This window comes from Tenrec ecaudatus, chromosome X, assembly GCF_050624435.1.
Source record: "Tenrec ecaudatus isolate mTenEca1 chromosome X, mTenEca1.hap1, whole genome shotgun sequence".
Classification (NCBI taxonomy): domain Eukaryota; kingdom Metazoa; phylum Chordata; class Mammalia; order Afrosoricida; family Tenrecidae; genus Tenrec; species Tenrec ecaudatus.
The window spans coordinates 81,969,452-82,257,809 of NC_134548.1; the positions used below are offsets into that span (position 1 = coordinate 81,969,452).

Consider the following 288,358-nt stretch of genomic DNA (forward strand, 5'->3'; position numbering starts at 1 on the left):
CCCTACCTTACTTAGACAAATATATATATATTTAATGGATTCCAATTGCTTAGCTTTTGAACCTCATCCAATACGATACTGACATCTTCTTTTCACTTATTCTCTCTACCTGGATCCTCTCTTGTCACACCCTTGCATCTTCCAGAATGTTTATTCAAATGCTATTTCTCAATGAGGCTCTCCAAGAGAACCCATTTAAAACCGCAACGTGCGCCAGCATTTCTGCTGGCCTCATTCCCTGCTCTCGTTTTTGCCACACACTGTGAAGATCACTGCCTGGCATGTTGTATAATTTAATTGCTGGTTAGTGTCTGTCTTCGATAAACTACAGCCTTAATATGATCAGAGGCTTAATTCATTTGTTTACTGCTGACATCTTTGTGCATAGAACAACATATATATTTTTGAGGGAATTAATAAACACAGTGATAGCATACTGTGTATCAAACCCTAAGTGGAGCAGTATGTATGCATTCTCTCAGTAAATCTTGCCTTGTAAATGTAGATCCTGTTCGAATCCCAACTTTACAAAGGAAAGAACCTAGAAACTCTTGTTGAGGTGCAGTGACTTTCCCAAAGTCAGCAGGGGATTAGCAAAGTGGAAGTGCTGAGTTTGCTTGGACTTCGAAGAGAAGCACATTGGGGGGGGGGGCAGTCTGGAGTAGAGGCTTAGCTTGCCTCTGGATGGGACAGGGATGGTAGAATACAGATCTGTTCTGCGCTTCCAAGTAACTTGCTTATTTGAGGTACATTCTGGAGCTCAGTGGCAAATGCTGGCAAGCCTTTGCCTTTATACAAAGGAACTCTCAAATCTGACAGCAAGTTGCCTTGCATTTGAGATGGGTTCTGATGCCTTGGGGCACGTTTGAGCCGACTCCATACCTAGCAGAAAACACCCCTGAGACTAGTGAGCTGGCCTGAAAAATATGCAAACTCACTAGCCACATGTTATGTTCCCTCTCTTCCTTTTCTTCATGGCCTACCTTCTTCATCTTCTATATATTCATGTGCATTTGCAAAACATCATCTCAGTTCAGCCTGGACTGTGACCTTAAGAGAGCAGAGCAAGCACACTTGTCTACTGGTCACAACAGGCACTCGGTATGTAGTGGTAGAATGAATCCCAGGGGAGGGAGAGTGAGGAGAAAGGAAAGCCTTTTTCAGGGGCATCATGGGCACGTCCTGTGTTTGTGTACTCCTGCCTGAGAATGTGAGCAGACTGGAGACTGCAGAGGCAACGGGACTGGAGACTGCAGAGGCAAAGGGGCCCAGGAAGATCTATAAGCAGACAGAGGTCCCTGGGAGGTGCATGGTCAGAGAACTGATGGCAAAGAACAGGACTTGGTCCTGCTTCTGAATATCTCCATATTACTTTGTTGGGAATTGATCACAACTCCCTAAAGAAGCTCCCTTCTCCGAAAGCACAGGATTGCTGTTATGGGGACTGGAGGAAAAGAAGCAAGAAAGATGAGCCCAAAGATGCCAGAAAGTTCAAGGAAAAGGAGCGCTATTTGAACAATCCTGGTGAAAGTGGAATGGCCCTTCATTTGAATGCAAATACTATGTAAAGGCTTGGAGCCCCTTGACTTCAGCCCAGCTATTGGTGGTCCCTCAGTGCTGGCCTACCAGGCGGTCTGGGTAGGAAATTAGGGATGGCGCAGTTGTAGGGGAGCAGCGTAACTAGCAGCACAGCTAAGACCAACTTGCTTCTGGAAGCTGGGTTGTCTTTGCCTTGCAGGAACTTCAGGATGGCTTAAGGAGCGCCTTTCTTCTACCCTAGGCATCATGTACGCAAGCAGCCTTCTGGAGATAGAAGCGGGCGTGTACCCAGACACACCCAGAGTCCTCCTGGAGACGGCAGCGTTAGGGGAGCTGGCTCTGGGGGCAGTGGTAGTCCGTTGCCAGACCCCAACTTCCGAGCATTCCCAGCCTATGCACACTACATAGGGTATCCCCACGTGCCCAACATGGATTTCCAGGGACCATCGCTAGGAGCTGGGAGCTCCCTGTGCAGTCCTCCCCAGGAAGACTGGATCGAATACTCTGGTCCATTCAATACAATGGGTGTGCTGCCCACCAACAACATGATCCCTAGCCTAGCCGCTTTTGACTTGCCAGGGTACACCAACCAGGACCCAACAGGTGGTGGAAAGAGTGGTAGCAGCCTGCCAAGTCCAACTGACCGGACACTGATCCCCACCCATGCTGGGACCGCTGAGGCAAGCTCCTCCAGCAGGGACCAGAACCGCCCATATGCATGGATGCGCAAGACCTTGCTGGTGACAGGTGAGTAATAAATTCCAATGCCCTCATGCCTTTCCTTCTCCCCTTCTGTTCAATTTTCCGTGGATTGCCAGTCCTCTTCCCTTACTCCTATCTAAGCCTCTTCCTGGACAATGTAGCTGAGGACGCCACTTCAAGGCCAGTTTCCTGCTTTACCTTCCCCTTCTTATCTCGGACCATTACCAAGCTCACTCTTCGGAGAGTCTCAGTACAAATCCATCTCAACGTACAGCTTGGAGCTAAATGAACCATAGGGGTGATTTTAACTCGCTCCTGATCATTTAAGGGAACTCAGAGATCACTGGTGTGTTGAACTAACTACAAGGATGAAGATCAAACAAGCGAAAAAGAAAAACTTTAAATTCACTGTCATGGAGTTGATTCCGACCCAGAACGACCACATGAAACAGAATGGAATGGCCTCGGTGGTTTCGGAGAGGGACTCTGTTGACGGGAGTGGAAAGCATGATCTTTATCCCGCAGAAGGGCTGGCGGTTTCTGCTTGACAGTTTCATTTTCACCCCCTTCAGCCCGCGGAGGACAGGTCAGCTCTCCTTCAAAACAGGCCATGTTCAGCTTAGGTCCAGGGAGTAGGCCATCCCTAGTTTTGTGCTGTGCTCGAGCTGACCCATCTGGATGGTGAAGTGTTTGAAAGTGACCTCTCCACTCAAACCCACGGCTTTTTTCCAGTGTTCTTTTTGCCGACATAATAGCTGGGGTGAATGAGGGACACAGTATCCTATTAAACATTAATCCCTTAACTCTTCATGAATAGTACCTAAAACTAAAATAAGTGGTTAAATTCTTCATCGCTGTCCAGGCCAGAGCTCATGGACAGCGTGCATATAGTCCCATTCACCCCAGCAGACCCTGAGCTCTTGCCAGCAAACCAGTGGTTGCTGAGCACTAAGCCCAAGTCCAAGAAATGAGAGATCTACTTTAATCTTGGATGGAATGTGTGTGTGTGTGTGTGTGTTTTCACCTGTAGTTGTTCTTTTTTAAACATTTTATTAGGGGTTCATACAACTCCCATCACAATCCATACATATACATACATCAATTGTATAAAGCACATCTGTACATTCTGTAGTTATCCTTTTATCACATTCTTATTCCAACCTTTTACTCTCCACCCCCCATTAAAAAAAATTAAAATTCAACTCAATTTCTTTCATCCCTCTGGGGAGGAAATGACATTTAAATCATATTTGTTCACAGTGATTATGTTCCTATTCACAGTTCTGCATTTTTATCCCTACAGAAAAAGGCACAGGAAGGAGGGTGGCAAGGGACCTAATCTAACCATTAGGAGGACTTTGCTGGGAGGAATAAATTCTTGCTGATTCAGGCATTAGTAAGGTAGCAATTCTAATTAAAAGCCGAGCTTAAATCTTTGGCTTTGAGGAGTGTTTGGAGTAAGTGTGCATTTTTTCATTTTTGAAATATGGATGAGTGAGCCAACTAAATATGCAGAAAATAAGCTTAGAGTGGGTACCTTCCTGACCTGCTATTATATCTAATCTTGGGGTTGTAATGAACGTCCATTTACTAGGCCCTAACAATAAGCAAAAGACACAAAGTCCAAAAAGTAGCTGCTCCCAGTCCAGGTTTCTGTTTTGAAAGAAGAATGCTACCAAGGCGTGATTTTTTGGAAGACAAAATGAAAGAGTTGTTGAGTGATGAATTTTCTCATTAGAAGGAAAAACTATGCCATCCTTCTCTGCTTAGATATCTTCTGTTTTCCTTTGTTTTACAACCTGGAGCCTGCCAGGAGGTGCCAGGGGGGATTTTAGAAGGGGACTCCTTTGTCTGGAGCTTCCTCATTAGCTAAGTCCTCAAACATGGCCATAGTGACAAAATATTCTCTCCAATTTCTATGAGAAATTTAAAGTTGAATGGCATGCCTTTGACTCCTGGTAGCCAATCTGATCGATGAGGTTTTGTTCGATTCAATTTTAAAAATCTTAATACACCTTATAAATTAAATGACATCCTTGTTATATTCTTGTAGCCCAAGGTATATATTTATCAGCAATTTAAGAATATGATGAAAATGTGGACCCTCCTCCCAGAAAAATGCACACAAGCACACTTGCTGGGGCACACTCAAGTTCTTCATGAACAGGAGTCATGAAATCCTCCCAGGAACCTCAGATTATGAACCCCACAAAATGAAAATTAAGATGATCGCCTCAATGGACCACTTCCAACCAAAATGCACCCATTTATATGCTTAGCACATAGTATGTGCTAAAATGTTTGCTAAATAAATAAATGCATCCAATCATTCTAAATGTTCCACATCACTCTGTAGTATTGTGGCACAACACAGTTTGAGAGCAACACAGATGAACTGCAAAATGGATGTAACTCTGCCAAGTTAAGATAGCCAAATGAAAGCTCTTTCTGTTATTGAATAAAGTTTCAAATAGCCTTAAGTTAAAGAAAACTATAGATATATTTTTAAGAATGAGCGAACAGGACATAGTGAAGGACTGTCATGGCATACGATTTTATAATAAAAGAAAGGGGACAAAACAGAATGAATTATGGTTTATTAGAATGAAAAGGGAAATATCCGCTCTTAGTTATCTCCGTGGTCTATTCTAATACACATCTCAATTTAAAGACTATATTAATAGGATTCTGCTACAACAACCTCTGTGGAAAAAAATAGTATTTCCATACTCTAAATATCTTCAGTGCATTATAGGCGGGTGTTATTTTTAATCTTTTCTCTTGTCTGGAGTTTTGGCCATAAATGAATAAGGTAAGGTGGTAAGGGAGCAGGCTTGAAAAGAGGTTTTCTAGTTAGGAGTGGGAAAGAATGTAAGAGGAGGATGTAAATGTAACTCTGATGAAGTCACTGGAACAAAACACTGAGTAAGGAATCCTTAAAAGGCTTTATTCACGTAGGGCGTTCAATTAAATCAATTGATCAATGGTTCTTGAGGCCTATCAATTGCCTCCTTTGATTCTGATCATTTCACTGAATTTTTTTCAAAGTCAAACATACATATATATTTTTTAATTGAATAAATCTTATTGGGGCTCATACAGCTCTTATCACAATCCATATATACATCAATTGAGTGAACCACCCTTATGCATTCGTTGCCCTCGTCATTCTCAAAATTCGCCTTCCACTTGGGTTCCAGGAATCAGCTCGTTTTCCTTTTTTTCCTTCCCTCTCCCTCCCTGTTCCCCTTCCCCCTGAACCCTTATTAGTTTATAAATAATTATTTCATCTTATCTTACACTGCCTGGCGTCTCCCCTCACCCACCTTCCCATTGCCCATCTCCCAGAAAGGAGGTTACACATAGATCCCCAAGATCAGTTCTCCCTTTCCACATCCCCTTCCCTCCTGGTGTCGCCACTCTCACTGCTGGTACTGAGGAGTTCATCCGTCCTAGATTCCCTGTGTTTCCAGATCCCTACGGCACCGCTGTAAATCCTCTGGTCTAACTTGGTCCGCAAGGGAGAATTGGGGACATGATAATTGGGAGGGGAGGAAGCGTTCAAGAACTAGAGGACGGTTTTTTTTAGTTTCGTTGTTGTTACACTGAACCCTGAGTGACTCATCTCCTCCCCACTACCCCTCTGCAAGGGATGTCCAGCTATCTACAGATGGTCATTGAGTCCCCATCACGCACTCCCCCTCATTCACGGTGATGTGATTTTCTCTCCCTGCCTTTGTTGTTTGAGACCTGGTCTCCTCTGCCCTTCACGATCACACATGTTGGTGTGCTGCTTCCGTGTGGGCTGTGTTGCTTCTGGGCTAGATGGCCGCTTGTTTACTTTCAAGCCTTTAAGTCCCCGGACTCTATATCTCTCAATAGTAATGATGTAAAATTAGCAGTTTCAATTTATCCCAGGAATATAAAGCTGGTTTGACATGACAAAGATTATTAAGAAAATTTATCATCAAATTAACATATCCAAAGCATGATCATTCCAATAAATGCAAAATTATACATTAGCTAAAATCCAATATATATTCATGATTGTAGTAAGCCATTCCTATAAATCTAAAATAGAATGTGACTTCTATATGAGAAATTATGGACACAAAATACCTACAGCAATATCAGACTCATGGTAAAATAATACAAAGCAGTCTTTTTTTTGTTTGTTTTTCTAGGACGGATGAACCCCTCAGAACTGTGGTGGGAATGGCAACACCGGGAGGGAAGGGGGTGTAGAAAGGGAGAACCGATCTTGGGGTACTATGTGTGACCTCCTCTCTGGGAGATGGGCAATGGGAAGGTGGGTGAGGGGAGACGCCAGGCAGTGTAAGATAAGATAAAATAATTATTTATAAACTAATAAGGGTTCAGGGGGAAGGGGAACAGGGAAGGAGGGATAGGGGAAAAAGAGAAACGAGCTGATTCCAGGAAACCCAAGTGGAAGGCGAATTTTGAGAATGATGAGGGCAACAAATGTATAAGGGTGGTTTATCAATTGATGTATATATGGATTGTGATAAGAGTTGTATGAGCCCCAATAAAAAATTTATTAAGTTCACTGAATTATTTTAAACTGTCGTTTGATTCACTTTTAGCTAAAACAAATGAAAGGTTCCCATAAAATTAAAAATCATCATCGTGGGGCCAACTGCACAATACTTCTTGAAAATTTGTTTTCATCATCTTTGTACCCATTGTCATTATCATCACAAGCCCTAGATTTGGAGATGCTTTTCTGTTTAACTCACTTCTTTAGCCAGTGTCCTAAGTGAGCATTATTTTAATTTTATGTAAGGTGATAACGTGTCATCAAATAGGATAACATTTGCCTGGAACTCTGTGTGGATCGATCTCTGGGGCCACAGGAAAGATCCATTCTGGTCTAAGGAGTTTGCCTAGCTCTTTGTGGTACAGGCAATGAAACCCCCACCACAGAAGATGAGAACAGCCTTCTGCTACTTTTTAAAACTAACGTACACTAGTGTCCAAGTAGTCTTTCTGAGACATGAGTATACCAAAAGTCCACTTAATGTGGCCCATTTCAATAGGCTGCAGTTTAGTGATGTCTATCGCCTTTGGAAGTGTCATATCCTCTGGGAAAAGAGACTAGCTTGAACAATGAAAGCGGTGCTTGGACTAGATTAATAGTTTCTTAGGTCTTGGGAATGGGAGGTTGGTGGGGGGTGGGTTAATAATAACAGGTACAAGAGCTAATGATAATAGGCACAACAATGAAGATAATGTTCTAAAATTGAGTGTGGTGATGATCACACAACCATCAACTTGTGTGGCACATGAATTATATGTCAATAAAAGAGGTTAAATTTTTTTTTTAATTAAAGCAATGCTTTAGTATAGGAATATGAACATTACATTTACCACAAAATGTCTAACCCCTATATACAATCCAGTTTCATTATTTAAGCAGAACAGGCAATAAAGGAAGAGGTTGGGGAAAGACATAGGAGAACACTAGGAAATCTGCATTCATTTCTTTTGTAAAGAGTACAGTCAATATTTTTTGCCTGAGCCACATCTTTGGGGTTTGAGGTCTTATCTGTCAGAATGAGGCAGGAGACCCTTTTCAATGCCTTGGATGACTTTGATATGCAGCGGGCTCTTTCTCAACACTCCTTTGTTCAGAGGGGTTATATTGCCGGAAAGGGTTTTCATGGCAAATAAAGAGGTCTGGTCTTGACTTTATTGACCTTAAAGAAACTGCAAGAGGAGAGTTTATGACCAATGAGAGTGAGGAAGGACCATAATCTTTCCAGGGCTCTTAAAGTCTAGTTATATTTACTTGACTCTCAAAGAGAAGGAAACATAATTTACATGTTAAGCTCTACATTAATTTGAGATCTAAGCATTCAGCCAATTTGGGGCTTAGGAAGGGTTCTAGGAAACATCTCTCCATAGATATAATTTGGTCCCAAGATCTGAGGTTTTGGAAATAAGTTAGATCTCAAGGTTTTCATTTGACCCAAATTATATACAGTTTTGTCTTTGTAACATACCAAAAGTCAGATAGTTTGGTTTCCTAGATTTCTGTTTTCTATCAAAAAACCAGCGCAAACTTTAAACCTCTGAGATGGGTTAATTGACTGAAGCTCATCATTTACATTTGCAGGGGGACATTTTTATTTCATTAATTAGTCTATGCACCATTCGGCTATTTCGTTTAAAGCTCAAATATACCCCCTCACTTACAACTTGGGTCTTCATTCATGCTCCTTTCCTTTTTGTCCTGCAGATGAAAGGGTGTCTGACATTTGCTTAGTGCTTGTAAATTCCAAACCATTGGGTGGGGTGCCTGAATGTAAAGAGGGTGCAGGAATCCAAGGTTGTGTATCTACTTTGTTAGGCTTGAGTTGCATCTTAACACCTCAGTGGAGTTTAGGGGGAGCTACTTTAAAGAAGCCTTTATCCTACAGACCTATGCCCCCAAAACCTCACATCAAAAATCACAAGGGAAGATCAGAAGTAGTTTCCCAAAGCCATCAGAAGAGAAGGAAGAGCCTGGAGGAGGTTAGAGAAATGTAAGTGAAAGGGAAACTTCCTAATCCCCTTTAGAACATTTGAAAGGCGGAATTTGAAGGAGGGCATAAGAAATTAGTTAAATGTTGTAATACAAAGTAAATATTTGGATATCCTTTGAAAGGGCATGTAAAAATCGCATAGTCTCCTTAAGTCAACACTCTCTCCTTCCCTCATTCTTCATTCACGTAGGGAAAAATTTTATTTTAAGACTCACACACAAATAAATGGAACTATTTTTTCCAATAAGTAATAGAGGTATTCTAGAACAGAATCTGCTAAAGGACAACTATTTTTTCCTTTTCAATTTTATCACATTTAAAACAAATTATCTGTAGGATGCAGATATAACTATTAATATCAAAATCACAGATAGTTTGTCACACTTGGACTGCTTATGTTTTCCAGCATGTTTAAAATGCGGGTGCTCTTTAGCACACCGTATTGAGAGTCAGTCAAAAGGTACATGTTTGGGTGACCATGCCTCAGCTTTACTAACACAAAGTCACTTGCCTACACTGAGCCTCAGTTTCCTTATCTGTAAAATGAAGACCAGATATAACTGTATCAATCAAAATGGCACATAGAAGTTGAGTAGGAAGCAGTATAAATGGACAAACTTCATAAAATGTAAAGGAAAGTGTGTGTATAATGGAAGTTGTAATGTAATGGTGTCCTCATATCAGTGAAAAAGGAGTGAAAATCGTGAATTACATGTTTGTTTTAAAATGTTTTGGTATAACAGTAGGTCAATAGTGAAGTTATTGTGATTTGACTGAAATTAAAAAAATTATTTAGAAGGATGCTGGTTTTATGGCTATAAGTACATATCAGAGCCACAGATGACAAATTACTTAACGAACGTATGACATGGTCAACTAAAAATGTACTTACTTTATATTTTAAAGTAAAATATGTGGATGGGAAAATTGACTATGATTCCTTCAATCCAAACAATCTCTAAAAAAATCCCAGAAAAATGTTAAATACATTTCATTTTCCCCTAATAGGAAAAACCAGGACAAAAGAAAAGTATCGTGTTGTTTACACAGAGCTTCAAAGGTTGGAGCTGGAGAAGGAATTCCACTGCAATAGATATAATCACCATTTGGAGGAAATCAGAGCTAGCAGTCACCCTAGGCCATTCTGAGAGACAGGTACACCAGAATCATATCTAATGTGTCTTATATAGTCCGTTACCTCAGCTGAAGTTTTTGGTAGGAGCAGTTGTAAGCAAAATAAAGTATACATTCTAAGTTTTTCTAACACCACATTCATCCTCCCGGATCTCCTTTCTTAGAGTCCTTGTTTGTTGCACTGTAATGGGCGCCACAAGGGATAAGGAACATAGGAGGTGGAGGGAGATTACAACTCCAAAGGACTTGATCCTCAAGTCAAAACCTTCATCTGGCTTGCAAATAGCCACAACCTACGTGTGAAATGGAATACCAATATTATTGCCTGAACCCAGGTGCTTTGGGTCATTAAGTGTAGGACATTTAAGTGTATCCATTTACATAATCGTATGATGCCTGCTCCAAATTGAGCTCACTGTGGATACTAAATGCATAGTAACTTGTGGCAAGCAAGGGTCAATGGTTTCCATTCATCCAGACTTTGACATTACATAACCTCCAAATGTTCCTTAAGTCTATGAGTAATCCTGGAATCAGAGGCCTAATGTTTAATGTTCATTTATAATTTTCACCATCCCAATCACCTTACAATTCAATCAAGTGTAAAAGCACATTGATGTCATTTTGATCTTTATCTCTGGTAGGAGATAAATAATATTTCACTATTCTTGCTCACACAGTTATTGTTTTCATTGGCTTTACTACTAGAAGTTCTTTTTCACAACTAATGATAGTCACCTGTTCAATTAAAACCCCTACATTCTTATTACTCTTAAGCATCTGTCATTCTATTATTAAATTCTAGTAGTGCTAAAGAGATAGTAGGTGAGATATAATATAAAGAGCATTTCATTTAGAATCTGAAGCCCTAGATAATATCTCAGTTCCATCTTAAGCAATATATTCATTTCTGATTATCATCTTTTGATTTATTTTTTAAATTAATTATGAGTTGGCACCATTTTTATCCCTTAATCATATTTGTCTTGTATCAATAATTCCAACCCTCATTGTCAATCCTAAATCCATATCCATATCATACTATAGTTCAATCATGTAAAGGAGAATTGTACAATTGCCCCCACAATCAGTTTCCAGATGTTCTTTTTCTACATGGACTCCTTGACATCATCTCCCTTTGACCACCCCTGCTCCACCACCACCACCACCACCACAGTATCCCCTCCCCCTGAAACCTTTATTCTACTTTCTGTCTTTATAGGTTGATCAATCCTGGATTGACTCTCATCTTTTTAAACATATATTAATTTAGTCTTCTTCTAGGAAGAACCTATATGAGACTCAACTGAAGTGATACATGGAAAAAAGATTTTTGTAAAAGTCCCTATATAATATTATAAGCAATATGCTAATAATATCCAGTTCTTATACCCATTAAATCATGTGTATTTCAGGTGAAAATATGGTTTCAGAAGAGAAGAGCCAAGGAGAGAAAGATGATCAGGAAGAAAATGTCCCACTGGAAACAATGGAGGCTCAGTGAAAAGTGGCTGTGGCTGCATCATTCCCGGGGGCTGCCTCACATTTGCTTCACAGATGAAGGGTGCAAAGTGGAGAGCACCTTCTCTTTAACAGTCCATTGTTGTCTCTAGGATATCAGCAAAGGAGTGCAAGCAGGGTGGAATTGCTTGTAAGGAAGGCAGTATTCAGAACAAGTCCATGGATAATGGATGGAAGGTAATTCAGAGGACTCTATCCCCAGAAAAGTCCTATTATGTGCTATGCTATACGACAGCCAATCAGAGAGCCTACTCCTTAGTTATATAAATAAAAGCTAGAACCATAGATCCTCTTAATAACTTCACAAACTTGCTTGTGAACAGATAGTAAAAGACAGTTCTGCCAGGAGATAAATACATTTGTGTAATGTATAATTTTGTGTCTGTTATTTGATGTTGGGTGTTATCTTTGGAGAATAGGGGTGGGCGAGGAAGTAAATCTATTTATGTTGTCATGTGTTGTATTTTCATAAGCAGATGCATGTTTAAGAAATCATCAAAAAAGAAAAAAGAAATCATCATCATATGGATTGCTATAACATCTGTAAGAGCCCCCAATAAAATGATTTATTGAAAAAACAAAACAAAAGAAATCATCATGACAAAGTGATTTTTATTTAATTCATTGTCACTGGATAATAAAAATCACAAATAAAAACATTTTTATTCCCTTAATTATATTTGTAATGTTTCAACATTCCAGCCTTCATTTTCAATTTCAAATCTTTCCAAAACAATGAAATCAAACCAGGACAATTCCAGTCATATTAGTTGAGTCATTAGGAAAGCAAGTCACCACCCCCATTCCATGCAACCCCCAAAGATAAACTCTCTATATCTTCCGCTTTTCCACCCCATCATTATTATAATCCATTGAAAATCTGATTTACCTAAGCACAAAGATAATTAATTTCCCCTCTAGAGCCCCTCCATGTCATCACCTTTCAACCTGTCCACTTTATCCATACTATGTAATACCAGTGCAATTCATCTCAAGGAGTTTTCGGGTTACAACCGTACAACTTGGCTAAGAAAAGGCTGCAGTGAGCATGGTTGCCTAGAGATTATGGCATTCATCCAGTACAATATTTGCATGTATAAGTGACTGAAGACTGGGCTCTGAATTATTTTGCATTTAGATGGTTTAAATGAGAGATTATTATATGGTAAGTATTAAGATTGCAGACGGACTTTGGGTCTCTACTCAAGGTATCCCTTAATACAAGAACACTTTGTTCTGATAAACTGGCACTCTTTGATACTTCCTGACATGATCGCTGAAGACAAAATAGGTGCATAAGCAAATGTGGTGAAGAGAGCGGATGCTGCCCAGCTATCAATAGATAGAGCATCTGTGATCTTAAAGGTTTGAATTCATATAAGTGGCCATCTAGCAGGGAAGCAAATAAGCCCACATGGAAGAGGCACACCAGCCTGTGTGATCATGAGTTGTCAACTGGGTAAGGTTTCAGGTATCAAAATATCCAAAACAAGCTATATTGAAGTGAATGATGAATTGGAGTGGAGCCCGAAAGCCTAACTGTAGACAACTGGATATATATATACTTTATCTTGTGCTGGTTTTTCTCTTTTCTTTCTTTTACTTTCTGTATTGCCTTTTCTCTCTTCTTTCTTCCTCCCTTTTCATTATTGCTAGTACTTCTATTCTGCCCCTTTCCTATAGGGCTTCCTTCTATCTCTTTTTTCTTCTCCTTCCACTTCTACTATTATAACTTCTTTTCTTTCCTCTTTTATAGCGTCTCCATCTTCCTCTCTTTCCATTTTTTCTTCTTCTGCCCAAAATTTTGTTTAAATTATTTTTTAATTTTTAACCTTTTAAATTATTTTTTATTACTAAACCAAAAAAAGGACTGCTAAGGGTACCCTGTCAAAACAGGTCAAAGCAGCCTGAGGGCACTCACTGAGGCTGCAGCCTCCACTCAAGCTGCTGAAACATCTCAACACTGCTGGTCACTAAGCCGTCGAGAAACCCGGACTACACAGCAGTCCGACCCAACCTTATAGTAGATCATAGGCAATCACCTGAAATAATTCTTAACAGTAACACAGATAAGGTTACCCTGGTCTCCTAGAAGCATGGGGCCTATGAAAGGATCAAGGAAAAAATCAACAGACCACATCATTCCCAACAAAAACAAACAAACACAGAGAAATGAGACATAGCAACAGACCTAAGGTCTCTCATAGAAGAAACATATACAGATCAGCCACAGAAGGAAATCTTCAGAACTCTGCTCACAGTAATACAGGAGCTAAGAAAAGCAACCCAGAATAAGGATGCAATGATAGAGGAGATGAAATGCGCAATAGAGGGCATGAAGTCCACAATAGAGGGGATGAAATCTATCCACCAAAGGTAACTACAGAAGCTAACAGAGGAGGTAGCAGAAGCCACACACAAGGTCACAGAGGCTGTGATTAGGCAAGAGGAGGCAGAGAACCGTATCAGTGACCTCGAGGACACTCAAACAGACCTAAGCAAGCGAGAAAGACAGTTCAGATAGGAAAATTAAAGAAACAGAAGACAGCCTGAGATCAATGACAGATTATATGAAGAGGAATAACAATAAAATAATCGGTCTACTGGAGAACAACACAACACACAAGTCGACAGCCAAGATAGCAAAGGAATTTCTGGAAGAAAATTTTCCCTTCCTAACAAGGGAGAACCAGACACTCATTCAGGAAGCAGAAAGGACACCAGCTAAGCTAAATCCCAATAAGAATACTCAAAGACATATAATAGTAAAAAATATCCCAGTTAGAAGAAAAAGAAAATTTTATGAGCTGCAAGAGAAAGGAAGACAGTCACATACAAAGGAGCACAGGTAAGAATATGCTCAGACATATCAGCAGATACCATGAAGAGGATGAGAGAATGGAGCAACATCTTCCAAAAGCTGAAAGAAAAAAAATGCCTCCGCCAAAATCCTGTAATTTGCCAAGTTATCCATGAAGATAGATATTAAGATAAGGGTCTTCCAGGACAAGAGAAGACTCAAAGAATATGCTGAACGTCACCCGACCCTGTGTAACATACTGGCTGACTCACTATGGCCAGAGGATCAATCTCCACGTAGAACAAACAGGAGACCACAATATAGCCCATCTCCATCTAGAGGCCAACATGCCAGCAACAATCACCAGGACAACAGGGTCTCAGATGGAAAAGAGGACATGATAGAAACTCTCCACTCAAACACAGCACACTGATATGAAGGGAGATAGGTAAAGACCCAAAATACAAAACGGGGTATGGCAACTATAAATCCAGAGATAGTAATAATTACTCTGAATTCCAATGGACTCAATTCGTACATTAAAAGAAAGAGGCTGGAGGACAGGCTCTGAAAACATAATCTATCAATCTGTTGCCTGCAAGAGACAAATCTTAAGCGCACAGACAAAATTATGCTAAGAATAAAGGGTTGGCAGAAAGTTTACCAATCGAATGGTAACTCCAAGAAGGCAGGAGTGGCTATCTTAATCTCCGACAAAATGGACCTCAAGATCCAAACCATAAAAACATAGAGACAAAGAGAGACACTACATAATGCTCAAAGGTTCCGTAAACCAGGAAGCACTTAGCACATTGAATACTTATGTTCCTAACAATGGTGCAGCGAATTTCATCAAACAAAATATTAAAAAGATGACAGAAGAAATCACGGAATCAGCAATCATTGTGGGTGATGTTAACACTCCACTATCAGAGAAAGACAGATCACTGGGAAAGAAGCTCAGCAAAGAGGGCAGAGAGCTAAACAATTTAATTAGGCAACAGGTCCTGATAGACATCTATAGAGGTTTTCATTCAAAAGCGAAGGGCTTCACATTCTTTTCAAATTCACATGGATCTTTCTCAAGAATAGATCACATGCTCGGACACAAGTCCAGTCTGAGGAAATTCAAACACATAGATATTATCCAGACATCTTTCTCAGATCACCATGCTGTAAAGCTGGAGATTCATAAGAGGGCATCCAGAAAAGCAAGGGCAACCAATTGGAGAATGAACAATGATATCCTGCGACATGAATGGGTACAGGCCCAGATCAGAGAGGATATTAGGAAGTTTCTAGAAACGAACGAGAACAAGCATACAGCGTATCAAAACGTATGGGACACTGCAAAGGCAGTTACCAGAGGTAGCTTTATAACATTAAATGCATACATGAAAAAAGAAAAAACGCGTATGACAGATACGTTAACACAAAACCTCCAACAACTAGAAGAGAGTCAGAGAACAACCTCTCCAATAGCAAGAGAAAAGAAATAATAAAAATCAGTGGGGAGTTAAACCAGTGGGAAGACAAGAGAGCAATGCAAAAGATTAACGCAGCTAAAAGCTGGTTCTACGAAAGAATTAACAAAATTGACAGTCCTCTGGCAAAGCTTAGCAAAGATAGAAAGGAGCAAACATCAATAGCCAGGATGAGGGATGAATCAGGGGCAATAACAACAGACCCCAATGAGATAAAAAGGATAATTACAAAAAATACTATGAAGGTTTGTATTCTAATGAATTCAGAAATCTGGAAAACATGGATAAAAACTTGGGAAAAGTCTCTCCCTAGATTATCTGAGACAGAGATCAAGAACCTCACCAAACCCATAGCAAAGGAAGAAATAGAGAGGGTCATCAAAAACCTACCAAGACAAAAGGCCCCATGGCCAGATGGTTGCACAGCAGAATTCTTCCAAGCATTCAGGGAAGAGTTGACACCGATCCTCCACAAGGTATTCCATAACATAGAAGCAGACGGCAAGCTCCCAAACTCATTTTACGAAGCCAGCATTACTTTGATACCCAAACAGGGCAAAGATCCCATGGGTATAGAGAATTATAGACCAATATCTCGAATGAACATAGATGCAAAAATCCTTAACAAAATATTGGCCAACAGAATACAAAGGTACATAAAACATATCATCCACCACGACCAGGTAAGCTTTATCCCAGGGATTCAGGCATGGTTTAACATCCAAAAATCCATCAATATCATACATCACATCGAGAAGAAAAAGGATAAAAACCATATGATAATATCCATAGAAGCAGAAAAAGCATTTGACAACATCCAGCACCCATTCCTAATCAAAACACTCATGAAGATAGGATTGGAAGGTAAGTTCCTCAAGCTGATACAAGCTACTATGAAAGACCAACGGCCAACATCATAATCCATGGAGAAAAGACAAGAACAATCCCACTGAAAAAGGGTACAAGACAAGGATGCCCCCTGTCCCCACCTCTATTCAATATCGTTTTGGAGGTTCTGGCTAACAACATAAGACAGCAGAAGGACATCAAAGGGATCCACATGGGAGAGGAGGTGAAACTATCACTATTTGCAGACGGCATGATCCTGTACATTGAAAACCCCAAAAGCTCCACAGCTGAAGTACTTACAGCAATAGAATAATATGGAAGAGTAGCAGGATACAAGATCAGTAAACAGAAGTTGGTAGGTTTTCTTACATATCAGACAGGGCCATGGAAGAGGGGGTTAAGAGGGTAGTACCCTTCAGAGTAGCTAAGAACAAACTGAAATACCTAAGAATGTATTTAACAACAACTAAAGACCTATATAAGCAAATCTATAAAACCTTATTACAGGATACCCAAAGCGACTTCCGCAAATGGAAGAACCTCCCCTGCTTGGATTGGAAGGCTCAACATAGTAAAGATGACAGTCCTACCTAAAGCACTTTACAAGTTCAATGCTATACCAATTCAGATACCATCAACCTTCTTCAAAGAATTGGAAAAAATGACCACCAATTTCATACAGAGGGGGAAGAAACCCAGAATTAGCAGAGAACTCCTCAAGAAGAAGGACACAGTTGTAGGACTTGCCCAACCCGATTTTAATGCCTACTACACAGCTACAGTGGTCAAAACAGCGTGGTATTGGCACAACGACAGACACTCATGCTAGTGATAAACAATAGAAGATCTAAGTGTAAAATCATCAGCATAAAAACAACTGATCTTTGACAAGGGTCCCAAAAACATCAAGTGAGAAACGGGTGCCCTTTTTAACAAGTGGTGCTGGAAACAATGGATATCCACATATAGAAAGATGAAACAAGATGTTTACCTCACCCCATGCACAAGAATAATCTCAAGGTGGATCACAGACCTAGAAGTTAAACCCCAAACCATCAGGACCATCAAGGAGGGAATCGGGACTAACCTCAGAGCACTGGCCCAGGGAGCTCATAGGCTCGCTGCAATAGGGAAGGGGACACACACAGGTGATCTGGAAATCGACAAATGGGATCTAATAAGAATAAAGCATCTGTGCACCTCGAAAGACTTCACCAAGAGGGTGACAAGACAACCCACAGACTGGGAGAGGATTTTCAGTAATGACACATGGGACAAAGGGCTCATTACTAAAATATGCAACACCATTGTGACCCACAAAAAGAGGAAAGCAGTTAACCCCCTAGGGAAGTGGGCAAAAGAACTGAAAAGAACTTTCACTAGGGAGGAGACCATATGGCCAATAAGCATATGAGAAAGTGTTCAAAGTCCCTAGCCATAAGAGAAATGCAAATCAAAACAACCATATGATACCACCTAACACCCCTGATGCTAGCCCAGGTGAGCAAATCAGAGAGCAACAAGTGTTGGAGGGGCTGTGGTGAAGTAGGAACCCTCCTCCTCTGCTGGTGGTTGTGTAGATTTGTACAGCTACTGTGGAAAACAATCTGGCGATACTTAAATGATCTACCTTATTACCCAGTTATCCCTCTACAGGACATATACCCGGTGAAAGCAGCAAATAAAACATGACCAGTCATATACGCTCCAGTGTTTATTGCGGCACAATTCACAATCACAAAGATTTGGAAACAGCCTAAGTTTCTATCGATAGATGAGTGGATTAGTAAACTCTGGCGCGCACACACACACACACACACACACACACAATGGAGTAGTATGCAGCACTGAAAAGCACGGACGAGCACATGAAACATGTTATTTCATGGGAAGAGCTGGAAGGAATTATGTTAAGTGAAGTAAGCCAGACTCAAAAGGACAGGTATAACATGAGTCTTCTGAGGTAAATACAATCAGCATGCCAGGAATAGAAGAATAAACACCTATCTTGCAATAAACGGGTGAAAGCATAGATAGTTGGAGGGAGGACAGGCCACACCTAGGGAAGTACATGAGAGCCCAGCATAAAGAAGGGAAAGTGGGGCAAGGGCAGGGAGAAGCGGGGTGGGGAGAAACTGAGAGGATGGTATGGGGAGAACACGGCACTAATCCACCTGGGGGAGAGTATTGGTTGTGTCCCCACAGAACTGAAACATGCATACTGACCCCACCATGACACACCAAACCAGGAGGGCAACGTAAAGTACGGAGGATTACACAGAGACTGGATCATACGCTGGTCCCATCCAGAATTATCCCAACCCCCACAATCGAAGGGAGTACTACAGAAAATGAAAATAGATCGTCTGATGTGGGAAAGGAACTGACCTACCACACCACACCCAGAAGGAAGCTGAAGCAAAGGAAGGAGGAAGAACGGAATGGAGTACACCTGGGTCCACCAAGCTCAGAGGACGATAGCCTGGCTCGAAGGGCCCATCGTACAGAGAAGACCATACAGCTGGCCACACGGCAAGATGCAACAGCCTGCACTGACCAATAGCCCTACGCGGGACAGCACTTGAGACACAGTGGGGGATGTGCGACTGAGCTGACCCCACCACACTGAGGCAAACACTGGGGGCGTGCAATGGAGCAGTGGGGGAAGCAGAGCAAGGAGATCCTGAGGGAGTATAAAGGATGGACTTTGGGGCCAGGACGTGGCACCCCACCACACTCATCTGGAAAACACTCCTAAAGGCCAACAAACAGAACTTGAACTACTAACATAATTTTTTTTGCTCTCTTTTTGTTTTGATTTTTCTTTTTTTACACTTGTAAATCAGTGGGGCGGTGTTGCAGCTGTCGATGCCATGTTCTTATGTGCCACTTGGGTGCTGTCAACGCCATCTGTATTTGTATGCACATATTGCTATATCAGCAGGTTCACCTAGATAAGATAGGCTGGACAAACAATGTGAGAAGAAAATAATGGAACCAACGGTCCAGGAGGGACATGAGAGCATGGGAGGTAGGGGAAGGGAGGAGGTGTTGGCCAACACAGGTACAAGGGAAAAGCAAGTGGTTCAAAACCAGTGCCAGGGAGGGGAAGGTAGGACTGGTAAGGAGTGACAAGGGGAAGGTAACTGAGAGGAATTACTGAAACCAGAATGAAAGCTGAATATGGTAGTGGGATAGGAGGAAAGCATAAGGAAATAGAGGAAAGGAGTAGAAAGCAAAGGGCATACATAGAAACCTAAATACAAACATGTACATATGTAAATATATTTATGATTGGGGGAAATAGACCTATGTACAAATATTTATAGGTTCAGTAGTAGGGTAGCAGGTGGACATTGGGCCTCCTCGCACACACTCCCTCAATACAATAGCACCTTGCTCAGCTAAATGGTCATTCCATGATACCCACCTTCCGGACATGATTGCTGAAGACAGATGTGTGCATAAGCAAATGTGGCGAAGAAAGCTGATGGTGCCAGGCTATCAAAAAGATTTAGCGTCTGTGGTTTTAAAGGCTTGAAGGCAAACAAGCGGCCATCTAGTTCAGAAGCAACAAAGCCTACAGAGAAGAAGCACACAGTCTAAGTGAATACAAGGTTTTGAATGGACCAGGTAGCAGACACCAAGGAACAAAAACCATCATTGTATGATCACTTTCCTCACATAAACGCTGAAGACGAATGTGTGCATAAGCAAGTGTGGTGAAGAAGGCTGATGGTGCCCGGCTATTGAGAGATATAGCGTCCAGGGACTTAAAGGCTTGAAAGTCAACAAGCGGCCATCTAGCCCAGAAGCAACAAAGCCCACATGGAAGCAGCACACCAACATGTGTGATCATGAAGGGCCGAGGGGACCAGGCTTCAAACAAGAAAGGCGGGGGGGGGGGGGTGGAATCACATTACTGTGAATGAGGGGAGTGCGTGATGGGGACCCAATGCCCATCTGTAGACAGCTGGACATCCCTTGCAGAGGGGTAGTGAGGAGGAGATGAGTCACTCAGGGTTCAGTGTAGCAGCAATGAAACTCAAAACCTTCCTCTAGTTCTTGAATGCTTCCTCCCCCACAATTACCATGATCCCAATTCTGCCTTGCAGACCTGGTTAGACCAGAGGATGCACAGCGGTGCAGTAGGGATCTGGAAACACAGGGAATCTAGGATGGATGAACCCCTCAGGACCAGCGGTGAGAGTGGCGACACTGGGAAGGAAGGGGTGTAGAAAGGAAGAACCGATCTTGGGGATCTATGTGTAACCTCTCTGGGGGATAGGCAATGGGAAGGTGGGTGAGGGAAGACGCCAGGCAGTGTAAGATAAGATAAAACAATAATTTATGAACTATTAAGGGTTCATGGTGGAGTGGGGAGGAGGGAAGGAGGGGGAAAGGGGAAAAAGAAAATGAGCTGATTCCAGGAACCCAAGTGGAAGGTGAATTTTGAGAATGACGAGGGCAATGAATGTATAAGGGTGCTTTACTCAATTGATGTATGTATGGATTGTGATAAGAGTTGTATGAGCCCCACTAAAATGATTTATTAAATGTAAAAATAATAATAAAATCCAATATCTTATTTTATTTCTTTTTTCAACCAATTTAAAAGTTGTTTCCATTTTTTTAAGTGAAGGCAAAATACACCTGGATTAAGCTTCCGGAAAATCTCTTCTAAACATAGACCAGGCTGTATGGCTTAGTTAGTTAAAATATCTGTCTTATAAACAGAGAACAGGAATGTGAATAATCTTGCTATCATTCAGAGTGCATTGGAAAGTGGATTATGGAAAGTGTAGGATTAAAATTTAACACCTTATCATTTGATCTCCCTTTTGACCCATTTTAAAGTTGTTTTAATTTTTAATATTTTCTGTTTTCTTTTTATTGATATTTTTCCATATTTTATTTTGTTATTGTTGTTAACTTTTTTGTTTTTGTATGGATTTTAGTATATGAAATCCAGAATGGGTATAGAGATAGTAAAGGGATTACAGTAGAACCCAGTACTTGACTGCATCAGTACTCGTCATAATTGGATTTCGATTTGAAATGTCCAGAAAATTTTTCATTGGAGTTTGAACAAAACATTGGGATCTGACCCGATGCACATGATTTTTGTAAACAAAAGCAGTTCGTGTTTTGTCCCTATGAGTTAGTTGGCATTATTAGTGCAAGTTACTTAAACCTTTTACAGCTATGTTCCAAATTTTGATATAATTTTCTTAGTTTTTGTGACTTTTTGTGTTTTTAGATAAAAAAAACATGGGTCCTAAGAAAGGGTTTTTTGAAAGCACTCATCATGATAAAGAACTGGTTAACCATGTTATCGATATTGTTGATGATAATTTAGCAAACCCTTTTAGAAAACTGTTAAGGAAATTCCAATAGCAGACCACATTAGACCGATTTTTCTTCAGAGAAAGCCAGCAAGGTCCTAGTGAAAAAAGGTAAAGAAGGGGAAAAACTCCTGAAAAGTTTATTTTCCGGTTGATTTTATGGGAGGGGATTCCCCTTCCAAACAATAACTCTCTCCACACCTCCTCTCCACATCTGTGCCTACAGACCCAGATCCTCATCAATCTCAAGGTACGGGCCATACTGTGGTTGGTAACAACTTTTTAAATGTTGTGTTTCTTATTTAAATTATATTCTTTAACTCTGAACTTATTTATTTGAAACTTCTATGTAGTGTTTAGTATAAAAAGGCAAGGTTAGGGTAAAAACTTGGTGATCAAGAACGGATTAATAAGTTTTCAGTTATTTCTTATGGGAAAAATTGATTTGGAACTCGACTGCATTGCATCTCCATGGTCCTTCTAGAATTGATTAGCATCAGGTCTGGAGTTCTACTGTAGTGTTTTCTGGGGGGGTATGTGTGGCAGTTACATAATCTGTCAATTTATGAAGGGGTAGAGTCTAGCCTGTCAATCAGGTCATAGCCATTGAGGCCTGTGTGTGGGCATGGCCTTCTCCATAGGATTCTGGTAATTCCTGTCTTCCTCCCTAGAAGTGGGACACACATTCTTCCTGAGAGACATTCCTGTTGACAAGCCACATGGAACTCCACTGATGGAACCAGAGCCTGGGAGCTGGAGGAGCCGTGTGGCAACCAACACCAGCACTGAGATGCTTCCACAGCCACTGGGTCCAGAAGACTTCCTACCCACTGACCTTTGATCTCCCTGCATTCAGGGTCATTGCACGTGCTGCGTGAGTCTGAAGAGGACTTTATAGATTGGTATCGGACATATGGGCTTATGTCGGACCTTTGGACTTGATCTGGACTGGGCTGGGATGTTTTCTCAACATATAATTGCTCTTTTATATAAAGCTCTTTCTTATACACATATGAGTGGCTATGAATTAGTTTCTCTAGTCAACCTGGACTAACTCAGTATGGCAGTAGAAGTTGGGGGAAATATGGAACTAATAACAAGGAATACAAGAAAGAATAAAATGTTCTACAATTGTTTGTGGTAATGATTGTACATCTCTTCTTGATATGATTGAACTACTGAATGGTATGATATTTGGACTACGTCTCAGTAAAACTGTCTTTTTTTTAAAGACTAGTTCCAAGTTAGATAAGTATGTCCCAAATATATGAGAAAAAATTTCTCCTATCAAATCCTGAGGTGTCTGTGGAAATTCTGCTGAGTATTTAACTTCTAAGTACTTCTCTGAGATTTTTCTGGCACATTAAGGTATCTCAAAATCGTAATTCTTTTCCATTATCTTGGATTTCAATATCATGAGTTTATATTTTGATCCTATTTCCTCATCAAATACATCATAAACATCCTTCAGTGTATCTAGAGTTCTAGTTTCCTTTCCTGAATTTAGATTAATCTTCATCTTTGGGGAAGGAAGTAGAACGTTCACTCAATGCTCCAGTGTTTTATTTAAATTGATTTATTCACATTCAATCAATAGTTAAACATGCATATAGGAATGGAGATTAAAACATAAACCCTTCATTCCCTCTTCACATTCCCTCTTCAAACCCTCCCCCTATTAGTGAAAATACCTCACCTAGAAGCAGCTCCACTAGGCTGCCAAAGAAAACAGCCACACCTTAAAATCTCATAAACAATAAATCAAATATTAAGCAAAAGAGTCACTGTTACTGTTCCAAGTAGCTGTTGTGCTCAGTGTCTCACAAGGAAGATCAGCATCTTTCATGGAAGGCCCTTGGTTCTGGGGGTTGGGGTCATCAGCATTTCCTTTAGTGAGGGAGCTCTGTTACTATGCCTCTTGGTCTCAGATATTCACAATGACCAAGTGAAAGGAGAAGCAAGCATTAATTACCTCAAACTGAGAGTGGTCTCTTTCTGCTTATAATTATACATCTATTATCCGTATGTCTGTTCTAACATATTTGCTTCTTTTGCTGATATGCTTTGGGCATTTTCCCTTATACTTTACAGTGTGTCTGGGTCATGCTTTATTTGTCTGTGTTAGTCCAGGTTGACTAGAGAAACAAATTCATCGACACTTACTTGTGTATAAGAAAGAGCTTTATATACAAGAGCAATTTAATATTGAAAAAACATCCCAGCCCAGCCCAGATAAAGGCCATAAGTCTGATATTAGCCTATATGTCCAATACCAATCTGTGAAGTCCTCTTCAGACTCATGAAACATATGCAATGATGCAGAATATAGGAAAATCACAGGCCAGTGGGTAGAAAATCTTATGGATCCAGTGGTGCTTTAAGCATCCCAGTGCTGGCGTGGGTCTCCACGTGGCTCCTCAAGCTTCAGGGCTCCAGCATAGTTCCATGTGTCTTGTCAGGAATATGAAGCAGAGTGTATGTTTCTCACCTCCAGGGAGAAAGATAGGAGTTCCCAGAATCCTCAGGGAAAGGCCATACCCACACAGAGGCCTTGTTGTCTATGACCTGATTGACAGGCTAGACTTCACCCCTTTGCAAGTTCATAAGAGATTATGTAACTACCACAGACCACCACTTGTCAATTTGACACTTTTACACAACTCTTTAGCCATTTGTAATTTTTAAACTAAGCAACAATAAAATTATATCTGTACCTAATAGGATAAAATCAATATGCCTACAATTCCGTATTGCCAAAGTCTCATATAAATATAATATTCTATAAATGAACAACACAACAATATTCTATGCCTAACAATTGCAGCTAAGTAGCACTTACTCCTTAATTCTATGAATGTATATATCCAGCACCTACGAAAGCTTATAAGCCAACCACTTTATGCCTTTATCTCCCCAATTTTGGGTATCCAATTTCTATTCTGCCCACTTATATCAACCCAATGCTTTGAGGAGACAATCATATACTTTGATGTGGAGAATCTTCATTCCAGTTGGAACCTTTCCAGGGTGTCCACTGGCTGCCTTGTCTTTAGACCATGGATCCATCACAAATTCTCAACAACCCTAGCCACCTTGTGCTAGGTCATGAACTTCAGACCAGTCAACTTGCTCTCGTCTTCTCCTCTAGTGCCTGTGAACAAGGTTTGTGAGTGTCAGTGGTCAGACTCAACCCGTCTCTTTATTGCTGCATTTCTCCACTTCCACTCAACAAGTGGACCCAGGTAATCACCTGGCAAACATTTCAGCCTGCCCACAGGCTCCCTTTAATGTTCACTCCTAGAGAGGAGAGTTTCTTCATGGTTCCAGGTTTTTCCATCCTCAAGAATAAACCACTAGTTCATAAGTCAATAATTCAGAGTTCCTCTTTTTTCCCCTTTCAATCAGTCAACAGCCCCCTAGGCACGTCTCTTCACCTTCTAAAATCCTGGGCACTCAAGACACTGAGTGGGGCTTTCCAGAGCCTTCTTTGCAGGCATGTTATAAACCCATTTAAAGATTCAAATTTTAATGGCTGAGGAAAAGGCTTACACACTCTCTATTTTCATACTTCCCGGTAATGATTTCTATCAATCATTATATCAATAACAATAAGCAGAATAAATCAGTATAAACAAAGTTGAATCAGACCCCAAACTCAATTCTTAAAACAGTCAAGTTCAATCATTATTTACCTTATTGAAAATATTCTATTGATACAAATAGGACCTTAAGCCTCTGGGTGCATCCAGCCAGAGGCAAACTTTCTGTCAGCCATTTTGACCTTCTGTCAGCCACTCTCATTAAGCAGCACTGAGAAATTCAAGGGGCGATTTCTACATCTGAACTGAAAATATATATTAATCACATTCATTTTCACCATTTCAAACAGGAATAACCAAAGACTACAACCAAACAAAATAATCAAAACTTTAACTTCCCATATTCTTTCCAGAAAACAACCCAGTAAACTGCATGGCCATATCTGACATCCGGCTAGCCAAAGACGAAACACTACCATGAGGCAGAGGTCAAACAAGCATCCACTCTCCATCTTTATGATTAGTTGCTCTAATATCCCACTCCCAAGGTACCATAATATGGTTGTCTGGGGTAACTAGAAAAACAAATTGATCAACACTCATATGTGTATAAATAAGAAAGAGCTTTATATACAAGAGCAATTTAATGTTGAGAAAACATCCCAGTCCAGATCAAGTCCATAAGTCTGATATTAGCCTGTATGTCTGCTACCAATGTATAAATTCCTCTTCAGACTCACAAAACACATGCAATGATGCCCAATGCAGGAAGATCACAGGCCAGTGGGTAGAAAATCTTGTGGATCTAGTGGCAGTAGAAGCATGTCAGCCCTGGCGTGGGTCTCCACATGGCTCCTCCAGCGTCTGGGCTCTAGCATAGCTTCATATGTCTTGTCAGGGAAGACAATAGGAGTTCCCACCTCCAAGGATAGGAGTTCCCAGAATCCTCAAGAGAAGGCCATTCCCACATAGAGGCCTTGTTGACTTGGAACTGATTGACAGGCTAGCCTCTACGTTTGCAAGTTCACAGGAGATTATATAACTACCACACGGTCCTTTTCAGGCTTACAGTCTAGTGAATTCTAATTTTTAATTTGTGCTTTTAGCATCCATTACACAGCCACTCATATGAGTTTGAATGATTTCACCCAAACTTTGCCCAAGAGGAATATCACACCTGGTTATTTTTACTGAGCTTCATAAGCATCCAGCGAATAAAATTAGAACACTTGTTCCTCAGCTGCCCACTTTACCAAAGGGAAGTGATTGCAATCAATTTTAGCTTCACGAGCTAAGCAACAGCTTTTCTTCCCCTGAACAATGTCTCCAAAAGAGGGATCTGGCAGCTGGTCACTATCTCTGGTCACTATCGTTCAGTTTAGTGGAAGGCCAAGATTCAAAAGTATATATGGCAGGATGAAGCTTGGACCAGACTCCTTCATGTATTGGAGCCATAAATTCCATTTAACATGGAATTTTTCATCAGCGTGGATATACCAAATCCAAGGTCAATATGGTCAGTATTCGTTTAGAATAGCTTACCAAAACAGAAGTAGAAGTATAGCATGAGTCCCCTGAGAACCTGGAAGGGGCATGCTGACCCTACCATGAAGTTACAAACCAAAAGGACAGCATGGCCACATGGAAGAATGTATGAAAAAAGAGAGCTACAGGGCTGGACCCAACCAGAGTCGAACTGACCCCCTCCCTGGAAGTGGGTTTGGCAGAGAGCAGGCTGGGGAGAGGGCCCAGCATACCATACTTGCATGGAGGCAGGCAGGGAGGCAGGAAGAGAAAGAGAGTTGGACTGAGTCCAACGCTGGCACATGATCTCAGAGGATGACGTCCCTGCTGGGAGCTAATAGGACACAGAGGGGACCGGGCAAATGACTACAGCATGTATCATGCTGTCCCCTTATTGGAGCAGACTGTGACAGAGGACATTTTTGGAGTCACATGGTGGGGAAGCAGTGTAGTCTGAACCCCCAAAATGTAGAAACTCAAGAAGGGAGCATACCTGGATAAACAATCTGGAGGAGAAAACAACCAGGCTGACATTTCGCAGGGACAAAGGACAGGTGGAGTAGGAGGGTGGGGGGCAGAAGTGGCGTTAACAGACTCAGGGACAAGAGACCAACAAGTGATCCAAAATCAGGGGCGAAGAGAGTGTAGGAGGCCTGGTAGGGAATGAGCAAGGGTAAAGTAACTGAGAGGAAATGCTGGAACCCAAATGAAGGCTGAGCATGATAGTGGGGCAAAAGGAAATAAAGGATAGAACTAGGAGGTAAAGGACACTTATAGAGGTCTAAATATAGGCAAGTATATATGTAAATATATTTATTTATGATGATGAGGAGACAAATCTATATGCATATATTTATAGATTTAGTACTAAGGTACCAGATGGCCATTGGGCCTCCACTCAAGTACTCCCTCAATGCAAGAATATTTTGTTCTATTAAACTGGCATTCCATGATGCTCACCTTCCCGACATGATCACTGAAGACAAATGGGGGCATAAGCAAATGTGGTGAAGAAAGCAGAGCGTGCCCAGGTATTAAAAGATATAGCATCTGGTGTCTTAAAGGCTTGGGGGTAAACAAGCGGTCATCTAGCACAGAAGCATCAAAGCCCATATGGAAGAATCACACCAGCTTGTGCGATCATGAGGTGTCGAAGGGATCAGGTATCAAATATCAAGGAACAAAATCATGTCATTGTGAATGTGGGGTAGTGCTGAGTAGGGACCCAAAGGCCATTTGCGGGCATCCCCTTACAGAAAGGTCTTAGGGAGGAGACATGCCAGCAGGGGGCAGTGTAGCAACAATGAAACATACAACTTTCTTCTAGTTCTTAAATGCTTCCTCCCCACAAATATCATGATCCCAATTCTACCTTACAAATCCAGCAAAAAAAAATAAAAATAAGAAACAAATCCAGCTGGACTGGAACATGTACACTGATACAGATGGGAACTGGAAACACAGGGAATACAGGATAGATGAACCCTTCAGGTCAAGTAGTGAGAGTGGTGATACCAGGAGGGTGGAGGGAAGGTGGGGTACAAAGGGGGAACATATGTAGAAAGGATCTACATACATTTAACCTCCTTTCAGGAGGTCGGTCAACAGAAAAGTGGGTGAAGGGAGACGTTGGAAAGTGTAAGATATGACAAAATAATAATGACTTGTAAATTATCAAGAGTTTATGAAGGAGGGGAGGATGGGGAGGGAGGGGGAAAATGAGGAGCGGATGCCAGGGATTCAAGTGGAAAGCAGACGTTTTGAGAATGGTGATGGCAACAAATGTGCAAATGTGCTTGACAAAATGGATGGATGTATGGATTGTGATAAACATTGTATGAGCCCCCAATAAAATGATTAAAAATAAAAAAGAATAGCTTGCCAACAAGTTCTACTTTGGCAACTTGTGGAGCAATTTTCCATGTGGAGCAATTTTGGAAAAGTTCAGTAGAAGCTTGTTAATTTGGGGGAATCATACACTGGATTTGGTTGGCCATGGATACAAGACTCAAAACACACCAATGCCTCAACACCATTGGTGATGGTCCTGAACTCTGGATCAATGATCTCTCAAGATAGGGATGGGGGGAATATTATTAAGGGACCTCATACATAAACTTTTGTACATAGAGATGAGATGAGACATATCTCCCTTTAAATAGAAAACTCCTGTACATAGAGATGAGCCATATCTTCCTTTAAATAGAAAACTCTTGTACATAGATGAGACATATCTCCCTTTAAATAGAGGATAGGTTATGGGAAGGTTTTGTTTTTCTCTTGAAATTAATGTAAAGTGTGACTCAGAGAAGGATCTTTGAATTGAGAGATTATTACCTGAAGTAAGAGGAAGACCCATTTAGAGACCTAGTTATTTTTAATTGAACAAAAGGGTATTTTGAGGAGACCATCAATTCTCTCAAATAAATTTCCTGCCTGGAGCCAATGAGAGAGATAAAAGTTCCATTAAATGCCCTTATCAAGAGCACAGAGTTGTGCATTTTTAGAAGTGAAGTGTGTGGCTTAGACACTATCAGTTTTGTCTGGAACTTTGAAGAGTAGTAGCGTCTTAGTGAGATTCTTGTATTGTGACCTCAGTATATACATAGAGAGACATATGTGACCTTGATTTACATTTTGGGTATTGGTTGTGCCAGATATTTCCAAGGGTAGTATGACCTCCCAGTGTCCCTTTTGTTGATTAGAATCTGGGAGGATAAATGAAAGGAAAAGGAAGCGTTGGTGCTTTAACTCCTCCTCTCAATATTTTAAAATAATTTTATCTGGGAAAAATAGTTGTATTGGCATATAATTCACATATCATACCATTTTACACTGAATCCTGGATCATCGGGGTGCACGCATGGCATGCTCCAGAGGTTGCATCGTGAGATACCATGTGCCGACTCCACCGGATGATCTGGACTCTACCTCAGACACACTTGTAACCAGAGGACTTAAGTTGGGAAATACGTGGTGTCCGAGGAAGCAGAAGACAGCAGTACCAAGAGTGGTGTACTGTTGGCTGGAGGACAAAGAAGGTCTTGCTACATCAACTCCCTGTATGCTGTATTAACATATGTATTGTTCCAGCAATCCTGTGATAGAAATTCTGTTTTATTTTGTTTATGCTTGTTCATATTAGGGTGTATCTCAGGGGGGCTGTGCTATTGGGGGGGTCAACCTCTTGAAGTTGTGTTACTGGTTTTTCGGATTGATGAGACTATAGGGACAGCAAACAGAAAAGGGTTTGGGGGGTGGGTATAGGGGGTTGGGGAGATAAAAGGGAGATTATGTCAAGGAGTCCAGGAAGGAAAAGCATGTTTTCAGACTGATTATGGAAGCTATTGTACAATCTATTTGATGTGATTGAACTATGGAATGATATGACATATGTATTAACTTCTGAGTAATAACAAATTAAAAGAAGAAGAAGAAAAAAACAGATCCAGAAACGGGGTTTGGGCTAGCACTAAATCCTACTACCAACTTAAGACCATGGCCCAACCTGGTTCTTACATCATGGCCCTGCTCCATACTTGCCCTCAGGAAGGGAGCACAGAAGGTACGGTCGCTATGGAGCATTTATCAGATAAAATCAGAAGCTGTCAGATAAAATAGCGTCAGTGTCTTAAAGGCTTGTCTCCAAACAAGCAGCCATCTAAGTGAGATGTCACCTAAGTCCACATGGAAGAAGTACACCAGCATTGGCCACCAAAAGAATTGGAAAGCATATAACCCGGAGTTGAAGGAGGGATTCGTATCAGAAACTACCTTGTGAGGATCTGTTGTGCAGAAGGTGATGGATGACCGTGGCAACCCAGGATTCATTTGTGGAACTACACAGGAAATAAGCCTCTGGAGAACTCCCCCGATGTAAAATTGAGCGATGGGAGGAAAGTGGTTACTAAACAGAGTGGTTGGGAGAGAGGAGCATAGAAGATCAAAGACATAAGTCTGCCTTGAACAGTTAAAACTTTGTTAGATCTCCCTATGATGCAGGCTGGTGTCCTAAATTTTTGGTATTTGGGGTTTGTAGTGATTGTTTGGTGTTTGTTGTTCATATTACGGTGTATCTCGGAGGTGTTATGTTATTGGAGGTCACCCTCCTGAAATTTTGTTATGTTTTTCTGTTTTATGCTATATGAAGCCCAGGATTGTTAAACCTATAGGGAAAGCAAGTTGAAAAAGAGTTTTTTTTTTTTGAAGGGGGTGGTGTAGTCTGGGTAGACTAGAGAAACAAATTCATGGACACTCATATGTGTATAAGAAAGAGCTTTATATATAAGAGCCGTTGAATATTGAGAAAACATTGTAGCCCAGTCCAGATCAAGTCCATAAGTCCAATATTAGCCCTTATGTCCAATGCCATTCTATAAAGTCCTCTTCAGACTCAAGAAACACATGCAGTATCGCTGAATGAAGGAAGATCACAGGCCAGTGGGTAGAAAGTCTTGTGGATCCAGTGATGGTAGAAGTATCTCAGCACTGTCAGGGGTCTCCACGTGGTTCCTCCAGTTCCCAGGGCACGGGGTCTATCAGTGTCGCGCCATGTGTCTTGTCAGTAGAGTGTCTCTCAGGGAGTGAACAGAGAGAGAGTATCTCCTGCCTCCAAGGAGGAAATACAGGAATTCCCAGAATTCTTAGGAGAAGGCCATACTCACACAGAGACCTCATTGGCTACGATCTGATTGACAGACTAGACTCCACCCCTTCGGTCTTAATCCTCTCAAGTCATAAATTGGCACCAGATTATGTAACTACCACAGTGGGAGTGAGGTACTGTGGTGGTGATGGGGTCAAAGGGAGATGATGTCAAATGGTTCACATAGAAACAAAATGTCAGGAAAATGATTGTGGCAACAATTGTACAATTCTACGTGACCTGATGGAACTATGGAATGTTATGATATATGTATGAAGTTCCAATTAATAATAAAAATTACAAAAGAAGAGAAGATGTGCAATCATCATCACAATCAATTTCAGAACATTCTCTTCTTTGTCGTATTCATTGTTGTTAGCTCCTAATCACCCACATGCCCCCTGTACTCTGCCATGCCCCAGTTACTATCTCTGTAGAGTTACCTATCCTGGATTTTATATACAAGCTTCTTTTTGCTTCTCACTGCCATTGCGGTCTGAGAAACTCCCAGGGGCAGTTGTACCCAATCCCATAGGGTCCCTATGAGTTGGCATAGATTCAGTGGCAGTTCCAAATTGAATGAGCTGTTCCAAAGACCACACAAGAGGCTTCTTAAGCACTGCAGGTATTTCCTTCCTCCTTACACAGTGAATGGCCCCATACCCAGGCTATTTACACACTTACTTCCAATTTTATTGAGTTAATAATATCTAGCCAATGATCCTAGTTTCCTCAATATGAGACCACAGCCAGATTTAGTCAGAAGACAGGTTCTGCAGTTCTTGAGTAGCCAATTGATATGATGCCATTCATGAACTGGTGGCTCTCAAATGACTGGCTTGCTTTCTAGAAAACAGTTGGGACTGGGACAAAGGCCTAATGCCGAGTCTAAACTGCCAAGGACAGAGATGTCTGTGTGAGGTCCTCAGGTTCCAAGGTGCCAGAGCCACCAGTTAAGACCATGGGATGCCAACTCTCTAACATTTTGCTGTTTGTTTTCTAGATGGGCAACCAGGAGTCTGTTCCTGAGCAAATACCTTTGCATCCTCTCTAACTGGTCTATATTTGACCCACAAATAATAAAGAAAGGATTAGTATGCTTCTGCAATACTGTCTGGCCCCAGTATAGACTAGGTGATGAGGAGTTCTGGCAACAACATAAAATACTCTGCCTCCCCACCTGCAAGAGATAGGGAAATGACTTGAAGTCCCTTATCCCCAGGCATTTTTCCTTGTGAAGGACAATAAAGATCTCTGTTCAAAATGTACCATCCAACTAGTAGAGAACCATTGCCTGGAGCTGAAAGTCTTTCAGCTGGAGAATTGGGCTCCAGAATGATTCGTAAGCACTCCAGAACAATACATAGATGTCTATCAGCATCTCACTCAGGCCTATGACTTGACCTGGAAAGATAATTTTAGGACAGACTGTGACAGATTTTGAGAAAGAGTGAGTACTAAAATAGGCCAAGAAATTTGCAGATTGATTACATGCAACAAATAAAAATATACAGTAAGAGAAAGAGCTATGCTTCCAACTCACCTCACCTGTGATTAAAACGATACCACTGAAAAGTGAGCCAAGCAACGCTTTCTAGTGTGCATGAAGGCTGGAGTAAAATCAGAGCCTTTAAAGGCCATTTTTGTTAGTCTAGGTGGACTAGAGAAACAAACTCATAGACACTCATATGTGTATAAAATAGCTTAATATACAATACAATTTAATATTATGAAAACATCCCAGCCCAGTCCAGAACAAGTGCATAAGCCCAATATTAGCCCATATGTTCGATGACGCTGAATGCAGGAAGATCACAACCAGTGGGTGGAAGGTCTTGTGGATCCAGTGGTGGTGGAAGCATCTCAGTGCTGGCAGGGGTCTCCATGTGGCTCCTCTGGCTCCAGAGCTCTAGCATAGTTCCATGTGTCTTCTCAACAGAAATGTCTCACATGGAGTCTGCCTGTATCCTGCCTCCAACGAGCTATTTATCTCCTTAACGCCTCCAAATGAAGTCATCAAGCTGCAACCTGATTGACAGGCTAAACTATCCTTTCACTCATAATCCCCTCAAATTGACAACAGATTATATAGCTGTCACCCCATCAATTACTCTAAAGTCACAGCCATCAACTAGGAACCTAATGAAAACCCTGTAAACATCTTAGAATGGCTGAGAGAAGCCTGGATTAAACAGATCACTTTAGATTTAAACTCATAATAAGGGCAAATCATCAGATATCTAGAAGAAGCTCCAGAAGTTAGTGCAGAAACCTAGGAGAGCTACTCTGAACTGTTACCAATGCTGCTTTCAACAGCAGAGACAGGGAACAAGGAGTGCGGGCTCAGGAGGAGAAAATAAAAGAAACTAGGCATGCCCAGGTCCTAACCACCATAGCTAGTCAGCACCCATCTACTGCCTCCCCGGTTCCAAAGACTCCTGCATAGGACAAGAAGTGCCATGTTTGCTGGCTTTGGGGACACTGGGCAAAAGAGTGTCCTAATAAAATAGACCTCCACAGGGCTGTGCTGTCACTGTAAGCAAACTGACCACTGGGTTCTTCATATGAGAAAAACCCAAGAGGAGAGTAGTCGACCGGCAACTCTGCAACTACTAGCCCAAGACAGAGGCAGCCTGGCCTGTAGAACCCAGCATCAAAAAATTTCTGTTCCTGGTCTCAACCCTGGCAAGTGAATTTCAAGTGAAATCAGTGAATTTCCTCCTGAACATTGGGACCGCCTATTCTGTCCTTACCTCCTTTCCTGGACCCCTTGCTCAAAAGACATGCACCATCATAGGAATATCAAACATTTTACAAGACCCCTGAGGTGGCTCTGGAGCAATCCTTATTTCTCTCACAGCTTTCTAGTAGTCCTTAAATGTCCAGCTGCTCTCCTAGGCTGAGATTTATTGTCAAAATTACAAATGCACATAGTCATGGGTCTCATCTTAGTTCTATCACAGCTTTCCAAATGCTACTCACTTAAGAGGATATGATAAACCCAACTGAAGAACAGTGGGAAAATACCATAAACCCTGAAGTCCGGTACATTGGAGTCCCTGACAAAGCTAAATATTCAACCCCTGTAAAGATGTCCCAGAAAGATCGTACCCAGTGTCCCTGAAAATGGCAATGCTCCTTAAAACCTGAAGCTCTCAAAGGAGTGTGGCCTCATTAACGAATTCCTTCATTATGGAGTCTTAGCCCTGTTGATACCCTGTATAACACTCTAATCCTACCAGTCAAAAAGAAAAATGGATCTCATCAGCAAATTCAGGACCTTAGAATAATTAAGGAGGCAGTGGTTCCACTGCATCCAGTAGTACCTAATGCTTATACACTCCTAGGTGAAATCCCCAACTCCACTGAGTGGTATAGCATCCTGGACTTAAAAAATGCCTTCTTCTGCATCCCCCAAACCTTCCAAATCAGTTCCTATTTGCCTTTGAATGGACATTAGATCAAGGGTAATCACACCAGCTCACTTGGACAGTTCAAATATCTTCTGGTGTCCATAGACATCTTCACCAGTTGAATTGCGGCATCTCGCACCTGCAGTGAGAGGTCACATAAAGTAACTAAAAAGTTATGGCAAGAAGTAATCCCTTGATTTGAATTTCCCAAAACACTACAAAATGACAATGGACCTGCTTCCATTTCCCAAATCACCCAAGCATTATCTCAACACTTAGGTTTAACATCATCTCCACTGTGCTTGGAGATAACAATCCTCAGGGAAAGTAGAGACATTTAATCAACACTTAAAACTAACCCTTAGAAATTAACACAAGAAACTCAAATGAACTAGAAAGATGTATTGCCAGTAGAGCAGCTACATCTCAAAATCACTCCATGTCACCCTACATGTTTAAAGCCTTATGAAGTTTTGTATAGGTGACTATTCCTCATAATAGAACTAGCTGTAGATGCCAAAATGTCTTTACTACAGCAGTATGGCACAAGAATACCACAATACCAAGAGACATTCCATCGATATGGGCTTACCCAGAACCAAGGGAAACAAAAACTGCCTCCCTTGGAGACTTAGTTCTTATAAAAACTTGGAAAAATGGGACCCCCAAATCCCAACTACAGCTAGTCTGGAAAAGTCCTTTTCCAGTCATAAAATTTACCCCTACTCTGTTAAAAGTTCCAGGATAAAGTGGGTGGAACCATGTGTTAGTCAGAGTAGACTAGAGAAATAAATTCATAGATGCTCATATGTGTGTAAGAGAGAGTTTTATATCAAAGAGCAATTTAATATTGAGAAAATACCCCAGCCCAGTCCAGATCAAGTCCATAAGTCTGATATTAGCCCATACATAAACCACCATTCACATATAAAAGTTCCACACATAAAGCTGTGGAAGCCATAAGCATTGGTCCCTTAGGATTCAAACCAAGTGAATCAAGATAAGTTCACATATGAACCATTACACAGTCTTAATATGGTGTTTCATTGGTACCCTGAGATAGGTAAGTGCTCCCCAGAAGACTGTGCCTCAGTCCCCAACAGCCTTTGAGCTTGTGCATGGCACCACCCAGATTTTATGTGTTAAGAATGTGTGTTAGGCTGGGTTAACTAGAGAAACAAATCCAGTAATACTCATATATGTATAACAAAGAGCTTTATATAAGAAGCAATTATATATCAAGAAAGTTTCCCAACTCAGTCCAATTCTAGTCCATAAATCTGACCGTACTCTCTAAAACTCTCTTCAGACTTATGCAATCACATGCAATGATGCAGAATGCAGAAAGACCACAGGCTGGTGGGTCAAGAGTCCTATGGATCCAAGGTGTGGTAACATGACAGAGCAACAACAACTCTCAGGGTGACCACCAGAGTCCCAGCTGACAAGAAGGCAGAGTGGTAGAGTGAGAGAGCAGTTCCAGATCCTCCTTATAAGAAGACCACACCACCAGAAGACAGCATCAGGCTGTGACCTGATTGGCAGCTTGGATTCTATCCTTACACTTTTATAAATCTTCATGTTGACATGAAATCATCTATCATAGCAGGTTTACAGGTTATGCCTGTCAATCCAAAGTTAAAAATATATCCAACCTATAAAAAATATTAAAGTAACTTTTCCTTAGACCTATTTTCCCATTTCCCAGTAGTGAACCATCTCCTTCTACTGGACTAATTTTCTCTTGTGTGATTAATAGTCCTCAAGAAAAATATTCTTTGGCATAATGAGCAACACTTCTAACCAAGAACTTAAATTAGAAAAAAATTCATTCCCCTCAATGCCAATTATCTCTGTATAGTACCAAATCCTCCCTTTAAGATTACCTCCTGAGATTTCCTTTGGGATCATCCAGTCTGAGACTGGCCTATTTGATGTTAAATATATATATTTAACCAAATATCTCGAACAGGCTAAGGCACAGATAAACATCTCAGTAACCTCAGCCTGTGTCTAAAAGATAAATATATACCTTCCTAGGCAAGGACTCTGAGACATCCAGGGAGCCCACACCTCAATGAGCATTACCATTCTCATAGTTGTTGGCCCGGTCTGCCTAAACGGTTCATCTGCTTTGGTTCTTCCAGAATTGAAGCCATCAAATTACAACTAATATTAAGCCAAGATTATCATCCTCAAGAATACTTGTATCTCAATCCTACCTCAAACTCCAATTACCATAGGCCCCTGCATGGTCAACCCTATCTAGAAGAGCAAGAGGAAACTGAATCCAAACCCCTCATTGCCCATATTTTATCAGGAAATAGCAAGAATGGCCAATGCTCTTTCCCCAGTAATTTGGGTCACACTCCTTGAGTGGGGAATTCTAAGCAGGAAGCTTAGGGGAAAAGGCGTTGTCCCCAATAGTCCACCAATCAGCAAAGAATAGCTAGCCATGCCCATAAATAGAATAGTTCTTCTAAGACAGTGGTTCTTAGCCTGTGGGTCACAACCTCCTTAGGGGGTCACCTAAGACCACCAGAAAACACTATCTCTCTCCAGGTGGGTCCGCCCACATGCAAATATGCCCACATATGAGTACCCGGCGTAAAGAGTGCTACCCATGCTACACCATGCTTCAAGACAAAATTTGATGTATTTGTAATTAGAAATAAATATATCACAATATATAAGTATGTATTTTTGTGATTAATCACTATGCTTTAATTATGTTCAATTTGTAACAATGAAAATACATCCTGCATATCATAACAGTAGCAAAATTACAATTATGAAGTAGCAACAAATATAATTTTATGATTGGGGGTCACCACGACATGAGGAACTGTATTAAAGGGTAGTGGCATTAAGAAGGTTGAGAATTACTGTTCTAAAATATCAGGAACACATTACAAGGATAAGGGAAGAGACATGTGCAGTAAGGACAAGATAATCACACACACACTTATGGACACCCACTCAAAGTTTGAGCATGCACACTAATGATGTAAGGATACACACTTAAGTGCATCCACTAAGAGTCCACCTACACACACCGTGCCTTCCAAGTGGATGTAGCAGGAGGCCATATAAAGTAAAAGCACAGCCCCACACCTTCTTTTGGTTACACACACACACACACACACATCCACCTTTCCTGATCTCCCCGTGTGTTTTTTCACGCTTCCCACATAGCCCTCCATGCTTTCAGGGGATGGCCCATTCTTTTCTGTAAGAATTTACTATCGAAAACTTTACTTTCATGCATAAGTATACTTTGACTTGCATTGGTATTTCTCCCACGTTAAATCGTTACTTGTTGAGAAGGAAGAACTGAGGAAACAATCTCAGAACCTAACAGAGATACAGGGAAGCCTAAGTTGTTTTAGGGAGGAAATCTTTGACATTATCCGAAAAAGGCAATACAAAGCTACACACATCTGTGTACAAAAACACAAGCAAAATGAGTTTTCCCAGATGGTATTACCTTTCTCAGAAAGCCAGTTAGCTATCCCAAAGCATCCCAACAGCATTCTTGTGTGTCACCTTAACTATAAGAACATTCCATTCTTGCCAAAGGTGTCATGTTTTGACCCCAATGGGTCTGTATATGTCCTGTTTATCAGGTGTGACATGACAAATGATACCAAAAAAGACAAGAAAAAATAGAATGTAGTATGCACAGAATACAGAGATGCCCGCTTAATGTGCCTTAACACAAAAGTTTTCAAGAGATTGTGCCTGAGATTAAGCAACAATGACCTGGAACAGACTGACTGCTAATATGAAAGTTCAGGTTAAATCTTAAGAAAATTCAAACAAGTCCACACGAGTCAAAATACAAAGTTAAGTGTATATCATCTGAAGAGCTAGACTATTTCAAAACAGATTTGCTGCATTGAACACAAATGACAGAAAATATGAGGAGGTGTGGGAGGATATCAAGAACATCATTGATGAAGAAGGCAAAAGGTCCTTAAAAAGACAGGAAAGAAAAAAGAGATCAGCATAGATGTCAGAAGAGACTCTGAAAGTAGCTAAAGTAGATGGAAGAAATGATGATGTCAAAGAGGTGAATGGAAACTTTCAAAGGGCAGCTCTAGAAGACAAAGTAAAATATTAGAATTAAACGTGCAAATTTGGGAAACCAAAAGAGAAGAACACTCAGTATATCTTAAAATGAATGAACTCAAGGAAAAAAAATCAAGCTTCAAGTTGCAGTCTTGGAAGATTGAACGAGTGGGGACTTCCGGCAAAATGGTGACTGAGTAACACGTACCAGAAGGACTCTGCAGAAATCAGCGCAGGAGGGCAACTGAGAGGAAAATTCCACTCTGCCGGGGCACAAAAGGAGCATTATAAAGATAAGTAAACACAGATACACTAGGTTTTGAAGAGCTGAGGGCTTTTGGCTTACCACTGAGGAAGCCACCTAAAGCTTAACTTTAGCACCACCACAATCTCAGCCAGAGCTGGGCTCCTTGGGCCAGCCCAAGAGCTTTACTTCAACACAGCTTCAGCTTACCACCACCTCTGGACAGGGTTTAAACTCCTCGAGCCCCATGGTCAGGAGATCGGGGCTCGACTATATCTTGACTTTTGTTTCTCCCTCTTCTCTCTTTCCCCCCACAGTCTCAGCTGGCTCAATTTTTAACTCTTCTGCTTCCTCTCATATGCCACTGCCAGCCTCCAGACCACCCCCGTTTGCCTAGGTCAATTAGAACAGCCCTCCACCCAGCTGAGGGAGTCCCCACCCTCTGCTGTGTAACACAAAGCTGGGGAAATTTCACTCACCTTCCACTTCAGGGGAACTCATGCCTACCTTCCAAGGTCATCTAAGTCACACGGAAACTCCCTCCCACCCTTTGGGGAGCTCCACTTGGCTGGGGGAACCTCTGACCATCTTCCACGGTGCTCCACATGGCAGGAAGAAACTCTGCCTGTCCTCCGTGGCCCCATGTGGCTGAGAGAATGCCCCCCACCACCCGTCGTAATGCCTGACACAGCATAAGGAAGCTCTTCCAACACTCTCCAGTGACCCACACTGCCATGGGAACCTCCACCTGACCTACACTGCTATCTAGCAGACTAGGGCAGTTCCACCCACCATCTGTGGTGCTCTACACAAATGTGGACACAACCATCTGACCTCTGCAGCACTCTAATTGCACCAGGCACCCCTGCACACCCTCTCAGGCACCCCAAGCCACCATAGGCCACACCACCAAGGTTTCCTGTGAGATCATCCAGTGTAGCAATATCCTTGCAGGTTCACAACCACCCAACCAACTTCCCCTGAGAGAATCATCCAACTTGCCCTTCAAATAACAGAAACCGGTTGGCTATGAAAAGAGTGAAACTACGTGACTATAAAACAGTAGCCCGATCCCACAGTGATATTAGTGGCAGGCAGTTCGAAGAGGCATCCCTACGAATCTCCCAAAGAGAGCCCAGTGCTCTTCGACTCTGTGGAAAATGGCACTGGGCTACTCTAAAACAACACAATGCAAACACTACTCATCCCCTACAACCTAAAAGGAAAACAAAAGGAAATGTCAGAAGAAATCCTGCACCAAACGATAGAAAAAGCAGACATAGATCTGCCAAAGAAAGAACTATTCAGAATGTTGCTTGGAATTATACAGGATATAAGGAAGACAATTAAAAAATGATGGAATGATGGGGGAGGTAAATGCCACACACCAAAGGGAAATACAAGACCTAAGGGACAAGATAACAAAAGCCAGTAGCAAATTCACAGAATTCGTCAACAGACCTGAGGAGGCAGAGAATTGCACCAGTGACCTAGAGGATAACCAGGTAGACTTCAAGAAAAGGAAGTCAGTCAAATAAGATACTCAGATGCTGAAGAAGACCTGAGAGCCATGTCTGATGCTATGAAAAGAAACAACATTTAAAAAAATTGGACTACCTGAAGAAGACGCAACAAAGAAGTCAACAGCAAAAATGGTGAGGGAATTCTTAGGGAAGAAAGATTCCACAGCTTAATGAATGAAAACCAGGCGATCAGTCAGGAGGCTGAAAAAAACATCAGCTAGACTGAATCCAAAGAAGTCACCAAGGCATGTAATAGGACAACTTTGAGGAAAAGTAAAATGTCATGAAAGAAGCTAGGGAAAAACAAGCAGTCGCATATAAAAGTACCCAAATAAGAATATGTCCAGGCCTATCAGAAAACACTATGAAGAAGAGGAGAGAGTGGAGTAACATATTCAAAAATTGAAGGAAAATAACACAAACTCAAGAATACTCTATCCAGCTAAATTATCGATCAAGATAGATGGAGAAGTAAGAATCTTCCCAAACAAGGAAAAACTCAAAGAACTATGTTAAAAGAAACCCAGCCCTACAAAAGATCCTTGCCAACACAGTATGGGCAGAAAAACAACACTCAACAAGCACAAATAAGAGACTGACACTTAAAAAAAAACTCCACCCAGAAGTCAACATAGAGAGCAAAGCTCCCAAGATAGCATTGGCTCAACAGTGGAAAAAAGGCAAGAATGAACCACACACACTCACACAAGCACAGTGCACTGATAAGAAAGGGAGGTAGAAAAACACGCAACACAAAAATGATGACATCACAGAGTCCACAGATGGATGTAATAACTCTGAATATCAGTGGACTGAACTCAGGCATTAAATGGCAGAGGCTAGCAGACTGGCTTAGAAAACACCCTCGATCTGCTGCCTACAAGAGACACATCTCAAGATTGCAGAAAAAATAGACTGAGAACCAAAGGCTGAAGAAAATTATACCAAGCAAATGGCAATTCAAAAAAGCAAGGGTTGCAATCCTAATCTCGGACAAAAATCCTAATCTTTGCAAGGTGAAAACCATAACAAAAGACAAAGAGGGGTACTATATAATGATCAAGGGAACAAGAGACGAAGAACCAGTGAGCATAATAAATATATACACACGCAATGAAAGACCCACAAAATTCATCAATCAAACACTGCAAAAGATGAAAAAAGAAATTTCAGGTTCAACAATTATAGTATGTGACTTTAATACACTGCTTTCTGAGAAATATAGATCATAGGGAAAGAAGTTTAACAAGGAGGCTACCAATCTACCTGATCGATATTATCAGAGCACTCCGCCCAAATGCAAAATAAAATCACATTCATTTCAAGCCCACCTGGTACATACTCAAATATAGACCACATGCTGGGACACAAGTTTAATCTTTGTAAATTCTAGCACATAGAGTTCATGCTGATTTCTCTCTCCGACCACTAGGCCAAAAGGCTGGAAATCAACAAAAGGATGATGAAGAAAACAAGGACAAAATATTGGAGGATGAATAACCATTTCAAAAGGAGTGAGTACTGGTCCATATCAGAGATGAAATCAAGAAGTTCCTTGAAGCCAATGAGAATGAGAATACGACACACCAAAACCTTTGGGACACAGCAAAGGCAGTTATCAGAAGAAGTGTGATGGCAATACATGGATACATGAAAAAGTAAGAGAGACTTAAGATTGATATGCTGACACAAAACTTACAGCAATTAGAGCAGAGTCAAAAGGACAATCCTACTAATAGAAAAAGAAAAGAAATAATAAAAATTAGGACTGCAATTCATGAGCGGGAAAACAAGAAAACTATGGAAAAATTAATGCAGCTAAAAGTTAGCACTTTGAACTAGGAAGCAAAAGGCACTTACAAAGTTCTAAAGACAGGCATGCACACATGTAAATATATTTATATATGATGATGGGGAAATACATCTATGTGCATATATTTATAGGTTTAATATTAAGGTCACAGCTGGACATCGAGCCTCCATTTAAGTACCCCCCACAATGCAAAACACTTTGTTCTATTAAACTGGCATTCCATGATGCTCACCTTCCCTACACGATTGCTGAAGACAAAGTGGGAACATAAGCAAATATGGTGAATAAAGCTGATGGTGCCCAGCTATCAAAATATATAGCGTCTGGGGTCTTAAAGGTTTGAAGGTAAACAAGTGGCTATCTAGCTCAGAAGCAACAAAGCAAACATGGAAGAACACACCAACCTGTGAGATCACAAGGTGTAAAAGGAATCAGGTATCAGGCATCAAAGATAAAAACCATATCATTGAGAATGAGGGGCAGTGGTGAGTGGGGGCACAAAGCCCACCAGTAGACAACTAGACATCCCTTACAGAAGGATTGCGGGAAGGAGATGATCCTGTCAGGGTGCAGGGTAGCAAGGATGAAACATACAACTTTCCTCTAATCCTTAAAGGCTTCCTACCTCCCCTACTATCATGATCCCAATTCTGCCTTACAAATCTGGCTAGACCAGAGGATGTACACTGGTAAAGATAGGAACTGGAAATACAGGGAATCCAGGACAGATGAACCCTTCAGGACCAGTGGTGAGAGTAGTGATACTGGGAGAATGGAGGGAAGGTGGAGTAGAAAAATAGGAACTGATTACAAGGATTTATATATAACCCCTTCCCTGGGAGATGGACAACAAAAAAGTGGGTGGAGGGAGACATCAGACAGTGTAAGACAAGAAAAAAATAATTTATAAATTATCAAGAGTTCATGAGGGAAGAAGGGAGGGGAGGGAGGGGTTAATATGAGGAGCTGATACCAAGGGCTCAAGTAGAAAGCAAATGCTTTTAGAAGGTTGATGGCAACAAATGTACAAATGTACTTGACACAATGGATGTATGTATAGATGGTAATACAAATTGTATGAGCCCCCAATAAAATGATTTTTCAAGTTGGTTATTTGAAAGGATTAACAGGATCAACAGAATCTTGGAAAATCTAACCAAGGAAAGGAAGGAACAATGTTCAATAGCAAAGATGAGGGATGAAACAGGGGACAGTGCAACAGACCCTAATGAAATGAAAAGAATAATTACACAGTACTATGGAGGCCTGCACTGCAATGAATTCAGAACCTTGGAAGACATGGACAAGTACTTGGAAAAACAATCCCTTCCTAGACTATCCCATATGGACATCACGAATCTCAACAGACCCATAGCAATAGAAGAAATAGACAAAGTTATTAAGGGATTACCAACAAAACTCCCCCGGGCCAGTTAGCTTCATTGGAGAATTGTACCAAACATTTAGGGAAGAACTGACACCAATCCTACATAAAATCTTCCAGAACATATAAAAATATAGCAAACTCCCGAACTCTTTCTATGGAACTAGTATAATTCTGATACCTAAAGTGGGCAAGGATCCCACAAGAACCGAGAACTACAGGTCAATATCCCTAATGAACTTCAATGCAAAAAATCCTTAACAAAATATTGGCCAATAGAATACAAAAGTATATTAAAAAAATAATTCACCATGACCAAGTAGGATTCATACCAGAGATGCAGGAATGGTTCAACATACGAAAGACCATTAGTATTATCACAACATGGACATGAAAAATTATAAGAACCACATGATAATATCAAAAGATGCGGGAAAGGCATTTAACAACATCCACCACCAATTCCTGTTTAAGACACTCAAGAAGACAGGAATGGAAGAAAAATTCCTCAATATAATACATGCTGTATATGAAAAACCAATAGCCAACATGGCAGTCATTGGAGAAAAAGATGTAAACAATCTCACTGAAAAAATGAACCAGATAAGGATGTCCCTTGTCCCCACTTCTATTTAACATCGCACTGGGGGTCCTGGCTAACAACATAAGACAAAGAAAAAACATCAAAGGTATTCGCCTGGGGAATGAAGAGGCGAAACTATCGTTATTCACAGATGATATGATTTTATATATGGAAAATCCCAACAGCTCCACAAGGGGAGTACTGGAAGTAATAGAGGAATTTGGCAGAGTGGGAGGACACATTAACAAAGAGAAATCTATCAGATTGCTATACATATCAGACAGGACCACGGAAGAGGGGATCAAAAAGGTAGTAAATACCCTTCACAATAGTCAAGCAGAAATTGCAGTATCTAGGGATATACCTGACTAAAAAAACAAAGGATTTGTATGAGGAAAATTACAGAATACTATTATAAGAAACCAAGAGTAATCACAGTAAATGGAAGAATATCCCATGTTCATGGATCGGAAGACTGAATAGAGTAAATATGTTGGTTCTGCCCAAGGTACTATATACTTTTAATGCTATCCTGATACAAATATCATCATCTTTCATCAAAGACCTGGAAAAACTGACTACCAACTTCATATGGAGAGAGAAGAAACACAGAATTAGCAGAGAACACCTTAAGAAGAAGGATAGAGTGGGAGTGCTAGCTTTACCTGACTTTAGCACCTATTATATAGTCACAGTGGTGAAAACAGTGTGGTACTGGTATAATGACAGATGTTCAAGCCAATGGAAAACAACTGAAAACCCAGAAGTAAAATCATCAGCATACACACAACTGATCTTTTATAAGGGCCCAAAAAAGATCAAATGGAAAGCAAATGCCCTCTTCAACAAGTGGTGTTAGAAAAACTAGATATCTAGCTGCAGAAAAATGAATCAAGACCCTTATCTCACTCCACGCACAAGAATAAACTCAAGATGGATCACAGACCTTGAGATAAAATCCCAAAATATTAGGATTATCAATGAAGGAATTAGAACAAACCTGAGAACTTTGGCACATGGAATACATAGGCTATCAGAAATAGGGGAAGACAACACAGATGAGGCACAAATTGACAAGTGGGATAAACTGAACATAAAATACTTGTGTACATCGAAAGAATTCACCAAGAGAGCAATGAGAGAGCCCACAGACTGGGAAATCATCTTTAGCAATGACACATCAGACAAAGGCCTTACAACAAAAATCTATAGTACTCTGCTAGCTTCCAAAAAGAAAACTAATTGCTCACGGAGGAGGTGGGCAAAGGACCTGAACAGAAGTTTCACAAGAGCAGAAATCCGAGTGGTCAATAAACATATAAGAAAATGTTCCCGATCATTAGCCATAAGAAAAATGTAAATTAAAACAACTATGAGATACCACCTAACACCCTCAAAGATAGCCCAATTCAAAAAATCAGAAAGCAACAAGTGGTAGAGAGGCTGTGGGGAGACAGGAACTCTCATCCACTGCTGGTGGAACTGTAGATATTTACAGCCACTATGGAAATTGATTTGGTGATTTCTAGAACAGATGGAAATCGAGTTACTATACGACCCAGCAATCCCCCTACTGGACATATACCCAGAAGAGACAAGAAACAAACCATGGCCAGATATCTGTGCTCCAATGTTCATCGTGGCACAGTTCACAATTGCAAAAAGTTGGAAACAACCCATATTTCCAACAAGGGAAAGAATTGATTAAAAACGTGTACATACATACAATGGAGTACTACACATCCCTAAAAAAGCAGCGATGAACACATGAAGCACATAGCTGGATGGGAATAACTGGAGGAAATTATTCTAAGCTAAGTAAGCCAAGCACAAAAGGACAAGTACAACAGGAGTCCACTGAGGTACGCTTAAAAATGCAAAAGGGGCATAGGGGAAAAGCTACTGTGTACATTCCTAGGGTGAGGTGCAGGTACTATGGCAGTGGTCAGACCCAATCCAGGGATACATATGGCAGCCAACTAAAAAGGAGGGGAAAAGGGGAAAAAAGGCATGTTAGTGGGGGAACAGGGCACAACCCACCCAAGGAGAGGGTGTTGTGTATATCTCCACAGGAGAGGGAGAGAGGAACCAGACTTCAACACGGTGTGCCAAGATGTGAATGCAACATACCGGCATGATAAAGGAAGCCAATAGAGAGGTCTGCGGGGCTGATCCCAGTCATAACTACATGGACACCCCACCCCTTACCCCAGAAGAATTCACCTCAAAGGACAGCACTTAAGGTATAGCTCAGGGAGAGGGAGACAAGTACCAGGCTCCTTTGATTACTGTGATTATGTAATAGGTATTAAAGTCTGGGATTGACAGGCCTCCTATTTTGTTTTACGTTTTTAATAGTGTTTTATTTATCATTACAGTAGAACCCCAGTACTCAACCGCATCAGTTCTCAACTGGATTTTGACATGAAATGTTGAGAAAATTTTGCATCGGAGCTTGAACAAAACACCAGAATCTGGCCCAACGCATGTGATTTTTGTAAATAAATACAGTTCAAGTTTCCGTCACTCGGCATTAGTTGGTGTGGTTAGTACTTGCTGTTTATACCTTTTATGGCTGTGTTCCAAGCGTTTGGCTATAATTTTCTTAGTTTTTGTGGCTTTTTGTACAGTTTTTTAGATCAAAAACATGGGTCCTAAGAGTTTTTTGAAAAGAAAAATGAGGAGATGATTCTAAGAGCCCAAGCGGAAAGCAAATGTTTTGAGAGTGATGAGGGCAATGAATGTATAAGTGTGCTTCACACAATTGACATATGGATGGATTGTGATAAGAGTTGTATGAGCCCCCAATAAAATGATTTAAGAAATATAAAATAAAATATCTTAATTAATTGATTTTAAAAGAGGCACTTATACCAAGGCCTCAAGTTGAAAACGTTTTTGAAATGATGATGGCAACATATATACAAATATGCTTGACAAAATTGATGTATGGTATGTTATAAGAACTGTAAAAGTCCCCAATAAAATTATTAAAAATAGACGAGTATATAAAAGGAACAATGACACAAGTGAAGTGCACACACATTAAACTAATGGATCATTTGAGCACAGGGGCAAAGTTAAGAAGAGTTAAGGGAGAAGGAGGGGTGGCAGGAGAAAACACAGAGAGGAGGTGGGATGAGTGATATTGAATCGAAGGGATTGCATTGAGCAGGATGAAGCACAATGTGTATGAACGCTTGACTGAAAAATTCACAATAAAATATTTAAAATTTCACAATAAAACATCATCATGATAAGGAACTGGTTAGCCATGTTATTGATATTGTTGATGATAATTTAGTAAACAGATTTTTAAAATTTTTTTGAGAAAGCCACCCAGGTCCTAGTGAAAAAAGGCAAAGAAGGGAAGAATCTTCTGAAAAGCAGCTACCAGTTGATTGTATAGAAGGGGATTTCCCTTCCAAACAATGAGTCTCTCTCCATACCTCCTCTGCACATTCGTATCCACAGATCCAGATCCTCATCAGTCTCAAGGTTAGTGTTGTGTTTCTTATTTAAATTATTCTATTTCATTCTGAACGTATTTACTTTGAAATTTCTGTGTAATGTTTTGTATTACAAAGGCAAGGTTAGTGTAAAAACTTGGTGGTCGAGAATGGATTCATCTGTTTTCAGTTATTTCTTATGGGAAAAATGGATTCAAAACTCAAATGTATTGCATCTAGTTGCTCCTTCTAGAATGGATTAGCATCGAGGTTCGGAGTTCTACTGTAGTTACTTTCCTTTCCATATGAAGTTGGTAATTCATTTTTCCATTTCTTTGGAGAATCGTATTATGATTTGAATCAGAATCACATTGAACTTGTAAAGTGTTTTCAGTAATGTTTAAGCTTGTTTGATTTGGTTTCCTTTGATTTCTTGAAGGAATATTTTGTAGTTTTCATTGTATATGTCTTGTTTCTATAGTAAGAGTTATTCCTAAATATTTTATCTCCTGCATGGTTATTGGAAATGGTATTTTAAAAAATATTTTAGTATCATCATTCTTAAAATACAAGAATCCAACTGATTTCTGTATTTTGATTGTATAGCCTGCTACACTGCCATATTTTTCAATTAATTCGAGCAATTCTTTAATTGAATCTTTAGGGCTTTCTATATATAGGATTATGTCATCTTCAAATAAAGAAATGTTTATTTCTTCTCTGCCTATGTGAGCACCTTTAATATATATATATATTTTTATCTTTGCTTTTTTAATTTTTTTATTATTAATTTATTTTTATTTATTTACATTTTATTAGGGGCTCATACAACTCTTATCACAATCCATACATAAACATATACATACATCAATTGTATAAAGCACATCCATACATGCTTTGCCCTAATCATTTTCTTTCTTTTTTTTTTTAATCTTTTTATTGGGGCTCATAAGGCTCTTATCACAATCTGTACATACATCACATGAGCAAAGCACCCTTATACATTCGTTTCACTCGTCACTCTCATAATTCACCTTCCACTTGGATTCCTGGAATCAGCTTGGTTTCCCTTTTTTTCCCCCCATCCCCCTCCCTCCCCGATCCCACCCCTGGTCCCTTGATAGTTTATAAATAATTATTATATCTTATCTTACACTCCCCGGCATCTCCCCTCACCCACCTCCCCCTTGACAATCTCCCAGAGAGGAGGTTACACATAGATCTCCGAGATCGGTTCTCCCTTTCTACATGCTCTTCCCTCCTGGTGTCGCCACTCCCACCGCTGGTGTTGAAGGGTTCGTCTGTCCTAGATTCCCTGTGCCTCTAGATCCCCACTGCACCACTGTACATCCTCTGGTACAACCAGGTCCGCAAGGCAAGGTAGGATTGGGGTCATGATGGTTGGGAGGGGAGGAAGCGTTCAGGAACTAGAGGAAGGTTTTAAGTTTCATTGTTGTTACACTGAACCCTGTGTGGTCCATCTCCTCCTCACTACCCCTCTGGAAGGGGAGTTCAGCTCTCTACAGGTGGGCATTGGGTCCCCATCATGCACTCCCCCTCTTTCACGGTGACGTGATTCTCACCACCACCCCATCTTTGATGTTGGAGACCTGGTCTCCTCTGTCCTTCATGGTCACCTATGTTGGTGTGCTGCTTCCGTGTGGGCTCGGTTGCTTCTGGGCTAGATGGCCGCTTGTTTGCTTTCAAGCCTTTAAGTCCCCAGACGCTATATCTCTCAGTAGCCGGGCACCATCCACCTTCTTCACCACACTTGCTTATGCACACTTTCGTCTTCAGCCATTATGTGAGGAAGGTGATCACACAATGATTGTTTTTGTTCCTTTGTATCTGCTACATGGTCCATTCAACACCTTGTGTTCGCTTAGGCCGTGTGCTTCTTCTCTGTGGGCTTTGTTGCTTCTGAGCTAGATGGCCGCTTATTTGCCTTCAAGCCTTTAAGACCCCAGACGCTATATCATTTTTTGATAGCCGGGCACCATCAGCTTTCTTCACCACATTTGCTTACACACACGGCTGTCTTCAGTGATCATGTCGGGAAGATGGGTATCCTGCAATGGCTGCTTAGCAGGGCGAGGTGCTATTGTATTGGGGGATTATGCATGAGGAGGCCCAATGTCCATCTGCTACCCTACTACTGAACCTATAAATATATGCATATAAATCTATTGCCCCCATAAACATAAATATATTTACATATGTACATGTCTGTATTTAGGCTTCTCTGTATGCACTTTGCCTCCTACTCCTTTCCTCTATTTCCTATCGCTTTCCTCCCAACCCATTACCATGTTTGGCCTTCATTCTGGATTCAGTAGTTCCTCTCAGTTACCTTGCTCTTGGTCACTCCCTTCCAGTCCTCCCCTCCCCTCCCTCCTCTGGTTTAGAACCATTCGCTGTTCCCTTGTTCCTGTGTTGGGCGACACCTCCTCCCTTCCCCTACCTCCCACACTCTCATGTCCCTCCAGGGCCGTTGGTCCTGTTGTTTTCTTCTCTCATTATTTGTCCAGCCTATCTTGTCTAGGTGGACCTGCTGACATAGTAATATGTGCATACAAATGGATATGACTTTGACTGCACCCAAGTGGCCCATAAGAACATGGCTTTGACAGAAGCAACATCGACACGCTGATAAGCAGAAAAGCCACTAACATACCAAATTTACAAGGTAAAAAACAAAACAAATTAAAAAAGACTAAGCAAAAAGATAGCAAATATTAAAAGAAAAATTGCTAGTAGTTCAACGTCCTTTTGTTGGCCTTTAGACCATCCTTTCTACTCCCTCGGGCTCCCTTTGCTCTGCTTCCTCCGCTGCTCCATTGCACGCCCCCAGTGTTTGCCTCAGTGTGGCGGGGTCAGCTCAGTCGCCCATCCCCCATTATGTCTCAGGTGCTGTCCCGTGTAGGGCCATGTGTTGGTGCAGGATGTCATATCTCGTAGTGTGGTCAGCTGAATGGTCCTCTCTGTATGATGGGCCCTTCTAGCTGGTCTATCGACTTTGGGCTTGGTGGACCCAGGTGTACTCCACTACGTCCTTTCTCCTTCTTTTGTTTCAGCTTCCTTCTGGATGTGGTGTGGTGGGTCAGTTCCTTTCCCACTCCAGACGATCTATTTTTGTTTTCTGTGGTATTCCCTCCGAGTGTGGGTGTCGGCCTAATTCTGGTTTCGGCCAGCTTGTCGTCCAGCCTCTTTGTGTAGACCTCTGTACTTTGAGTTGCCCTCCTTGTTTGGTGTGTCGTGTTGGGGTCCGTATGCATGTTCCAGATCTGTGGGGACACAACCGATACTCTCCCCCGGGTGGGTTAATACCCTGCCCCCCCCCATACCATCCATTCAGATTCTCCCCCTCTTGGTTCTCCCCCTCTCTACCCCACTACTCCTTCTTTATGCTGGGCTCTCATGTACCTCCCTAGGTGTGGCCTGTCCTCCCTCCAACTATCTATGCTTCCTCCCGTTTATTGTGGGATGGATGTTTATTCTTCTATTTCTGTCATGCTGATTGTACTTACCTCAGGGGACTCATGTTGTACCTGTCCCTTTGGGTCTGGTTTACCTCGCTTAACATAATTCCTTCCAGCTCTTCCCATGAAATAACGTGTTTCATGTGCTCATCGGTGCTTTTCAGTGCTGCATAATACTCCATTGTGTGTATGTGCCAAAGTTTGCTAATCCACTCGTCTATCGATGGAAACTTAGGCTGTTTCCAAGTCTTTGCTATTGTGAATTGTGCCGCAATAAACATTGGAGCGCATATGACTGGTCGTGTTTTATTTGCTGCTTCAATCGGGTATATGCCCAGTAGAGGGATGGCTGGGTCGTAAGGTAGATCAATTTCCATTTTCTTTAGGTATCGCCAGATTGCTTTCCACAGTGTCTGTACAAATCTGCACGACCACCAGCAGTGGAGGAGGGTTCCTACTTCACCACAGCCCCTCCAACACTTGTTGCTCTCTGATTTACTGATCTGGGCTAGCCTCAGGGATGTTAGGTGGTATCTCATGGTTGTTTTGATTTGCATTTCTCTTATGGCAAGGGACTTCGAGCACTTTCTCATATATTTATTGGCCATATTGATCTCCTCTCTAGTGAAAGTTCTTCTCATTTCTTTTGCCCACTTCCTTAGGGGGTTAACTGTTTTCCTCTTTTTGCAGGTCATGATGGTGTTGTAGATTTTAGTAATGAGCCCTTTGTCTGACGTGTCATTACTAAAAATCTTCTCCCAGTCTGTGGGTTGCCTTGTCACCCTCTTGGCAAATTCTTTCGAGGTGCACAGGTGTTTTATTCTTATTAGATCCCATTTGTCGATTTCCAGATCACCTGTGTGTGTCCCCTTCCCTGTTGCAGTGAGCCTATGTGCTCCCTGGGCCAGTGCTCTGAGATTAGTCCCGATTCCCTCCTTAATGGTCCTGATGGTTTGGGGTTTGACTTCTAGATCTGTGATCCACCTTGAGTGTATTCTTGTGCATGGGGTGAGGTAAACGTCTTGTTTCAACTTTCTACATGTGGATATCCATTGTTTCCAGCACCACTTATTAAAGAGGGCATCTGCTTCCCACTTGACGTTTTTGGGACCCTTGTCGAAGATCAGTTGTCTATATGCTGATGATTTTACTCCTGGGCTTTCTATTCTTTTCCACTGGTCTGAGTGTCTATCATTGTGCCAGTACCATGCTGTTTTGACCACTGTAGCTGTGTAGTAGGCATTAAAATCAGGTAGGGCGAGTCCTCCAATTGTGTCCTTCTTCTTGAGGAGTTCTCTGCTAATTCTGGGTTTCTTCCCTCTCCATATGAAGTTGGTGGTCAGTTTTTCCAATTCTTTGAAGAAGGTTGATGGTAATTGGATTGGTATAGCATTGAACTTGTAGAGTGCTTTAGGAAGAACTGTCATCTTTACTATGTTCAGCCTACCTAACCATGAGCAGGGGAGCTTCATCCATTTGTGAAGGTCACTTTTGGTTTCCTGTAATAGGGTTTTATAATTATGCTTATAAAGGTCTTTAGTATTTTTTGTTAAGTATATTCCTAGGTATTTCAGTTTGTTCTTGGCTACTGTGAAGGGTACTTCCCTCTTAATCGCCTCTTCCATGGCCGTGTCCGATGTGTATAGAAACCCTACCGACTTCTGTTTATTGATCTTGTATCCTGCTACTCTTCCGTATTCGTCTATTGCTGTAAGTATTCCAACTGTGGAGTTTTGGGGGTCTTCAATGTATAGGATCATGTCATCTGCAAATAACGATAGTTTCACCTCCTCCTCTCCCAACTGGATCCCTTTGATGTCCTTCCGCTGTCTTATGTTGTTAGCCAGAACCTCCAAAACGATATTGAATAGAAGAGGGGACAGGGGGCATCCTTGTCTTGTACCCTTTCTCAGTGGTATTGTTCTTGTCTTTTCTCCATTGACTATGATGTTGGCTGTTGGTCTTTCATAGATAGCTTGTATGAGCTTGAGGAACTTACCTTCCAATCCTATCTTCATGAGTGTTTTGATTAGGAATGGATGCTGGATGTTGTCAAATGCTTTTTCTGCATCTATGGATATTATCATATGGTTTTTATCCTTTTTCTTCTCGATGTGGTGTATGATATTGATGGATTTTCGGATGTTAAACCATCCCTGCATCGCTGGGATGAATCCTACTTGGTCGTGGTGAATGATATGTTTGATGTTCCTTTGTATTCTATTGGCCAATATTTTGTTAAGGATTTTTGCATCTATGTTCATTAGAGATATTGGTCTATAATTCTCTACACCTGTGGGGTCTTTTCCCTGTTTGGGTATCAAAGTAATGCTGGCTTCGTAAAATGAGTTTGGGAGCTTACCGTTCTTTTCTATGTTATGGAATACTTTGTGGAGGATCGGTGTCAGCTCTTCCCTGAATGTTTGGTAAAATTCTGCTGTGTAGCCATCTGGCCCTGGGGCCTTTTTCCTTGGTAGGTTTTTGATGACACTCTCTATTTCTTCCTTCGCTATGGGTTTGTTGAGGTTCTTGATCTCTGTCTCAGATAATCTAGGGATAGATTGTTTTTCTAAATATTTATCCATGTCTTCCAGGTTTCTGAATTCATTAGAATACAAACCTTCATAGTACTTTGTGATTATCCTTTTTATCTCATTGGGGTCTGTTGTTATTGCCCCCAATTCATCCCTCATCCTGGCTATTGATGATTGCTCCTTTCTATCTTTGGTAAGCTTTGCCAGGGGAGTGTCAATTTTATTAATTCTTTCATAAAACCAGCTTCTAGTTGCATTAATCCTTTGCATTGTTCTTTTGTCTTCCCACTGGTTTAACTCCACCCTGACTTTTATTATTTCTTTTCTCTTGCTATTGGAGGGGTAGTTCTGTTGACTCTGTTCTAGTTGTTGGAGGTTTTGTGTTAACATATCTGTCATACGCCTTTCTTCTTTTTTCATGTATGCATTCAGTGATATCAAGCTACCTCTGATAACTGCCTTTGCAGTGTCCCATAAGTTTTGATATGTTGTATGCTCGTTCTCATTAGTTTCTAGAAACTTCCTGATATCCTCTCTGATCTGGACCTTAACCCATTCATGTCGCAGGAGATCGTTGTTTATTCTCCAATTGGTGGCCCTTGCTTTTCTGGGTGCCCTCCTATTAATCTCCAGCTTTATGGCATGGTGGTCTGAGAAAGACGTCTGGATAATATCTATGTGTTTGAATTTACTCAGGCTGGCCTTGTGTCCCAGCATGTGATCTATTCTTGAGAAAGATCCGTGTGGATTGGAGAAGAATGTGAAACCTTTTGCTTTTGGATGAAAGGCTCTATAGATGTCTATCAGGCCCTGTTGCCTAATTACATTGTTTAGCTCTCTGGCCTCTTTGCTGAGCTTCTTTCCCTGTGACCTGTCTTTATCTGATAGTGGAGTTTTGAAGTCCCCCACTATTATTGTTGTTTCCGTGATTTCTTCTGTCATTTTTTAATAGTTTGTTTGACGAAATTTGCCGCACCATTATTAGGTGCGTAAATATTCAGTATGCTTAGTGCTTCCTGGTTTACTGAGCCTTTGAGCATTATGTAATGTCCCTCTTTGTCTCTTTTTATGTTTTGGATCTTGAGATCCATTTTGTCGGAGATTAAGATAGCCACTCCTGCCTTCTTGGAGTTACCATTTGCTTGGTAAACTTTCTGCCAGCCCTTTATTCTCAGCATATGCTTGTCTGCTCGCTTAAGGTGTGTCTCTTGCAGGCAGCAGATTGATGGGTTATGTTTTCTAATCCAATCCTCCAGCCTCTTTCTTTTAACATATGAATTGAGCCCATTTGTATTCAGAGTGATTATTACAATCTCTGGCTTCATGGTTGCCATATTCTGTTTTGTGTTTTGGGTCTTTGCCTATCTTCCTTCATATCAGTGTACTGCGTTTAAGTGGAGGGTTTCTATCCTGTCCTCTTTTCCATCTGAGACCGTGTTGTCCTGGTACGTGTTGCTGGCATGTTGGCTTCTAGATGGAGATGGGCTATATGGTGGTCTCCTGGTGGTTCTAGTTGGAGCTTGATCATCTGGCCATAGTGAGTCAGCCAGTATGTTCTGCAGGGTCGGGTGACTTGCAGTATATTTTTTTGAGTTCTTCCTTGTCCTTGAAGACCCTTATCTTACCCTCTATCTTAATGGATAACTTGGCAGGGTATAGGATTCTGGGGAGGCATTTTTATCTTTCAGTTTTTGGAAGATGTTGCTCCATTCTCTCCTCCTCTTCATGGTTTTTGCTGATAAGTCTGAGCATATTCTTACCTGCGCTCCTTTGTATGTGACTGTCTTCCTTTCTCTTGATGCTCGTAGAATTTTCTCTTTTTCCTCTAAGTTGGATAATTTTACAATTATATGTCTTGGCGTGTTCTTCTTGGTGTTTAGCTTAGCCGGCGTCCTCTCTGCTTCCTGTATGAGAGTCGGATTCTCCTTTGTTAGGTTGGGGAAATTTTCTTCCAGGAATTCCTTTGCTATCTTGGCGGTCGATTTGTGTGTTATGTTGTGTTCCGGTAGACCGATTATTCGAATATTATTCCTCTTCATAGCATCTGTCATTGATCTCAGGCTGTCTTCTGTTTCTTTAATTTTCCTATCTGATTGTTTTTCTCGCTTGCTTCGTTTCGTATGAGCGTCCTCGAGTTCACTGATACGGTTCTCAGCCTCCTCAAGCCTAGATATAGCTTCTGTGACCTTTTGTGTGGCCTCTGCTACCTCCTCTGTTAGTTTCTGCAGTTCCTTTTGGTGGATAGTATTCATCCCCTCTATTGTGGACTTCATCCCCTCTATTGTGCATTTCATCCCTTCTATCGCTGCATCCTTATTTTGGTTTGCTTCTCTTAGCTCCTGTATTACTGCAAGCAGAGCTCTGAAGATTTCCTTTTGTGGCTGATCTATATCTGTTTCTTCTATGAGTGACGTTAGGTCTGTTAAAGTGCCTCGTTTCTCTGATTTTTTTGTTGGGAGTGATGTGGTCTGTTGATTTTTCCTTGATCCTTTAATAGGCCCCATGCTTCTGGGAGACAGGAGTAACCTTATTGTGTGGAGGCTCAGGCCACTGTGCCGTCTCCTGGGGTGGCTGTGGCGGGCTGCGGCAGGCTTAGGGCTGGCACTGGGGACCCAACAGGGCCCCAGGTGGTGAGAGCTGGCTGGAGCTCACTGACGGCTCCTCAGGGACTGCAAAGCCGAGTCCCAGGCTCCACTGCAGGTGGAATGTTTGATCTGCCCGGTCTGTGAGCGGGCGCGGGGAGGCCCCTCGGACAGCTGCGCAGACAGCTGCGTGACACTGCAGGGAACAATGGTGTTCGCTCTCCGCCCTGCTCTGATCTCAGAACCCCGCGGACCGTAGTGGCTTGTGTCGGAACCGCAGGGGGTAATGGCGCCGGCAAAGGAGGCTTGGCGCGAAACCGCAGGGGGCAATGGCGCCCTTCCTCCGCTCAGGCTCAGAGTCGCCGCCGCCGGGGTCCGCGCAGCACCCTGGGGAGGGCACCTACTCTTGTGCCTTGCGCAGGGAGGGGCCCTTGGTGGACAGACTCAGCAGCGCGGGGCGCGGCGCTCCACGGAAGCTCAGGGTCCGGGACAGGCGCGGGTTGGGCTATGGCTCCTGTTGGCGGGAAGTGCTCAGCGCAGGGTCCCCGCCAGGAGTGGAGCTGGCGCTTGGCTGCCAGGGGCTGACGGGGGCGGGCGGGGGTGGGAGGCCGGCGCACGGAGGGCAGGTGGAGAGGTTCGCGGCAGCGGTGCGGGTGGATGGTCCCCCGTGGGGGTCGCCAGACAACCCGCGGGTCCGCTCCCCTGAACTTGGATGAATGGAGGGAGGGACGTGGGCCTGAGGGCAGATCGCTGCCATGCGGGGGGAGGGGAACTGCGGGAGAGGAAAGCTTCTCTCCCAGTGGGGATTTGTGAGTGGGCCGCTGGAGTAGGGGAGCGTGACCTGCTGCGCCTGTCTAGGCAGGGCAGGCAAGCGGCTCTGGGCTGGCGTCCGGTTTGGGGATGGAGCCTAGGCCGGTCGCCAGTGAGCTCACGGCAGCTTAGTGGCCAGAGATGTCCTACTAGTCCGGTCCTCTTTCACCTAGACCCCTGCTCAGGACAAATACGTGGGGTGGGACTGGGGTGCTGTCCCAGGGGGATATTTCACTCACCAGACTCTTACTATTCAGCTACCTGGTCGCCAATCCCGCTTTGTTTGGAGGAGCTCTCAGAGTATGCCGGTGTCCCTGTCGGCCATCTTCGATCGCTTTTTCCCTTTAATATATTTTTAATGTCTTATGGACCTGGCTTAAACTTCTAGGACTATATTTAAATAAAAGGGGTGATAAAGGGCAACCTTGTCCAGTTCCCATTTGAAGAGGAACTGTTTTCAATTGCTCTCTATTAAGAGAGATGTAGGCTATTGTATTAACAAATATTGCTTTTATTATGTTGGGAATTTCTCCTTCTATACATATTTTATTGAGTGGTATTATCAGCAATTAATGTTGAATTTTATCAGATGCCTTTTCTGCATCAATTGATCTAGTCATATGGTTATTCTCCTTTATTTTGTTTATGTGGGGAATTATATTGTTTTTCTATATTAAATAACCTTGTAAAATATTTACATTGAGCTTAACCAGTCCAACTAGTAACCCACTATATTACCAAGGCTCCTCTAGAAAAAACGTAACCCAGCCATCCCTTTACTTGTACTATATATAACAAGAAATACGAGCTGCAACATGAATAAATATGTGCACACTTATGTTCATTACATCAACTATTAACAATAAAAAAAGATGGAAACAATCTACCATATATACTCAAATATAAGCTGACCTGAATATCAGCCGAGGCACCTGATTTTACCACAAAAACTGTGCTAAAAATGTGCTGAAAAATTCGATTTATACACAAGTATATATGGTAAATAGCCAGCTGTGGCAAAACAAATAAATACATTTTGGTAAATACACTGTCGAAGTTACATAATCTCCTGTAAGTTTGAGCAAAGAGGTGGAGTCTAGTCTGTCAATCAGGTCATAGCCAATGATGCCTCTGTGTGGGCATGACTTCTCCTGAGGATTTTGAGAACTCCTGTGCTCCTCCCTGGATGCAGGACACAGACGGTCTCTACTTCACATTCTGTTGGCAAGCCACCTGGAGCTATGCTAATGGCAGCCAGAGCTGTGGAGTTAGAGAAGCTACGTGGAGACCCACATCAATGCGGAGATGCTTCCACCGCCATTAGATCCACATGACTTTCGACCCACTGGACTGTGATCTCCCTGCTTTTGACATCATTGCATGTGCTGCATAAGTCTGCAGAAGAATTTTTTGGTCATTATTTTTTAAACATTTTATTACGGATTCATACAACTCTTATCACAATCCATACATACATCAATTGTATAACGCACATCTGTATATTCTTTGCCCTCATCATTTTCAAAGAATTTGCTATTCACTTAAGCCCTTTGCATCAAGTCCTCTTTTTTCCCCTCCCTCCCCGCTTGCCTCTCCCTCATGAACCCTTGATAATTTATAAATTATTATTTTGTCATATCTTGCCCTGTTGGTGTCTCCCTTCACCCCCTTTTCTGTTGTCCATCCCCCAGGGATCAGGTCACATGTAGATCCTTGTAATTGGTTCCCTCTTTCCAACCCACTCACCCTCTATCCTCCCAGTATTGCCCCTCACACCCCTGATCCTGAAGGTATCATCCGTCCTGGATTCCTTGTGGCTCCAGCTCCTATCTGCACCAGTGTACATCCTCTGCTCTATTCAGACTTGCAAGGTAGAATTCGGATCATGGTAGTTGGAGGGGAGGAAGCGTTTAGGAACTGGAGGAAAGCTGTATTCTTCATCGGTGCTACATTGCACCCTGACTAACTCATCTCCTCCCCTAGACCACTCTGCGAGGGGGTCTCCAGCGGCTGACAAATGGGCTTTGGATCTCGACTCTGCACATCCCCCTTCATTCACTATGGTAAGATTTTTTTTTCTGATGATGCTTGATAACTGATCCCTTTGGAAGCACGTGATCACAGAAGATGGTGTGTTCTTCCATGTGGACTTTGTTGCTTCTGAACTAGATGGCTGCTTGTTTATCTTCAAGCCTTTAAGACCCCAGACACTATCTCTTTTGATAGCCGGGAACCATCAGCTTTCTTCAACACATTTGCTTGTTCACCCACTTGGGCTTCAACGGTTGTGTTGGGAGGCTGAGCATCATAGAATGCCAATTTAATAGAAGAAAGTATTCATGCATTGAGGGAGTGCTTGAGTAGAGGCCCAAGGTCCTTCCGCCACCTTAATACAAAACCTATAAATATAGGCACATAGATCTATTTCCCCATCCTCATATATATATTTTTGTATATGTCCATGTCTTTATCTAGACCTCTGTAAATGCCCTTTGCCTCCCAGATCTTTCCTCTATTTCCCTTGACTTGCCTCCTGTCCCACTATCATGCTCCGTCCCCACCTGGGTTTCAGCTATAACTCTTAATTACCTTCCTTACCCTTGATCATTCCCTACTAGGCCTGCCACTCCCACCTCACCACCAATTTGGATTCTTTGTTGTTCCCTTGTCCCTGGGTTTGTTAACACCACTTCCTTACCCCCCACCTCCCCATAGCCCATGTCCCCCCAGAACTGTCGGTCCCATTGTTTTTCCTCCAGATAGTTCATCCAGCCTATCTTATTTAGACAGACCTGTGGAAATAATAACATGCACCAAAACAGGACAGAGGAAAACAAAGCAATAGTATACAACAAACCACTGACAAAGAACAAAACAAAACACAACAAGAAAGAAAAGCTTGTAGTTAGTTCAAGGATCATTTGTTGGCCTTTAGGAGTGTTTTCCAGTCCAGTCTGTTGGGGCACCACGCCCTAGCCCCAAAGTCCACTTTCAGCATTCCCTGGGGACCTTGCCGCTCCATTCCCTTGCTGTTCTGCTGCACTCCCCCAGTGATTTGCCTCGGTGTGGTGGGAACAGGTCAGGCGATCCCTGGGGGACGGACAACAGAAAAGGGGACAACAGGATTCCCACATGGTGTCTCCGGTGCTGTCCCCTGCAGGGTCATGGGTCAGTGAGGGGCGTCATGTCTCATAGTGGGGCCAGCCATGTGGTCCTCTCTGTGCACTGGCAGCTCTAATCAGGAATATCATCCTCACGGCCTGGTGGGTCAGGATGGGCTCCACTCTCTTCTCCTCCCACTTCATCTGCTCCTGTGTGCTCCGATCAGATATGTCCCTCTCCCGTAGCTTCTGCAGAAAAATTTATGAACTAATATCGAACTTATGGACTTGATCTGGACTGGGCTGAAATGCTTTCTTAATATACAATTATTCTTATATATAAAACTCTCTCTTACACACATATGAGTATCTCTGGATTTGTTTCTCTAGTCAACTCAGACAAACACATACACACAATGGAATACTATGTTAAAGAATATCAATGAATCTGTGAAACACCTCATAGCATTGTCAAACCTAGAGGAAATTATGCCGAATGAAATTAATCAATTATGAAGGGACAAATATTGTATGAGACCACTATTTGTAAAAGTCAATAAAAGGTTTGCACATTAAAGAAAACATACTTTGATGATTATCAGGGGTGGAAACAGAAGAAAGGGAGAAGTTGTCATGGCCTAGACAAATGTTAACTTGAGTGAAGAAGTAGAAGACAATATATGATAACAAGGGAGTTAAGAAAAAATGACAGAGCCTGAATCCCTGCTTTTCCATTAGGCATGGTGCTTTACGCACATCAAATCTGAAAAATGGATGGTGCTTATAAATAAATATCAGAATGGATAGCAGTGTGTGATGAATGATTATAACTATTGCTTGGGGAACGGGGAAGAAAATGGCTACCAGATAGGACTCATCCCTCTGGAGCTCCTGCAGCCAGACCAGAAAATTGGGGGATAAGTTGAAGGAAATGGGGAGGTGGAGTCTTGAAATTAGAACTAGGGTACCAGAGTTTCTCCTGAACACCTTTTTGTTTGGGATTTCCACTCACAAAGCAAACCAAGAATGCTTTAAAGTGCTCTAGTTTGGCGAGCCCGCAGGTGCCAGCTGTGCCCTTGCCTGGAGCAGCAATTCCTGAAGGGAGACTCGGAGAGGGGACAGAATCCCAGACAACAGGGGAACCTCACTCCGGAGCTCTCCACGTTGTTGATTTCCTTGAGCCCACGGCCAGGGGAGTGGTGGTGGGTAGCCATAATTTAGAGTAAAAGAAAAAATACTGTATTACCTTAGGAAGAACGTGGTGTGGGAGAATACAAGCGAAAAGTTGGGAATCAAGGGAGCAAATGTACTTCCAATTGGCCGAGAAGGAAATAACCCCCATAATAAGCTGGATTTTCCCCTCTGGGGGCCAGCCTGACAGCCCCCAAATCGGAGCACATCACAAGCAAAAAAAAGGGGGGGTGAAATATATATTATTGGTTTATAACTCAAACCCAAGTCTGGTTGCTCAGCTCCAAGGAGCACAGAGGGGGAGGCCCTAAACATAAACCAGCATAAGAAGCAACCTAGCTAAGGATTTCCAGAACTCAGCTATAGGGCCTGGCGGCTTTTAGCATAACAAACATCCGCTATAGCAAGAGTCTGCTTTAAAGAGCAAGTGACTGTGAGAAACGATTACACTTGAGTATACTCTAGCTGGCAAGGTAGATAAAAAAATTAAATCCTCAGACTCTTCGGACATGCTTTTTAACTTTTTAACTCCTCTTTGCCTCTTTCTTGGTCTCTCACATTCGACTGCTAACCACTAAACCACTCCTCTTAGCTTAGGGCATTTAAACCTGTGGCACACCCAACTAGGTGAGCTCCAAACTGTGTAGCTTGCTAGGCTGAGAAAAGCCATGCTGACTCCCACCAGGGGATACTCTGCTCAAATTCTTACTGGGAAATTCCTGCCTGTGTGCCTGGGGCCACAAGGAAGCTCACCCAACACACCTCAACATTCCAAGCTGCTGCAGGAACCTCTGCCCAACCTTCTCAACAGCAAAGCAGGCAAGCCTACAGGGTCACTCCCTTGAGAGGGAAGCCATAGGAGGATAAAGTGGTAGGTTAATTCGACAGTGAAATAAGCTATGGGCAGTTCAAAGAAGCACTCCTAAAAATCTCACAGAGAGACCTAGTGCTCTTCGACCCCCAGGAAAATGGCACCTGGCTCATCTAAAACAACACAATGCAAACAGCCATCAGCCCCAACAACCTCAATGAAAAAACGGAAGAAACAAAAGCCAATGCCAGAAGATGTTCTGAACATAATGACATGCATAGAGGAAGCAGACATTGAGCTGCCACAGAAAGAAATTTTCAGAATGCTACTTGTAGTCATAGTGGATATGAGAGAAACAATACAGAAAAAGGATGAAATGATAGAAGAGGTAAAAGCCATAAACCAAAGGGAAATACAGGAGCTTAGAGAGGAGATGACAAAAGCCAGTAGCAGACTCATGGACCTCGAGAATCGACTGGAGGAATCAGAGAACCGCATCAGTGACTTGGAGGGCAGTCAAGCAGACATTAAGAAACACGAACAAAAATCTAATAAGATCATCAGAGATGCTAAAGAAAACGTAAGATGCTATGAAGCGGAACAGCATTAGAATTATTGGCTTACCGGAGGAAGACACACAAAGAAGTCATCTGCAACAATAGTGAGAGAATTATTGAAGGAAACTTCCCCAGCTTAATGAATGAAAACCAGGCAACCATTCAGGAGGCTGAAAGGACACCAGCAAGATGGGACCCCAAGAAGAAGTCACCAAGGCATATATTAGTTAAATTATCCAACTTTGAGGAAAAGGAGAAAATCATGAGAGCAGCTAGGGAAAAACAAGCAATCACATATAAAGGTTCCCAAATAAGAATATACTCAGACCTATCAGCAGAAACTATGAAGAAGAGGAGAGAGTGGAGTAACATATCCCAAAAATTGAAGGAAAACAATGCAAACCCAAGAATACTCTATCCAGCCAAATTATCAATCAAGATATAAGAAGTAAAAGTCTTCCCAGACAAGGAAAAACTCAAAGAATATGTTAGAAGAAACCCTACAAAAGATCCTTGCTGAAAACACTCACCAAGCATAAATAAGAGACCACCACATAGAACAACCTCACCCAGAGGACAAAAAAGAGAAAACAGCCTTCAAGATAGCATTGACTTAAATATAGAAATACTTGAAAGGCTGATGAAGTAAGCTTTTAAAAGGGGGGGGATAGGGGATAGGGAACAAACTAGGGTATACAAATATTCCTGTGATGTGGACCAGGTGGTGTGGTGGGGACCAGACCAAATACAGGCATACACACGCTAGCCAACTAAAAAAGGAGGTGGGGAAAGGAAAAAAATAATAATAAAAAGAAAAGGGTGGAGGGGGCACAGGGCACTAACCTACCCAAGGGGAGGGTATTGTTTCTGTCTCCACAGGTAAAGAGGGGCCAGATTCAACCCGATGCTCCAAGATGTCAATGCAACATGCTGGCGTGGAGTGGAGAACCAGTGGAAAGGTTTTGGGGGTGGCGGGGGGGGTTGGTGGCCCCAACACCAACTACTAAAGGGACATCTGCCTCTCCCCTCAGAAGAATTTATATCAAAGGACGGCGCTGAATCTACAGGTCTGGAAAAGGTACATATCTGATTGGAGCACACGGCAGCAGATGAAGGGGAAGGAGGAGGAGAGAGTGGAACACATCATGGCCCAATAGGCCAGGAGGTCGATGTTCCCAATTAGAACAGCCAGTTGACAGAGAGTACCACATGGACGGCCCCACTATGAGACACGACGTCCCTCACTGATCCATAGCCCTACAGGCGACAACTCCGCAGGCACAGTGAGGTATTTTACGCGATCGGATCCACCACACCAAGGCAAAACATCAAGGGGGTGCAGCAGAACAGCAAGGGAATGGATCAGTGAGGTCCTCACGGAAAGTTGAAGGTGGACTTTGGGGCCAGGGTATCGTGACCCAACAGACTGGAGTGGAAAACACTCCTAAATGCCAACAATCCTTGAACTAACTACAAGCTTTTCTTTCTTGTTGTGTTTTGTTTTGGTCATTGGTTTCTTGTTGTTTTGCTGTATATTGTTCCTTGGTTGTGCTCTGTTTTGTTTCTGTGCATGTTACTATTTCCGCAGGTCTGTCTATATAAGATAGACTGAATGAACAATCGGAGGAGAAAACAACTGGATAGAAAGTTTCGTGGAGACATGGAAGACGGGCAGATGGGGGAAAGGTAGTGGTGTTAATAAACCCAGGGACAAGGGAACAACAAGCGATCCAAATCGATGGTGAGAAGGGTGTGGGAGGCCTGGTTGGGCATGATCAAGGGTAATGTAACTAAGAGGAATTGCTGAAACCTTGGTGGGGACTGAGCATGATAATGGGACAGGGGGGAAGTCAAAGAAAATAGAGGAAAGAGCTGGGAGGCAGAGGGCATTTATAGAGGTCTAGATAAAGACATGTACATATGCAAATATATTTATACATGAGGTTGGGGAAATAGATCTTTGTGCATATATTTTTAAGGTTAGTATTAAGGTAGCAGAGGGACATTGGGCCTCCACTCAAGTACTCCCTAAATGCAAGAGTACTTTCTTCTATTAAATTGGAATTCTGTGATGCTCACCTTCCCAACACAACAGCTGAAGACAAAGTGGGTGAACAACTAAATGTGGTGAAGAAAGCTGATGGTCCCCGGCTATCAATAGAGATAGCGTCTGGGGTCTTAAAGGCTTGAAGATAAACAAGCGGCCATCTGATTCAGAAGCAATAAAGCCCACATGGAAGAAGCACATCAGCCTGTTTGACCAAGAGGTGCTGAAGGGATCAGTTATCAGGCATCAAAGAACAAAAAAATCGTATCATTTTGTGCTCACCTCCTGATATGATCGCTGAAGACAGATGGGTGCATAAGCAAATGTGGCAAAGAAAGCTAATGGTGCCCGGTGATCAAAAGATATAGCGTCTGGGGTCTTAAAGGCTTGAAGGTAAACAAGCAGCCATGTAGTTCAGAAGCAACAAAGCCCACATGGAAGAAGCACACCAGCCTGTGCGATCACAAGGTGTCAAGGGATCAGGTATCAGGCATCATCAGAACAAAAATCTTACCATAGTGAATGAGCGGGGAAGTGCGAGTGGAGACCCAAAGCCCATTTGTAGGCTACTGGACATCCCCTTACAGAAGGGTCTTGGGGAGGAGATGAGACAGTCAGGGTGCGACGTAGCAATGATCAGAAATACAACTTTCCTCTAGTTCCTAAATGCTTCCTTTCTCCCCCTCCCATTGTCGTGATCTGAATCCTAACTTGCAAGCCTCACTAGACCAGAGGATGTACACTGGTACAGATGGGAACTGGAAACACAGGGAAGCCAGGGTGGATGATCCCCTCAGGACCAGTGGTGTGAGTGGCAATACTGAGAGGGCAATAGGAGGGTGGGTTGGAAAAGAAGGACCTATTTCAAGGATCTGCATGTGACCTCCTCCCTGGGGGACATACAACAGAAAAAATGGGTGAAGGGAGATGCGGGACAGAGCAAGATATGACAAAATAATAATTTATAAATTATCAGGGGTTCATGAGGGAGTGGGAAGTGGGGAGGGAGGTGAAAAAATGAGGACCTGATGCCAGGGGCTTGGGTGGAGAGCAAATGTTTTGAGAATGATGTGGGCAATGAATGTAAAAATGTGCTTTACACAATTGATGTATGTATGGATTGTGATGGGAGGTGTATGAGTCCCTAATAAAATAATTTAAAAACGAAATAAATAAAAATAAACGGGATATAAAAAAACTACTGATTGGACCAATATTGAGAGTATTCATACCAGGCGGGTAAGGGGAAGGTGGAGGGAGATGGGAGGAAACTGATCACAATGATCTACATATAAATTCCTTGGGTGAAGGGAGACATTGGTCAGTATCAGATGTGAAAAAGTAATAATTTATAAATTATCAAGGGTTCATGAGGGAGGGAGAGGTAAGATGAGAAGCTGATACCAAGGGCTCAAGTAGAAAAAAAACGTTTTGAGAATGATGATGGCAACAAATGTTCAAATGTAGTTGACACGATGGATGGATGGATTGTGATAAAGAGTTGTATGAGCTCCCAATAAAAGTATTTTTTTTAATGACAGAGACAGGGAAGGATATTGGGAGGTTTGCCAAATTTAAAGGCAACAGAAACAAATACTTTAATATACACAATCTTACAATAGTGGTCATTTATGAATAGATACTTGTATCAACATCCATAATTAACAGGTATGAGTAGGCGAGTGGGGATATACTATATATATGTTTGACAGAGATATTTATACTTGGTTATATTTATCATTGCTCCAAACATATCCATGAATGTGGTGGAGCATACTGGGGGAAATTTTATGAATAATATATAGACATAACCAAACACCTTCAGGGAAAGAATTGCAAGACCTGAGGATTGAAGATCATAGTCTGGCAAGACATCAAAGTCAATTGGCATAACATAGCTCACAAAAACAATGTTCTATGTCCTACTTTATTGAGTAATGCCTAGGGTCTTAAAAACTCATTTAATGTACATCTATTAGTCTTTCCCTGTGCAGGGTAAAGAAGAGTGATGAAAATCAACGTTGCAAGGAAAAAATGAGTCCAGTGGACTAATTGACAACACAAACATCAGTGTCCATAACACTGAGACCAGAAGAAGTAGATGATGACTAACTGTTACTCCCAACTGTCCTGAAAACAATCATATTAAAAGGTTCTGGACAGAGTAGGAAACTTGTACTCTGGATAAAATAAGAAACTTCTGGATAGAGCTCTACACCGTGTAGAACAGAACTCACACTCATAATAGACACTGGTGTGGTTCTTAGTCATCTTTAAGATTTGATGAGCAACTGATACTCATGTCAGAATAATCAATTATTTAAGATCTAAAGGATCCTAAGGATGGAGTAATAGGATGGAAGGATGAATAGAAAAAGGCAACAGAGGAAGGAAGTTTATAAACAACGGTATATTGAAGGGACTGAATGGATGATTTGAAATAAAATGTATGTAAATGATTGAAGGTAAAACTGATGATCAGTTCTGTACATTTTCACCTAATTTGCAATAAAAAGGTTTTATAAAGAAATCCATCAAGTAGACAAATAATATGCAATATGTCCCTATTGTGAAATATTATTCATTAATGAAATACAGATACATGCTACAAATGGATGAATCTCAAAAAACATGTTTCACCCAAGATAACAGTCAATGAATAACAAATACATGGGGAAAATGCTCACAATTACTACCCCTCTGGGAAATGCAAATCAAAACCATGTGTTTGTAGTCTGTCTTGATTTTGTATGATTTTCTGTATATGAAATCCAGATTAGGTAAACCTATAAAGACGACAACTGGATCAATAGATTCAAAGGCACATGACAAGGGAGACTGGCAGAAAATAGAGAGCTAACATCAAGAAGTGTAAAAAAGAAGAAATGTCCTGGAATTGATCATAATGATGGGTGCTGGTTGCACAACTACTATGAATGTGCTATTAAAATACACGAGATGTTGATTGTATGCCTATGAAACTGTTAAAATTTTTATAAAACCAATTAAACAAAAAGAATTAAAGAAAATACATCATGCTAAGTGAAAGAGGTTAGACACAATTACCCCAAATTATGTTATTCAATTTATTTTAATTTGTTGTTGGGTGTTGTTGAGTTGGTTATGATTCAGAGTGACCCTGCGCATAATAAGCCCACACATTGACTGGTTCTTGTGCCATTCTCATAAATTTTATATTTGAATTCATTGTTGCAGCCCTGTGTCAATCTATCTCATTAAGGGCCTTCATCTTTTTTGCTTCCCCTCTACCAAACATGATGACCTATTCCAGGGACTAGTCTCTTTTGATAATAAGTCCAAAGTATGTGAGGTGAAGTCTTGCTTCTATGGGTCTGTACTTCTTCCTAGACAGATTTGCTTGTTCTGTGGTAGTCTATGTTACTTTCAATATATTTTTTGCCAGCACCAAAATTGAAATGCACTGAATCTCCAGTCTTTCTTATTCACTGTCCTGCTTTCACATACATATGAGGCAATTGTGAAAGGCATGGATTGGATCAGGCACACCTTAGTCCTCAAAGTGACATTTTGGGTTTTTATCCCTTTAAAGAGATAATGTGCAGCAGATTTGACCAATGTAATACATTGTATTATTTATTTATTTTTATTAGTTGGGATTTAATACATATATCATATGGATTTCTTGATTAATCCTTCCATGAGCATTGATTATGGATTCAAGTAAAATGAAATCCTGGACAACTTCACATTCTTCTTTGTTAACCATAATATTGGCTATTGATCCAGTTGTGAGGCCATTAAAAAATAAAGTTATAACATAGAGCAATGATTTCCTAGGGCTGGGAGTGCTTGTAGTGATTATGGGCAGGAAGTTTCTTTTGGGAGTGATGGATATGTTATAAAATTAGTTTGTGGTGATATCTTTACAACTCTGTAAATTTACTTTAAAATTATTTCATTGTAAGCTTTAACAAATAAAGATGATTTTAAAAGTTGGAATTCTTTTCAGTTGTTTGAGAGTTGAAAACCTCTCTGATTATTAAAGCAGTTGTCTCATGTCTCATGTTCCCCATTGATCAGATGGTTGAATGATCCTATGTCCAAATTAACACACCAGACAGAATGCTACATGTACTCCTTACTTTTCCATCCATGCCTACCTTTATTATTCTCAATTGGAAACTCGGATGATTCCTGTGTTTACTGACAATGAATAAACAAAATGTGGTTTGTTTAACTTGCTTAATTCCAAACTATCTTATAGTTCAACAAAACAAATTACCAGAACAAATATGCCCTTTCAGCACTTTGTATATGCAGGGAAATAGATGTGTACATTTCCCCAAGCACAGCACATCTATGATCTTGCTTAGATCTTTGTACAGGGCCTCTTTCCATACTTACAATCTAATCTCCCCAGCCCTGTTCTCCTTCCGATCCCTATAACCATCATTTTTTCACTTTTCGCATGAATCTGTCCCCAAGTCATCTTCTATTCCTTTCACTTTCTCTCCTTCAAATAGCCCTTTCTACTTGACATGTTATCAAGAAAGATTAGTTCCTACAAAAGATATCTTTCTTGGCAAAGTACAAGAACAGTAAAAAAGAGGAAAACCCTCAATGAAATAAGTGTCAGGGTAATTGCAACAATGGGCTCAACTATAAAAACAGTTGTGAGGATGACAGATCAGACGATGTTAGTTAGGGTCTCTATGAGTTGCAATTGCCTTCACAATACCTAGCAGCAATTTAATCCTGAATAGTGAAAAGAAATTTCTATTTTGTACACATGTAAATATATTTAAATATGATGATGAGGAAATAGACCTATGTACATCTATTTATAGGTTTAGTATTAAGGAAGCAGATAGACATTGGGCCTCTACTCAAGTACTTCCTCAACACAAGAACACTTTGTTCTAATAATCTGGCACTCTGAGATGCTCACCTTCCCAACTTGATTGCTGAAGACAAAGTGGGTGCATAAGCAAATGTGGTGAAGAAAGCTGATGGTGCCCGGCTATCAAAAGATATAGCATCTGGGGTCTTAAGGACTTGAAGATAAACAAGCGGCCATCTAGGTGAGAAACAACAAAACCCACATGGAAGAAGCACACCAGCCTGTGCGATCATCAGGTGTCGAAGAGATCAGGTATCAGGGATCAAAGAACCAGAGCAAAAAATCATAATGTGAATGACGAGAGGAGTAAGGAATGGAGGCCCAAAGCCAACCTGTAAGCAAATGGGCCAGTAAAGATGCAGTGTAGCACGGATGAAACATGCAACTTTTCTCTGGTTCTTGTGTGCTCCCCCCACCCCTTCATGACCCTAATTCTACCTTACAAATCTGGCTAGGCCAGAGCAGGTACATGGATACAGATAAGAGATAGAAACACAGGCACTATAGGACAGATAAACTCCTCAGGAACAACATTGAGAGTAGCCATACTGGGAGGGGAAGGGGGAGGTGGTGGGAGAAGGGGGAACCGATCGTGATGACCTACCTATAACCCCCTCCCAGAGGGATGGACAAGGTGGTGGTGGGGGGAGACATTGGGCAGTACAAGACATGAAAAAATAACAAAAATTTGTAAATTATCAAGGGTTCATGAAGGAGGGCAGGGGAGGGAAGGGGAAAAAATGAAGAGTTGTTACAAAGGGCTCAAGTAGAAAGAGAATGCTTTGAAAAGGATGGTGGCAACATATGTATAAATGTGCTTGAAACAATGTATGTATGTATGTATGTATGGATTGTGTTAAGAGTTGTACAAGCCCCCAATAAAATGATTTTTAAGTTACTATTTAAGCAATATTAAATTTATAATTAATAAACCAGAAAGGTATTTACTTGTGTTTTACTAAGTATGCCAAGATATTTAACTCTGTGGGTCATAACAGAGAAGGTGAAAGATCCAGAACTCTTCATTGTGCTCATGAAAAACATGGATCAAGAGGAAGTTGTATGAACAGAACAAGGGTATACTGCATGGTTTAAAATCAAGAAAGATGTGCTTCAGGGTTGTATCCTCTCACCATACTTATTCAATCTGTATGTTGAGCAAATAACCAGAAAAACTGAAATGCATGAAGAAAATCTTGGCATCAGGATTGGAGGAAGGTTTATTAACAACTTGTGATATGCAGATGACATAATCTTGCTTATTAAAAGTGAGGAAGACTTGAAGGACTTGCTGATAAAGATCAAGGACTTTAGCCTTCAGTATTGCAAATCAATGTAAAGAAAACCAAAATCTTTACAACTGGCCCAATAGAAAACAGAGAAAGGATTGACGTTGTCAAGGATTTCATCTTGCTTGGATTGACAATCAATGTTTATGGAAGCAGCAGTCAAGAAAACAACTTGCTTCACATTCTTTAAAATCTTGAAGAACATGGATGTCACTTTGAGGACTAGGATGGCCTGACCCAAGCCATGGTATTTTTTAATGCCTCACATTCAGATGAAAGTTTGATACTGAATAAGGAGTCCAAACAAGACTTGATGCATTTAAACTATGGCACTCACATAGGAAATAGAAAGTACTATGAATTGATAAAAGAACAAACAAATCTGTCTTGGAAGAAGTATAGCCAGAATCCTCCTGAAAGTGAGGATCGTGAGACCTCATCTCATGAACTTTGGACATGTTATCAGGACAGACTAGTCTCTGGGGGGAAAAAAAACATCATGAATGCTAATGTAGAAGGGCATGAGAAGACCTTCAGTGAGATGGATTGACACAGTGGTAGCAAAAATGGGCTCAAACATAACAACAATTGTGAGAATTGTGCAGAACCGGGGAGTGAGTCATGAATCACGTGATTCATGGATCAAGAGGCAGTTGGGCAAAGAGAACAAGGGAACACTGCATGGTTTAAAATAAGGAAAGATGTCAGAATTGTATCCTCTAACAATACGTATTCTATCTTATACAGAGCAAATCAGCAGAGAAGCTGGCTTATAGGAAGAATAATATGACATCAGGATTGGAAAAGGGCTTATTAATAAGCTGCAAAACACAGATGACACAACCTGGATGGCTGAAAGTGAGGAGGACTTGAAGTACATGCTGATGAAGATCAAGGATTGCAGCCTTCAGTATGTGTGGCAGTTACATAATCACCTATCAACTTGAGTGAAAGGGTAGAATCTAGGCTGTCAATCAGGTCACAACTTGATGACATCATGTGAAGGCACAACGGAGATAAATAGCTCACTGGAGACCAGACCCAGTCTCTCTACTTCACATTACTGATGATAAGCCAGAAGGAACTAAGCTATGGAGCCAGAACCCTGGAGCTAAGGGACCATGTGGAGACCCATGTGGAGATGTTTCCACGGTCACAGGATCCACAAGATTTCAGACCAACTGGTCTGTGATCTTCCTGCATTCGGTGTCATTGCATGTGTTTCGTGAGTCTGAAGAGGATTTTATAGACTGGTCTCGGACATATGGACTAATATCAGACTTATGGACTTGATCTGGACTGGACTGGGATGTTTTCTCAATACACAATTGCTCTTTTATAAAAAGCTCTTTCTTACACACATATGAGTGTCTGTGAATTTGTTTCTCTAGTCAAACTGGGCTAACATTGTACATTATAAAATCCTGATAACTGCACTAGTAGGTGACATCATGATACATGGAAAAAAGATTGAAATTGTCAAGGATTTCGTCTTTTGTGAATCCACAATCAATGTTCATGGAAGCAGCCATCAAGCCATCAATCAACTTATTGCATTGGATAAATCGATTGCATAAGACCTCATTGGTGTGCTGAAAGGCAGGGAGATTACTTTGAGGACTAAGGTATGCCCACCACCCAACCCAAGCAGTGGTATTTTCAATTTCCTCATATAAATGTGAAAATTGGACATTGAATTAAAAAGAGTGAAGAATTTAAGCATTTATATTATGGCGCTGGAGAAAAATACTGAAAGTTCCATGGATTGCTAAAAAGATAAACAGATCTGTCTTGGAAAAAGTTCACCCAGAGTGCTCCTTAGAGGAAAGGATGGTGAGACTTCATTTCACGTATTTTGAACATGTTGTCAGGAGAGAGCAGTCCTTGGAGAATGACATCATGCTTGGTAAAGTAGAGGGACAGTGAAAAAGAGGAAGAGCTGAAGACAAAGTGGGTGAACAACCAAATGTGGTGAAGAAACCTGATGGTGCCCGGCTATCAAAAGATATAGCATCAGTTATCAGGCATCAAAGAACAAAAAATCATATCATTGTGTGCTCACCTCCCTGATACGACTACTGAAGACAAATGGGTGCATAAGCAAATGTGGCGAAGAAAGCTGATGGAGATATAGCGTCTGAGGTCTTAAAGGCTTGAAGGTAAACAATCAGTCATCTAGCTCAGAAGCAGCAAAGCCCACATGGAAGAAGCACACCAGCCTGTGGGATCACAAGGTGTCACGGGATCAGGTATTAGGCATCATCAGAGCAAAAAATCTTACCATAGTGAATGGGGGCGTGGGGGAGTGCGGAGTGGAGACCTAAAGCCCATTTGTAGATCACTGGTCATCCCTTACAGAAGGATCTCAGGGAGGAGACCAGCCAGTCAGGGTGCTATGTAGCAACGATGAATAATACAACTTTCCTCTAGTTCCTAAATGCTTCCTCCCCCCCACCCCATCCCCTCTGTTATGATCCGAATCCTACCTTCCAAGTCTGGCTAGACCAGAGGATGCAAACTGGTACAGATGGGAACTGGAAACACAGGGAATCCTGGACGGATGATCCCCTCAGGACCAGTGGTGGGAGTGGTGATACTGGGAAGGAATAGAGAGAGCGGGTTGGAAATCGGGAACCGATTTCAAGGATCTACATGTGACCTCCTCCCTGGGGGACAGACAACAGAAAAGTAGGTGAAGGGAGACATGGGACAGAGCAAGATATAACAAAATAATAATTTATAAATTATCAAGGGTTCATGAGGGAGGGGGGAGTGGGAAGTGGGGAGGGAGGTGAAAAAATGAGGACCTGATGCCAGGGGCTTGGGTGGGGAGCAAATATTTTGAGAATGATGAGGGCAATGAATGTACAAATGTGCTTTACACAATTGATGTATGTATGGATTGTGATAAGAGTTGTATGAGCCCCTAATGAAATGTTTTTTTAAAGTTTAATGTTTCCATTATCATAACTTCTAGCAAATAACATTGTGTCTATTACAAATAGTTCCGTTGTTTATTGATAATGTTAAACCTTATTTTTAAAGTGCCTAGTAATCAAACTATTGAAGACAATGAGAGTTTGCTCACTTTAATAACCCAAACTTATTGATGATGATGATTTGTACTTGAGAAACATCTTTCACCCTCATAAACTTACACCAATATAATCCTTGTCTTAAATTCAAAAGTGTCTATGCATGTCTTCCCAGACTAACCATGTAGTTGGGGAGAGCAGTGAATCTGGTACTAGAACCCCTGGATTGCAGTGTTTGTTCTGTTACTCAGCAGCTGTTTTTCTTTGCTGTCTCAATGACTCCAAAATTATGACATGTTATTTTTGTATTGTTGCCAAGTATGAAACAGCATGCGACACTGTTTGGAAACAAAATATGTGCTATTTATTTGTCAGTGAGTGTAAAATAGAAAGGACAGGATATATGAAATACAAAAATCTGTGACAAAAGATCATAGAAGTGGCAACTTATGGGAGTTAAATTTCCTGAGAGTTAGTTTTCTCACCCACAAAACAGGTATAATAATGATTACTTAATAGGATTGTTAATGGGTTTGTTGAGAGCCTGTGTGAAGGAGTCTGGGTATTGTCTGGACCATGGATGATGTTAAATTCTCCACAAAATCTACAAAAATTAAGCATACATGTTCTGATTCATCTTTAAAGAAACAGTGCAAAAGGCAGCACTCTCCAAAGCCTTTCCTAACAATTTTGGGACTATTTGCCTTTGGTTAAGAGAACTGGCTTTGGGAAATGGAAGACACCTCGAAATTAAAATCAGGTCTGCCATTTAGTAGTGCCATGACTTTGGACAAACACTTAACCTTTCGACATCTACATTTCCCATCTGTAAAATGAGATCATCGAGATACATGAGACGTGCACATAGAAGAGTAAGCACGGTTCCTGACAGCAAATCCTCCATAAATTTTACATAGAAGTAATAGAAAGCCTCCTCTCCAGTAAAGTGTTCACAAAAGTGCTCACTCTATCTCTTAGGATTTGGGCAAGATTCTGAGGCCACAGCCTTTTAAACTGCAATGCTGAACACGAATGATGAGTATAAGACTTGAGACACCATGGCAATCTCGAGATATGCATGTTGGGCAACATCATAATCTCACTTTTAAGGAATGTACTTTCCCTCACCCTCCTGCGCTCCGGTAGTAATGAAACCAAAGCGGCTTGCCCTCTTGCGGATTCTGACTCATGGTGAGCCCACAGGGCAGGGGCCAGATGCTCCCTAAGGTCTCCAAGGTTGTAAACCAACTCCCTCCTCTTTCTCCCGCTCAGCCTCTGGTGGGCTCCAACTGCAGACCTTATTGCTGGGCAGCTCAGCGCTTTCACCAGGGAGGCATCCAGGTTCCCGAGCATCGATCTTTCGCTCTGCCCTCCCCCATACCAGCACCAGAAGTCAGAGAACAGCGTGAAGCTCCGCGCACCCGGCAGACCGGACCTCGACAATTCCCTGCAGTCCACCTCTGACAGCCCCTCACCGGGAGCCGCGCAAGCGTACACCGACTGCGCTCCTCTCCGTGCCTGCGCCTCCGACCGCCTCCATCCTGCCGAGTCGCCCCCAGCACGCAGGCGCGTCTCCTCAGCGCCTGTCAGCCCCCGGCCTCTTTTCGTTCATTCGGTTCCCCTCCTTTTCCTGTACCTTAGCAGGTTTGAAGTCTTCGCTGTGAGAGTGGCGGCGATCGCGAGGTCACGTGATGAGCATCCTGCTGCCCAACATGGCGGAGTTCGACACCATCTCGGAACTGGAGGAGGAGGAGGAGGAGGAAGCAGCAGCAACGTCGTCATCGTCGCCATCGTCGTCCTCTGTCTCGGGGCCCGACGACGACGAGGAAGATGAAGAAGAGGAGGAAGCGCTGGAGGCGCCACCCCCACCGCGGGTAGTGAGCGAGGAGCATCTGCGAAGATATGCCCCAGACCCGGTGTTGGTTCGCGGCGCCGGCCACATCACTGTGTAAGCGCGAGAAGGCCGTGGGGTTCGAAAAGGCTGCGATTTGCAGAAGGAAAAATGAGGTGGTAGAGGGGCCTGTCTAGTGGGGGAGGGCGGACTGGGGCGTATGGTGAGAAAAAGGACAAGTAGTCTGAATGGTGAAATCAAGGGGTAGGTGGAAACATAGCAAGGGAAATGTAAGTTGATGCACCATCAGAATAAGCATGGGAAATAAACTTGAGGGGTTTTCGAGAGCGTGCCATTGGAGTAGGGGGATGGGGGGTGGGGGTGGGGGAGTCTGCTTTCGTCTGTGTGTCCTGCAAGAGACTGGTCTTTAAACTGCAGTGGGCTCAGTGCTGCTAAAATTGGTGTATAATGGAACACGGTGACCGCGGTGACATGTGACAAGACATAAACGTTTGTTCTTCAAAAGAGAACCATGGTGTATTTTGTGACTAGGACAACATATCCATCCATATTCATTCATTCTTCCTGTCTAAGACTATCCTAATGAATACAATAATCCTTTCTCTATCTTGATCACTCTTTGCTCTGACATTCCTTAAGTAGTATGCCATTAGCGGTTCCGTTTGAGAGGCAGCCAAGTAGAAAGCAATGGCTTGGGAATCAGATCTCTTGAATGCTAGCTAGTCTCAGCGTTGCTGTTTGCTGGCCCTGTGACCTTGGTCAGGTTACTTCTCATTTCTGCACCTATATTTCTCCATCCATACATGAGGGGTTTGGATTAGATACTTTCTGAGGCCTTTCCAGTTCTCAGAAAAATCTTAATATGCCTCAAGTGGATTTTGTAGACACAAATATTAAATATGTAATCCTTTAATAGCTATGGAAAGGAATCCTCTGGTTGGTTATTTTTAATTGAAATTGTGGCTAATTTTTGTGAAAATAAAAGGGATAAAAACGTCCTAATAGTTGCAAAGCAAAAAAGAAAAACAAAAAACCCTTAAATCTCATTTTTTTAATGTGCTAAGACTGCAAATATGTGGAAGCTTGAATATCATGTTATTTTTATCCTCTTAGCCGTGCCATCTTTTACAACATTTTCAAAATAGGCCCCCTTTTCCCTATAAAGTCGTGCTGCCTCTAATTTTGATAATGAACCACCTAGCCCTTGACTTTCAAATGAGTTCATATTATATGAAATCATATAATATGTACCACATCCCTATGTTGGCTTTTCATTTTTACATGTTGAAGATTTTTATTGTAATGTGCTTTTGTAATTGTTGCATGAAATGTATTAATCAACATTTAGGAATTGTGGAGGGTTTGGGGAGGCTTTTAGGCTTGCTTTTTTATTAGGTAATTTAAACAAAATTTGCCTTGGTTTAATAATTTGACAGATAGCCTACAATATTCAGATACTAGATTTTTGACTGTTTTATTTCCCTTCTTTTTGTCACTATGGAGACAGTTTGCTACTCACACTTAATTATGATTCTGGCACTCAGGTTACTGGCAATCAGGGTATTTTTGTAGATTGTTCCACATAACTGAACAGAAAAGGGTTTCTTAATCCAGTTCATAGTTTTATACTCTAACACCTCTTAAACCTCTGAAATAGCAATTAATGTAACCCTTCTAGCCATAATCCATTATATAATGTATTACAAATCCTAGCCTCTATGTCTGCCTGTAGTTATAATTTCATTTTGTAGGGAGTTCTCCACTATGCTAATAGACAGGTTTAAGATGTAATATATGCTGAGTCTCTACCTTACTAGAGGTGTGAATCAAGTCACCAAGTTTTGTTTCCTTGGGGATATGGTCTGCTGAAAAACAAAAATCGCACCTCCATCAAGGCTGTTTCTCTACATAAGAGCCATCTCTAACACAGAGAGAAATCCCAGAAGCACCTGAAGAAGACCCACCGGTGGAGCCCATTTGAGACCCCTGTCTAAAGTGGTGGGGGCTGAGACCCGAAGCTGCAGCACTGAGTACATGAGACAAAGCAAAGGGTTCCAGGCCAAGAACAGAGGCCGAGGCAAAGAGACCGTGAGGCAGAACAGAGGGGAAACTCTGAGATTATGATACTGTGAGTTAGAGAGGAAGTTGGGCTACCTGGCCCACAGAGGCAGAAGCCAAGAGGAACCACGTGGCTGAAAGGCTGAGCACCAGAGAGAGGCTTGGCTGCTGGCTGAGAAGAGGTGCTGCTGTGGACCAGTGACTATCCTTACTGTTTATTGGTCCTGACTTGTAACCTGTGAACATCCTTAATAAATCCCCATAATTATGAGTTTTGTCTTTGAGTTCTATGTGGCCATTGCAATGGATTATCGAACACAGCAAAACACTGGAGTGTGATGAGAGGAACAGAGGGTTTCAGAATAGGCAAACAAAGATGGAGAGTGGAGATATGTCTGACTTCTGCTTGTGCCGATTAGCCTTGGGTTTGTGTGCAGTTGGATTCTACTTCTCCCTTATGTAGCCGGGGGAGGTTCGATGGACTCTGCGACATTTGTGCAGCCCCTTAGTATTTTTTGAAATTCAGAAAATGAAGAAGGAGCAAAGAAATAATTTAAGTTCCCTGAGACGTCATTGTTGTTCCATGCCACTGGTTATACAGCCATAATGAATTACTTAATCAACCTATTTTCTAAGCAAAGCACTGGTATTCCCCACGTTCAAGCCCCTATGATAGGTGTAAATTCTCTCCCACCTTAAAAAAAGCTAGATTTAGGAGTGTGAAGTGGTAGTGCTAATAGAAATGGTTAGTATTAATTAACTGAAGCCAAAACCTAAACCATAGTAGATCAGTACTTTAATCACAGACCAATTTATATAGATTGGAAGCTTACTTATATAGGTTGGAAACTACTTCTAAAACCCCTTGATAACTTACCCTACCTTTCTCCTTTGATTTCTCTTCTCCCTCTTGGGGATTACTATCTTCCCCTTCACCCAAATTAATACTTTCAACCCTCTAGCCCAGTGGTTCTCAACCTTCCCAATGCCGGGATCCTTTCATACAGTCCCTCATGTTATGGTGACCCCCCAACCATAAAATTAGTTTCGTTGTTACTTCATCGCTGTAATTTTGCTACTGTTACTAATCGGGTGACCTCTGGGAAAGGGTCGTTTGACCCCCTCCCCCAAAGGGTCGTTACTCACAGGTTGAGAATCACTGCTCTAACCCATGGCTTCTTTTTCCCTCCCTTGGTACCAAGGCAACCACTTTGGTAACCTCCAAAACCTTTCTCCTTTGCTTTGAATTTCTTTGTCTGCTTTGTTTCTCTCCTTATAGCAATAGTTCATACAATATTTGTCCTTTTGTGATTGACTAATTCCGTTCGGTTTAATATTTTCTAGGTCTATACATGCCATGTGGTGCTTTGTCTTTTAGGGATGCTTAGTATTCCATTGTGTGTATGTACCAAAATTTCTTTATCCATTCTTCTACGGAAGAGCATTTAGGTTGTGGAAACTTAATTTAATTGTATTGTACATCTGTCACCTAGGAAAAATGTCTGGGATTTGGAAAAACATTAAATGTTTAGGAGAAAGTTTTTTTCTGAATATGAGTAAAGTCTTGGTTCTATCATATAAACCAAAATTCTTAGAAAATACTTAGCCTGTTGTTGTTAGGTACCATTAAGTTGGTTCCAACTCATAGCAGCTACCTAGGAACCCTGATCCTGCGCCATCCTCACAATTGTTCCTGTGTCAGAGTCCGTTATTGAAGCCACTGGGTCCATCCATCTTGTCGAGGATATTTATCTTTTTGCTGCCCCTCTACTTTACCAAACATGATGCCCTTTTCCAGGGACTGGCCTCTCCTGATCACGTGTCCAAAGCCATCTTAACCTGCGATGGCTAAAATATAAACTTCTTTGACATTTTTTTCTGGTGTGGGAGTGTTAGACTGGCTCTAAACTATTCATATATCCTCCGTCTCAGTGAAATATTCTCACACAGTGCCCAATTCCCCCATTTTCTATATGGTGTTCTATCCTATAGGATACTGTTCCTTTGAAACTGTAAAATTTCAGAGCTAGCACCTCAAATCAGCATATTGTGACCCTACTATTTCGCTCTCGCTACATTAGCTATGCTTTACAATTGCCGCATTTCTGATACTGGTACCACATGTTCAGTCTCCCACATTAACACTCAAAACCCTTGAGTCATCATAGCCCTTGCTTCTCCTTCAATTACTGTATGTTAGATTATCCCATAATTATGTCATCATGCAGTTGAAATGTAGCGTACACTTTTCATTTTTGGTATTCCTACATTAGTTTGCTTTTCCATCATCTCTTGTTTAAAATATTGCTACTAATCTGCAACCTTTCCCCACTCTAATCCATCCTGTTTGCTTGAGCCAAACTAATTTTCTTAAAACACAGTTTAAGCATGTCACTTTCCTCCTGAAAGGCCCACATTAAATTTAGGTAGGTCTGAGTTCCTGTGCTCTCTGCCTCAGAGATCAAGGAGCCCCTTCAGACCCTTGCATGCCCTTCTTCAGCCGTCTAGTCAGTCTTGATCCATCAGCACCCGGCCTCTTTCTTTGCCTCGTAACAAGCTTATCCTATAACCCTGCTCAGAGTGCTTTCACACTTTAAAACAAAATAAAGCAAAAAGGCTTCCTTAATCCACATCCAACCTGCTCCAAATATTTTGGGGGGGGGGGATTGGAAGGTTATTTTATTATTTCAAACATTTTATTAGGGGCTCATACAACTCTTATCACAATCCATACATATACATACATCAATTGTATAAAGCACATCTGTACATTCTTTTCCCTAATCATTTTCAGAGCATTTTCTCTCTACTTAAGCCCTTTGCATCAGGTCCTCTTTTTTTTCCTTCCCTCCCAGCTCCCCCCTCCCTCATGAGCCCTTGATAATTTATAGATTATTATTTTGTCATATCTTGCCCTATCCGGCGTCTCCCTTCACCCACTTCTCTGTTGTCCCTCCCCCAGGGAGGAGGTCACATGTAGATCCTTGTAATTGGTTTCCTCTTTCCAACCCACTCACCCTCTACCCCCCCAGTATCACCCCTCACACCCCTGGTCCTGAAGGTATCATCCACCCTGGATTCCCTGTGCTTCCAGCTCCTATATGCACCAGTGTACATCCTCTGCTCTATCCAGTCTTGCAAGGTAGAATTCGGATCATGGTAGTTGGGGGAGGAGGCATCCAGGATCTGGGGGAAAGCTGTGTTCTTCATCAGTACTACATCGCACCCTGACTGACTCATCTCCTCCCCTAGACCTCTCTGTGAGGGGATCTCCAGTGGCCGACGAATGGGCTTTGGGTCTCCACTCTGCTCCAAATTTTTAAGAGACTATATTCACCATGTCTGCTTCCTCTTCAACCTTGGTAATCTGGATCGCACTACCACAACTACAGGGGGACTGACCTCATTAAGATCTCCATAACTTTCTTGTTGACAAATCGGTGGACATCGTTCGTTCTTTCTTAGGCTATTTGTTGCATTTGACACTTATAATGATTCCCTTTGATAAGTTTCTGTTCTAAAGGTCACAAACCCACAAACCTTTAGGGGCAAAGTGGGTCACAGAAAATTGTGTCCCATCAGGAGTACTGCAGCTTTAGTTGATCTGGAAGTACATTCCTTGATAAAGACATAAAGTTCTGGTGTTTTTTAATCATTTAAAATAAAATAAATCATGTTGCTACTAAGCAAAATTTCGGAAATCTGGCCAGTTCACTCTCCTCGGTTTCCCTCAAATTTCTCTGGAGTTTTCTTCTGTCTCTCATTCATAGGCTCCTCTTCCCCCAAATAATAGTGAGCTCCAGGATTTTGTTCTCAACTTCTCACTCTTACCTTCCACCTTCTCTCAGTCCTCCACAAATTCAGGATTTTGTTTGGCTTGGACCCACAATCAATGCTCATGGAAGCTGCATTACATTGGGTAAATCTGCTGCACAAGACCTCTTTAGAGTATTGAAAAGCAAGGATGTTACTTTGAGGATTACAGTGCAACTGACCCAAGTCATGCTATGTTCCATTGCCTCAAATGCATGTGAAATTTGGACAATTAATAAGGAAAGCTGAAGAAGAAACAATGCATTTGAATGGTGCTGGAGAATATTGAAAATACCATAACTTGCTAAAAGGACAAACCAATCTGCCCTGGAAGAAGTATGGCCAGAGTGTACCTTGGAGGCAAGGATGGTGAGACTGTCTTGCATAATTTGGACATATTGTCAGGAGAGAGCAATACCTGGAAAAGAAAATCATGCTTGGTGAAGTGGAAGGACAGCGCAAAAGAGGAAGGCCCTCAACAAGATGGATTGACATAATGGCTGCAAAAATGGGCTCGGGCACAGGAACAATTGTGAGGATGACAGAGGACCGTGCAGTGTTTTGTTCTGTTGTGCACAGGGTCACCATGGGTCGGAACCGACTTGGTGGCACTGAACAACTTTCTCTTGGTAGCTGCATCTTGTTTCTCATACTTTCAACTACCTGGTTTCTTTCAAACAGTTTATCTGTAGCAGACTTTATTAAAATCCTCATCTAGCTATTTTCTGGGTTTCTTGAACGTATAGCCCATCATTATTGTAAATTCAACTTGTTCTAAACAGAATTTATCCCCACACATCCCCTCACACTTCACCCCAAACACTCAACCAACAAAAACACTCCTATTTATGTATTGCCCCCTGTGTTCTACAGATTCAGTTGAATGTATTTTTCCCCTGACCCATTCTTGAACTTTCCTCATTTTCCAAGGCTAAGCAAGTATTATGTAACTTAAGTATTTATTATTTTCCTCCACACCACCACTTCCCTGATTCAGACTCTTTTTACCACCCTCGCTGCTCATCTTGTGTTTGCCATTATCATCCTCACACCCATCTTTCAGCCTGCTGCTAGGTTGAGGTACCAAGAGTGCAGATCTAACCCAACCACTTCTCTGTTAAATATTCTGTGGCTTTACTTTCACCTGCAGGGTAGACTCAAAGGTTCATAGCATACGATACAGAACCCTTAGTAAGATAGACATGCCTATATATCAGCTTAATTTGCGATTCCCCTATTGCTTGTATTTATTTGTTCACAGCATTCTGTTTCTTACCTTTTTGCTTCTGCTCAAGATGGGACGTCCATCTAGAATGTCAGTATCCACCTCCCCCACCTAATTTCCATATGTCACTACCTCCAGTACATTTTTGTTGCCCATACTCAATTGTAGCCTTCAATGGTAGGAACAATGACTGGCCCCCTCTAAATTCTCCAGTGTTGGCACATTGCCTAGCTGGAAATATACACTTAGTTTAACTGAGTTATGTGACTTGACTTACTCTACCAACAGTATGTCCACCACAGTACAACACAGTCCACTGTGTTGCAAGCCCTTGGAAAGTACAAGTTATTTGAATCATGCTTTTCAGGGCATTTGATTCTGAGCATAAATGTATACTGATACATTATGCCCAGTTCCAGTGGGGATAATGAGGAAGGTGCCATGGCCTTACCTCTGACATTTTTGTTAAGGTAGTCATCTTAACATTTGGCTATCTTGTTTGTTTAACAAGATATTAATATTTTAGCATGAAATTCATGACAATAATTTCTCAAGTTGAATAATGTAATGATGCTAATTACATACTTTATAAAATGCATATTGAATTTCCATTTCTTTTTATTATTATGAAATACTTTTATTGGGGACTCTTACATCTTTTATCACAATCCATACATTCATCCATTGTGTCAAGCACATTTGTACATATGTTGCCATCATAATTTTCAAAGCATTTTCATTCTACTTGAGCCCTTGATATCAGCTCCTCATTTTCCCCCTCCCTCCCACATGAACCCTTGATAAGTTATAGGTTATTATTTTCTTATCTTACATTGTCCTCTGTCACCCTTCACCTACTTTTCTGTTGTTTGTCCCCCTGGGAGGGGGTTCTATATTGATCCTTGTGATTGATTCCCTCTTTGTCCCCCCACCTTCCCCTTATCTTCCTGATATCTCTATTCTCATTGTTGGCCCTGAGAGGTTTATCTATCCTGGATTCCCTGTGTTTCGGGCTCTTATCTAGCAGTGTGCAAGTTCTGGTCTAATCCTATTTGTAAGGTAGAATTGAGGTCATATTATTGGGAGGGAGGAAGCATTAAAGAACTAGAGGAAAGTTGTATGTTTCATCAGTGCTGTATTGCACCGATTAGCTCATCTCTTCCTTGTGACCCTTCTATGAGGGGATGTCCAATTGTCTACAGATGGGCTTTCGGTCTCCACTCCATGCCGCCCTCTCATTCACATTAGTATGATTTTTGTTATGGGTTTTAGATGTCTGATACCTGATTCCATCGACACCTCATGATCACCCAGGCTGGGGTGCTTCTTCCATGTGTGCTTGGTTGCTTCTCAGCTAGATGGCTGCTTGTTTGACTTCAAGTATTTAAGACCCCAGATGCTTATCTTTTGATAACCGGGCACAATCAGCTTTCTTCACTACATTTGCTTATGCACCCATTTTGTCTTCAACAATTGTGTCAGGAAGGTGAGCATCTCAGAGTGCCGGATTATTAGAACAAAGTGTTCTTGTGTTGAGGGTGTACTTGAATCCAGGCCCAATGTCCGTCTGCTACCTTAATTCTTGACATAAGATATAAGTACATAGGTCTATTTCCCTATCATTATATATAAATATACTTACATGCCTGTATTTAGACCTCTCTAAATATCCTTTGCCTCCTGGTTCTTTCCTCTACTTCCTTTTAATTTCCTTTTGTCCCACAATCATGTATGGCCTTCATTTGGGTTTAGTAATTTCTCATTGTTACATTGCCCCTGATTAAGCCTCACTAGGCATCCTACACCCTTTTCTCCAGTAATTTTTGTTCGCTTGTTGTTCCCTTGTGAATTTCCATTTCTGAGATAATGACTATGTGTGTTTATTTTGAGGTCTTTTCCTGCATTGAAAAAAACAGTGACTAAATTAAATTCTCTTGGAAATATAAAGTATTTCAGAAATACTACAATGTGAGTGAAATCACTTACTATCTATCACTTCTTCAATTTGTGGGGTGAATAAATATTTAAAGCAAATGTATTGAAATATAAGGAAAATTGAATCTTATGAAATTTTTTTCTTGTTGAAATGGTCAAACTCTGAATAATTAAAATATAGAGATATTGACCTATGAAGTCAGTAAATATGATAAGTTTCTAGTTTGTAGGGGTCTATAATATTAGTACATTAAATTAATATGGGAGCTGAAGTAAATAGATAGAGAATTAAAGATAGAACCAAATTTGCCAGCCAGTGCATTTCTGAAAAAATTCAGAGAGCATTACAAATGTTAATGCTTCTCAAATCAGGATGAATACTTTTACTGTAGTATGAAAAACTACAGTAATACATTCTTAAATTGTGTTGACCTAAGGTGAATATTTAATAAGATTTGGAGAGTGATGAAGCTAGAATACTTTGACATTGTAAGGTAAGATTATTTCCATATAAAAACTAAAGAAATTGAAATAAAAATTTAAAAATCACTTTCAATTTTATAGCATAGACTTACTTTTTTGTAGTATAACCAAAACCACTATAATCAAGTAAAGTAGTGATCTTGTGCAATGATCCTGTACAGGGTTTCTAAGACTCTAAATCTTTATGGGGGCAGACAGCCTCATTTTTTCCCTGGGAGTGCTGGTGGGTTTGAAACACCAACCAACCTTTAGTTTCCCAATACCTAAATCATAGTCCCAGTGGAACTCTATTTCCTTGGTATAGTAAATCGAATTCAATAGGCATGCTGTCAGATTCAGTGTTACTATAGATGCATAGCTTTCTCATGAAATCATGTTCCATGTTGACAGAACTTTCTATAATTCATTTTGTTATTATACTCCCCTATCTTTCTTAAACAACCTGAGTACTTGAACTTATTTGAAGGGTTGAAAGGTTGATGTGTAGCCATGCTCAAAAGATGAAAAACCGTGAAGGGTTTGAGGAGGGAAAGAAGAGGGATAAAACCTAAGAGGACCTAGCCCTATTTTCCTCAAATTCCTGTACTCTGAAGAAGCGTTTTGTACAGCTTAAGCAATGAAGACATTTGACAAATAAAATACTCATGTAAACATTATTGAAGTTGATAATATAACAATGTGAGTAGTTCCTGAGTTCATTTAATGCCAAAGAGTTCCTGTCTTGGATAACGTCGGTCCTTGACCAGTAGTGAATAGATGAGCTTTTATAGCTTCTGTAGATTCACAGGGTTTTTTTCTTTAAAAAAGAAAATAATTTTATTGGGGGCTCATACAGCTCTTAATCACAATTCATACATACATCCATTGTGTCAAAGACTTTTGTACATATGTTGCCATCATCATTTTCAAGACATTTTCTTTCTACTCATTTCCCCCTCGTGCCTCCCTCCATCATGAATCCTTGATAATTTATCATTTCTCCCCCCATGTCTTATACCAACTGCTGTCACACTTCACCCACTTTTCTGTTGTCTATACCCCTAGGAAGGGGTTATATGTAGATCATTATGATTGCTTTCCCCGTTCTCCCCCAATCTTCCCCTCCCCTCCCGGTATCTCTATTCTCTTTATTGGTGCTGAGGGGTTTATCTGTCCTGGATTCTTTGTATTTACAGCTCTTGTAGGTACCCGTGTACATGCTTTGGTCTAATCGGATTGGTAAAGTAGAATTGGGGTCATGATAGTTGGGGATCGGGGGGAGGGGAAGCATTAAAGAACTAGAGGAAAGTTGTATGTTTCATTGGTTTAATACTGCACCCTGACTCGCTTGTCTCTTCCTTGTGACCCTTCTGTAAGGGAATGTCTAATTGTCTACAGATGTGCTTCGGGTCTTCACTCTGCACTACCCCTCATTCATATTGATATGATTTTTTTGTTCTGGGTCTTTGATGCCTGATACCAGATCCCATCAACACCTCATGATCACACAGGCTAGTGTTGTTTCTTCCATGGGGGCTTTGTTGCTTCTCAGCTAGATGGCTGCTTGTTTATCTTCAAGCCTTATCTTCTAAGACCTTAGACACTATATCTTTTGATAGCCAGGCACCATCAGCTTTATTTACCACATTTGCTTATGCATCCATCTTGTCTTCAACACTTGTGTCAGGAAGGTGAGCATCACAGAATGCCAGGTTATTAAAACAAAGTGTTCTTGTGTTGAGCGAGTACTAGTTTCACAGTTCTTGACTTAATGATCTCTTTTTTTATGAAACAGAGCCATGGTGTTTATTGCGCAGCAGCCATTTCAACATTTTCCTAGTACAAGGGTAAATCAAATAGCAATGCTACCAGCGTCCCAGTTCATACGTGTACAATATTATTTAAAACAAAATATATTTAGAGATATCTCTGCCATCAGTGGGTGGCTGCAGACAAGTTCTTTCAGGAAAACACTTGTCCTACTCTAATAGGGTACTTTTTAAAAAAGATTCAATCAAAATTGTGGCTTCCCAGGGGAGCTTCAAGGAAGAGAAATCAGGTTATAAGGTTATAGTAACTGAATTGGGGGATTCAAAAGGGTATTCTGGATAGATTTTCTCAAAGGAGATAGGATGATCACAAGAGCTTATTATGAAGTTTTAAGAAAACTGAAGACTGCATTGGTGGAAAAAACCAGCAAAGTTGTGCTAAGGCATTTTTTCCCGTCATAACCATGCAAGTTATCATTGTTCTTTAAGAGTACCAAGGGCTATCTTAGAATAATTTCTTTGGGAAACCTTATCCTGTCAACCCTACAACTCTTCAGACACCTTTTTGTTCCCCAGATTCAAATAACATAGAAAATGAACACAATTTGCTCTCCATTTCTCCCCCATGCTGAGTGTGATGATTTTCCATCTTCACAATGTCATCTCATAAGACTTTCAGGATCAAGAGATTCCTGGCCAAGAAACAAAAGCAGAATCGGCCCATTCCCCAGTGGATCTGAATGAAAACTGGAATTAAGATGAGGTACAACTCCAGAGGAGCTCCTCAAATGATGACATGCATGCACACCACATTTACCCAGACTCAATAGCTGTTGTATTGGCAAATATCTGATTTCTTCCTTGGTTTTTATGCATCTGCACTGAAAGTTTAACAATAAGTAATGTAACATCATTGGTTTGACAAAAAGAAAATAAATATATTTTGAGTCTCCTTACGGTGCCAAAGCTGCTGTATTGACACAATATAAATAAAAAGGGGAGGGGAAGATTGTTCAGGGAAGAGTTCTTGTTAGACTTATAGTGACCCTATGTATAACAGAATGGAAATAAGGTCCAGCTACCTGGTCTAGCACCATCCTCAAAATTGTTCATTTGAGCCATTGCTTCAGCCTCTCTGTTAGTTCATCTCGTTGAGAATCTTTCTCTTTTTTATTAACCAAGCATGATGGTGTTTTCCAGGAACTGGTCCCTTTTGATAAAATGTCCAAAGTATTTGAGAAGTCTTTCGGCTTCACTTCTACGGAGCATGCAGTTTACACTTCTTCCAGGAAAGATTCATTTGTTCTTTTGGCAGTCCATGGTACTTTAAATATTCTGTGCCCATACCGTGTTAGGGTCTCGTCCAGCGAGACCCTCACACAGTGACCTGGAGGGGCAACGAACCTGGATGGGAAAAAGAAACAGAGACATGGGGCAAGACAAGTGCTGATCAAGCCCGTTTATTTTTCCAAAACTCTGGGTATATATTCACAACAGAGAAGGAAGTGGGAGGCACATATTCCAATGAAGCACACTGTGTAACAACCACACACTGTACAACAACCAATCAGCCACATGTTCCCAATAAGGTACAAAGGGTGTGCAACAGTACTCAAAGATGTCGTGGTGACGTACCAGGTGAACTTATCACTATGTTCCTAATGTGGTATATCTGCAGTTCAATGGGTGCTCAGCACTTTGACTAATGGCAACAAGGTCAGTTATCACAACTGCCCATGCTACAGTAGCTTGGAATGTGGGGGCGAAGTTGGGCAGGACACAAAGCCTTGCTGTTAGAAAGCGGCTACGTGTCTGAGGCCAGGGTCTTAATGGCTATCGGCTCCCAACAGGTCCTCCTTTTTTGTTTTATGTATTTAGAAAATGAGAGATTCCCTTAGGGAGTTGTGCCTGTCTTAGGTTGCCAGGTGCGGCTCTGACCCTTACCCATCTTTGGCTTCTGTGAACGCATCTTATCCACCTTAGGTGGAGACGAACAAAGGCCTGTCTTAGGTTGGTGTCAGGGGCACCCAGTCTTACCCGTCATTGGCTATCCAACTCACCTCATGAGGGCGGAGGGTCTTACCGGTGACAGCATACTCATCGTCAGATACCGAGCCACCCCGACTAATCATCTCAAGGCGATGGTAATGGACCTGTATGGGCTTAGCCTGGATGGCCTCTATTTGTTGTTTGATAAAAGACATAAGTTTGTTAAAGATGACGGGCCCCAATGAAATTACAACAAGCAAAACAATTACTGGCCCTATAAAGGGGGCAAGAAATGAAAATAACTGCGAAGACCACCAATTCATTGAGTTGAGCGAATTTGGGGCGGGCGTCCGAAATTAAGTAATTCCTTACTGATCTTATTGAGATTGTTTACCCGTTCCTCAACTAATCCAGTCATTAATATAGTAACAACATTCTTCTTGTAAAAACAGACAAGTACCCCCCTTTTTGGCTGTAATAAGGTCCAGTGCGCGCCGATTTTGCAGAACAACTTGAGCTAAAGAGTTGATGTTTCGTTGGAGAGACGCCAGAGACTGTGCAGAGTCATCCAGAGCTTCTTGAAGGCGAGCGGCCAGATCGTTGGTGGCGGTGATAGAATGTCCAAGTGCTCCTCCTCCAAAACCAACAGCGGCGACAGAGGAGGCCAATGAAAGGGCCATTAAGACAGGGAGAAAAATAGCTCTTTTTGACTTGGAAAGGGGGTGAGGAGAAATTTTAGATTGAAATTCAGTGGTGGTATAAACAGCTAATTGGGGCACCAAAGTAACAGGCATACACCATAAGGAAGACGGAAGGGAAGCATTCAAATGTTTTGTGAGGGTATGATTACAACAAAAGAAAAAACCATTGGGCGCAACTGCTTCTGTTGTAAGTGAGAGTGACTTATTACAAAGAGATGAGGACGGCGTGGAGTAACAAAACGGAACTTGGGTTGTGCCAGGAGGTAAATAAAGGGGAACATCATTGACGATTATAGGAGTTTGGGGAGGCGGGGTGGTGTTGGTATTATTAGAAATAGGGTTGGAGGTTTGAACTGCAGCACCCGGAGGTGGGGGGAGTGCGGGGGGGGGGGCGATTGCTGCGATTCTGATTCCAAGACAAGAGGTGAAGGTCCACATCTGTGAGTAGAAGGGTCTTCGGGCTAGTATAAAATTGTTGAACCTTACGAGTGTCGATATCGCAGTTGGGCTGCCTGCGTTGACCTCAATTCGAGTCATCTTTCTGCGGCTCCGGCAGGGAGTGGGAGGGAACCGCAGCGGACTCAAACTGATCTCCGGTGCTTCTCAGGAGACGGAGATTTCACTGCTCAGAACGGCCGTTCTTCCGGGAAGCAGCGTTCAGGATTGAAGACCCCCGTCGGGCCCCACGTTTGGGCGCCAGTTGTTAGGGTCTCGTCCAGTGAGACCCTCACACGGTGACCCGGAGGGGCAATGAACCTGGATGGGAAAAAGAAACAGAGACATGGGGCAAGACAAGTGCTGATCAAGCCCGTTTATTTTGCCAAAACTCGGGGTATATATTCACAACAGAGAAGGAAGTGGGAGGCACATATTCCAATGAAGCACACTGTGTAACAACCGCACACTGTACAACAACCAATCAGCCACGTTCCCAATAAGGTACAAAGGGTGCGCAACAGTACTCAAAGACGTCCATGGTGACGTACCGGGTGAACTTATCACTATGTTCCTAATGTGGTATATCTGCAGTTCAATGGGTGCTCAGTACTTTGACTAATGGCAACAAGGTCAGTTATCGCAACTGCCCATGCTACTGAGCATGCAGCTTGGAATGTGGGGGCGAAGTTGGGCAGGAAACAAAGCCTTGCTGTTAGAAAGCGGCTATGTGTCTGAGGCCAGGGTCTTAATGGCTATCGGCTCCCATCAATACCGTAATTCAAAAGCATGGATCCTTTGGTCTTCCTTACTTATTGTTCAGCTTTCATATGCATATGAGACAATTGAAATAACCATGGATTGGGTAGGCCCACCATAGTCCTCAAAGTGCCATCTTTGCTCTTTAACCCTTTCAAGAGGTCTTTTGCAGCAGAATGGCCCAATGCAATAAGTCATTTGACTTCTTTACTGTTATTTCTTTGCATTGATTGTGGATATAGGTAAAATGATATATTTGCCAAGTTCAAACTTTTCTCCTTTTTTCATTATGTTATTATTGATCCAGTTGTGAGGATTTTGGTTTTCTTTACATTGAATTACAATCCATACTAAAGGCTAGATTATTTGATCTTCATCACGAGGTACCTCAAACCCACTTCCCTTTCAGCAAGCAAGATTGTCATCTGCATATCACAGGGTATTAATTTGCATTCTCCAAATATTGAAGTCATGTTCTTCTTCATAAAATTCAACTTCTGAAATTGATTGTTAGCATATACATTATCTAAGTATGGTGAAGTGATACGGTCCTTATGCACATCTTTACTGATTTTAAACTGCACTTGCCCCTTGTTCTGTTAGAAAGACTGCCTCTTGGTCTGTGTACAGATTCTGCATGAACACAATCAACTATTATGGATTTCCCATTCTTCATAATGTTATCCATAGTTTGTTATGATCCACACCGTCCAATGCCTTTACTTAATGAAGAAAACACAAGGAAACATCGTCTTGACGTTCTCTGTTTCAACCAAGATCCATCTGATGCCAGCAATGGTGTCCATCATTCCATCAGAAGACGACAGTCTTCTGAATCTGGCTTGAATTTCTAGCAGTTCCCTGTCAATCTACTGCTGCAACCTTTATTTTCAGCACAGTTTTACTTGCATGTGATATTAATGACACTGTTTGATTATTTGAACATTATGGAGGTCTTCTATTCAGTTGGCCAGGTAGCTTTCTTCCAATTTTCGTGGGCCAAACTAGTGAGTGCTTCCAGTGTTGCAACAGTTTGTTGTAGCATCTCAAGTTGTATTCCATCAGTTACTGGAGACTTGTTTTCACTAATGTGTACAGTGCATCTAGAAATTCTTCCTTCTTCAACAGTATTAGTTTTTGATCATATGGTCTTTTGAAATGTTTGAATGTCGGTCAGTTCTTTTGGGGAAAGGTTTGATATATGTATAGATGTAGATGAAGCATATTTATCAAGAAACAGTAGCATCATATATTTGTTATCAAAAGTTTCTATGATTTTGTAAATATTTTTTGTTATGTAGTGAAATATTTTACCTAAGGTTACTTGAATGTGGAATTTTTTGTGTTACAACACTAAAGAAAAAAGCCAAGGAAACAAATCCAACAGAATGGCTACTACCTGGGTTACTCATTGTGCTACAAACCACAGGGATAACATGTCAAACCCACCAGATACTCCATGAGAGAAAGATGAGTTTATATGCTTTTATAAAGATTTAGAGTTTGGGAAATCCTTTTGAAGTTGCTGACTTGGAATTGACACAGTGGCAGTGGGTTTGGGCATGGCTTATTTGCCCCACTTTTGAGAAAGTATTGGGCCTAGTTTGCCATTCTTCATACTTTTTATAGAAATATTATAGAGGATTTAAACAATATAACATAGACTATTATAAAGCAGTCTATTAAATAAAATTACATTTTCTTACCTTTTAATATATACATATGCATATGTATGTTGTAAACAGAGTATTTCTTTTTTAATCATTTTCTTGGGGGCTCGTACAACTCTTTTTTTTAATTGGGGGCTCGTACACTGCTTGTCACAATCCATCCATCCATCCATTGTGTCAAGCACATTTGTACATGTGTTGCCATCATCGTTTTCAAAGCATTTTCTTTCCACTTGAGCCCTTGTTATATCATTTCCCCTCCCTCTCCCTCCCTCCCTCATGAACACTTGATAATTTATAAATTATTATTATTTTTTCATGTCTTGCAGTGTCTGATATCTCCCTTTACCCCCTTGTCTTTTGTCCATCCCCCTGGGAGGGGGTTATAGATAGGTCATTGTGATTGGTTCCCCCTTTTTCCTCCCACTTTCCCCTTCCTCTCCTGGCATGTCTACTCTCAATATTGGTCCCCAGGAGTTTATCTATCCTGTATTCCCAGCTCTTATCTGTACCCATGTACATGCTCTTGTCTAGCCATTTTTGTAAGGTAGAATTAGGGTCATGATAGTGGAGAGAGGAAGCATTCAAGAGCTGTATATTTCATTGGTGCCATATTGCACCGTGACTGGCCCGTCTTCTCCCCTCGACCCTTCTGTTAGGGGATGTCCAATTGCTTATAGATTGTCTTTGGGCCTCCACTCTGCTCTCCCCTCCTCATCCAGTTTATGATTTTTTGCTCTGGGTCTTTGATAACTGATACCTGATCGCATCAACACCTCATGATCACACAGGCTGGTGTGCTTCCTCCATGTGGGCTTGGTTGTTTCTCAGTAGATGGCTGTTTGTTTATCTTCAAGCCTTTAAGACCCCAGATGCTATATCGTTTTTATTATTATTTAAATCATTTTATTGGAGGCTTGTAAAACTCTTATCGCAATCCATATATACATCCACTGTGTCAAGCACATTTGTACATTTGTTGCCCTCATCATTCTCAAAACATTTTCTTTCCACTTGAGCCCTTGGTATCAGAACCTCATTTTCCCCCTCTCTCTCCACTCCCCCCTCCCTCATGAACCCTTGATGATTTATAAATTATTATTATTTTATCATATCTTACACTTCCCGATGTCTCCCTTGACCCACTTTACTCTTGTCCATCCCCCAGGGAGGAGGTCACATGTAGATCCTTGTAATCAGTTTCCCTTTTCTACCCCACCTCCCCTCCACCCTCCAGGTATCGCCACTTTCACCACTGGTCCTGGGTGGTTCATCTGTCCTGGATTCCCTGTGTTTCCAGTTCCTCTCTGCACCAATGTACATCCTCTGGTCTAGGCAGGTTTGTGAGGTAGAATTGGCATCATGATAGTGTGGGGAGGTGCGGGGAGGAAGCATTCAAGAACTGGAGGAAAGTTGTGTGTTTCATTGTTGCTACACTGCACTCTGAGTGACTCGTCTCCTCCCCGCTACCCCTCTGCAAATGGATATCTAGTTGCCTATAGATGGGCCTTGGGTCCCCACCCCGCACTCCCCCTCATTAATGATGATAAGAATTTTTTGTTCTTTGGTGCTTGATATCTGATCCCTTCGACACCTCGTGATCACACAGGCTGCTGTGCTTCTTCCATGTGAGCTTTGTTGTTTCCAGGTTAGATGGCCGCTTGTTTACCTTCAAGCCTTTAAGACCCCAGATGCTACATCTCTCGATAGCCAGGCACCATCAGCCTTCTTCACCACACTTGCTTATGACATTTGTCTTCAGTGTTTGTATGGGGAAGATGAACACACAACGATGATTTTTTTTTGTTGTTCTTTGGTGTCTTCTTCCTGATCCCTTCAACACCTCGTGATCACACAGGCTGGTGTGCTTCTTCCATGTGAGCTTTGTTGTTTCCAGGTTAGATGGCCACTTGTTTATCTTCAAGCCTTTAAGTCCCCAGATGCTATATCTTTTGATAGCCAGACATTATCAGCTTTCATGACCACGTTTGTTTATGCACCTGCTTTGTCTTCAGTGATCATGTCGGGAAGGTGTGCATCTCTGAGCACTGGATTATTAGAACAAAGGGTTCTTGTAGTAATGAAAAGCATCATAAGTTCTGTCAATTTTGTGAAAGCAAGCACTTTAAACAGCCGACTGTTTTCGCAATTGTACAAGAAGTTGCATGTGGCGTATAATGCTCTGCTATTTCACACTGAAGTGAGATGATTGGCTAGAGGAAATGTTTTAAAACGTGATGAACTCAAAACGTTTTTAATCAGAAAGCACGATTGCAGTTCAAAGCACTTTTCAGGGATAGAAGTAAACTACAGAAAATAGTTTACTTGGTTGTCATCTTTGCCATTTTGAATGAGTTAAATTTATCACTGTAAGGACCAAATGCAACATGCCTCGATTTGTCTGAAAAGATCCGATGATCCCAAATGAAACTTCAGCTTTGGCAAAAAAAAAATTAGATGAAAATAAGATTTACATGTTGCCTACCTTATCTGCTTTCTTTGAGGAACATGACATTGCACCAGACAAAAGGATTACGATGATAATTTCTGTGAAAGAACACTTGCACTTGCTTGCAGAAGAAATTTCATCATACTTTCCAAATCTACCTGAAACTCCATTTGCACTTGTCAGAAGTCTATACACAATCAAAGTTGAAAATGTTCCTGAGACAGCACAAGAGGAGTTCATTGAACTTAACAGTGATGCAGTGAGAACTGATTTCTCTACAATGCCAGCTACAAAATTCTGGATCAAGTGTTTGCAATCATATCCTGTTCTGAGACTGTGTTGCACCTTCTTCTTCCATTTCCAACAACATGTCTTTGTGAAACAGGGTTTTCCAGCTTGTAGCTTATCAAGTCTAAATACATAGCAGACTTGTGGAAGATGATCTTCATTGTGCTCTTGTAAAGACTGCCCCGAGAAATTTTGATCTGGTGAGAAAGATGCTATCTCAACCTTCTCACTGACGTTGGGTGTGTACGCATTCTGTCGGAAAATGTAGCAATGTGGTTTACTGTTGTTATATTAAGACTGTTACCCATGCTACACTATGCTTCAAGACAAAATTTCTTTGATTTGTAATTAGAAATAAATATTGCACATTATATAATTACATATTGTTTTGTGATTAATTACTGCGCTTTAATTATGTTCAATTGGTAACAATGAAAACACATCCTGCATATCATGTTTACATGATGACTCATAACAGTAGCAAAATTGCAGTTATGAAGTAGTGATGAAAATAATTTTATGGGGGGAAAATGAAGAACTGATATCAAGGGCTCAAGTTGAAAGCAAATGTTTTGAGAATGATGATGGCAACAAATGTACAAATGTGCTTGACACAATGGATGGATGGATGGATGGATGGATTGTGATAAGAGTTGTATGAGCTCCCAATAAAATGATTTTTTAAAACCACAATATAAATTATAAAGAAAAAGAAAATAATTTTATGGTTTGGGGTCACCACAACATGAGGAACTGTATTAAAGGGCCATGGCATTAGGAAGGATGAGAACCAGGGAACTAGAGGAAAGTTGTATGTTTCATCGGTGCTATACTGCACACTGACTGGCTCATTTCTTCCTTGTGACTCTCTGTAAGGGGATGTCCAATTGTCTACAGATGGGCTTTGAGTCTCCACTCTGCACTACCCCTCATTCATAGCGATATGATTTTTTGTTCTGGGTCTTTGATGCCTGATCCCATCGACACCTCATGATCACACACTCTGGTGTGCTTCCTCCATGTGGGCTTCATTCCTTCTAAGATGCCTGTTTGTTTATCTTCAAGCCTTTAAGACCCCAGATGCTATATCTATTGATAGGCAGGTACCATCAGCTTTCTTCACCACATTTGCTAATGCACCCATTTTGTCTTTAGCAATTGTGTCAGGAAGGTGAGCATCACAGAATTCCAGGTTATTAGGACATAGTATTTTTGCATTGAGGGAGTACTTGAGTGGAGGCCCAGTATCCAACTACTACCTTAATACTAAACCTATAAATATATGTACATAGATCTATTTCCCTATTGAGATATATATATATATATATATATTTACACGTGTACATGCTTGTATTTAGATCTCTATAAATCCCCTTTGCCTCCTAGTTCTTTTTACTCTATTTCCTTTTACTTTCCTATTGTCCCACTATCATGTTCAGCCTTCATTTAGGTTTCAGTAATTCATCTCCGTTACATTTCCTTTGATCAAGCCCTACCAGGCATGCTACACCCCCCTCTCCATCGATTTTAGATCATTTGTTGTTCCCTTGTCCCTGGGTTTGTTAACACCCACTTACTTTGCCCCACCTCCCTCTCTCCCATGTCCCCTCCAGAACCATTGGTCCCATTGTTTTCTCCTCTGGATTGTTTATACCACCTATCTTATCTAGTTAGACATGCAGAGACGATATTAAGCACAAGAACAAGACATAACAAAAGAAAACACCAACAAAAAACAACCAAAAACCCAAGTCTATAGATAGTTCGAGGTCTGTTTGTTGACCTTTAGGAGTGCTTTCCAGTCCAGTCTGAAGGGCTTCCACACCCTGGCCCCAAAGTCTATTTTTGGTATTCCCTGGAGGCTTCATTGCTTTTCTCCCCTTGTAGTTCTGTTGCATGACCTTAGTGTTTCACCCCTGTGTGGTGGGATCAGATCAGACACAATTCCCGCTCTGTGTCTCCTGTGTTGTCTCCTGCAGCACTATGGGTCCGTGAGGGATATCATATCTCATGGTGGGGCTGGCCCTATGGACCTCTCTGTGCATTAGCAGCTCTGAGCAGGAATATCATCCTCGGGACTTGGTGGGCCAGGATGTGCTTAACTCTCTCTCCCTCCCCCTTCGTTTACTTCTGTGTGATCTGATCAGATGTGTCCCTCTCCCTGAGATGCAGCTTCATTGCTGTCCTCTAAAGTGAAATCTTCTGGGAGGGGTGGGGAGCACTCTCCATGTACTTGGGATTGGGGCCAGCCCCCACAGAATATTTCTATGTGTGTATTTATCTCTACTGAGAAAATACATCTATGAATGTGATGGAGCATATAGAGAGCCAAGTTATGTAAACTTCCCAGATATAACAAAAACCCTGAGGGAATGAGTCACTGGACTTTGGGATATCAAGTTGTTTGGGTAGAGCATGTCCACAAAGATAGTGTATGACATTCTACTTTGGTGAGTTGTGACTCCCGTCTTAAAAGCTGTGGGTGGCTATCTAGGGTGCAACTATTGGTTTCTCCCTGTCCAGTATATAGAAAAGTGAAGAAAATTGAAGATGCGTGAAAACAATTAGTCCAATGAGCCATGTGAACAGCTATCTTCATGACGCTGAGACCAGAAGAACTACACAGTACCCAACTACCACTAACATTTGCTCTAAGAGGGACCATGTCAGAAAGTCTTGAACTTCTAGTGGGATGCACATATGGAAAAAGACTCAAAATTATTTTTAAAAAACAAAAACAAAGTGAAACAAACAGGATTACTGATTGGGTAGAGATTGATGAAACACCCAAGACTACGACCCTTAGTCACCCTCCAGGTCTCGAAATAAACTGATTCTATTGGCTTACATTTCAGCCAAACAATAAACAGAGCCTATAAGGGGATCAATAACACTAGGGGGGCTGCCCATACCTTATAATAACCATTTGAGATAAAAAGTTCAGCATTTACCCAAGGACAAAGTTCAGAAGGGTTAGGAAAGAAAGAAGAATGAAAGCAAAAACACAGGGAGGGAGAGGGATAAGTGATATTACCCTGTGAGGATTGCATTCAATGCTATGAAACAAAATGTGTAACAATTGTTCAATGGAAAACTATTTTGCTTTATAAGCTTTCACCCAATTAACAATAGAATTTAAAGGAAGTTTTTTATGGTTTCATTGATAGGAATGAAATTTGAAAGGTGGACCCATTTCTAGAAAATGATAACATTTCATTTTAGACATATTTCATTTAAGGGGGTATTCTTTTGTGGGAAGATATGCAAATTAAAATATTTAATATGCAAGTATAGATTAGGAACTAGACAAGTCTAGAAAATGTAGAACTAGGGATGGATTTCATAGTCACCAGAATGGAAGTGACTGTCATAACTATTAATATAAATCAACCGTTACATTTCCCTTGGAGAAGCAAAATTTTGGGAAAAGTCAAGGTTGTTAGAAAGAGGAAATGGAAGATGGAAAGGTATTAGAAAGGAGTGATCCACCTAGGGAGGTATATGAGAGCCCAGCTAAAGAAGGGGAAGTGGGGCAGGGTGAAGGAGAAGCGGGGTGGGGAGAAACCGAGTTGATGGCATGGGGGAAAGAGGGCACTAATCCACCTGGGGGAGAGTATTGGTTGTGTCCCCACAGAACTGGAACATGCATACGCACCCCACCATGACACACCAAACTAGGAGGGCAACGTAAAGTATGGAGGATTACACAAAGAGACTGGACCATATGCCGGCCCCATCCAGAATTAGCCCTAACCCCACAATCGAAGGGAGTACCACAGAAATTGAAAATAGATCGTCTGGTGTGGGAAAGGAACCGACCTACTACACCACACCCAGAAGGAAGCTGAAGCAAAGGAAGCAGGAAGAACGGAGTGGAGTACACCTGGGCCCACCAAGCTCAGAGGATGATAGCCTGGCTCAAAGGGCCCATTGTACAGAGAGGACCATACAGTTGGCCACACAGCGAGATGCGACATCCTGCACCGACCCATGGCCCTACACAGGACAGCACTTGAGACACAGTGGGGGATGTGCGACTGAGCTGACCCCACCACACTGAGGCAAACACTGGGGGCGTGCAATGGAGCAGCGGGGGAAGCAGAGCAAGGAGATCCTGAGGGAGTATAAAGGATGAACTTTGGGGCTAGGACGTGGCACCCCACTGCATTCATCTGGAAAACACTCCTAAAGGCCAACAAACAGAACTTGAACTACTAACAGAATTTTTTTTTGCTGACTTTTTGTTTTTTCTTTTTTTTCCCCCTCTCTTGTAAATTTTGTATGTTGGTGGCTTTTTTGTCTATCAGCGTGTCGGTGTTGCTGATGTCGATGCCATGTTCTTATGTGCCAGTTGGGTGCTGTCAAAGCCATCTGCATTTGTATGCACATATTACTATAACTGCAGGTCCACCTACAAAAGATAGGCTGAACAAACAATGTGAGAAGAAAATAACGGGACCAATGGCCCCGGAGGGACATGAGAGCGTTGGCCAACACAGGGACAAGGGAAAAGCAAGTGGTTTGAAACCAGTGCCAGGGAGGGGAAGGTAGGACTGGTAGAGAGTGACCAAGGGCGAGGTAACTGGTAGGAATTACTGAAACCAGAATGAAGGCTGAACATGGTAATGGGACAGGAGGCAAGCATAAGGAAATACAGCAAAGGAGTAGGAAGCAAAGAACATACAAAGAAGCCTAAATACAAACATGTACATATATAAATATATTTATGATTATGGGGGAAATAGACCTATGTGCATATATTTATAGGTGCAGTAGTAGGGTAGCAGGTGGACATTGGGCCTCCTCGTGCACACTCCCTCAATACAATAGCACCTTGCCCAGATAAACGGTCATTCCATGATACCCACCTTCCCGACATGATCACTGAAGACAGACATGTGCATAAGCAAACGAGATGAAGAAAACTGATGGTGCCCGGCTATCAAAAAGATATAGTGTCTGGGGTCTTAAAGGCTTGAAGGCAAACAAGCGGCCATCTAGCTCAGAAGCAACAAAGCCCACAGAGAAGAAGCACATGGTCTAAGTGAATACAAGGTGTTGAATGGACCAGGTAGCAGACACCAAGGAACAAAAACCATCATTGTGTGATCACCTTCCTCACATAAACGCTGAAGATGAATGCGTGCATAGGTAAGTGTGGTGAAGAAGGCTGTTGGTGCCCGGCTATTGAGAGATATAGCATCCAGGGACTTAAAGGCTTGAAAGTCAACAAGCGGCCATCTAGCCCAGAAGCAACAAAGCACACATGGAAGCAGCACACCAACATGTGTGATCATGAAGGGCCAAGGGGACCAGGTTTCAAACAACAAAGCCGGGGGGGAGCGGGGAGTCACATCACTGTGAATGAGGGAAGTGCGTGATGGGGACCCAAAGCCCACCTGTAAACAGCTGGACATCCCTTGCAGAGGGGTAGTGGAGAGGAGATGAGTCACTCAGGGTTCAATGTAGCAACAATGAAACTTAAAACCTTCCTCTAGTTCTTAAACGCTTCCTCCCCCCAACTATCATGATCCCAATTCTGCCTTGCGGACCTGGTTAGACCAGAGGATGCACAGTGGTGCAGTAGGGATCTGGAAACACAGGGAATCTAGGACGGATGAACCCCTCAGGACCAGCGGTGAGAATAGCGACACCGGGAAGGAAGGGGGTGTAGAAAGGGAGACCCGATCTCAGGGATCTACGTGTAGACTCCTCTCTGGGGGATGGGCAAAGGGAAGATGGGTGAGGGGAGACGCCGGGCAGTGTAAGATAAGATAAAATAATAATTTATAAACTATTAAGTGTTCATGGGGGAGGGGAGAGCCGGGAGGGAGTGGGAGGGGAAAAAGGAAAACGAGCTGATTCCAGGAACCCAAGTGGAAGGCGAATTTTGAGAATGACGAGGGCAACGAATGTATAAGGGTGCTTAACTCAATTGATGCATGTATGGATTATGATAAAAGTTGTATGAGCCCAATAAAATTATTTATTAAAAAGAAAAGAATGGAGTGATCAACACTGTCCCAAACTGTAGACCAAATCAGGGAGAAAAATTCTGAAAAGAGGACCTAGAATTTGGCAGTAAATAAGACAAGATGGGCTGCTGATCCCCAGGTCAGCAATTTCAGCCCACCAGCCACTCTGAGAAAGGAAGTTGAGGCTTTCTGCTTCCTCGAAGATTTATGGTCTCAGAAACCCCAACAAACAGTGCTATTTCTGCTCTAGAGGGTCACTGTGCAGGAGAATTGACTCAGTGGCAGAGAATTTTGAGAAACCCAGGTGAACAATATTACCTTCCCTGGTGACAGCATTAGAAATCAGGAAGTTACGAAAGGAAGAGTGTTAGCAAAATGGAAGCTGCTAAATGTCTTTGGAAATGAAATGTGACAATAGCAAAAAAAAAAAAGGGTTTTTTTTATTGAGGCAAAGTGTACACGACATTGAATTTTCCATTTTAATATTTTTCCAGTTGACATTCCAGTGGCATTGATTACACTCGCAATATTGTGCAACCCTCACCATTACTGGTTTCCACAACTTTCATCACTTCAAAGAGAAACTCTATATTCTCCTGAAGCAACAACTCCCATTGCCCCTTCCACCTTTATGGGAATCACTCATTTGTATCTTTAATCATTCACCTACTCTAGATATCTCATATGAATTGGATCATACAAAGTTTGCCCTTTTGTGTTTGGCTAATTGACTTAAAATGTTTTTAAGAATCATCCATGAGATAGATTGGATTTTGATTTTATTAATCTTTATGGCAAAATAATACTCAATAGTATGCATTTACCACACTTAATTTACCCATTCATCTATTGGTATACACTTGGGTTGTGTTCTCCTAGTGACACTATGGGTTAAGTGTTCAGGCTGCTGACTAAAAGGATATCTGTTTGCACCCACTAGCTGTTCTGCAGGAGTAAGATAAGACCATCTGCTTCAGTAAAGATTCATAGCCTCAGAAACTACGGAGCAACTCTTCTGTCCTCTTGGGTCTCTGTGAGTCAGAATTGACTCAACAACAGCGGATTTAGGGGGATTTCACCATATAGCTTTTGTGAATAATACTGCAGTGAGCACTTGCGTACAAGTATCGCTTGTCCCTACTTTGAAATATTTTGAGTAAATGTCTTGGAGTGAAATTCTGAGTCATATGGTAATTCTCCTTTACTTTTTCAGGAGCAACCAAATGTTCAGCATTACAACATTTTACATTTTTCCGAGGAGAGGATGAGTGTTCTGATTTCTCCATATCCATGCCAACACTAGTAATTTTATTTATTATTTGAAGGAAAGCAATTGCAATGGTTGTGAAGTGATGTCTCATTGTGATTATGATTTGCATTTCCTTGTTGGCTAATGATATTGAGTATCTTTTTTATATATTTATTGGCCATTTGTATATCTTTGTCAGAGAAATATCTACTAAAATCCTTTGTCCATTTTTGACTGGGTTATTGGTCTTTTGTTGAATTTTAGAAGTTTTTAATATATTCTGTATATTAAAGCCTTATTAATGTTTCTAAACATTTTCTTTAAAAAATCATTTTATTGGGGGCTCGTACAATTCTTATAACAATCCCTACATACATCCATTGTGTCAAGAACATATGTACATTTGTTGCCATCATCATTCTCAAAACATTTGCCTTCTACTTGAGCCCTTAACATTGGCTGCTCATTTTCCCCTTCCCTCCCCACTCTCGCCCACCCCGTTAATCCTTCATCATCCATATATTATTATTATTTTGTCATATATTACACTGTCTGATGTCTCCCCCTGCCCTCTTCTCTGCTGTCCCTCCCCCAGGAAGGGGGCTATATGTAGGATGTAGGTTCCTGTAATCAGTTCCCGCTTTCTACCCCACATTCTCTCCACCCTCCAGGAATCGTCACTCTCATCACTGATTCTGGAGGAGTCATCTGTCCTGGATTCCCTGTGTTTCCAGTTGCTATTTGTACCAATGTACATCCTCTGGTCTAGCCAGATTTGCAAGTTAGTATTGGGATCATGGTAGTGGGGGGGGGGGCGGGCGGAGGAAGCATTCAAGAACCAGAGGAAAGTTATATGTTTCATCGTTGCTACCCTGCACCCTGCCTGATTCATCTCCTCCCCACACAACCCCTCAGCAAGGGGTGTCCAGTTGGCTACCCTTGGGCTTTGAGTCTCCACTCTGCACTCACCCACATTTTCAGTGATATGATTTTATGTTCCTTGATGCTTGATACCTAATCCCTTCGACAGCTCGTGGTCACACAGGCTGATGTGTTTCTTCCATGTGGGCTTTGTTGCTTCTGAGCTGTATGGCCACTTGTTTATCTTTGAGCCTTTAAGACCCCAGATGCGACATCTTTTGATAGCTGGGCACCATCTGCTTTCTTCACCACATTTGCTTATGCACATGTTTGGCTTCATTGATCGTATCAGGGAGTTTAGCTCTTTGATGTCTGATAACTAGTCCCTTCTGCACCTTGTGGTCAGACAGGCTACATTGCTTCTTCCATGTGGGCTTTGATGCTTCTCAGCTAGATGGCCGCTTATTTATCTTCAAACCTTTAAGACCCCAGACGCTATATCTTTTGGTAACCGGGCACTGTCAGCTTTCTTCACCACATTTGCTTATGCACACATTTTTCTTCAGCAATCATGTCGGGAAGGTGTGCATCATGGAATGCCAATTTATTAGAACAAAGTGTTCTTGCATTGAGTAAGTGCTTGAGTGGAGGCCCAATGTCCATCTACTGCCTTAATACTAAACCTCTAAATATATGTGCATAGATCTGTTTCCCCACACTCATATAAATATATTTACATATGTACATTCCAGTCTTTGGACCTCTATAAATACCATTTGTCACCTAGTTTTTCCCCTCTATTTCCTTTTGCTTTCCTCTTGTCCCACTATCATGCTCAGCCTTCATTTGGGTTTCAGTAATTTCTCTCAGTTACCTTGCCCTTGCTGACTCCCTACTAGGCCACTCACACCCTCCTTGCTAATGATTTTGGATCACTTATTGCTCCCCTGTCCCTTGGTTTGTCAGCACCACCTCCCTGCCCCCTCATCCCTCTCTCCCATGTTCCCCCAGAACCATTAGTCCCGTTGTTTTCTCCTCCAGATTATTCATCCAGTCCATCTTATCTAGATATATCTGTAGAGATAATAATATGCACCAAAAATAAAGTAATTTCAAGATAGGCAACGAGTGAGAACACAGCTATGACAATAAAATGGGAAACCAATTGCCCATAGAAAAATAAATTAATTAAAAGAAAAAAATTTAAAAGAAAGAAAAACCTGTAAATAGATATAAAGTTATGCTTTTTGATCCGTAGGTATGTCCTTCAATCAGGTCCAATGGGATACCATGTTCTAGCTCCAGAGTCTGTCCTTTGTACCCCCTCGGGGGCTCCCTGCTCTGCTCCCATGGTTGCTGTGTCACATGCTTTTAGTGCATTCCCTCAGTGTCACAGGGTCTGTCTGGGCCAGTTCCGGCCCTGAGTCTCCAGTATTGTCCCCCTTAGGGCCCTGGGCCATCAAGGGATGATGTGTCTCCTAGTGGGATCAGCCATATTGTCCACTCTGTTCATTGGCTGTTCAAAGCGGGGATATTGTCCTCCAGGCTTACTAGACCAGGATGTGCTCCACTCTCTCTTCTTCTCTCTTCTTTTGCTCCCTTTTGTGCTGATCTGACATGTCCCTTTACCCTAGCTGAAGCTTCAGTGCCGTCCTCTCAAGTAAATTCTTCTGGGGTGAGGGGCAGTTGTCCACGTAGCTGGTTTGGGGGCCGAGCCCTCAGGCCCCTCCACTGGCTCCCCACTCCTTGTCGGCACACTGCAGTCATCTGGCACTGGCTTTATATCTGGTCCCTCTTTCCCTGTGGAGACACAAACAATACCCTCCCCTTGGGTGGGTCAGTGCCCTATTCCCCCATCACACATTTCCCCCCCTTTCCCCTTTCCTCCCTCCACCCCCATTTATTTGGCTGCCATATGTACCCTTGGGTTTGGTCTGGCCCCTACCATACTATCTGGACCTCACCCCTGGAGTGTTTGTACAGTAGCTTTTTCCCTGTTCCCCTTTTGCACTTACCTTTCTGTTCTCTCAATAGTTACCTCAGCGGACTCATGTTATACTGTCCTTTTGTGCTTGGCTTACTTCACTTAGCATAATTTCCTCCAGTTCTTCCCAAGCATCAATATGTTTCATGCGTTCATCACTGCTTTTTATTGATACATAGTACTTCATTGTATGTATGTATCACGGTTTTTTAATCCATTCATCTCTTGATGGAAATTTGAGTTGTTTCCAACTCCTTGCAATTGTGAACTGTGCCACAATGAACATTGGAGCAAATATGTCTGGCCTTGGTTTGTTTCTTGCCTCTCCTGGGTATACGGCCAGTAGAGGGATTGCTGGATCATATGGTAACTCAATTTCCATCTGTTTGAGAAATCGCCAAATCATTTTCCATAATGTCTGTGCATACCTACAGGTCCACCTGCAGTGGATGAGAGTTCCTGTCTCACCACAGCACCTCCACCACTTGTTGCTTTCTGATTTTTTGAATTGGGCTATCCTTGAGGGTGTTAGATGATATCTCATAGTAGTTTTGATTTGCATTTCTCTTATGGCCAATGAATGGGAACATTTTCTCATGTTTATTGGCCATTCGGATTTCTGCCCCTGTGAAATTTTTGTTCAGGTCCTTTGCCAACCTCGTCAGTGGGCAATTAGTTTTTCTCTTATTGAAAGCTTGCAAAGTATTGTAGATTTTAGTAATAAGGCCTTTGTCTGATGTGTCATTGCTAAAGATGTTTTCCCAGTCGGTGGACTCTCTTATTACTCTTATTACTCTTATTACTCTCTTGGTGAATTCTTTCGATGTACACATCGAAAGATGTACACATTGTCTTATCTTCAGTATTTCCCACTTGTCTATTTGTGTCTCCTCTTTATTTGTATCTTTCCCTATTTCTTGTAGCTTTTGTAATCCCTGTGCCAAGGTTCTCAGATTGTCCCTATTCCCTCATTGATGGCCCTAATTGTTTGGGGTTTTATCTCCTGATCTGTGATCCACCTTGAGTTTATTCTTGTGCATGGAGTGAGGTAAGGGTCTTGTTTCATTTTTCTGCAGGTAAATATCCATGTTTTCCAACACCATTTATTGAAGATGGCATCAGCTTCCCATTTAATATTTTTGGGCCTTTATCAAATATCAGTTGCCTATATGCTGATATTTTTATTTCTGGGTCTTCAGCTCTTTTCCATTGATCTGAATATCTGTCATTATGCCAGTACCACACTGTTTTGACTACTGTGGCCGTATAGTACATGCTGAAATTAGGTAGAGCAAGCCCTCCCACTTTGTCCTTCTTCTTGGGGAGTTCTCTGCTAATTCTGGACTTCTTCCCTCTCCATATGAAGTTGGTAATCTGTTTTTCCAATTCTTTGAAGAAGGATGGTGGTATTTGTATCAAGATAGTATTGAACTTATATAGTGCCTTGGGCAGAACTGACATCTTTACTATATTCAGTCTGCCAATCCACGAGCATGGGATATTCTTCCATTTGTTGAGGTCACGCTTGATTTCTTGAAGTAGTGTTTTATAATTTTCCTCATACAAATCTTTCGTTTTTTTAAGTCAGGTATATCCCTAGGTATTTCAATTTGTGCTTGGCAATTGTAAAGGGTACTATCTTTTTAATCGTCTCTTCTGTGGTCTTGTCTGATGTGTAGAGCAGTCCAATAGATTTCTGTTTGTTCATTTTGTATCCTGCCACTCTGCCACCCCGTTTGTGGAGTTTAAGGACTATTCAATATATAGAATCATATCATCTGCGAATTATGATAATTTCGCCTCTTCCTTCGCCAGCTGAATACCTTTAATATCTTTCGTTTGTCTTATATTGTTAGCTAGGACCTGCAGTACGATGTTAAATAGGAGTGGGGACAAGGGGCATCCTTGTCTGGTCCCCTTTTTCAGTGGAATTGTTTTCATCCTTTTTCCATTAACTACCACATTAGCTGTTGGTTTTTCATATATGACTTGTATAATATTGAGGAATTTTCCTTCTATTCCTATCTTCTTAAGTGTCTTAAACAGGAATGCGTGTTGGATGTTGTCAGATGCTTTTTCTGCATCTATTGATATAATCATGTTGTTCTTATCATTTTCCCTGCCAATGAGGAGATTAATGCTGATGATTTTTCATATGTTGAACCATCCCTGCATCCCTGGTGAATCCTACTTGGTCGTAGTGAATTATTTTTTAAATATGCTTTTGTATTCTATTAGCTACTATTTTGTTAAGGATCTTTGCATCGATGTTCATTAGGGATATTGGTCTATAGTTCTAGATTCTTGTGGCATCTTTGCCCGCTTTAGGTATCAAAGTTATACTAGCTTCATAGAAAGAGTTAGGAAGTTTCCTGTCTTTTTCTATGTTCTGAAAGAGTTTGTATAGGATTGGTGTCAGTTCTTCCCTGAATGCGTGGTAGAATTCTCCTGTGAAGCCATCTGGCGCAGGGGATATTTTGTTGGTAATCCCTTGATTACCTTGTCTATTTCTTCCTTTTCTATGGGTCTGTTGAGGTTGTTGACATCCATCTGGGATAATATAGGGAGGAATTGTGTTTTCAGATATTTGTCCATGTCTTCCAAATTGTTGGATTCGTTAGAATATAGACCTTCATAGTACTGTGTAATTATCCTTTTGATTACATTAGGGTCTGTTGTAATATCCCCTGTTTCATCCCTCATCCTTGCAAATGTCGTTTGTTCCTTCCTTTCTTTGGTTAGGTTTGCCAGAGGTCTATCAATTCTGTTAATTCTTTCAAGAACCAACTTTTAGCGGTATTACTTTTTTCCATAGTTTTCTTGTTTTCCCTCTCCTGTATCTCTGCTTTGATTTTTTTTTCTTTTTTTACATTTTATTAGGGACTCATACAACTCTTATCACCATCCATACATATACATACATCAATTGTAGAAAGCACATCCATACATTCCCTGCGCCAATCATTCTCAAGGCACCCGCTCTCCACTCAAGCCCCTCGCATCAGGTCCTCTTTTTTTTCCCCTCCCTCCCCTTTCCCTCCTCCCTCATGTGCCCTTGGTAATTTATACATCGTTATTTTGTCATATCTTGCCCTATCCAGAGTCTCCCTTCCCCCCTTCTCTGCTGTCCCTCTCCCAGGGAAGAGGTCACATGTGGATCCTTGTAATCAGTTCCCCCTTTCCAACCCACTCACCCTCCACTCTCCCAGCATCGTCCCTCACACCCTTGGTCCTGAAGGTATCATCCACCCTGGATTCCCTGTACCTCCAGCCCTCATATATACCAGTGTACAGCCTCTGTCCTATCCAGCCCTGCAAAGTAGAATTCGGATCATGGTAGTTGGGGGGAGGAAGCATCCAGGATCTGGGGGAAAGCTGTGTTCTTCATCGATACTACCTCACACGCTAATTAACCCATCTCCTCTCCTAAACCCCTCTGTGAGGGGATCTCCATTGGCCGACACTTGGGCCTTGGGTCTCCACTCTGCACTTCCCCCTTCATTTAATATGATATATATATACATATATACATATACACATATATACACATACATACACACACTTATATCTTTTTTTTTTTTTGCATGATGCCTTATACCTGGTCCCTTGGGCACCTCGTGATCGCACTGGCCGGTGTGCTTCTTCCATGTGGGCTTATTTGCTTCTGAGCTAGATGGCCGCTTGTTCACCTTCAAGCCTTTAAGACCCCAGACACTATCTCTTTTGATAGCCGGGCACCATCAGCTTTCTTCACCACATTTGCTTATGCACCCATTTGTCTTCAGCGATCCTATCATGGAGGTGTGCAGTAAATGATATGATTTTTTGTTCTTTGATGCCTGGTAACTGATCCCTTCGGGACCACTCGATCACACAGGCTGGTGTGTTCTTCCATGTGGACTTTGTTGCTTCTGAGCTAGATGGCCGCTTGTTTATCTTCAAGCCTTTAAGACCCCAGTCACTATCTCTTTTGATAGCCGGGCACCATCAGCTTTCTTCACCACATTTACTTGTTCACCCACTTTGGCTCCAGCCGTTGTGTCGGGAGAGTGAGCATCATAGAGTTCCAATTTAATAAAAGAAGGTATTCATGCATTGAGGGAGTGTTTGAGTAGAGGCCCAAGGTCCTTCCGCCGCCTGGTGGGAAATGATCAAGGGTAAGGTTGCTTAGAGAAGAGGTATACTCTGCTTTGATTTTTATTATACCTATTTTCTTGCTATTAGTAGGTTTGTTCTGTTGACTCTGCTCTAGTTGGTGTAAGTTTTGTGTCAGCATATCATCCATGAATCTCTCTTCTTTTTTAATATGTGCATTTATTGCTATCAGCCTTCCTGTAATAAATGTCTTTGCTGGGTCCCACAGGTTTTAGTATGTCGTATTTTCATTCTCATTAGTTTCTAGAAACTTCCTGATTTCATCTCTGCTCTGGGTCAATTCCCACTCCTTTTGCAATAGGAAATTGTTCATCCTCCAATTTTTAACCCTTGCTTTCTTCACGGCCCTTCTGTTAATTTCCAGCTTTATGGCACAATGATCAGAGAGAGTTGTCTGTATAATCTCTATGTGCTTGAATTTACTCAAGTCCTACTTGTGTCCCAGCATGTGGTCTATTTTTGAATATGTGCCATGTGAGTCTAAACATTTTCTTTGGTTCCACAGCTTGTCTTTTTACGTCTATGACCTTATTTTTGATGCACATTTAAAAAATTATTGTGGAGGTCCAGTTTATATTTTTCCTCATGCTGCTCATGTTTTTAATCTGTTGCCAGATATAAAGTCCTATATATATATTTTTTTAATTTTAACAATTTATTGGGGCTCATACAATTCTTTTCACAGTTCATATATATACATACATCAATTGTATAAAGCACATCTGTACAGTCTTTGCCCTAATCATTTTTTTCTCTTTTCTTCTTTTATATTTTATTAGGGACTCATACAACTCTTACCACAATCCACACATATACATACATCAACTGTATAAAGCACATCCATACATTCCCTGCCCCAATCATTCTCAAGGCATTTGCTCTCCACTTAAGCCCCTTGCATCAGGTCCTCTTTTTTTTCCCCTCCTCCCTCTCCCTTCCCCCCTCCCTCATATGCCCTTGGTAATTTATACATCGTTGTTTTGTCATATCTTGCCCTATCCGGAGTCTCCCTTCCCCCCTTCTCTGCTGTCCCTCTCCCAGGGAAGAGGTCACATGTGGATCCTTGTAATCAGTTCCCCCTTTCCAACCCACTTGCCCTCCACTCTCCCAGCATCGTCCCTCACACCTTGGTCCTGAAGGTATCATCCACCCTGGATTCCCTGTACCTCCAACCCTCATATGCACCAGTGTACAGCCTCTGTCCTATCCAGCCCTGCAAGGTAGAATTCGGATCATGGTAGTTGGGGGGAGGAAGCATCCAGGATCCGGGGGAAAGCTGTGTTCTTCATCGATACTACCTCACACCCTAATTAACCCATTTCCTCTCCTAAACCCCTCTATGAGGGGATCTCCGTTGGTCGACACTTGGGCCTTGGGTCTCCACTCTGCACTTCCCCCTTCATTTAATATGATATATATATACATATATACATACATATATACATATACACATATATACACATACATACACACACTTATATCTTTTTTTTTTTGCATGATGCCTTATACCTGGTCCCTTGGGCACCTCGTGATCGCACTGGCCGGTGTGCTTCTTCCATGTGGGCTTATTTGCTTCTGAGCTAGATGGCCGCTTGTTCACCTTCAAGCCTTTAAGACCCCAGACACTATCTCTTTTGATAGCCGGGCACCATCAGCTTTCTTCACCACATTTGCTTATGCACCCATTTGTCTTCAGCGATCCTATCATGGAGGTGTGCAGTCAATGATATGATTTTTTGTTCTTTGATGCCTGGTAACTGATCCCTTTGGGACCACTCGCTCACTCAGGCTGGTGTGTTCTTCCATGTGGACTTTGTTGCTTCTGAGCTAGATGGCTGCTTGTTTCTCTTCAAGCCTTTAAGACCCCAGTTGATAGCCGGGCACCATCAGCTTTCTTCACCACATTTACTTGTTCACTCACTTTGGCTCCAGCCGTTGTGTCGGGAGAGTGAGCATCATAGAGTTCGAATTTAATAAAAGAAGGTATTCATGCCTTGAGGGAGTGTTTGAGTAGAGGCCCAAGGTCCTTCCGCCACCTTAATACTTGACCTATAAATATAGACACATAGATCTATTTCCCCATCCTCCTATATATATTTGCATGTACATGTCTTTGTCTAGACCTCCATGAATGCCCTTTGACTCCTAGCTCTTTCCTCCATCTCCCTTGAAAGTCCTATATTTTATTCTAAGCATTTTGATGTTTATATTTAGGTCATTCATCTGTTTTGAGTGAATTTTCGTATATGATGTGAAGTCTAATACCATTCTTCTCCATGTGGAAATTCATTTGTCTCAGTACCATATTTTAAATTAATCATTCTCTTGGGGGGGGGCTCTTAAAATCTTATAATAATCTATCATTCAATAGTATTATGCACACTTGTACATATGTTGCCATCAACATTTTCAAAACAATTTTGCTCTACTTTAGCCCTTCGTATCAGCTCCTCTCTTTTCCCCTCCCTCCTCCACCCCTCATGAATCCTTGAGCAATTATAGTATTTGTTGTCTTGTGATTTATACTGCCCATTGTCTCCCTTCACCCAACTTTCTGATATTTATCCCTCTTGTAATATTCATCCCAACCCTGTGATGGGTTCCCCCTTTCTCCCTCTCCCCTGCCCATCCCACCATCCCCCTCCCCTCATGATATCGTTACTCCCACTACTGTTCCTGAGGGGTTTATCTGTCCTGAAATCCATGTGTCGAGATCTCTTATCTGTACAGACGGATATGTAAGGTAGAAATGAGTCATGGTGGCGGGGAGGGGGGATAAGGGAGTGGAAGCATTCAGGAACTAGAGAAATGATATGTTTCTCTGGTGCTATACGTACTGCATCTTGGTTGAATCATCTCTTCCTTGTAACCCTTCCGTGGAAGGATGTCCAATCATCTACAGAAGGGCTTTGGGTCTCCACTCCAATCTCGCTCTTTCACATCAATATAATTGTTTGTTTGGCATCTTTTGATACCTGATACCTAACTCCTATTGACACCTCATGATCACACAGGCTGGTGTGCTTTTTCCATATGAGCCTATTTGCTTCCTTGCTAGAAGGCTGCTTGTTTAACTTTAAACCTTTAAGACACCAGACACTACATCTTTTGAAAGCCAGGCATCATCAGCCTTCTTCACATTTGCTTATGCACCCGTTTTGTCGTCAGTGATTGTGTCGGGAAAGTGAATATCAAAGAGTGCCATGTTATTAGAACAAAATGTTCTTGTGTTAAGGGAGGCTTCGAGTAGAGGCCCAAAGTCTGTCTGCTATCTTAATACTTAACATATAAATATATGTGCTTTGACCTCAATCCCTTTGTGTGTGTGTGTGTATATATATATATATATATATATATATATATATATATATATATATATATATATATATATATATATATCCATACCGCAATAAATAGCTTTTGCCTCCTACTTCTCTCCTCTATCTCTGTTTACCTTCCTCCTATTTCACTATTATGCTCACCCTCCATTCAGTTCTCAGTAATTCCTCTCAGATACATTGCACTTGATCATACCCTACCAGTCATTATACGCCCTCTTCACCATCAATTTTAGATCTCTTGTTGTTCCCTTATTCCTGAGTTTGTTGGCTCCCCACTCCCCTTCCTCACCCTTAGAACCAGTGGTTCCATTGTTTGCTCCTCAGGATTGTTCTGCCTATCTTACATAGATATAGAGTGAAAGAAAAACAAAAACAAACCAATAGATAGTTCCAGGTCTGTATGCTGACCTTTATGTATGTTTTCCTATCAAGTCTGATGAGATGCCAAGCCCGAGTCAGAAATATAAGGGATTCTTCAGAGACTTGGTTACTTTGTTCCCCTTGTTGCCCTGTTGCTCTTCCCTCGAGTTTCATCCTGCTGTGCATGGGGCAGACCAGGCACACTTTCCACACACTGTCTCCAGTAGCACTGTAGGTCACTGAGGGAATGTTGTGTCTCATGGTGGGGCTGGTCCTACAGTTCTCTCTGCCAGCACCATTTTTCAACAGAGACAATTAAATGGACCTGGTATCTTTGTCAAAATTAATATAACTTATATGTATGGGTTTATTTTTCAATACCCAATTCTAATCCATTGAGTTGTGTCTATCCTTATACCATATCACACTGGGTTGTTGTTTGGTTGGTTGGTTTACTAGTTTGATTTTGATGAAAATACATACACAAAATAAAACATATCCCAACAATTTCTACACATTCAACCCTGTAACATGTTCAACCCTATAACATTGATTATATGCTTCAACTTGTGCAACCGTTCTCCTTATGCTTTCCCGTGTCATTCCACTATTACTAACTCAGTGTCTCCTAAGAAAAAACTTCCCCTTTCCCACTCTCTTCCACCCTTAGCAACAACTAATAATCTTTTGTTTCTATACATTTGCTGATTTAAGTAAGACCATACAGTATTTGTCCTTTTCCAGTTGATTCATTTCACTCATCAGGATGTTTTCAAGGCTCATCCATGCTGTAGCATGCATCTGGATTCTTTATGACTTAGTAGTATTCCATCGTCCATTGGTAGACACTGTTAGTTCCCACCTTTTGGCTACTGTGAGAAATGCCACAATGAACAATGGGTATACAGGTGTCTAGTCTGTTTGAGTTCCAACCTTCACTTCTGGGTATATGCCTGGGGTTGGGATTGCTGGGGTGTGTGGTAGTTCTATGTTCAACTCCTTGAGAAACTACCAAACTGTTTTCTATTTTATATCCCAATCAACAATAAATGAGGGTTCCTACGATACAGTTTTGATTAATGTATCTTTGTAATAGGTTTTGAAATTGAGAAATGTGAGTCCTCCTAGTTTTCTCTTTTTTAAGACTATTTTGACCATTCAAGGCCTTGTGTGTAATATCATATGAATTTAGAGACTGGCTTTTGCACTGGGGCAGGGGAGGATGGTTAGAATTATGATAGAGTTTGCATTGACTATGTAGATCAGTTAAACCTTCACAAAAAAGTGTTTTAACGTAATAATATTAAGCCTTTATGGTGATAATAATCAACATAAGGGAAAGTTCCCATTTTTCAAAATTTCTTTACCACTTCTTTTCTAAAACCAGCTGCACGTGCCTCTGACCCTAATTGCATAGAGGTACACATACCTTAGCTAGGTCTCACAAGTTAAAGGATACAGTCCTTCAGACTGTCAAACTTGGCCAAAATTTTCGTGTTGGGAGTCCCCACAACCACTACACTTCTGGCCTGCTGCCTCCCACTGCTCTCTCAGGTTTGATAATTCACACAAGTCACAGAAAACACAATACTTATGATTAAATTTAGTTTTCAAGGTTACAAATAAGAATCAGTACAAAGAAGAGATACAGAGGGTGAAGTTTAGGAGTTCCCATGCAGGACTTGCATGTCACTGTGGTGGAGTGAAATTTCTTAATATGGCTTTTCCACCCAAGTCTCTGTAACGCCACACAAATGATTACTGGAACTATGCAAATAGGGTGTGTGCAACTCCAAGAGAAGGGTTTGGTTTGTTTTCTTTGCCACACCACCACCACCTGCTGTAAGAATGCAGCAGAGAAGGGAGAAACCTGGAGGACCTTGGAAGAGCACGTTCAAGATCTCTGTGTGAAGTGGTGAAGGCCACCAAGACAAGATACATCACAGCCTGTGACATAGAGGTTCAGCGCTGAGATTCTGGGGTACCTTCTCCTTATCTGGCCCGATACTGAAACTGTCGGACACAATGGTAGTCGGGCTGGCTTTCTGGTCAGTGGAAGGAAAGGCTAAGGGACCATATGACAGAGAGTCTAAGAACCAGAGAGACTTGGCTACTGGCTGAGGAGACAAATGGCTGTATCTTTATTGTTTGCTATTAACAACCTTAATAAAACTCCTTAATTACGAGTGTGTTTGTGAGTTGTGTGGCCATTACAACAATTATCAAACCCAGCATGTGTGTGAGGAATGTTGGTGCCAGAATAGATAAAGAAGGATCAACCATAAAGGCTTGTCTGACGCCTGCCTTGTAGCAGTAGGAAAGCCAGAGAAGGTCAGATATGTCCACCTCATGCCATTTATTGCACTACTCTCTCATTTGTACTAATGTTTGTCACCAACCAGGATGCCCATTGAGCTTCCATGTCCAGAAGCATTTTTATGGCCTCATTATATAGTCATGATTGATTGAATCAGCCTGCCTACCTTGAAGTCAGCTGAGGTGATCTTTCTGGCCTCTTTAGCCCCTTCTGAGTTCTTACTAACTAAACTTTTGGATATGATCTGGAAGACTAGAGGTAAAAAGGTACTTCAATTAGGAAATTCCCAAGAGTTTACAGGTACCTTTCGTGAAATAAAGAAAAGACCAAATTATTATAGGTTAAGTTAATGTAATCCCTACAATCCTCCCATCCATGGACATGGGATGTCTTTTTATTTATTTAAAAGAAAAAATTAAGCAAACCAATATTTATTTCATTCATATTGACCCCATGTGTCAAAGTTAGAATTGTGATGAATAGATGTTTTCAATGGCTGTGACCTTTTGGAAGTAAACTTCCAAAGTGTTTGTGGGTGAAAGTTAACAGCAAGCCAACCTTTTGGCTAAGAGCTGTCTACCCAAGGGACCCTTTATTTAAATTTCCTTTCATTTCTTTCAGCAGTGTTTTATAACTTTCAGTGTACAAGATGTTAACCTCCTTGGTTAAATTCGTGGCTAGGTATTTTATTCTTTTCAGTACTCTCAAATAGAATTGTTTTCTTAATTATCCTTTCAGATTATTATTTGATGACTCAGAAAAACAATAGATTTTTTTGTATGTTGATCCTGTACCCTGTAATTTCCCTGAATTCATTTATTAGTTCTAGTAGCTTTCTGGTGGAACATTTGAGATTTTCTACAAATCATGTTAACTGGTTATCTGGTTTTACTTCTTTTCCAATTTGAGTACTTGTCATTTGAGCTTTTCTGTGCTCTTGAAGAAATCTTTGTTATTATATGCTCCTGGGAACTTGTCCATTTCACCTGTTACATAATTTATTAGCATATAATTCTTTTTATGTTCTCTTATGATTTTTTTAAGGATAAATTGTAATGTCACCCACCACATTCATTTCAGATTTTAATTATTAACATATTCAATCTTTTATTCACTCAGCTAATTTTTTTAAATCCTCTTTTCTAAGAACCGTCTTTTGGTTTCATTGATTCTCTGTTTTTCTATTTTGTATGTCATTTATCTCTGTTCTAATGTTTGAATTTTTAAATAATAAAAACATTCAATGCATTTTGAAGGATACATTTCTCAGTATCCGTCCCGTATTTGAGGGTACATTCCTTTACTATTTAGTAAAGGAATGGTAGTTGGAGAAAGTTACAATGGTAGCAATATCTAATAAAGGTAGGAATATGTTATTGTTATTTATATCTGAAAAACATTTATACAGGATATATAAATAGAGTACTCTTTAACATGTATCATATCTACTTTCTGAAAATTAAACTTTCATCTCTTTTTCTTTGTTGCACAATAAAAATGTACTATTTGGAAGGATGAATTAATTTAATCTTTTTGATTGGTGCTATATATTTAAAACTAGCTTAATGATTTAAATAAAAGTTTCCTGCTCTATTAAATATTTTTCACGTTATTGATTGCTGAGTTAGTACATAATCATATCTATATATTTAATACTAGAGTATCAACTTCTCAAGCATTAGATGAAAGTTGGCATAAAAAGATTCATGTGCAAAGGTGTCTCATCTCATTTTAAGTTTAGCTATACTCCTGTATGTGTACATTAAAAAGGAACATGTATTTGTATATTATATCTTCATTACTTGTACGGACACATGAACAACAGAAGTAATGAAGAATTTTTAAATGGACTTTTATGCTTGGATATTCACGTTTGCAGCTACTTTAAAACAGAATTTGTCTTAGAATATCTATTAAATATACAAAGTATAGTAACTTTATTCAGAGGCATGCACTTTGTTACTAACTGCTAATTATAGAGTATCCATGCCTAAGATAGATTGGTCTGTGTCCTTGAAAGGGAGCCATAAGCATAAATGAAGCAAGAAGATTGGATTCTTTTTTAAGGACCTGATAACCACATTTCTTTAAAGTGATCCTTAGACCAACGTGCTATAAATCAGTTGAGTCAAACAATACTGTAGCCTATTATTGAATAAATATCTATTAAATACCTACTGTATTCCATTATGCTACTAGAAAAGATAGAAAGATAGTAAAATAAATAAATAGAAAAAATTCATATATACACAAAAGTATACACTGCCAGGTACTTACTATCATCCTGCTCTAACAGTTATTACTTGAAATGTGGTTTAGCAGAAATGGTCCAATTATAATTATGATATTTCTAGCTCTATAATAGTGATTTTTAAATTTATTAGGCTTAACTCCATTTATGGGTCGAATTAAAATGCAGCCATAGCATTTGCTAGGGTTCAGCATTTTTTGCTATTTATTTGAATAAATAGTCAAAGATATTTCTTTTCTTTTTCAAAGATATTTCTTTTCCATAAATATCACATTTTTTTCAGAACCCGTTTCTAAAATCACAAATCAAAAGAAAAATGCATGGCTTTGTAACTTTTTTAATAAAGGAAAGAATAAATATGCTGGGTAGAATATATTTTGTTCTGTCTTTGTTTTTAAGGTTTGGCTTGAGCAACAAGTTTGATACTGAATTTCCCTCAATTCTAACAGGGAAGGTAAGTGAGAGTTCACTTTGAACTTTTCCATTCTAAAAGTATTGTTTTATGACTTATTTGATGCTGTGATAAATGCTTTGGGACATGAGTAATAAAGTCCGAAAACCAGAGGCTAGAGTACTTAGAGGCCACGTTGTTGATTCCAAGCAACCTATTGTTTTCTGTGCACGTTAATAGCAGTTGTTAATGTATTTGTTCAGCTTTTCTAGTTGTATCTTTTTTCTCAGCACAAGTAGCTACCTATATACTCTAGTATGAGCCAATCTGATTATCAGTCGAGGCACCTAATTTTACCACAAAAACTGCGTGAAAAATGTGCTGAAAATGGCTAATACTCGAGTACATATGGTAAACTTCTTTGTTTGTTTTAAAAATTATTTTATTGGGGGCTTATACAACTTTTATCACGCTAATTTGTTTTTGTTTAGATTAGTGTTCCCCATTGTTTTAAAATTTGGGTCCCTTATTGTTTTAAATCTGTATCACTGTATTATTTTTTAAAGTGTCATAGGATATGATTTGCTATATATGAAAGGAGATAAAAGTGATTGGGCATTTTTTTTTACCTTTTATTTAGTTTGAAATTCTAAAATTGGACTTACCGTAATAACTTAATATTACCTTCTGTTCCCTGCTTCTTTTATATTCAGTAGTAATTGCTAGCACTGTAGATCAATATTCAGACTTCCTAGGACTCCAAACTCTCTGGAAATTCTTTTTTTTTTTAAAGATACTTTTTATTTTATTCATTCCAAACCATTTTATTAGGACATAATCCAGACATTATACCATTAAATAACTCAGTCATATCAAGAGTGTTGTACAATCGCTACCACAATCAGTTTCAAAATATTTTCTTCCTTCAAATACTCCTTAATGTCAGCAACCCATTACACCTCCACCTCTCCTGCCATTCAAACCCCTCCCCCAAACCAGGAACCCTTAATCTAGTTATTGTCTCTATAAATTCTCCTATTCTGGATTTCATATACCAAAAAACAGAAAAATACATAACAGAGTCAGGAAGGCTACCAACAATAACAAAATAAAACAGAAATAACCCCCAGTTTGAAAAAAAATGCGCAAAATTTTAAAAACCAGATCAAACTCAAAAGGAGATCAAGTGGCAAGCTTTTAAACATTCAAGTCTGATTTTTTTCATTTTAATCTACTATAATCGTCTCTATAATACTCTGTCTGATAATGAGGTTGTTCCCACTCAATTATGGTGAGAGGGAAGTCCCCCAAGGCTTATGCTATGTATAGAAACTAAAACTGTGTCTTAGGCTTCCGCAGACATCCATAGTCCTCTGCAAACCAGAATTTCGCAATTTAAGCTCTGATACCATTCCCTGCTTTGGATTTGAATTATATTATTTTTCAATCTTTCACTTGTACATGTTGGTGTCCTTCTTCCATGCGGGCTTAGTTAAAGCCTCACTTAGATGTTTGCTTATTTGAAAGCAAGCCTTTAAGACCCCAGAGGCTATTATTTCTGATAGTCAAGCACCATCTAATTTCTTCACTACACTTTCCTCTAGCACACATATTTTCCATATTTCCTTCATGAGGGCACATATCGAGCAGAGCCATGTTGTAAGAACTAATTGTGCTTAGATTGGAACTAGGATTAAGTGTGAGCCCAAAATCCATTCATATATCTACATTTTCTATCTGCTTTCTGGTCACCTTAGAGACATCATTGTTATTTTATGTTAGAGAACCTTATCTATCATCTCCCTGGAACAGAAAGTCTTGTTTATAGTGTTGATTAGTATTGTATTGTATTGTATAGTATTGCATTTAAAACACAATTGAGAAAAGGAGATTAAACAACTATAGACTAAATACAAATCACAATATCTGGATTATTAATTTACACAAACAATATTAGTTGGTAGCAAGGTAAAACTTACAGTAATACTTACTGAAAGTGTCATACCCATATCTGCAAGAATAATACCTATCGTAATAAAGCAAGCATGGCATTGAAGTAGTAAATAAATGTAACCCACCTACCGACAGTTCAGTACTCTTGGTACAGCTGCCTTCTGCTTCTTCACACATGCAGTTTCAGCCTTAAGTCTTCAGGCTGCAGGTGTTTCAGGTAGAAACCATTTCGCCTAGTGGGGTTTCCACATCACACCTCTTTGGTATGGCCGTTGGATTATGTTGTGCGCTTTAAAGATCCAGGGTTCAATGTCCCAGTATTCTATGGCACGTGGCCTAGGTACTCAGGGACTGTACAGAGACTTGGACCAATATGCTCTATTAGGAGCACAGTAGCCGGCATACTTTCCCCGGGGTGTTCGTATAAGTATTGTTAGTCATTTTTTCGCTGCTGGGAGGTTGGTCCCTTGTTCTACTAACAAACATGCACTTGTCTTCTCCAAGACATATATGCTGCCCTTCATCCCTCTTGACTTGATCTTCCCTATCATTATTGCTTATCACTCTCATAGAAATGTCTGCTGGTTTGGGGGTACTTCATCATATTTTTGCATGTCAGACACTAAATGGTCATCTTCCTTTCCCCCAATCTTGAAAAATCTGATGCTGATTGAAGTGAGGTCTCCTCTGTGAAAGTGTTTTTCAAGATATACATATAGAGATGATGGCGTATGGTTCATGGGCACTAATCCAGTTCTCGACGGAGTTGCTTGGCAGCCTTGCTTAGCAATTTGCATGGCCTGAAAGCAGGAGTTTGCCTCCATCCTGGTGGTCATCCTTACAATAATGGGTTCATACAGTATTTGTCCTTTTGTGATCGACTAACTTCACTCAGCATAATGATTTCCAGATCCCCCCATGTCATGAAGGTGTTTCATGGTTTCATCACTGTTTTGGTTTTATTTGGGGGGGGGGGGGGTTAGGGATGCTTAGTATCCCATTGTGTGTAGTTACAAAAGTTTTAAATATATTCTTCTACTAATCAGAGTTTGGGCTGTTTCTAACTTCTTGCTATTGTGAACTGTGCTGGAATGAACATGGGAGAGCATACATCTGGTCATGATCTCTCTCTCTTATGTCTTTGGGGTATACGGCCAGCAATGGGTCATATGGAATTTCTGTTGCCCGTTGCTTGAGGAATTGCCTTATTGCTTTCCACAGTGATATTGTATCAGGGTTCCATTCTTTCCACACCCCCTCCAGCATGTGTTATTCTGGGTTTTTTTTGGGGGGGGGTGGACTATGGTTGTAGGTGTCAGATGGTATCTCATCTTTGTTTTGATTTGCATTTTTTGATGGCTAGTGAATGAGAGCATGTCCTAATATGTCTATTAGCTATTCAAGTGTCATTATTTGTGAATGGTCTATTCCAGTCCTTTGCTCACCTGTTAAGTGGGTTATTTTGTTTTTCTCATTGTGGTGTTGCAGAATTCTGTCAATTTTAATAATTGGTCCAAGGTCCATTATACCATTGCCAAATATCTTTTCCCAATCTGTGGGTTCTCATTTTACTCTTTACTCATTTAGTGAATATTTTGAAATACGCAATCATTTAATTTTTAATGAACCCCACTCATTTATTTTGTCTTCCACTGTGTGTTTCCTTTGTTATATGCGGCAGTCCGTGCATGCCTTGCACTGGGGTCCTTAGATTTTCTCCTGTTTTCTTGTTGATGATCCTGAAAGCTTTGGGTTTTACATTTAGGTCTCAGATACACCTGGAGTTCATTTTTGTGCATAGGGTGAAGTATGGGACCTGTTTCATTCTTCTGTAGATGGATATCCAGTTTTTTCAGCATCATTTGCTGAAGAGGGTATCCCTTTCCCATTTAATGTTTCTTGGTCCTTTATTGAAAATTAGTTATCTGCAGGTGAATACTTTTATTTCTGGGTTTTCTGTCCTGTTCTGTTGGCCTCTGTACCTATCATTATTACCAATACCAGGCTGTGTTGACAACTGTAGCTGTTTTGAGGTAAGGTAGTGCAAGACCACCTACTTTGTTCTTCTTTTTGAGAAACTCTTTGCTTGTTCTGGGCCACTTTCCTCACCATATGAAGTTGGTAATTAGATTTTCCATTTCTTTAAAGAATGGTGTTGGGAATTGGATCAAGATTGCATTGAATTTGTAAATTGCTTTAGGTAGTACTGACATTTTCATAATATTGAATCTTCCTACCCATGAACACGAGATATTCTTACACATTTGTAGATATTGTGGGGGTTCTTGGATTGATGTTGTGTAATTTTCTTAGTACAGGTCTTTTGCTTATTTTGTTTATTTACTTATGTAATTCTTGTTTGAGGCTACTGTGATTGCTATTGTTCTTTTGATATCTCTTTCAGAACTCTCTTTACTGGTCCATAGGCATCCAATTGATTTCTGCTTCTTAATCTTGTGTCCTGCTAATTCACTATTCTGAAATTGTTTCCAACAATCTTATTGTGGAGACCTTGGGGTTCTCTATATTTAGAATCATATCATCTTCAAAAATCGAGTGTACTCCCTTAATTTCATCTTGTCTTATGGTTCTGGCTAGGACTTCCAACATGGTGTTGAATAAGAATAGCGATTATGGGCATCCTTGTCTGATTCCCATTTTCAGTGGAAATGCTTTCAGCTTCTTCCCAATAAGTGTGATAGTGGCCATTGGTTTTCGATATATGGCCCTTATTATGTTGAGGAATTTCCTTTCTATTTTTATTATTTTTCTTTTCTTTTTTTAACATTTTATTAGAGGCTCATACAACTCTTATCACAATCCATACATATACATACATCAGTTGTATAAAGCACATCGATACATTCCTTGCCCTCATCATTTTCAAAGCATTTGCTCTCCACTTAAGCCCTTGGCATCAGGTCCTCTTTTTATTTTTTCCCCCATCCCTCCCCGCTCCTCCCTCCCTCATGAGGCCTTGATAATTTATAGATTATTATTTTGTCATATCTTGCCCTATACAGTGTCTCCCTTCACCCCCTTCTCTGTTGTCCGTCCCCTAGGGAGGAGGTCACATGTAGATCTTTGTAATCAGTTCCCCCTTTCCAAATCACTCACCCTCTACTCTCCCAGTATCTCCCCTCACCCCCTGGTTCTGAAGGTATCATCCACCCTGGATTCCCTGTGCCTCCAGCTCCTATATGCACCAGTGTACAACCTCTGCTCTATCCAGACTTGCAAGGTAGAATTCAGATCAAGGTAGTTGGGAGGGAGGAAGCATCCAGGATCTGGGGGAAAGCTGCATTCTTCATCGGTGCTACATCACACCCTGACTGACTCATTTCCTCCCCTAGACCCCTCTGAGAGGGGGTCTCCAGTGGCCGACAAATGGGCTTTGGGTCTCTACTCTGCACTTCCCCCTTCATTCACTATGGTAAGATTTTTTTTATGATGACGATGCCTTATCCCTGATCCCTTTGGCACCCCGTGATCACACAGGCTGGTGTGCTTCTTCCATGTGGGTTTTGTTGCTTCTGAGCAAGATGGCTGCTTGTTCACCTTCAAGCCTTTAAGATCCCAGACACAATCTCTTTTGATAGCCGGGCACCATCAGCTTTCTTCACCACATTTGCTTATGCACCCATTTGTCCTCAGCGATCGTATCATGGAGGTGTGCAGCCAATGATATGATTTTTTGTTCTTAGATGCCTGATAACTGATTCTTTCGGGACCACGTGATCACACAGGCTGGTGTGTTCTTCCATGTGGGCTTTGTTGCTTCTGAGCTAGATGGCCGCTTGTTTATCTTCAAGCTTTAAGACCCCAGACATTATCTCTTTTGATAGCCGGGTACCATCAGCTTTCTTCACCCAATTTACTTGTTCACTCGCTTTGGCTTCGGCAATTGTGTCAGGAGGGTGATCATCATAGAATGCCAATTTAATAGAATAAAGTATTCATGCATTGAGGGAGTGCTTGAGTAGAGGCCCAAGATCCTTCTGCCACCTTAATACTAAACCTATAAACATAGACACATAGATCTATTTCCCCATCCTCATATATATATATTTGCATGAACATGTCTTTGTCTAGACCTCTATAAATGCCCTTTGTCTCCTAGCTCTTTCCTTAGGAATGGTTTTTGGGGTATTGTCAAATGCTCTTTCTGTTGTCAATTTGAAAGGATGTTAATCAGGTGGCAGCTTGATGACCTCATTTGGAGGTGGTAAGGTAATAACACATTGAGGTGGAACACACGCTCAGTCCCTGCGAGACATTCTTGTTGACAAGGCAGTCAGAGCCTCACAACTGGAGAAGCCACATGGAGACCCCGGTCAGCAGGGAGGTGCCACTGGATCCACAAGACTTCCCTGCATTCTGTGTCATTGCATGTGTTTCTTGAGTCTGAAGAGGAGTTTATAGATTGGTATCAGATATATGGGCTAATAGCAGACTTGTGGACTTGATTTGGACTTGGCTTGGATTTTTTTTTCAATATTCAATTGCTCTTGTTTATAAAGCTCTTTCTTATACACATATGAATGTCTATAATTTTTGTTTCTCTAGTCTACCCAGACTAACACAATCTGGTTCTCCTTCTTTATATTTTTTTAAAGGTGGATTACAGTAATTGTTTCTCAAATGCAGTCTCATTCTTGTATCCTTGTTATGAATTTCACTTGATCATCATATATTATATTTTGATATTCTATTGGATTAAAAAAATCATTTTGTTGGGAACTCGTAGAATTCTTATCACAATCCATACATACATCCATTGTGTCAAGCACATTTGTACTCTGTGGCCATCATCATTCTCAAAACATTTGCTTTCTACTTGAGCCCTTGGTATCAGCTCCTCATTTTTCCCCCTCCCTGCCCACCCCTTTTCTCTCATGAACCTTTGATAATTTATAAATTATTATTATTTTGTCATGTCTTACACTATCCGATGTCTCCCTTCATCAACTTTTCTGTTGTTCGTCCTCCAGGGAGGGGGTTATATGTAGATCCTGTGATCGGTTCCCCCTTGCTACCCCACCTTCCCTCCACCCTCCTGGTATTGCCACTCTCACCACTGGTTCTGAGGAATTCATCTGTCCTGGATTCCCTGTATTTGCAGTTCCTATGTATACCAGTGTACATCCTCTGGTCGAGCCGGATTTGTAAGGTAGAATTGGGATCCTGATAGTGGGATGAAGAAGCATTTAAGAACTAGAGGAAAGTTGTATATTTCATCGTTGTTACCCTGCAACCTGACTGACTCATCTCCTCCTGGCAATCCTGCCGGTAAAGGAGTGTCCAGTTGCCTACAGGTGAGCTTTGGGTCTTCATTCTGCACTCACCCTCATTTACAATGATATGTTTTTTTGTTCTTTGATGCCTGATACATGATCCCTTCAACACCTTGTGATCGCGCAGGCTGGTATACTTCTTCAATGTGGGCTTTGTGGCTTCTTAGTTGGATGGCCGCTTGTATACCTTCAAGCCTTTAAGAACCCAGACGCTATATCTTTTGATAGCCAGGCACCATCAGCTTTCTTCGCCACATTTGCTTATGCACCCATTTGTCTTCAGAGATCATATCAGGAGGTGAGCACAAAATGATACTATTTTTTTGTTCTTTGATGCCTGATAACTGATCCCTTCAGCACCTCGGGGTCACACAGGCTGGTGTGCTTCTTCCATGTTGGTTTTATTACTTCTGAGTCAGATGGCCGATTGTTTACCTTCAAGACTTTAAGACCCCAGACGCTATCTCTTTTGATAGCTGGGCACCATCAACTTTCTTCACCACATTTAGTTCTTCACCCACTTTGTCTTCAGAAGCTGTGTCAGGAAAGTGAGCATCATAGAATGCCAATTTAATAAAGTATTCTTGCATTGAGGGAGTACTTGAGTGGAGGGCCAATGTCCCTCTGCTACCTTAATACTAACCTTATAAACATATGCACATAGATCTAGTTCCTCATCCTCATGTGTAAATATATTTGCATATGTATATGTCTTTATCTAGACCTCTATAAATGCCCTCTGCCTCCCAGCTCTTTCCTCTATTTCCTTTGACTTCCTTCCTGTCCCACTATCATGTTCAGTCCCCACCAGAGTTTCAGCAATTCCTATTAGTTAATTTACTCTTGATCATGCCCAACCAGGCTCCCACACCCTTCCCACCACCTATTAGAATCGCTTGTTGTTCCCTTGTCCCTGGGTTTATTAACACCACTACCTTTCCCTCCACCTCCCTATCTCCCATGTCCCTACAGAAGTATTGGTCCCGTTGTTTTCTCCTCCGATTGTTAATCCAGCCTATCTTATTTAGACAGATCTGTGGAGATGGTAACATGCACAGAAACAACACAGCACTAACAAGGAACAATATACAACAAAACAACAACAAAACAACGACAAAAAGAAAATGAAACACATCAAGAAAGAAAAGCTTGTAGTTAGTTCAAGGATTGTTTGTGGGCCTTTAGGAGTGTTTTCCAGTCCAGTCTGTTGGGTCACCATGCCCTGACCCCAAAATCCACCTTCAGCTTTCCCTGGGGACATTGCCGCTCCATTCCCTTGCTGTTCTGTTGCACCCCCTTGATGTTTTGCCTCCGTGTGGCGGGATCATATCGGGTGCAGTTCCCTCACTGTGTCTCTGGTGTTGTCACCTGTAGGGCTATGGGTCAGTGAGGGATGTTGTGTCTCATAGTGGGGCCGGCCATTTGGTCCTCTCTGTCAACTGGCTGTTCTAATTGGGAACATCGACCTACTGGCCTGTTGGGTCATGATGTGCTCCACTCTCTCCTCCTCCCCCTTCATCTGCTCCCGTGTGCTCCGATCAGATATGTCCCTTTTCCAGAGCTGTATATTCAGTGCCATCCTTTGCTATAAATTCTTCTGAGGGGAGAGGCAGATGTCCCCTTAGTAGTTTGGGTTTGGGGCCGGACCCCCAGACCTCTCCACTGGTTCCCCAGTCCACGCCGGCATGTTACATTCACATCTTGCAGCATTGGGTTGAAATCTGGTCCCTCGTTCCCTGTGAAGACACAAACAATACCCTCCCCTTGGGTGGCTTAGTGCCCTGTGCCCCCTCTACCCTTTTCTTTATTATTATTTTTCCTTTCCCCACCTCCTATGTTAGTTGTCTACCGTGTGTATGTACAGTAGTTTTTGCCTTATGCTCCATTTGCCTTTTTTTTTAAGCTTACCTCAGCAGCCTTTGAAGTCTTTCTATATGTAAGTCAATGCTATCTTTAGGTCTGTTTTCTCTTTTTTGTCCTCTGGGTGAGTTTGTTCTATGTGATGGTCTCTTATTTATGGTTGGTGAGTGTTGTTCTTCTGCCCATACTGGGTCAGCAAGGATCTTTTGTAGGGTTGGGTTTCTTCTAAAGTATTCTTTGAGTTTTTCCTTGTCTGGGAAGACTCTTACTTCTCCATCTATCTTGATCGATAATTTGGCTGGGTAGAGTATTCTTGGGTTTACAGTGTTTTCCTTCAATTTTGGGGAGATGTTACTCCACTCTCTTCTCTTCTTCATAGTCTCTGCTGATAGGTCTGAGCATAGTCTTATTTTGGAACCTGTGTATGTGATTGTTTGTTTTTCCCTAGCTGTTCTCATGATTTTTTCCTTTTCCTCAAAGTTGGATAATTTAACTATTATGTGCCTTGGTGACTTCTTCTTGGGGTTTAGTCTTATTGGGGTTCTTTCAGCCTCCTGAATGGTTGCCTGGTTTTCATTCACTAAGCTGATGAAGCTTTCCTCCAAGAATTCTCTCACTATTGTTGCAGATGACTTCTTTGTTGTGTCTTCCTCCGGTAAGCCAATAATTCTAATGTTGTTCCGCTTCATAGCATCAGACATAGCTTTTAAGCTTTCTTCAGCTTCTCTGATGATCTTATTAGATTTTTGTTCGTGTTTCTTAATGTCTGCTTGGCTGCCCTCCAAGTCACTGATGCGGTTCTCTGGTTATACCAGTCAATTCTCAAGGTCCATGAGTGTGCTACTGGTTTTTGTTATCTCCTCCCTAAGCTCCTGTATTTCTCTTTGATTTGTGGCTTTTACCTCTTCTATCATTTAATCCGTTTTCTGTATTGTTTCCCTTATATCCTCTGTGACTCCAAGTATCATTTAAAATTTTTCTTTCTGTGGCAGCTCAATGTCTGCTTCCTCTATGATGTCATTATGTTCAGGACATTTTCTGTCATCGCCTTTTGTTTCTCCTGTTTTTTCGTTGAGGTCGTTGGGGCTGATGGCTGTTTGCGATTCGTTGTTTTAGATGAGCCAGGTGCCATTTTCCTGAAAGTCGAAGAGCACTGGCTCTCTCTGGAAGACTTGTAGGAGTACTTCTTTGAACTGCCTATAGCTTATTTCTCTATGGAATTAACCTACCACTTTATCCTCCTGTGGCTTCCCTCTCAGTTGACTGACCCAGAAGGGTTACCTGTTTTGGTGTTGCGGAGGTTGAGCAGAGGTTCCTGCAGCAGCTTGGTGCATTAAGGAGAGTGGGTGGAGCTGCCTTATGACCCCAGGCAGTCAGGCAGGAATTATTCTCTCATTTTAAACTCTTAAGATGGCATGAAATCCTTCAATTAATGCTGGTTTCTTTTTCCTCTTACTTTTATTCATTTTCATTTTGTTGAGAATATACACAAAACACACTAGTGTACGATTTAATGATATTGATTTTGAGTTATGTGACCTCCTTTTTTGTTATGTCACACTCTTTTTTTTAGTGTTTACTCCCTCATTAATGTAAACTCACTGTCCCCTGAAATACCTATCTAATCTTTTGAGTTCCTGTTGTTCAATTTGATCATATATGGATCCCATAATATTCAAGGCACACTTTTTTATTTGTTAAGCTAAACTATTCGGTTTTAAGGTGACTTCTGGGGATATTTTGTGTTTGAGTTTGAAAGATTGTCTCAGGACAATAGTTTCGGAGATTCAACCACCCTCGATGGCTCCATAAAGTTTGGAGTCCATGAGAATTTTAAATCCTGTTGCACACCCACCACCCCCTTGTGATCAAGATTCTTCTATGAAACCTATTTTCAAACTGTTTAGTAACCGTAGCTTGACACCATAAAATTCTTCTAGTCTCCTGGCAAAGAACCAGTCATTCATGGAGGCAGTTAGCCACATGCTCCATATCTTCCTCTTATTTCTTCTTCCTTTGTAGCTTCATATGAATAGAGACCAAGTGTGTCTTGAATAGCCATATACAAAATTTAAGCTATTGATTCCATTTTGTTATGATACGTTAGCTGCTTAACCTCCTCACCACTGACCTTATCCTAATCTTCCTCCAAGCTTCATTAGAGGAAACACAGAAAGATAGCAGATGTATTCCTTTTTTCATTGGTTATTTCTGAGTCTTAAGGAGTTGTATTCAATTAAACCTAAAAGATCCCCCTGAAAAATGTGGCTATGCTTTGTAAAACAATATAGAATACTTAAAGAAGCTTTGAAATAGATCTGTGTTGGAATACATATTCTGCATTTCTCCTTGGGCAAGATAGTAGTAGTAGTAGTAGAATTGGTTAAAGCATTTGACAGCTAACCAAAAAAAATTTCAGTTAGAACCCATCAGCTGCTTCATGGGACAAAGATGTGGTAGTTGGCTTCTGAAAAGATTTACAGCTTTGGAAATCCAATAAGGCAGTTTATTTGACCTATAGTGTCACTTTGATTATGAGTCAACTCTATAGTGTGGATTTAATGGGTAAGTCACTTCTGAACATCAGGTCTTGTGGAAAAAAGAGTGTGATGCTGTTTTCCTTGTAAGAATTAAATAAGAATGCATGTCTAAAAATACTAGTATATTGTTGAGGAACTCTGGGGACACAGTGTTAAGCATTGGGCTGTTAACCTAAAGTTATGCTAACCAAAAGGTAAAGCTACTTTGCTGGGGAAAACTGTAGCTGACTGCTTGCATAACGATTTATAGACTTAGAATCATTATGCGCCAGTTCTACTCCGTCCTGTTGGATTTTTGTGAGTCTGAATCAACTTGATAGCAACAGAGTAGTTATTTCCACATGGATATTAGCTTCCCAGTTAATGTTAGTTTGTTGTTCTTATTGACCATTTTTCATCTTTTTATACAAGTTTCACCTTGACTATTTTTCTAGGTCTTTCTGTTCACTGGCTTTCAGCTTTAATTGCTTTTGCGACTTGTACATTCTTCATCTACACTACATAATGATTTGTCACACTGACCTTTCCAATATATCCTGACATATAAAGACAAGTACTTCCAAATAATAACAAACAGGATAATGATAGTCCTTGATTAATTTGACCACAGAAAATAAGGGACCATAGAAAACAACTTTTTAGGACTCTTTGGTAGGAGATTTTAGCCTTGCTTTCTAGTATGCTCTCCTTCCAACTTTGATCATTTTTAATGTACAAAACAATCACATTATTTGATATTTTACTACTGTTATCAATATAAAATGTCAGATAATGAGCTATGCAATAAGTGAGGAATAAGTGTATGTGTACACATACAGAAACCAACATTGAGTACAGGTTACCAAGGATAGATGGAGATCGAAGGGATTGCTTACTAGCTAGTAGACACTTGTTGTTTTGGGTGATGAGATAAGTAATACTTTATGTGGGTGAAGTGTCACAACGTAACCAACACGAAAGGAAACAAGAGGAGTTTGTAAGGAAACAAGAGGGGTTTGTAAGGAAACAAGAGGGGTTTGTAAGGAAACAAGAGGGGTTTGGTATCCTGTGACTTACACAACTTTGCGATAGAAAAATCAACTAAAAATATTAATTTGGCTACATGTCTTTGTATGTATGCCTACAAGTATGTAGGTATTATATGTTTACATATGGGAACATATATAAAAACCATACCCAATGCAATTGAATTAATTCTGACTCATAGCAGCCCTAGAGGAGAGAGTAGAATTGCTTGTTAGGGTTTCCAAGGCTGTATATCTTTACAGCAACAGGCAACTTCATCTTTCTTCCAAAGGACAGCAGTTAGTTTTGAACTGCTGACCTCGTGGTTAGCAAACAGTCTAACATATAACAAACCCATTGTACCATCAGGGCACCTTTAACAGAAACACACAACAGATCTCATCAAAGTAGTGGCTTCTGAAGTATTTGCTGTTCCAATTAAATTCAAGGCAGAGATCAACTTAGAGCAGTGGTTCTCAACCTTTCTATGCCGCGACCCTTTTATATAGTTCCTCAGGTTGAGGTGACCCTCCCCCAAACCATAAAATTATTTTTGTTGCTACTTCATAACTGTAATTTTGCTACTGCTATGAATTGGGTGACTCCTGTGAAATGATTAGTTGACACCCAAAAGGGTCACAACCCACAGGTTGAGAACCGCTGACTTAGAGGATTCTGGTGATTATTTTAGGGAATTCCAAAAGGTCATCATTTTTCTTTCTTTTTTTATTAAGTGACCAACATTTATTAGTACTTGCTAGCGGTGAGAAAGAGGGTAGAAAAAGGAATCATAATTTAAAAAGCAATGAATTTTGTGTATGATGATAGACAATGACAATGGGTGATGGTTACACAATATGATTAATACAACTGATGTCTCAAAATTATACATTTGACAAATGTGGAATTGGCGAATGTTAAATATATATTTACAACAATAATAAAGTAATTCAGAAATAAAGAAACTAATTTTCTAAGGCATGTATTATTTAATTAGTCAAAATTAACCCAGTCCTGCATGTAAAGACTCTAATATTTTACACTTCAAAAAGCCTTTTTAACAATACTATATTCCTTGGGATACTGGTGAAGTTAATTTTTCTCCTTCTAGCACTTTGGTATATTTTGAATTTTCCTCATCAGGTTAACTTTTAAATAAGGAAACAAAAGTAGTCCTATTAAGTCATATTACACGTACTTATAAAAATGCTATACTATAGAGATTTTCACTTTATTCTAGGGCATTAAAAATCACATACATAAGCTATTATAAATATAAGCCTCTAAAAAAATACTACTCCAAAGAACTTAAGAATATAAGCCAATATATATGACTCATCACTAGACACCTTTAGTTACTAAGTAGTTGAAATGCGATAAGTGCCACCGAAGAACCAAATTTTCTATTTTAATTAATTTAAACAAATAGTCAAATGTAGCCAAAGTAATACTGCCATTGCGTTGATTCTGATTTTTAGCAAACCTTATACAGGGTTTCTGAGGCTTAACACTTTCAGTAGAAGATAGCCTCATCTTTCTTCCTGGGAGCTGCTGGAGGATTTGAACCACCAGCCCTGCAGGTAGCTGTCCAACAATGCCACCAGGGCTCATTCCAAATGTACCTCTCACCAAAACTCATTGCCATCGAATCAATTCCAACTCATAGCAACCCTATAAAACCCAAAATCAAACTCACTGCCATTGATTCTATGCTGATTCATAGAGACCCTATAGGACAGGGTAGAACTGTCCCCTTTGAGTTTCCAAGACTGTGACTCTTTTTCAAAAAACCAAACTGTCATGACTCAATGCTTACTCATAGTGACCCATATTGGTTTCCAAGCTGTAACAGTTTATAGGAGTAGAAAGCCCAGTTTTTCGTCTGTGGAGCTGCTGGTCATTTCAAACTGCAAACCATTCAAATCACAGCCCAAAACAAAGCCACTACACTACCAGGGCTCCTTTACCATATTAAAAGCCCTGTCTTTATCCCTTGGAGGGGCTGGTGGTTTCAAACTGCTGACCTTGCAGACCTACGCCCAACACATAACCACCACACCATTGGGGCCCCTATCAACACTATAGGACAAGTTATAACTGCCCCTGTGGGCTTCCTAGACTCTTTATAGAAGTAGAAAGTCTTATCTTTCTCTTGCAGAGAGACTGATAGTTCTAAACTGCTGGCCTTGCAGTTACCAGCTCAATGCGTAACATACATAGTTGTTACCATAGCATACTCACTGCCATCCAATTGATGCTGACACATAGCAACCCTATAGGGCAGGGCAGAACTGCCCCTGGGTGTTTCCAAGGCTGTAACTCTTTATGGGAGAAGAAAGCCCCCTCTATCTCCCATGGAGCAGCTAGTGTTTTCTACTCTTAACCTAACAGTTAAGTCCAACACAATACCACTAGGCCATCAGGGCTCCCTTTCCACAGCATAGCTCTTAAATATAACTGAGCTTCCAGATTCTATAATGTTAGTTATGGGCACTGTGTTAGTGTGTGTGAACTGTTTGTTATCATAACTCTGTAAATTCATGTTGAAGAGGAAAGGCAAAAAGTATATTGTAAAACTTTGTGCCCATATAAATAGGCTTGGCAGGATCTCAGCTCATAAAAACTAATCCACAATTTTTTAAAATTTGGAGTTAATACATTTATCATTCCATAGTTCAGTCACATCAAGCAGTATTGTACAATTGCTAGTGTAATCAGTTTCAAACATGCTTTTTTTCCTGGACTCCTTGACATTGGTTCCCTTTTACCCCTCCCCCCACCCCCACCTCCACCACACACAGAGAAACCCTTATTGTACTTACTGTCCCCATAGGTTCATCAATCCTGGGTTTCATATACTGAAAAACATATAACACAAATTCAAGAGGGTGACCCCCAATGATATAACACATCTGAGATAAACCCCAATGTGAACAAACAAAAAAACACAGAAAATGTTGATAACCAGATCAGGCCAAATATGCATCAGAGCTGGGGGAATCAGCTAACGAGGTTTTAACCATTCAAGTCAGGTTTATCCTTTTAATCTTCAATAGTCATATCTCCAATGCACTCTGTTTCGTAACCACTTTTCTCCCATCCCTCTATTATGGATAGAGGGAAATCACCGGAGGCTTCATTTTCTATGTCGATCCCACAAATGTATCTTGGGCTCCCACTGTCATCCATAGCCTTCTGCAAACAGGATTCTCACAATTTAGCCTCTGATATTATTACCTCCTTCGACTTCGATTATAGGATTTACAAACCTTCGGTGACTGATGTTGGTGTGCTTCTTCCATGTGTTCTTAGTTGGCATCTCGCTTAGATGGCTGCTTGTTTGAAGACAAGCCTTTAAGACCTCAGACGCCATTTTATCTGATAGCCGACACCATCTAATTTCCTCACCACACTTTCCTATTGCACTCGTCTCCTCTGTCTCCCCTTCCTGAGGGCGAGTACTGAGCAGGGGCATGATATAAGAACCAATTGTTCTTGAGTTGGAGCTAGGATTTCGCGTAAGCCAAAAACTCATTTCTGGATCTGTGGTTTGTTTTTTTTTTTGTCTGCCTTTGGCTGCCTTTCAAAACCTCCTTGTTAATTTATGGTAGAGAGTCTCACTGATCATCCCCCTGGGGCATAACGATCTTCCATTAATGTTATCCTTGAAAAGCTCCTGATACAAATTGCTTAAAGCCCTGTTGAGAGAGGGATATTGGGCCAATGTAAACTAACTCTTTATCACAGTACCTAAATAATTCCTTTGTACAGAATCAATCCGTTTATGGCCAGACACTATTTACACAAATGGCAATTAATTGACAGAGAATTTTATAATATTAATCTCTGAAACTGTTGGTCACAGGTTTGCCAGAATAATATCTATATTAATACAGTATATAGGACATTGATGTAGCATGACCATGTTTGTCTGCCTACCAACAGTTCAGCAGTCCCACTTCCTCAAATACCAATATTTTCTGACGTAAGTCCTCAGGTTACTAGTGTGTCTGAGACTGGAGTTTCCACATTGGATCTCATTGATACAGCCTCTGGAGCATACTGTGTGCCGTTCCATGTCACCAGGCCTGGGTCCCCAGGATGCACTCAGAAAACCAGGTCAATGTGGCCCACTCAATGCATACCACCAAAAACACTCCCCACTAGGGTCCCCAAAAGCATTTTCAGTCATTCTTCCCCCCAAGTGGAGGTCAGTCCTCCCACTTTTCCCCCAAACAGCTATGCATTTGTGTTCCCCTAGACGAGTTTGCTCCCTTTCACCCCTCCTGGTTTGTTTTTGCCATCAGTATCCTTTATCCCTCGGATAAGGCTGTCTACCTGTCGAGAAGGAACTTCATAGCTTTTCATGGCAGTCAGTAGACAACATCCTCTTCCCCTTCCTTAACCATTCAATCCCAGCTAACATGAGGCGCTCTCTAGCAAAGTGACCTTCAAAATACTTACCGAGAGCGCATGGTATAGGTTCATTGGCACCAGTCAGGCCTTCCAGACTAGCAGAAAGGATGCCCTACAAGCCTCAGCTTCTGCCTATCCTACTGCTTGTTCCTACAGCTGTGGACTTATAAAGTATTTGTCCTCTTGTGATTGAAAACCTTCATTCAGCATAATGTCTTCCAGATCCCTCCAAGTCTTGAGGCATTTCATAGTTTCATCACTGTTTGGGGGGATGCGTAGTATTCCATTGTGTGTATATAACAGAATTTTTTATCCAATCTTCTATTGATGGGAATTTAAGCTGTTTCCATCTTCTTCCTATTGTGAACTGTGATGTAATGAACATAGGGAGCTTATGTCTGTCCATAATCTGTTTCTTATTTCTTTGAGATGTATGCCCCATAAGGTATCTCTGGGTCATCGTATTTCAATTGCCATCTGTTTTAGGAATCGCCATGTTGCTTTCTGCAGTTGCCGTACATATTTACAAGACCACCAGCAGTGAATAAGAGTTCCAATCTCACTACACCTTCTACAGCATTTGTTGTTGTCTTTCTTTTAATTGGGCTAGGTTATGGGTGTTAGATGAAATCTCATGGTTGTTTTGACTTGCATTTCGAGGATGGCTAGTGAATAACAGCATTTCCTCATGTGTTTATTAGTCATGTGAATGTCATCCTTAATGAATCATCTGTTCAGGTCCTTTGCCAGCCTTCTCAGAGGGTTGTTAGTTTTTTTTCTTTTTACTTTTTAAAGATCATTTTATTGGGGGCTCTTACAGGGCTTATAACTCTCCATACATAAATTGTATCAAGCATATTTGTACATATGTTGCCATCATTTTTTTCTTTTTAATCATTTTATTGGGAGCTCTGACAGCTCTTTTCACAATCTGTATATCTGTCTATCCATTGTGTCAAGCACTTTTGTACTTATGTTGCCATCATCATTTTCCAAATATTTTCTTTCTACTTGAGCCCTTGGTATCAGCTTCTCATTCTTTTCCCCTTGCTCCGCCACTATCCTTCCCTCATGAACCCTTGATAAATTATTATTTTTTTCAATATTACATTGTCCACTGTCTCCCTTCAATCACTTTTCTGTTGCTAATCCTTGGGGGGGCAGTTATATGTAGATCATTGTGATATGTTCCCCTTTTCTCCCCCCACCTTCCTCTTACCCTCCTGGTATCACTACTATCATTATTGATCCTGAGGATTTGTCTCTGCTGGATTCCCTGTGTTGCGAGCTCTTATCTGTACCAGTGTACATGCTCTGGTCTAGCCAGATTTGTATGGTAGAATTGGGGTTATGAAAGTGGTGGAGGGGCTGGGAAGGAAGCATTAAAGAACTAGAGGAAATTTGCATGTTTCATCAGTGCTATACTGCACCCTGACTGGCTCGTCTCTTCTTTGTGAGTACTTCTGTGAGGGCATGTCCAATTGTCTACAGATGGGTTTTGGGTTTCCACTCCTCCCTCGCCCTCATTCACATAGATATGATTATTGTTCTCGGTCTTTGTTGCCTGATACCTGATCCCATCGACACCTCATGATCACACAGACTGGTGTGCTGCTTCCATGTGGGCTTTGTTGCTTGTCAGCTAGATGGCCGTTTGTTTATCTTTGAGTCTTTAAGACCCTAGATGTTATATCTTTACTTAGTCAGGCACCATCAGCTTTCTTCACCACATTTGCTTATGTACCCATTTTGTCGTCAATGATCATGTCAGGAAGGTGAGCATCAGCATCACAGAATGCTGGGTTATTAGAACAAAGTGGTCTTGCATTGAGGGAGTACATGAGTGGAGGCCCAATGTCTGTCTGCTGCCTTAATAATTAACATATAAGTATCTACACATAGCTCTATTTCCCTATCATAATATAAATATATAAGCACATGCCTGTATTTAGACCTCTATAAATGTCCTTTGCCTCCTAGTTCATTCCTCTATTTCCTTTTACTTTCCTCTTGTCCCATTATCATGTTCGACCTTCATTCGGGTTTCAGTATTTCCTCTTGGTTACATTGCCCTTGAACAAGCCCCACCAGGCATCCTACGGACTCCTCAGCATCAATTTTAGATCACTTCTGGTTCACTTGTCCCTGGGTTTTTTGGCACCCCACTTCCTCTCCAGAACCCCAATGAGACGTTGGTTTTTCTTCTCAATAGTGCCCCACATAATGCTTTCACTGAATTCTTTGCTCCTTTTATTGTTTCTCTCATCTGTTATAGCTTGCAGAATTGTCTTCAAGCTCACACAATTTTGGCTTTCTATTTCTTTTATTCTATTACACTGCTTTTTTGCCATGTTGTCTAATTTTATTATCCTCTGTATTTTCTGGAATTCTATTTGGTTTAGGGTTTCTAGTTTTTCCATTGTTCTCTAGAACATCTCCTATATGTTTTGAATGTACCTAAATATCACTTTAGAAATTCACTTCTGGTAATTCCAAGGCCTTTTCTTCAGTTTATTCTTTGGATTTGTGTGCTTTTTGGTTGTTTTTGCTTGTTTTTCGTGTGTCTGTGTGTGTGTGTGTGTGTGTGTGTGTGTGTGTGTGTACTATGATTGGCTACTGTTTTCTTGGCATTGTGGTACAACAATTAATGTTGGGAGGACTTCTGTGTGAGGTGGGAGTCGTTGCTGTTATCTTACCAGAGCACAGAGTTGGCCAGGGGCTTCCTTGCCACGGCATAAAGATAGATAACCAGGGACTTCCTTGCTGTGGCTTGGGGACAACCAGGACCACCTTTTTGCAGGCACATAGCTGGGGTATGGGGCTACCTGGGGCATTCTTGTTTGGGATAAAGTGTCAGCGTAGGGGGTCCTTGTCAGGGATTAGACCCAGCTTTATATTTTCTTCCTAGGGTGCACGGCTGTTTATGGCCTTCCCTTTCAGGACACAGAGACAAACAGGGCTTTCTTTGCCAATGTGTGGTAACTCCTGAAGGCATCCTTACTGGGGCCTGGGAATGACCAGGGCCATCTGTGCTGGGGTGCAGGGCTGTTCTGGGCCTTCCATGCCTGGGCATCGAAATAGTTTGGGCTTTCCTTTTCAAAACATTATTATTACCCTATTATATAACATTTCAGTGCATTTGGAAGGGTTCTTTAATTTGTTATGCGTAGGAAGGTATTCTATGTCCTGTATGCTAAGACAAACATTGATTGACTGACTTGAGATATGAACTGTACCTTTGTCCCAACTTACATACGAACTTAGCTTAAAAGACTTATTCAGGAGCAGAACTTGTATGTAATCTAGGGATTACCTGTAATAAATTGATTCTGTGCTAACATTTTGATTTGGACAAACTGTAAAACTCATATATTTGGGGGACCACAAAGGCTAACAGGATTTTTATTTCTCAATAGTTTCCTAATACTTGCTTTCACAATCAGAGGCAGTATTTCTTCCCATGCACTTTATAGTCTGACAACTTTCTAAATGTAAATAAACCATTTCTGTTTTCCAGAAATGTGAATTAAATGAAAACAAATTTTTCTGCCTATCTTTGCATTGTAAAACATTCAAGCAGAAATTCTTATATAAGTTTTGCCTGTTGTTGTTTTCATGCCTTTGAATGGCATTTTCATTGCTTATACATAGGCACACAAATCCACTTCCAGAGAACAGAGATAGTAAGTAGAAATACAAAACTTTTGTATTTAAGTACCTTTTGTCTTTCAAAATAACATCAGTTATGTGTCCATCTAGCTCACGCTGAATGTGAACAGACTGTTCTGAGTTTAATCATTCAGCACTGTTTTTTATTAATGTATCTTTTCCCTTTAAACAATGACAAATGATAAGATTTATAGGTTGTAAATTTTCCATGGAAAAAAATGAAAGTTACCTTTATGAAAATAATCCAGAAATATTACATAAGTTTACTTTTATTTTATATTTCTAGTCTTCTTCAACTTTTGGTCAGAGTGACTGGAACTACAATAATGCCTTAATAATGAGGATAAATGGAAAGAAAACTGTCGGAAAGTTATCATTTACCATCAACTTCAATTTCATTTTACTTTTTGGTCATTTCAGAAGGGTTTATTTTTAAATCAAACTTCAATTCTATGAAAATAAAATCATATTATTTTACTGTCTAGTGCCATCTAAGACTATTTAGTACATATTTAGAGAAGGAGAGGGAGAGGAAATATATTTGGAAATTTTGTAATGTTTAAAATATGTTTACTAATTAATAAGATAAACATTTTCCATCAATTTAGTGCTAATTTGTAAAAAACTGCCCACAAACTGTTAAAGACTATACCCTTGTTATAGGTGGCCCCGGAAGAATTTAAGACCAGCATTGGGCGTGTAAATGCATGTTTGAAAAAGGCTCTTCCGATCAATGTGAAATGGCTGCTGTGTGGTTGTCTCTGCTGCTGTTGCACACTGGGTTGCAGCCTGTGGCCGGTAATTTGTCTCAACAAAAGAGTAAGTAAACAGTTTCTCATATGATAATGCTAAGAGATAACATTGAGAACTTAGGATCTGCCAAGAACTGTTTCCAACTTCTTGATATGATTTATTTAATTCTCATAACAATGTTATCCTCAGAGATAAGGAATCTCAGGGACAGAAAAATTAAAGTTTTTATCCAACACTTTATCATATAATATGAGAGGGTACCCAAAAAGCATGGAATTTTTTTTGCTAAGCTATATATTGAAATTGTTTTACAAAACAAGCTTATCACCTGTAAAGTACTTTCCGTTACACTTTGCCAAATCTGCAATTCCATTCATAGAAACATTTTTCAAACTCATCTGTTTGGACGGCTGACAGCATCTCCCTCATTTTTTTCTTCACCTCTTCTACGTCATCAAATCAATGTCCTTTCATGTCCCTCTTCATTCCCAGAAACAAAAAGAAGTCACACGGAGCAAGATCAGGTAAGTAAGGCAAGAGAGGCATACTGTTTTCTTGCCCAAAACTGGCACTGAGATGGCTGCGTGAACAGATGCATTGTCATGGTGACAAAACCAGTCCTCCATCTGCCACAAATCAGGTCCTTTTTTTTTGCACACTGCTATGCTATATTTTTAGAACTGCCAAACAGAAAGCTTGATTAACAGTCTGACCTGGTGGAACGAACTCCACATGCACTCTCTCTCACATCAAAAAATCCCAAATGAGCATGGTCTTGATCCTTGATTTCACTTGACGAGTTTTTGGGGGGTGAGGTGATGATGGCATCTTCCACTTGCGTGATGGATGTTTCCTTTGGGGATCATAAGAACAGCACCATGTCTCTTCATTAGTAATAACCTTGGGGAAAAGTCTTGTTGTTTCGGAGCTGTTCTTTCAAAGAACAGTATGTTTCCAATCAACGCTGTTTCTCCTGGTCAAAACCCAAGGTACAAATTTCACAGCCAAATCTTCCATTAAAATCTGCTGAACCACGCTCCAAGATTGTTGAGATGACTTCCCCGTGTCTTTGAAGATTTGTCATCAGTCTTTGAGCACAAGTGCATGAATTTTGTCAACATTTTCATCCATTCAGGAAGTTGATGGACATCGAGAACAAGGTTCATCATCAATTGACATTTCACCATTTGAAACGAGAAAACCGTGCATGCACTTGAGTTTTTCCCATAGCACTGCCCTTGTAAGCTGTGTTAAACATCACAACAGCTTTTGCAGCAATTTTTTCCTGAGCACAAAACAAAATTTCACAGCCACACAATGTTCTCTTAAGGAAGCCATCACAAAAAATGAGGTTCGAGCAAAACTGCTTTTTACAAAAAAATTCACTGTGACCAGAGAGAACCTTCCCAGGCTACGCCCTTGTATGCACTAACTCAAAGTGAGTTGCTTCATGCTTGCCTAGCAGGAAAAATGCCCTTTGCCCCCTAGTTCTTTCCTCTATTTCCTTTTCATTTCCTCTTGTTCCATTATCATGTTCAGCCTTCATTTGGGTTTCCATAATCCCTCTTGGCTACATTGCCCTTGATCAAATCTGACCAGGCATCCTGTGCACTCCTTGCCTTTGATTTTAGATCACTTCTGGTTCCCTTGTCCCTGGGTTTGTCAGAAGCTCACTTCATTTCCCCCTGCTTCCCCCTCTCCCATGTGCCCCTGGAGCTATCGGTTCTGTTGTTTTCTCCTCCATATTGTTTGTCCCACCTAGCTCATCTGGATAGACATGCAAAGACAATAATAAGCACATAAGCAAAACAAAACACCAAAAGAATAACAACAACAAAGAAAAGCCTATAACTAATTCCAGGTCTGTTTGTTTACCTTTATGAGGGTTTTCCAGTCGAGTCTGATGGGATGCCACGCCCTACCTCCAGTCTATTCTTGGCATTCCCCGGGGACTTCATTGCTTTTCTCCCCTTGCTGCTCTATTGCACACCCTTAGTGTTTTGCCCTGATGTGGTGGGTCAGATGGGGCACAATTCCCGCATTGTCTCCAGGGTTGTCCCCCATAGTGCTATGTGTCAGTGATGGATGTCGTGTCTCCTGGTAGGGTCAGCCCTATGGTCCTCTTTGTGAACTGGCTACTTTGAGTAAGAATATTATCCTCAAGGCTTGGTAAGCCAGGATGTGTTCCACTCTCTCTCCTTCCCTCTTCATTTGCGCCTGTGTGCTCTGATCAGACATGCCCCTCTCCCTAAGCTGTAGCTTCAGTGCTGTCCTCTGCAGTGCATTTTTTTTGGGGGGGAGGCACATAGCTAGGATTGGAGCTGACCCTGTAGACCTCTCTTTTGGTTCGCTGCTTCATGCCAGTATGTTGCATTCACATCTTAGCACCCCAGGTTGAAATCTGGTCCCTCTCTCCCTCTCCTGTGGAGATATAAATAATACTATTTCCTTGGATGGGATAGTGCCCTGTTCCCCTGCTACCCACGTCTTATTTTTCTTTTTGTCTTTGTCACACTTAGGTTTTACTATTCACTGCCATCATTTATATGGGGATATGGGGATGAAGGTTCAAACATACACCCTCCCTTCCCAACCTCCTCTCCATGCAGGCCCTCTTCCTTTGTGAAGAGGTGATGGATGGATGGATGGATGGATGGATGGATGGATGGATGGATGGATGGATGGATGGATGAGAGAAAGAGACAGAGAGAGACAGAAACCTCATGCAGGAGGGCCTTATCTAGGCTCTCCACCATGTCTTTTTGTTCTTTCTTTCTTTTCCCCTCCTTTTTAGTTGGCTGCCATATGTATCCCTGGATTGGTTCTGGCTCCTGCCATAGTACCTGAACCTCACCCCAGGAAAGTATGCATTTAGTAGCGTTTCCCCTATGCCCCTTTTGCTTTTTAAGCTTACCTCAGTGGACTCCTGTTGTACTTGTCCTGTGTGCTTGGCTTACTTAGCTTAGAATAATTTCCTCCAATGCAGTGAGGTGCTTCATGCGTTCATCACTGCTTTTTAGGGATGTGTAGCACTCTATTGTGTGTATGTACCACAGTTTTTTTTTTTTTTGGCTTTACGCCATTTATTGTAGCTCTGCTTGTCTGCCTCCTCCCTCCCCCACCGGCCCCTGAGAGGGGATAGATGCCCCAGCTGGAAGGGAAGGGATGACGCGCTCCTCCCTGGGATAAGGTGGGGTCCCCAAGCTGGGCCCCACTGAGGGGAGAGGCAGGGGGCTGCCTGGGAGGAGCAAGGGTCATTCAAAGGGTGGTGGGTGAGGCCGGGTCTCTTGGCTGCCCTTTGGCCTCCGGGGTTACCAGAAGGTAAGGAGTAGAAAAGTCTGGGGCGATGGGTAGACAAAGCTTGGGGTGTGGAGTATGGGGGTGGGGTAGGGTGTCCGTGTGGCTGAGAAGACTGGAGGGAATTTCGCAGCGAGGACAAGCTGAGGTCAGACTCCAGGGGGAGGTGGTCCTGAGGAGGAGGCCAGACTGTGGGGGGTCAGCATGTGGGGGAGCAGCAGAGGGAAGAGTAAAGGGGTTTGTGCTCGAAGAATTAGGCCCCAATGGGTGAGAGGGCAGGTGGGGAGCGGCCTATCAGGGGGGAACATGGGAGCTTTGGTGGGTAGTGGGTGGGCACCCCCATCACCAGCGCTTTAGCTTCAGGGGGGCCAGCCTGGCTGGGCAGGGCCCCAGGCCACCGCTCTGTGCTTCTGAGTTGCTGGAGGGCTCAGCCAGCAAGTGTCCCGGGGAGCCCTAAGCTGCAGGCCACAGCTGTCCCGAGGGCTCCACCTCATCCTAGGCATTCTGGAAGCTTCTTCCTTGGCCAGCGTGAGAGACATGCCCTCTCTTCTCCACGGGACACCCCCCCCCATCCCCCCACCCCACCCCCGCAACACACACACCAGATTACCTGCGATCAGGGGGTGGCGCACAGTGGTGCCAGGGTTGGTTCAGGGACCCAACCGAGGAGCTGTCCTCCCCCATCCCCACGAGTTACCGGGCTCTGCGTGAGCACCCCGTCCCCACCCCGCCTGCTCTGTCTCCAGTTTGCTTCAGACCGTGACCACTGGGGCACAGAAACCCACGGGCAGGGGGATGGTGGGGAGGCGCCACCATGGGGCCCGGGGGCTGTCAGAGAGGCCCCTGCCCCTCGCCCTGGCAGCCGCTGTCGCCGTGGACAATGAGCACCGGGAAGTACAGGGCGTCCTCGTAGCACGGTGGACTCTCCAGGGGCTCTGTGTCCTCTTCACGGCGCCCCAGCGGGCCCCCGCTCAGGCTGCGGAAGACCCCGGGAGTGGCCCGGCCGCCGGCGCCCAGCGAGAGGCGGCTGCAGCTGAAGGGCAGGCGGGGGCCGCTGGTACGGGCGGCGGGCAGCGAGTTGCTGCTAACCGAGCGGCGGCAGCGCTGGCAGCCCCGCAGGTAGGCGCCCGAGCCGGCGTTCATGACCACGGCCTCGGAGCAGCTGGGCACCAGCTGGCGGTTGGAGCAGATGTGCCATTCGAGCTCGGTGAAGTCCACCGTGGCCACGCGGGAGAGCGGGGCCCGCTGGGCACGGCGCCGGGCGGGGGCGAGCTGGCGCCGAAGAGCTTCTCCACCTGGTAGTGCACGTGCGCCATACCGTAGGCCGCCACCACCCGCAGCGGCCAGGACAGCGTGGCGGCCGACACCAGCCAGAAGACCCAGGCCCGCGCGTACCAGGGCGGGCTGCGGGGGTCGGCGAAGACCATGAGCGAGTAGCGGAAGTCCACGTCCTTCAGGTGCATGCCCTCGCGGGCCTCGCGGGCGTCCAGGCCCTCCTTGGCGCCGAAGAAGCGTGCGCTGGGTCAGGTAGGAGGCCTCGGCCTTGGTGCTGCCGAAGCTGAAGCACTTGGTGAAGCGCAGCCGCGTGGGGGCGTACTCGGCCAGGCCCACCAGCTCCTTGGACATGTCGCTGGGCCGAACTCGCCGCTCGCTGTGCGGCTGTCGGCGCGCTCGTGTACCACATTTTTTTAATCATTCATCTGTTGATGTAAATTTGAACTCCTCCTGATGACCGTTGGAACACAGATGTCTGCCCGTGGTTTGTGGTTTGTTTATTGTCTCTTCTGGGTATATGCTGGTTCATATGGTAGCTTGATTTCCATCTGTTTTAGATCACCAAATTGATTTCCATAATGGCTGTACAAACCTACAGGTCCACCAGCAGTGGACCAGAATTCCAATCTCCCCACAGCCCCTCCAACACTTGTTACTTTCTGATTTTTTTAACTGGGCTATCTTTGAGGGTATTCGCTGATATCTCATAGTTGCTCATCTGCGGACTCTGTGATGTCATCTTGTACCTTTTGTGTTGGGTGTTTTCCTACTTCCCTTTCTTATCAGTGCACTGTGCTTATGTGAGTATGTGTTGTTCATTCTTGTCTTCTTCCTACCATTGAGTCAATGCTGTGTTGGGGGCTTTTTTCTCTATGTTGCCCTCTATGTGGAGTTGTTTTAAGTAACAGTCTCTTATTTGTGCTTGGTGAGTGTTATTTTTCTGCCCATACTGGGTTGGCAAGGATCTTTTGTAGGGCTGGGTTTCTTTTAACATATTTTTTTGAGTTTTTCCTTGTCTGTGAATACTCTTACTTCTCCATCGAACTTGATAGATAATATAACTGGATAGAATATTCTTGGGTTTGTGTTATTTTCCTTCAATTTTTGGAATATTCTTATTTGGGTGCTTTTATAAGTGACTTTTTCCCCCACCTGCTCTGGCAATTTTCTACTTTTCCTCAAAGTTGGATAGTTTAACTATTATATGCCTTGGTAACTTCTTGGGATTTAGTCTAGCTGGTGTTCTTTCAACCTCCTGAATGGTTGTCTGGTTTTCATTCATTAAGCTGGGAAAGATTTCCTCTAAGAATTCCCTTGCTATTTTTGCCATTGACTTTTTCTTTGTGTCTTGTTCCTGTAGTCCATTTATTCTGTTGTTGTTCCTCTTATAACAACATACTGATAAAAAATTCCAAGAAGCTGGACTACATGAAGAATGACATGGGATTAAGATCAGAGAAAGGGGGAACTGATCACAATTATTGGCATATAACCCTCTCCCCCCACCCAAGGGGACAAACAACAGAAAAGCAGGTGAAGAGAGACAGAGGCCAGTATAAGATGTGAAAAAAAATATACTTTATAAATTATCGAGGGTTCATGAGGGAGGGAGGGTTGGAGAGGGTGGAAAAAATGAGGAGCTGATACCAGGAGTCAAGTAGAAAGAAAATGTATTGAAAATCATGATGGCAACATACATACAAAAGTGCTTGACACAATGGCTGTATGTATGGATTATGATAACAACTGTAAGAGGCCCCAAATAAAATGATTTTTAAAAAAAGATTGGCGGAAGACTCATTAACAATGGATATCCATATTACACAATCTTGCTTGCTGAAGGTGAACAGGATTTGAAGCACTTATTGATGAAGATCAAAGACTATAGCCTTTGATATGGATTATACTTCAACATGGAGAAAATATAAATCCTCAAAACTATCAATAAATAACATCATGAAAAACAGAAAAAAGATTGAAGTTGTTAAGGCTTTCATTTTCTTGTAAATGACCATGGAAGCATTAGTCAGGGAATCAAACAATATATTACATTGGACAAATTACTGCAAAAGATCTTGTTAAGGTATTAAAAAAACAAAGATGTCACTTTAAGGACTAAGATACTCTTCACTCGAGCAATAGTATTTTCAATCACCTCATATACATGCAAAAGCTGGAAATAAGACATACAGAATAAGTGATGTCTTTGAATTAAAGTGATGACAATGAACATTAAATATATAATGGACTACCACAAGAATGCGCACATTTGTCTTGGAAGAAGTCCAACCATGATGCTCCTTAGAAGTGAAGATACAGACTTCCAGACAAGACGGCAACCAAGTAGGCAGTTCACACTGGGAGCTTCATGGAGATCAGTGATTGGGGAGATCTGGGGGCTGAGTAGAGGTTTTGAGGTTGTTGGTTAATTTCTGCCACAGTTGAGGGCGCTTCCCTGAACCAGAAGCTGACTCCCACCCCATTTCCTGCAACCACAGAACTGGTCCAACACCAGGTGCTGTGCTGCTGAGGACTGGCGTAACTTGGCTGGCTGTAGTGCTGAGCCTGTTGGTTAATTATCGTGACAGTTCAGAGCGCTTCCTTGAACCAGAAGCTGCCTCCCACCCATCTCCTGCACCCACAGGCACTGGTCTGGTTCCAGCCACAGCGCTGTTGTGGACTGCTGCACCTCTGCCGCCACATCATCCCAAGCACTAGCCGACCAGAAGAGGATCATGCACTTGCGGTTTGATACCCCAGGCTCATGGGGCCCTCCTGCTGCCTGTTGGCGGATACCTCCTCGGAGACGGGCACTTTCTTTCCTACCCTGTCCTGGCCTTTCCTAGGATTTGCCGGCCCTCTAACAGATGTGGATGGGCCTAATTTCTTGCCTGCAGTGCTTCTACCTGGGAGCAGAAGACCCCCACCCTCACTCCATCCCAACCCCAGTACTGTGTGCTCTCATGCCTGAACCTTCACATTCCTTCAGACCATGGCCTGCATATCTGCAAACGATCCAAAGAGAGGCTTGAAGGTTGCTGAAGTGCAACACAGGCTGACCTCAGAGCCTGACGACTGAGAGGGCCATCGAATCTGCCCTCCATCCAACCTGCCATCCAAACAACAGACTCCCGATAGGATAGGGTGAGAGGGAACCCCTAGTGGGACACAGTTAAAAGGTAACCCTCATCGCAGTTGGTTACAGGCAGCCTGTAAACGCATTAATACAAACCTCACAAAGAGAGAGCCCAGGGCTCTCTGACTCCCAGGAATATGGCACTGAGTTCCTCCAAAATAATATGTACACAGCAATCTGCCTCAATAGCCTCAACAACAAACCAAGAAAAACAAAACGTCAGAGGATGACCTGGACCAAACGGCAGCCATGTAAGAGATAGGCATTGCCCTGCCACAGAAAGAAGTCTTCTGAATGCTGCTTAGAATCATACAGGATCTTAGGGAAGCAATACAGGAAAAGAATGAAATGATAGAGGTGATAAAAGTCACGGAACAAAAGGAAATATAAAACCTAAGGGACAAGATAACAAAAGCCGCTAGAAATTCATAGACGTCGCCAATAGATAGGAGGAGGCAGAGAATCGCCCAAGTGACCTAGAGAATATCCAGGCAGACTTCAACAAACAGGAAAGAAAGACAAAAAGATAATCAGAGAAGCTGAAGAAAACCTGAGATCCATGTCTGATGCGTTGATGATGTTGTTCGGTACTGTCGAGTCAGTTCCGACTCTTATTTCAGGCAGAATGAAACACCATTTGGTCATACACTATCCTCACAATTGTTCTTATATTTAAGACTATTGCTGCAGCCACTGTCAATCCATCTCATTGACCATACATTGTACAAGTATGATGAAAGTGTACAATCTTGATGCACATCTTTCCAGATTTTAAACCATGGAGTATTCCCTTGTTCTGTTTGAACAACTACCTTTTCGCCATACAAATTATGTACGGGTACAATTAAGTGTTCTGGAATTCCCATTCTTCTACTATCATCCTTAATTTTATGATCCACATCGTCAAATACTTTGACATTGTCAATGAAATGCAGGTAAACATTTTTCTTGTAGTCTGTTTTGGCCAGGATTCATCTGACATTAGCAATGATAACTGTCATTTCACAGCCTCTTCTGAATTCAGCTTGAATGTCGGGTAATTTCTTGTTGCTGTACTACTGAAACCAACTTGAACTATATTCAGTAAACTTTATGTCTGATAATAATTTGATATTGTTAAATAATTTACAAATTCTTTTTAACTACCTTTCTTTAGGATGTGAATGTCAGCACAGATATGAAAGCATTCTGCATCCATTTGTTTAAACATTTCAAATGCTATTCCATCACGTCCTGAAGCCTTGTTTTTCACCAATGCCTTCATTGCAATGTGGACGTGTCCCAATTGTCTTGACCATATTCTGCTTCATGACAGGATTAAACATTGACCAACTTTTTAAAAAATTTGGGTGGTTTTTAGATGTAGTGACTATATTGTGGTCATCTTTAATACTTCCTGTATCTTTCAATATTTTGCCTATATAACCCTGCAATATTGGAACTTAAGGTTTGAATTTTTAAAAATCATTTTATTGGGGGCTCATACAACTCTTATCACAATCCATATACATACATCTATTTTGTCAAGCACATTTGTATATTTGTTGCCATCGTCATTCTCAAAGAATTTTCTTTTTACTTGAGTCCTTGGTATCAGTTCCTCATTTTCCCCCTCCCTTGCTCACAAACCATTGATAATTCATAAATTATTATATTTTTCCATGTCTTGTACTGTCCGATGTCTCCCTTCACTCACTTTTCTTTTGTCTGTCCCCGAAGGGAGGAGGTTATATGTAGATCATTGCGATCAGTTCCTTCCCCCTGCCACACTTTTCCCTTACCCTCCTGGTATCACTGCTCTCGTTATTGATCCTGAGGGGTTTATCTGTCCTGGATTCCATGTTTCCAGCTCTTATCTGTACCAGTGTACATCCTCTGGTCTGGCTGATTTGTAAGGTAAAATTGGGATCATGATAGTAAGGGGAGGAAGCATTAAAGAACTAGAGGAAAGTTGTACATTTCATCATTGTTATATTGCACCTGACTGGCTTGTCTTCTCCCCACGACCCTTCTGTAAGGGGATGTCCAATTGCCTACAGATGGGCTTTGGGTCTCCAATCTGCACTCCCTCTCATTCACAATGATATGATTTTTAGTTCTGGGTCTTTGATGCATGATACCTGATCCCGTGGACACCTCGTGATCACACAGGCAGGCTTGCTTCTTCCATGTGTGTTTTGTTGCTGTTACCAAGATGGCTGCTTGGTAACTTCAAGCTTCTAGGACCCCAGACACTATAACTTTTAATAGCTGGGCACCATCAGCTTTCTTCACCACAGTTACTTATGTACCCATTTTGTCTTCAGCAATGGTGTCAGGAAAGTGAGTATTATGCATTGCCCCATTATTAGAACAAACCGTTCTTGTACTGAGGTCGGATTTAAGTAGCGGCCCAAAGTCCATCTGCTTCCTTATTGTATTTACATATATAAACCTACATAGATAAATACATATATATGTACATAAATACCTATCTATATTTATACCTATATATAATTTTTACTTCCTAGTAGTTTCCTCTGTTTCTTTTTTCTTTCCTCCTGACCCACTATCAGGTTCATCCATGATTCACCTCTCAGTAATCCCTCTCAGATACATGTCAATTGATCAAACATATCCAGGGACTCTAAACTCTCCTCACCATTGATTTTAGAACCTTTGCTATTCTCCTATCCCTGGTATATTGGCTCACCTGCTCCCTCCCCCATTTCCCCCCCTTCTGCGCTTCCCCAGAACCATCAGTCTGCTGCTATCTCCTTGAGATTGCTTTTCCTAACTGTTATGTATATAGATATCCAAAAAAGAGGGGAAAAGTTATAAATAGTTCCAGGTCTAACTGCTGACTTTTGTGAATATCCCCCAACCAGTTCAGATGAATGGCCAACCTCTGCCCCCAAGTCAAAAGTATACGTTCGGGATTCCTCCAAGGCTTCATGGTTTTGCTCCATTGCTGATCTGTTGTGCTCCCCTCTTGTTTTGCCCCCATGGGGAGAAGTCAGACTGGCTGCACTCCCAGCACTGTGTCTTCAGTGGTCCAATAGTGGTGGCTGGCATTATCTAGATCCTCTGATCTCAGCATCATGGAGACTGAATTTTATGGTGTACATTGCTCTTCTGGACTAATTGTTTCTATGAATCCTTTCTTTTCCTCACTCATCTTTGCTCTGGGCCAGTAGACCAAAATTACACCTTAAATGGCCACTTAAAAGCTCTAAGACCACAGTTGCTACTCATCAAAATAGGATTTAGAAATATTGTCTTTGTGCACTATAGTATGCTAATTGACCTTGGGTTCCTCTGAGACTCTGGTCATGAATCCACATGTCTAGTGACTTATTCCTACAAGGTATTTGATTATTTCTAAGAAGTTTTCATAACCTTTGTCCCTTATATAGTCTACCATATTCATCAATATATTTGCATGTACATGGGTATATTTATACACATGTACAAATAGCCTCTGCCATACCTATTGAAATACAGTCAATTAATATGGTCCTTCTAGCCATAATCCATTATGTGATTATTATAAATTCTAGCCTTTGTGTCTATGGTTATATCCCAGCTTTTGGAGTGTGTTATCTATTATGCCAATGGACAGGATTAAAGTAGGGTGTATTCTGAATCTCCAGTTTACTATAGGGTGTAAACCAAGCGGTCATCTTTTTTTCCTTGGGGTTAAGGTCTGCTAAAAGATTAAAAACAACACCTCCATATAAGAAAGTTATCTCAGAAGCAGGAAGACGGGGAATTTCTGGGACCATCAAAGAAGAGCTAGTGTCAGCACACATTCAATATCTCTCCTTAAATGTGGTGACAGAGACCATGTTGTAACAATGGCCATGTTACAACAAAATCAAAGGCCAAGGCTAGGAGACCATGAGACAAAGCAGAAGAGCAGTATCCTATGAGACTGTGAGGCAGAGCAGCAGGCAGAATTCCTGACCCATGGAGACCAGAGGCCAAGGGATCAGAGAGACTGATGACCATAGATAGAGACTTGGCTGCTGACTAAAAAGAGGTTCTGCTGTGTACTAATGACTACACCCTTACTGTTTACTGATTCTGACTTTGGTAATGTGGTAACTTCCCTAATAGACCCTCATAATTTTTAAATTTTGTCTGTGAGTTCTATGTGGCCATTGCAACGGACTATTGTCCCCAACAGAAAAGTCAGAGTGTTGTATGAAGAATAGATGATTTCAAAATAGGGCAAAGAAGGATAGAGCATGGAGGTATGTCTGACCTCTGCTTTAGGGCAACAGGCATTGGGCTGGTGAGAAGTTGGATTCTCCTTCAAAGGGGTTCAGATGTGGCTTCCATGCCATTTATACGTGTGTGTGTGTATGTGTGTGTGTGTGCGTGCATTCCTGCGTACAGTCCTATGGACTCAGAGCCATAACACCTGGAGTCTTAAAAAGTTGTCGTTATTGCTAAGATGTTTTTATAAGTTTTCTCCCTGTATTCTCTACTATGTTAATGGATATATATAATGTAAATGAGAATAGAAAAAAATAATAATAGAGAACCCATAAAAACAGAATTTGCTTTTTGGAAAAGAACAATATAATTCACAAATCTTTGATGATACTAAAAAGAAAAGAGAAGCAGAAAAGAAAGTGTGAACAATACAACTCTAACAACAGAATTAAGAAGGTTTTAAAGAAATACTGTTAATAGTTATGTGCCAATAAATTACATAGCTTAAAGGAAATGGACAAATTTCTTGAAACACAAAACTTCTTGGGGTGAATGAAGAAGAAATAGTAGATCTTAGCAGAACCATAACAAGTGAAGAGACTGAATTAATAAGCAACAACCTCTGAACAAATAAATCCTGAATAAGATGGCTTCTTTGGGGAATTGTATTAAATACTTATAGAAGTGGCTCCAGAAATTGTAATAGAACATTAAATATGAGGATAATTGTCTCCATGAATAACTGCCTTCTTTTCTATGAGTCTAGAAGAACTTCAGAGGGTCCAGCTACCATTACTGAACATTTTGTTCAAAGATGCTATAGAATAGTCCTTAGAGTCTTATGCACAGATTAAATAATTTCCAAATGAAAAGAGCTTTTCTTTCTCCTTTCCAGTCTTAATGTCTTTTAAGTATTCTTCATGTCTTATTACCTTAATGTCCCGTCCCGCGGGATGTTCACCGTGGGTCCTGGAGGAGAGAGTGGGAATTGGGGGGTACAAGAGGCACGGAGAATGAGGACAAGACAATATCCTGATCAAGTCCTGTTTTAATGAACAAAGAGTCACAGCTTATAAGGGCCAGCCAAGGGAGGGAGCCTCAGCGCACATGCAGATTAGGCTACCTTGGCAACAGGCCAATCAGGGAGTTCAGGGGAGTGTGCCCTGCCCATGAATCAGTCTTCAATTAGGTACGCAGAGGAGTGGCATGTACATGCAAATCAAGCATAGGGGAAGACGATCTTTTGCCCAATCAAGGGGATGCAGGACACGGGTGCTTATCTAAAGAGCATTACCCCTTGTTTGCTCAAGCTTTACAGCTGCAGTGCTCTGTCACGTAGGCTGGGGTAGAAGAATGCCCAGAGCTCAGGCTAATAAATTCCAAGTAATGGCCAGGTCTCACGGCTCCAGGCAAGTCCTAATAAATTCCAAGCAATGGCCGGGCCTCATGGCTCCGGACACCTTGAATACAAAATCCAGTACAATTATGAATAAGAATGATCAGAGGAGTAGCCTTGTCTTGCTTTCAATCTTATGGCTGGACATTTATTCTCTCCATTAATTACACAGAGTCTGGTGGTGTGTTGGTTAACATTCAGCTGCTAACAGAAAGTTTATTAGTTGAAACCCTCCAGTGACTCCACAGGAGAAAGATGTGGCCATCTGCTTTTGTAAAAAAATGACTGTCCTTGAATGTGATACCTCAGGGGGCTGATTGATAACGTTCTCTACATAAATGACAATGATGTTTCTAAGGTAAACTAGAGACATCTATAAACCATGGGTGCATGAATGAATTTTAAGCAGCATTCATTTAATGCTAGTCCCAATCTAAGAATAATTAGTTCTTATGACATGGCCTTGCTTGATGCTCCACCTCATGAAGAGATCACTGAAGATATGAGTGCTTTAGCAAAGTGTGGTGAAATAACTAGATGGTGCCTTGCTATCAGAAAGAATAGTGCCTGGGGTCTAAAAGGCTAGTTTTCAAATAAGCAGCCATCTAACTGAGACATCAACTAAGTCCTGAAGAAATTGTGAACACGTGATTTGAAGAAGGCTATGGGTGACAGTGGAAGCCCCAAATCCATTTTCAGGGTCCATACATGGATTAAACCTTGGGTGAATCCCTTCTGATCATAGTTGAAGGACATTAATAGCCCAGTTATCAGGCATAGAGAATTGTAAAGTCAATTATGGCAAATGTAGTTAGGTAAAAATGTAATATCCCTTTGATATTGCATTTGATATCCCTTTTGACCCATTTTAAGGATATTTCAGGTTTTTTCTTCATTTTAAAGTGAAAGGGAAATACAAGTGGTTTAAGCCCCTGATGAATCCCTCTGACCATGAACCAGGGATGTGAATAGCATTGGCAAGTGGATTGTTGCAGATGCAGTTAAGCTAGAATCTAGGACCCTATCATTTGATATACCTTATGATTCATTTAAATTTGTTCTAGTTTTTAATACTTTCTGCTTTCTTTTCTATTGATGCTTTAAATCTGTACTACTTTGTTGATCGTGTTTGTTTTGTTACTGTTTTTCTGGATGTGAAATCCAGGATAGGTAAATCTATAAAGACAGGAACTGGATTAATGGTTCCTTCAGGGTATGGCAGGGGAACTTGGGGGGAAATAAGGAGCTAATAACAATGAGTATAAGAATGAAAAAAATTGTTCTAAAACTGATTGTGGTGATGATTGAATAACTCTTGAGATAATTGAACTATTGAATTGTATGACATATTAATTATATGCTAATAAAACTGTCGGATAAAAAAATACTTCCTTGGAAACCCTTTAAGGAAATTTTGTTGTGTCTCACAGAGGCACTACATATTGGTACCAATCCCAACAACAGGCTTTGTACTATTTTGATTTTCATTAAGTATGATGCTAGCTATAGAATTTTCACAGATAGTCTTTGTCAGTTTGAGGAAATTATTTTCTACTCTGGTTTTTTAGAGTTGCTGTAACAGAGTACTACAAAATGGGTGCATTTCAAGAAAGAAAAATCATTGTATCAGTTTTCAGACTGAAATCCAAATCAGAGTATCAGCTCTACTGATGTCTTCTGAGAGTCCTGGGCAACTTTTCATGCCTGTACTCGAACTTCCTGTGACTGCCAGCAATTCTAGGCACTCCTGGGCTTGCAGGAGCACCTTCACATGTTGTCTTCTCCCTTCATTTCTCTCTTTCCCTTTGTTCTGTTCATTAGTGAGAACTAAATGTGTCAAATACTTTTTTTATGTCTACTGAGCTGACTGTGCAGCATTTGTCCTTTATTAACATAAGGTATTATCTTATTTTGTTTACTATCCTAGTAAAATTCCACATGTTTGTGTACTGCTAGATTCAATTTGCTAGTATGGAGAGGCTTCAAAAAGGTCATGGAAAATATAATAAAAAGATAATGGAACTTCCTGCAGTTTTGAAAGTCATCTAATATTTTCTTGAAGATGTTTGTATTTATATTTATGAGAGATACTGATCTATGGTTCTCTTGTGATGTATTTCTTTTTCTAGTTTTCATATCAGAATAGTATTCTCCTTGTGGAATAATTAGCAAGTGTTCCCTCTTCTATTTTTATAAGAATTTGTAAAGGATTAGTATTATTTCTTTAAATGTTTGTAGAATTTTAATTAAAACAACCTGGGCCAATATTTTTTAAACCGTTTAATTCCTAAGCAATCTCGCTATTGCTGTTGTTGTTGTTAGGTTCGATGGAGTAGGTTCCAATTCATGGAAACATTGCCTAGACCTATTCCATCTCATAGTTGTTTCTATGTTTGCATCCATTGATGCAGCCACGGACTTTCCTCTTTTTTGCTGCACTTCGCCTTTACCAAACATGGCGTCCTTCTTCAGGGGTTGGTCTCACCTGACAACATGCCCAAAGTATGTAAAACAGAGTATATACACCCTTGCCTCTAAGGAGCATTCTGGCCTTACTTCTTCCAACACAGATCGGTTTGTCCTTTTAATAGTCCATTGTCCCATCCCGCGGGACATTCAACGTGGATCCTGGAGGAGAGAGTGGGAATTGGGGGGGGGGGGGACGGTACAAGAGGCACAGAGAATGAAGACAAGACAGTATCCTGATCAAGTCTCATTTAATGAACAAAGAGTTACAGCTTATATGGGGCAGCAGTGGGGGAAGCATCCGCCGCACATGCAAATTAGGCTACTTTGGCAACAGGCCAATCAGGGAGTTCAGGGGAGCGCGCCCTGCCCGTCAGTAAGGGCTTACAGTCTTCAACCAGGTACGCCACGGAGTGGCATGCATATGCAAATCAGGCGCGGGCGAGGACAATCATTTACCCAATCAAGGGGAAGCAGGACACAGGTGCTTGTCTAAAGAGCATCACACCTTGTTTGCTCAAGCTTTACAGCTGCAGTGCTCTGTCACGTAGGCTGGGGTAGAAAAATACCCAGAGCTCAGGCTAATAAATTCCAAGTACTGGCCGGGCCTCATGGCTCTGGACAGGTCTCCCTTTTATATATTTTTTCAAAGCCGAGAGAAATCCCTTCAGGAACTGTGTCTGTCTTAGATCGTCAGGCATCAAGAATCATCCTTACCCGTCATTGATCAATGGAATGCTTTCAAAAAATAAGAGCAAACCAATGTCTGTCTTAGGTTGGTATGTTTTGTGCCGATCTTACCCGTCATTGACTGCCAGTCCTTCAGGCTTTGCGGAGGGGGATAACTCCACAAACTTGGTTCAACTCAAGGCTGTTCAGATGAACTTGTGCAGTATTACGTGCTAGCATGGTTTGAAGACATTGCAGATAACAAGGCAATAAAATGCAAAATTTTTGAAATAATAATAACATTATATTCCTTACATTCATGCAGAAACAACCCTGGGTTAATTATCTCATTGTTAAGCAAGCACATTTGATACACATAACAACTCTATCTTCTGCCAAACCAGACTTCCTTGAGAAAATTAAAACACCTGTTTTTCTAGACCTTGCACACTTTCCTGTTCTTGATAGAGTCACAGAAGAACACTGACACATAGGTCATGAGAATTTTCAGCTGTTTTAAGGCTGAGTCTTAGTGGCCTTCAACATCTTTCTTTCCCCCTTTTTAATTTACTGAAGACATTTTTACTTAAAACATCGGCAGATGATTGTGCCTGTCTTAGGTTATCGAGTCCTGAAATCGCCCTTACCCGTCATCAGTCATAGTCCTCCAGGCAACTATGACCTGTCTTAGGTTGAGAGACTCAGACTCGATCTTACCCGTCTTTGACTAACCAGCCTCTGCCTTACACCCATTTGGGGAGGGGGCAAAGTGTGCAGGTGCACTTCATGAAGCTTTGTTCCTACGGCCAATAATTTAACCATAACCTTGCACAGTATCATAGAAAGTATACATAAGATCAACAATACACACACTTCTGCTGTGACCATGTTATAAAGAGCCTTAACTTTTTGTTCTAACTTTCTGTCTATATTTTCTTAAGTATCCTACACATTAGTCACATTTTTGGATAATTAATTAACAAAGTGGGAAGTTTGTATATTTAGTGAAAGTACAATTTCTGCAGTAATAGCAGTAGCAACTAAACAATATAGCTAAAATACTTGCTATAAGCAAACCTACAAAATGCTTAGGTCTGGTTAATGGTTTCTCAATCTCTTCTAATACATGTAACCATCTTTTTGAATGTCAAGGCCCAGTAATGTTCACTGGCAGCATAATAAAAGATTGATACAAAATTGCAATGACAATACTTTCAGGGATCTAGGTAATACAATTAGACAAATTACAATTATTACAAGACATGTTAAACTTACAATCATCATGATCTATAGTAATATTCCCTGCCAAAAGTACATAAGATGATGTTATGCAGGCAGTAACGTTTTCTTTCGGTTTGGAGGAAGGGGGCCCATAAGCTTCACAATTCCAAAGTAGTCTCTGTTTTCCATTCGGCAGTATTTTTTTTTAGTATTGTCCTGGTTGCTGGACCAGTCGATGATATATCTCTCTTTTGTGATGTTATACTGGATGGGCTTGTCCGTGAGACATGATCTCCACAATATGGTTTTATTATTCTTTTGAGTCTCTAGTACACAAAAAGAAAAAGACTGTACAGTGGATGAGATTACATTTCCTTAACCTTGTACAGGGAAGACGTGAGTCATTAACCCACACCATGATTTCCAGACTTCCCAGACAGCAGGATGTAAGAGTGGTGGATCAGGAACTTAAGCCTAGTACTGCTCACTGCGAGAAGTTCTGGAAGCACTTGGAGGCAAATTACCATCTCCATGGTTTGCAAACTGCACCAAAGGTTCAGGCAGCCACCAAGCTCCATCAACATCCTGTGAGAAAAACACAAACATGCCCTCGCCCCCAAATCAGGAGGGAGCTGGGTTTTGCCATTTTCCATTAAGTAGATCTTTCCATATTACATATGCTTTGTCTTTAAGTTTGGGAATCTCTTTCCAAAGGCAGTCAGCAGCAGACTGACCGTGTACATCCAAATTCAAAAATATTTAAATAAATAAAATATTATTAATTAAATTGTGAGGAGTAGAAGGGTATATCTCCCCTTTTTTCATTTTATGTAAATGTCACTTAATAGTCCCATTGGCACGTTCCATAATACCTTGGCCTTGAGGATTATAAGGGATTCCAGTTATGTGTTTACTTCAAAAAGTGACACAAAATTGAGCAAATGATTTACTAATATAAGCAGATCCATGATCGGTCTTTAAGCATTTAGGTATACCAATTATAGCAAAACAACGTAACATGTGTTGAATAACTAAAGATGTTTTTTCACCAGTCATAGGAGTGGCCACAATAAATCCAGGGTAAGTGTCCACCGTAACATGCAAATATCCTGATTTACCAAATGAAGGAATGTGAGTAACATCCATCTGCCAAAGATGTAATTGAAAAACTGCTATGACTGCATGTAGCACAACTAACTGTAGTGCAGATTGAGCTGGAAATTTTTTAACCATAGTATGTCCTTTATAAGAAATAGCAGCAGTTCCATTGGGGGAACCATCAGTAAATATTGTAAGGGCATGAAGTATGGGTCTATTTTTACAAATACTGGGTAAAATAAGTATATGTTTTTTAGCAAATTGTAACAATTTCTCTGGAGGATAAACATTGTTCATCAATCCACAAAACCCAGGAAATGCTAATCCCCATGAAATCACAACTTTCTCATAATTAGGGTCTTTTTCAAAATATTTAACAGACTCTGATCTACCTTTCATCACTAATTCAGCTATTTTTAAAAATAAGGTTTTAGAACTCCTTTTCTTGGAGAAGCTAAATATACCCACAATAATGGTCCTTCCTGCCATAACACACCAGATGTAAAAGTACAAAGGTTTACCATAATTAATGTACATAATTTGTTGTTCTTGAAATACATAAATTTACTAAATTTAAGGTTTGTTCTGCTAAAGGGGAAATCTCCCGAGTTGAATTTGGATTAGGATGTCCTTTTAAAATATCAAACAAAGGCTTAAGCTCTCCAGTACTTATTTTTAAACATGGTCTCAGCCTATTAATATCTCTTAATAATTTTTGAAAATCATTTAAAGTTTGTAAGTGATCTTTTCTTATTTCTATCTCCTAGGGTTTAACAAAAACTTTCTGGACAGTCCATGGTAATTTCAATATTCTTCTCCATCACCACAATTCAAATACACCAATTCTTCTTTCATCATTGCTACCTGCACCTTGACTGGCTCATCCAAACCCTACAGTAAGGAGGTGTCCGATTGGCTCCCAATGGGCTTTGAGTCTCCACTCTGCACTCACCCACATTGACAATATGATTTCTTGTTCCTTGATGCTTGATATCTGATCCCTTTGAGAGCTCATGGTCACACAGGCTGATGCATATCTTCCATGTGGACTTTGTTGCTTCTGAACTAGATGGCCACTGGTTTGGCTTCGAGCCTTTTTTTTTTTAAACATTTTATTAGGGACTCATACAACTCTTATCACAATCCATACATACATCAATTTTATAAAGCACATCTGTACATTCTTTGCCCTCATCATTTTCAAAGCATTTGCTCTCCACTTAAGCCCTTTGAATCAGGTCCTCTTTTTTCCCCCTCCCTCCCCCACCCCCCCTCCCTCAGGAGCCCTTGATAATTTATAAATTATTATTTTGTCATATCTTGCCCTATACAGCGTCTCCCTTCACCCCCTTTTCTGTTGTCCATCCCCCAGGGAGGATGTCACATGTAGATCCTTGTAATCGGTTCCCTCTTTCCAATCCACTCACCCTCTACCCTCCCAGTATCGGCCCTGGTCCATCCACCTTGGATTCCCTGTGCCTCCAGCTCCTATCTGCACCAGTGTACAACCTCTGCTCTATCCAGACTTGCAAGGTAGAATTCGGATCATGGTAGTGAGGGGGAGGAAGCATTTAGGAACTGGAGGAAAGCTTTATTCTTCATCGGTGCTACGTTGCACCCTGACTGACTCATTTCCTCCTCTAGACCCCTCTGTGAGGGGAGCTCCCGTGGCCAACAAATGGACTTTGGATTCTTTGAGCCTTTAAGACCCCAGATGCTGTGTCTTTTGAAAGCCGGGCACCATCAGCTTTCTTCACCACATTTGCCTATGCACATGTTTGTCTTCATTGATCGTATCAGGGAGGTGGGCACCCATTGATATGATTTTCAGTTCTTTGATATCTGATAACTGGTCCCTTCTGCACCTTGTGGTCAGAGAGGCTTGTGTGCTTCTTCCATGTGGGCTTTGATGCTTCTCAGCTAGATGGCTGCTTGTTTATCTTCAAGCCTTTAAGACCCCAGACGCTATATCTTTTGATAGCCGAGTACCATTAGCTTTCTTCACCACATTTGCTTATGCACACGTTTGTCTTCAGTGACCGTATCAGGAAGGTGGGCACCCACTGATATGATTTTTAGTTCTTTCCATATTCTTAAGATGCTTTCTGCATCATTCAATATTTTGCCTATAGAATCTTTCAATATTGCAACTCAAGGATTAATTTCTTTTTGGTTTCTTTCAGTTTAAGATATGCTGAGTGTGTGCTTCCCTTTTGGTTTTCTAACTCTAGTTCTTTGCATATTTCATTTAATATTTGACTTGGTCTTCTTGAGTTGCCCTTTGAAATTTCCTGTTCAGCTCTTTGACGTCATCATTTCTTCCATTTGCTTTAGCTACAGTACAATTAAGGCCAAGTTTCAGAGTCTTTACTGACATCCACTTTGATCTTTTCTTTCTTTCCTGTCATTTAAATAACCTTTTGCTTTCTTCATGAATGATGGTCTTGTCCTCCCACAGCTCATCGGGTCTTCAGTCATTAGTGTTCAATATATAAAACCTGGTTTTGAGATATTCTCAAAATTCAGGTGGGTTAGACTCAGGGTCGCATTTTGGCTCTCGTGTACTTGTTTTAATTTTCTCCAGCTTTAAGCTGTACTTACATAGAACAATTGATATCCTGTTCCACAGTCAACCAGATTTTAGCTGCTGATATTCTTTATTTTCTCTTCCCACAGATGTAGCCAATTTGATTTCTGTATATTCCATCTTGGGAAGTCATTGTTCTTTCAAAATTCTATCATGCGATCTCCAGCTTCTCTTCTATTACCAAAGCCATATTTTCCAACTATGATTACTTCCTCTTTGTTTCTACCGTTGGCATTACAGTTGCCAATTACCAATGCATCCTGATTGAATGTTTGATCAATTTCAGACTAAAGACATTGGTAGAATTCTTCAATTTCTCCATCACTAGCTTTTGTGGTTGGTACAAATTTGAGTAGTAGTTGTATTGATTGGATTTCCTTGAAGGCGGATAGATATAATCCTATGAAAGACAGCCTTGTACTGCAAAGTTAATTTTGAAATGTCCTTTCTGACAATGAATGCAAAATCATATCTCTTGATTGTGTCATTCCCAGCATAGCAAATCCTATAAATTTCTTATTCAAAATAGTCAAAACCAGTCCATTTCAGCTCACTAACACCTAGGATATCAATCTCTATGTGTTCCATTCATTTTTGATGACTTCTAGTTTTCCTTGCTTCATAATTTAAACATACCAAGTTCAGATCATTAGCAATTTTTGTAGCTGTTTCTCTTTACCTTGAGTAGTGCCCCATCAGGAAATGAAGATCTGGAAGGCTCCATTCCCACAGACTATACTGCACTCATGTCACCATGGGCAACTCCACTTCTCCAACCCAGGAGGCCATCATCTGATACTATCTCTGATGATGTTTCCAAGTTATGCGTAAGATTTTCAGCAGCTACTTCCTCTGAAGTGAGCAGCTGATTCCTTGTATGTTGCCTGCTCTAGTTTGGAAGCTCCTCTGAAACCTGTTCACTCTGAGTGGCCCTGCTGGCATGTGAAATGCCAGTGACATCGCTTCCAAAATCACAGCAACACACAAGTCAGAACAGTATGACAAACTGACAAATGCTATTAGGTATAATTTAACACCTTAACATTTAACTACCCTTTTGATTCATTTAAAATTTATTCTAGTTTTGAGTATTTTCTCCATTATTTTCTATTGAGGTTTTTCTCTGCTTTATTTTGTTATTGTTGTTGATTTTTTGTTTGTTTTTGTGTGCATTTCTGTGTAAGAAATCAATCCAGGATAATAACTTTATAGAGACAGTAACTGGATTAATTTTTTTCTTAGGGATATGTCAGTGAGTTGGGGGGAAGTATGGAACTAATATGAGTACAAGAAAGAAGAAAATGTTCTAAAATAGATAGTAGTGATGATTGTACAACTCTTCTTAATATGATTCAACCATTGAATTATATGATATGTGACTATATGCCAATAAAACTTTTTTAAAAGATAGATCTTGAAATGTCCTTTTTGACAATGAATGCAACACCATTCCTCTCGAATCTGTCCTTCCTGGTGTAGTCAACCATAGGATTTTCTGATTCAAAATGACCAATACCAGTCATTATTGTCTCACTCACACCTAGAATATCATTCCCTTTTATTTTTTGACAACTTCTAATTTTCCTAGCTTCATATTTCATACATCCCGAGTTCTGAATATTAATTGATGTTTGCAGCTGTTTCTTCTCATTTTGAGTTGTGTCCCAGCAGCAAATCCAAGTCCCAAACACGTCATTATGGTCCATTCTAATTTGAGAAGGTAGTTTTTTTCAATGCCTTAATACCTGTGGGGTTCATCTTCTGGCACCATATCCTACAATGTTCTGCTTCTATTCATGAGGTTTTTGGTATCTGACAATGTTTCCATGCTATCCTTAAGTTTTTCAATGGCTAATTCCTCCAAAGTGGACAGTCTATTATTTCTTCATTGCCTGTTCTTAGTCTGGGATTTCTGTGAAACCTGTTCACTTTGGGTGACCTTTCTGGCATTTGAAATACCAGTGACATAGCTTCCAGTACCATAGCAACACACAAGTTATCACAGTACTATGAACTGGCAGACAAGTGGTACATCTATTTGAAACCCATCTGATAATGTTTAGGAAGATTCTATCACATACAGTAGTCCTAAGATGCACTCAAAATAACTGAGCTATTACTATTAACTGTAAATGGTAATAGTAGTCATGCACCGTCTCTTTCTATTCTGAGCACTGGGAAGATTGATGTGTGTGTGGTCATTAAGTAAATTGCTTCCATTCTTTTCATCACTCTTCTTTCCTCCAGATGGCGAAAGACCAAATGATTTCATGTATATATTGTCATCGAGTTGATTCCAACTCAGTTTCTTATAGTTGTGCTTTGGAAATAATTTCTAGTATAGAGTAGTTTGGAAATAATTTTAACTTTTGGGAGTAGTTTTCAAATTTAGCAATACCTACTATACTTGTTTATCAGAAACTTTGAAAATTCTTCCATTGAGAATTGAAAATTCATGATAATAGTGTATTTTAATGTTTTCAAAGTGTTTTCTTCACTACCCTTTTTAACATATTATTTTCAAAGAAATCTTGATATATATTTGATTACTTTTCTCAGTCTGTATTCTTTGATCAATATATGCCAGGTATGCTAGGAACTCCAATAGGAAAAATTCCTCTGAGAAATCAGAGTAATTGTGCATAGGAGATGTTTATTGAAAGTAAAGTCTTATGAAAAGTTATATGAAAATCAATATTAGATCCTTAAATAGTGTATTGGACAGTGTTCTCTAGAGAGACAAACCAGATTGCTAGTAATTATATATAAATATATTTATAAAGATAGATACATAATTCAAGAAATAAACCGTTAAATAATATACAGATAGATAATACAAGAAATTAATAGTTAAATTATAAAGCAGTGAGACACTAGCAGTCCTTCAAGTTTTGAGAGCTGCCAGTTGCCAGTATCCCTTCTGTAGAGAGAGCTGGGCTATATATACCCAGGCAGCAAACAACAAGGCAGGTCCCCAACTGTCATCAACTGTCAGTCCCCAGCTCCAGAGATGAACATTCCAATCATGTGGACTTAAAGGGACCTCAACTTACAGTGACACAGTCCACACGCTAGGCATCCCACAGGTAGTGTACCCCTTTAAACTGAGGCACAGAACAACCAAGGTGAGGCTCACCAAGCCATTTATCCCTCTGCCCTTCAGTTAATCCTACTTGCGTTTATCGGCCAGGCTGGCACAATAAACTATAGCAAATAGGCTCTTTTTAATTTGCAGTAGTGTTAAGATTTTAGTAATAGTCCAACTACACTGGTGACAGAGTAATTTGTGCATATCTTGTTCTGAAAAGCATATATTAAAATGTTCTCTTTCTACACAGTAGAAACACTTGTTAGTTTGGGTGATAAGGAAGGCAATCCCAAGTAAGGCTACACAGTCAGCACAACTTAGCTAAATTAAAGGCTGACAATGAGAAGCACACAATGATCAAGAATGATTTTGTTAATGCTATAATATATGCAATTTGCAACAATAGTATGAATACCTAAAAATATGTTGTTTATATATGTTTATATATAAGAAGATACATATGTGAATATACAACTGTGTATGTACCCATATAAGTGTATCTGTAGGCATATGTATATACATTTTTATATATAATGCTACATATATAAGGCAGTTTCAAAACATTCATGAAGAAACTCCATTATCTTGTAACTCTATTTGCCCACAAACTTCTTGAAGCTCCTTCATATACTCATATATAAAATAAAACATATAAGGGGCACAGTTACAGACACTTCCTCTCACAAGATTGGTTTGCTGTATTTGAGAGCTTGAGCCCACTGTCTCATTGGTCAATTGATACAATATATTTCATAAAGATAATGTTCTACATCCTAGTTTGATAAGTAGCATCTGGGGTCTTAAAAACTTGCAAGCAGTCAACTAAGAAGCAATTTCTGGTCTCTACTCATCCAGAGTAAAAGATAAAAGAGGAAACCAAAGACTCAAAGAAGAAACTAGTCTATAAACTCAGGGAACCCAGGATAGATAACCCCCTCGGCATCCCTATTGAGAGTAGCGATACCAGGAAGGGAAAGAGACGGGTGGGGGTGGGGGAAGGGGGAACTCATCACAATGGTCTACATATAACCCCCTTCCAGGGGGATGGTCCAAATAGTTGCTATGTAGAAGAGACTAACAGAGATCTGAGGGTATAACCCAGCTAGTGTATAGTTTTGGTTCTAACCTCACAGAATACCTACCATTTTCTATGGCAGTGGTTCTAAACCTTCCGAATGCTGTGACCCTTTAATATAGTTCCTCATGTTGTGGTGACCCCCAAACACAAAATTATTTTCGTTGCTACTTCATATCTGTAAGTTTGCTAGGGTTATTAATTGTAATGTCAGTATGTGACACGCGGGATGTATTTTCATTGTTACAAATTGAACATAATTAAAGCATAGTGACTAATCACAAAACAATATGTAATTATATATTGTGAAATATTTATTTATAATTACAAATAAATGAATTTTTGTGGGTAAAAATTTTTGAGACCAGAAGAACTGGGTGGTGTCTAGCTACAAGTTCTCTTTTGTCCAAGGACACAATACATGGTCCAGATACAATAGGAGAGAAAATTAGAGCAAAACTCACATTTCAAAAACTGAAGTGCAGACTAACTGAATTGGTCGAGACTAGAGAAACCACTGAGACTATCACTCAGGGATATCTTTTAAACTTGGAATTCAAACCATTCCTAGAGGTCACTTTCCAGCCAACTGATAGATTGGCTCATAAAATAAATACCACTTATGAGAACTCTGCTCTTCTAATATTCATCTAAATAAAATCAAATGGTAAACATTTAACCTAGACCAAATAATGAGAAAGAAATAGAGAATGCAAGCACTTTGTGAAAAATATAGGCAATGAGTACCCATTAACTAAAGAATGAGTCAAAAAGTATCGCTACAAATCCTAAGAACTTTCATTAAACAAAATATCAAAATGTGAAGCCATTATTTCTCACCATATCCTCCAAGTAGGTCTATACACTCCAAAGGGTATACCCATCTCTCTAACCCTTCGTCCGAAGAATTCTGCACTCTTCTATTAATAGCACATCAAAATGACAGTTTTGGCATTTACCAGAGCTCAAATCATATTCCATTCAAATGTTCTTTGAATTTGGGAAATAAAAGAGGTCTAAAGAGGCAAGATCATGCATATAGGATGGCTAGGGTAAGGTTTTCCAAATAAACTCTCACTACCTTCATAGAATGACTAGGTCCATTGTCCTGATTGGGGAAAAATACGTTGGCTCAAGGTATTTCTGAACTTTTTCTCAAAATACAGTTTTCAGTTTTCTTAAAGCTTCTTCCTGGGGTGGGGGATGGGGAAACTTCTTCTTAATAAGCCCCAGTAATCATCCTACATCTGAGAAAACCCATCAGAATTATCAGAAAACACATCAAAATCCAAAAGAGCAGACACCATAACCATCTGAATGGACCTGTCTGCCTTGAATTTAATTTCCCCAGCAGATCCACTCAGAAGCCACTATTTATTATTATTATTTTATTAAAATATTATTTTATTGGGGGTTACTAGAGCTCTTATAACAATCCGTACATCAGTTGTATCACGCATATTTATACATATGTTGCCATCATTATTTTCTAAGCAGCTACTTCAGTGGTTCTCAACCTTCCTAATGCCATGACCCTTTAATATAGTTCCTTATGTTGTGGTGACCCCCAACCATAAAATTATTTTCATTGCTATTTCATAACTGTAATTTTGCTACTGTTATGAACAGTGATATATATATATATATCTGATATGCAGGATGTGTTTTAATTGTTCCAAATTGAACATAATTAAAGCACAGTGATTAATCACAAAACAATATGTAATTATATATTATGAAATATTTATGTGTTTTCCGATGGTCTTAGGCAACCCCTGTGAAAGGGTCATTCGACCCCCACAGGGGTCACAACCCACAGGTTGAGAACTGCTGACTTACTTTCTACCTGAGTCCTTGGTATCAGCTCCTATTTATACCCTTCTTCCCCTCCCCCCCCCATGACCCCTTGACAAATTAAAAATTACTATTATTTCCATATCTTACCCTGACCACTGTCTCCCTTCCCCCACAGTTTCTGTTGTCCATCCCCCTGGGGATCCGGGTGTGGTTATGTTTCTATCATTGCTACCAGTTCCCTTTTCCACCCCTCCTCTCCCCACCTTTCCCCTACCCTCCTGATACCACTACTTCCATTCCTGTTCATGGAGTCCATGTGTCATGAGCTCTTATCTATACCTGTGTACATGCTTCAGTCTAGCCAGAACTAAAAGGCAGGACTGGGGTCATGATAGTGGGAGGTGAGGAAGCCTCAAGAAACCAGAGGAATATTGTGTGTTTCATCGGTGTTACACTGCAACCTGCTTGACTCATCTCTTCCTTGTGACCCTTCTGTGAGGGGATGTCCAATTTTCTACAGATGGGTTTGAGGGTCTCTGCTCTGACCCTTCTCATATTCAATGGGCTTTTTTGTTTGTTTGTTTGTTTTCTTTTGGGGAAATCTTCTGATGCCTGTTACCGGATTCCATGGACATCTCATGATCTCACAGGCTGGTATGATTCTTCCATGTGAGCTCGTTGCTTCTCTGCTAGATAGCTGCGTATTTAACTTCAAGCTTTTAAGATCCCAGACACTATATCTTTTGATAACTAGGCACCATCAGCTTTCTTCACCACATTATGTACCCATTTTATCTTCAGCGATTGTGCTGGGAGAGTGAGCATCACAGAATACCAGGTTGTTAAAGTGTTCTTGCATTGAGGCAGAGCTTGAGCAGAGACCCAAAGTCTGTCCACTTCCTCATTGTATGGCCATAGAAATATATGAACATATGCCAATACTTCTATTTTTATGAATTTATATATTTACATTTGTGCACACCTATGTTTATACCTCTATCCACAGCTTTGCTTCCTAGATCTTTCCTCTATTTCCTTTTACCTTCCTCCTGTCCCACCATCATGCTTGGCCTTCTTCTGCCTCTTAGTAATTCCTCTCAGCTAGATTGTTGTTGCTGGAACACCCCCAGGATCTCTACAACCTCATTGATGATATTAGTTCCCTAGTTGTCCCCTGTCTATGGCATTGATTGATCCCCGCTCCCTTCCCCTGTCTCCTCCTCCCCCAAGTCCCTCTAGCACCGTTGGTCCCGTTGCTTTCCCCTTGAGCTTGCGTCCCATGCCTATCATATATAGGTAGGCAAAACCAACAATAACGGAGACAAAACAAAAAGAAAACAAAAGATTGAATAAAAAGAGAAAACTACTAGCAAAAGAAAATGAAAAAGCATACAGGTCTGTCTGCTGAACTTTATGACTATCTCTGCACTGGTCCTGAAGGAATTCTGGAACTGCCCCTGCTAGCCTGACGTCTATTTTAGGGGGCTCCTCAGGGAGTCCCTCCTCAGGGAAGCCACTATTTTCATATTTTGATTAGGCCTTTTTTTTAAGGCACTCTAAATAGACTAAGACAAGTGCATTACTGAGACAGCTTGTCTACAAACATCTGATTACAGAGATGTTTTTTAACACAACTTGTTTACAATAAATATTTCCATGTATGAACTGGAACCCTAGTAGCAATCCACTTTCACTTTTCCTCCTGTGTATAAACTCAAAAACCCAACTTACTGTCACCGAGTCATTCCAGTTTCTAACAGAAGTAGAAAGCCTCATCTTCTGCGAAGAGGTTGGTGGTTGCAAACTGCTGACCAGTTAGCAGTCCAATGCATAACCATGACGCCACCAAGGCATCCTTTCTATCTATAAAAATTGTTCAAGAAAATCCTACTTTTCTATGTAAACTTTCACCAAAACCCAATAAAATATTTTTAAATCTCTTATATACCAGGTATCTTCAAAAAGTTCATTGAAAAAAACAGAATTAAAACTTGTTGAAGACTTCTCATATATATGTTACTCTTGTTAGTTGCCACTGAGTTGATTTCACCTCATGGACAATCCCTTTAGTGACCGAGTAGAACTTTGTTTTCAAGACTGTGAACTTTTAGAAACAGATCACCAGGTTCACATTATGAAATACCTCCATCTAGGTTCATTTGAACCACCAACCTTATGGCTAGTAGTCAAGCACTTAATCGTTTGGGCTGACCAGGAATTGGCTGACTGACATACATGCTTTCTCTTGGTACATATGCACATAGTCTTGTTATGCGCTGGAATTGACTCGATGGCAATGGGTTTATGTGGTCTTAATGTGATCTTACAAGTAAACAGAAAAATATAGATACACAGAATTTATATAGTTCCAGAATTCATCTTGCAATAAATGTTGATCTTTTCTCTTAGACCAGAAGATCAATTCAGAAGTTATTAGAATGGGAAAATAACAGATTATATCACAAGGTAAGAAAGTTTAAGCAAATAAGTTTTCCATCTATATATTTGATTATTATATTGAAACATTTAATAAAGATTAAATAGAACATTTTAAGGCCAAAAATGAATTGGAGAAGTAATACTTTTTAGTATGTATTCTTTACAAAGATTTTTTTTTCTTTACAAAGATTTTTAAATGATGTGTTTTGCATCTTATATTTATTCCTGGATTGCCTTTGAGACTTAGTCAAATATATAGGTTTTCATTAATACAACCTTAATATCAAAATACTGAATAAAATTTTACTTTCTTAGCTTGCTTTGCATTGGAAATTGACTAAAAGGAAATGTGAAACTAGCAATATGATGGAGTATGTAAGTATATATCTGTTTTTCATTATATTATTTAGATTTCAACTTAACTATAAAAAAACTTTCTCTTCATCATTTTTTAAGATTTTCTTTCTACCTTTTTCTCCTCAGGTTGAAATATTGTCAGTTGGAACATAGATGTTTCTAACTTCTTTAAATTTTGTAGTACCTATAGAATATTTTGAAAGTTAGCAATGCTTTAGATATTAGAAAAGTCTCAATTAATATTCTCAGATGAGAAACATTACAATACCTTAGTTTCTTTTTAACATAGGTGCAAACATTTACATATGGCGATGGGAATAGCTGCTGTTGAACAAAATATTTCTAAATATAATCTAAAAATCTTGCATAAAATATCGACTTTTAAAAGTTCTGCATTCTTTCATACTTCTCTCTTTTTCTTGGCTAACTTAAAGTAAAGTAACTATATGTTCTAAATTGTTACTGAAGACTATGCGATTTATTCATAAAACATAGATTTGGATATGTTCAATGTGATCAGTTCTGTCTAATTAATATTTAAAAAAACATTAAGTCTACTCAAATCCATGCCGCTGACATGTAGTATATGTTTAATAATAAAACATTTGCACCTAATAAACAATGATCATGTGTCTCCTTTGAACAGTTTTCATAAAAACACAAAAGACTCCAAATCTAAAATTCACTTTAGATAAAACACTCAAAAATATCTCAGGTTATTATTATTTTATTTCCAACCCTCTCTGTTATTAAAATGTTTTAATCAATCCATTTGAACACTTTTTTTTCACAAATTACTTGTAAAAGACAGTACTCAACCAATATCAACTGCTACATTAATTGAAAAATATATAGATGGAATACCGATAAAAGTATCCTTTCTTACCTTTATAGCTCAATTTTAATCCCTTTTCTAAAATTAAGGAGGGAGCATGACAATGTAATAGTGCCTGCTTTTCTGAACCGAAACAAATACTTACTATTCATCCAGCCATAAACACTATTAACTATCATAAATGTTTATGTTTACTAATCTAATTTTATTTCCAATCTAAAAATAAATTTTGGTAATTTCATATAACCATGTTTTATCAAAATGTAGTCCTGTGAGGAATGACTATAGATTTTATGACTATACATAAGTTATATTTAATGAAAATTGCTTTGTCATTATGTTCTTATCTCTGTATTTTTATTTTACAGGTAATACTAATAGAATTCGTACCAAAATATCCCATATTCCGACCTGACTGAAGAATTTTATTCAGTCATTTCTGTGTTACCTGTCATTTCCTACCCTTAGTGCCTTGTAGATGATTTTTGAATGAAAATGGTCTCTTTTTGCTCTGTTCAAATTATTCTTTATATTGGTAGAATATTCTCCTTGCTCTTTTCTTTTTGTTCATTGAAAAATATTTGCACATCTTTTTTATGTTAAATGATGCTTGTGTTTTGTACTCTTAAGTTTTAAATAAACATGCCATACAAGGGGCTTCAAAAAGTTCGTGGAAAAATGGAATTAAAAGATAATGGAATTTTTCTACAAACATTTTGAAGCCCGTGTGTGTGTTGTGTGTGTACATATATATGCTTATATATGTATGTATATTTACACACACATATATATGCCACTAAAGATAGAACATCAATTCTGACGCTAAAAAAGAAAAAAAACTCATTCTAGCATGCTGCCTTACAATTTTCATACTATCTCTAATTACGCATCATTTCTCTAGACTACTTGTGCGCTGTAATCCCTTACTGGATATATTTAAATAAGCTTTGGGTAGCTTTTAGCAATGTTTTTGCTCTAGTGTGCTTTTAAAGGACATTCAAATAACAGCACTTTGCTAAATTATCACTAATGTTAATGCATCAGATATTTAAACCCCTGAAGACTTGTAAATATTGCCTCTTTGCATAATGTAAGATGTGGTATGCCATGGTTTACAGAATGTAAGATTACTTTTAATGTATTGCCAACAATTCTGCATAGATTTTAATATAAATTAAATTTGCAAGCATCCTTTTGAATGTACAAACTATTAACATGCTGTGTTATGGCAGAGCCATAATAAGTGTGTTTAAAATGTCAGGTATAATGCAGGATTGACCTTTGTAACAAGTGGATTAAAATTGGAATTTTTTTCAATTGAATTGCTTAAATTGAACTTTTTTGTCACTTAATTTAACAACCCCACATTGTCCCCTATGTTGCCCATCCCCCACTTCTGCCTCCAAAAGAATTTCTTGGCATCTGACATATTTCACAGCGACACCATTCATTCTTCATTCATTTTAATTTATGTGTCTTTTCTTTCATTTGAAAATATACCGTTTTGTCATTTAAGGAGTATATTGACATTTTAATTGCCCCAGGAGATTCCTCAGGACCCCTGGTGGCACAGTGGGTTACAAGTTGGACTACTAACCACAAGGTCAGCAGTTCAAAACCACCAGCTGCTCCAAGGGAGAAAGAGGAGATTGTCTACTCCCGTAACAAATTACAGTCTTGGAAATCCACAGGGCCAATTCTGCCCTGTCTTAGAGGGTCGCTATGAATTGGAGTCAGCTGGCTGGCAGGGAATGAGCATCTAGAGCCCCATGAAAGTCACTGCCACCCCCTTTCTGGAAAGAGACCTAATCGAGAACCTAAAGAAGATATGGTGGTTCGTTCGTAATGGAAAACCATTTTAAATCTTCTTTTGGTGGACCTTTTATAAACATTTGGTTATAATTTAGGAAATAGATGTGTAGGCAAAAGTATCTTTATAAATTCACCTACATTTGTAGGTACTTCTCTTCACAATTAATCTAGTATTTGCTGGTTTAATATAATTAATATTTATATCAATGTTAATTTTCATGCAACCATTCATGAATGCCTACATGTAGGTGGCAGTACTGTGAGGCACTTTGATAGTGCTGTGGATTACCCTTGGAGCTGCTAACTGGAAGATCAGTAGTTTAGTCTCAGACGCCCTATTGGAGTAGCTCTACAGTCTCCATGAGTAGGAATCAACTCACTGGCAGTTGGTTTGGGTTTGGTGTGAATTACGTGGAAATCAGTGTGCTAAAAATAAATTTGAAGTACTTAGGACTGAATTTTTTTAAAGTTTTTTTAACATTTTATTAGGGGCTCATACAACTCTGATCACAATCCATACATACATCAATTGTGTAAAGCTCATCTGTACATTCATTGCCCTCGTCATTTGAATATTTTTATCACCTTACTTTGGTCTTTTAGTAAACTTCTTAGGTAATATTCATCCCAGTAAATAGAACAATCCTTCCTTCATCCAAGATCAAGACTTATTTTTTAATTGTGATATGGGTGAAAGTTTACAGAGCAAATTCATTTTCCATTAAACAACATATACATATCCTGTTTCCTAACATTGGGTGCACTCCCCTCCATGTAACACCACTTTTCTACTTCTTTCCCTGCGTTCTCCATTTCCATTAGTCCTTTTTTTCCTTGCCCCTTCCTGCCTTCTGGGCTTTGTTTTTAGGGATAATGCTGCTCTTTTGTTTTTTGTGAAATACATTCCACCCAAGTGTTGCTGTTCACTTTATAGGCCTATGTGTTGTTTAGCTGCAAAGTGATCCCTGGAATGGATTCAGTTCCAAGCTTGAAGGGTGTTTGAGGGTCACAATCTTGGGGGATCCACCAATCTCTCAGATCAATAAGTCTGGAGTTTTTTACAATTTTTAATTTTTATCTATATTTTTCTCCATTCTCTGTAGGGCCTTCTGTGGTCCTAATCAAAGTGGTTAGTAGTGAAAACCTGGCACCATCTAGTTCTTCTGGTCTCAGGGTATTAGAGACTGTGGTGTGCAAGGTCTATTAGTCCTTTGAACTAATTGTTTCCTTGAATCTTTGATTTTCTTCATTCTTCTTTCCTACCAATAGTTGATTCTTAAACACTGTTAGCAAGGCCTCAGGCACTACACATCACAGAAGGGTATAGAACATTGTCTTTGTATATCATGTATTGCCAGTTGACAAAGTTGTTTCCCTAGAAACAAGCCCAATGAATCATCATTCCCACAAAGTTTTTGGTTATGACTAAGAAGTTCTCATAATTCTGTCCTCTCTGTGTTCTACTATATGAATTGAAATATTTATAACACACAAAAGTATTTATGTAGAAATATCCTCTGCTAAACGCATATGTATGGCTGTGGGTATAGCCCATTTACCTACCCATACCTGTTCAGCTTGCATGTCTGCCTATGTGAGGGGGCTTCAAAAAGTTCATGGAAAAATGAAATTACAAGATAATGGAATTTTCCAAGAATTTTTGAAGCCCCTCATATGTACTTGTAGATGTTTGTTATTACTGATATTGCTGGATTGTATTTTTAAGACACTTTTTAAAAATATGCTTAATTTGGAATTGGTAGTCTTTGACCAGTAAAATAAGAAGAGAGAAAAAAAGACACCATTTGTTATATTGTTATAATTGATAGCTGAAAACTTTTCCACTTTCCTCTGTACATTCTCATTTTCTCTATGGCACTCAGCCACCCCAAATCTCTATTAATATATTGTGTATAGCTGCCAATGTCATCTGTCTGCCTGCTGTAAAATCGAAAGTGTATTTTCATTAACAAGGTGGAAGCCTTTGAAAAATTAAATCAATTATCATGTTTTACAGTTACGATTAGGGGGGAATTGCATCTGTAGTTGGTGTCCCAGCTAGTAGCATCAGATCTTTGCTTCAAACTGATATCTTATTATAAAAATTGATTTCCAATACAGTATATCATTTTTAATTATAACTGATAGAACAATTGATTTTTAAGTGTCAACCCTTAAAAACGTCATGCCTTCCCCCTCCCATTCTAAACTTAAAATTTGATCATGTGGTGGTCACAGTAATTTTTTCTGCCATATATAAATCACATACGGATTTTGCTGAAAGAACAGCAAGAAGTAATAAATTGTTTCCCGTTAGAGTGTATCTAGAGGTGGCAGAGTACAAGTCTAGAGACAGTAGTGCAAATCATAGAACCCATTTGACAGCATATGTAAACTTAATTTTAAAATGGACTCTAATCACTTTTTCATATTACTTTATTGTTCATTATGCTAGTTAGCTAATGTTATTTTCTTGAACTACCCATAAAGTGCTCAGTTTTCTTTTTTTCTCATTTATATGACTGCTTTTTCAAACTGTCTTTCCTTGGAGACAGGTGATGTGTGACAGTTGGATATTTTGCAGTGCTTTGGGGTATTTGTATTCTTTAAGTAAAATTGACAGCAGTTAATGCTAAAATGACAAAGCACACTGTGGTAATTAAATACCCAACCCTTCAATCCCTTTTTTTAATTCTTAGGACAGAACCTGCTTATATTTTTCCATCAGGTTAGTAAAAAATTTTTTGGAAATTGTTTTTTAGGTTCAAGAAAGTAATTTTGAATTTCTTTGTCACTTAATATTTCTTTATAAAACTTGTTATGGTAGTTTCCAGATTAACTAACATGAACATTTGCCAAAGTATATACATCTCACAAGACTTTGCCATTCCAAGTTAAAAGCATTCTTTAACTTCCTTCTTTGTGTCGCCATCCCCATTGCCCTGTTAAACAGCCACATGGTGACTGAAAGCAGATCGAACTCTTGTCAGCTTCACGTTTATTTATAGTGAGGTTTGGGGTCCAGTGAAGAAGAACTCAGATTCCTGATGTATTTCATTTCGTCTTCAGTCCACTCTGAGTTTCACTTTTATTTATAATTAATGGCCTAATGCTGCTCATTTGGCCCCAAATGCTGGATTAATGTGTTGGCTTAATTGGTCATTTTTAAATTGTTTTGTTGAGAAGCAGATGCAGTATTATTTAAAAATATGGACAAGTCACATATAGATATATTAATTTCATCCTGGATATGCCCTCTAACCTTTACTCCATCCTCCCCTCTATGTTGGAGTCCCTGAGTGACACAAATGGTTAAACATTCAGCCACAAACTGAAAGATTGGCCATTGGAGTCCACCCAGAGGTGCCTCAAAAGTAGGGCCTACTTGGATCTCTTGAAAACACGTTCTACTTTGAAAGGTCGCTATTGAGCACAGTTCTGTATCACACGTGGAGCCACCAGAAGTCAGAATTGACCTTGTGGCAACTGGTTTGGGTTTTGTTTACTCTCTGTGTTAACTTAAGAAAGAAACCATTGTAGTCAAACTTTAGAAATAGATGGAAAAGTGCCTTGTCTTTTTAGAAGAAAGATAACATACTATGCTAAAGGAAGCAGAGCGAATCAATGAATATATCATTAGATTAAAAACTATCTTTCCCCTCAGCTAATTTACAATAAAAACTTGCTATTTAAAGTATATCAATAAATAAAACCATTCTTTTCAAATAGGTAAAAGAGTATTTTACTAGCATTTGATAGCTCTTTAGTTTTTATTTAATGTCTGTTTCCTTCTTTCGCCTAATCATGAGATATTTTAGAGCTGCATGTTAATTGAAAGCTGTAGTTAAAACTGAGCCACAGGCTAAGAAGGAGAAAAGATCTGATGACCTGCTCCCATCGAGATTACAGCTCAAACCGTTTCTCTCTCACATGGGCTTATTCTGTAAGAACGGACTTACATCAGTCAAGCATATGAGCTAGTAATCTGAATACGACTAAACATGTAATTTTGCATGGTTCTGGAAGGACAGTGATCTTTGAAGTTCTATTAAGATCTACATAAGTATTTATTGCACAAACAAAAGGGGGTCAAAAATTCGTGAGGGAAAAAAAGTTTCTGGAAAGATGGAATTAAAAGGTAATGGGAATTTTTCCATGAACTTTTTGAAGCCTCCTTGTACTGACTATTCGGTAATCAAATTGACTTAGTATTTACTTTCTCTACCATTTTTAAAGTTTATTTTTATTCTTCATGATTGAAGTATAGCTCAATGACATTTGTAAGCCTTTAAATAAATAAGGACTTTTTCAAATTTATGAGAGCATTAAGAAAATCATTAGCATTTTAACTTTGTAAAATAAACTGCCATTTAAAGCAAATAGATCTTCACTAGTTGAACATAAAGTCCCAAAACACTATTTCATTAGTATTTACAATTTGCTGTAAAATGATATAGAAATTATGCACACCTGATTAACTGGAATAGTTTCACATAGTGGAAATACTTTTTTGTTATCTTGATTATAGAATGCTCAAATTCATTTAAATTAAATCTTATACTTATACACTTTTGCTTTTTAAAATTCTTGCAATAATGTCAAATTGTTCAGAATCCTTTAAATGGTGATATGTTGGGAATTTTTTTTGAAGGAGTAGGTTTTGCTCACCCTTGTTTGTGTATTTCATGATTATATTTAAGAATACTCTCACACTTACAATTAACCTTATCTTGCTCCAAATTATCCTTTCTTGATTCCTTTTTATTTTGAAGTTGGCAATCAGAATATGATCCATTTTCTGTAAACTGTCAAGTCCATACTATATGAAGAAATGATCTCATATTGTGCCCAGGCATCACTTAAATTCTCATATCTTCATCTACAAAATCATGGCATTGAAGCTAGCACTTGACAGAAAGTCCAGATCACCTAACGTTCTGTGACTCTAGGAATCCTTTGGAAATTTTTATTCTGAAAGATATCAGAATGATTATTCTCAGATATCCTACCTTGGTGGAAATATTTACAGTGCCTTGTACACAGTAAAAGCAAAGTTCATTATCTGCCAACTGACAGCTGGTTGATGTATATTCATATCACACAGACTCAAAGAACCTGATGCCTCCTAGACCTCCATGGTCATAGAATGAATGTAATTAATTTCTTTAGAAATTGAAGACTGAAGGTCATGGACTTTGTCTCTGTGAAATTTGACTATGCAGCTACCTAGTGGCATCAAGCAAGAATTATAGTTGTGACAGCAGTGGAGCTATAGGAGGACCCACTTTGACAAGAGTTTCATAGCCTATCCAGAATCTGTTTCAGGAACTCTTAAAAGAGTCCACACTCTTAAGAAGATCTAATGGGGGCAGGGGGCGGGGATGATGATAGTAGATGGAAAGGAAAGTGGTATGGCATTCAAACCCAAGTCACTTCTGGTTTCATTCTTAGCTCTATTGCTTGATTCTTCTGTACCTATTGTCCTCATTGTTGAAGTGGGGACAATAATCTGGACCTACCTCACTTGGGAATTGAGGATTTTTTTTCATGTTAGTGTATTTTTGACGGAGACTGAATAGTACGTTGGATATCTTAGCAGATTCCTCTAAATCAATGTTGTTTTCTTTCTTAGTCAGACCCTACAGAAGTGAGTGCTACAGTTGTTCTACTTTCCAGTAACAAATTCTGTAATTAATCTATATGTGTTGGACATGGGTAAGTGTGTTGTTTTAATACTGGATTTAAAGAGGAAAAACAGATGGTTCTCAATTTGGGGCAGCTGAAGATAGTGGGAATGTCCTAAATCTCTTTCAATCTTTCAGAAGTATACTAGAAATCACACATTTACCCATAATATTCCTGCTCCTCAAATCAATTAAAATATTGAATTTCCTGGCATTTTGATTTTAAAAAAATCTATTAACATTAGTAATCACATGTTGATCAGAAGCTGTGACTGGAGCTTATGCCTTGGATTAATAAAAATGTTCAGAAAGCCTATTATCACGTGTGTTTTGTAACTAAAATACTTGAAAACATGGAGTGGATAATAAACTGTGAAAATCTTTGGAGCCACTGTTTCAAAGGATCTAAGATTATTTGAGCCTCTCCATAGATTGTTTATCTTGTCCATAAATAATAAAATGCTAGAACGTCAGGGATAGATGGGGGGCAGGGAGCGGGGTGTTGTCTAACTTGGGTTATATAATTTAGTTAGAATTTGTTTTCTCTTTTTCTGTTTCAGTATAACTGAGCTGATTTATTTGGGTAAATATGTATAAATGATACATATACCCAGGATTGCAAATGTGGAAAATGTTATTTTGTGTTCTAGCATTGAACTAAATATCAATTTCTGAGTGTTAAAGTTGTTTTGTGTATCAACTCAACATCATAGGTCAAGGCAATAATTTCTTCAATGTTACTTTTATTCCTGCTTATTTTGCTTGGTTCTTTTTGTTTAACGTAATTTTCCATTTTTCTAGTAAGCAAATACTGTTTAAAATTGTTGTGAATTCTTGAGTTTGAAACAGGTTATGAATGTGTGAAATAATACAATCTACAAGCTAATTTACCAGCCTTGGAATAATTATGGACAAATATGAGTCATGGCTGCAAGAACAGGACATGCACAAAGCTAGAAAGTGACGTAATCTGAATATCTGATTGAAAAGCCTAGGATTTCCTTTTCTTTTTTGACATTGGATTCCTGTTGGGACAGCTTAATTAAATAATAATAATAGTGGTCATGTCCATCCAAACAAAGAATATTCATGCATCTTGCATTATTATATAACCTGTGAAATGAATTCAACCCCCCTCCTTCAGTACTGGCGTGACTCCCATGAAAGGACTCAACTTATATACAGCTGTGCCAAAATGAAGGATACTTGCTTCTCTGAAACTTTCACTGTTGCTTCTGTCACTGTTCACTTGTCAGTTATGAAATTTTATTATCTCAGGATGCAAAGTTAAAATAAAATGAAAATCTCTGTTAATGAAGTAAGTCTGTGTTGTGTGGAGTATCTTCCTTCTTTCCCTTCTTTCTGTTTTTGTCATTATAAGGTAAATGCTTAAGGATTCCTTTAAAATTTTTTATTTTGCATATTATTCTATCCCATATTTTCTAATGTTAATTATGAATACATAAGCAATTCATATACCTATAAGTAATTTACATATCTATAGCCTTCATGGAACTATGTTTTGCCTAATGTTTGAAAGCATTTAGCTAAGAGAAAATTAGTCTTAAACCACTTTACATTCAACTTTGCATACCCACATGTAAACAAAAAAATTTAAATAAATTTCAAATAGCCAAAGACAATTCTGCCTTACTACCCATACATTTTTAATGCAAAAACTCGTTGAAATATAAAACTACTTGACAAGCTTTTATGCTCCTGGTCAGAATATTGGGTAAGAAATTCAAGTGAGTTACTGCTGAAGATGATTAAACATGCAATAAAAATTTTAAATTTTAATGTATGTCAAATCTTGGGGAAATCAGCTAAAAAAGCACAGCAACATAATTAGAAAAGTTGTATAATTTTGTTCCTCAATTTTGTAACTGTACCAGATATTTCAAAGGTATATTAATTTGCAAAGACAAATTTAAACATATATCTACTTTTCATAATTTTTTTAATATTTTAAAATTTTATAATAAAACCCAAATTCCAACTCATAGCAAGTCTATAAAACCATAGAACTGAACCTTAGGGTTTTCAAGACTTCAAATCTTTATGGAACCACAGAACCTCATCTTACTCCTTTGGAGTTGCTCAGGGATTTAAACCTACTACCTTGTAGGTAGCAGTCCAGGGCCCCCAAAAATCTGTACTTTAGATGCTTTCTCAAATGTGACATAGGGTATGCTACGTGGAAAATACTTTTATACTATAATTTACAGTATTGATAACAGAAGCCACAGGCCTTTAAATCTGTCAATGAATACTAATTTAATATTTCATGGGATGCTTCACTTTTATATATAGTGGGAAATCCTTCAAAGTACACTAGAATTCTGATTCTAGTTGTCAAGAAATCTGAGTTGTAATCTAGGTGGCTAATGAAAATAATCGTTCTATGAGCTTTATTTTATCCATCTTCCCCAAAGCAAGGGGTTGGACTAAGTCAAAATTGCCAAGTATTTCTTGAACGTGTCCTTTGGATTTGTAGATTTAAAAAAAATACAACTCTTATCACAATTCATACATACATCAATTGAGTAAAGCGTCCTTATACATTAATTGCCCTCATGATTCTCAAAATTTGCCTTCCGCTTGGGTTCCTGGAATCAGCTCATTTTCATTTTTTGTTGATACTATGCAACATTGAGACAAGGCTGCAACTAATTAAAAGGCCTTCCATAGGAATGAGAGGAGCCCCTCACTGGAAAATCAAGTTCAGACCAGGGGAGGGGGCATCTACACTTCGGAGGAGGCACTGGTATTTCTGTTGGTGGACATGGTGGGTAAATGGGGAGGAGCAACCTCAGGAAGGGATGCTAAGCAATAACTAGGAAACCTAAGGGAAGAATAAACCCAGTTCTAGGTTCCTGAGTAGAAACTTCAACTATGTTTCTACCCAACGCTCGGTGAACCACGCACCATAGACTAAGCACTCTGATGACCTTAGACGTTGGCCTCACATGTATTGTGACATTCCCCAAGGGCCACACCAGAAGGACTGAATATGGCAGCCTGAATGAACAAATGGGGCCCTACCTCAAAACCACCTGTACCCTTACATTTCGTACAGAAATTACGTGATGAGGGAAAGAGCAGAGGATAGTTATCCCAAGATTGTGGATGCATTGGTCATTGGACCTTGGATGGGACCCCTGGCTTAGTACATGTCCAAAGAAAGGGGACCCTGAAACACCATATATTCAGTATCTCAATGCTCCCCTTATATGAATATGACAGGTATTAGTAAAAAATTAATTTTAATTTTGAGTAATTTGCCAGCACTTAAAAATTTGACAAGTCAATAATCAGCTACATAATCTAGCTGCGAGGAATTACTAAGAGGCAGAAGAACAGCGAGCATGATGGTGGGGCAGGAAGAAGGTAAAAGGAAACAGGAAAAATCTAGGAAGCAAAGCTATGAACAGAGGTATAAACATGTAAATACATTAATTCATAAAATAGAAGTATTGGCATATGTACATATATTTATATGGCAATACATTGAGGTAGTGGACAGACAATGGGCCTCTGCTCAAGCACTCCCCCAATGCAAGAACATTTTGTTCTAAAAAACCTGGCATTCTGTGATGCTCGCCTTCCCAGCACAACTGCTGAAGACAAAATGGATGCATAAGCAAATGTGGTGAAGAAAGCTGATGATACTGGCTGTCAAAAAATATAGCATCTGGGGTCTTAAAGACTTGAAATTAAACAAGCAGCTATCTAGCAGAGCAGCATTATGTCCACATGGAAGAAGCACACCAGCCTGTGAGATCATGAGTTGTTGTCGTGATCGGGTAGAAGGCATCAGAAGACTCCAAAACAAACAAAGCAAAAAACCCCATATTGTTGAAACAAGGGGGGTCAGAGCAGAGACCCAAAACCCATTTGTATATAATGGGAAATCCCGTCACAGAAGGGTCATAACCAGAAACCAATGAAACACACAATATTCCTCTGGTTCCTTGAGGCTTCCTCACCCCCCACTCTCATGACCACAGTCCTGCCTTTCAGTTCTGGCTTGACCAGAGCATGTACACTGGTACAGATAAAAGATAAAAGCTCCTGACACACAGAATCCAGGAACAGGATGGGGCGCAACAATACCAGAAGGGTAGGGGAAAGGTGGGGAGAGGTGAGGAAGAAGGGGGAACCAATCGCAATGATCAACACATAACCACTACCACCACCACCCCAAACAAACAACTAACCATGGCGTATGTCAGACAGTGGTCGGTGTAAGATATGAAAATAATAATAATTCATAATGTATCAAGGAGTCACGAGGTGGGGGAGAGCAGGAGGGAGAGTAAAAAGAGGAGCTGACACGAAGAGCGCAAATACAAAGTAAATGCTTAGAAAATAATAATGGCAATATATATACAAATATGCTTAATATAATTGATGTATGGATTGTTAGAAAAGCTGTAAGAGACTGCAATAAAATGATGTCTTAATAAAATAAAAGAAAATTATTTTAAAACTCAGGGGGGGACCCTTAGGAAAACACTACAAGAGCAATCAAACAAAATAAATAAAAGTCATAAACCATGCAAAAACTCCAAAATCTAGAATATAAGTACTACAATATTAGAATTACACAAGACTATGAAATAACAATGTAGTAAAAGAGAAGAAACTGAAGGCTGAATTAGTGAGATTGAAAAGAAATCTTTTGGTACTAATAGGAAATAAGCACAGTCAATAAAAAGAACAAAAAAATCCAGAGGCTCAAAATTATGAGGGACACAATCTATAGGGATAATGTATGAGCGATGACCATTCCAGAATGGGAAGAAACAAAAAATTCACAAAGAAAATAGCCCAAAGCTTCTGGAAGAAAACTTTTTTAACAGTATAAAAGAGAAAATAATTATTTCGGAAATTGAAAGAACCCCAAATAGGATAGACCCAAAACAAAATCACTATAACATATATAATAATCACCCTTTCAAATAGAAAAGGCATAAAAAAATCCCGAGAGAAGCTTGGAAAAAAGAAAAATTACTTAAAAGGACAAGCAATAAGAATAAGCCTTGATTTCTCAGCAGGAATGAAGCAGCCAAGAAGTAATGGAACATGGAAATTATATATATATATATATATATACACATATATACACATACATATATATATACACACACACACATATGTAATATACTCAAGGGTAAGCCAACCCAAATATCAGCTGAGGCACCTACGTTTACCACAAAAACTGCATTTAACATGTGCTGAAAAACTTGGCTTATACACGAGTACATATGGTATATGATTCTGAAAGAAAAAAGTCAACCAATAATCTTATAGCCAGTAAAATAATCCCTCAAATATGAGAGAGAAATAAACACATTTCTAGATAAGAAGTTAAAGGAATTCATAAAAACAAAATCAGCATTACAAAAGATATTGAGGGATGTCCTTTTAACAGAGACAACAATAGACATGGAGGTGAGATCAACAATAAAAGACACCACCAACCAGAAATCAAACTATGTAAAACAGTTCCTAAAACAAGTTTACAGGACCAAAGTAAGGGAGATAGAGGAATTATTCTGCAATGAACATAATTACAAAGAAAACAGAAGGAATATAATCAAAACAAGCCATTCAAACAGAGAGGGGAGCGCCCCAATCGCAACTACATGGACAGCTGCCCCTCCCCTCAGAATAATTTACTTAAGAAGACAGCACTGAAGCTGCAGCTCAGGGAGAGGGACATGTCTGACCAGAGCACACGGGAGCAAATGAAAGCGGAGCAAAAGAGAATTAAGCACATCCTGGTCCACCAAGCCTTGAGGATGTTGTCCCCACTCAGAGCAGCCAATGCACAGAGAGGACCATATGGCCAGTCCTACTATGAGACACAACATCCCTCACTGACTCACAGCCCTACAGGGTACAATACTGGAGACACAGAGTGGGAATTGCACCTGGTCTGACCCCACACCATCGAAGCAAAACACTAAGGGCGTGCTACAGAACAGCAAGGGGAGCAGAGCAAGGAAGTCCTGAAGGAGTACCAAAAATAGACTTTAGGGCCAGAGCATGACACCCCATTGGACAGGATTGGAAAACACTCCTAAAGGTCAACAAACAGATGTTGAACTATTTACAGGCTTTTCCTTTTTTTGTCATTGGCTTTTTTGTTGTTGTTATTGTTTTGTTTTCTTCTGTCTCTTTGTTTTGCTCTGTCTTGTTTTGTGTGTGTGTGCATATTATCTCTGCAGGTCTATCTAGATAGGATAGGCCGGATAAACAATCTGGAGGAGAAAGCAATGGGACCACTGGTTCGGGAAGGGGGCATGGGAGAGGGGAAGGTGGGGGAAAGAAAGTGGTGTTGACCAACCCAGGGACAAGGGAACAAGTGATGCAAAATCAGTGGTGAGGAGGGTGTGAGAGGCCTGGTAGGGCTTGATCAAGGGCAATGTAACCGAGAGGAATTACTGAAACCCAAATGAAGGCAGAGCATGATAATGGGACAAGAGGAAAGTAAAAGGAAATAGAGGAAAGAGATAGGAGGCAAAGGGAATTTATAGAGGTCTAAATAAAGGCATGTACATATGTAAATATATTTATGTATGATGATGGGGAAATAGATCTATGTGCATATATGTACAGGATTAGTATTAAAGTAGCAGATGGACGTTGGGCCTCCACTCAAGTACTCCCTCAATGCAAGAACACTTTGTTCTATTAAACTGGCATTCCATGATGCTCACCTTCCTGACACTATTGCTGAAGACAAATGTGCGTATAAGCAAATGTGGTGAAGAAAGCTGAGGGTGTCCAGATATCAAAAGGTATAGCGTCTGGGGTCTTAAAGACTTGAAGGTAAACATGGGCCATCTAGCTCAGAAGCAACAAAGCCCACATGGAAGAAGCACACCAGCCTGTGTGATCATGAGGTGTCGAGAGGATTAGGTATCAGGCTTCAAAGAACAAAAACTCAAATCATTATAAATGAAGGGGAAGGGAGATTGGGGACCGAAAGCCCATCTGTAGATAACTGGACATCCCCTTACAAAAGGGTCACAGGGAAGAGACAAGCCAGTCAGGGTGCAGAGTAGCAACGATGAAACATACAACTTTCCTCTGATTCTTAAATACTTCCTTCCCCCCACTATCATGATCCCAATTCTACCTTAGAAATCCAGCTAGATCAGAGGATGTACATTGATACAGGTAAGAACTGGAAACACAGGGAATCCAGGACAGATGATCCCTTCAGGACCAGTGCTGAGAATGGTGATACCAGGAGCATGGAGGGAAGGTGTAGTAGATAGGGGGAATGGATTACAAGGATCTACATATAACCTCCTCCCTGGGGGATGGACAACAGAAAAGTGGGTGAAGGGAGATATCAGACAGTGTAAGATATGACAAAATAACAATTTATAAGTTATCGAGGGTTCATGAGGGAGGGGAAAAGTGAGGAGTTGATACCAAGGGCTCAAGTAGAAAGCAAATGCTTTGAGAATGATGAGGGCTACAAATGTACAAATGTGCTTGACACACAATGGATGGATGTATGGATTGTAGTATGTAAAAAAAATTCCAACAGAGAGGAAAACAAATAGTTTGCAAATGAACAGACTCTCTCCAATGTGGGAAGAAAATAATAAATAACAAACATTGCTATCAAGCCAATTCTTGAAACTCTCACTGTAGAAGAAACCATATCTTTGTCCCAAGGACCAGCTGGTGGTTTCAAACTGCTGACCTTATCGTTAGCAGCCAAAGAAGTACCCAACATTCCACCAGGAATCCTTATAAATAAGAAAGGTGATCGAAGCCGGCAGATGGCCGACTGGGGCACCCGTATACTCTGAGAGCTCCTCCGAACAAAGCGGGTTTGGTGTCCAGGTAGCTGAATAGTAGGAGTCTGGTGAGTGAAATATCCCCCTGGGACAGCACCCCAGCCCCACCCCACGCATTTGTCCTGAGCAGGGGTCTAGGTGAAACAGGACCGGACTCGTGGGACATCTCTGGTCACTAAGCTGCCGCCATTTCACTGGCGACTAGCCTAAGCTCCATCCCCAGACCGGACCCCAGCCCAGAGCCGCTTGCCTGCCCTGCCTAGACAGGCGCAGCAGGTCGCGCGCTCCCCTACACCAGCGGCCCACTCGCGGAACCCCACTCGGAGAGAAGCTTTCCTCTCCTGCGGTTCCCTTCTCCTCTCACGGCAGCCATCTGCCCTCGGGCCGCGTCCCTCCCTCCATTCATCCAAGCTCCGGGGAGCGGACCCACGGGTTGTCTGGCGACCCCCACGGGGGACCATCCACCTGCACTGCTGCTGCGGACCTCTCCACCGGCCCGCGTGTGCCCGGCCGCTCACCTCCGGCAGCCTAGCGCCAGCTCCACTCCCGACGGAGGACCCTGCGCTGAGCACTTCCCGTTGGCGGGAGCCATAGCCCAATCCGCGCCTGCCCCCACCCTGCGGTTCCGTGGAACACCGTGGCCCGGGCCGCTGAGTCTGCCCGCCAAGGGCCCCTCCCAGTGTCAGGTGCAAGAGTGGGTGCCCCTGCTGAGAGGGAGCATGAGTGACAGAGCTCGGCACTCCTGCGGGCTGGCATTGTACCCCCCGGGGTGCTGCAGGGACCCCAGTGGCCGTGGCTCTGAGCTCTGAGCCTGGGCGGAGGACGGGCGCCATTGTGCCCTGCAGTTTCGCACCGCTGTCCATGTTTGGCTGAGGGGCCGTCCCTCGTCCGCTCACAGCCCGGGCAGATTAAACATTCAGCCTGCGGCGGAGCCTGAGACTCGGCTTTGCAGTCCCTGCGTAGCCGTCTGTGTGCTCCAGCTGGCTCTCACCACCTAGAGGCCCTGTGGGGTTCCCAGTGCCAGCTCCTAAGCCTGCCGCAGCCCTCCCCAGCCACCACAGGAGGCAGGCACGGTGGCCTGTGCCACCTCACAGTACCCTGAGCTGCCCTAGCACTTCCCAGCTAGAGCATGAGGACCGCCAGTGGGGAGCGGCTCCCACCTGTGTAGCCTCCGACCACAGGGTCAAATCTACAGGCCTGCCGGGACCTGGGAGAGCCTGCTGAGCTGAAGAGCATTCCCACCACCACCACCACCACCACATAGCCCTGCTCCGGAGCCCAGATCAGCACCACATCTTGGGACAACACGAACTCACCCACCTCCGCACTCTATGAGGCATCACCAGCGCTTAGAGGGAAAGGGGGAAATTTTTAGATGTACACATCTACACATCCTCCATCTAGCATAGTTTTTTTATCTTTCCTTTCTTTTACTTTCTGTGCTGTATTCTCTCTCCCCTCCCTTCCTACTTTTTCATTAATGCTTGTACTTCTCTTCTGCCCCTTTTCTATAGATTCTCCTTCTCTCTCTTTTTTTCTCCTTCCACCTCATCTAGTATCACAGCTTGTCCCTCCTCTTTTATAGATTCTCCTTCCTCTCCAATTTTTTCTTCCTCTGCCCAATATTTTGTTAAAAATATTTTAAAATTGTTAACCTTTTAAATCCTTTTTATTACTAAACCACCCCCAACAAAAAAAGGGGGGCTGCTAAGGGTACCCGGTCAAACCTGGTCAAAGCAGCCTGAGGGCACTCACTGAGGCTCCAGACCCCACTCAAGCTGCTTAAACATCTCACCACTGCAGGTCACCAACCCGACGAGGAACTCAGGCTACACAGCAGTCTGACCCACCCTTAGAGTAGGTCATAGGCAATCGCCTGAAAGAATCCATAGCAATAACATAGTAAGGTTACCCCGGTCTCCCAGAAGCATGGGGCCTATGAAAGGATCAAGGAAAAATCACCAGATCACATCACTCCCAACAAAAAAAACAACAGAGAAATGAGGCACTTTAACAGACCTAATGTCGCTCATACAAGAAACAGATATAGATCAGACACAAAAGGAAATCTTCAGAACTCTACTTGCAGTAATACAGGAGCTAAGAGAAGTAACCCAGAATAAAGATGCAATAATAGACGTGATGAAATGCACAACAGAGGGTATGAAGTCCACAATAGAGGGGATGAATTCTACCCACCAAAGGGAACTGCAGAAACTTACAGAGGAGGTAGCAGAGTCCACACAAAAGGTCACAGAAGCTACATTTAGGCTTGAGGAGACTGAGAACCGTATCAGTGAACTCGAGGACACTCAAACAGAACAAAGCAAGCGAGAAAAACAATCACCTAGGAAAATTAAAGAAAGAGAGGACAGCATGAGATCAATAACACATGCTATGAAGGGGAATAATATTTGAATAATCGATCTACCGGAACACAACACACAAATTGACAGCCAAGATAGCAAAGGAATTTCTGGAAGAAAATTTTCCCAACCTAACAAGGGAGAAATCAGACGCTCATGCAGGAAGCAGAAAGGACGCTGGCTAAGCTAAATCCCAAGAAGAACACGCAAAGACATATAATAGTAAAAATATCCAACTTAGAGGAAAAAGAGAAAATTTTATGAGCAGCAAGAGAAAGGAAGACAGTCACATCCAAAGGAGTGCAGGTAAAAATATGCTCAGACTTATCCATAGAAACCATGAAGAGGAGGAGAGAATGGAGCAACATCTTCCAAAAACTGAAAGATAAAAATGCCTCCCCAGAGGAACTGATTACAAGGATCCACATGTGACCTCTTCCCTGGGAGAGGGACAGCAGAGAAGGGGGGAAGGGAGACTCCGGATAGGGCAAGATATGACAAAATAACGATGTATAAATTACCAAGGGCATATGAGGGAGGGGGGAATGGGGAGGGAGGGGGGAAAAAAAGAGGACCTGATGCAAGGGGCTTAAGTGGAGAGCAAATGCCTTGAGAATGATTGGGGCAGGGAATGTATGGATGTGCTTTATACAATTGATGTATGTATATGTATGGATTGTGGTAAGAGTTGTTTGCGTCCCTAATAAAATGTAAAAGAAGAACAGAGAAAAAAATGATTAGGGCAAAGACTGTACAGATGTGCTTTATAAAATTGATGTATGTATATGTATGAACTGTGAAAAGAATTGTATCAGCCCCAATAAATTGTTAAAAAAAAATGCCTCCCCAGAATCCTACACCCTGCCAAGTTATCCATTAAGATAGAGGGTAAGATAAGGGTCTTCCAGGACAAGGAAGAACTCAAAGAATATGCTGCAAGTCACCCGACCCTGCAGAACATACTGGCTGACTCACTATGGCCAGAAGATAAAGCTCCAACTAGAACCACCAGGAGACCACCATATAGCCCATCTCTATGTAGAAGCCAACATGCCAGCAACAAGTACCAGGGAAACAGGGTCTCAGATGGAAAAGAGGACATGATAGAAACCCTCCACTCAAACGCAGCACACTGATATGAAGGGAGATAGGTAAAGACCCAAAACACAAAACAGGGTATGGCAACTATGAAGCCAGAGATAGTAATAATTACTCTGAATACCAATGAGCTCAGTTCGTACATTAAAAGAAAGAGGTGGGAGGACTGGCTTAGAAAACATAACCCATCAACCTGCTGCCTGCAAGAGACACATCTTAAGCGAGCAGACAAGCATATGCTAAGAATAAAGGGCTGGCAGAAAGTTTACCAAGCTAATAGTAACTCCAAGAAGGCAGGAGTGGCTATTTCAATCTCCGACAAAATGGACCTCAAGATCCAAAACATAAAAAGATACAAAGAGGGACACTACATAATGCTCAAAGGTTCAGTAAACCAGGAAGCACTTAGCATATTGAATATTTATGTACCTAATAATGGTGCGGCGAATTTCATCAAACACACTATTAAAAAAATGACAGAAGAAATCACGGAATCAATAATAATAGTGGGGGACTTTAACACTCCAATATCAGAGAAAGACAAGTCACAGGGAAAGAAGCTCAGCAAAGAGGCCAGAGAGCTAAACAATGTAATTAGGCAACAGGACCTGATAGACATCTATAGAGCTTTTCATCCAAAAGCAAAGGGAATTTGGGGAATGATGAGTGCAACGAATGTATAAGGGTGCTTTGCTCAATTGATGTATGTATGGATTGTGACAAGAGTTGTATGAGCCCCAATAAAAAGATTTATTAATAATAAAAAAATTTTAAAAAAACAAAGGTAATATCAAACAAAATGAAAATACCAAATGAAAGGGAAAAACAATCTAGCATAGAAAGATAACAGCAAAGGAAAAATGACAAGAAACACCACAAGCAAAAGGAACTCTGCACAGATAATGAGGAATAAAGAACCCTAAAGCTATTACACAAAAAAAGACACAACAAAATAAGAGGAATAAATTCATACTTATCCATAATAGCATTCGATTTCAATGCATTATATGGACCAATCAAAAGACTAAGCATAGCAAAATGGATGATCAAATACAAGAAGCACACCTTGTACATAACAGCAAAAATAGAAGTGGCAAGGTTAATCCTCGATAAAATGAATGTGAATACAAAAAGAAGGGCAATTAAATAAGACATAACCATAACAAACATCTATGTACCCAATGGGAAAAATCCTCAAAATAAATTAAAGAAACCTTTATAGCATTGGAAAGAGCAACAGACAATACTACCATAACAATAATAGGAGACTTCCATTTACTATACTCAAGGAAAGGCAGAACATCAGGGAAGAAAATCCATAAACACAAATAATACAATTAATCAAATTGACCCCCAGACAAATATATATCACCCTTCCCAACAACAGCACAATATACATTACTCTAGCGTGCAATTGCAGCATTCTCCAGAAGAGACCATGTGTTAGGCCCTAAGGTAAGCTTTAAAAAGTTTTTAAGGGCCGCGCTGAAGACGGCCAAGATGGCGGTGGCAGCAGCGGCTGCTTTGATGCTCGGGCAGCGCTGCGTCCGCGAGGCGCAGGCCTCTGGGACGCACAGCTCCTGCTGAAGACACCTCAGGTAGGGTCCTTGTCGTCAAAGCCCGGCCAGTCTCGGTGCCGGAAGGTGGTCCTGTCAGCGCTGGGCATGTTGGCCGCAGGGGGTGCCGGACTGTCTGTGGCTCTGCACACTGCTGTCAGTGCCAGCGACCTGAAGCTGCACCCCACCCCCACCCCCAACTATCCCTGCTCTCACCGGGGCCTCCTCTCCTCCCTGGGCCACACCAGCATCCGGAGGGGTTTCCAGGTCTACAAGCAGGTGTGCTCCTCCTGCCACAGCCTGGACTTCGTGGCTTACCGCCGCCTGGTCGGCGTGTGCTACACAGAGGAGGAAGCCGAGGCTCTGGCAGAGGAGGTGGAGGTGCAGGATGGCCCTAACGAGGATGGGGAGATGTTCATGCGGCCTGGGAAGCTGATTACTTCTCCAAGCCCTACCCCAACTCTGAGGCTGCCCGCGCTGCCAACAACGGGGCCCTGACCCCTGACCTCAGTTATGCCGTGCAAGCAAGGCATGGTGGTGAGGACGATGTCTTCTCCCTGCTAGCGGGCTACTGCGAGCCGCCCACCAGAGTGTCACTTTGAGAAGGCCTCTACTTCCACCCTTACTTCCCGGGCCAGGCCATCGGCATGGCTCCCCCAATCTATAATGAAGTGCTGGAGTTTGATGACGGTACCCGGCCACCATGTCTCAAGTGGCCAAGGATGTGTGCACCTTCCTGCGCTGGGCGTCTGAGCCAGAGAATGACCATCAGAAGCGCATGCGGCTCAAGATGCTGATGATAATGGGCTTGCTGCTGCCCCGGTATACTCCATGAAGCGGCACAAGTGGTCAGTTCTGAAGAGTCGAAAGTTGGCCTATTGGCCGTCCAAGCGATCCTGCTTGACACTTGCTGCCATTGCCTGCACAGGTCCTTGTGTCCAGGAGCCACAATAGGCCTGGTACAGCCTTGGCTACGCTGCTCACCCAACTGCTCTGTCTCTGGGACAAGAAGGGAGGGGACGGGAGACCAGGCTCAAGCTCTAGTCCCCTCTGGCTCCATCATGGGAATAAATTAAGTTTCTCCACATAAATATATATATATATTTAAAATATTGAGATATTACCGAGTTTTGAACATTGAAGCACTGAGAACTTCAAGCAAGTCGTTTTACATGCAGAAAATATTTTAAATGTGCCTGGCTTAATAAATTAAAAGAGTGGGAGTGAGAAAAAATTGAGATATTACAAACTATTTTCTCACATCCCAATGCTCTAAAATGAGAAGTCAACACTAGAAGTGCAAGTGGACAATTCAAATACATATAAATTAAACAGTACACCGTTTTTGAAATTCCTGGGTACTTGAAGAAGTAACAAATAAACAATTTAATTCCTCAAAACAAATGAGAATAAAGGTACAACATACCAAAACCTTTGGGAAACAGCAAAAACACATTAGCGAAAGAGAAACAAGATGGCATCCAAGTACCACACACTGGAAGCACTCCTCAGAGACCAATGCAGAGAGGCCACGGAGAGGGAGATCCTACACTTCCAAAATTAAAAGAGCAGCATTGCCTGCCAATAGATTCCTCAGTCACCAGCCCACAGCACACACCAGAAGAGCACAGGTTCCCATCTCGCCCAGTCAATGTTGTCCGGTCCTGGAGCTAGGTACAGTGCTGACAAATTGAACTGCAGGGACATAGTTCTGCATGACCAGCCTTGCGAGGATGTAAGCACAAATAAGGTTGGCTCTTGGCCCAGGCAAAGGGAGCTCTGTTTTGATCACCTCATAGCCCTACCTCCTTGATAGCAGGGGCAGCACAGCCTACTGAGCCTTGTGAGTGTAAATCCACAGTAAATTGTAAATAAGCTAACTTTCCATACAAGCCAGGGGAGCTCAAGACACACTTGACAAAATGAATCCTCTGTCCCTGAAGTTCAGCTCTGCGCAGTTCCACCTTAAGGCATCTGAAAGACCCAGCCATTTACTGGCTTCTCTTTTTTTCTTTGTTAGCAGACAACACACACCTGTCTAATTACCAAGGTGTTAGCAAAACAATACAAGTAGAAACAGCATCTGTGGTTTTACAAAACACAGGCAGGAAGTTTGTGCATGCATGAGAAAAAGACCATAAATCCCAGGGCTCAGTAGAGAGTCTTGGCAGAGGTACTGGATAGACTAAGTAATCTGCCAGTTGTCCCACTACTTAAGCCCCCCCGGGTCGGCACCCCAAACCACTTCAATAAGCAAATTACCCTCTGAGATGGCAATTGTTTCATCCCTCCTTTTTAGACAATGTAGGTAAGTGGCAGTTGTAGACACCACACTCCCTTGGTCAACTGCATCATCTGAAAAGAGCCAAACCCCTCCAACCTGATCAACCAGAGGTCTATTTTTAAGATAATTAATCTAAATCATAAGAAGACAGGACTTAAAACTACACCCCCCATCCAGGAGGAAGAGCAACAGAAACCAGAGGTGAAGGGAGACAGTGATCAGTGAGAGATTTGAAAATAATTAATCTATAATCTACCAAAGGGCCATGAGGGGGGGGGGGGAGAAGAGCTGATTCCAAGGACTCAATGGAAAGTTAATGTCTAGAAAAGAATAATGAAATATATGTACGAATATGTTGGATTCGATTGATTGTAACAAGAGTTGTAAATGCCCCCAATAAAATGATTATATTAAAAAGAAGAAGACAGAATTTAATGAGCCAATCGGGGTGCAGTATTGCACCAATGAAACATACAACTTTCCTCTAGTTCTCTAATGCTTTCTCCCCCGCCTACCCCTATTATCATGATCCCAATTCTACCTTACATATGCAGCTAGACCAGAGCATGTACACTGGTACAGATAAGAGCTGGAAACACAGGGAATCCAGGACAGAGAAACCCCTGAGGACCAATAATGAGAGGAGCGATACCAAAAGGGTAAGGGGAAAGTGGGGGGAGCAGATCAAAGTGATCAGCATATAACCTCCTCCCAAGGGGACAATCACAGAAAAGTGGTTGAAGGGGGATAGCGGTTGGTGTAAGACATGAAAAAAATAACTTATAAATTATCAAGGGTTCGTGACAGAGGGGGGGGTGTGGAGGGAGGGGGAAAATGAGGAGCTGATGCCAGGGGCTGAAGTAAAAAGCGACTGTTTTGAAAATGATGCTGGCAACAAATGCACAAATGTGCTTGACACAATGAATGGATGTATGGATTGTGATAAGAGTTGTATGAGCCCCCAAAAATGATTTTAAAAAGAAAACAATACCATTTACAATAACCACACAGAAGATGAAATACTTAGAAAAAACCTAACTGAAGAAACGAAAGTGATTTCTCCATTTTCCTCTTGTCTCCAGTGTGACTACAAATCTGTGATTTTTTTATGATTACTTTTTAAAATTACACTAGTCTTCCTTTTTCCGGCTCGACATTTCCATCTTTTTTCCTGCTCACTCCACTAAACAAAAACCCTTTGTTGGGAATCTAAAGGGTTTAATTGCCCTCTTCCCCACCCCGCTGTGCCTTCCCTTTGTGTGCGGCAGCGCCGCCTCCTGCCCCAAGGTCGCCTCCTGCCCCAAGGTCACACACAGCAGAGGCTCTCTGCCCTTGGCTCGGAGGAGTTTCCTCGTTGCGGAATCCAGCCTGGTACCCTCTTCTCTAAGACTGAAGCCAAGGAACAGCCGCCCGCGGAGGGGCCAGAGGTGAGTGACTGGGCGACGTTTCGCCCGGGGCTGCAGGGCCTGGCGCCAAGAGAGTGCCGCAGGCCAAGGCAGCGCCCCTGCGGTCCCGCCAACCAGAGGGCACCTGTGGTCGCTGGGACCGGGGCCGCTTTGCCTGCCTCAGCCCTAGGTCGAGGGGGAAAATACGCGCTTTTTCTTCACGAAGTCCTTCCAACTAAGGCTAAGGGGCTTCTCCTTCAAGAAGATAAAGAAGGGGGCAGGAGAGGGCGGTGAAGCAGAAAGGGGGGACAAGGGGGGGGGGCGCAGCGGGCGTCTCCCAAGGGAATGCTGCATAAACTGACCTCGGGGGGTGTCTCAGGGGGCAGCGGTGGCCCACGAGGTCCGCACAGGCGAGGAGAGGGCTCCGGGGGCATGGCGGAGGAGGTTCCCGCCGCTCCGTGCCAGAGAAGCCTCCCGCCAGCGAGGAAGCCAAGGCCTCTGAGACACACTACCAGGCAGAGGCGAACTTTCTTTCCTCCCCCCTTTGGTGAGGGGAGCGGGGTCAGGCACTGCTTTGGGAGCGCTGGTCGACAACCAGGGATTGCTTTTAAAGGTGTCTTGTTTGGTTTCACATTTCTTCTTGTTTTTCTTTAAGCCACAAAGTTTGGTTTTAGTTTTTTTGCCTTCCCCACAGATCCCATCTCAGATCGTTCTGTTACCACTGTAGTAATCCACCACAATTAACCCCAACAAAACTATAAGGTATTAGTTAAGTGTAGCCATTTTCTCAATGTAACAATGCTTTGTTCATTAGCTTCAGTGCAGTCAGTTTGCATTGACACAAGTGTGGCCAGTTTGCAACTACTGTAATTCCTTTTGTGACCACTGCTTTGTGTAACTGCTAACCTCTTGCTGTTTATTTTTGAAATTGCTGATGTTGCTTGTAAGCCCCCCACTTTATTTTTATAAGTTCTCATTTTCCCATATAATAGGGTGCCCCCTGCCTTTGTACCTTGTTTATTCCACAGTATGAAAGCTCTCCTCTTTAAGCATCGGGGTCAACGGAGAATTACACCCTAGCCACCACTTCACCACTGCCTAATACTTATTAGCTGTGGGTTAACAGGTCTTGCTCCCATATTATAGCACCATTCCAAAAGGTTCAGGAGAGATTCACACCCTTCCTCGGCCTGGCTTCTCTTTTAATTTTGGCATCAGTATTAGTAGGTTTGGGGGGCTTTTTGGTTTGGTTTGTATATTCTGTCTTTGTTTTTGTATACTTTGTATCTTTACTCAAAAAATGTAAATTTTCTTTGTCAATCTACGGACATGCCTATTATGAAAGTGGGTCAAACAGGGATGTCAAGTGAAGTGAGAAGGGCTCACAGTGATGAAATTGAAGTGGTGCATGCAATTGCCAAGAAAATATGCCACTAGAAATGGTGGCATAAAAGCTTGGTCGTCATCTTATTTTTTAAGAAAAGTATTACAATGTATTTTGTGAGACAGGTTTACAACACTACAAGTCTTGACTAAGAAGGAAGGAAAAAAAGCAATACCCAGATTAAAAAATATATCATAGTCTCCAGCTCCCATGTGCACCAGTGTACAACCTCTGTCCTATCCAGTCCTGCAAGGTAGAATTCGGATCATGGTAGTTGGGGGGAGGAAGCATTCAGGATCTGGGGGAAAGCTGTGTTCTCCATCGGTACTACATCCCACCCTGACTAACCCATCTCCTCTCCTAGACCCCTCTGTGAGGGGATCTCCAGTGCCGACAAATGGGCTTTGGGTCTCCACTCTGCACTTCCCCCTTCATTAACTATCGTGTGTGTGTGTGTGTGTGTGTATGTATATATATATATATGTATATATATATATATGTGTGTGTGTGTGTGTGTGTGTGTATTTATATATATACCACATTGAATGAAGGGTAAGAGTTGTATGAGTCCCTAATAAAATGTAAAAGAAGAAAAGAGAAAAAAATGATTAGGGCAAAGACTGTACAGATGTGCTTTATACAATTGATGTATGTATATATATGAACTGGGAAAAGAATTGTATGAGCCCCAATAAATTGTTAAAATTTTAAAAAAAAAGTTACATACTATTCTTAATTGAGGTGTTCAGAAAATTTGGTTAAACTCATATCCTACTCTGCCCGATTTTCTGCTCACAATGCTCCTTTCCTGGTTGACTAACTTAACATAATGAAACTACCTCAAGGGCTACTTCAAAACCTACATTATTCTAAAAATATCTATAAACAGAGTTAAATGCTTCTCAAATTTTTTCCTTTATAAGCTCTCTTATGATAACTGTCCCATTGTCTACCCATGTCTCTTTTATTTTTTATACTCCTGAGGCACCATGGGGAGACAAACTGTCTGAATCTTTGACACAGACTTAATGTTTCCCTTTTTACGTAATAGTTTTCTATTACTGTTAACCATTCTTTCCCTCCTTCTATGCAAGCCCCTGTCCAAGGTAAAGGGGTGTCAGTTGGGGGAGGCAGTCTATAAGGTCCTCTATATCGGGAGGCCAAAAGAGTCCCCCACTACCTAATCTGAATGGAATCCAGGGTTTTTTGGTGGGTTTCATTTTCTCCTCTGACCTCAACTTTGGGGTTTCTTCCTCACTCAATTCCCACATATCCTTCTCAGAATTCCCAAAGATGTCTCGCTATCTAAGCCTCTCCAGTGCCTCAGTTAAGGAAAGCTCCATCATATGGAAGCAAGTTTTACATCTGGTTTCTTTCGTACTTCTCAAGACTGCCCTCGCCTCCACTCCTGGTGCAGTAAACATAACAATGCACAAAATTCTCAAGAATGGAATTAACAACAGTAAATATTTGAGGGATGTTGGAAACCCTCCCTGGGAAGCTCTGCTCTGCAGATGCTTGTTACACCAGGCTGGAGCTTTGCTAGACAGCATGGCTGGGATGGCTCCCAACATTTATTGAGTGCTCTTACTGTACATAACATTCCATAGCATAGTTCCATTGTATCAAGCAAAATTGCTATTCCAATCAGTTTCAAAACATTTTCTTTTTTCTGGAGCTCCTTAATATCAGCTTTCATTTGTCGTCTCCCTCCCTCACCATATACCCCAGGAACCCTTATTAATTTTTTCCTATAATCTTTGGCCATATCTTATACAATCCAATATATTCATTTACATACAATTCTGTTATTCAATATTATCGTTTTGGGTTATACACTCATCAATGCTATCAGTTCCCAATTAGCCCCCACAGCCCGCACACACTCTCCTCCTCTTCCCTCAGGGATTGGTTCTCTTTTTTTATCTTTGTGTTTGTTGCTATAAATTGCACTCTGAGTATGGTTTTTGCTGTTTTTTAAAAAACAGTTTTATTGGTATTTTACCCACATATCATACAATTCAATAGTTCAATCACATCAAGAAGAGTTGTACAATCATTGTCATAATCAATTTTAGTACATTTTCTTCTTGGTACTTATTGGTACTTGTGTAATATTATTATTTTTACTTGTGGCAAAATATTCTACAGTTCAACTACTTTTACATGTATAACTCAGTACCATTGATTATTTGCTTTAACTTGTTCTACCATTATTGACATCCTTTTCAAAATTATTCTACCATCATAAACATAAACTCAAAGCCTCCTAAGAAAAGCTTCTTCCTCCATCCATGGTAACCACAGGTCAACTTTGGTTTCTTATTTTATTTCAGTAGTTTCCTTGATATAATATTCACATATCATACACTTCCATAGTTAAGTCACTTTCAAAAAGAGTTTTGTATATACCATCACAATCAGTTCTAATGCTCTCTCCCAGCCCCATCACACTCATTCTTTGCTCCCCAATTCCCCTTATTGTCTCCACCCCATGTCCCTGATAAACCATTGCATCCGTTATTGTTTCTATCTATCCATTCCTTCTGTGCCTCATAAACTGGGAAACCTAATAGAAACAATAAAAAACAAACAAAACAGGCAAAAAAGGAAACAGAAATAAGAAAATAATTGTAACAATATAAAGATAGAAATAAAGAATAAGAGAGAAAAGACCACAATTGAAAATATTGTTTTAAAACAATATTTAAAAAGCCAGAGAAGAAATTCCTGTCATGGAACAAGTGAGAACTATTTGAGCCTCAAGCAATCTCAGATTGGGTCAAGGGGGAGATCAACTAAACATGCATCATATTAGACCATGGTTCAATCCAACATAATCAAGCTAACAATAATCACTGTCTCAGAGTAAAGCTGTTTGAATCCCTCCCCTGGCCACAGGGGAGCTGCTAGAGGCTTACTGCGACTAGATACTCTGCTGACAGATTGGGTGCTCACAGTTTAAGCTCTGATACTTTCCCCTTTATCATATTTGCATTTTGTTACTGTCATCTTTGGATCACACAAACTGGAGTGCTTCTTTGATATGGACTTAGGTGATAATTTACTTAGATGGCTGCTTGTTTGAATACAAGACTTTAAGACCCCAGACTCTATTCAAGTTGAAATCTGAGCACCATCTGCTTTCTTCATCACACTTGGCTGTAATACCCTATCTTTAATGATTTCTTCATGAAGGCCAGTATGGAGCAGGGCCATGTTATAAGAAGTAACTGTTTTTGGATTGGAGCTAGAATTATGTGGGAGCCCAGAATCGACCTGCTTGTACACTGGTTGTGGATGACTCTGTCGGTTATAATATGATAATCCCTTCCCCCAAAAAAACCCAACCAGAACACCACCACAGCAGAACAATCTAAAAAAAAACCCACAAAAGAAACAAAAGAGGAAAACCTTGTCAATCATCCCCCTGTGATATAAGGCGATTGCATTAATGAAATGAATAATTTATCCAATGGCATAGAATTTAAGGTACTATTGATATGAAGAGTTTATGTGAGCATAATACAACTGCGTGCTGCAATCCACGCGTTGATGCATTGTACAGATTGATTTCTTAATTGATTGAGCTCTGTTTAAATTGAACATGGGGAGGGAGGGGGAAGCAGGGAGGGAGTGGGGAAAAAAGAGGACCTGATGCAAAGGGCTTAAGTGGAGAGCAAATGCTTTGAGAATGATTGGGGCAGGGAATGTATGGATGTGCTTTATACAATTGATGTATGTATATATATGGATTGTGATAAGAGTTGTATGAATCCCTAATAAAATGTAAAAAAAAAAGTCAATGTCTAGAAAAGAATGATGGCAACAGATGGACAAATATGCCCAAGACAACTGATGTATGGATTGTGATAAGAGTTGTAAGAGCCCCCAATAAAATGATCTTTTAGTAAAAGAAAAATGAATAAATAAATAAACGGAGGTTGATTCTAGGGAAATTTTCCTGTAACGTTTCTTCCAAAGGCAAATCTTGCCTATCAGATTAATACCTGTCATACTCATATAAGGGGAGCATTGAGATACTGAATATATGGTGTTTCAGGGTCCCCTTTCTTTGGACATGTACTAAGCCAGGGGTCCCATCCAAGGTCCAATGACCAATGCATCCACAATCTTAGGATAACTATCCCCTGCTCTTTCTCTCATCAAGTAATTTCTGTACGAAATGTAAGGGTACAGGTGGTTTTGAGGTAGGGCCCCATTTGTTCATTCAGGCTGCCACATTCAGTCCTTCTGGTGTGGCCCTTGGGGAATGTCACAATGCATGTGAGGCCAACGTCTAAGGTCATCAGAGTGCTTAGTCTATGGTGCATGGTTCACCGAGCGTTGGGTAGAAACATAGTTGAAGTTTCTACTCAGGAACCTAGAACTGGGTTTATTCTTCCCTTAGGTTTCCTAGTTATTGCTTAGCATCCCTTCATTAGGTTGCTCCTCCCCATTTACCCACCATGTCCACCAACAGAAATACCAGTGCCTCCTCCGAAGTGTAGATGCCCCCTCCCCTGGTCTGAACTTGATTTTCCAGTGAGGGGCTCCTCTCATTCCTATGGAAGGCCTTTTAATTAGCCGCAGCCTTGTCTCAATGTTGCGTAGTATCAGGTGGATGGTCTTCTCCCTTTTCCCTCTTTTTGAAGGAGTCACCCCAACTTATGCAGTGCATATAAGGTAGGTAATGTATGGTTTATGCCCAGCAGGCAGATTTTCTACCCCATTTGTTTGGGAATTGAAGTCCCAAGATACATTTAATTTGCATTTTTCCTTATATTAGTGGACTCAAACAATCTCTTTCCTTTTGTGATTGACGAACTTGACTCAGAAGAATGGTTTGTAGGTCCTTCTATTGTCATGCATTCTTTCATGCTTTTATCACTAATTTTTAAGGCTGCATAGTTTTCCATTGTGTATATATATTATATTTTCTGTTTCCATTCTTCCACTGTTTGGCATTTGGGCTGTTCCAGTTTCTTGCTATTGTGAACTGTGCTGCTATGAACATGGGAGAGCATGTACCCACTCGTGTTGTGTCTCTTATTTCTTTGGGGTATATGCCTAATAGTGGTATTGTTGGATCGTATGGGATTTCTTTTCTTTCATTCTTTCTTTCTTTTAATTTTAATCATTTTATTGGGGGCTCATACAGCTCTTATCAAAATTCACACATCCATTGTGTCAAGAACATTTGTATATTTGTTGCCATCATCATTTTCCAAACATTTTCTTTCTATTCTACTTGAGCCCTTGATATCAGCTTCTCATTATTCCCCTCCCTCCCCGACCTCCCTCCCTCATGAACCCTTGATAATTTATAAATTATTATTATTTTTTCATTTCTTACCCTGATCGATGTCTTCCTTCACCCACTTTTCTGTTGTCTGTCCTGCAGGGAGGGGGTTATATGTAGATCCATGTGATCAGTTCCCCCTTTCTCTCCTGTATGGAATTTCAATTCCCAATAACTTTAAGAATCACCATAGGGATGAAGGAGCGGGAAGGGTGGGGGAAGGAAAATATGAAAGCGAGCTGATTCCAGGAACCCAAGCGGAAGGTGAATTTTGAGAATGATGAGGGCAACGAATGTATAAGGATGCTTTTACTCAATTGATGTATGTATGGATTGTGATAAGAGTTGTATGAGCCCCAATAAAATGATTTTTAAAAAACAGGAAAAAAAAATCACCATATTGTTTTTCATAGTAATTGTATGTATTTACAATTGCACCAACAGTGTATATGAGTTCCATTCTCTCCACATCCTCTCCAGCATTTGTGGTTTTCTGTTTGTTTTTCTATTGGGCTGGCATCGTAGGTGTAAGTGGTATGCTGTTGTGGTTTTAATTTGCATTTCCCGGATAGCTAGTGATCCTGAGCATTTTTCCATGTGTTATTTAGCCATTTGCACTTCATTTTTTTGCACTTCATTTTTGTTTGTTTGTTTTAAACGTTTTATTAGGGGCTCATACAACTCTTTTCAGTCCATACATATACATACATCAATTGTATAAAGCACATCTGTACAGTCTTTGCCCTAATCATTTTCTTTTCTTTCTTTTCCCTTTTCTTTTTTTACATTTTATTAGGGACTCATACAACTCTTATCACAATCCATACATATACATACATCAATTGTATAAAGCACATCCATACATTCCCTGCCCCAATCATTCTCAAGGCATTTGCTCTCCACTTAAGCCCCTTGCATCAGGTCCTCTTTTTTTTCCCCTCCTCCCTCCCCATTCCCCCCAAGAATAGTATGTAACTTATAAAACAAACAGTACAGAAAGAAAGAACCAGGAAGATGACAGAAAGTGATAGAAAAAAAAGGTACATTTGTCAATCATAGGGCATGGTTTTTATGTAGTGGGCTGCAAAACATTTTATGGTATGAATCAGATTGCTTCCACCAGAACATCTCTCATGTCTGTCTCATCTGTGTTCACTGACTCCACACCTCCTTCAGGTAACCAGTTCAACCCTCCTGGAGCTGGACTCAAGAAAATAAAATGATGTTTTAACATAAATAAATAAATCATTTTTTAAAAAGGAGAACCCCCACCACACCAAGGCAAAACACTAAGGGTGAGCAGGGAGGTCCCGAGGGAGTGCAAAGGATAGACTTTGGGCCAAGAGTGTGACACCCCATCAGACTTGGCTGGAGGACACTCCTAGAGATAAACAAACAGACCTTGAACTATTTATAGGTTTTCTTTTGTTTATTTATTTATTGATCATTGGTTTTCTTTGTTGTTGTCCTCATTGTGTTCTCTTTTGTCGCTTTGTCTTGATATGCCTTTTTTTGTGCATAGTATTATGTCTGCAGTTCTATCTAGATAAGATAGGCTGGATGAACAGTCTGGAAGAGTAAACAATGGGACCATTGGTTCGGGGGGGGGGGGGGATATGGGAGAGGGGGCAGTGGGGGAAAGGAGGTGGTGTTGACCAACCCAGGGACAAGGAAACAAGAAGTGATCCAAAATTAGTGGCAAGGAGGGTGTGAGAGGCCTGGTAGGGATTCATCAAGGCAACGTAACCAAGAGAAATTACCGAAACCCAAATGAAGGTTGAGCATGATAGTGAGACAAGAAGGAAGTAAAAAAGAAATAGAGGAAAGAACTAGGAGGCCAAGGGTACATATGTAAATATATTTATATATGATGATGGGGAAATAGATCTACATGCATATATTTATGGGTTTAGTATTAAGGCAGCAGATGGACATTGGACCTCCACTCAAGTACTTCCTCAGTACAAGAACACTTTGTTCTATTAAATTGGCATTCCATGATGTACACCTTTCCAACAGGATCGCTGAAGACAAATGTGTGCATAAGCAAATGTGGTGAAGAAAGCTGATGGTGCCCGGATATCAAAAGATATAGCAACTGAGATCTTAAAGGCTTGCAGGTAAACAAGCAGCCATCTAGCTCAGAAGCAACAAAGGCCACATGGAAGAAACACACCAGCCTGTATGACCATGAGGTGTCGAAGGGATGAGGTATCAGGCATCAAAGAACAAAATATCATATTGTAAATGAAGGGAGTGCAGAGTGGAGACCCAAAGCCCATCTGTAGGTAATGTGACACCCCCTTACAGAAGGGTCACAGGGAAGAGACAAGCCTGTCAGGGTGCAGTATAGCAACAATGAAACATATAACTATTCTCTAATTCTTAAATGCTCCCTCCCCCACCCCACCCCCCCATATATCATGATCCCAATTCGAACTTACAAATCCGGCTAGACCAGAGGATGTACACTGGTACACGTAGGAACTGGAAACACAGGGAATCCAGGACAGATGATCTCTTCAGGACCAGTGGTGAGAGTGGCTATACAGGAAGGTGGAGGGAAGGTGGGGTAGAAAGTGGGAACCGATTATAAGAACCTACATATCTCCTCTTCCCTGGGGGATGGACAAGAGAAAAGTGGGTGAAGGGAGAAATTGTACAGTGTAAGACATGACAAAATAATAATTTATAAATTATCAAGAGTTCATGAAGGGGGGCGGGGAGGAAGGGGGAAATATGAGGAGCTGATACCAAGGGTTTAAGTGGAGAGCAAATATTTTTAAAATGATGAGGACAACGAATGTCCAAATGTGCTTGACACAATGGATGTATGTATGGATTGTGATAAGAGTTGTATGAGCCCCCCAATAAACTGATTTTTAAAAATGAAAAGAAATACTGGGGGGGGGGAATAGAACCAAAATCATTAATTAGAAAAGGAACAGCACAATAAATCAGCCAGCAAAGGAAAAAAATATATATAAATAAAATAAGCATTAAAAAAAGAAAAATGTAAACCAAGAAATTGATTCTTTGAAAGGATTAAGAAAACTGACAAACCGTTTGGAAATTTAACAAACTCACTCAGCGCCATCCAATGGATTCTGACTCACAGATCCTACAGGATAGCATTGAACTGCTCCCATGGACTTCCAAGCCTATAAACAACTCTTTACAGGATTAGAAAATCTCACCTTTCTCCCATGGACCTACTAGTGATTTAGAACTGCTGAATTGCAGATTACAGCCCAACTAGTAACCACTCATCAAGGATCAAAGTAAAATAATAATATGCAAATATCATGAGTAATAAACAAAATGAGTGACATCATAACAAAACCAAAAAAGAAAAAAAGTAACAAAATGATATGAAGGACTATCCTCCACAAAACTTGAAAATGTAAGAGATAGGGACAAATTTCTAGAAACACTCTAAACACTAAATTAGTGCAGACCGAAGTAGAAAACCTCAGCCAAACAAGAGCAAAGGAAGAAATCAATCAAACCACTAAAAACAAATTCCTAACCAAAAAAGGTCAGGACCACGTGGCTTCACTAGGGTATTCAAAGAAGAGTTGTCTCCAATCCTGCTCAAGCAATTCCAGAGTAAAGAATATGACAGCAAACTTCCTTAATGATTTTATGAAGCAAGAATAACCCTGGTACCAGAACCAGGAAAGACATCATAAAAATAGAAAACTATAGACCAATATCCCTTATGAACATAGATGCAAAAACTGTCTTTTTTGTTGTTGTTGGTTTTTGTTGTTGCTTTGTTTTGCTGTCTTCTTTTTAGTGCATATTATTATCTCTGCAGGTCTATCTAGATAAGATAGGCTGGATAAACAAGCTGGAGGAAAACACAAGGGGACCTATGGTTCCAAGGGGACATAGGAGAAGGGGAGGTGAGGAAAGGAATTGGGTGTTAACAAACCCAGGGACAAGGGAACAACAAGTGATCCAAAATCGATGGCAAGGCGGGTCTAGGAGGCCTAGTAGGGCTTGATCAAGACCAATGTAACTGGGAGGAATTACTGAAACCCAAATGAAGGCTGAGCATGATAGTGGGACAAGAGGAAAGTAAAAGGAAATAGGACAGAACTAGGAGGTAAAGGATATTTATAGAGGTCTAAATACAGGGATGTGCATATGTAAATGTATTTATATATGACCATAGGGAAATAGATCTATGTACATATATTTGTAGGTTTAGTAGTAAGGTAGCAGAAGGACATTGGGCCTCCACTCAAGTACTTTCTCAATGCAAGAACACTTTGTTCTATTAAACTGGCATTCCATGATGCTCACCTTCCCAACACGATCAATGAAGACAAAGCAGGTACATAAGCAAATGTGGTGAAGAAGGCTGATGTTGCCCAGCTATCAAAAGATATTTCATCTGGGGTCTTAAAGGCCTGAAGATTAAAAATTGGCCAACTAGCTCAGAAGCAAGAAAGCCCACATGGAAGAATCATACTAGCCTGTGTGATCTCAAGGGGTTGATGGGATCAGGTATCAGGCATCAAAGAACCAAAAAAATCATATCATTGTGAATGAGGGAGAGTTCAGAGTGGGGACCCAAAGCCCATCTGTAGGCAAGTGGACATCCCCTTACAGAATGGTTGCAGGGAGGAGATGGACCAGTCAGGGTGCAGCATAGCACCGATAAAACATGCAACTTTCCTCTAGTTCTTGAATGCTCCCCCCCTCCCTATCATGATCCCAATTCTACCTTACAAATCGGTAAACCAGAGGATGTACACTGGTACAGATAAGAGCTGGAGACACAGGGAATCCAGGACAGATAAACCCCTCAGGACCAATAATGAGAGTAGTGATAACAGGAGGGGAAGGCGAAGGTGGGGAGAAAGGGGGAACCCGTCACAATGATCTACTATAACCCCCTCCCTGAGGGACAGACAATGGAAAAGTGGGTGAAGGAAGACATCGAACAGTGTAAGACACGCAAAAATAATAATAATTTGTAAATTATCAAGGGTTTGTGAGAGAGAAAGGGAGGGAGGGGAAAAATTAGGAGCTGATACCAAGGACACAAGTAGACAGCAAATGTTTTGAGAATGATGATGGCAACAAATGTACAATTGTGCTTGACATAATGGCTGGCTGGATGGACTGTGATAAGAATTGAAGGGTCCTCCTGAGCGTGATAGTGGGACAAGAGGAAAGTCAAAGGAAATAGAGAAAAGAGCTTGGAGGCAAAGGGCATTTATAGAGGTCTAGATAAAGACATGTACATATGCAAATATATTTATATATGAGGAAGGGGAAATAGATGTATGTGCATATATTTATAGGTTAAGTATTAAGGTAGCAGAAGGACATTGGGCCTCCACTCAAGTACTCCCTCAATGCAAGAATACTTTTGAGACTGTAAAACCTGAAATTTCTCCTGTTTATAAAAACCCACTTGGGTCACAAACCAGGTTTCAGCGTGAATTCTTTCTCTTGTGAAGCCAAGAACCGAGGTCTTACCCAAATACATCACAGTTACAGGTGGGACTACAGAAGAGAGAACTGGACCGTCATTGAGCCAGAGGAGCTTACAAGACTGATCAGAAAGCTTTTTTAAAAAAAAAATTTAAATTTAAATCATTTTATTGGGGCTCATACAACTCTTATCACAATCCATACATACATCAATTGTGTAAAGCACACTTATACATTCGTTGCCCTCATCATTCTCAAAATTCACCTTCTGCTTGGGTTCCTGGAATCAGCTCATTTCATTTTCCTTTTTTCCCTCCCCCTCCTTCTCTGCTCCCCACTCCCTCATGAACCCTTAACAACTTATAAGTTATTATTTTATCTTATCTTACACTTCCCGGCGTCTCTCTTCACTCACTTTCCTGTTGCCCACTCCCCTGAGAGGATGTTATATGTAGATCCCGGAGATCAAGATAGGTTCCTCCTTTCTACCCTCCTTCCCTGCAGGTATCCACTCTCATGGCTGGTCCTGAGGAGTTCATCTTCTACTCAAGGCAGTCAGACTCATGACAATACAATCCTCATGCTGTGATCCACATCAAGGATGCACAGACAGGCCCACCCCCCTTGGGACTGACCCAAGAGGTAATTGAGGCAATTCACATTTTAATGCATTCTGCCTGAGGGTAAAACTATTCATACCTCTAGTTAATGGTCAGAAGGAATTCAATGGGGGTTTGACTTTCCTGGGCAGTCAGTAAATGGATTTTGGGTTTTCCTGGTCCTCCACAGCCTTCTGCAAACTAGGTGCTCAGAATTTAGCTCTAATACACTACAAAGAAAATAAATAAAAAGGAAACACACATAAACATGAAAGAGGAAATATATGCATAAAAAGAAGGAAGTATTGGAAGAAAAGACGAACAAAGAAACTGTAAAGCCACAAACAAATAATGTGTAACAAAATACCAGAGGACTTATATAATGATAAAATACTCTATCCATGAAGAAGCTAAAGCATAAGTATATATATTTATGGACTGAACACAAAAGTCCCAAAATTTATAAAGCAGATATCGACAAGATTCAAAGGAGCAGTAGGCAGGTTTACAATAGTAAGAGACTTTAACATATAAATGTTGACACTGGGTAGAATTGCTGGAAAGAAGAGCAATAAGAAAACACAAGCCCGAAGAGGACGTTGAAAAGGGAACTGCTGCGGCAGCCTCCAGTGCTTCTGGGGACCAAAGCATGTGCAGTACACAATTATATATGATGAATGTCATTAAGGTGTCAGTGCCGTGGTGCCTAAATTTCTGCCAGCAAGTGTCAGATGCACATGATACTTGGAACCAAGATTGTAATTATCTTTACTAGTATTCAGACAGCGGGGGTGGGGGTGGATCCCAGTCAAATGAGCACAAGTGCGTGCACTGAAGCAATTCTAGAGATGACAGCTGTGCAGCATCAGTGTTATTGAGGGTCTCGGCACCCTTCCTACTCGTACCTTTCCTGGACCTCTGGATTCGCACTGCCTCACTAGCCAGTTGGCCTCTGGACTTGTTGGTACAGCTGGGACATGAAGTCGGAGAAATTGGACATGCTGCTTTGAGCTTGTGGCATTTGTGACCAGAGCATTATGGTGCCAAACTGCTGGAGAAAACTAAAAACATTTTTTAAATAAAACTTTTATGTTGGACCCTTTTAAAATGATGTTATAACTCTTCATTTCTATGAAACCTTCATAAGCATGACAATGAACACCCCACCCAATCCCACCTCCCATCAGCACATTTCCTCCAGCCCTCCTGGAATGCCCCCTCCCCCAGCCCTCCAGGCCACTGTCTATGTCCTCTGGGTAACAGTAGCTGTAATCGGATATAGGATTGCTAGGGGTTATTTGAATCCTACATAGATGTGATATCGGATCAGCTAGATCACTAGTCAGAAAACTTTGGAGACCAAAGAGCCAATCTTGTCCCTCGGAACAATTTAAAAATTATTTGAGAGCCATAAATATATTTTTATAAAAAATTAAATCACCATTATCTGAATAATATCCCTTTAAAATTTCAATTTTACTTCAGAGCCATGTGTATTTACAGAAAGAGCCATATATGTCTTGCAAAGTGCAGTTTGCTTACCCCTGAGCTAAATGGAAATGGGAATGAAAACTCCATAGCTAGCATATTCACACCAATCACCTGCTGGTTTGATGTACTGCGGTGTCTTGCTTATTGCTGTGATGCTAGAAGATATGCCACCAGTATTTCAAATACCAGCAGGGTCACCCATGCTGAAGAAACTGCAGCGGAGCTTCCATAGTACAGACAACGTAGAAGGATAGGTTGTCCACTTCTGAGGGATTGATTACCCACTGAAATCCTTATGAATTGAAATGGAACATCATTAGATATAAGACCAGAGATGGAAGAAAGTCAGTAGGTGACTAGTAAAGTCAACCTTAATGACCAGGACAGAGCAGAGCTTTGGGGATCTTCATTCATTCGTTAATGAGGCACAACTTGAGATAAGAGGAGACCTTGGCAAACATCCATTGACAATCAAAACATGGTATGTACAAAGTATGGCTCAAAAAAAAAAAGAAATACTGGAAATCATCAAAAAGAAATATAACCCATGAGTGAGCTGAAATGGACTGGTATTGGCCATATTGAATCAGATAACCATATGGTTTACTACAGCTGGAATGGTAAATTTAAGGGAAATGTCATATTCATTGTCAAAAAGAACAGGTCAAGATCTACCTTGAAATATAGTGCTGTCAGTGATAGGATGATATCTGTACACACACAAGGAAGTCCAGTGAATACAACTATTAATTGAATCTACACAACAACCATGAAAGCTAATGATATGAAGAAATCAAGGAATTCTGCTTACTTCTTCAGCCTTTGTATGGATTGCAATTCAACTTAAAGAAAAGCAAAATTCTCACAGCTGGATTAATAGACAGCATTATGATATATGGAGAAAATATTGCAGGATTTTATTTTGCTCTGATCTACAGGATCATGGGAGCAGCATCCAATAAATCAAATGATATATTGCACTGGACAGCTCTGCTACACAAGACCTTTCTAAAGTGTTGAAGAATAATGTCGTTTTGGAAACTAATGTGTCCTTACCTCAAGCCGTGGTATTTTCCATTCCATCAGATGCATGTGAAAGTTAGACAATGAATAAAGAATACTGGTGAAGAATCTATGCAAGTGAATTATGGCAATGAATATATCAACTACCCTGAACTATTAAAATAACAAATAAATCTATCTTAAAGAAAGGACAGTCAGAATTCTCCTGAGAAGCAAAGATAGTGAAGGTTTATCTCGGATGTTATAAGGAGAGACCAGTCCCTGGTAAAGGACATGATACTTGGCGAAGTAGAGAATGAATAATGAGGAAGCCCCTCAACCAAATGGATGGACACAGTGGCTCCAACAATGGGCCCAAACCTCAGAACAATTGTTACATTGGAGCAGGACTAGGCTGCATTTGGGTCACTGGGAGTTAGAAGGAATTGCCTGCCAACTTCCGAGGAAGTAGCCGATGAAAACCTTAGCAGTAACATGGAACTCTTGTCACGTATGGAAGGCCTAATGATGAAAGCAGAACATTGTATGAAATAGTCACAGAGGACAGACCCCTTCGGTTGAAGGCACTGGAAATATGATTGAGGCAGACTGCTTCCTCAAAGTAGAGTCAACCATTGTGACGTGAATGGAGTAAAGGCAGTGGAAATGGAATCTTCAGGATCTTCATTTGTTGATGGGACATAACTCAAAGTGAAAAGAAACATCTTCAAAAATCTACCAATAATGGAAGTAGTCAAAAATGAAATGGAATGCATAAAGACTGACACCCCACACATTAGTGAGCAGTAGTGGACTGGTATTGACCACTTTGAATCAGAAATCCTATGGTTCACTATTCTGGGAATGACACAATCAAGAGGAATGGTTTTACATTCATTGTCAAAAAGGATATTTATATATCTGTCTCCATGTATAATGTCTTTGATTGGATTATATCTATCCACCTTCAAGGAAATCTAACCAATAAACTGCTATTCAAATTTATGCAGCAATCACAAAAACTAGTGATAAAAAATTTGAAGAATTCCATCAGTGTCTTCAGTTAGAAATTAATCAAACATGCAATCAAAATGCATCGATAATTACTGCAGTTTGGAATGCCAACCTTGGAAACAAAGAGGAAGGAAGAGTAGTTAGAAGATATGGGCTTGGTGATAGAAATGAAGTTGGAAGTAGGAAACCTGTGGAGAGGTCTGAGGGGCTGGCCCCAATCCCAACTACTAAGTGGACACCTGCCCCTCCCCCAGAAGAATTTATATCAAAGGACTGAATTGAATCTGCAGCTCCGGGAGAGGGACATATCTGATCTGAGCACTTGGGAGCAGCTGAAGGGGAAGGAAGAGAGAGTGGAGTACATCCTTGGTCCACCAGGCCTTGAGGACAGTGACCCCAATTAGTCCACAGAGAGGACCACATGGCCGGCCCCACTGAGACATGCTGTCCCTCACTGACCCATAGCCCTACAGGGGACATGAGTGGAGACAGTGTGGGAATTGCACCCGATCTGATCCCGCCACACCAAGGCAAAACACTAAGGTGTGCAACAGAACAGCAAGGGAACGGAGCGGAGAGGTCCCCAGGGAATGCTGAAGGTGGACTTTGGGGCCAGGGCTTGGTGCCCCAACAGACTGGACTGGAAAGCTCCTAAAGGCCAACAAAGAGTCCTTGAACTAATTACAACTTTTCTTTCTTGTTGTGTTTTGTTTTTTTTGGTCATTAGTTTGTTGTTGTTTTGTTGAATATCGTTGCTTGGTTTTGCTCCGTCTTGTTTTGTGCATGTTATTATCTCCACAGGTCTGTCTAAATAAGATGGGCTGGATGAACAATCTGGAGGAGAAAACAATGGGACCAACAGTTCCGGGGGGACATTGGAGATGGGGAGGTGGGGAGGAACGGTAGTGGTGTTAACAAATCCAGGGACAAGGGAACAACAAGTGCTCCAAATCGGTGGTGAGGAGGCCTGGTAGGGCATGACCAAGGGTAATGTAATCAAAAGAAATTACTGAAACCCAAACTAAGACTGTGCATGACAGTAGGACAAGAGGAAAGTCGAAGGAACTAAGGAAAGAGCTGGGAGGCAAAGGGGATTTATAGAAGTCTAAATAAAGGCATGTCCTTATGCAAATATATTTATATATGAAGATGGGGAAATAGAACTATGTGCATATAGTTATAGGTTTACTATTAATGTAGCAGAAGGACATTGGGCCTCCACTCAAGTACTCCCTCAATGCAAGAATACTTTCTTCGTTTAAATTGGCATTCTACGATGCTCGTCCTCCTGGCACAACCGCTGAAGACAACGCGGTTGAATAAGCAAATGTGGTGAAGAAAACTGATGGTGCCCGGCTATCAAAAGATATAGCATCTGGGGTCTTAAAAGCTTGAAGGTAAACAAGCGGCCATCTAGCTCAGAAGCAACAAAGTCCACATGGAATGAAGCACACCTGTCGATGCGATCATGAGGTGTTGAAAGGATCAGGTATCAGGCATCATCAGAACAAAAAATCTTATCATAGTTAATGAGGTGGGGGGAGTGCAAAGTGGAAACCCAAAGCCCATTTGTAGGCCCCTGGACATCCCATTACAGAAGAGTCTTGGGGTGGAGGTGAGCCTGTCAGGGTGTGATGTAGCAATGATGAAACATACAGCTTTCCTCTGGTTCCTAAATTCTTCCTCTTCCACCACTACCATGATCCCAGTTCTGTCTTGAAGGTCTTGCTAGACCAGAGGATGTGCACTGGTGCAGATAGGAACTGGAAACACAGGGAATCCAGGTTGGACAATCCCTTCAGGACCAGTGGTGTGAGTGGCGATACTGGGAGGGTAGAGGGAGGGTGGGTTGGAAAGGGGGAACCGATTACAAGGATCTAGATGTGACCTCCTCCCTGGGGGATGGACAACAGATAAGTGGTGAAGGGAGACGTTGGACAGGGCAAGATAAGACAATAATAATTTATAAATTATCAAGTGTTCATGAGGGAGGATCTAGTGGGGAGGGAGGGGGAAAATGAGTTGCTGATGACAGGGGCTTACGTGGAGAGCAAATGTTTTGAGAATGATTAGGGCAACGAATGTACAGATGTGCTTTACACAATTGATGTATGTATGGATTGTGCTAAGAGTTGTATGAGCCCCTCATAAAATGATTAAATAAATAAAGAAAAGAAGCTGGAGATTACATGATAAAATTTTGTAAGACCAACAACTTGTTCATAGCAATTACCTTTCTCGAACAACATACATGGCAATGATACACATGGACTTCTCCAGATGAAATACCTAACGATCAAACTGACTAAATCCGTGGGAAGAGACGATTAAATTGCAACTGTTTCAACAAGCTGAGGAAGCACTTACTTGAGTGTGCCAGGAAATTTGGGAGACAGCTACTTGGCCAGCTGATTGGAAGAGGTCCCTATTTCTATCTACCCCCAAGAAAGGTGACCTAACAGAATGCCCAAATTATAGAACAATAACGTTGGTGTCACCTGCAAGTAAAAGTTTGTTGAAGAACATACAACCAAGATTGCAGGAGTCCAATATGAACACTCATTCCTAGATTTAAGAACCTATGTTGCAAGGTGTTAAGAAACTGTATTAAGTTGTACTTTGGATCTTCTAGCCTGTGAATTGTTAACATTTTGTTCATTTTCTCTCCGATCTATTTGCAAATACTTTCGGATGTCATTATTGTAGTTTACTTGGCTTTTTTGGTTTTAAATAGTTAGGTTGTCTGGAACTCAGAGAATCTGGAAAATGGTGTTGTGTCTCAGTGTGTAACAAAAGTAGTTTCTATTTTTGTGTAGCTCTGGACCATTTTGTGTAGTGCACACAGGTGGGAGTTACTGCCCATCGATGGTCCCACTGTCCTTGCCCTCTGGTTTTGTATACACGTCTTGATCTTGAAGGGTACGGTCCTTATGTCTACCCTTCAATGTGTTATGTTCCTCATTCACCCATCTATTCTTATTGCTTATTCATCAATCGGGCTTTCCTGTAAACAACCTGCTCTTCCTTGCTTTCCCAGATGGCCAAGGAGATTGCTCAGGGTTATTGCCCTTCCCTGTCTCCTTGGGACTTCACCTTGGCAGCTTGGAGGTCAGAAAGTACATGCATGGTTCTCAAACTGGCATTAGGACTATTTTGAGGCTGAGGGTGAAACTGGGGCTCTACCAGGGGTGCCATGTTTACCAGCAGCCCAATGCTTACTGGGGCTCTTTCTAGGCTGAATTGTAACTCATGACCAGCCAGTTAATTTGGCAGGGCATTTTTGTTGTTCTTGTTTTGTTTTTTTTCCCTTCAAAAAGGTTGTCTTCATTTTAAGGAGTTACTTAAGGAAACATGCAACAAGAGCAATGTTGGAAAGATTAATAATAAATTTATTTTACATAGTCAAACTTCTACCAGTCTGAATAAAGTTTAATAGTTTAACTTTTGTGCGGAATGTTAATATTGAATAGCATGAAGAAAAAATTGGGCTTCTTTCTAAGGAAATAAACATTCTTTGCTTACTAGTTTGAAAGTAGAATTCATTCTTTGAATGCTCTGACTCCAGGGCAATGCTGATTTAGGATCACCAAACCACATGGTGTTGAAAAGACTCAGACATGATGTATTTATATGTATGGATTATGATAAGAGTTGTATGAGCCCCTAATAAAATGTTAAAAAGAAAGAAAACTCAGACATTTTTTTGGACTGTTATACATTCCTTACAATAAAAACTTCATGGAAAGTCACAAAAAGATATTTTTACTTAATAGTTATAATTTTAATTTCCGGATTGTTTCTTTTTCATCAATTTGCTTCCTTTAAGATTACTGAAGTTGTTCTTTTTAACTTTGATGCCTTTTCAAATAGGCAGGTCTTTAAAATATTCTTCATTTATTTAAGATTTTTGTATCAAACTCAAATTTTTAAATGTAGTATTTTGAGCTGGTGAACATGTATATAATGACTTAGTGTATTCTAGACTACGTCATGCTAACCATCTTAAGACCTGAGTTCAAAGTTTTCACTTTGGCTGAAAAGCACCAGGGAAGGCAAAATGAATAGTAATATGTTTTTGTGTTTTGCCTCTTTTTAAAATGAAAAGAGGAGGGCGAAATAGAGTACCAGTAGTTTTGTCTTAAAATAGACCGTCTGGTTGTGTCAGAGCGTAAAAGATCATAAAGTGAAACTTGAGGGAGTGTGGTAAATTGTAGAAGGCGGAATGGGAAATGAACTTTATTTGCTTCAGTTCAGAATACCTGCAGATCATGAATTTGCAAAGAAATTAGGATAGGTTTTGAAATTTTTATATTAGATGCATTATAATGGATTTATTCATAAAATATAATAAAGACTTGTTAATCATTCACTGCAAAATGTCAGCTGGGTGCTAATACTTTCTACTAAAACAGAAGTGAGACCATAGTATTTAAAAAGCATTAAGTACTGTGGACTAAAAGCCTTATGCCATGGCAGGTTTAGAATGATGTGGTTGGGCATAGGAGCAAAGGTGGAAGACTTAGACTGAACAGAATACGTGCGCAGAATCCCTGCAACATCTTGGGACTACATGTCCCAGAAATCCTTGCGACATCCATTGGAATTTCCTTTTCCAAATGACTATTTTTAAATCAGATTTCACTCAGGCAGGTAGAGAATGCAGTAAGCATGATGGGAGTCTGGCGTGCAGGTTACTCGAATTTCTCTCTCCTCCCACCTGGCCCGCCCAAACCCCGCCCCTCCCCTCCCCGCCCCTCCCCAATCGTCATCAAATTTCTTGAGGCGGAGATTCCGCTTTGTGCCGCTCAAAGTGACTCTTGGGAAGGCAAGAATAGTAACAGGGCGGGCAAACCAGGAGCAAAAATCGCGGTGCTGAGTTTGTCCAGCACCTGCAGATCGACGTGGAATCTTCACGCATGGAAGGAGATGTGAGCAGTCTCCAGAATCGCCCCAACCTCTGCTAAGAATCTAGTCTGCTCTCAGCGGTAAGGCGAACAATTTAGAGAAATTTATTTCAGTATCGTGCTGTTTTGGCTTGGGAGGCATGGCTTTAAAATTTCCCCTTGCCAGCCTGTCAAATCGGGTTAGAATAAACCTACACTTAAACTGTTTTAAAGTTTCTCTGCTCCTTTGCCCTATATTTAAAATGTTCGGAATCTGAAGTGGAAAAGAGGACACTGAATTTGAGTATTTTAAAAATGAATTAATTGCGGGTGTGTTCTTAAATGTACGAAAAGCAGGCATTTCGCGCCATCGGTTTTGTAAAACCACATGGACTGCAACTACCGATGATGGCGGTGCCAACTATCGGAGTTTTATTTCCAGGCGGTGACTAGAGGAAATGTAATATAATATATGGACTTGTTAACGTAAAAGTTTAAGTTTCATTTTGTAGCATTTGCATGCCTGCGAATCAAACTGGTTTATAACAACTTTAGGATCAATAGCTGTAAGTTATCTGCTAAATAGTATGTTTATCTCTTTTTTTTTTTTTTGCTTAAAGGGTTACTATAAAATCTGTGTAAAATAATGAAAGAGGGTTTTTTTTTTGCTTAAAGGGTTACTATAGAAGCTGTGTAAAATAATGGAAGAGGTTTATTTATTTATTTATTTTGACTTTTAGACTGTTCATTCGCTGATAGTGTATTCTTTTTTTTTAATTTTAACAATTTATTGGGGCTCATACAATTCTTTTCACCGTTCATATATATACATACATCAATTGTATAAAGCACATCTGTACAGTCTTTGCCCTAATCATTTTTTTCTCTTTTCTTCTTTTACATTTTATTAGGGACTCATACAACTCTTACCACACTCCATACATATACATACATCAATTGTATACAGCACATCCAAACATTCCCTGCCCCAGTCATTCTCAAGGCATTTGCTCTCCACTTAAGCCCCTTGCATCAGGTCCTCTTTTTTTTCCCCTCCTCCCTCCCCATTCCCCCCTCCCTCATATGCCCTTGGTAATTTATACATCGTTGTTTTGTCATATCTTGCCCTATCCGGAGTCTCCCTTCCCCCCTTCTCTGCTGTCCCTCTCCCAGGGAAGAGGTCACATGTGGATCTTTGTAATCAGTTTCCCCTTTCCAACCCACTCACCCTCCACTCTCCCAGCATCGCCCCTCACACCCTTGGTCCTGAAGGTATCATCCACCCTGGATTCCCTGTACCTCCAACCCTCATATGCACCAGTGTACAGCCTCTGTCCTCTCCAGCCCTGCAAGGTAGAATTCGGATCATGGTAGTTGGGGGGAGGAAGCAACCAGGATCCGGGGGAAAGCTGTGTTCTTTATCGATACTACCTCACTCCCTAATTAACCCATCTCCTCTCCTAAACCCCTCTATGAGGGGATCTCCATTGGTCGACACTTGGGAAGAGCTTTATTTTTAAGATTTTTAAAACCCTCAGAAATTTAGAAGCTTCTCAGTAACAGGTCACAGGTAACTGCATCTCAAGGTTACAGATATTTGCATCTCAAGAGGCTCTGCAGGTGTCTCGAAGAGGCTAGTTAACATATGAAAACTCCTCTGTCATGGAAAAAGCTTGACTTGGGTGCTTTTCATTCTCTTAAGTGTCCCTGTAGGCCACTTCCTATTTCATTCTTCCCAGGAAATGAGGCCAACAATACTGAAATCTTCCACAGCCATCTAAAATGCAGATTTGAGGGCGTGCTGCCTATACAAATGGGAGATATTCAAAGGGTGTTTGCATTTGCTTTTGTTCTTTAACATTTCAGGGCTTCTTCAAATGGAAATCTCAAAATGCTCCCAGTGTGAGATCAGATGCTTCCTTGAGGAAAATGCTATTCACTGAGTAAACCCCAAACAAAAGGATCCTGCTGGCTCAAGTGGTGGCCTTGCTGACACTTCCTTGGGAATCTGCAAGAGCCTCTGCTTTTCCCCTCCTCCCTCATTAAGACCATTTAAAATGTATTTAAGAAACTGCAGAATACTTAGGAAAAGTTGGCCAAAACCAACCTTAAAGCTCCAAAAAAAAAAAAAAAACCCTTTTTGTAATTGTATCCAATTCTAGCCAAAGCAGCTACACTTTTCTGTTGGGAGGGGCCTTGGGGGCTCCGTGGTTATACATTAAGGTACAGTAACTGCATAATATTAATTTGGAGGCCCAGACATAAAAGAAGCAGTCCTTGCCCCATCCTTTTGGGGTCACTATAATTTGGAATTGACTCGATGGCATTGGGTTTACAGACTTCATAGCTAGTTATGTAAATGTTAATTATGTTGTGGACATTGTACAACTGAGGAATAATACAAGGTTTGATCATTTAATTGGATGTTATATATGAAATGTTAAAGCTTGCATATTTTATTTCCTTTTGGTCTGATGTTTCTTCTGATTTTTGATTCACCTTGTTCAGCTTTGCATTAGTTTATGAGTTTCCCACATGACTTTCAAAATATATGCACTCATGTAATTTTACTATGACTTCACCTTAGCCATCTTAAGCTTTTTCACCTACAGATAAACCTTTGCATTGTGGACCCACTAAAATACTTAAAAAAAATTTTTTTGCAGAAGCAAGTTTAAGAAAAGTTGAAAGCCACGGGACTAAATCAAGATTGCTGGAACTCTGAAAGGTGAGCAAGCACAGGGGTTGCAGCTGATCCAAACTGCCAGAGTAAGAATACTAGTACTGTTTATTTAAGCTAAGCAGGGGCCTGAAATGTTTTAAGAGGGGCCTTAGTTTGAGGACCCCTGAAGGGTCTTGATGAGGAAAAAAAAATGTGGACAATTTAAGGGTTTTTCTTTATGTGAGGACTCAAAAGGGGGCTTGCTCCAGTTTAATCCGTTCAGATCTGTTATTCCTGGAACACTGGAAATCCAACCATTAAGATGCCTGTATCTTTAAAACATTAGCAAGGAGTACTGGTGGGCTGTGCACTTGGTTGCTACCTGCAGTCAGCAGTTTGTGACCAGCAGCTGCTTCATGGAGAGAAGATGTGGCTTTCTGCCCTCATGAGCATTTGTAGGTTAGCTTGGTGGTAGTAGCAAAAATTTGTTACAAAGGTGTGGAATTTGTATCTCAGGCCATGTTACTCCACAAGCTTGAGGGGGAAAAAAACCCAAGATGCAGTTTTAATTTATGGGTCTTAGGAGAATTTTCTAACCCTCAAATGATCTATGGAACTTGTGAAAATTCTCAGATCCTCAAATGATAATATTTACTGGGCTGGCATTTCTTGGTAAATCACAGAAGCTATGTAAGAAGTTTTTGACTTACCATCTTCTCTTCACTAATTCACCGTAGATCCAGAGCTAAGACTTTTAGCACCTGTGAGGGGGTATTGAAGCCGTTTCTTCAAAGTTAGTGATGTGTAGGCCTAACCAGATAAAGGTGAGGGAGGCAGGAGTTACCCAGTAAGTTAATTCTGGAAGCCCAGGTTTGGAAAGTGGGTGTCCTTTCCCAGAGAGGTTTTTTAACTAAGACCAAGACAAGAGGATGCTGGAAGTCAGTATCATATTCTCTCGTTTGCTCTTTTTCGGTTGGGAAACCAAAGGTTGATACTTGCAGACATAACCTCTGGAATGCATTCTTGAAAACTAGCAAATTAAACCCTCAGCCCCGCAAGGAAAACTAATAATTTCTTAGTAATAATGTAAGCAGTGGGGAAGGTTGACATGTAAACAGTGGTCGACATTATTTGATGGCTTACTAACCACCATCAGCCAAAGCTCTCATGAGAAGCATGTGAGATTTTACGTTAACAAATCAAACTCATTGCTGTCTGAGGCAATACTGGCTCACATCAAGCCCTTGTGAGTTTCCAAGGTAATGACTGTTTATGGGAGTAGAAATCTATAATAAAAACCTTATCTGAATCCTAAGAGTTCCAGAGGGAAATGGTATTAAAAGTTTATAAATCTGCCTCAGATACCAAGAAGAAAATACAATGGTTGTGGGGTGTTAAGCAATTTCATTAAATTCTAGTAACTTTTGATAAAACAGAGCCATCTCCCCACAAGGATGATATGTGATAGAACTTCTCTATCATTGAACCAGCTCCTCTTAGATCAGGGGAACTGAAATACTTTAAATTTTAAAAGCTAAAATGCCTACAGCAGGCAGAAAGCAGAATCTTCTAAAGTCCTCTAAAGACAGTAGATTCCTTAGATTTCTATTCCTTCCAAGGTTGTGTAATGACAGTCAGTTTGGGTCAATCACAGTTGCCACCACTTATTATAATCCTTCCTATTCTTGTAGGTTATATTTGCCTTGGTGCAAAGGGGTCTAAATGCTAAAGAATTACCAGACATACTATCTTGGATACATCTTTCTCATCTAAAGATGACCCATGTTCCTAACTTGGCACCCATACCAGCTAGAGTACTGAACCTAGAATTTATGCACCTTCGTGTATCAACTATTGATCAGCCTCCCATCGCTTCTCGGCCTTTTGGCTAAGATCAAGTGTATTGATCAGCCTCCCTTTATCAGCAAATACAATTTAACTATACCCAAATATGACACTTGTTATAACTTTCGATCTAAAATTGTTAACTACCTGTCTTTTAGCGGGATTTACATGCTTGGATTAGGAATATTTCTACTCGAATTAAGCCTCTGGCAGTTCCCCTCTGACAGTAGTGAAGGGATGCAAATAACGTTGCTACCAGAGTTTATTGTAAACTTGATTATGGAAGGTGGGACGATGGTATAATATGATGCCTGGTCATATGATCTCCCTCTTGACCCATTCTAGATTTGCTCTAGGTTAAATATTTCTTTTGTTTCTCGACAGAGGTTTTCTCTGGCTTATTTTAATACTGCCGGTGGTCTTTTCTATATATAGTGTTTCTTCTTTTTTGCTGTTTCCTAGTTTGTGAAGCACAGAAGAGGCAGATTAATAGCAATAATAAATGATGTGATAGCGTAACGGTTTTATGAGGTTGAGGGGAATTGAGGAGCAAATACTGAATCCAGGACCAGAGAAGATGTACTGGAACTGATTGGGGTCATGCATACAGAACTTTAAATACTATTTTAATTATATCAGAATAAAACTATTTTGGGGGGTGGGGGATTCTGTTGATCTGTCAAAATTCAAAGCAAGTGCTGGTAATCTAGTGCCACAAGAAACTCTGTTTTCACTGCCATTTGAGTTTTGCAAGATTTTACTTCGTTACTTCAGTTAAATTCTGAACTCTCCGTTAGTAACTTGACTCCCTTTTAGGGAGTTTGCCTTGCTTCTTGCTCGTTCAACCAAAATCAAGCTTTCCACTTTCACATTAAAAACAAAAAAAAAGTAAAAAGTAAAAAAAAAAAAAAGTGCAAAGGTTTAAAACAGGATTTTATTTTACATTAGACAAGAAACTCCCCAAGTTGTAGCATGTACCTCTAGGGCTTTAGATTAAGATGAAATTATTTGCTTGCTTAGGGAGAGGGTAATTTGGGCAAAGGAAACAACATAGTCTCTTCAGATCAAGTTCAAGATCTCATGTTGAGTGTCACCACTTATCTTTAAACTATAAGTTATAAAAAGGGTTTTTTGTCAGAAAAGTACTTCTGCTAAGACGTCAATCTTCAACACACTTAAGGATCAAAAGAGATTCACCATGTCACATCAGTTCACAAGTCAGAATGTCTCTAGAACTTAGACACAGTTTCCTTTGGTGTAGAAGAATGAAGGTCAATTCGTTTTCCTTAAAAACGGATCGGTTCACTCCATTAATTCGACAAAAGCAGATGGTGGTAACGTGTGCTCTATTCTTGGTTAATCAGTAGTGGCAGACAGAAACTGTGAAAGGAAGGCGGTTTAGTTACTTTCTCCTTTCTGCTTTCCAATAATGCACCTCCCACCCCCACCTAAAAAAAGGGAGTGTTATTAAATCCAGCATATTCCACATTAAAAGCTAGACATTAATATTCCAAATGTATCTGATACTTAAGTAAAAGTATACAAAGGGGAAAAAAAACACCAAAAACTTTACCCCCAATCCTCTTTAAACTTTCTTCCTCTGTCGATTGTCCAATGCCATGAACCGATTTCCTCTTCCATTTAGGGATGTTACTGTTGCCTTGCTATGTAAAAAAGTTTAGATGCTTTGAAATAATGAATTACAATGAACAAAAATATCGTCCTCATCCTTCACAGTGAATTGTGGCCACCTTACGTTGAAGGCCACCTTAGGAAGAGCTCGCATTGATTCAATTGATAAATTCTACTTTGAGCTAAGTTACATTTAACTGGTAAGCATCCAGCAAAATCTAGGTCCCCAAAATAATGCTTTTACCAAAAAACCAACAGAAACTTACTGCCATGTCCTTGATTCAGACTGACAGAGACCAACCAAAAGCAAAGGCTGGCTGCTCTTGGAAACCAGGTTTGACCTTTTCTTTCACTCTTCCTCCTAACCCACCCTCTTGAGAGTGACTGAAAAATAGAAAAGGTCAAGGCCTGGTACCGAAATTTGAAGTGTTTTTTACATCTTTTTGTGCTCCAAGTTTTTGCCAATTAGCTCCAATTCATTTAATTATTCAGAACTTAAAATGTAAGCAAGCAGGGTAACATTTTTAAGCTAATGTCACCACCCATTGACATGCTGACATACCAAACCTTTCCTTGAGCAGGTTCTGATAGCGAGAGCAGCGTTTGTAAGGTAAAGGTTAGAAGCAATTGCAAGAGAAATCATGTCTCCATCTCCAATTTTGTCATCTGTGGATTATGCCTGAAAGGAATCTGTTTCGACAAATACTTTTGGTCAGCAAACAGAGAAAGTAATTGAAAATAGACAAAACTGATAAGTGACTTTGAATGTGGTGTGTTCATATTCCTGAGTCTGGTTTGGGAATTTATTGGTCTTTATCTTTCCTCCTCCTGCCCAATAGTGGTTGGAGCCATATTTTAAAGAGGGGAAAAATAAAGTGTCTGTTTTCATAAGAATTCTTGCAACTTCAGGAGCAAGCTCAGTATACAACCAGCTTCCTGCTTATTCTAGTGGCCAGAGAGGTAGATGTTCAAAAATAAGTGCCTTTAAGGATGTTTTGCAAATGCTCTGGGAATATATTTGAAAAAATCTTTTGGGTCCCCTAAGAACCTGGTAAGAGGTCTTAAGCCCAATAGACACTCAAACAAAATACTTTCAGAACGTGAAAGTAACTTTATTGTGTTGTACTCTCCAATAGAATTAAGATTTATTTCCTTTTAGGAGGTGGTACAATGCCTTGATATTTACAAGCATTGCAGTTCATTAAAAGAACTCCGTGTAATATCTTTTATTTCTTTCAGAAGTCAGAAAAGTGCCTTGGGGATCAAATCTATTTCACTTAGCATAAAACTTCACCTCCAAGTTTAGCACTTAGGTAACTGGAAATCTACAATCCCTTAAAAATGCTCTCTCTTAAATTAGGCCAGGCCAATGTTTATTTATTTAAGTATCTTAGTATTTAAAGACACTGACATTTACATTGGTGATTCAAATCCATTCCCTCCCTATAGTCTTATCATTAAGGAAACTCAGCAGTGGTTAGTCTACATCTCACATCCATTAATTCTTTTCTTTCTGTAAGTGCCCCATTGATAAAACCAGGTTTATATCCAATGGTATATCTCATAGCAAATAAACAACATGAATTCATTACGCCAACAGTGAATTCCTTATGTCTACGTAGCACAGTAGCTTTTGTAAACATATACACAGTTCTTCCTTGCAGGCTTAATAATAATTTTGTACTCAATTTGCTCTCTGGGGATTAATGATAGTTAAACATAAGTATGTAATTATATTTATCCAGCAGAGATCGCTTATAGATGTGTAGCAGTTTACAATTTACAAATCAATTCTACACATATTTTCTTCTATCTAGAAAATAATAAGGTTTTATCTTTGGATCTCCAGTGCTGAGCAGGGTTTAGTAGTATGGCAGTAACAGCCCTTTCTCAGACCTCGCTTTCTACTTGGTTTCCCCCCAAAGTATAATGGCAACTGTGACGCCATTTTACAAACCTACTCTAGCACCAAATTAAAAATTTTTAAAAATTACATTTGTATGGTGCTTTACAGTTCATAAAATGCTAAGAGCACAATGAAATGATGGCAAATCATTTGTGTATCTCCTTAGTGCCTATATGAATTTCCCGTAGTAAAAAAAATCAATATCGATTCAAACTTTAAACTTTCGATTTAAACTTTCGATTTGTATAACTCTTTACACAATAAGAATTAATTTTATCTATAGCACCTGGTTTAAGTTCTATTAATTTGTTCATGTCTAGCTCACGGAAAGCTTTCTTCATACAGAAAACATGTAATATCTTAATTTATACAGAACTTTATGGTTCAGAGCATATTTATATCCATTATATTTATCTGTTACCTGGGGGGAAAATAATAGTAAGGAATGATTCAATTTGACAGTCCTCAAGAAATTATAATTGACTCAAGTACCAAATGCATAACATCTAAAGAGTCTTTGACATAAACTTTTCACTTACAGTTTGGAATAATTAGGGAATCCACAGTACAATGGCTTGAAGCATAAGAAGAAACCATACTTGAAAAATAAGAATTAATATTTATTCATTAATAAAATGCAGTCCATTGGTATAGTGTTTTTGTTACAAAGCACTTTATGAATTTTAGAGTTCTAAAATGAAAATAGTACTTTGTTTTTCCTCATTGGTATCTCTAGCCATCTCACATGGCATATGGCAGCTCCTAGATGGCCACAATAGTTCAATCCTTACATGTGGTATCTTTTATATTTTCAAAGCAGTTCCCACATGTTTTCTTTTCTAGCTATCTGCAATACTATAAATCTTATATTTATACTGAAAAAAATCATTGCATCGGACACATGTTGGTCACCAATATACAAATCTGTCCAACATCTAGTACTGACATCTGCATCATAGTATTACAAATTTGTAAGGATTTTCTATTCCTATTTCTTTTAATCTTTGTGCCTACACTATCTAGCACAAGAGCACAAATAAGTCAATATGCTTTTATCAAATGCTGAAACTCATTCTTTTTATAATACTTTGTAGTTTACAAAGCATACTCATATACTTATTTTCCTTGATCCACTTGAAGGTGATCAAAAAATATGCTGCATCTCCAGTATCCTAGCACAGGGATACGCAGAGAAAAGGAAATTTGTATTATCCAATGCATAGTCAGTTCCTGGCATATATATATCAGGGATTGATATACCTATGGCTCACAGGCCAAATCCACTTGGTTCCCAAGCTAAGAATGGATTGATCACTTTTTAAGAATTATGAAAATTAAATTCACAACAAATACCAAATGGCCTCCAATGCCTAAAATACTTATTAATGGACATTTTATAAAAACATTGTGCTGACTCCTGATTTATATAATGCAGCACAGCTTACAATGCATTCTCAAAGACTATCTGTGGCTGGCTGTAATATGCTTTTAATGGTAACACCTTGCCTACCTCTAATATGTTAGTTTGAAAAGTGCTTTCATCTACGTTATCATTAAGCCACCTTCCCACATTCATTGGGGTGAAATTAAGAAAAGGAGTAAAGGTGCAAAATAGTCCCAGTTCCTCTTACTGTTTAAGTCTAGAGGCGGGTATGAAACCCATGTTGGCAGGATCCACATCAATTGGCCACTATGATGAGCAGGGCGTTTAGGTTGTGTCGTTGGGGCTTCACTTTGTCCTACAGCCAATCACCTTTTCCATAACCACCCATAGAAATATCAAATCTTAAGACTTTAGCTCACCCAGGCTCTAGGAAGTTAGGTGGGCTAGCTGACGCTTCTCAGTGAGCTGGCATAGCTGGGTGTTTCCTGTGTAACTCCTCTCAGTGGCCTGGGGCGTCTCTTCATGTTCTCCAGATAGTCTGACACTTTTCCTCCCTCAGTAGCCTTACTCTTTCCTCTTCTCATCAGCCTATGGCTTCTGAGGCAAAAAGAAGACTTAAATACAGTGCCACCTAAGGGTGCTTGCTCCTGAGAGGAATAGCTCAATCCAGACTAGATACAGCCTGGATATTGGTATGTCTGTCAAATGGACAGATGGTAATAAGTTAAAGGGGAACCCCCCTCCCCCCAAACTTAAAATATCAATCTTTGATGTGGCCCTCAAGTAAAGATATATTCTTTTAAAGTAATCACAACATGAAAAAAAAGGCTTTTTTTAAAAGGTTTAAATGGAGATAGGAGAACTAGAAGGAGAGAATTACAAATATCTATAGTAGGAGTATAGCAATAGAAAAGAGCTGAGAAAAGCTGAGGTTTAAGATTCTCATCTTGCTATCGCCTCTGGTCTTGGGGATCATGTATGTTCTGGGTCCTAGGCCTCTAGATTCCCGCCTCAGATCTTGAGGTGTCGGTCTTCCTTGGGCATTCTGCGCATCTTGAGTCTACAGTTCTTTGGCGTCCATCCTTGAATCTTAGGTTTTCAAACTAAGACCTTGGTTGGTGTCATGTATCTTAGGACTCAGTTCTTGAACCTTCCATGAATCCTGACTCTTGAATACTGGCTTTCATGCCTTCAGCCTCACATGGATCTCTAGCTGTCGTCGATACATCCTAGCTCGCCAGGCTTTTGTTGCTTTCAGGGCTAAGACCATTTATGTTGGGACATAGGTCTTCTATTTTAGTCAAGTGCCAAACCATCAGTCTTGTTTTAGACCTTTTCTCCATCATTTAGAACCTTCTATCTTCTGTCCTTTTTAGGTGTGGGATTTTACTTCAGTCCACAGCGCTGGGGCTTCTTTTCATGTTGGATCATCTCAAAGGCAGCCTGGCAGTTAAGACACAGCTCTGCGGCACTTAATTTCTGATAGCTGACACTGCACCTACTAGGAAGGGGCGGGGAAGCTTTTTTCACATGCACATACGTAGACACAGACACAGGCTTATCTGAGGTGAGAGGATGACATGAAATCAGAGAGGAGAGACATGGACTCATGAAGAGGCTGACATACTGAGAGAGAAGGGAAAATACAAGAGAATACAGAGATGAATGCAGAAATGAAAAACAAAGAACAGAGAAACACTGAGACACACGGAGAAGGGAAAGAGAAACTGGCCCAAGAGAGGCGGAGAGGAAATGCAGAGAAGAGAGATGATAGATGATCAATAGAAATAGCACAAGAAAGGCAGGGAAAAAAAGTAGAAGTCCAGCAAGGAGAAGGATGAGGGTAGCAAGAAATCAGAGTTCACAGCGAGAAAAAGAGAAGTAGCAGAACGAGAAATGAGCACAAAGAAGACAACATGTAACTCAGAAGACACTCAAGAGTGAAAGAAGAGCAAGATTTAGGAGAGTTAAGAGAAGCAACATGAAAGAACAAGCCTGCAAGATACATTGAAGACAAGGCACAAACCAGAGCATTCTAAGGAGCAGTGAGAGAAGATGAAGCAAAGACTCACAAAGTTAGTAGCAAGAGAAATAATTGAGACATTTTATGTACAAAAGAAAGAGCAAAGACAAGAAACACTGAAGCAAAGAAATACATGGATAAGCAATAGACATATGCAAGAGAGGGATAGAAGCAGAGAGGCTAGATACACTGAGGGCTAGACGGACACAAAAAGCATCACAAACGAGACAACAAAAGAAAACAAAAAGTGCCATTAATAATCATAAGAATCTACTACGAATACCAGTACTATGTACACTAACAATACTAGTAAATGCAACGGTAGCAGCAAGCACAGTCCCAGACACTCTTCTACTTACACAAAGCTACCATCAAATGGTAACAGTGGTTACTGTTACATTCCGTCAGATGAATTTATAAAACTTCTTCTGTTACCTTTTGCTTACCGTGGGCCCTTTCTTAAATATGATTTCATTTAAACATCACCAAAATACATTTTAAAAAATCATAGTGTCTCATTTGCCAAAGGTCATAAAACTAAGACTGTCCAGCTTTACAAATACTATCACTAGGATTTCCAGAAGAGTCAAATGAGACACCACAGGTGAGCCACGACCCTTTAATACAGTTCCTCATGTTGTGGTGAGCCCCCCCCCCCAACCAAAAAATTATTTTCATTGCTACTTCTTAACTGTAATTTTGCTACTGTGATGAATTGGGCGACTCCTGTGAAAGGGTCCCTCACCCACCCACCCACCCCAAGGGGGTCATGACCCACAGGCTGAGAATGGCTGGCATAGTATCTAGTCAGTGACTTCATTTTATAGCTCTACCTTTCCTTAATATGTATCCTTAACATTCCTGGTCCCCTTAGGCAAGGACTTAAGTTTTCACACCTGGGTCTGAGGGTTTTTCAATGCTAATGATATTTTAATGTCACAGAAGACAAAGAAAAGATAAAGTTCTCTGTGATCCAAGTAAGTAGACTGCCAAGTGTCCGAATTTAACCCAGTTTGTAATGTGACACTGAGCATGCTCCTATTTTACATTCGACCCAAATTAAACACACTTTATTCTATACAACCTACAGCAGTCAAACAGCTACTAGCTCTGGAGTGATAATCACATGATCGCAATACCAACTTACTTCATTCTACTATTCAATAATGCTAGAGTGTCAGGCATGTTGATCTTCACATAAAAGGCTGACTTCCTTTGATGGCTTTAAATCTCCTGTGTCTGCTGAAGCCCCATATTCGTTGCTTTTAGGATGGATATTTAGCGGATAAGGAAGAAATGGCTACAAAAAAGCAGAAAAGAAATATTGGAAATGACATCAAGAAATATTAACTGAGTACTGGCCTAGAGTTTTGTAAGATTCAAACTACTGACACTGCGCCCAAAAAACATAGGAAAAAAACTAAACTTTGTCATGCAACAGAACAGGAAAGTATAGCAGAAACAGGAAAATTACTTGCCCAATTTCACTTAGCGAGGTCATTGCAGATATTACCACCAATCACTTACTTAAAGAGTGGAATCTTGTTAAACATTTCTATCAGCTAGGAAAAAGTCTCTTTAAATATTAGTTAAGTGAGTAGCCTTTATTTTCTACTTTTACATATAGGTTCTATTCTTAGCCATGGCTACACAGAACTCAGACATTATCAATGATTATAGGATTTTACTTATGGAAATGAACAGATTATTGTGCAAATGAGAAATATTCAGGGTACAGTTCTTCAGGACATGATATAAAGTCCTTTCAGGACTTCTTTCAGGACTGCCCCAAAGGGCATCATTCCACAACTCTAAGCCCTGCTTCTCCAGTGAAGTGCAAGTAAGCACTCAGCTTTACCGGCTGTTTGTCCCCAATCAGTTTCACCAATGTGGCAAAGGTTGTCCATTCTCCAAAAAGGCAAAACAGTTTATCGGTTGGACTCTACCACTTAGAACTCTTGTAACCCATGTGACTATGTATTGTAACTTTTGACAATCTTCAACCTAGATTCTTCCCAAGTTAGTTAGGAAATTATTTTTACCAGTACAAACACAGAATAAGGAGAAATATGAAATCAGTTCATATAAGTATATATAGATGTTTAAGTTCATTATATCTTGGAAAATAAAAAAAATTGAGCATACTTATTATGTTCTTAGTAAGAGTACTCACCTCAGATGTGTGGTGGATCTCTTTCGCAAGTCCAGAGTCTTCTTGTCTGGGCCAGGAAAACACTTCAGTAGAATCTCTTGGACTAGATAGAGTTGTTGCCCAGTGTTAGTGAGCTTTTCCCCTGGAGGATCCTTATGCCCCATCTCCACCAAAGGATCGTCAAAGGGAATGGGTCACTACCACCAATACAACAAGCCTATTATTTTAAGGAAGGTCTGGAGAGAAGAGACAAAAGAAAAATGCACTGTTGAAACTTGCCTGATGGGTAAATTTGCTGCAAAACAGCTCTTTTAAAGTGCCAAACAGCAAAGATGTTGCTTTGAGAACTAAAAGTGCACCTTACCCAAGCCATGGTATTTTCAATTGCCTTATAAGCATGCAAATAAATGCTGGACAGTGCATAACACACATGTTCTACTTTACAAAGGAGTGGACTAGGAAGTTATAGATATAAGCAAACACGTAAGGCCCACAATAATTAACTCCAAAAGAGCTACCTTTTTCTTTAGGTGGTCTTCAAACCATCTCTTCCTGTCAGTAGGAGGGTGTACAGATTCTCAGAAGGGTTTGTTGGATTTGGAGTTTAGAGCAGCTTGCTAGGAGCATCCTTAAGAAGGAAAACAGGACTCAGTAAAATAAGAGTGACTTACAAGACAACCTGCTGGGCCAGATAAATTCAAGACAAATAAGTTCACTCAGAAGGTGATGGTTACTGTTTTTTCAGATCCCAAGGGATAATAGTTGATAGATTTTCTTGAACACCACAGGATTATCACAGGGACTTATTAAAACAAAGTACTGAAAATTACCCTGGTGAGGAAAAAGGCCAGGAAAGAATCGCTGAAGATTGTTTTTCCCAATCGCAGCAATTCACCAACTCATTCTCCCAGGACAGTCCGAGTAGTCCTAAAGGAGTTGGGAAACCTGACCTCATCCACCCCAAGATCAATCATGATCTTGATCCCTTCAGATTTCTTTTTGTTCCCCAAATTCAAAGAATATGAGTAACAGAGCTTTCTGCTCTCGTGAGAGTTCCGGTATCAGAAACCCGCAAGAGCACTTCTGTTGTCCTATAGGTTCACTAAGAATGGTCTTCCACACAATGGCATTACATTTGAGTTGTGATTTTAAAGGATGCCAAAACTGCTCTTTTAACCTGACATAAATCAAAGAGTGCAGAATTCTTCTGTGTCTTTGCTTACGTTATGTCTTCTAGTGCCACCACAATAAATTTCAACACAGGGACCATCTTACTTTTGAAGATGCCCACAATCCCAGGGCATTCCCGACACAATTGGAGAATTTTCTTAAGAGTTAAGATTATTCCAAACAAACAAACAAAGATTATTCCAAACAATGAAAGAGAAACAAAACACGGGGATTCACCATGGGTGCCATCCAGTATAGGCTTCAGTCCACCTAAAAATCGATCCATTCTTCCTTCCTTGCATGTAGTACAGAACCAACTCCGAATTTGTCCCTTTAAAACAAAATCATGTAACCATTACAACTGCATGTTGATAGGAAATGACAAGTAGTAATAAAAGACTTCATAGGCATAGACCAGTGTTTCTCAGATTGGAGTGATAAGAACACTGAAGGTCTGTGGGTCCCCATCTACACTCATGAGATGAGTCACTGACAACCGTTAACTGGAAATTAGAAAACACTTCAAATAACTAGTTTTAAGTCAGTGTTCCTCAAAACTTATCTGCTTCACGACCCCAGGAAACGTGCCTTTGATGGCTGCTTCATACACAGGGAATCGTTATTGGAGTCTAAGAATCAAGTCGAAAAAGATGTTTCCAAGAACCCCTAGACAATTACAGACATGCTCACATATTTATGTATAAAATCAGACAAATAATGTCTAGCTCTTGGGGAGAAATACTATGAGGAAATAGGGATCTGAATTAAAATGAATGGGAAGAGCAAGCCCAGTTTATTTATATGGTTCCATTGTACCTGCTAGGATTCATGTATGTTTAAGAAATATGCCAAGTTTTATATTAGGAAATTTTCTCAGCCAGACCTTTGTTTCATATCATGGAGGGTAAGCTCGTTTCCCTAGACCCTAAGTTTAAGTACCTACGTGACCCTCCTGCCAAAAATTTTCCATAAATAACCCAAACTAAAAGGGCATTTGATCCATCTTTTCTTGGGCAGTAGAATAAAATGTACAGAGAGCCCAAGTGTCAGGTATATACCCCGATTCAAATAACATTGAAATAAACCATCTGAACCACCCAGATGGCTTCAATAATAAAACTTCTGGAGGGTTTTTAAAAATCCAATTCAACCTCAATGGGCTCCTTTAAAAAGAGCTCTAATTTCTAATTCATGCAAGATAGCGCTTCTTGTCAAGTTAATTCAAGTATGCTTATATTTACTCAAGGAGCCCTGGTGGTGCTGTGGGTTAAGCAAACCCACCAGCCACTCCATGGGAAAAAGATGAAGCTATCAATTCCTGTAAAGACTTGCAATCTCGAAACCCCTATAGGGCTATGAGTCAAAATCAACTTTGGCAGTAGGTTTGGCTTGGGTTGTTAGCTCAACAAGCCAAGCATCTCATTAATTAGAATGTACAGAACGCTACCATTTCTGCCCTCCCTGCTGTGTAATCTAGCATAGAGCTGGATACAGTGTTAATTCTTTAATGTTGCTGGTTAGCTCAGATGGCGATGCATGAGGATGTCCAAAAGTATTGTAACTAGGGTTCCACTTCTTAAATTTCAAATAAAAGGTGGTGAAACATGCATCAGCACTGAGTGGGTGGTTATAGACAAGTACTCTCATTGAATATACTTGTCTGATGGGATCTGTCGAGCCAGTTAAATTGAGACAGAAGTCAGTTTAGGTTGTAGTGCCCATTTGCGCGGGGATTCCAAAGAAGCAATCTTGATAGGTTTTCAACCATGTGTGCTTATTAGGAAGACGTTTGAAGACAACTGACAACTGCATTAGGAAGAAAATGGCCAAGACATAACTGTCAGGGATTTTTTTCCCCTCATCATGACAATGTACCTGCTCATTCTTCGAGGGTATGTAAGGGCTGTCTAATGAGAATTACTGGAAACCTCATCCCATCTACTCTACAGTCCTGATAACCCAGAATCTTTCCAAGGAGTACAATTTGAGTCCATAAGAATGTCAAATTAAAAAAAAAGTCAAATTGCTATTTTAACATGGTATAAATGCAAGTGCAGAATTCTTCATGGAAAGGTTAGAGAGATGGAAATACCAACTTCAGATGCATAGATTTATATATGGAAGAAATGTTGACGCAAAGGCTTCACATTTTGATATTTGTTTAATAAGGGTATCTTTGGCTGTGCAATACATAATTAGCATTTTATATACAGCACCTGTAGTGGTTTAGGTCTTTCGATAGACAAGTTCAACAGAAATAGTAACTTCTGCAAAGATTTTTGTGAGTCCATCAGACCAGAATCAGCGAGGACAAAAGAGCTAGCTCTCATCCATTGCATGTCAGTCTTGAGGAGGACTTCTTTATTCTTTGGTATATTCTGTTTAGCCTTTTCCCATAAGCAACCTCTTCCTCCCTTCCTTCACAGACTACCAGGGAGATTTTAGCAATACTTTTGAACATATTCTTGTAGATAGACAGACAGACAGACAGATAGATAGATATAGTGAATGAGGTGGGAACAGGAAAAGAATCTTTCTGGATCAAACCGCCTTTGCCATGGATGGCTTCTAAGAAACAGAAAATAGAACGGGAAAATATTACGCATTGTCTGCAAAATAGTACTTACCGTACTGTAAAGAGCCTTGAGACTCTTCTTGCAGTTGTCCGATGAGTGAGCGGTGCAAACGACACCCATTTTTTGACATCCACCTCTCAGGAACAGTAACTGTTCATTTGTTAGCAATGATAATGAACTGCTGCCGTGATGACTATTTGCTTCAGCAATTCCACATTAAATACTCCCCCACCACAAAACATTTTGGACACTAGAAGCCCAGGACACTATTCATTTATGCTAAGCAGCTACAACCTCACCACCGGCGCGACACTTCTGACCATTTCTTATCAATAGGAAAGCAGGTCCCGTCATTTCTAAGACAATCACCATCTCTGGCGTGGTGCTTCACGCGGCTTTGGATTATTTGCAGAAATAATATGAGTTGCAGAATTAAACCGGACACTCGTCTTATCACAAACGAATGAAATACGGTGATCTTCGGTTTTCAAGAGCATGGTCTCTCACCCGCTCCTTTTACAGAAACCCTCGTTGATGCTCCAGAATGAGAAAGTTTAGGCCGTTTTTCTGAAAGTTAATGGTGGCAGAGCCTAAACAAGGAAACTTGTAAATATTGGCACTCCAGAACTCTATGATTAAAATAGCAGGAGCCACAGTGATCTATGCAGACTCACCACTCTCAGTAAACTGAGAAACATTGGTCACCAGTATCTGGTATAAATGGAATTTTCAACTGAGCAAAATTAATGACCAGGTAATTTATTCAGTCTTATAATCCAAATGTCTTTCTTAAAATGTGAAAAAGTAACACCAAGATTTTCTGTTGTAGCCTGGCAATTCACACAATAGTAAGGTACCAAAAGAGAACAAACTGCGTCAAGCAGATTGCTTAGGAAGGCAGAATGCAGGAGAGGTTACTCATCTCCTTCCTGAGAGACTTTTCAAGTGTTCTCTATCTTGAAACCCCAAATAAAGGGGGGCAGTCCCACTCCCTGGGTCTGAGTTTCCTTAAATATGTTGTATACTGAAGCAGTAAACAATAGAGGTGGGCAAGGATGATTCCTGCCCCCAGGATGGAAAGTAATTTGAACTATTAACAATGCAGATAAAAAGGTGAAGGCCCAGCCATCTAGTCCATTCTTGCTTTTGTAATCACGACAGCACAACAACCCAAGTGGTGAGGGGATCTTGGATTGATGGTTATTGCCGAAAATTATGACAATTAGTACTCTGTTCATGGATTATTCCAACAAGGGGGCCTTTGAGAGGTCAGCACTCCTCAAAAGCAATGCAAAGGGTATGTGGGATGGATCAAGGGATGTCCAACAGAGGTATTACAGTAAGACCAAGTAAGTAAACCCATGACCTCTAGGACTGTTAACCTTTTCAATCCAAGGGAAAGGACCTTGCCCAGTCAAGCATCCCTCAGAGCAATTCAAAAAGGGTGGGGAGAGGGGAAGAGCAGGACTTTATCCAAGGGTGGGATACATGAACACCTGAGATTGTGAATATTAGCGGTAGTCCATAACAAGGGTTTGAGGGCAGGCAATGGGTGGGGAGAGACTGATATTTTATAACTGGAGCAACGGATGGGTGTCCTAGTTTGATGGATAAGATCAGAGCCTATTGCCATGTTTATACTTTATTATGGCATGGGAAATTAAGGTAGAGTGCTTGCCTAAGAGGGCTGGGGAAACAAAAACATTGAGAATTGCCATGGTGTTCATTAATAGTCCAGTGGTCAGCAGCCCCTGTAATATATAAAGGGGGTGTGAGGGGGTGATACCCTACTTTAACAGAAGGGGACATGGATAACTGCAAATATTCACATTCGCAGTCTGAAATGGAGCCCGAGGTAGTCAGTATGCCTTACAAAGGGTGCAAGGACCCTTCCTAATGGTCGCTTTTCTCCACCATTGTTCTTGGTGCACATTAACTATTCAAGAGCAGAGAGCACGAATAGTTAGCATTGTTCAGCAGGAATCCAAAGACAGTGGTAGGGGTACAGGGTCATTTTCTAATGTACATGTGCACATACAGATATAATTATTCACATTAGATTCCCAAGAGAAGGGATCATGCATGATTAAGGGGGCGTGAAAGATACAAGACCAAAATACATGAATGATTGTTTTATGCACATTAAAGTTTAAAAGAAAGGGGGATTTGGTGAACAGCATGTACTTGCTCTAAAGCTAAGAGGGTGTACAGAGGTTCTGGTGCAAGACATTTGTAGAAAATACTACACATGAACTTTTTTTAAGTGACAGGATCTTGAATTGGAAGAACCATCCATTGGAAATGTTAAGGAAGTAGGCAGGGCCCTCCAATAGTGCACAGAACTGGGTTAAGATACATTAACAATCCAAAGAGGGCCTTTGTTGAGCAGTACACTCTGCTACTATGCAAAAGTAAGAAGGCCCTGAATGTAATTGGGAAGACCACAGCCATTGCAATTATGCATATTGCACACCAATAACAGGGACCTTGGCTCAAGCATACTAGCCACTGAATTAGGCAAAGGAAGTACAATGGTCCAGGACGTGGTAGGGTTGTGGAAAACTGCAGATTCTGTATAATAATTTTATACATTTTATACAGGATAAAAAATAGAAAAGTCAGCAAGAGTGAGCACCATCTACTGGAAAGCCAAGGGGCATTGAAGGGAGCATCTTTGTCTACTGCATAGAAACTGTGACAAATACACTTGTATGCCTTCACAGGCGCAGGAGACCTTAGTTGTCACACTGCTGCTATATTGTAAAACGGGGATGCAAGATGAAGAGCTTATTAAATAGGATAAACCCTTTGCAATTATGTAATACAGTCAGAGGGACATGGTTGTCCCTTAAGTGTGGTAGTAAAGGTAGTAAAGGGATCTTAAGTTGCTCCCTGATAAAAGGCCAAGGCACCTGGGGAGAGGTTCGGGGCAGTGTTCTTATCAAGTGCTTAAGAACATATACTAATACAATTATGCATATCATAGCAACAGGCCAAGAAAAGAGACCTTAATGGTCAGGACCCTTGCTGCATTGCAAATATGGTGTATTTAAATAAGATTTAGAAGATGTACTAATACACATTAAAGTTCAAACGCCATGGTCAATTAGTATACCATGACCATTGAAATAAAGGTTCCCAAAGTAGTCAGCGCTCCTTACTGAAAGGCAAAACCATTCGGGTGCAGAGGTAAGGACAGGATTGTGTCCATGTCTGGTGCACAGAAAACATGGGTACATGTTGTGCGCAAAAGGGCAGGAAAGAGCCTTAGTGCTTAGCACCCTTATATCACAAAAGGGATATGAGAAGGCAGGATCTTATTCCCATGGGATAAACCCTGGGCAGTTACACACATTCATGTTCCAGGAACATGGTTTTGGTCAATTCAAGGTGTGTACCTTGACTGTGCACATTATCAAAGGCTGTAAAAGTAGTGAGCGCTCTCTGCTGAGATGACAACGGCACTGGGTAACTAACGTAAGGGCACACAGAGGATACAGGGTAGTGCCCTTATCCGGTACACAGGAACATGCACAGATGCATGACAAGTCCAGAAAAGACTTTTAGTGATACGCACCCTTGCGATATTGCAAAAAACGGTGTAAGGTGGTAAAATCTTACACCAAGTGCCATTATACACACCGATGTCCACGGGCCATGGCTTGAGTCCATTAAAGCCAAGTACCTTGACTGCCCAAATAAGAGTCTCTAGGTAGTGTGTACTTGCTGCTGCAAGGTATAAGTTGTGGGAGTGGTCTTTGCTCAAGTACACAAGGCCATGTACCAATGCAGTTATGCACCATAGCCAGACAAGAGTTAAAAGGCTTGGGCAGCACACTTGCTGTGTACCACACAAAGAGTGTGAAGGGTTAGAATCTTAGGATGAACCACTGTGCACATTAATGTCCAAGGGATATGGACATGATCAATTAAAGCCATGTGCCTTGACTGTCCAAATAAATGGTTCTTCCTGCTGGAAGGCACTAAAAGTGATGTGCAGGTGTCTTTTATCAAGTGGAGTGGGCCAGGCACACTCCCGGCTGAAGGCAAAAGGAGTGTGATAGAAGACTTAATAGTTCAAGGGCATTTGAGTGAAAATACAAGTATGTATAACAGGCTAAGAGTAGAAGCTTTGTGGTCAGCACCCTTGATGTATCACAAAAGGTTGTATGGGTGTGAAATCTTATTTACATAGAATAATACATATAATACTAAAGAAAATGATGCCCAAAGGACATGGTTGTGGTCAATTACAGCCAGGTACCTTGACTGTCCAAATAAAAAACATTCAAGTAGTGGTGCTCCCTGCTGAAAGACAGAAGAATTGGGGTGGAGTACTCTTTTGTCAAGTGTAGTAGGACATATTAAAGATGTACTCATGTACAATAACAGGCCAAGATAAAGTTTAGTAGTCAGCACATTTACTGTAGTCTAGAAATGGGGCAAAGTGGTAAAATTTTATTCAAATATGACAAACCATGTGCAATCACACACATTATTGTCCAAAGGACATGGCTGGGGGGATCAATTAAAGTTCCCTTGGTTGCCCCAATAAGAGGATCTTTAATATAGTGGACACTCTGCGAAAAGGCAAAGGCACTGGGGATAGGGGAAGAGCAGAGTGGACAGGAGCATGGCCTTACTTGGTACACAGCAACAGGAGCAAATGCAAGCGCCATTGCTGTTCTGTAAGCAGTGTGCCAAAAGTTTATTCAAATGGGCTGGACCATATGCAGTTTTGACACATTAGTGCCCAACAGATATTAAAGTAGTTAGTGGGCACATCCTGAGGAAAGGCCAAGGAAGTGGAGTGGAGAGCTCTTTTCTCATGTCTACAAGGACATGTACAATTGCAATCATGCACAAAAGCAGGTTAAGAGTTAAGAGGCTTGGCGGTCAGCATCCTTGATGTATTGCCAAAAGGTTGTACGGAGGCAACGTCTTATACAAATGGGATGAACCATGTGCAATTATGCACATTTGGCAAGGGACATGGTTGTGATCAAAATTAAAGTAATGTACCTTGACTATTCAAATAAGATGGGTCTTAAAGTAGTGGGCGCTCCTTGCTGAAAGACAAGGGGAGTTGTGGGATGGAGGAGACCTTTCTCAAGTGCACAGGGACATGTGCAATTCGAGTTAGGCACAACAGCCAGCTAAGAGTTAAGAGACTTGGTGGCCAGCACTATTGCTATTATAGTACAGAGGATCTGAGAGGGTAAGATCTTATTCAAATGGAATGAATGGACCAAGTGTGATCATACACAGTCATCCATGGACCATGGTTAGGATCCATTAAAGTTATGTATCTTTACTGTCCAACCCAGTGGATCTTTAAAGTAATGAACACTCCCTGCTAAAAGGCAAAAGGAGTGGGGTAGATGGGGTCTTTTCTCAAGTGCACCAGAATCTGTACAAATGCTGTTACTTACCAAAACAGATTGAGAATTTGAAACTTAGTGGTCAGCACCCTTGCTATAGGCAAAAGTGGTGCAAGGAGACTAGACTTTTATTCAAATGCTATAAGCCATGTGCAGTTATGAACATTGTTGTCCAAGGGACATGGCTGGGGCCAATTTAAGTAATGTAGCTTGACTGTCCAAAGAAATGGACCATAAAGTCGTGGGTTACTCCCTGCTAAAAAGCAAAAGGAGTGGAGAGGAAGGTTTTCCCCTCAAGTTCATGAGCACATGGACAAGTGCAGTTGTGCACAAGTAGAGGCTTAGTGGTCAGCACCCTTGCTCTGTTGCAAAAAGGGTGTCAGGGGGTAGGATCTTATTTAAATGAGGTAAACCTTGTGCAATTATACACACTGATCCAAGGGACGTGGTTGTGATCAATTAGTCATGTATCTGGAATGTTCAACTAAAAGGATTTTACATTACTGAGTGCTTTCTGTTGAAAGTCAAAGGCATGGTGGGTGGGGAAAGTCAAAGTCAATGCCCTGACCTGTTGCATAGGACATGTACAAATGCAATAAGGCACAATACAGGCCAAGGAAAGGGGGTCTCAGTAGGCAGCACCCTTTAAGTATTGTAAAAATTGGGTGAGGGATAGGATTGTGTTGAAATGAGAACCATGTGCATTTATACACATTGATGTCCAAGGGACATGGTTGTGTTCAATCACAATCATACACATCTTGGCTATCCAAATAAAGGATCTTTAAGTAGTGGACATTTCCTGCTGAACAATGGGAGGAAGGGCCAGGGGCAGGTAGGACAGGCCAATATGCTTATCTGGTGTCACAGGGGCATGGGCAAATACAAGTATGCTCAAGAGACCTAGAAAAGAGGCTTTCGTGGTCAACACCCTTACTGTTATCACAAAGAGGTGTGGGTGCGTAGAAGCTTATTCAGAAGGAATGAATCATGTGCAATTTTACACATCAGTGTTCGAAGGACATGGTAATGGTCAATTAAAGTCAGGCACTTTGCTCAAATACAAGAACCTTAAAAGTAAGCAGTGGACACTGCCTGCTCATAGGCAATGGCATGGGGGGCCGGGACAGGAAGCAGAGGGCAGTGTCATAATCTGGTGCCCAGGAACAGGGACAAATGCAGTGATACACAGTAACAGGCCAAAAGAGGTTTAGTGGTCAGTCTTCTGGTTGAAAAGATGTGAGGGGGTAGGGGCTTATGCAAATAGAATGATCAATGTGCACTTGTACACATTAATAACAAAGGTACATGGATCATGGGCAATTAAAGTCATGTACCTTGACTGTCCAAATAAAAGGGCCTTAATTAAAGTAGTGGGCTAAAAGGCAAGGGCACTGGGGGCAAGGACAAGGGGCAGAGAGAACAAGGCAGTGTCATTATCTGGTGCACAGGAACATGGACAAACATAATTATACATGGTAACAGGCCAAGGAAAGAGGCTTAATGTCACCACCATTGCTGTATCACAAAAGGGCTATGAGGGTAAGATCTTATTCAAATGGGATGATGCATGGGCAGTTATACACATTGATATCCAAGGGACATGGCTGTGATCATTGACAGTTGTCCAATTTGACTTTTCAAATGTAATGGACTCATGTAGTGGGTAATCCCGGTAAAAAGCAAAGGAAGGTAGGTTTCCTTGTTTAGTGCACAAAAGCCGGGACAAATACAATTTATAGGCCAAGCACAAGGCCCTAAGAGTACGCACCCCTCCTATACTGCCAAAGGAGTGCAAAGAGGCAGGACCTTGGTCGAATGGTTTGAAGCATATGCAATGATACACACAATGCCTATTAGGCTTGGTTGTGCACCTTGATTTTTCAAATGTAACAGCCTCATGCAATGGGCCTTCTCTGTTGGAGGGCAAAGGAAGATGAAGGAGACGTCTTCCTTTTCTAGTGCATAGGAATGCTGACAAATACACTCTTGCCACAGGTATTTTTCTTGAATGGGGCAAGAAAAGAAGTCTTACTAGTCAGCACCTTTGCTGTTATTGTAAAAAGGGGTCTGGTGGAGTAAGACCTAAGTCAAGTAGGAGAAACCATGCACATGTTTGCGCATTAATGCACCACGCTCCACGGATGTAGCTGCAGCCACTTACAATTGTGCACCTTGACTGTTCAAATGTAATGAACTCATGCCAACAAGCCCTTCTGTTGGGTGGCAAAGGAAGATGGGTGAGGAAGACTACTTATTTGTTGCCCACTAGCTGGGAGAAATACAACTGTATATGAGCAGGCCAAGAAAACAGGGCCTTTGGGATCACATACCTCTGCGGTACTGCAAATGGGGACAAGATTCCAATGTACTTGCAATTTGCACATTGAGAATTTGCAAAGGGGCCTTCAGGACTCAGTATCCCATGCAATAATGCAAAGGAGGTATGGAAAGTTATGGCCCAAGTCTACCTTTAAGAAATGACCACAGACAATTATAATTACACACATTCACAGTCCCAAGAGAATGGCCTTAATAGGAGGCATGGCTGTCAACAACTAAGATTTGACTCAGGACAACTGATTGTTGTGCACATGAACTGTTATTGCAGGTATCTTTGCTGGAATGTAAATCATGGGTATGGTCTTTTTAGGTACAGGGCAAATCTCAGAATAAAGCAGGGCTTACCTAGAGCTGTACCTGCAGTTATGCAAATTGTAACCCGAGGGTACAAGGGTACAGCAATTGTGCATATTTAAACAACATTGATTCACGCCCCTAGCTGTTATTGCAAAAGAGGAGTGAAGAAGTGGGATCCTAATATACTTATGCACAATAACAGTCCTGGATAAGGATTTAAGGTGGTTACTGCCCCCTGCTATAATACTTAGGATATTAGCTTAGTGGGAGGGACAATTGGAAATTTACAAAGGTCTCTAAAAAGAGCCAGCCGGGGGGAGGGGAGGAGGGACTTTGGTGGTTAGCATCCCATGCCATATAGTAGAAATGGGATATTAGTTTAGTGGGTCAAACTGGAAAATTGGAATTTTGCACATCAATAGTCCCAGTAAATGGTGACTTAGGTACCAGGGATCCTAATCTGAAAGATGCGGTATGGTATGATTGTGCTCTAAGAGCAATAGTTGGGTCTTTCTGTTAGGCAGGACCTTAAACAATGACTGAGTCAGTCAATATTCCAAGGGCAGGGTCTTTGAGAGTCAGCAACTACAAAGCCATCGTAAAACGAAGACTATGGACAAGTGAAATGCTGCCCATTGATTAAGCAACAGCAATGCAAAGGAGTTTGTGGGGTGGGGGAATTAATGGGCCAAGCAAGGGACAGCTTTGACCTTCACCTGTCTATGAACTGCCAAGAAGCAGGGCAAAAGGGGTTGAGTACCCTTTGTTTAAAAGGGTAAGATGATGACAATTTGAACTAAGCATGTCAACTGTCCGACAGATGATAGACTCTTAGAGCTGCGAAGCCCCTTGTTGAACGCAAATAGGGTTTGCACTGGAGTCTAATAAGCATCATTATTACTTTATTCAATGCAAGGAGCCTTAGATGGCCTTTAACAAGCCACGAGAAAAGACCACTGAAGACTGCCCAGACACATGGCGAAGCAGGTAAAAATTGGGGACTCCTAAGTATCACAGCAATGACAAAGAAATGGGTCTCTCCCTTCTTGAAGACAGGGATTGAAAGTATGATGAGGAACTGGAATTAAGGACAATTGTCAGATAGAAAAATGATTAATCAATATTTCCAATGTGTTTTTTGGTTCCAAACAGGATTGTGTACATTAACTGAATAAGGACTCAGCAGTGGAAACAGTTTTAATGAGGAAGAGAGGGTATCCCAATCTAATGGGTGACAATGGACCAACAACCAACTTGGTGCATGGATCGATGAAAATTGGAATGCCGCCAGGAAAAAAACTGGGCTGCACCTAGGGAGAAGGGCTGGGGCTGGGGCTAGGGCTAGGGCTGGGGCTGGGGCTGGGGCGAGAGGACTCTGGGAGTATAGGGTACTGGAGAGGCAGGACATCACTGGATATTTATATCGTGGCCATTAAGAGGTCCGAATAGTGGACGTAAGAACATTGCAATCATGTGTTCTGATAGGTAGAATCATAATGCTTGGGGACAGAGCAAGTTCTGGACTGAACTGAGCCTTCAAATATTCCTTTTTATGATAGGTCATGAAGTTAAAGTTAACTGCTTCCAGGCTATGAAATTTATCGAAATTCCAATGGGAGTTAAGTTACTTTTCAGTGGAAAGTATGCAAAGTCATAAAATTACAACATAGCTTGACTTGATTATTGAAAACAGGGAAATTTAAGAAATTCCTAGTACCGAGATTGAAAATATGAAGAACCTCAAACCTAAGCTCATCAACTGCAAAACGAATTCTACAAATAAACAAAACCCCTGAATACATTCCCACTATCTTCACACAAGACTGAAATTGGAACAATAGCAAACCATAGAATCAGACTACATGCATACATGCAAAAGTCAACATACACCCAAATCCGACCCCAGCATTAGCTACAGGGTAGGGAGGGCAAGAAGGATCCTTTTTTGGTGCTTATCAGGGTTCACTACCTAACCCCTATCAGGTAGGCCTGGGGTTAGTGACCTTACTGCAAAGAGCTTTACACAAAGGAGCAATTGTCTTAGGGCACGCCTCAAACAACTCACCAGGGGGGGAGACCAAAGGTAAAAGGAAGGAGAAGTGCACTTACAAAAGATCTGAAGGAACGTCCTTGAAGGGCTTTGGTTACCAAAAACCACTTTGCAACCTGCTCTGAATACAATTGCTACGCTAATTCAGCCATTACCACACTTCTTCTGATTGGTCGGACCACGAAGCAATCCAGAGTGACCCAGCCCATCTAATTCAGTAGCACAAGCCGCCATCTTTAACAATGCCACAGGGCCACTTTATGCAAAGCGCGCCAAACCGTTGGCATGCTAGCACCATTCCCGCCAAATGCCCGCCATAGTGGCCACCATACTAGCACGTGACGAGGCACCATTTTAGTTGCACAAGGTCAACCACGTGGCTCCAGCCAAGGAATGTGACTGCACAGCAAGACACCCGATACGGCCCGCCATGTTTTCACCCTGCTGTGAGTGTGGAAGCCGCCATGTTTTCCTTTGTCATGTATCAATTAGAATAACTTAGAATAAGAAGCAGCAGCCAATGGCACGTGGCCTTCCCGCAGAGGGAAGGTGACAAAACTGTAGCCGCCATTTCAGAAGACCGAACAAAGCGCCGTCCGCCATGTTAGCCAGAGTCACGTCGCCATTTCAAGCTGCGTGCCTAACTACTTTGCATAATTTTAAGGACCCCCCTGCCTTCCTACACTAAAACTCCTTCAAAGTCTCTAACCAGTGTCGATGCTCAAATCGGTGCAATGCAAACACTTAGCTCCCTCACAGCACTTAAAAGCCCTAACGGCCATCCACCTTGCCGCCCTAATTTACATTTAAGGAACCACGGATTTTCAGGCCACAAGTGGCAAATCCGAAGTGGCGGCCATGTTTGCCCCACCCTGACCATCGTCGTTCCCGATCACAGCCCACTCACAACGCCAACCGACCAGCAGCACGAATTTCGAAGATATTCCAGATCCTTCAATGAACTATGGAAACCAATACTTTCCAGTCCATAAAAATAATCCCGACACACGAAGGAAAGCAAAAATCTCAGCAGGTATCCACGGCCCCGATGGGTCAAGAGAAAAGGAAAAAAAAATTAGAGCAGGTATCCGAGGCCCCGATGGGCAAGGGAACACTTTTTTGAAAAACAAAATAAAATCAGGTATCCACAACCCGGGTGGGCCAAAAAAATGTGATGGGTAATAAAGAACTGGTATGTGTTGTTTCGTGGGCCTTGGATCGGGTGGAGAGGCGATAGCACGCATCCATGGCCCCGATGGGCTGAGGGAAAAAAAAAAAACAATTAAAAGCAGGTATCCGCAGCCCCGATGGGCGACGAAAACAAAAATTAGGATAAGGCAGGTATCCACAACCCCGTTGGGTCAAGGAAGAATGAAAAAAAACCCGTATCTGCAGCCCCGCTGGGCAAAAGAGAAGAAAGAAGAGAGACGCCCAAACTACAAAGAGAAGAGGCAGGAACCAGCGGTCATTCCAAAGAAAACGTTCTTAAATAGGCAAAACCACCTTACTTTTCTCGAAGTAGCGAATGGCTGAAAATAAGATGGAGGTGTCAATGCCTCACAGGACCTAAAGGACCTTCGGGTGAGCACCCTAAGAAAAGAGACCCAGGTTAAAGCCCCATGTTGCGGCAGCGGATCACTGAAATGGCGGCAGGCAGAAGTAATGGCGGCTGCCGCCAATTGCAGCGCCTTAAGAGTTGAGCCAGGGCGGGGGCGGAGAGAGCAGAAGAGGAGTGGTCTAAAAGATGGCCCCGAATCAACGTTTTTGCTCGCGATTTTTTGGCGTGTGCGTGTGCGTGTGCGTGTGCATGTGTAAGCGTGAATCACAAATTTTGAAAATCACCGGGAAAAAAAAAATACAAAAGCGGAATATTTCGACAAAACAGCACCATACTACAAAGGACCACTAGACTGGAATCGCACTCCATTTCTAGTCCTGGAGTTTACATTTCAATAGATTTTCATCTACAAAATAGGGTTGCAGAATAAAGCAAACTAAGATTAACTGACACTAACATTCTCCACAAATCGGCTAGCACATAATAAAATCTTCATTCTTGGTTTGGTTTTGTCACTGCAGCAAAAATAGTTGGCTGATTAGTTATCCGAACAACTCACTCAACTGCAACTGCACTGCATCACCCCACCACTAAACATTGGAGTACCAAAAGGTACAAAGGGTCGATACAATCAGGTGAGGACCGTCTTCAAAGAGCTTTTTCTTGTATCGTCTAAAGAAAGATAGCAAGTCAGTGTATTTTGTGCTCTAACGCACTTACCTGGTTTGGTCTATGGCCTTTGGAAAGGTGAAGACTTTGAGATCATGATAGAGAAAAACAAGACATTTCAAAGAACAACTCTGACACCAAATAATGGAGGAAGACATTTTTATTTGTTCTTAGTTTGAAAGCTATTAAAACATCTGTGGGATGCCTATACAACCAACGAACCTATACAACCCAACCAACCAATCCCACAAGACAGGAGAAGAGCTATTTTATCGGCACGACCTCAGAGAACTTCCGGAGAACATATAGAATACATTCACTGTGAGGTAGCATCAAATGGATGATCGAGGGTTGGTCCATTGGTCCATGTATCAGATCTATGTATCAGTGGAAATATTTTAACAATAGTGAAAGAGTCAGTGTTAGGAAGATGTCAGATGAATTACAAAGAAACCTCATCAATGGCTGTTATTGATCGCAGAAACCATGGAGCTATCTCCAATGAGAGAATGGAGATGACTTCAGGAGTAAGAGTACAAAGTCACCCAGCTATCAACCGGGTAGTGTGACCACTACCCTAAGTACTACCACTTAAGCAGTATTTAGGACCCTCAAATGAAGAATTATGGAAGGTGCTCCTCTATTATAGGATCCATTCTTTTCTAATTTCTCTTCATTAACATAAGAATGTGGTGATTATTCCAAATGAAAAGTTTTGCATTATAATGGGAATGATTGAAGAAAAAAGGAATAATTTTCAGAAGACATCAATAAATTTTGACAGGAAGAAAAGTAAAACTGAATTGGTCTTGGAGTCTAGTGATAAAGAAGAAAGAAGTTCACCTCACACAAACAAAAAAGTAATTTCTGACTGGAACCGAATTTTCAAGAAGAGCCTTTCGAAAAACATGGACGTCCAATCGTAGAGCACAGCCGTTAGCTCTGGAAACTTGAAGGAAACGGAGTCATCCGTGTTGTGATGGCCTACCCCGGTGCAAGCACTATGGACCACCTTCATGTTTTCCAGGAGCAGATTGCCACACTGTCTTGAAGAGTTTGCCTTAATTTGAGCAAAAGATATACAGGAACTGGTGCCCTTCCTTGAGTTGATTAGTAGTTTGAGATTGTGGGGTAATTTCTTAGCTTTCGGTGTAAAAGGCCACATGAGAATCCCAGAAGAGGACAGAGAAGGACAGCAGCGGGCCTCTACCACGGCTCACACCCTGGGCCCGAAACCACTGCAGGAGGACTTGCAAAGAAATCATCAGTTGGTCAAACTTCCAATACAGCTCTGCCCAGGAGAATTTTCTACAATCATTGAAATCTTCTATGCTTTTTTTTTTTTTTTGCCACTTTGGGCAGAGGATTTTTCACAAACGGAACATCTGATTGAAGTTAAATTAGTGATAAATCTGACTTTTTGACATAATCATTTGTTCATCAAAAAAGCGAGAAGAGCTTTTATAAACTGGGCTCCACTGGAACTCTGTGGAAACCGAGACTCCAAGAGGAAATCTGACACGCTCAGTGTCATTGAGCACCAATGAGGATGGTCCACGCATAATTCGAATCATCCGGCCTTGGGCTCCCAAACGTGTGTCACAGAACACAAATTCTATCAAGGAGGAAGAGATCCTTAGGTCTTCTTTTTTCAAAGAATCAGATTGTGTTTCTAGTTTTGTTACTTTGCTGCTTCGGGCTGCCCTCCCCTCCCCCTGCAAGACTAGAACCAAAAAGAGTCAAGCATTTGCTGGGAGCCAGCAGATGGCAGCAGAGGATTAGCAATGAAGCGATGAACCAGCGTTGAACCAGTTTATTAGAAGCCAAGGTTTTTTCAAGCCGGACTAAGTTCTGGCAGGACAAACATTTTCCTTTTTTGGTACATACTTCTATTCAAACTTCTGGGATCAAAAATTCATTACTTTCAACATATATCCTGTTCATTGCTTTCTGGCCTTCAAGACTTCTGAGGGGAAAGCAGCCCCTAATATTATTGACAAGCCTCTATGTGACTATACGATTTCATTTTGCAGCTGTCTGAATTCCCATGTGTAGTTTCTCAGCTTGATTATACTGTTGCTCACTGTAGCACTTCCTGGGTGTCTTCTCCTTGAATTTTGTTGAGATATTTGATAGAGGTTGACAGACTTATGTAAATTTGGAACATTTTCTGCCATTATCCTTTAAGTGTTCTTTCTTTCACTTTTCCTTCTTTGGAGAAACCAGTGATGAGTTGTGCCCCATCAGCAAGCAAAAGTCTGAAAGGCTTTCCTCCATCCATACTATTCAGCCAGCTCTACTTTGAGAAGGCAGCTCTTCCTCATTCATGTTTTGATTGCACTGCCTCTGCTCCTGTTAGCGAGGATGGCAGGATCGGACTATGTTCCCCTGCGCTCCATAGGTTTGCAGGCCAACTTCCTCGCAAGTAGCCAATCCAGTGAAGCTGCTGTTATCACATTTATCACATACCAGTAACTAGTGCTACTGGGAGAAAATACACTGATATTGGCCACACTGAACGCATTATGCCAACAACAACAATTACAGAGGAACAGAACTGAATTCACTATGAAAAGTTATTTTGAGGAGCGGCATAAAGAATTGAATGCTCACACCTTCCTCAAACGAGGAAGAACAACAACAAAATTAAATGAGCACTATGGTAGAACTATTTAACTCATTAATTCTAGAAGTCATTTAAAGATACAAAGCATCTAATCAAAAGATGAACAAATGAAAAACAAGATAGAAATATTTGTGGTCCCAAAGTAGAAACCAGGGGTCCTGGTAACAATTTAACCTCGAGGTCAGTTGTAGGAAACCGCCAACAATAGGTTCTACTCCGAGAAGAGCTGCGGCCGCAGAACCCCAGATTTATCCTGGACTAGAGGAGGGTTGCTAAGAATCTGGCGACTCGCAGGCATGGAGAGAAACAGGTAGCATAAACTAGGAATGGGGAACCACTTTTTTCCCAGGGGCCATTTAGAAATATAGCGCATCATTTTTGGAAGAGCAAAGGAATCGAACCTTTAACTCACCCCTGATGTGAGGACTGGAAGGGCTCTCCTTAGTGAGTGGGCCCCATTCCTGGAGCCTTTACCTCCTGAACGAAAGACCTACCTCCTAAAGGAGAGACCTGCGCCTCTCACAGTCCTCACTACAGGTCAGAAGTGACTCAATGACTATGAGTGTCTTTTTGTTGCTTTTTTGTGTACAGCGCACAGGCCGGATCTTCCCCACCACCAATTGAGCTAATTGCATAGGAAACACTCAATTGTTCAAATTCCCCAGCAGGGAAACCTCCCCTTACTGTTACCTAAATTTTGTGCTAAAGAGTTTGGCAAATAAGCTCAGCTTTTTCTGGTGCTCTGTGGGATCACACTCTTTATAATTCCCTGGAGGCAACCAGAGAAACTTAGGGCAACCTCGGAACCTCACAGAAAACCCTGACCCTGGCTTCTGATTCCCCCCCCCCACAAAAAAAAACAACCCCAAACAAAACTTACTTCATTTGAGTCAGTTCCAATGCAGGGCGGCCCAATGCGACATGGCAGAACAGCAGTCCTCGGTTTCCAAGACTGACGGTGCAAGAATCGAACGCAGCATCTTCCTTCCGAGAAGCAAGTGGTGGTTTTGAACTGCGAAATGTGCCAGTGATAGCACCGCCTGCACCGGGATTCCTTTCTCCCTGGAGAGGCTGGTAGGTGGAAAGAAAATGGGAAGGATTCCCCTTGATGGTTGCAAATAAAAGGCGATTGTAAGACGGGGTGGGAGGAGCTTAAAAGGAAAGGTTGAAATTTAAAAAACAAAAAGGCTGCTTATTGACTTGTAAAGGCCGGCCTCCACAGGTGAGCCCTACCCTCAGAGCGCTACTTTTAACAGTTTTGCAGCTCTGGAAGCAAATTGGAGAGCTAAAGTAACCAGAGAATTACTCAGTCTAGGAATAAATTTTCTAAAACAGTCGCACTTAGTGTGGTTAATTACTACATGGTCTGGAGTCCCACCAAATAATAAGAGAGCTCTTTTCAGCTAGAGCTATTCTTGGGTAGTTCCGGCACAGGACACAAGAGGGCACCCACTAGCCTCCCCACTGATGAGTAACCAAGAGTTCCTGGAGGAAGTGATAGGGAGCACTAGCTCCGTGGCCTTCTGAGACTGTAACTCTCAGAGTAGAACACGTCATCTTTCTCTCCAGGTGGCTTTGAACTGCAGTTGTTACCAGTAACAGTCTCCATGGCGGCAGCGCCTCTTCCTGCTTTCTACAGGATGGGAGGGGGAGGGAAAAGTATTTTGGAATGCCTCCAGGAACCTGAATCATATGGGCGCAATTTGCCTTAATGGTTCCGAACAATAGCCTTCTAAAGAGGCAATTTTGAGAAAGGCTTGGATTGGGTGGGAGGAGTTTAAAGGAAAAGTTAAAATTTAAAAAACAAAAAGACTGCTTAAGGAATTTAAAGATCTGGTTCCACCCCTCAGGAAGGGGGAAGGGGAAGGTGGGGTCAAAAACGGGATATTGATCACAATGATCTACCAATAACCCTTCTCCCTGGGGGATGGACAATAGAAAAGTGGGTGAAGGAAGACAGTGGTTGATGTAAAACATGAAAAAAAATATAAATTATCAAGGCATCGTGAGGAGCTGATACCAAGGAATCAATTAGAAAAAGTTTTGAAAATGATGGCAACATATGTACAAATGTGACTGACATAATGGATGGATTGTGATAAAAGTTGTAAGAGCCCCCCCCCCCAAAAAAAAAAGGGCCTGTGTGATCGAGAGGTCCCAAAGGGATCAGTTACCAGGCATCAAAGAACAAAAAATCATATCATTGACTGCACACCTCCATGATAGGATCGCTGAAGACAAATGGGTGCATAAGCAAATGTGGTGAAGAAAGCTGATGGTGCCCGGCTATCAAAAGAGATAGTGTCTGGGGTCTTAAAGGCTTGAAGGTGAACAAGCGGCCATCTAGCTCAGAAGCAATAAGCCCACATGGAAGAAGCACACCGGCCAGTGCGATCACGAGGTGCCCAAGGGGCCAGGTATAAGGCATCATGCAAAAAAAAAAGATACGTGTGTGTATGTATGTGTATGTGTGTATGTATATATGTATGTGTATATATGTATATATATATCATATTAAATGAAGGGGGAAGTGCAGAGTGGAGACCCAAGGCCCAAGTGTCGACCAATGGAGATCCCCTCATAGAGGGGTTTAGGAGAGGAGATGGGTTAATTAGGGTGTGAGGTAGTATCGATGAAGAACACAGCTTTCCCCCAGATCCTGGATGCTTCCTCCCCCCAACTACCATGATCCGAATTCTACCTTGCAGGGCTGGATAGGACAGAGGCTGTACACTGGTGCATATGAGGGTTGGAGGTACAGGGAATCCAGGGTGGATGATACCTTCAGGACCAAGGGTGTGAGGGACGATGCTGGGAGAGTGGAGGGTGAGTGGGTTGGAAAGGGGGAACTGATTACAAGGATCCACATGTGACCTCTTCCTTGGGAGAGGGACAGCAGAGAAGGGGGGAAGGGAGACTCCAGATAGGGCAAGATATGACAAAATAACGATGTATAAATTACCAAGGGCATATGAGGGAGGGGGGAATGGGGAGGGAGGGGGGGGGGGAAGAGGACCTGATGCAAGGGGCTTAAGTGGAGAGCAAATGCCTTGAGAATGATTGGGGCAGGGAATGTATGGATGTGCTTTATACAATTGATGTATGTATATGTATGGATTGTGGTAAGAGTTGTATGAGTCCCTAATAAAATGTAAAAGAAGAAAAGAGAAAAAAATGATTAGGGCAAAGACTGTACAGATGTGCTTTATACAACTGATGTATGTATATGTATGAATTGTGAAAAGAATTGTATGAGCCCCAATAAATTGTTAAAATAAAATAAAAATAAAATTTAAAAAAAAAGGGATCTGCCTCCACAAATTAGCACTGCCCCCAAAGGGCTACTTTTAACACTTTTTTGAGCTCTGGAAGCAAACTGGGTAAAGTAACCAGGGAATTGCTAAATCTAGTAATAAATTGTTCTAAAAGAATCACACTCGATATAGTTAGTTAATATATAAGTTGTGCATCCCTGGTCTTGAATCCCACCAAATATGAGACGCTCTTTTTAGCCAGTTCCTGTGCCAGGAGGCAGCAAATACAGGACCATAAGGCTGGATGTGGGGGATTTCTGGGGGGCTGTGAGTGTGCTATGCATGAAGCAAGGAGCATCTCGATCGTGTACATGTATGCAAAAATGAGCACCAAGCTTGGGCGGAGACACAGTCCTTAACAAAGAGCCACACTGATTTCTGAAGAGCAAGAGAAATGAAATAAAAACGATCAAAGAAAGTCCAGGTACCAATTAGACAAAAGGCAAAAGAATGCAAACATCAGTCTTCTGGGGCAGCTCCAGCAGAGCCAGCTCCTTGGTGCATCTCTTCACTTCAAGGCCAGGCTGGCGAGGCCCTGCAGATGGCTGTGTGCTAGCGGGCAAGGACCTGCAGTTCGAGCTGGCAACTCAAGGCTGGCAAACGCAAATCCTCCCATGCTGGAACATGTGTTTATTCTAATAACAATATATGTAAGGGGACTTGGCTCTAACACACCTGAGTCCTCAAGGTCTTAGTTTTTTAACTTAAAAAATGGGAGGTATTAAGGGAGTCCAATGGGTGTAGTAGCTACACTTGATCGGGTTACTCTGAGTCAGGCTCCTCTGGGCGGCAGTGAGGGAGAAGCATTAAGGATGTCAACAGAGCAGCTGCTTTTGTCTTTTACGGGTTTTTCTGATGTAGTAATCATTTTAGTGGGGGCTCTTACAAATCTTATAACAATCCTTCATTCAATTGTATTAAGCACACTTGTACATATGTTGCCATCAACATTTCCAAAACATTTTCTTTCTACTTGAGCCCTGGGTATCAGCTTCTCTTTTTTGCCTCCCTCCCCCACCCTCCTGAATCCTTGATCAATTATATATTGTTGTTTCATGTCTTACATTGTCTACCTTCACTCGCATTTCTGTTTTTTTGTCCGGGGGGGTAGGGGTGGCCATATATTCCAACATTGTGATGGGTTTACCCTTTCTCCCCTCCCAGTCCTGTCTTCCCCTCCTGATACTGCTACTCCTTCTACATTTCCTGAGGGGTTTATCTGTCCTGAATTCCATGTGTCCAGAGCTCTTAGCTGGACCAATGTGTGTACTGTGATCTAGCCAGATTTAAAAGGTGGAACTGGGTCATGACAATGGTGGGGAGGAATCATTCAGGAACGAGAGGAATGATATGTGCGTTTTGTTGGTGCTATACTGCACCCTGGTTGAATTGTCCCTTCCCTGTAACCTTTCTGTGGGGGGATTTTTTTTGCAGTTAGAGTAGTATTCAGTTAACAGAACAATTACTTGTATAAACTACATGAGAGACAACAGAAAATGGAAAAACAATTTTAAAAACCACTACCATCCCTATGTGTAATTAATATGTGCTGTGGACCAACCAAAACCGACTTTAAATTCCCATGCCAAATTATGACCCTCTACTGTTCAGCTATGCGACCAGGTGTATTCTAAAATGTTAGGAAAGTACATTCAGCAGCATATTAAATGGATTATATGCCATGAACAAGTGACATTTTCCCCAGGAATGCAAGAATGCTTCCTTTTGGCATTTATCATTCTATTTCAGCATTTAACAAGATATTCTAGGGGGAAAATGGGAGCCCTGGTGGTGTGGTGGTTACATGTTGGGCTCCAATCCAAAAGGTCAGCAATTTGAAACCCCAGACCATTAGAGAAACTCACAGAAGCAGTTCTCCCCTGTCCTATAGGGTCACTATGAGTCCGCATCCACTCCATGGCAGTGAGTTCAGTTTTTTGGTTTTCCAGGAGAAAAAAATTATAAAGGAGAAAGGTACTAAATCAGACAGAAAGCTATCTATCTATCTATCTATCTATCTATCTATCTATCTATCTATCTATCTATATGTTTGTATGTGACATTGATCAATCCTGAAGTATACATAAAAAATACTAGAGCTCATAAATGATTTCAACAATCATGTATAAGATTACCATACAACATGCTGTTGTATTTCTATATGCCAGTAGTGGAAAATCTGAAAAAATCAATGATATAATATTTAAGATATTATCAGTTCTTACCAGCTCCTGGTCAGAGGCAGGTAGAGGGTGAGGGTCTCTCTCTGGCCCCCCGACTCGAGTGTACATGGCCCCATCGGGGCCTACTCAGGGCCACTGCCTCTTGGCCCACATGCCCTCAGCTTCTAGGGTTCTTGGGCTTCCGGGATCTGGGGTCCCACCCAACCCCCGTGCAAGATCTACATGTGTGCGTGCTCTTTTCCATGTGGTTGCTAAGGCCCAGTTGTGAACCCCTTTGAGACTGTAAAACTTGCATCTTGTTGTGTCCTTCGTAAAAACCCGCTTAGAAAAGAAAAAGCAAAAAAAAAAACAAAAAACCCCGCTTGGATTACAAAACAGGCTTCGGCGTGAATGCTTTCACCATGCAAAGTGGGAAGTCAAGAACCGAGGTCTTACCGACTCCAGAAACCTACCACCACCATGGTGACCAGACCTGAGAGACCGACGCCTCCAGCTCTTGACCTATGGGGCAACTGAGGCTCGGCGAAGGGAAGGGACTAGACGCCGAGGTGGGGCTCGGCAGTTGGAGGGCAGCAGAGGGGCCACGTAGAGGGGAGCTGGACCAAAGAGCAGCCAAGGCCCAGCCTTCTGTCCAGGGCTTGCTGTCCTTTCGGCAGGTTCGAGCTGCAAGTGGAAAGCAGCTCGCCAGCCCTGGAGGTCCCTATCTGTCTAGACTGCTAGTCGGCCCGTGGTGCGTGTCCAGGAGGGGCTGGCGCGGCCCGGACGGCCTCGGGGGTCGCCGGCATCTCCGAAGTCTGCGCGCAGAGCCTCTGGAAGACTGAGAGGGGTTGTCCCTGTAGAAAAGCGTTGGACATTGGCGTGTGAGGGTGACACCAACCATTCCTTGCTCTGTAGTCACCCCTCTCCGCCGTGCTAGCTCAGAGCAGGAGCCTGAGTGCATGGACTTGATTGTAAAGGCCCTCAGGTGTTTTTTATAGGCCTGCGAAGGCCTGAACTCCCAGGCTGAGGGAAGCCCTCACACCTGTCCGTGAGTGTGCCGGCGGTGATGGGATGTCCCGGACCCTCCAAGCCCTGCAGCAGACACAACCCCCCTGCTGAGGTCATTTAAAAGAATAACCTCCCTATTTTCTCATCCCGCTTTTCTGGATACACCTTATCAAGTAACAGGAGACGCCAATGTTTGGTTAAATGGTTCAGAGGTTAATACTCAACAGATGGGAGAATTTCTCTCTCTCTCTTTTTTTTTTTTTTGTGTGTGTCTTATTTTTCCCTCCCAGGAGATTTTAGTCGGCTCTTTCTCAGTAATCCATAGCCTGGGGAAACCCAGGGTCACTCTTCCCATCAGGACCTTCGCAGGACCCGATTTCCTCAGCTGCCTTTGGCCACTCAGGCTATCAGGCTGGATCCTCTGCCTCCTAGGATCGTGCTGTGGGGCAGGGGCATCCAAGACGGGTCGGAGTCTAGAAGGCAGGACCTGGTTGTCCTGCAAGATCCTTGGTGGGGGCCTAGCCAACAGGAAGCAAGGCTGCTTCCCTGATCACACTGGGAATGCAGCTCTCTTGGTTTAAAGAAATATAGAACGGTCAAGGGAGACAGACAGCTCCCTTAAAAGTGGGCAAAGGGCTGGAATGGAAACTTCACCCAAAAAGTTAGCTGGTTGTGGCTGGGTGGCGTCAAGTCCACTCCAACTCCAAGTTCTACTCATAATGGACTCTCCTCTGGGGTTGTCTTGGCGGTCACCTTTACTGAAACAGATCAGAACTAGAATGCCCAGAATCGAATCGGCAGCCTTAGAAGCCTCCAGTGGAGTAATGGAGGACGCAGGTGCAGACACAGCTGATGCTAGTGAATGTGGAGAGGATTTACTGCCTAGTGGGCCAGAGAAGTGCAAGCGTAGATTCCTTTGGGAAAAGGTCAACCAGGATGTCAGGAACTCTTGAGTGAGATCCAAGGCCTCTTCAGGCGTCGGGGCTGCTACACGTCCCCCTCCCCACATCTCTGCAGGCCTTCGGGCTTGTTATTTATTATTTGAAATCAGAAACTCCTCGGAGCCTGAGAGAGAGAAGTGCATGGTCAAAGACCCTGGGGGAGAATGCTCCAAGCACTCACTGAGCTCTATGCAAAATGCCGTGCTGGGAGAGGTGGTTTGGAGAGACATGATGATGCCCACCTGACAGGACAGCCAGGCCCAAGCTGAACGCAGAGCCATCCTGTCCAGGTAGGCCGGCACCCACAGGCCTGGGGGAGCTGGGAATACCAAGAAAGAAACATTACAGAGCAATGCAGAGGAGACTGGCTTCTGGGCCTGGCTAACGTGGTCTTCTGTGTAAGTAGAAGTTGGCCCTAAGGTTAGCTCTACTCATCTCAGCTACTGGCTGTTGAGCTCAGGCAAGACCCTTCCTTCCCCTTGCTGAGCCTCAGTGTCCTCATCTGTAAGAATGTTTTCTTGGTGGTGTTTTTGAGGAGGAAACAGTGTTAGAACTTAAATTCTGAGCAGATTTGCAGAAGGCCATGGATAACAGTAGAAGTACAAAAATCCATTTTCAGTGTCCCGATGTGGATTATGCCTCTGGTGAATCCCCTCTGACCATGGTAGAGGGGTGTAAATAACTTTGCTATCAGGCACAGTGCAATGTAATGTGATTGTGGTAGATACAATTAAGTTCAAATGTAACACCTTATAATCTGACCTCTCTTTGCATTCATTTTAAATTTGTTTCCGTTTAAAAAACACATTCTGTTTTTCTTTTCAATTGAGGTTTTTCCTGTTTTATCTTGTCACTGTTGAGTATTTTTGTTTCTTAATTCTTTGGGTGTGTCTATATATGAAATACAGGATAAGTAAATATATAGAGACAGAAACTGAATTAATTACCTACAGGTATAACCAGGGAGGCTGTGGGAAAACGGGGAGCTAACAACGAGTCCAAGAAAGAAGAGAATGCTCTAAAATTAATTGCACAATTCTTCTTAATATGACTGAACTACTGAATTGTATGAGATATGTATTATATGCCAATAAAACTAAAAAAGACAAGTGAAAAAAAGATATTCTCAAAAAGTATAAAATACCAAAGCTGTAGACTTAACATGATAAAATGTTGCTTTTCAAAGTAAAGAGGACTTCAATAAATGGAAAGAATGAAATTCATGTTAATAAACTCCAGCCTTCTGGATTTCAAAACATCTCATAAATCTAAAATAATCAAACAAAAAATATAGTGTAGTATTTTTTCAAAAAATTGAAAATCTACAAATAATAAACCACCTTAATTTTTATAAACAATAGTTTGAAGACAAACGAGCGGCCATCCAGCTGAGCAGTAACAAAGCCCACATGGAAGAAGCACACCAGCCTGTGTGATCACGGGGTGTTGATAGTATCAGGTATCAAAGAACAATAAATTATATCAATGTGAATGAAGGTGAGTATGGAGTGGAGACCCAAAGCCCATCTGTAGGCAACTGGACATCCCCTTACAGAAGGGTCACAAGGAAGACACGAGCCAGTCAGGGTGCAATATAGCATCAATGAAACATACAACTTACCTCTAGTTCTTAAATGCTTCCTCCTCCCAGTATCATGATCCCAATTCTACCTTACAAATTTGGCTAGACTAGAGGATGTACATTAGTTCAGATAGGAACCAGAAACACAGGGAATCCAGAACAGATGATCTCTTCAGGACCAGTGGTGAGAGTAGCTTTACCTGGAGGGTGGAGGGAGGTGGGGTAGAAAGTGGGAACCGATCACAATGATCTCGATATAATCCCCTCACAGGGGAATGGACAACAGAAAAGTGGTTGAAGGGAGACATCGGACAGCATAAGACATGAAAAATTATAATTTATAAATTATCAAGGGTTCATGAGGGAGGAGAAAAAATGAGGAGCTGATACCAAGGGCTCAAGTAGAAAGAAAATACTTTGAGAATGATGGCAACAAATGTACAAATGTGCTTGACACGATGTATGTATGTATTGTGATAAGAGTTGTATGAGCCCCCCAAAAAATGATTTTTAAAAAATCACTCAAAAACATGCAAAGTATGCTCTCGTATCACAAAAAAATTACAAAAGTTCAAGAAAGGAAAAATAGCTGGGAAATATAAAAAACATTTGGAGTAAACACATTTCTAAATAATGTGATTCAAGAGGAGTCTCAAGATATATAAAAATATATTGGTAACTAAATTAAATTATACAAAAATTTGCATAATTCATCAAAATTAGTGCTTAAAAGGAGATTCAGAGAATCTATATCAAATATTAGGAAAACTCTAAAACCAGCCGTTACTTACATTATTTCTGTTGTTGCTAGGTGCCATCAATTTGGTTCCAATTGATAGTGACCCTATGTACAACAGAATCAAACACTTCCTAGTCCTATTCCATCTTCACAATTGTTATGCTTGATCTCATTGTTGCAGACACTGTCAATTTTACCCGTCATTGACTGCCTGTCCTTCAGGCTTGTGGAGGGGGATAACTCCATGAACTTGGTTCAACTCAAGGCTGTTCAGATGAACTTGTGCAGTAATACGTGCTAGCATGGTTTGGAGACATTGCAGATAACAAGGCAATAAATTTCAAAATTTTAAAAAATAACAATAATAATATCATTATATTCCTTATATTCATGCAGAAACAACCCAGTGTTAATTATCTCACTGTTAAGCAAGCCCATTTGATACACATAGCAACTTTATCTTTTGTTATGCCAGACATCCTTGAGAAAATTAAAACACCTGTTTTTCCTAGACCTTGCATACTTTCTTGCTCTTGATAGAGCCACAGAAGAAATCAAACACTGACACAGGTCATGAGGATTTTCAGCTGTTTTAAGGTTGAAGTCTTAATGGCCTTTAACATCTTCCCCCCCCCCCCTTTTTAATTTACTGAAGACGTTTTCACTCAAAACGTCAGCAGATGACTGTGCCTGGCTTAGGTCGTCGAGTCCTGAAATCTCCCTTACCCGTCATCAGTCACAGTCCTCCAGGCGACTATGACCTGTCTTAGTTTGAGAGACTCAGACTCGATTTTACCCGTCTTTGACTAACCAGCCTCTGCCTTACACCCCTGTTTGGGGAGGGGGCGAAGTGCGCAGGTGCATTTCATGAAGTTTTGTTCCTAAGGCCAATAATTTAACCATAACCTTGCACAGTATCATAGGAAGTATGCATAAGATCAACAATACACACACTTGCTGTGACCATGTTATAAAGAGCATTAACTTTTTGTTCTAACGTTCTATCTTTTTGAGTACCCAACACACTAGTCACAGTTTTGGATAATTAAATAGTGAAAGTACAATTGCTGCAGTAATAGCAGTAGCAACTAAACAATGTAGCTAAAATACTTGCTCTAAGCAAACCTACAAAACACTTAGGTCTGGTTTATGCTTTCTCAATCTCTTCTAATACCTGTAACCATCTTTTAGAATACCAAGGCCCAGTAATATTCACTGGCAGCATAACAAAAGAAGATTGATACAAAATAGCAATGACAATACCTTCAGGGGTTCAGGTAACACAATTAGACTAATTACAATTATTACAAGACATGTTAAACTTACAATCATCATGATCTATAGTATTCCCTGCCAAAAGTACATAAGACCATGTTACACAGGAGGAAGTGTCCATAGCTTCACATTTCCAAAGTAGTCTCTATTTTCCATTTGGCAATATTTTTTGATTATTGTCCTGGTTGCCGGACCAATCGATGATATATCTCTCTTTTGTGATGTTATACTGGATGGGCTTGTCCATGAGACACTATCTCCACAATATGGTTTTATTATTCTTTTGAGTCTCTAGTCCACAAGGAGAAAAAGACTGTGGGAGTGAATGAGATTGCATTTCCTTCACCTTGTTTAGGGAAGACGTGAGTCATTAACCCACATGGTGATTTCCAGACTTCCCAGACAGCAGGATGTAAGAGTGGTGGATCAGGAACTTAAGCCTAATACTGCTCACTGTGTGAAGTCCTCAGAAACACTTGGAGGAAAATTACCATCTGCATGGTTTGCAACCTGCACCAAAGGTTCAGGCAGCCACCAAGCTCATCAGCATCCTGTGGAAGAAAGCACAAACATGCCCTCGCCCCCAAATCAGGAGGGAGCTGGCTTTTGCCATTTTTCATTAAGTAGATCTTTCCATATTACATATGCTTTGTCTTTATGTTTGGGAATCTTTTTCCAAAGGCAGTCAGCAACAGACTGACTGTATACATCCAAATTCAAAAAATGTTTAAATATATAAAGTATGATTAATTAAATTGTGAGGAGTAGAAGTATATATCTCTCCCATTTTAAATTTTATCTAAATGTCACTTAATAGTCACATTGGCACATTCCACAATACCTTGGCCTTGAGGATTATAAGGGATTTCAGTTATGTGTTTAATTTGAGAAGTGACACAAAATGGAGCAAATGATTTACTAATATAAGCGGATCTATTATCTGTCTTTAAGCATTTAGGTACACCAATTATAGCAAAACAACGTGACATGTGCTGAATAACTAAAGACGTCTTTTCACCAGTCACAGGAGTGGCCACAATAAATCCAGAGTAAGTGTCCAACATAACATGCAAATAACTCAATTTACCAAATGAAGGAATGTGAGTAACACCCATCTGCCAAAGATGTAATTGAAAAACTGCTTTGGCTGCATGTAGCTCAGCTAACTGCAGATTGAGCAGGAAATTTTTTAACCATAGTATGTCCTTCATAAGAAATAGCTGCAGTTCCATTGGAGAAACCATCAGTAAATATTGTAAGGGTATGAGGTATGGGTTTATTTTTACAAATACTGGGGAAAATAGATAAATGTTTTTTAGAAAATTATAACAATTTATCTGGAGGATAAATATTTTTCACCAATCCACAAAATCCAGCAAATGCTAATTCCCATGAATCACAACTTTCCCATAAGAAAGAAGTTTGGGGCCTATAGAATTAGGGTCTTTTCCAAAATATTTAATAGACTTGGATCTATCTTTCATCACTAATTCAGTTATTTCTTTAAAATAATGTATTAGATCTCTTTTTCTTGAAGAAGCTAAATATACCCACAATAATGGTCCTTCCTGCCATAATACACCAGATGTAAAAGTACCAAGGTTTACCATAATTAATGTACATAATTTGTTGTTCTTGAATATGTAAATGTACTTAATTTAAGCTTTGTTCTGCTAAAGGGGAAATCTCCCAAGTAGAATTTGGATCAGGATCTCCTTTAACATATCAAATAAAGGCTTAAGCTCTCCAGTACTTCTTTTTAAATATGGTCTAAGCCAATTAATATCTCCTAATAATTTTTGAAAATCATTTAAAGTTTGTAAGTGATGTTTTCTTATTTCTATCTTCTGGGGTTTAACAAAAACTTTCTATAACATATGTCCTAAATATTTGTAAGGTTCAATAACTTGTATTTTTCTTCTGCTATAACTAACTCATGGTTTTTTAATGTTTCTCATAATAAGTCAGAGATAAAGAGAACTACCTTTTGGTCCCTATGAGCCATCAAAATATCATCCATGTAGTGAATGATATACACCGATGTTTCAGAAGTTCTTACTGACTTTATAGCTGCAGTTACAAACTTTTGACATAAGGTGATGCTATTAGACATCCCCTGACATAAGACTTTCCACTTGTTCTTTAAAATTAACACTAGGAACACTAAAAGCAAATCTTTTATAATCTTTGGGATCCAAGCATAGTCTGATATAATCCGACAAGTTGCTCTTTTTTTAAAAAGGTCTCAGCACTGCCTGGCAGGCAGCATTTCATTTTTAAAGGCCAATTGTTTAATTTTTAAATAAAATTCCTGATTTGAATTAGAAAAAGGGACAAAAAATTAGCACATATTGAAGGTTACATAGTCTACAAATGATGACAATATTTTCCTTGAGAGAGTAGTTTCATTGGTATAATTATTTTTTAAATACTCAAAAAAGACTTAACTTCAAACAGTAATAAACACAAGCAAAAGTGATTTTATATTTAAACTAAACATTCAGAAAAACCTCTCTGTACATATAAGTGAAAGAGTATGTAATACTTTCACACATACACACACGTGCATGTGTGTACACACACACATTATTCACACAAACAGCTTATATCTGCTGCAATTTGAAAACTCTCAAGAAATTTTGATTTGCACAAGTCATCTCTTCGGCACAAACACGTTTGAGCCAGTTGTTACCAGTCTCCTGCCTGCTTTCAAAGCCCTTAGGGGCTTCAGTGGCGGAGGGAACTTTTCTTTCAATTTTGTTTGAGCATGCAAACAAATTACTTTAGCCCTGGAGTCCCTCATGCCTAGGATCCAGGCTATCTTTACCAAGCTACAGTATTTACAGTCCCATCCAAGGACATATCTTAACCACAAAATCTGAAAACGTCTCTACTCTTTGGTAGCTGATTTTTATTCCTTTAGCTTTTAACATATTGTGAAGGATATTTACATACATACATACATATAATTACTAGAAATCTGTCCCATAATTTATTACTCCCAACTTTTCACTACTTACTCTTAATTTTCTCTGTAAAGATTCACGGCCGTGCTATTCAGTGGTGTCCGTCATGGGATCCTCTGTTTTCAATCACAACTTTTAACCTTTACGCCCCATGCCTTTAAGGCCTCTTTCAATTGTTTCACATAAATCTGTTGCCTGCATAATTCTTGACCCTTATTCAAGCGCTCTCACCTACAGTCTCAGCATGGCAGGCTCCCGCCGCGGCTGAAGAATTTTCTTTCACTTTAACTCGCCAGCTTACTCCTGCGCTTTCCTTCCTCACTTTATCTCTTGTATCCACCATGATGGGCGCCAATATGTCCCATCCTGCGGGACATTCAACGTGGATCCTGGAGGGGAGAGTGGGAATTGGGGGGGGGGGTACAAGAGGCACGGAGAATGAGGACAAGACAGTATCCTGATCAAGTCCTGTTTATTGAGTGGAAAGTTATAGCTTACATAGTCCAGGGAAAGGGAAAAAAGCCGCAGATGTTTCCCTGAGAACAATAGTGGGAAAAGCAAAATGCAGATGTTTATATATAATCATTACACACATGTTTACCCAAGGTAGGAGCAGAGTTCATTCCGGGAATAGTGACCATAGAACAGAATGGTGCATGCAGAGACTTCCTTATCCATGTCTGGCAAGATAAGTATGTCAAACACAGCTGCAGTGCTGTATGCTGGGGTAGAAGAATACCCAGAGCTCAGGCTAATGAATTCCAAGTAATGGCCGGGCCTCATGGCTCCGGACAGAAACACAGGGAATCCAGGACAGATAAACCCCTCAGGACCAATAAGGAGAGTAGTGATACCAGGAGGGTAAGGGCAAGTTTGGGGAGAAAGGGGGATTGATTACAATGATCTACATATACCCGACTTCCAGGTGAACGGATAACAGAAAAGTGGGTGAAGGGAGACATCAGTCAGTGTAAGTTCAGTGTAAGACATGAAAAAATGATAATTTATAAATTATCAAGGGTTTGTGAGGGAGGGAGGAAGGGGGGGATGAGTAGCTGATACCAAGGACTCAGGTAGAAAGGAAATGTTTTGAGAATGATGATGGCAATAAATATACAAATGTGCTTGACACAATGGATGGATGGATGGATTGTGATAAGAGTTGTATGAGACCCACCAAAATGATTTATTAAAAAGTGAACAAACTCAAATGGGATTGTGGAACCCAATTAAGAACTACAACATTTAGATTTTAGAAATTACAGGACAAGAGAGTTTTTAAAATATCGCAAAACATCATTACAGGGAATGTCTATGGAAACTTGATAAATTCAGCTTCTAACGCTCTGAACTTTGTCACTGCGTAAGTGCTGCCCCTTGCTTTCACGTGCTGCCCCTTGCTTTCACGTGGTTGATTATTTAAATATGGATGTTAGTTCAGTTTCAGACCAGGATTTTGAGTTCTGTTCCACATTTTCTCCTATTCAGGATCTTCTAAAGTGGTTCGTTGTCGTTTATTTATTTTGATTCTCAAAGAAATACATACTTTGCATAGCTAGTTGCACAGCCCATCTCATGGAATAAAATCAATATTAGTATCTCCTTAAACTTCCTAGAAATGGTTTCTCTCTCTTTTCTCCCTCCTTCCCATCCTCCTTCCTTCCATTATTCCTGGACGGGATAATTCCCCCTTCCCCCAGCTCCCTCTTAGTCTTCATGGTCTTTTCTTTTGGTGTGAGAACCACTTTTCTTGTTTTTACCTGTTCATTCATTAATTCATTCATTTATTTCCCCAAACCATTTAATCTCCCTTCTGATACCTTGGTCTGATTTTTAATATTCTCATTGCTTTCATATTGGGGTTTATCTCTATAGTGTTTTGTCATTGTGGGTAGCCTTCTTGAATCTTTGCTATGTGTTTTTATAGGTATTTTTGGTATGTGGATCCCTGGATTGATGAACTGTAGCTACAAACACTAGAATAAGACTTCCTGGAGGGTTTTGTGGGGGAGCTGGGGTGTAAAGGGGCATTGATATCAAGGAGTTCAAGAAGGAAGAAAATATTCTGAAACTGATTTTGGTAGCAGTTGTACAGTACTGCTGGATGTGATTGAACTATGCGAGAGTATGTCTGGATCCCCTTCTAGTGGTTTAGGGGCAAACAAAAGTGATTCTTTTTAGAGCAGTTGTAGCTGGTCATGATCTATTTATTCTGGCCTCATGGTTGTGAACACTGATTTCACATGGTTCATTAGTCCATTGAACTAGTTGTTTCCCTATGTCTTTTGATTTTGGTCACACTTCTTCCCTCTGGCTAGGGAAGACCAAGAGTTGCACCTTCATTGGCTACTCACAAGCTCTAAGACATACCAATCAGTCCTAACCAAATAGGATGTGTAACCTTGCCTTTGTGAACTATATTATGTCAATCTTAATGTGCCCCAAGACTATGGTCTTGATTCCCAAGGCACAGTAATGCACTACCTTAACATGCTTGGTTATGTCTAAGACATTTTCCTAACTTTGTCCTCTGTATGCTGAACCACAGTCATGCATATGAATGCAGCAAAATGAAATATACATATGAAAGTATCCTCTCTTCCGCTCCCATTTATTCAGTCTGTGTGCCTATTCAAACATCTACTCAACAGTCCCCAATGTTACAAGATGGTATATATAGCATTATTTGGTTCACTCAGTTTCTGGATAAGGCACAGAAAGTTTTAACTTTTGATTTTTGGAAGCTGTCTTTAGTTATTCCTACCTAAAATGGAGCAAATGAATGTGATGGATCTTAAATTTCAGCTGAGGAGGCAAAAATGCACCTTGAACTTCTGTGATGTAAAAGCCTTGCAGTCTAGACAAAATGACTGACAGAAGCCCTGGTATTGGCTGGATCCTGCCAGAAGCCTAAGGCTATATTGCATATGAATGCAATAGTTTAGATAAGAAAGGATTGAATCTGACTATTTTAACAATTGTGTGCAGAAAGAAGGGAAAAAAAGAATTGTGTTTAGGATATGGCCATACTAGGATTATATTTTTCTTCTATTTAATAGTATTGATATAATTTGTGATATAAATTATTATTGGGAGATGGACACATGAAAAGTGGGTGAAGGGAGATGTCGGCTAATGTAAGATATGACAAAATAATAATACTGTATAAATCATCAAGGGTTCATGAGGGAGAGTGCAGTGGGGAGGAGCTGATACCAAGGGCTCAAGCCCAAAGCAAATGTTTTGAGAATGATGATGGCAACAAATGTGCAAATATGCTTGACACAATGGATGTATGTATGGATTGTGATAAGAGTTATATGATCCCCCAATAAAATGATTTTTAAAATATTATTGGGAAGTAAGATTAGAGAGTGTTTGTAAGCCCAATGCCTACAGCCATTAAATTGAAAGTGCTATGGACTTCCAAAAGGACTTACAAATCTGTTTGGACAGAGTGCTCCTGGGAAGCAAGGATCGACAGACTTCATCGTACATACTTTGGACTTGTTGTCAGGAGAGACCAGTCCGTGGAGAAGTACAGCATGCTTGGTAAAGTGGAGGGGCAGCGAAGAAGAAGGTGGCCCTGGAAGAGATGGATTGACCCTGTGGCTGCAACAATAGGCTCCAGCCTAAGAACAATTATGAAGATGTTGCAGGACCAGGCTGTTTCGTTCTATTGTTTCTAGGGTCACAGTGAGTTGGAACTAGCTCCATGGCACCTACCAACAATAATATAATCCTCATTGTTTCTATTATTGTAATTGTAAAATACTATTTTGCTTTAGTTCAATATTTTTTTTTCAAACCCATTTTATTGGGAGTGAATACAGCTATCATATATATTGGGAAAGGATACATCAGGTGACCATTAGCCACCCATAAAGACCTTAACTGGGCATGCTGCAATTCAGCCCCCCCCCCCCTCAGTCAACCTGGTGGGTATTATACCTAGGTAATCCAAACTTGGCCCAGATGGGCTTGATTCAACCAATGGGACCAACCAATACTTTTGACCATGCCTACCCAGCCAGAGCTTTATAATACCCTGGCAGTGCAAAGAAGGTCTCTATTGACATGGCCTACTCCCTGTCAGTGGCAAGTCGGAGAGGATTCTGGCTTCTCTTTTTCCCTGCTCCTGCCAGGCCATGCTGTGGTCTCTCTGGCCTCAGGTCAGCACATGTGGGTGCGCAGTTCCACGAGGTTGCTCGTTTTCAGTTGTGAGGCCCGAGCGCAGCTTAAGCGCAATTTGGCGTGATTCCCTGAATTAGTGTGTGTACAGTCTTTTGGACTAGATATACAAGTCTCTGCAGTGATATATATATATATATATATATATGGCTCCCTGGTGGCATCGTGTTATCCATTTGGCTGCTAACCTCTAAGTCACCAATTCAAAATTACCAGCCTGTTGGGGGGATCATGATGAGACTTCCATATTCCCATAAAGATTTGCAGGGTCAGAAGTGGGGAAAGATAATCCAGGTAACAGATTTCATGCAGTAGTTAGAACAGAATCTATATGTAAAAGTAATAAAAGACAGAATCATATACCTGTCTTCCTCCTCTCTTTCAATGAGTTCTTTTCCAGGAGCTCACTAGATAATTTTGTAAACAGACTCCTGAAGGGTCTGTTGTTAAGTATCTAAAATGTGCTTACTGTGCCTAAACTGCAGTAGAGGCCAGCATTTAAGTTTAAGCTAAGACCTTTTTTAAAAATCGCATTACACATATTACTGAAAGCTTAACACATAAAGGTTGCATGCAGTTTTATACCAGAATGGGCACATATTAAGGGCCAGATATATACCCCAATTACCCTCTCTTTTAGGGTGGCAATACCAAAATAAAAAATTTTAAGGTAATGATTCAAATGAATAGAATAAGAGTTTCTATGCTGCGTTCTTGCAGTAAATCAAAGATGATGCTGGAGTGTACTGAGAAACTATTGCCTTGGAAAGGGTTGAGGACCTTTCCGTTGGTTTTCTTATTTTTGCAAAACAGAGAAGTTTCAGGTGTTTGTCGTTGTTGAATACTTTTAGCAGCCTGAGTGGCATGTTGAGGACCACAAAAGAGAAACAACTTGATAAATTTGCAGGCTTTTTAGAAGAAAAGGATTTGAGCTAAGCCTGAAAAAAGAGGAAGGACTTCTAGGCTGTGTAATAGCATTGGAATTCCTTTGTATAGGAATTCCTTTGTATAGAAATTCCTCTGCTGATAAGGAGTTAGATAAACAAGGAAGTAGCTGTCTTTGAATTCACTTTTGCCCCTGACTATTGTATGGTTTAGGGCCAAAACTCTTTTACATTTATGGCTTCAGTTTTTCCACCATTTCAACTACTTGATTTAATTAGACTGTGATTAAAAGAATTTAGACAGGCCTTATTCAAGTTGAAACAATTTGGTTCTAATCTACTTTAATACTAGCTGCTACTTCGACTTTGGGAAACTGCTTTCCCCCTTGGGGCCTTTGTTTCTTTTATAAAATAGGGAATGATTAAAAAAAAGGAAACATTGATCCTCGATTTACCTTATAATGCTATAATAACTTAGTGAAAGATAGCTCTGTGCACCCTAAAATGGCATATAGTTATGGGGTAAATGATGTGGAGAATGAAAGGTGTCTGCAAAGGAGAAAGAAGGAGTGAAACAAATGTAAAACAAAAGTGCAATAAAGAAAAAAAAACTGAAGGGAAAGGAAAGGAGGAAGAACAAGGGAATTTGAAAGGACAATAAAACTAAGGTGACCAGATTTTAACATTGTTAAAGTGGGACACCATTGATGGGGGGAGGGGGGTTCTTGATTAAAAATTTGGTCTATATAGAACAGCAAAAATTTTCATAAAATGCAAAAATAGTATTGTAATATATGTTTAAAAATTTCAACATAAGTACAATTTACAAATATAATACATTACATATGTATAGTATTATTTTATTTTTTGGCATATTTCTTTCTCATTTGAGTGAATTATTTTTAGTAGATTGCTGTCGTTGTTTAAAAGGTCATGGAATTTTTCACAAGAATTTGTTAAATTATATTTCACACATAAAATGGCTTTCAAAGTCTCAACACTTAATTGTGATTTTTCTGATGTCCACACTTTATTTACCATAGAAAAACGCGTTCAGTCACAGCATTAGTTCCTGGTAAGGACAGCGCGTATTCCACAATCTTTAGTGCATTATTGTATGGAACATGGTTTGTTTCAAAATGATGAAATATTTCTAACCATTTGTTCTCTGCTGTGATTTTTGCTGATCCCCAAGATTTAACCTTTTCCTTATCAATATATTTTTTAAACAATGATGCCTCATTTAAAAGATCATTTTCTGAAACATATGGGAAATTTTGAGTAATATGATCAAATGATTTTTGCACATCATTCCAATAAAGTTCTTGTTTTAATGTAACCCAATGAAAATGTTCAATATCATTGTAATATTCCGTCCACTCTTCTAAATAATCTATGCAGTTACTATCGAACTTTGTAACATGGTTCATGATATCTGCACGATTTATTGCACCTTGTTCTTCTAGCTAGTTTATACTATTGCGGATAGTTAAGGGAAGAAACTTATTTTCTTTCTTTTTTTTAAAAAACATTTTATTAGGGGCTCAAACAACTCTTATCACAATCCATACATATATATACATCAATTGTATAAAGCACATCTGTACATTCTTTTCCCTAATCATTTTCTTTTTTCCCCCCTCTTTTCTTTTTTTACATTTTATTAGGGGCTCATACAACTCTTATCACAATCCATACATATACATACATCAGTTGTTTAAAGCACATCTGCACATTCCCTGCCCAAACCATTCTCAAAGCATTTGCTCTCCACTTAAGCCTTTGCATCAGGTCCTCTTTTTTTCCCCTCTCTCCCCGCTCCCCGCTCCCTCATGTGCCCTTGGTAATTTATATATTGTTATTTTGTCATATCTTGCCCTATCCGGGTATTTTTTTTTTTGATGATGCCTTATACCTGATCCCTTTGACACCTCGTGATCACACAGGCTGGTGTGCTTCTTCCATGTGGGCTTTGTGGCTTCTGAGCTAGTTGGCAGCTTGTTTGACTTCTGCAGTTCCACAAAATCCTTTAAGCATTTCAACGCGCACAATGTATATATAGAAATAAGAATATATTTTAATAACACAACATTTTCCCCATCTATGGACAGCACATCAACAGCTGTTTGAATGGTGTTATGTATTATGTGCGCTGCACAACCAACACCAATAATGTTTTTTTTCTTTTTTAATTTAATTTAATTTATTTATTTTAACAATTTATTGGGGCTCATACAATTCTTATCACAGTTCATACATATACATACATCAATTGTATAAAGCACATCTGTACATTCTTTGCCCTAATCATTTTTTTCTCCTCTTTTCTTTTTTTACATTTTATTAGGGACTCATACAACTCTTATCACCATCCATACATATACATACATCAATTGTATAAAGCACATCCATACATTCCCTGCCCCAATCATTCTCAAGGCATTTGCTCTCCACTTAAGCCCACCAATAATGTTTTAATTAAGGTTTTTAATTTATAAAAAATAGGGGGAAAAAAAGGACCTGATGCAAAGGGCTTAAGTAGAGAGCAAATGCTTTGAAAGTGATTAGGGCAAAGAATGTATGGATGTGCTTTATACAATTGAAGTATGTATATGTGTGGATTGTGATAAGAATTGTATGAGCCCCTAATAAAATGTATATATATACATATATATATATAATTTGTACCTCTTCTCATTTTTCCTTCAAAATTTGTGTTTGTGTTGTCTGCACAATATGTAATCATTTTGTTTTAAATAGTTTTTTTTCCAAAAATATTAATAATGGAACTGAAAGTATTTCCGAAATTTCACTGGGCACAGAAACAAAATCTAAAATTCTAATTTTTATTCCAGTTTCCGAACTAAAAAATCTAATAATGATTGGAAATAACTTTATATCCTTATGATTAGATGCATCAGAATATATGGATATAAAATTAATTTTCTAGATTTTTGTTTAATTCTGAAAATGCATATGGGAAAGCACATTACACACAATTGACTCGGATTTTGTTCTAGCACAAGCAAATTTTTTGTTGATTAACTTTTTGACAACTTGTGATGTATAGTCCATAGATCTGAAGGAAGGATTGTGATTAATAGCAATGCAAATGTCTTTTCTTTGTCTCCATAAGTTGTTTTCTGAAAAAATTCCTATATTTTAGAGGAAGTTGCAGCAGTATTTAAATATCTTTTATGTTTCTGTGTCTCCAGGAGCTTTGAAATATCATTCTTCCTGCTGTGCAAAATAGAAAATTCACCATTACATTTCTCACATTTTACCATGTGATCGCTTTTGTATTTTTTAATAAAAGGAAATTCACTTCTTTGACCATCATTGAATTTGCATACTCTTTTCTTACTCATTGTGTTAAAAATCTAAAAAAATTTTTTGAATGTATTTTAAATTATTATATACATATTGCTTAAAAACACAGCAAGTAGGTACATAATTACATGAACATATTTTATTTTTAGTTTATAAAATAAATTAATTTGATTGTTATAAATAACTATATATTTTAAATTATTTTAATTTTAATGCTATATTTCTTTCTAAATAATAACAATACTAACTTGTATTATTTTTTCTCTGAATTTGTTGTAACGTAAGTCGTAAGTGTCACTTTCAAGGCCGGAACTAGACTTTTTACCACCACTATAAAATATAAATAATACGAGTACTCTCTGCTAAATTCAAGAAAATTTATGTATTTATGAAATAAATAAATTACTCACCTAAGTTATCTGAATAGCTGATTTGTTGACATCACTTGTTTACCTATCACTAGCACTCAGTACAATGTGTATCGTCCGAGAGACAGTTACAAAATGTTTTCTTCATTGCCAATGCCAAAAAATGTCATTGTTCATTAAGTGCAAACAATGGTTGTCAAACATAACAACTGATCAACAATGCCAACTTTGATAAACAGTTCTTGATAATCAGTTCTCAATAATTATTTGTTATTATTAAAGTTTAACATTATAAAATTAACAAAAATAATATAAAACTCATATCCTGGTGAAATAGCCACATGGCAGCCGAAAACCGTATATTCCCTTCCCGTTCTCCTGCCATTCCCTATCTTGTCGTGCATTCTTTCCAAAAATCGGGACTTTTTTAAAACGCCATGGGACACGGGACAAATTGTTAAAAATCGGGACTGTCCCGCCAAAAGCGGGACGTCTGGTCACCTTAGGTATAGGTACTCTCACCACTGTTCCTGAAGGGATTATTATTTTCTAGACATTTGTTTTCTATTGAGCCCTTGATGTCAGCTCCTCTTCCCCCCCCCACCACTTTTAACTTGTTATCTGTATGTAGTTATACACAATTTATCAAATCACAATAAGGATGTAGGCATTTAAATGAACTATTACTGATTCTAAGCTGCTTGTGTTGACCTAAAGTCCTTGAAGGCCCAAAGGAAGAAGATGAAGGCAGAATGACATGATCACTGACAACTACATTACAGGTTCCAAACTACTTCCACTCATTCTCCCAGAACTGTTCTTAAGAAGTAAATGTCATCATTAGTAGCCTGTTAATGATTATGAACAGGAACATATGAGGGTACTTCAAACAATTCATGGAAAAATAGAATGAAAATATAATACAACCTGTGAACTTTTAAAAATCATTTTATTGGGAGCTCATACAACTCTTATCACAATCCATAATACATCAGTTGTTTAAAGCACATTTGTACATTCGTTGCCCTCATCATTCTCAAAACATTTGCTCTCCTCTTAAGCCCCAAAACGAACAAGAAATTGAATGACATATTGCATTAGACAAATCTGCTACATAAGACCTCTTTAAAGTGTTGAAAAGCAAGAATATTAATTTGCAGACTAAAGTAACTCTGATCTAATCTATGGTATTTTCTTCTTTTGTTTTTTAATGAAAAAAAATTTTTTTTATTTCACCCAAAATGGAAAACACATGGTTTCAATGAAAACATATTCAAAGCAGAAAATAATTTGGCCTTAAATGATTCACATGGATCACTTCAAGACACACCTTGTGACTGTCCAGGACACCTTCCCTAAGGCTCTCTGGGGAGCCCTGACCACGGAGCTGCCTCATCCAGTCACCGCCTGCCAGCAGGATCCCCGATCTGGCCCTTACCACCATTTCTGGATACCTCCTGACCAGAAGGGCCATGCTGGCTCTTCATCTGGCAGCAGGTAGCTTTGGGGCTATCTGTAGTCAGTTACTGAACATAGGGCTGAAGAATCCCCGTGGACAGTCAGGACTCAGGGGCATAGAGAAATCTCACAGCTCAGAGATAGGAAATCTGAGGGTGTGGCAACTCCGTACAGATGCAGGAAGCACACTGGTACCCAGGGAGTGGACCAGGCTATTGTAAACAACAGCCCTTGAGCTGTGGGCATCCTGAATTGCCCATACCACAGGGCCGGCCTTTCCCTGGTCAAGGTTCTGTCCAATGAGTTGTCAGTGGCAGTGTCCCTGTTTACCTTCTTTGACACCGGATAACAAGGAGTCTGACCCCGGAGCAAATCTGGAGACTAGAGGTGGGACTTGGCAGGCTGGCCTCCTGCGAGGCCAAGCGCAGCTTCAGCCAGTGCGATGGCTTGGAGTATTCAAAGAGCAAATACAGGACCTCCTGTTCCAGAAGCCCCAGTGCACCAGCTGCAGCGTTTGGAGGAGGCGGACAGGTCAGGGTCATAGGTGCAAGTGGAGGTCAGGAAGCTGGTAAGGGTGCCAGGGGCTGTAGCTCCTGTACCTAGCACACCATCTGGGCTGCGCTTGCCTTCATCTCCAGCATCTGCATGCGTACACCCTCCTCGCGTCCCTGGTAGAGAGAGGCCAGCTCAGCTTGCTACCAGTGAATCTCCACATGGTTCTGTTCGCTGAGCTGCACCACAGTGCTGGTGCAGTGCTGCACCTTAGCTATGGTATTTTCAGGAGCCACGTGTGATTCCGAAAGTTGGGCAGTGCATACAAAAGATCAGGGGTGCACTGATTCGTTTGAACAATGTTGTTCGCAAAGAATATTGACAACACCATGGAGTGCCAAAAGAAACAACAAATCCATCTTTAATAAGCTATGCCAGAATATGCCATAAAAATATGAGACTTCACCTCACATGTAGAGACAAGTCCCTCAAAACAGACTTCATGCTTGGTAGAGTCCATGAGAAAAAAGGAATCTTCTGGACAAGCTAATGGACACAGTGGCTCCCACAATGAGCTCAAACATAACAATGTAGGGATGACACAGGACTACGTAGGATTGATGCGTCTGAAAACTCATGCAGACTTTGTGAACTCTTCTGGCACGTTTCATTTTCGTGTTAACGGGGTCTTACAGTCTTCTATATTAAAACAAAATTGAAAAGAAAAAAGGTAGGAAGTGTGCAACAGTCACTAGTTGGCCAGGACCTCTTGCATTATAGGTACTGGTGCCACTATTTGTGCGTCATCGAGTAGAGGAGATAGCTAGGAACAGGTCTGAGGACTCAGGACGAGTGGAATGAGAAGAGAAAGGACAGAGTTCCCTTTGAATCTCAACACTTTGAAGAAATTGAGCACAAGCCCAAAATGTAATGTGATCTCAGCAACCACCTGCATGTCAATAAATACAATGCTCTTTCCATCTCTTTGGCAATTCCCCATCCCTTATCGACTCCCCTAATTCTGGTCTTAGCTCTCTACTTGATGGTTAGTGATAGAGAATGTCAGGAAGGATGAAATGGGGGATTGTGTTTTAGAGGTTTATTCTGGATTTCATATGCCTCCAATAAATATATTGTCTCTGGTAATTCTAAGATATTGAAGCAACGAATTAGATTGTAGTCCATATGCTTCAGTAAACTGACTTTAAACATATTTAAATCATATGAAGAACTGTACAATAATTCCCACAATGTATTTTAGAATATTTTCTTGCTTCTTGCACTGTTATTAGCTCCCTATTTCCCCTCAACCTCTCCAGTCATGCTGCCAAAAAGCTATTATTCTGATTACAATAGCTTGACTTACGCTGGATTTCACAAATAAAAAAAAATTATGAAGAAGGAACCAACCAAATAATGTACAGATGTGGTTTACACAATTGACGTATGTATGGATTGTGATAAGAGTTGTATGCGTCCCCAATAAAATGTTTTTTTTGAAAAGAAACCATCTTAACCACCACTACAAATTAACAATGAGAAATCCATAATCGAACAGAAAACAAAAGGAAAACTATAACAACTTTCACATGGGTCAAAAGGGAGATCAGATGATAAAGTGTTCAATTTTAACCTAACTGTGTCTACGATACAGTAACCGACTGTCCAATGCTCTCTGCATGATAGCAAGGCTCGTCAAATCCCTGGATGGTCTGTGGGGATGCAGGCATTTACTTGAAGCTTAATGCAGACATTTTTTTTTTCAAACAACTTTTAAATAGGTCAAAAGGAAGACCAAATAAGATATCACATTTCAACTCATCTCCCATAACTGACTTTGCAATGTAGCTTGACAACAGGACTATTCATAACCCTTAACTATGGTCAGCGGAGAACTTTCTGAAGCTTAGTCTAGGTGTGGTTCCTGCAAATGAATATTGGGATTCAACTGTGGTCCATAGTCATCTGCAACCCAGGTGTTCACAATTTAAATGGATAGAATTTGGACATATTTGGTGTATAAGATTTGTAATCCTTGGATAACACAGGCTGGTGTAATTCCATGTAGGCTTAGATGAAATCCCACTTAATGGCTGCTTGTTTGAAGGCAAGTCTTTAAGACCCCAGACCCTATTCTGACAGCTGGGCACAAACGAATTTCTTCACCATGTTTGCCTGCAGTATTGCTATCTTCTGTGATTTCTTCATGAGGCTAAAAGTCACAATGCATAGATTGACTTGTACCGAATAAATCCTTCTGTGACTGGTCAGTGTTTACACAAACAATAGGACTTGGTGTTATTGCAAAACTTAACAATATTCAACAACAGTGGCAGAACCAGGTTTACCAGATTAGTAAATATCTTAATAAAGCAAGCAGGGCATTGAAGTAGTGAGTATATGATAGTACATTGAGCACTAGTACATTTTGATATTTCATATACCATGTAGTTTCAACTTGAAATCCAAAGGCTACGGGTGTCTATGATGTAGATGTTTTCCCCTGGATTTTCTGTCCTGTCCTGTTAGTCTATGTATCTATTATTATACCAGTCAGTAACAGGATAGTTTGAAAAATGTGGCCATGTAGCAGGTTTTAAGGCTAGACACATATTGGGCCTCTTGCCTGTCTATACAAAGGCTGTTATTAGGTTCTCCATTGCTTTAAAGAATGATGTTGGCATTTGGATGGTTATTGCATAGAATGTATAGATCACTTTAGGTAGTATTGCCATTTACACATTATTGAGCCTTCATATCCATGAACACCAGACATTATCCTATTTATGTAAGTCTCTTGGCTCTAGACCTTTTTTTTGTACATGTCTTTTGTTTCTTTGGTAATGTTTACTCCAGGATAGTTCAAATTTTGTGTGGTTATTAATATTGTTTCCTTATTCTCTTGGAGCGCTCTTCAGTGATATATAGGAATTCAATTGATTTTGCCTGGCTAATCTTGTATCCTGCTCCTTTATTAATTCTCAATTGTTTATAACAGTCTTTTTGTGAAGACCTTAGGGTTTTCTCTATATAAAACCATATAGTCTACAAAGAAAGCTTAACTTCCCTGCACAGTTGTACTCTATTGATTTCTTTTTTGTGGTCTTATGTGCCTCCAGCACAATGTTGAATAAGAGTGATGCTAAGGAACATCCCTTTTTAAATGTGAATGTTTTAATTTTTCATCATTGAATGTGATATTAGCCATTGGATTCTTCATATGGGCATCACTATGTTAGGAAATTTCCTTTTAGCCCTAGCTTCTTGTTTTTTATTATGATTGTGTGTTGAATAGTGTCAAATGTTTTTCTGTGAATCATTTGAATGATATGATCTTGTGGTTCTTATTCTTTACCTTGTTATGTAGTATATTACATTGCTTGTTTTTCAAATATTGCACCATCCTTGCATCCATGGTGTGAATCTCAATGGATCATGGTGAATAATTTATCTGATAAGTTGTTGGATTCTACTGGTCAGGATTTTCTTGAGAATTTTCCCATATAAGACAGTCTCACCATCTTCACTTTTATTGTTTTTAATTTTTTAATTAATTAATAAATATTTATTGGGGCTCATACAACTCTATCACAATCCATACATACATCAATTGAGCAAAGCACCCTTATACATTTGTTGCCCTCGTCATTCTTTTTTCTTTTTTTACATTTTATTAGGGACTCACACAACTCTTATCACAAACATATACATACATTAATTGTATAAAGCACATCCATACATTCCCCGCCCCAATCATTCTCAAAGCATTCGCTCTCCACTTAAGCCCTTTGCATCGGTCCTCTTTTTATTCCCCCTCCCTCCCCGTTTCCCCCTCCCAATGTGCCCTTGGTAATTTATACATCGTTATTTTGTCATATCTTGCCCCATCTTCACTTTTAATAACCATTCTGTACTTCTTCAAAGACAGACTTTTGTTCATCTAATGGTCCAGGATACATTATTTGAAAATACCATAATCCAAATCAGCAAAGTCTTCTGTAGTCTTCATTATTTATTGTCCGGCTTTTGTATGCATGTTAATGGAAAACTGCACTGCGTTGGTAAGGTGCACTTTGGTCTTCAAAGTTAAATCTTTGCCTTTTAATGTCTTTTGTGTCAGATATGCCCTATGCAATATATTGTTTAATTTCTTGACCACTGATTCCATGATTGTTGATCATTCTATGGAAAATTAAATTATTACTTCAGTATTTTCTGTATGTATCAGTTGTCAGATGGTTTTACTGTGGAGGCTTACCTATTTCTGTGATACAGGGAGGTATGCCATGAATAGGTATTGTCCTCTTTTGTACATAGAAACACCAAAATTGGAATTGATTTGAAAACATTGTAAAACACCTACCTACCAACATGGGTACCTGTCTATGCCAGAAGAAACCAATGGAAAAAATACATGTTTGTGTCCATAGCAAAGAAAGGTAATACAACAGAATGCAGAAATTAGCAAATACTATTAATACAACACAGAATTAAAATATTGCTGAAGGTAATTCTGATGCAGTTGCAGATAATACATCAATATTTAAATTACAGAAACTCAAGCTAAATTAAGAAAAGGACTCACTTTATTGACAATATAAAAGCATTTGACTTCATTTGTGGATCATCAAAAATAATAACATTGTAAATAATGAGTATCTGCATTTCAGAGGAAGCTAGTACCTTACCAAAAGTCAGCTGATCAAACAGAATGAGAGGATTTTAAGTGGTTTTAAAGCAGGCACAACATGTGTCAGGGTTGTTTCCTTGTGCCAGATTATTATTTTAAAAATATTATTTTTAAAATTCCATTTTAAAGATGGCAATATGCATTTCCCATGCAGTTTTTTCTTGTTTTTCCTATTGCTGATTTCTAAATTTGCAGCATTGTGAAACAAGTTATTTTGCAGTATTTCAGGGTATTTTATTGTATGATCTATTTTGGAGAATTATTCATTTACATGTGCAAAGAATGTAAACTGTGTTGGTGTGTTTGGTGTATTCTTTATATGATGATAAGTCAAATTGATTCAATGTGGTTTTAGATTTTATATATCTTGTGGAGTGTCTGTCTAGATGTTTATTATAGAAAATGATATACTAACTCTCCTACCATTAAACTTATTGTAGCGCTTTTTCTTTACTCTTTTCAATTTTGTTAAAGTTTATTTTATGTATTTTAGAACTATTTCATTGGACATGCAGTTATTTGTTATGGATATGTCCTCTGGATTAATTGAAAATTTAATCATTGCATAAGGGCATTATGTAATACCCTTAAGAACTCCTTACGTTCTGAGGGATATAGAATCTGTATTTTTTTTTTATCATGACACAATTTTTGTTTCTTTTTCCATGTTAAATCTTCCATTTCTTGGTGACCTCATCTCACCCCCTCCTTATTCTCACCCCATCCCTGTACTCCGTATAGTAATCAAAGCCTTGTCTACTGGTGTATAAACATATGTTTTTTCTTAAAAATAATTGTGACATTAAATACTCATCTTTGTAAGATTGACAGGATTTGCAAAGCATAACTTCATTTTTATGATTGATGTGTAAAATTTCCATATGAACCAGAAGTTGTTTATCCATTCCACTATAGTTGGGGTATCGCAATGTTTCCATGTTCTTATGCCAATAAACTTAGCTGTCTTTATGTCTGTTCGTATTATATTTTTAAGTAAGTTATATTCCAAGCAGAGAGATTACTGGATCATAATATACTTGCATTTTAATTCTGATTTCCATAAGTCATACAATGTTACTGACCCAGAAGAATTGTAAAAGCATTCTTATCTCTCCATATCCTCCCTAGGATTGATTTTAAGTTTTATGGAATTTTACTGAAAAGAGTTGTTATGAGGTGATATCTCATAGTTGCTTCAATTTGTATTTCTTATTCTGAATGATGCCAAACATGTCTTCATATTGTCATTGCTAAGTTGCCTACTCATGTATCCCTAATTTTTTTATTGGATTTTTTTGTTTTTTATTTGGTAAGACATTGTCATTTAGGAGGTTACCACATTATGATGTATTATTACTGCATTAATTTGCAAATGGGTGGGTTCTCTGTACACTATTTTGATAAAGGCATGCGCATAAATGTCATATAAGGTCACACTTCTTTTTCTTCTATAGTGTGGGTATTTTTCATCATTTTCATTAAAGTATTTATGGCTTTCCCTATTTTTTCATTGACGGTCTTAAGAAGCATGATTGCCTCCATCTTTAGCTTGTTTTGTACATGGTGTGAGCTATGGGTCATTTTTCTTTTTCTTTTTAAAATTTTATTTATTTTTTTATTAAAAAACATTTTATTAGGGGCTCATACAACTCTTATCACAATCCATACATATACATACATCAATTGTATAAAACACATCTGTACATTCTTTGCCCTAATCATTTTCTTTTTCTTATCTTTTTAAAAAAATTTTAACAATTTATTAGGGGCTCATACAATTCTTATCATAGTTCATACATATACATACATGAATTGTATAAAGCGCATCTGTACAGTCCCTGCCCTAATCATTCTCAAAGCATTTGCTCTCCACTTAAGCCCCTTGCATCAGGTCCATTTTTTTTTCCCTCCCTCCCCTGGGTCATTTTTCTTTTTAAAAAAATCATTTCATTGGGGGCTTGTACAACTTTTTTTATAGTTGTATTAGGAGCTCATACAACTCATCACAATGCATACATACATATTATTTAAAGCACATTTATACATTCATTGCCATCATTATTCTCAAAACATTTGCTCCCCATCTAAGCCCCTGGCATCAGCTCATTTTTTTTCACTCCATCCCTGCTCCCCAGTCCCTCATGAACCTTTGGTAATTTATAAATTATTTTGTCATATCTTTCCCTGTCCTGTTGTCTGTCCCCCAGTGAACAGGTCACATGTAGATCCGGTAATCGGTTCCCACTTTTCAATCTACCCTCCCAGTATAGCCACTCACACCAGTGGTCCTGAAGGGATCATCCACCCAAGATTCCCTGTGTTTCCAGTTCCTATCTGTACCAGTGTCCTACAGCGCTTATCACAATCAATCCATCAACCCATCCATTGTGTCAAGCACATTTGTACATTTGTGGCCCTCATCATTTGTCCCGTCCCGCCGTGGGTCCTGGAGGAGAGAGTGGGAATTGGGGGGTACAAGAGGCACGGAGAATGAGGACAAGACAATATCCTGATCAAGTCCTGTTTTAATGAACAAAGAGTCACAGCTTATAAGGGCCAGCCAAGGGGGCAGCATCAGCTGCACATGCAGATTAGGCTACCTTGGCAACAGGCCAATCAGGGAGTTCAGGGGAGCGTGCCCTGCCCATGAGTCAGTAAGGGCTTACATTCTTCAATTAGGTACTCAGAGGAGTAGCATGTACACGCAAATCAAGCATAGGGGAAGACGATCTTTTGCCCAATCAAGGGGATGCAGGACAGGGGTGTTTATCTAAAGGGCATTACCCCTTATTTGCTCTAGCTTTACAGCTGCAGTGCTCTGTCATGTAGGCTGGGGTAGAAGAATGCCCAGAGTTCAGGCTAATAAATTCCAAGTAATGGCCGGGCCTCATGGCTCCAGGCAAGTCCTAATAAATTCCAAGCAATGGCCGGGCCTCATGGCTCCGGACAATCATTTTCAAAATATTTTCTTTCTATTTGAGCCCTTGGTATCAGCTTCTCATTTTCCTCCCTCCCCCACCCTCCCTGCCTCATGAACCCTTGATAATTTATGTCTTCAACTGACCGATGTCACCCTTCACCCACTTTTCTATTGTCCAGCCCCTGCCAGTGGGTTATAAGTCTATCATTGTGAATGGTTACCCCTTTCTTCCCCCACTTTCCTCTTCCCTCCTGGTATTGCTAGTCTCAATGTTGGTCCTATGGGATTTATCTGTGCTGGAGTCCCTGTGTTTTCAGCTCTTAAGTGTGCCCTTGTACATGCTCTCATCTAGCCACATTAGGAAGGCAAAACTGGGGTCATGACATTGGGTTCAGTGAAGCATTAAAGAATTGGAGGAAAGTTACATGTTTCATCGGTGATATAGGGCACCTGACTGGCTCATCACCTCCTAGTGACCCTTCTGTAAAGGGATGTCCAGTTGCCTACATGGGCTATGGGTATCCATTCCGCACTATCCCTCATTAACAATGATATATTTTTGTTTTGGGTCTTTGATGCCTGATACTAGTGACACCTCATGATCAGTCTGGTGTGCTTCCTCCATGTGGGTTTTATGGCTTCTCAGCTAGATGACCACTTGTTTATCTTCAAGATGTTAAGACCCCAGACGCTATAGTTTTTGATAGCCTGGCACCATCAGCTTTCTTCATCACATTGGCTTATGCACCCACTTGGTTTCCAGTGATCTTGTGATCATTATGGAATGCCACGTTAATAAAACAAAGTGTTCTTGCATTGAGGGAGTACTTGAGTAGAGGCCCAAGGTCCACCTGCTACCTTAATATTAAACCTATAAAATATGCACATATATTTATATACCAATCGTCATATATAAATATAGTTACATATATACATGCCTGTATTTAAACCTGTATAAATGCCCTTTGCCTCCTAGTTCTTTCCTATTTCCTTTTACTTTCCTCTTATCCCAGTATCATATCCAGCCTTCATTTGGGTTTCAGTAATTCCGCTAAGTTACACAGACCTTGATTAAGCCCTATCAAGCCTCCCACACCCTTCTTGTCCTCAATTTTAGATCACTTATTGCTCTCTTGTCCCTGGGTTCAACACCCACTTCCTTTCCCTAGCCCTATCAAGCCTCCCACACCCTTCTTGTCTTCAATTTTAGATCACTTATTGCTCCCTTGTCCCTGGGTTCAACACCCACTTCCTTTCCCTCGCTTCTCCCTCTCCCATGTCCCCCTAAAATTGTCCGCTGTTTTCTCTCCTGCCTATCTTATCTAGATAAACAAGCAGAGATAATAATATGCACAAAAATAAGATAGAGCAAAGTAAAGCAACAAAAGAAAAGGAAACAACAACAAAAAACAAGTACCAATAAAGAAAAGCCTATAAATAGTTCAAGGTCTGTTTGTTGACATTTACATGTGTTTTTGCAGCTGGTTCTGATGGGGTGCCACACCCTGTCCCCACAGTCTATTTTTGGTACTCCCCAGGGACTTACTCCCCTTGCTGCTTTGTTGCACATCCTTAGTGTTTTGCCTTGGTGTGATGTGTTCAGATGGGGCACTATTTCTGCACTTTCTACTGTGTTGTCCCCCGTAGCACTATGAGTCAGCTAGGGATATCATGGTGGGGATGGCCCAATGGTCCTCTCTGTGTATTGGCTACTCTGAGAAGGAATATCCTCCTCAGGGCTTGGTGGACCAGTGTGTGCTCCACATTCTTTTTTCTCTTCATTTGCCCCTGTGTGTTCTGATCAGACGTGTCCCTTTACCTGAGCTGTAGCTTCACTGCTGTCCTCTGAACATTGCTTGGGGAGGGACTGTGTGTTCATGTAGCTGGGACTGGGGCTGCTCCTACAAACCTTTATTGGTTCCCTGCTTCATTCTTTTGTGGGTGAAGGTACCTGTTTTTTTCTAACATTTATTGAGGTGAAATGCGTTTTATTTATCAAAAACTGGGTGTTTGTAGGTGCTTGCTTGTTTTCGTGGGTTTTTTAATCAGATCCATTGGTCTTCATATCTGTGGTGGCATCAATACCACACTGTTTTGATTATTATGGCTACATAGAAGTTTTAAGGTCTGGAAGTGAAAGACCTCCTACTTTGCTTTTACTTAATATTGTTTTATTGATCCTAGGTTTATTTCCTTCCAACATAAATTAGCAATTAGGTTTTCTTTGTATGAATCATTGGTATGATTCATTCCTAAATAATTTATCTTTTTGAAGTTATTATAAATAATATCGCTCTCTTAGCCTGTAATGTTGCCTGATTTTGTTGAACAATTAGTTCAATTGTTTAATAGAAACTTTTGTTTTTTCTATGTATAGGATCATGTCATTTTCAAATATACTTTTATTACTTCTGTGCCTGTGGTTACCATTCATTTCTATTTGATGTCTTATTAACTCCAACTAATACTCCTGAAATGGGATGAAAAAAAAGTGGTGATAAAGGGTATTCTTGCCTAGTCCCCCTTGTCATATCTTGCCCTATCTGGAGTCTCCCTCCCCTCCCCCCCGCCTTCTATGCTGTCTGTCTCCCAGGGAGGAGGTCACGTGTGGATCCTTATAATCAGTTACCCCTTTCCAACCCACTCACCCTCTACTCTCCCAGTATCTCCTCTCACATCCCTGGTCCTGAAAGTGTCATCCACTCCAGCTCCCATATGCACCAATGTACAACCTCTGCCCTATCCAGTCCTGCATGGTAGTTGGGGGGAAGAAGCATCCAGGATCTGGGGGAAAGCTGTGTTCTTTATCGGCACATCGCACCCTGACTGACCCATCTCCTCTCCTAGACCCCTCTGTGAGGGGATCTCCAGTGCCGACAAATGGGTTTTGGGTCTCCACTCTGTGCTTCCCCCTTCATTCACTATGGTATATATATATATTGCATGATGCCTTATACCTGGTCCCTTCGAGACCACGTGATCACATAGGCTGGTGTGCTTCTTCCATGTGGGCTTTGTTGCTTCTGAGCTAGATGGCCACTTGTTTATCTTCAAGCCTTTAAGACCCTAGGCACTATCTCTTTTGATTACCAGGCACCATCAGCTTTCTTCACCACCTTTACTTGTTCACCCGCTTTGGCTTCAGCAAGCCTAGTTCCCCTTCAAAGAGGAAATGATTTCAGTTCCTCTTCATTCAGTGAGATGCAAGCTATTGGTTTTGCATATATGACTTGTATTAAGCTGACAAAATTTCCCTGTGTACCTATTAAGGGTGTTTTTTTTATTAGGAATGGATGTTTTAGGCAAATTTTTATCTAATATAATTTCACCATAGATTGATCATATGGTTCTTTATGTTACATGAATGACAGTGATAGTTTTTTTTCTTTAGAAAAATCATTTTATGAAGGTAAACAGGGGCCATCCAGCTCAGAAGCAACAAAACCCACATGGAAGAAGCACACCAACCTGTGTGATCACGAGGTGGTCAAGGAATCAGTTACCAGGCATCAAAGAAGAAAAAAATCATATTATTGTATGCTCACCTCCCTGATACGATCACTGAAGACAACTGGGTGCATAAACAAATGTGGCGAAAACTGATGGTGCCTGGCTATCAAAAGATATAGCATCTGGGGTCTTAAAGGCTTTGCCAGGGGAAGCCAGCCCCTAACACATCATTATGGGTCTGATAGGCGTAATTGTACAGCTATAGTAAGTAAAGATTATGGTAAAGTTATAGAGAGCGTGAGAGATAGAAGAATGTTCCCTATATGTATCCACTTGAGGGTTGTCCTCTTGGGCCAAAGTAGCAGTGGGAGTGAATTGAGTGTGGAAAATAATAAGGTGTATGGTCTTGTCAGGATCAACAAGATAGATCTCCCTCTGGCTGAGCCTCTTCTCCACAAACTGCAACCCCAGGTGAGCCTCAGGGTGAGCTCTCTGGGACTATTCAGCTGAGAATGTCCTTTTAATATGTTAAATACGTGTTTAAATTCCTCTTTGGGGATTCCTGGGTAAGGCCTTACCCAGTTTATTTCTTCTAAAAGTTTTTGGAAATCATTTAATGTTCTAAGATGGTCTTTTCTAATCTCAAGTCTTTGTGTCTTGACAGTGGTCAGATCTACCACTGTCCCTAGATTGGTGTGGGGACTGGTAATTTGAATCTTTACAGGAGCCATTAGTAATCCCGCCTGAGAGACTGCTTCACTGGCACGCCTACAAGTCTACTGCAACATGTGGCTATTAGGTGCAGCTATTAAAATATCATCCATAGTGTATTATATACTCCTCAGAGAATAGTCTTCTGACCAGCTCTAACGCCTTCCCTATGAAGAATTGACACATAGTAGCACTCTTTACCAGGCCTTGAGCTAGAGTTTTAAGGTGGTATCTCTTATTCAGAGCTTTATGGTTCAATTCAGATACAGTGAAAGCAAATCTTTCATAAACAGCAGGATCTAACTGAATAGTATAAAAACAATCTTTCAGGTCTATCACAACCATATTCCAGTTTTTTTGGAATCATGCTAGGTGAAGGAAGGCCTGGCTGCAGAGTCCTAATAGGCTGTATAATAGAATGAATAGCTCTCAAGTCTATGAGCATAGTCCATCTGCCTGATTTCTTTCTAATTACTAAAATGGGAATTCCAGGGGCTAAGAGTCTCTGCAATAGGACCCTCTTTCAGGTGTTCTTGTACAAGATCATGCAGAGCCTGCAATTTTTCGTTATTAAGGGACCACTGCTCTACCCATATTGGGTCATCAGATTTCCAAGTCAGCTTGATGGGTGCAGGCTTCACGACAGTGGCCCTGACTAAAAATTTGTATACCCTAGGCCATGGTGGTCATTTTGGAGAGTCAACTCTATGGGCCACGGATCTCCCTGCTCATCCTTCCCAAGTCCATTACCATTGTAGCCCATATTCCTCATGATCTTCTGTGCTACTGAACCTTTTGGAGGGGTATATAATCTAGCCCCCCACTGCTGTAATAGATCTCTTCCCCACAGATTAATGGGGGTGAGAGTTACCACAGGTTTCATGATTCCAGATTGTCCTTCAGGGCCTGTGCACCACAAGATTTTCCTGCTCTTCCATATCTTCTGATCTACCTCTCCTATTCTCCTATGGCAATGTCTGGGGAGCCCAGCCACCAGGCTTTTGGCCACTGTGATAGCTCATTACAGAGACATCAGCCCCTCAGTCCAAGAGTCCTGAGAATTTCTTTCCCTCAATAATTAGCTCTATAAATAGATGCTCCTGCTTATCTAGAACAGCACTCCAAGAGTCCTGAGAATTTCTTTCCCTCAATAATTAGCTCTATAAATAGATGCTCCTGCTTATCTAGAACAGCACTCCAAAATATCTCCTGACTCCTGGAGCTGCCTGCCTCTCCCTCAGTAACATTATTTTTATTTCTGCTAGCATTAAGGGTGTAGCAATAGTTGCCCTAAACTGTCTCCCTTCCTTATGGCCCAGGACATGCTGAATCTAACCATCACCTTAATTTCTCCATCATAATAGCTTGTATACTGAGCGCATTTAAATCAGATTTCCCTAACAAAAGCCCAACTATGCCCTTGGGTAAAGGGCCTCAAATTCCGTTTTTAACTGCAGTAGGCTCACTACTTGGTAAAAGCTGGTTGTTTTCCTGACTTGTTAACTTTAGTGAAGAGTTCTTCTTACTAGAGGAGGAGAGCCAAATGTCTGATTTGCCCTGGAAGGAGTGGACATCAGACTGAGGACCAGTAGCATTTCCAATGGAACCCTGCATCCGAGGGTTATCTCCTGTGTTCCGTTCAGAGGGGCTCTGAGCATGCCCCACTACACGTTTTTTGACTAGGCATTAATGTCCCTCTGCCCCACATGTAAAGCATCTCGCTTTAGGTCTGGTGTAACTTGCCAAAGCAGCAGCCATGAGGTTGGCCCTGTGCTCATCTGTTCCTACATCCCTGCACAGCCTGATATAACAGTGTGCTCTATTCCATTTTGCGTGCTCGTGCAAGGGTGGCCTCGTTCCATAGCATTTGATATTGTGAAGTTTCTGAAGAGGAAAGTACACTTTCGTCAAAGCTTTTCAGTCTGCCAGGATCCAATATTGACTATCTGCCATGGACTTGACCATACCAATTACAGATGGTGAATCTGGACCACTAGATACTGCTTGCTTGAGATCTTTCAGTAGCTTAAAGGGAAAGGCAGTATATCGCCTTTCTTGACTCCCTTCAGGGTGTTGCTCATCAGGTTCCCTGTCTATAATTCTAACAGGATAAGCCATTCTGAATTCTAAATCTGCTTCTTGAGCTACACTCGTATCCACTGCTAGAGCAAAGGTGACTTCCTACTCCGACTCTTTGCTTCTCACTTCCAGAGCATCACCTTCTATGTTAAATCTTCCATTAGCATTTCTTTGGATCTTATCTCTTCTCTCTAGCACTGGCTTGCTTGATGGTATTGTGATTTCCTGTATTATACTCTGGAAAGTAGATGCTTCTACTCTGCTATCTCCTAATTCAAACTTCATTTTCTCAGCTACACCTAAAATATTCTCATTTGCCTGAAATTCCTTCTGCCTGCTTCTCACCTGACTCAAGTCTGCTTAGCTTAGAGGTTTCTCACTACTCTGTTGGTCTTGCTCCTTTGCTCTCTCACCCTACAGTGGCTCCAACACTGCTTTAATCTGTACCCACAGCTCCCAGGTCTCCATTGGTATGCTGTGTCCTTCCCTGTGACTTTTTCTACATTAATGGCTACCTTATCCCAGATCTCCACATCAAAGGTTCCGGACTCCGGAAAAGAAGGATTAAATTTCTTTACCACTTGAAGAAACTCATTTTCTTATTCATTACCACTACATTTTTTTTTCTTCAAGAGGTGACAAAAAGTGATACTGTACTCTGTATACTTGTTTTTTGCCTGACGCATCTCACTCAAAGTAAAAAAATTCACTTAAAAAAAAACTCAAAGAAATTTTCCCGATTCATCCTCACTGTCTGATGAGGTCCGTCAGTTGTTACACGGGATATAACTAAAAAGAGTTCTTTCCTATGAGGCCACACATAATAGGCACCATATGCCAGGGGAAGCCAGCCCCTAACACATCAATACGGGTCCGGTAGGTGCAATTGTACAGCAATAATAAGTAAAGATTATAGTAAAGCATTAGAGAGCATGAGATAGAAGAGAGATATTAAAATAAATGGAGTCAGTCACATTTCATGGTAGCATGAATTATTTTCTCCTTTTAAAAAATATGGGCATTCCATTTGTAGGACACTGGACATCCCCTTACAGAAGGGTCTCGAAGACAAGTTGAGCCAGTCAGGGTGCGATGTAGCAACGATGAAACATACAACTTTCCTCTAGTTGTACTGTTTTTGTTGTGTGTCAAAGGTTTGGGTATGTTGTATTCTCATTTGTTTAACTGATTTTTAAAATTTCATCACTTATTTTTTGAGTTACTGAATACATTTTAAGTGGGGTGTT

General features: G+C 40.7%; 2 protein-coding genes, 4 long non-coding RNA genes and 2 pseudogenes across 8 annotated transcripts in view; 4 read left to right on the forward strand and 4 right to left on the reverse strand.

The window, feature by feature from the left end:
- The first annotated feature begins 1,785 nt into the window (after nucleotides 1-1,785).
- On the forward strand, nucleotides 1,786-11,513 carry CDX4 (caudal type homeobox 4). The gene is given in 6 exon segments (XM_075538384.1): nucleotides 1,786-1,834; nucleotides 1,837-2,286; nucleotides 9,795-9,883; nucleotides 9,885-9,941; nucleotides 11,336-11,403; nucleotides 11,405-11,513. Coding segments are annotated over 6 exon segments (822 nt in total).
- A 19,888-nt stretch (nucleotides 11,514-31,401) lies between these two features.
- On the reverse strand, nucleotides 31,402-76,385 carry LOC142433942 (uncharacterized). Of its 2 annotated transcripts, none has more exons than XR_012781099.1 (3): nucleotides 76,062-76,385; nucleotides 73,877-73,986; nucleotides 31,402-35,179 (listed from the first exon to the last, which is right to left on the reverse strand). It is a non-coding gene; the product is annotated as an uncharacterized LOC142433942 (long non-coding RNA). The 2 variants fall into 2 exon arrangements; XR_012781100.1 differs by lacking the exon at nucleotides 31,402-35,179 and adding an exon at nucleotides 59,108-60,862.
- Nucleotides 75,558-179,913, forward strand: CHIC1 (cysteine rich hydrophobic domain 1). Its single transcript, XM_075538592.1, has 7 exons — nucleotides 75,558-75,616; nucleotides 75,698-76,373; nucleotides 118,723-118,777; nucleotides 140,115-140,270; nucleotides 169,919-169,975; nucleotides 170,264-170,323; nucleotides 171,509-179,913. Exons 2-7 carry the CDS (start codon nucleotides 76,117-76,119, stop codon nucleotides 171,557-171,559), a joined length of 636 nt encoding a protein of 211 aa, XP_075394707.1. The 5' UTR covers nucleotides 75,558-75,616; nucleotides 75,698-76,116; the 3' UTR covers nucleotides 171,560-179,913.
- LOC142434699 (transmembrane protein 151A-like) lies at nucleotides 144,333-150,860 on the reverse strand (annotated as a pseudogene).
- An 11,513-nt stretch (nucleotides 179,914-191,426) lies between the features above and the next one.
- On the forward strand, nucleotides 191,427-192,436 carry LOC142433457 (cytochrome c1, heme protein, mitochondrial pseudogene; annotated as a pseudogene).
- A 2,542-nt stretch (nucleotides 192,437-194,978) lies between these two features.
- LOC142434549 (uncharacterized) overlaps nucleotides 194,979-288,358 on the forward strand; it is a 106,549-nt gene continuing 13,169 nt past the window's right edge. The window contains exons 1-2 of the long non-coding RNA XR_012781156.1: nucleotides 194,979-195,193; nucleotides 218,944-219,005. This is a non-coding gene — a long non-coding RNA (uncharacterized LOC142434549). The remainder of the gene's footprint in view (nucleotides 195,194-218,943; nucleotides 219,006-288,358) is intronic.
- On the reverse strand, nucleotides 221,701-224,640 carry LOC142433919 (uncharacterized). The gene is made up of 2 exons (XR_012781097.1): nucleotides 222,358-224,640; nucleotides 221,701-222,164 (listed from the first exon to the last, which is right to left on the reverse strand). It is a non-coding gene; the product is annotated as an uncharacterized LOC142433919 (long non-coding RNA).
- On the reverse strand, nucleotides 224,752-245,367 carry LOC142433918 (uncharacterized). Of its 2 annotated transcripts, XR_012781096.1 has the most exons (7): nucleotides 245,207-245,367; nucleotides 233,679-244,958; nucleotides 231,289-231,382; nucleotides 230,400-230,509; nucleotides 229,903-230,117; nucleotides 228,877-229,029; nucleotides 224,752-227,925 (listed from the first exon to the last, which is right to left on the reverse strand). It is a non-coding gene; the product is annotated as an uncharacterized LOC142433918 (long non-coding RNA). The 2 variants fall into 2 exon arrangements; XR_012781095.1 differs by having other exon boundaries at nucleotides 233,679-245,365.

Bases quoted from the DNA above. Each gene is read 5' to 3' on its own strand.
- CHIC1 (XM_075538592.1), top strand. From the start codon at position 76,117: ATGAGCATCCTGCTGCCCAACATGGCGGAGTTCGACACCATCTCGGAA. The intron at 140,271-169,918 runs GTAAGTAAACAG...CTTTTCTCTTAG, and splicing joins TAATTTGTCTCAACAAAAGA to ACCAGAAGATCAATTCAGAA. The intron at 169,976-170,263 runs GTAAGAAAGTTT...TTACTTTCTTAG, and splicing joins ATAACAGATTATATCACAAG to CTTGCTTTGCATTGGAAATT.